Below are 288,358 nucleotides of genomic sequence, written 5' to 3'. Positions count from 1 at the left end.
CATTTAAAAGTGCGCTGGCACAGTTTACTGACTCGGTTAGACCTCAGTAAAACCAATATTCCCATTGTTATTACTGCTTGCTGTGCGCTCCACAATATCTGTGAGAGTAAGGGGGAGATGTTTATGGCAGAGTGGGAGGTTGAGGCAAATCGCCTGGCCACTGATTACATGCAGCCAGACACCAGGGCAGTTAGAAGAGCACAGGAGGGTGCGGTGCGCATCAGAGAAGCTTTGAAAACCAGTTTCATGACTGGCCAGGCTACGGTGTGAAAGTTCTGTTCGTTTCTCCTTGATGAAACCCCCCACCCCTTGGTTCACTCTACTTCCCTGTAAGCTAACCGCCCTTCCCACCTCCCTTCGATCACCACTTGCAGAGGCAATAAAGTCATTGTTGCTTCACATTCATGCATTCTTTATTAATTAATCACGCAAATAGGGGGATAATTACCAAGGTAGCCCAGGAGGGGTGGTGGAGGAGGGAAGGACAAGGCCACACAGCACTTTAAAAGTTTAAAACTTATTGAATGCCAGTCTTCTGTTGCTTGGGCAATCTCCTGGGGTGGAGTGGCTGGGTGGCCAGAGGCCCCCCCACTGCATTCTTGGGTGTCTGGGTAAGGAGGCTATGGAACTTGGGGAGGAGGGCAGTTGGTTACACAGGGGCTGTAGCGGCGGTCTGTGCTCCTGCTGCCTTTCCTGCAGCTCAACCATATGCTGGAGCGTATGAGTTTGATCCTCCAGCAGCCTGAGCATTGACTCCTGCCTTCATTCAGCAAGCTGACGCCACCTACCATCTTCAGCCCGCCACCTCTCCTCATGGTCATATTGTGTTTTCCTGCACTCTGAGATTGTCTGCCTCCGTGTATTTTGCTGTACTCTGTCAGTGTGGGAGGACAGCATGAGGTCAGAAAACATTTCATCACGAGTGCATTTTTTTCGCCTTCTCATCTTCGCTAGTCTCTGGGAAGGAGAAACATATGCAGCTGGTGGAGGAAAAAAAAAGGGAGAGTGGTAGTTAAAAAGACACATTTTATAGAACAATGGGTGCACTCTTTCACGGTAAACCTTGCTGTTAACATTACATAGCACATGTGCTTTCATTACAAGGTCACATTTTGCCTCTTATTGAGGGTATGCCGGTTTGGTGTGAGAGATCACTCACGCAGGGCCAGGCAGCAGAATTTGGCTTGCAGGCAGCCATGGTAAGCCACAGTCTTTTGGCTTCTTTAACCTTCATAACATGTGGGAATGGTTTCAAACAGCAGCGCCCTCATTTCCCATACGAAGTAGCCGTTGGGTTGGCCATTAAAAATGGGTTGGCAATTTAAAAGGAGGGGCTGCAGTTTTCAGCTTCACGTGCAGCAGAAACCCAACTAACTCCCCCCCCACACAGACACACCCAATGCTCTGGGATGATGGCTTCACCCCTCCCCCCACTGCGTGGCTAACAGCGGGGAAGATTTCTGTTCAGCCACATGCAAACAGCCCAGCAGGAACAGGCACCTCTGAATGTCCGCTTACTAAAACCACCCTATTTCAACCAGGTGACCATGAATGATATCACTCTCCTGAGGGTAACACAGAGAGATAAAGAACGGATGTTGTTTGAATGCCAGCAAACACCGGGACCATACACTGCAATGCTTTGTTCTGCAATGATTCCCAACTACATGCTACTGGCCTGGCGTGGTAAAGTGTCCTACCATGGAGGAAGGAATAAGGCAGCCCTCCCCAGAAACCTTTTGCAAAGGCTTTGGGAGTATATCCAGGAGAGCTTTATGGAGATGTCCCTGGAGGATTTCCACTCCATCCCCAGGCACATGACAGACTTTTCCAGTAGTTGTACTGGCCGCGAATGCCAGGGCAAATTAATCATTAAACACGCTTGCTTTTAAACCATGTATAATATTTACAAAGGTACACTCACCAGAGGTCCCTTCTCTGCCTTCAGGGTTCAGGAGCCCGCCTTGGGTGGGTTTGGGGGGAACTGGGTCCAGGTACAGGGTGATAAACAGATCCTGGCTGTTGGGGAAACCGGTTTCTCTGCTTCCTTGCTTGAGCTATCTACAATCTCCTTCTTATCATCATCTTCCTTGCCCCCAAAACCTGCTTCCGTGTTGCCTCCTACTCCTTGGATGGAGTCAAAGCACAGGCTTGGGGCAGTGGTAGCTGCACTCCCTAGAATGGCATGCAGCTCATCATAGAAGCGGCATATCTGGGGCTCTGAACAGGAATGGCCTTTTATCTCTCTGTTTTTTTGGTAGGCTTGCCTGAGCACCTTAATTTTCATGTTGCACTGCTGCGGGTCCCTGTTATAGCCTCTGTCCTTCATGCCACTGGAGATTTTTTCAAATATTTTGGCATTTCGTCTTTTCGAGCTGAATTCTGCCAGCACAGATTCGGCTCCCCATACAGCGATCAGATCCCATACCTCTCGTTCGGTCCATGCTGGAGCTCTTCAGCAATTCTGGGACTGCATGGTCTCCTGTGATGATGAGCTCTGCATGGTGACCTGTGCAGGTGAGCTCACCACAATGGCCAAACAGGAAATGAGATTCAAAAGTTCGCATGCTTTTTCCTGTCTACCTGGCCAGTTCATCTGAGTTGAGAGTGCTGTCCAGAGCGGTCACAACTGAGCCTCTGGGATAGCTCCCAGAGGCCAATACTGTCAAATTGTGTCCACAGTACCCCAAATTCGACCTGGCAAGGCCAATTTCAGTGCTAATCCCCTCGTCGGGGGTGGAGTAAAGAAATCGATTTTAAGAGCTGTTTAAGTAAAAAAAAAGGACTTCGTCATGTGGACAGGTGCAGGGTTAAATCGAGATAATGCGGCTAAATTCGACCTCAACTCGTAGTGTAGACCAGGCCAAACAAATGGCAAGGTTTTGTAGGGCACTGCTGCACATATGAATTCCCTGAATGAAGTACCAAAGCTGCCCTGTACAGAAATGGCATTGTAGTTAGGTTTTCCAGTTTTCAATGTTTGTTTATTTTTCCAATTCTGGCACTTATTCTTACATTTTTGCATAAATTAAAAATACATGTTTTTAAAATGTGCCTATTAAAACTCCACTATCAATCTATTTTATTACCCCAGTCAATTTAATACCATGTAATCATATGAATCTTGCAATTTATTAACTGCTTTCATTATTTTCTAGAGCTAGTTTAAAATATTAAATTTCATTTTTGAAATTCCAGTATTGTGAAATCATAAACAGGCCCCCCAAATGTCACAAGATTAGTTTAAAACTCATGAAAAATTGAAAAAAAAAAATAAAAAATTTGCGTTCTTTTTCTTTGCCTTCTGGCCTCTGAGCCTTTAGGATACACTCAGGTCATGCTTTCAATTTTCTTCTCCACAAGCACAAAGTCTAGAAACTTTTTTTTTAATTCTGTTATTCTCAACTAATCACATGATTCTAGCAGCTGAGGTTCAAGAAAATCAAAAAATGTCATGAGATGTCTGATAAAATAATGAGAGCTGGCCACACTGATTGTTTTTATCAGTCTGAATTAAATTGGTAACATGCTTTGACATCTGCATGATAAATCTCGAAATGTAGTTTTCTTATAGTACTTGGCTCAGCTTTGGAAGTGCACTGGTAGCCAAAATAGAGCTCATCAACGAGTCTATGAATCTTGTTAAAAATGACTCTAGAGTGAACTATAGCTTTAGTGAATCCATATACTACATCACTCGCATCTTCTCCTTTACATTTGAATTGGGCAATGGAAGTAACAAGGGAAATCTGAAATGGACCAGTTTCTCTCTTCAATCCAGGTTCTCTCAAGTAATGTGTACATTGGCCAAAGCTTATACATCAGCACTTTTAAGCTAACTTGTGGCATATTGTGCTGGCATTCAGTTGGTAGTTGGCAGGAAGGGGGTATGCTAGTGCCTCTGTGGCCAGAGTAAATGCTTTTACTTCCAGGAGTGAGCTTATGGTTTTCACTGGTGACAGCTAGAAAGGCCTATGGGGACACTCGTAAATTTTTCCAATTAAAGATGGAAAGCCTAAGGACAGTTTTCAAATCACCCTTAACAGAGTTTTTTCAGAAAAGGGAAACATTGTTTATAAGGACACTCTTTTTCTATTCACAATTTTTTATTTAAAAAAAGAAAATCTTACAGGGAGTCTTATTTTACTGTGTGCACTCATGTTTGTGGACAGGCAGAGGTTTGTTCACTGAAATGTAACAGATCATATCGAAACTGCAGTGGTTATATGTTCAGAAATGTTAGGACATTTTTTGTTTGGTCTTACTGTTATCTAATATTACTGACTCACTAGAAAGGCTTGTAACATTAACCCACTCAATACATGAAAGGAAACAGTTAGCTCTCACCTAAGAAACATTTTTATACTCTCACTGTATCAAGATATAATTCCAGTTAGGCATACATACTGTGAACCTGTATAGCACCTACTTGTTTCTTAGCACACACATCACACCTTAGTCCATCAGCAATGCTAGCTTCACCTCCCAATTGTTTCTTTCTCACTCTCATCTACATACTTCCTTCCATGCTGCCTCTACATATGAAGGATGAAATTCACCCTGTGCAGAGGGCCAGCCCAAGGCCTATATGGCACTCAAACATAAGTGGGAATTAAGTGGAGCATAGGCCTTGTGCTGACACAAGAATTTCACCCCAAATGATCTTCCAATCCTTCTGCACTAATCCATCATTCAAATCACCACAAAAGAATAACTTCTTCCATGGAGCTAATGAGAACTAGTCCATCCCTCTTTCTCAATGGAAAAGCCCCAGGTTTAAGATGGATTCCAGTTCAGGTGACGTGATCACATGTCACTGTAAGATCTCCTCCTTCATAGCCTAGGAGCTGGAAGACAAATCCACAGGAAAGCTTGCAGGTAAACAAACCCATTCACAGTTCATGGATTCTGAAGCACCCTTAATGGCTTCCACTTAACATGTTTACAACAGTAATACAACTTTTTATCTTATTCTCCTAACCTAGAAATAATACATGCAAACAAATAGGATGACCACACTCCGTAGATCATAAGCTTTGTAATGATACCTTACAAGAGACCTTTTGCATGAAGCATATTCCAGTTACATTATATTCATACTCAATAGCATATTTCCCTAAAACATATGGAGTGCAACGTGACACCATTCTTTTGACAAAATGGTCACTTTTGTGAAAAATGTCTACAGTTATCAATTGTGAATGTGTGTGCATAAAACCTGACATTTTTTTTAGTGTTCGGCAAATTTTCAGATTTTTTTTTTTTTAAACATTAAAACCTGGACACTTTCAAAAGATATGTTTTGACAAAAACAGTTTTGTTTTAATCAAAAATTTTAATGGGAAAAAAGCATTTTCTGTCCCCTTACATTGGGGGAGTTCTACATGGGGCCACAAATGCCCTGATGGATTCAACCCAGAGATATTAAATTACTTGCCTAAGGTCACATAGAGTGAGATTCTACCATCTTTGCTCAGGTCAAATAGCATGTTGTATTACTCTGCAAGTAGCCTAGGAAAGCAGAATTTAGTGAGTCAGAGGTGGGACTAGAACCCAGAAATCCTGATGCCTCGTCCTGCTCTGTAACCTCTATATCACACCTCTTTTTAACTAGTTGTCTTTAAAGCATTGTAAAGATGAAAAGCACTAAATAGGATTACATTTACAATGAACTCAAGGGACCCAAAGTATAGGCAATGTGAACAAATGTTTGTGGTGGTACCACAGCTTTAATTTGTACAAGAAAAAGCTCCCCACCGCTTCCAGACATTAAATTAATTGGAGGAACAGCCTTAGAGAAGCAGCAGATGCTGATCAAGTTCTCTCCATTTGCCACAAAGGTGAAAGTATCCAGCAATTACAAGGAACACTAAATTAAGCATCTTATATATGCATTTAATTAAGATTTAATAAAAGGCAGATAATTCAATACCTATGAATTATTAGAAGACTTTATTAGGGATTATCAGCTACCTAAAAAATAAATATTCCTTGGCTGTTCCTCAATAAATGTTTTTTTTATACTCACTTGGTATTTGTTTAATGACCTGAGTATCCTAGTAGCTATAGAAATGTACATAAAACTACCATCTGATTCAGTTTGTATCTGTGATACACTCAGTGTTTCCTTAGTACTTTTTCCACTGTTCCCATTGCCTCATTCCATGACACACCCTAAACAAATTTTGGCGACTACCGTATATTCCAGCTGCTATGCAGATTTTTTTTGCTGATGTTTGTAGTTACGTGGGGAGTCTGGTGTGAATAAACCAAGAGAAAAGACTCTGACAACAGCTATGGTTTCTTTATTCCCCTTCGTTGCCTATTATAAAGTGTGATGTAACTAATTTACTTTCTGCCAGATTCTGCTACCCTGACTCAGACTGATTTGAACCTTATTGCACAAGCGGTCCCATTGATTACTGGACGAGCAATGTAGGTTATGTTTAAGATGATTATGATGGGTGGGAGGCAGTGGTGAGCTGGAGCCAGTTCGCACCAGTTCGCTAGAACTGGTTGTTAATTTTAGAATTGCTTTTAGAACCGGTTGTCCCACGAGGGACAACCGGTTCTAAAAGGGCTTCTAAATGTAACAACCAGCCAAAAGTGGTGCCATAGGCACCAATTCCGTAGGTGCTCTGGGGTTGGAGTACCCACGGGAAAAATTTGACGGGTGCAGAGCATCCACCGGCAGCTCCCCACCCCGCAGCTGGCCCCAGCTCACCTCCACTCCGCCTCCACCTCTTCCCCTGAAGGCGCCGCCCCGCTCTGCTTCTCCGCCCCCCCCACCCCGGCTTCCCACGAATCAGCTGTTCGCCCAGGAAGCCGGGGAGGGCTGAGAAGCAGGTGGTGGCTTCGCGCTCAGCCCCAGGGAGCAGAGGGGAGCTGGGGCAGGGTGGTGCACGAGGAGGCCCACCCGCGCCGCAGCAGATAATCCGGGGGGGGGCCGTGCAGGGGAACCGCTCCCCGCCCCAGCTCACTTCCGCCACCCTCGGCCTGAGTGTGAAGCTGCCACCTGCTTCTCAGCCCTCCCCGGCTTCCTGCGCGAACAGCTGATTCGCGGGAAGCCGGGGGGGGGGCGGAGAAGCAGAGCGGGGCGGCGCCTTCAGGGGAGGAGGTGGAGGCACAGTGGAGGTGAGCTGGGGCCGGGCACGGGGCAGGGAGCTGCTGAGCACCCACCAAATTTTCCCCATGGGTGCTCCAGCCCTGGAGCACCCAGGGAGTCAGCGCCTAAGGCGCCACTTTTGATGTGATCAGTGGGGGGAGTGGCCGCTCCCCCTGCTCCCCCCCTAGTTATGCTCCCCTGCCCCTAGGAGCCAGAAGCACCTACCAGATGCTTCCTGGGAGCTGCCCCAGGTAAGCACTGCCGGGACTCCCCACCTCGCTCCCCAGCAGGTGCCTCTGGCTCTTAGGGGCAGGGTGGGCACCCACTACGGTGGCCCACGAGACCCTCCTGCCCAGTTCTGGGGGCAGTCAGGGGACAGGGGTGGATGGGGCAAGGGTCCGGGGGATGGGCATCAAGGAACGCAGGGGGTTGGATGGGGCAGAAGTCCCCGGGAAGGGGTCGGGGGGGTCCACGACCCCCTTGTGGGGTGAGGAGGGAACCGGTTGTTAAGATTTTGGCAGCTTGTCACTGGTGGGAGGGGGTTGCTCAAATTAGAAGAGACTAAAAAAAATCCACAAAAATAAATCCACGTGATAAAAAAAGGCCTTAAAGTGGGCTATAGGGGTGACATGCAGTAGCTACTCAATTATAGGAATTATGGTGAAATATGCAGCCAAAATCTCACAATGCAGCATAGATGCTAGAACTGGGGGTGGTGCCGCACCCCTTGGCTTGAAGTAGTAATAACAACCCAGATACATGGATTCTGCCTTCAGTAACCTCACTATGAAAATTGTTCCAGTCCCACTGCAATGTAGTATCGAACAGCAACTTTATTTTACTCAATGGACAGAAAAGAGACCTCACCGGATTTTGTGGTACATTTCATAAAAACTGGTTTCAGAGTAGCAGCCATGTTAGTCTGTATTCGCAAAAAGAAAAGGAGTACTTATGGCACCTTAGAGACTAACAAATTTATTTGAGCATAAGCTTTCGTGAGCTACAGCTCACTTCATCGGATGCATGTAGCTCACGAAAGCTTATGCTCAAATAAATTTGTTAGTCTCTAAAGTGCCACAAGTACTCCTTTTCTCTTTTCATAAAAACTGTACTCTGAAAAATGACTGTGCAAAAAGGATCACTTCTTGCCATCTCGATCTGCTCCCTGTGCGTATTCAGAATCATAACTACTTATTTTTATGAAAAAAATACTGCCCCCCCTATTTTTTTACTCCTGTTCTCCCTGCAGACCCCACACAGTTAAAAGAGAGTGAGCTCAGATTCTGTCCCATCTTGTGATGCTTCCAGCAGAGAGTATGTGGTGTAAACACAGGATTTTTTTATGTAAGGGTAGATACTGAGGGTATTGGATTTCCTGGCTTCCTACATGCTAACTGGGGACTGTAGTAAGCTAAGGTCTTTCATAGAGATGCAGGTAAAAGATTAAAACCCACCACATTTCTAACAAATCTAAAAAATAAATGAAAGAAAATACCTATCTGAAGAGCCCTGGGAGGTGAATTTATAGGGTTGGCAAATGAAAGCAGACTTGTGTGAGGGCCTTTGTGTAAACTCCACTTTATCTTCTCTTTCTGCTAACCGGTAATCCTTCATTCTTCTATTTCCTTGCCAGGGGATTTTTCATGTTAATGGATCATTTGCTTTTGGGTGAAGAAATAAACGGCTAGAAATTCGGCAAGGAAGAACAGAATATCAGCACAGGCCTATCTGAAAAAAAGAAATAGGACTCAGGTAGCTCGCCTGTCTTTGGGAACAGGAATCAGGAAATAAGTGGAGTCCATTAACCCTAGGACTGAATATGGAGTCTTGTTTTGGCGATTAAAACAAATATTCCAAAACAGGGCCAGAGAAGACTTCAGAGTGAGCCTGCAAATATAGGGTAAGGCCTTCCCTAGGAGCAGGATGGCAATTTCAACATCCTGTATACAAGCAGTTACCTCCAGTAGCCTGCTTCTCTTGTCAACAGCACTTTTTAGAGTTTCCCATTCCCTTCATGGTGTGTGTGGATTCAGCGAGCCCTACTCTGAATCTTATGGTGAGGGAAGACCTTGCAGTGAGCTGTGGTGACATCAGTGTGGCAAGTTTGCACCAGTGTTTACAGAGCTTTGTTGTTTTTCTGGTGTTAAAATGCATGTAATTTGCTTTTGGTTTCTATTTATTTTATAGCTGTAAAAATAAAGCATATTTTTCATGAAGCAATATTCCAGCAACCTGCCAGCTCATCCCAAGCATTCCTTGTAACCACCCAACTACAACAGAGTTCCCTAGTTAAGAAATGCTATTTTTCTAGACACAAAAATTCACCTGATACCAATGAAGTGCTTTATTCTAGAGTTAGGGACTCAACAAATAGGAATGCTGCATACTAATGAAAATGTTCATTTTTTAAAATCTCTCCCCATTGTTCATTTGACAAATCAAGTCCATGGGTAGGACTAGCTGAAAATGTTCCATCTCAACTTTTTTTCAACAGAAAATTGGGTTTTAAATTAAACACGTTTGTAAAAAGTGTCTGCTCTCCAGGGGAAATTTGAACTTTCAAATGAAAATACTGAGGTGTTAACAAAAAGTTTAGAATGTTCAAAAAAATTTCCCCTAGTTATACCACACGCCCTATATACCTATACTGACCTTGTGAAAGAAACAGCACATAGTAGGAATGACCCTTGTCTCGTAGAGTTGCCAGCTATCCCTCTGATGATATTGTTCCATTCCAGGATCACTAAAGTTTGATTTTACTTTGAATATTGACTATATAAAAATGGCACTTGCAGGATCTGCTCCCTAAGTGTATAATCATATCAGCTGACTTTAATGATCAAAATGAGGTGGGCGGGGTGTTTTGCTTTTTTACTTCAGTTAGCCCAGCAGAGCCAACACCACTAAGACAGAGTGAGTGTAGATTCTCTTTCATCTTGCTCATCAACTAGACTGTTTCCCAAATTCCAATTGATAACACCTGTAAAAGCCCTGGTGGCAATGGGCATGCACAGGTGTCACTAGGGTATAATTTGGGGACAATGGCTTGCCCAAGTGTCAGTGAGGTCCTAATATGAACAGCAGAACCTTTATTACTGGTGATGCGCCCAATGGAAAGAACCTAGTGTGACTCAGAGTCCAGAGCAGTGTTGGTGGCTTTTAAAAAAAAACATTTGTTTTTACTTGTAAAATGAACACTGGTGATGGGGAGATCATGAATCAATAAATAAGTCACTTTTCAGAGAGGAACTGCACTTTACAGAACCCTAATATATTTTTGAGATACTGTCCCAAGCATAACATGCTTCCAATGGCAGTTAGGAAACCAAAATAAATTTTGCAAAAAGAAAAGGAGTACTTGTGGCACCTTAGAGACTAACAAATTTATTTGAGCATAAGCTTTCATGAGCTACAGCTCACTTCATGCAGTCCACTGAATGCATCCAATGAAGTGAGCTGTAGTTCACGAAAGCTTATGCTCAAATAAATTTGTTAGTCTCTAAGGTGTCACAAGTACTCCTTTTCTTTTTGCGAATACATACTAACATGGCTGCTACTCTGAAACCTGTCAAAATACCTTTGAGGATCTGGGCCTTGTTGTTTGTACTCAATCATTCTGGTTCCGTCCCTACAGATGAATTGTGGCGGAGGGTCATTATACAACTTACACACTGAGCCTAGTGCAATGTTTCCATGGCAATACTGCACAACAGTATATCAAGACATCACGTATCACCATCAGGACAAACATTAATCTTTTTTAGCATTTGGTTTCTTGTGAGGTACAAGGATGACAGCACTAGAAAGATCATCTCCTGAGCAGGATTTGGGAACAACCAAAGAAGAGATTGCCCTACAATTAGTTCCTGATTTTACAGTGCTGAGGCAGGAGTTCAGGAGTTTCAAATCACTATTAAAAATTCACTGCTACAGCAATGCCCACAGAAAATGAGGACAATTGAATTTAAAAATCAAAATCAAAACACTAATAAGAGGCAATGTCCAGCATTTTCCTGATCACTTTGCTTTTCCCCTACCCTTACTCTCTGTGTATTTAGACTGTAAGTAATCTGAAACAAGGACTGTGCCCAGCACCTTTTGGGTGCTACTATAAGTTAAGAACAGTTATTTAAAAATTGCTTTGTAGAGCAAACTTGATGAATAAAATATGTCATTCTAATTCAGTAGTGTTGGGGTTTTGTGATAAGAAGCTCCCAGTGACCTGAGATGCAATGGCAGCCATCTTTGGGGAGGAGGAAAGCTTTGTGCATGGATTTACAGACTTAAAATCTTTATTTAAGTTTGAAACTTCTTCTTTGAACTACTAACTTCCAGCAGCTTTAACTTGCCCCCTGCTGCAATGGCTCTTTACATAATTGTCTCTTTAAAACCTATTATATCAAGTAACTTTTTATTTTTTTACCAGTTCCACATAACTCCTGCCTACACTGCAAGGCCAGGTGTGATTGTAGCAGAGGTAGGCATAACCAAACTAGCTTTAATGTAGTTAGCATGGGTAACAATAGCCATACAGATGTAATGTCACGGGCTTCAGCCCAGGCTAGTAACACAAGTACAAGCCTGCCAGAGAACCTGTGTTTGTATTGAGGAGGCTAGCCCATGGTGCCACATCTAAACTACTATTGTTACCCGTACTAGCAAGATTAAGGCTAGCATGGGTATGCCTACCTGTGCTGCAGTCACACCTTTACTTGCTGTGCAGAGGTACCCTTAGTAATTACCTACAAGATTGACTTTTTAAAAAAAACTGAACACACATCACCTGCTTTTTTTTTTTTAGAAAGTAGCTGCTTATTTCTTCTTGGGTGTTTCTCTATCCACCTCCTAAAGCCAAACTTCAGGAGTTCTTAAAACTAAACAACCTAACCCAGACCAGTTTGTCTAATATTAAGAACCCACTTCAGTGTTAGAAATGTTTACGATGTGGTGGCAGCTCTGTTTCCTCCTTCTTCTTTTCTTCTTCTTTGTTGTTGTTGCTGTTTAGCATGCACATGCTCCAAACAGAGTACACCAGGGGTTACAGATTTTGTGGCAATTAAAGAAAGCAGGAGTTTTGATGACTAACTTTCTATAGTGTATGGGGGAGAAGAAAGCAAGTGATAAAGTGATTCACCTGGTACACAGAGCAGGGAAATTCCACCACCCAGAGCAAATGCGCCTACAAAACTTTGATCTAAATATCATCAATCAAGAGACAAAAACAAACCTCCTACATGACCCATTCCTCCCACTGGGCAAGAAAGTCCAGGCTGTACTACAGTTAAAACTGTGCTAGTAGCAGCCGATTTTGAACAACTATGTATAAGCATAATTATTTCTAGTATCGTTTCCCTGAGCAGTGTGGGCACAGAGATTTTTTTTCAGACACTAGCTAACCAAACTGTGCTATATTTTCCACGTGCTTTTTAGTATAACATTTTGAAAGATCCTTGTTTAAGTAAGCATGAATAATAACAACAGTCTAGGTTTTTATAATGCATCCATCACCATCTCATCCTAAAAAAGAACGAGGAGTACTTGTGGCACCTTAGAGACTAACCAATTTATTAAGTACTCCTCATTCTTTTTGCTGATACAGACTAACACGGCTACCATTCTGAAACCCATCTCATCTGAGAGACTACCACCAGACCTGTATTCATCCACATGTCACTATAGGGCATTGTAGGGTACACAGGGCTTAAGACATTTTGGCACAGATTCTGTCACCCTTATTCACGCTAGGTAGTACTTTACTCCCTGAGTAGTGCCATTGTAATGAAGGGAGTACTACCAGAATGAGGTAATTTCTAAATGTGAGTAAGGGCTGGTCTACAGAGAAAGTACAGCCAAAATAACAAAACTTTTTGTTATATCAGTGTAGGTGTGTGTGTGAAAATTCTTATCTTGGATCAGAGTGTCTCGTTTTGATTTAGCTTAAGTCAGTTTTTACAGCCTCGCCTTCTTACTTTAGTGACAAAACAAGCTTCCAAGTACATTTTTCCCACTCATTTTAGCACTGCTGGACCAATAGGGCTTTTGGAGGATCAGTCAGATTCTTATCTGGCTCACTTATCAACAGAATTTTTAACTGTTCCAGGTGTTGACGATATGGGGAGAGAATACAGCTAGACTTCCAGATTGCATTTGTGGAGCTGGAAAGAAAAAAAACCCATGAATTACTTGTAAACTTAAAAGCTCTGATCTAAAGACAATGAACATTGAGCCCTACGATGCCATCTTTAAGCATAAGCTTTCATGAGCTACAGCTCAATTCATCGGATGCAACTTCATCGGATCTTTGTAGTGTTGCTCTTCAGAGTAGAACTGGATTTTAGGATCTAGACTGCTCCTACTACCTTTTTCTCACCTGAAACCATAATCCTCCATTTGTGTTTTCAGTCACTACTATAGCAACCAATTGTGGTGACTCAGAATTACAGCTTCAGGCAGGGGATAAGTAGCAGTGGGTGAAAATGGACTTGTTCAAAACACTCTGATCCTGTTTTCACTATGGATGAATGAACAAGTTCAGATAAAATAAAGAACATCCATAACCTTCACCCAAACCCCAAGCCAGACCCCATCATCATCAAACATGCAGAGTCTACTGAAGACCGTTGCGGCAGAGTGACCATGGCATGATGATCAGGCATTGTATAGTGAAATTCCCAGATCTGGCTCAGTCCTTCAAATTCACACGTCTCCAGGATGGCCCCATGAGTGGCACCAGGTAGAGTCAGGGCATGCACCCCTTCACATGTCAATGTATTTCAATATGGTTTGCTGGTTTATTTTTGTCCATCCTGGCAACATGACCACAGAGCAGGCAATGGCACTTTTGACTAGAATGAATGAAGGCCAGATCTCTGTGAGATTGTGATATTTCGCACAAAGTCAACCACTTTAGGCGCAGGATTTGGCACTGACAGCATATATGGAATGCCCCTAGCCACTCTCCAATTGTGCCTATTAAAAGGGTCCAGGTTTCTGACCCCTATAGCAATACAGGCAGTACGCAGGTTTGCCAGCTCCTGGACTTTGTCTCAGTGCAAAGACACTTTTACTTCCATAAGCAAGACACAGACTTCATGCAGGAGACATCAAGACTTATTCATCGAAGAATGTCCAGTTTGCTGCAACCTTTTGAACTCTGCTTGCAGCTTTGGCAGATGAACTCATTGATGCTTTCACCACTGTTCGACTCCACCTGCACCCAGAGGTTTTGGACCTTGGTCTTTTGGCATGAAAGAATTTAATCAGAAAAGTATGAATGATAATTGGGAATCACTTAGTAGACTCCCAAAAAACCACAATCCCACAACTGAGGAATAAGGCTGTGTTGGTTAAAAAAGCTACCTGGGGAAGTGAAGGCAACTATAAAATTAAAAAATAATATATAACAAATGGAAGAAAGGGGAAGTTGACAGTAATGAATACAAATCAGAAGTTAGGAATAATAGAAAATTGATAAGGGAAGCCAAGGGGCACAAAGAGAAATCTATGGCCAGCAGAGTTACTGCCGAAAAAAAAACGAGTTTTAAAAATATAATAGGAACAAAAAGAATCCTGACAATTGGTACATTACTAGATGGCAATGGTAAAATGATCAATAAGAAAGCAGAAGAGGCAGAAATATTCAATAACATTTCTGTTCTGTATTTGGTGAAAAAAAGATGATATAGTTTCACCATACGGTGAATTAGTATCTCTGGAGGATGTTAAACAGAAGCTACAAAAGTTAGACATTTTAAAATCAGCAGTTTCATATAGTTTGCATCTAAGAGTTTTACAAGAGTAGTCTGAGGAGCTCATTGGATCATTAAGTTGATTTTTAGTTAAATCTTGGATGACTGGGACATTTCCAGAAGACTGGAAGAAAGCTAATATACCAATTTTTAAAAAGAGTAAGGGAGATGATCAAGGTAATTAGTGGCCTGTCAGCCTGACATCAATCCCAGGCAAGATAATGGAACAGCTTACATAGGATTCAATTAATAAGGAACTAAAGGAGGAGGATGTAATTAATGCAAATCAACATGGGTTTATGGAAAATAGATCCTGTCATACTACCTGATATCTTTTTCTTTTTAATACATTACAAGTTTGGTTGATAAAAGTAATAGTGCTGATGTAATATACTTAGACTTCTGGAAAGTGTGTGACTTAGTAGCACATGATATTTTAATTAAAAAAAAACAATATAAAATTAACATGGCACACATTACACGGATAAAAAGTGGCTGTAAATGGGAAATGGTCATTGAGCAGGTGGCTGTCCTTCAGGGTTTGTTTCTTGGCCCTATGCTATTTAACACATTTATCAATGATCTGGAAAAAAACAAAATCATCATTGATAAAATTTGCAGATGACACAAAAATTGATGGAGTGGTCAATAAAGACGAGAACCAGTCATTGATTCAGAGTGATCTGGGACACTTGGTAAACTGGACACAAGCAAACAATATGTGTTTTAATATGGCTAAATGTAAATGTACACACATAAGTGCAAAGAATGTAGACCATACTTACAGGATAGGGGACTCTGTCCTGGGAAGCAGTGTCTCTGAAAAAGATTTGGGGGTTGTGCTAAACATGAGCTCCCAGTGTAACGCTGTGGCCAAAAGAGCTAATGCAATCCAGGGATGCATAAAGAGGACAATCTCAAGTAGGAGTAGGGAGGTTATTGTACCTTGGTATTTGGCATTGGTGTGACTATTGCTGCAATATTGTGTCCAGCTCTGGTATCTACAACTCAAGAAGGATGTTGCTAAACTGGAGAGAGTTCAGCAAAGAGCCACAAGAATGACTAAAAAGTTAGAAAATATGCTTTATAGTGATAGACTCAAGGAGCTCAATTTATTTAGTTTAACAAGGAGAAGGTTAAAGGGCAATTTGATTACAGTCTATAAATATCTCCATGGGAAACAAATATTTAACAATGGGCTCTTCAATCTAGCAGAGAAAGATATAACGTGATCCAATGGCTGGATAAAATCAGACTGGAAATAAAGCCTACATTTTTAACAGTGAGAGTAATTAACCATTGGAACAATTTACCAAGAGTCATAGTGAATTCTCCATCACTGACATTTTTTAAACCAAGACTGGTTGTTTGTGTAAAAGGCATGTGCTAGGACTTATTTTGGGGAAGTTCTATGGCCTGCGTTATACAAGTCAGCCTATATGATCACAACAGTTCCTTTTGGCCTTGGAATCTATGAATCTATGAGACATTCAACCCCATAGGGCAGGACTACTATTCGTAGTCTTGGTAGGTGAACACTTTTTGACCAGCCTTGACTCTGACATGTGGAGTAGCAAGTCCTAGTATCCAGATGGGATAGTAACAGAATAGTGCTGGGGTGAGAATGCACACCAGAGGTTGTGTAGAAATGCAACAAAAGCCATGAACCAACGTTCACTCTTGCACCAGTATCAGTGTGTAGAACACGCACGAGATTTAGCAGAATATCTGGAACGCCAACTCCTTTCAGTGAAAGCTAAAGTGCTGACCTGTTGACTGAATCAAAAACCTCTTTGATGTTGATATATGCCACATAAAGTAATCGGCTACATTCTTCGTGCAGCTCAGCCAGAAGCGAGAGGATATGGACAGTGTCCCTTGTCGACTGCCCAACATCCTACCCAGCAGCATGTGAGCAATAGCAGGTAGTAGCAGAATAAACTGCTCTAGTTCAGGGTGTGGTTCTCACTGCCCACATGAGCTCAGGTTCAACTGGTCCCAGTCAGTAGTGGCTGCAAAGGCTAATTAGGAGTCTGTGGGACCCTAGGCCAGAGCAAGTGGGGGACCCTCCCCACTCCTCCTCCGGTGCTCCTGCTGGGGAAATGGGGTTGGGGATCAGGGGCTCCCCTCCTCCCTAGTCAATCATTCCTGCCAGGGAGCTGGGTTAGGGCACATGGTCTTCCCCCGTTCCCCGGCAGGAGCGCCGGCCCAGCAGGGGGAGCAGGTTGGGGCATGGGGGTGCCCATTTTTCCAGTGGTCCCCCAATTGGCCAGGGCTCCTGGGCACAGGCCCCATTGGCCCAGTGGCTAATCTGCCACTGAGTAGCTGATAAGGGCCCCTGCTCAGAGAAACAAGCATTTATGACACTTGTTTTATTATATAACCTCTAGCACAGACTGAGATTCAAGTAATTAATTTTCATGCAAATTTCCCTAGGAATAAGAAAGAACAGGGGACAAGACAATACACCCCAGGTGGGCCTGATCCAAAGCCCACTGAAGTCAATGGAAAGACTCCCACTCATTTGAGTGGGCTTTGGATCAGGCCCTACAAGCAGAACAGGGTTCTATATTAACTATATCAGCTAAGGAAAGGAGCTACAGCACCACTGTCGACAGCTCAATGACCATTTCTGCTCAATGTGCAGCTGCAGTCAAAAAAACAAACAAGACGTTAGGATGCATAAGAAACAGAATGGAGAATAAAACAGAAAATAATATAATACCATTATATAAATCAATAGCATGGCCTCACCTGGAATACTATGTGCAGCACTGGTCACCCCATCTCAGAAGGATATTTCAGTTAGATAGAGGGGGCTCAGAGAAAGGTGATGAGAATAATTAAGGGTATAAAAAACTCTCAGATGAAAAGACTGACTGTTTACATGAGAAAGGAAATGAATAAGAGGGAACATGATAAAAGTATAAAATATAATAAATGGCAGAGAGAAGGTAGATCATGAGATTCTGTTCACCCTTTCTCACAACACAAGAACAAGGGGATTAAATTGAAAAGTGGCAATTTCAAAACAGATAGAAGGAAATACTTTTTCACACAGCGTGTACTTAGACTATAGAATGTATTGTCTCATGATGACATTGAGGCCAAAAATTCAGCAAAATTCCAAGAGGGATTAGACATTTAAATGCATATCCAGAATATCCATAGTTGTTATTGTTAATGCTGACAAAGAGAGTATTTGAAAAGAGATAAAAACCTCATGTTTCCTGGTTTAAGCAAATCTTCAATTATTAGGGATTAGGATGAGATTTTCATGCAGGGCAGATTACATCTGTCTTTTCTTGGGTTCTCACACCTTTTGCTGAACATCCAGTACTGGCCACTATCAGAAACAGGATATTGGATAGATGATCCAGTATGACTTCCTATGTTCCAGAAATATTTCTAAATAAAATGAATGTTTTATAATTTCCCATAGGATGTCAGTGTCTTTTAATGACAGGTTTCAGAGTAGCAGCCGTGTTAGTCTGTATCCTCAAAAACAAAAAGGAGTACTTGTGGCACCTTAGAGACTAACAAATGTATTTGAGTTTAAGCTTTCGTGAGCTACAGCTCACTTCTTCGGATGCATTCAGTGGAAAATACAGTGGGGAGATTTATATACATAGAGAACACGAAACAATGGGTGTTAGCATACACACTGTAATGAGAGCGATCACTTAAGGTGAGCTATTACCAGCAGGAGAGCGGGGGGGGGGGTGAATCTTTTGTAGTGATAATCAAGGTGGGCCATTTCCAGCAGTTGACAAGAATGTCTGAGGAACAGTGGGGAGTGGAAATAAACATGGGGAAATAGTTTACTTTGTGTAATGACCCATCCACTCCCATCTCCATTCAAGCCTAAGTTAATTGTATCCAGTTTGCAAATTAATTCCAATTCAGCAATCTCTCGTTGGAGTCTGTTTTTGAAGTTTTTTTGTTGAAGAATTGCCACTTTTAGGTCTGTAATCGAGTGACCAAAGAGATTGAAGTGTTCTCCAACTGGTTTTTGAATGTTATAATTCTTGACGTCTGATTTGCGTCCATTTATTCTTTTACATAGACACTGTCCAGTTTGACCAATGTACATGGCAGAGGGGCATTGCTGGCACATGATGGCATATATCACATTGGTAGATGTGCAGGTGAACGAGCCTCTGATAGCGTGACTGATGTGATTATGCCATTATTTGAGCAGGTCAGTATACCATTTAAAAAACACATTTAGATATGCTGGCTGTTTATGGCTAGGTTATGTATTTAACTCCTGATTTATTCCTGCATGTATTTCTATGTGACATTCAGAAAACAATTCTATTCCTTTAACAGATTATTAATACTGAGCCCTAATAATCATCTTTGACATCACAGGAGGAGTTCCGCTTGAGAAAGGTGTGCTGAGTTATGAGTAGTAGGACTTTCATCTTCCAGATGAAAGGCACTATATAAATGTAAGCAACCTTTATATGGCTGTCCTCTAAATGATAATAATGTACTTTTCATTTCAATTATAATATGCTTAATGCTTGGTATTTAAACTTATTGTTGTTTTTAAAGGGAATTGGCTTCATCCGGTTCACCTTTTCCAGACCCAGTGTATTTCTTCAGGGAGAATGCTCCTGACTAGCAGATGCTTTTCCAAGAGGACCAAAAGGTACCATGACCTTACGCAGAGAGGACTCTAATCGAATGAGGTTTATTTTTAAAAATCTGAATAGATTCTCTCCCCTTCCTGAGGACTGATTCTTCAGAGGGAACCTTCTTTTCCGGAATTGTCCCATGCATACATCCCTGCCAATCAAGCAAGATACAATATTCTTTTTTACTTCCTGCCCCAACCCATTGTGCAGGACTGCTGGGGACTGCTTAAACTCTTACTACAATTCAATGGTGGGCAAAGTGATTCCTGAATATATCTAAGCCTATATGGTCTCTTCTTTTGTCCAATATATAATACTTCATAACCCCATCTCCAGACTCCTTCCCTATTAGAGGAGGTAACAGATGCATTGCCATAAGAGGAGGAGAGGAGATGCACCATGGGCAGCTTTCCAACAAGTTAGCCATGCCTCAGGATTGCTCTGAGTTACATTTGGCTGTCCGCAGCCTCAAAGGGCTCTTCCTGTAGCTGGAATCTGCCATAATGCCAGGATTCTCTAACTATGCCTCCTTTTCCCTGGGAGCACCAGGGAACAGGACAGAGGGGTGCTTACTGGCACTGAGGGATTCCCCTACATTGGCAAAGTCTTCTGATGGCCAGATCAGCCAGATTTCCTGCTGCATTGCACAGCTGGAGCAGTACAAAGCAGATGGAAGGAGGTCAAGGATCTAGCCCTGTGTCTGCATAGGAATAGCAGCATTGGGTATTTTGTGTGTTTGACACCCACAGCAATGTTAAACTGCCAGGACCTGGCCCACTGTTTGTTCATTAGTTATTACTGGCAGCTTTAGGAGCTCCTAGCTATTGAAATCCATTTAAAATGAATGATACTATAACTTTCCCAAGACAGTCTGGTAGAAAACATAATCTAGACTGGTTTGTAGATCTAATGTTTACAATACCCATCAGTTATAAGTTACTTCTCTCATCTGCTAGTTGTCACAATAAAGTCCTCTTTGCTTCCTCGCTTGTCGATTAGGCTGATGATAGACTCATGCTCGTCTTTCACTGGAAAAGTATCAAAATTCTACTTTGTTAGTCAATTTAATGCTCTGGAAAGAAAGAGTGGCTGAAGTTAGACATCATGTAGACCTTTGTATGTGGTGTGGCAGGATGGAACGATGCCAGAAGCTCCAAGAAGTGTGCTAAATTTCACGGGTTGCTAATTGATTTTACATTGAAGGCACGCAGATACTACGGTGACCGGTAGCAGCATAAAACCCTAGATAGACAGCTCTGTTGACAACGAAAGGCCACAATCTCTGTCTAATAATAGGAGAGATGTGGCCATTTCCCTTATAGCTCACAATCTTATGTTAAAACTTCTGGGCTAGATCCTCAGCTGGTGTAAATCAGGGTAGGCATATTGACTTTGTTGGAGCTGAGCCAATTGCGACTGCCAATGTTGTGCCTCTGTCAGTGAGTTTGTAATTTTATTCTGCAGTAGAAAGTTTATAGCAGTAAATTATAATCCTGGAGAGGATCTAAAGAGAAGGCATGGCAAAAGCTGTAGAGACAGATTGTGCAGGTGACGTTGAAAAGTTGATAAGGAAGCTAGTAGCATTTGTATTTTATTAAATATCTCCATGGAGCCTAATGGAAACTTAGTGTGTTTAATCTTTCAGAGGCTTCTAACAACAAAAGCAGAAAGCTCAAAATCATGAGTAGCACAAAGAACTGAACTAGTGAGCATACACCTCTGTTCACTGAATCAGATCTGACTGGACTGTAGTGAAGATGGTACAAGTCCAATATGAGAGAATTAATGGCTAGTTTCCTTTTGCTCAAGTGTGTGTCAGAGGCTGACAGGGGGCAAGTTCTGTTTCCCACACTGTATTGATGAGTGTTTGCTGATGACTTTGGTACTGTATCTTTCCTTGAGGTGGTCATTCTTTTGTCAGAAAAAGGCCTTATTACATGAAAAATTTAACACATAAAACCCCATCAATTTATTTTAAACATTTATTTAATATGAAACCCCAAAACAAAACAAAAAAATCAAATCTTGATTTTTCAGTTCTTCCACAAAGCCTCTTTTTCAGTGGCCAAAGGGGAAGGGATACAGAAGCAGAAACAAAGAAAAAAGGTGTGATAATGAAAACCAAACAAACCTAAAAAAAAAAGTGTGGAAATGTTCATATAAAACAAAATCGTTCTTTTTGAAAATCTGCTGAAAAAATGTTGCAGTTTTCTTTCTTTATTCAGTGAAAAATAATCATGACTTTTTGACCAGTTCTGAAGTTTGTGCATGCAGCCCTGCATTATTACAATATAGCACTGCTGAGGAAGCCCCCCCCCAGCTCTCACATGTAGGAGGCCACACTGCAAAGCTGTGGGACTGATAAAACCAATTATAATTGGCAACAAAAGCTGTCCTACAGTTCACCAGTTTCTCTGGGCTTGTGAGGGGAAAGTTGGTGGCTAAGAATCTGGATGTGCTAGGGCAGCTTCAGTTGATTAGGACTTTGAAGAGGCGTTGAAGCCTCTCCTAAAATAATAGATACAGGTGCAGCAGGAATTGACATCATTTGATAGAAACAAGGGAACTTTGCAGTGCATTTTAAAAAAAATGATTGAAGATTTCTTAATTAAGCCAGTGACTAATGTTCTTCACATGAGCTTCATCGTAAATTAATGTACACAGCGCCATTAATGTAGTCAAGAACATGCCATTATGCCTGTTCACTCAATCATGCCAGACCCAGCTCATTATAATCTCAACACCACTTTCCGCCAAACCGCCTCAAGAAACTGCAAAAGCAGCCTTCAAACATTGGCGCTGCAGCTTAGAAAACATCATTAGCAAATGCAAAAATATCTTTCTTAGTTTTTAAATTTACACAGTCCTATTGTACTGTTGAGATTCAAGATCAGCTACTGTTAAGTCTCAGAATTCTTCAAAATTAAGATGGCTCTGATAAAGTGAACGCAGCCACCTTGTTCAGCTACAGTAGTTTCTGTTTTCCATTTGACTTATTAAATGTAAACTTCAGCACATTAGTGATCTGACCAGAGTAAAGAGTCCCCAAAGTGAACATGAATTACATTTATACCAATGCCACAACTGTAAATATGAATCAGGAAAATTTGTTATAACTATAACATAAAATGCACATAGAATCATAGAATCATAGAATATCAGGGTTGGAAGGGACCCCAGAAGGTCATCTAGTCCAACCCCCTGCTCAAAGCAGGACCAAGTCCCAGTTAAATCATCCCAGCCAGGGCTTTGTCAAGCCTGACCTTAAAAACCTCTAAGGAAGGAGATTCTACCACCTCCCTAGGTAATGATGTGGAATAGGGCCAAGTTAATGTTCCCAGAGGAAATTTAATGTTTTTTTTTAAATTTCCTGTCTCGGTGGCAAATTTGCAATCTGAATTTTTCATTAATGCTATTTGTTGTTTGTTTAATATGAATGTTTTAAGGGGGGAAGGAAGGGGAAAGATCATGTTAAAAGAAAATTTCAACAGAGAGTTTAAATTCCTCAGCCGCACCTATTCATCTTGCATAGTTAACTACTGGATTTTTCCTACTACCCAGCTCCACGCTGGTTTATTGCTATCACTTTTTATTTTGTATTCTCATACGTGCATTGTAATAATATCAAAGCTCAAGTGGTTTATTCAACTGATCAGCATCTTGGATGGAAATATATTCTTATAGCTAAGGGCCCTGATATAACCACCACTGAAGTCTATGGGAGTCAATCAATAGATCTCAGTGGGAGCTTGATCGGGCCTCGGGAGAAGAATAGATATATATATGATATGATAAACAAGGAGAAAGGCAATGGATACGGTAGTGCAAAAGGGTATAGCAAGGAGCTGCTGAATGAATAAATGTCATACTTCTTTAGTTCAACTTCTATGTGCCGTACAAAGATTAACTAACAAGTTAAGCAAAAGAATCTTTAGAATGTATATTAGGGAGGAAAAATCCTAACAGTGAGGTCTATTAGACTGTGAAATACTCCCTAAGGAAAGCAGCAGAAGCTTGAGTCATTTGAACAATGGACTGCATCAAATACTGGAAAATGGACTGGACTGGAGGGAATAAGGAATGGTCCAGATGACCTAATAGGCAATTTCCATCCATAATATCTTTGATATGACTTTTAGCCAGCAGAGTGTTGTGGGAAATTCAGGGTGTGTCCATTTCTATGTTGCGTACAATACATTGATGCTTTGTGGGATCATTATGACCTTTGGTGTAAATGAATGACCACTCCTATTTTGGAACATCTGAGTGCACGCTAGGCCTCCCACCGCCCATAGATTTTGGCTTTGATTTATACACACACCTCACCCCCCCACACACACTGTATTTACAGGGTGAGGGAGCAGGGCTGGAATATTTGTGCTTGTTGGCTGGTTTTTAAAGTTAATAATCTATCTGGAGCCAGGGCACAAGCTTTGGAGCTTTTCTGGTTTTGCTTGTTTGTCTGAATAATTAGCTGCATCTGGACTCCAGCTGGGAGTGTTACTGAGGTAAAGTGCCTCCTCGATAGTTGTGATTAAACAGAGGAATTAGAAACTATATAATCTAAACCTTTAGAAATTATATAATCTAAACCTTTCTCTCTCCACCAGCTGACAATGCTCAAAGCTGCCAAAAAGTGATAGCCTTGCCTTCAAAAAACAACCACACAAAACAACCAACAGACGAGATACCTTTCCACTGGGCCCTCATAACCAGAGTCACATAAACTGCAGCCCCGTTAGAACCAGCACCATATCTTTTGAACTTTAATTCAAAAATCATTTGCAGTATTTGTATGTAGCTGGGGCACTCCGGTTGCCTCTCCCAGACCTGAAGAAGAGCTCAGCATAGCTCTAAAGCTTCTCTCTCTAGCCAGCAAAAGTTGGTCCCCTAAAAGATATTATCTCACCCACCTGGTGTCTCTCTACTTTTAAAAGGAAGCTAAGCTTATGCACTTCTTCCCCTCAGAGTAGAATTGATTTCCATTTGAAATTCTCAGTGGCAGGTGGTCTAGCCCAAATGACACAGCTCCTGCTCCTCCCTCTGTGTGATGCCAGCAAGAGGCAGCAGTTGCTGGTGCCGAAAATAATTAGCTTGGCTGAGGTTAGAAATTGGATGCTTCTCCTCACCTTTCCTCCCCCTAAAATAGTCTCTCCCACACACAGCATTTCCAATCTCCCAAGTGAAAAAAAAATCAACCAACTAACCAATTGGAGGCTCTATCCCTCCCCCCACTGCCATCGCTCCTCTGCTGAAACTGCCACCATTGCTCCCCTGCCACCTCCTGAAAATGAGCAACTAGCCCCTCCCCCTCTTTCTCTGCTCCCCACCTCCTCCCCAGGCCATGGGCCCCTCTATTTCCCAGTCACAGACTCTTACCTGCTGCTTCCTTGCAAACATAAGCCGATTAGCTCCTTGCCCTGATTTGAGCCCCTGGTGTTGGCCCTGAGATAGGGGTGGCACCTGAACTCAAACACTTTGGAGCAAATCTTCAGCCTCAAAGAGGACTGGGAAGAGTGGCTCTGAGCAGGTTCTGATCTCAGCCCCCCTCTATCTGTTCAAGGGAGCACGGAGTCTCAAAGGAGATAAACCCACCTTGTCCTGACTGTCCTGTGGTTTTGCACTAAAGTGACTAGAATCAGCAAGTTCCCACTCCCCTTCCCGTTTCGCTGTATTTCAATACCCTCTCCATTGTGCTACTGGAGAGGAGGAGGAAAATAAATTATGCATCTGCCACCAGGATTGGTAGTTTCTTTAAAGAAAGAAGAGATTTCATTTGCGGGATATAGATAGCCCCACTAACCCCTCATTACCAGCTACCACTAACAAGAGGCAATCATCACTGAGTGCTTAGGACAAGAAAAGTTTATGGGTTTTGTCATTATTATTTCTGGGAAAATAATTCCACTTAGTGCTGCAAAATCTCTCTAATTTAGGCTCTAAATGCAGTCCGCGGAATTCAATGCTTGCAGCCCTCCTTAACATGGAGAAACAGCCAATGGAGACTTGACCTAACTTGGATTATTCTATTTTGACCAGACTAGCCTCCCCTCTTTAGCTGTTGGTGCTATAATATATGATCTCTTGTTGTCTCACTGCCAGAAGCTGACAGGGAAGGCAACACTGGTCACCATTGACTCAGACCATGGCCCATTGAAAGCAATGGTGCCTAAATACCTCTGAGGATATAGGCCTATGACATTTAGAACAGCCTGATATGACAGCTCTCCTCTGGCTGCTGCAATGTTCAGCTCTGGCCACATGACACTCAGATTAATTTGCCCAGTCATCTCAACTTAATCTACGACAGGAGATTAAGATTCCAGAGGCAAATTAGAGAAACAACAATTTGGCAATGAGTCCTTAATAACTATGAGTCCAAACACTCAACCACTTGGTGATAAGGATAGGATTCATGGCACTTTAGAAAGGAAAAGAGAACACAGTAAGTGTCTGAAGAAAAATACAACTTCCTGCTTCAGAAATTAAACAGGATTACATTTTGATGATGCTACAGAGAGTTTTAGTATATTGGGAATGACTAAGAGTTTTTACATACAAATAATACTGCAGAATGCTATAAAAATTGTGTTCCTCTCATTTGTTCATCTAAAAGTCCATATGACAGAGGGAAAATGAGGTGAAAAATGTTTTTATTAAAGAACTGAAATTTTTATTCAACTAAGAAAGCTGAGAGATACTGTAGTCTCCAAGATCACAAACCACACACACATGAAAGTTGCTTCATTTCATAGCAAGCTTTGTTTCCATGAGAAGATCTGGGGCAATGTTAAAATTAACAGATTAATTTGTTCACAGACTTGTTAGCAGAGAGCTGCGGAATAAGTAACTAAATGTAATTTACAGGTAAAATTTGTCTTGGGCAAGAACTCTGGACATTGTAAAAAGTTTGGAAAACATTGAACACTAATTGAATATAATGTAACTGCCCTATACTGCTCATGTAGTTATCCCCCATAGTGACCACATGGGCATATCAAGGATTTAGTCACATGAAACAGGTTAACTCAAGCAGAGCCTGAAATGTGCGAGCCAGCAAAACTAGTGAAAAGACTTCTTTTTGTTTATGCTTACTGTTTGGGGATCAGCTATTTTGCCACAAGTGCTGCTGGCTTCAGAAATTCCTCTACTGGAAAAGTTCACAATGGGACATACACCAGGAAAGCATGAGAGAAGCCAGGATTGCCTTTTGACAAAGGGAAGAAAGTTAACTGTGATGCCCTTATCACCTGCTCAGAAGGCTCATCCCTCTCGCTATTACTATGCTCACATGGCCTAGCCCCAGCTGCTGAAAAACTCAATTCACTCTATTTAAATAAAGCAGCTCTAAGACAGCAAAATACTCTGGTTACCTGGCTCTTATTACCTGGTTGCTATGATACTAGGATTACCCAGATTTAGCACCACATTCTAGGCTGTGTAATCAGTTGCCATTCCCATTGCACCAGCTTACTCCAAATTGACTGAATATGGCCAATTACTTTATCATTCTAGTATTGAACTGGCATTGAATCAGAACAGAGAATTCAGGCTGCTGGATCTCTGTACTTCTGGTATCACCAATGGATCTATCATTTCACCAAGAGGGCAACTGTAAGTTTGGAAATATTAATTTTAATTAAAAGCTTTAGGACATTCTGTCACATACAATGGACCTGCAATACATAGGTTGGTGGTAGCCTAATGGACGTGGGATTGGTCCCACATCCTAGTCAGATGCCCCCACAATTCCTCTGCTGGGCAAAATAAGTATCTTCCTTTTAAAGATGAACTGCAAAGCTGAAATCAAAACAGAGTTTGAAGTCCAGAAATGCTAGCCAGGTTGCAGGAGTTCCATTCGGTGTCTAAGTAACTGTAACTTACGTTACCAAAGATTCTCTCCTGCATTGTAAAATCCCATGGAATTTCCTGGATACTAAAGAAATCCCAGAATGCATCTGTCATTGACATCACTCATACCATTAATCTCATGCAGTTCATGATAGCAGAGAGGACTGCAAATGATTAATTCCATTCTTAGAAATCGTGGCCTGGCACCTGTCTCCTGCACTAGCATAAAACACACAAAGTGGAACTAGGTATCTCTCTCTATTCTTAATTTTCATCTCAGGCTTGAATTCTGCCCCACTTCCCTTTCTTCTTTTGGAGAAGCGAGACAAATAGTGCCTGCACCCCTGTCCACATATCAGACACATTTAAAATACACCACACTTTTAGTAGATGCCAGTTTACGTGAGCAAGCCCAATGGCTTCAGAAAAATGTCATCTAATCCCATCAAGTAGGTTGTTTCTCACCCTCTGCTCTTATGTGAGTGTTACTCAAATTGTGGAAAAGCAGCATCGCTTACCCCATAACCTCAGCCATGCAGAACACAGTGCCATCCACAGCCTCAGAAACAACTCTGACATCATAATCAAAAAGGCTGACAAAGGAGGTGCTGTCGTCATCATGAATAGGTCGGAGTATGAACAAGAGGCTACTAGGCAGCTCTCCAACACCACTTTCTACAAGCCATTACCCTCTGATCCCACTGAGAGTTACCAAAAGAAACTACAGCATTTGCTCAAGAAACTCCCTGAAAAAGCACAAGAACAAATCCGCACAGACACACCCCTGGAGCCCCGACCTGGGGTATTCTATCTGCTACCCAAGATCCATAAACCTGGAAATCCTGGACGCCCCATCATCTCAGGCATTGGCACCCTGACAGCAGGATTGTCTGGCTATGTAGACTCCCTCCTCAGGCCCTTCGTTACCAGCACTCCCAGCTATCTTCGAGACACCACCAATTTCCTGAGGAAACTACAGTCCATTGGTGATCTTCCTAAAAACACCATCCTAGCCACAATGGATGTAGAAGCCCTCTACACCAACATTCCACACAAAGATGGACTACGAGCCGTCAGGAACAGTATCCCCGATACTGTCACGGCTAACCTGGTGGCTGAACTTTGTGACTTTGTCCTGACCCATAACTATTTCACATTTGGTGACAATGTATACCTTCAAATCAGCGGCACTGCGATGGGTACCCGCATGGCCCCACAGTATGCCAACATTTTTATGGCTGACTTAGAACAACGCTTCCTCAGCTCTCGTCCCCTAATGCCCCTACTCTACTTGCGCTACATTGATGACATCATCATCTGGACCCATGAAAAAGAAGCTCTTGAGGAATTCCACCATGATTTCAACAATTTCCATCCCACCATCAACCTCAGCCTGGACCAGTCCACACAAGAGATCCACTTCCTGGACACTACGGTGCTAATAAGCGATGGTCACATAACCACCACCCTATATCGGAAACCTACTGACCGCTATTCCTACCTACATGCCTCTAGCTTTCATCCAGATCATACCACTCGATCCATTGTCTACAGCCAAGCGCTACGATATAACCGCATTTGCTCCAAACCCTCAGACAGAGACAAACACCTACAAGATCTCTATCATGCATTCCTACAACTACAATACCCACCTGCTGAAGTGAAGAAACAGATTGACAGAGCCAGAAGAGTACCCAGAAGTCACCTACTACAGGACAGGCCCAACAAAGAAAACAACAGAACGCCACTAGCCATCACCTTCAGCCCCCAACTAAAACCTCTCCAACGCATCATCAAGGATCTACAACCTATCCTGAAGGACGACCCATCACTCTCACAGATCTTGGGAGACAGGCCAGTCCTTGCTTACAGACAGCCCCCCAATCTGAAGCAAATACTCACCAGCAACCACACACCACACAACAGAACCACTAACCCAGGAACCTATCCTTGCAACAAAGCCCGTTGCCAACTCTGTCCACATATCTATTCAGGGGATACCATCATAGGGCCTAATCACATCAGCCACACTATCAGAGGCTCGTTCACCTGCGCATCTACCAATGTGATATATGCCATCATGTGCCAGCAATGCCCCTCTGCCATGTACATTGGCCAAACTGGACAGTCTCTACGTAAAAGAATGAATGGACATAAATCAGACGTCAAGAATTATAACATTCAAAAACCAGTTGGAGAACACTTCAATCTCTCTGGTCACTCGATCACAGATCTTAGAGTGGCTATACTTCAACAAAAAAGCTTCAAAAACAGACTCCAACGAGAGACTGCTGAATTGGAATTAATTTGCAAACTGGATACAATTAACTTGGGCTTGAATAGAGACTGGGAATGGATGAGTCATTACACAAAGTAAAACTATTTCCCCATGGTATTTCTCCCTCCCACCCCACCCCCCACTGTTCCTCTGATATTCTTGTTAACTGCTGGAATTAGCCTACCTTGCTTGTCACCATGAAAGGTTTTCCTCCTTTCCCCCCCCTGCTGCTGGTGATGGCTTATCTTAAGTGATCACTCTCCTTCCAGTGTGTATGATAAACCCATTGTTTCATGTTCTCTGTGTGTGTGTGTGTGTATATAAATCTCTCCTCTGTTTTTTCCACCAAATGCATCCGATGAAGTGAGCTGTAGCTCACGAAAGCTTATGCTCTAATAAATTTGTTAGTCTCTAAGGTGCCACCGGTACTCCTTTTCATTAGTTCCTGAGTAGCAGCCGTGTTAGTCTGTATCCGCAAAAAGAAAAGGAGTACTTGTGGCACCTTAAGACTAACAAATTTATTTGAGCATCAGCTTTTAGTGTGTATGGTAACACCCATTGTTTCATGTTCTCTGTATATAAAATCTCCCCACTGTATTTTCCAATGCATGCATCCGATGAAGTGAGCTATAGGTCACAAAAGCTTATGCTCAAATAAATTTGTTAGTCTCTAAGGTGCCACAAGTCCTCCTTTTCTTTTTACTCATTAGTTCACATACCTTGGATGCATCATAAACATCAAAAACATATTCAAATCGTTCACAATGAAGAGTGGGCAATTAATTACTACAACTACAGACCACACCTCCCTGTGTCAAAGCCATTAGGAAGGTGTTGCTGAAACCCTTTAAAACCACATGAGCATCAAGCCCAAACAAGTCAGTTGGCAACTTTTTCTTCTCTGGGACAGTTAAAAATCCACCCATTCACTTCCACATTTAATTGAATTCATTGTTTAGTTTCCATTAAAACCATTTTTAAAACTAAAGAAAGAATTGTAGGAAGGTACCCTACTGAATCACAGACATTTTCACAAAAGGTAGAGTAAGGTGGATTATGCAAATAATTGTCTGAATGGTCATGTTCTTGTGGTGTTCACTTTTCATGAACAGCTGAGGCCAAAAATGTTCATGGAAAAGGAATTTTAAAGTATTGCTGGAAATCAAATTATAAATTTTCAGTACAAGTGTTTGCACATTCAATGGAAGAATAGGAAAAATACCATGAGATCTAACTAATCACTCACAACTAGGCAACGTGGCTAAAATTTGGAATATTACCACTCAATCCAGAGCAAAAAGATCATATAAATTCCAATAAATACAAGAATAATGTTGTTTGCAGGCATTCTACAGGCAGAAAGGGAAGCTAAGATCAAACCGTTTATTGCAATTCATACTGTTTATTGCAATTTAGCTCTACCCAGGTGCTTAATATTCTAATTTTTGCAAGATGTTGCTCACAAGTAGGGTTTTGTTTTTTGTTGGGTTTTTTTTTTTTTTTTTTCAAATATTGTAGGTGTTTTGCAACAACAGAGACTGTAGATCTAAGCTTCCTCACTCCCCTGGAGTAAGTAAATGTTCTTACACAATCAGCTAGGTTATGTTTATGCGATTATAAAGGGGAATTTGAAAGAAGTCATCAGCAGGATAGACAGTAAGCACTTGGCTGGAATTTGTAAAATCCCTGCCAGCTCCTGACTGGGAAAAAAAAATGTTCTCCTGGACACAAAATAAACACAGAAGTGGCAAAAACAATCACAAGAGATCCATGGAAAGGGACATAAGATAAATGATAAAAAAAATAAAGAGCCCAGTGCATGATAATACAAAAGATCCATTGGACAAAATGTATCAAAATTTGTGTAAATTGAAGTCAATGGAGCTACACTGATTTCCACCAGCTGAGAATCTAGTTTTCATGCTTTGCTGCATGTGAGGTGTTCACCTGGATAATGTGACTTTAAACATTGCATTCTGTTGCTGGACGATGACACTTGGGATTTTTTTTTTGGACCAATTTACATTAAAAATACATTTAAAGGCCCAGTTTTCAAAGGTTATATGGGGGCACAGGGCCTACATTTTTATACAGCCACATCAAAATTGCAGCCTGGTTTACACTTGTACAACATTTTTGGCAGTTTACCTCTGGACGTGTACTGGAAGAGGCAAATGCATATAGAAACCTGCAGCCTCTTATTAAGTCCAAATGCATATGCAAATAAGTGACAGATCAAGACTGCTAGCATCTCTCGCTGTCTGAAAGCAAGAAACAAGCCAAACTTTTCTCCAGCCGATATCCATCTCTTGGTCAATTTGATAGTCCTCTGCAAGCTACACAGCTCTTCCCCCTCCGTTCCCAGGGCAGGAGAGTAATCTTCTGCCAAACCAAGGTAGGCTTTGTGGGACACCAAAAAGTAAGATTCAATGCTGAGACCTTGCATTCCTGAAAAGAGCTCAAAACTCAAGAGACCTGATGGACAGAACACCTCGATATGTAGCACAACTGGCAGCTTAGAAACTCCATTCTGAACATCATCATTGTCTTGCCTCTCCCCAGCCCCACATTCCCATGCCCTTCCTACTCCCTGCCCCTAAAAATTCCTGTCCCCCACATTCCTGTCTCTAGTCTGTTCCTGCACCCTCACATTCTCCTGCATCCAGTCTCTCTCTTCTCCTTCACATTTCCCATGTCTCCTGCCTGGGTCGCACACAGCAAGTAGGGAAAGCCATCTTCACTAGCTTCAATCCCATTGGAAACAATGGTGGATGGTAGCACTATTTAGTCTCATTTCTAGCTGCAAATGATGTCAGAAGAGGGCAGACATCTCAGTAGAGATGAGCCTGGCTTCAGTCCCACTACGAACTAAAGATGGTAGTTGCCTTTGCTAAGAAATGACCTGTTACAAGCAAGCCCCAGCTTTCTCCTGAATATCTTTAAACAAACAACCCTCAACTAGTCTTATTTATGACGTACTGTATTTAATAACAGACTAAAAATTCAGAGGCAGCTGTTAAATTCTCTTACAACTGTCGGTACTCTAGTTTAGCCCAAATCTTCTTGAAGATTTGGATTTACATTCCTAAATTAAATTCCTCAAATTAAAATTTAAAAGGTTAATATTGAAGGAAAAAATGGAACCGCTACAAGAGCCAGAATCCTCTGTGTTAGCTGTAGTGCCTTACTCAGCCTAGGGCCTCTCGGCTCAAGGGGACGCAGCTGGAATGCTTGTCTACTAGGAACAGAATCTAGCTTAAACCATTTGCATTGCATAGACCATGGTACTGTCAGATACCATCACTTGATTACCACAGACGTGGGCTGGATTTTGACATTACCTACAGGTGAAAGGCTCCATTACCAGCCATCTAAAACAGCTATTCCTCTTATTTAGTAATGTAATAAAAATGCCAGTAATGTCCTATGGATGCAAGTTTTAAATGAAGTCTAAAATCCATAAATCATACAGAAATAAGCGAAGTTGATATGTCAGAGCATCTCAGAAGAAAAAGCCCTGCAGAATCAAGTTACAATACACAAGACAAAAATATTTTAAAACATTTTTATTTAAATATTAAATAACACATCAATCATTTTGGTGTACATTTTTTATTTTAACATAGGAAATAAAATGATCTGTTCAGTCATGGTAAAAAATAAAACTATACATCTTAATTAAACCAATCACATAGTGTCTTTAAATAGCCTATTGCATTGCAGTCTGCAGAACAGCACTGTCAAGATATCTACAAAAACCAAACATTAAAAGTGACCTCTTTCTGCTCCAGGAATAATTCCTAAGAGGCTCTACACCAATTGGAAAAGGAAAAACAAACAGAAAAACCTATGAAAGTAAAGTGCTTGTCATTGCTTAGAACAGGAAACAAAAGACTTTCTGTGGCCTTTGATCTATGGCATTAAAACAAATATTGAAAAGAAAACAATTCTGTGTATTAAGTAAGTGTGCTATCTCATGTGACAATGATGGCAAAGTTGCTGCTTTGTGATGAGCTGGCTTCTTCTCTCCCTCCCCCTCTTTAAAAAAAAAAAACAAAAAGCAAAAAAACACTTTGCAAATTAGCATGAGACTTTGGTGTTTTCTCTGCTACAAGGCACCAACCAGTCGAAGATTCAATCAAAGTCATTTCCCTACACCTTGAAGCTTCCAGACCACATAGCAGCAGCAGCAGCAGCAAGCTGGAGATATATCAATACAGACACGCAGATACTGTACACAGATAAAAAGGTAATTTATGAAAAGCCACAGACACTGAGCCACATAACATCTTTACCCCTTTCCCCTCAAACCAATTAACCTGGTTGATCTTTGGCTTTTTTAAAAAAGTAGGGTTTTTTTTGTTTTTTTAAAATGTGTAATACTGCAGGTTACAAGAAGCCAAGGTAACTTGAAGGCACCCTGTGTCACACTAAAGACCTGGGTCCTTTAAGCATTTAGATAGAATTAAACTATTTTTCTGACATTCAGATGGTAACTTTTGGCTAAACTGGCTCACTGCTTACTCACCTGCTACCAAAGCTGAACCCTCACCCCAATAATTCTTGTAGGAGGTTATGGTCTATTCTCCCCTTTATACACACAAACTTCCATTGACACCAACATAAGTCACGCTCTGTCAGAGAGGGAGTTTACACCAGAAACACAATAAAAGCATATTACAAAGTATAAAAAAATAAGTAGTGTATATATTGTTTTCTGCTTCCTATTTATACACATATACAGTATTAAAAACCATACATAAAAACACCTAATCAAAAACCTCATTGATAATATGCCAAAAAAAACCCAAACAAACCAAACCAAAACACCCAAAGATTGTGCTCTTTCACTCAGTTTTAATCGTTTTGTTCAGAAATAGCTGTACTCCTTTAGGAGTAGAATTCTGTTCTAGCCTATTCCTTTTGTCTTTGTATAATTATAACCTCGATATTGCACGTTTCCCCAAGAGTCAGTTCTAGCTGGACCCGGATAATGAAATGCGTAAAAATGTAATTAGCAGCAGAAATAAAATGTGCAGCACTAAGAAATATCCCTCAGGCAACTTCAAAGGCAACCTCTGGGAGGCTTTTTGAAAAAAAGTAGTTCCACCCCAGAGCCCAATTTTACTAATTTCAATCCCAGTGCCTCTGCAGGAATACACAGAAAACAACTTAGACAACATTTATGAAAAGATTCCTAGAGATTTAGAACAAAACAAAAAAAAGACATTACACAATTTAGATCATGATATCAGGGGATAAAATTCCAAGAAAGATTAATTGCTTCTGTGCTAACTATTAGAACTTGTTTTTAAGCTGTTCTAGCTGATATATCAAGCAAGAAGTTCACAGTTTTCATTTAAAGCGTAAGTGTTTTTAGGAAGGAGGTGTTGGTTCCTTTAAAGTGAGTATCAACTAAACAAAAACAAATGGCAATGCTTCCATTTTTAATTTTATCAATGCATAATGTTGCATGCCACTGTTTTTTTTAAGAGGTAATCAGCTTCACAAGCCCATAGATGAATATTTTGAAAAAGGGAGGCTCTGGTCCCTTCTTTGAAAAGTCTCTCCCTGCTGTGTCACCACTACTGACAGCTGTTAAAGTCTTGCATAACAGCAGAGCTGTATTGGTCTGACTTAAGTACAGTACCAAAGTGTTCTACCCAGCCTCATCCATCCCTGCTTCCCACCCCCTACCGACCCCTCATTTCACCCTTCATTATTTTTCTTCAAAAACATTTTTCAGTTTCTATTCATATTTGTTCAGTGCAAGAATAATAGAAGCCAAAAGAAATACATATTGCTTGTTTCAGTTCTATAAAGTTGTTAGCTTTCTGAACCAGACAGCCTCTTCACATACTTCAAAAATTTATTGCTTCTGAGAGTCACTCATCCACACGCCACCAGCAATCCATGGAACTAATGCTGTGGAACGATGATGGAAGTCCTTTGCAAAAATAAAAAGAGGGATGTGAGCTACAACAGCAGGAGCTCTCATTTCACCAGGACAAATTTCCCCAGCTGGCTGGAAGTGAGGTCCTCCATTTCACAGTCCCCATTCTGCAAAGTGACAGCATCGTAGCTCGGAGACTGCACAGAGAAATTGTTGGTGGTAATCGGAGAGACATTGCTGCTGATGTACAGTTGAGTGTCTAGAAGATGAGCAGCTGAAGACACTGGTGAGACACTGACTCCAAAGAGGTGAGGTTGGAGCAGCTGGGTGTTGCCACCAAATGCCAGCTCAAATGAGTTCTCCCTTCGTAGCTCTGACAGCAGAAGAGAGTTAGATGTTTTGTAAGTGCCTGTACTGTCAGGAGAAAGGACGCAGCGTGTGGCAGACACCCGAGAGGGCTGGTGACATGTTGGCTGGATCAACTGGTGATGCTGTAACTGGAGCATTCTGAATAAGATTCCAGAGTGAAGGAAATTAATACTTCTTGATCACACTGTTCTTCCCTGTAGCACTTCCCTAACCACTGCCGACTTTACTGGGACAATTAAAAGCATTTTGAGCAACAGTTTAGTAAAACTAGATACAAATATGGTAATCTTTGGAAGTTACAACAGCGAAATTAGGGCACAATTTGGTCCACTATGAATATACATTTGAGTGACTAAGAACTGTGCTTCACTTGTGAGCTGTAACTCTACCAAATTACACGGCCCTATCTCCATGCCACAGGAAAGTATCTTTCCCCAAAATTAAACAAAAATAAAGCTCTGACAGGCAGAAGTAGTATGTTTTGCCCTTCCAATACATATGGCACTTGATGTGACTATCTTAAAATCTACGTGATGATCTTAAAACCTAAGAGCTCCTGTGAAATATATAGGTCGGCATTATACTCATTTCACAAATACATAAGCAGAGTTACAGAGAAGTTAAGAGGCTTGTCCACTGTCACAGGGCAAGAGCCTGGAAGAGAAACCAGTCGTCCTAACCCTCAGCCTCATTCCCCAACCAAAAATGAGGTACTACGAAAAAAGAACAGCTCTTTGCAGAGGAAGTTCAACAGGGATTATATGTCCCCGCCTTCCTCAAGTCTCTATGCTAAGCATGCTTTCTCACCTCTGCTGTTGCAGCACCTCCTCTAGCAGGCTTCGGCCCTCTCTGCTGCTTCCTCCGTTGCTGTACATGCACGTGTTCTGCTGAGAATGCTGGAAAGGGCTCATGCCACTGCGTGCTGCCCGAGCTGATGAAGACTGGCACACCTGGCGAGCAAAGCCCTTGATTTTGTTCAGCCCAAGGAAACCTTTGGCTCTAGCATTCTTTCGTAACTGTTGTCTAAATGCCTTCAAGCCTAGAGGCAAGAAAAAAAAAAGTGTATTCATCATTAGCATTTTGCCTGGATGCTCATCTGGGTGCTTCACTTCGTCATTGATCAGCAATTCCCAACCTCACTGGGCAACTGCACTAGTTTACCAGAGTGAGACTTCAGGTGAAACAGACACTTCACATTCATCTGCATGCCCTATAGTCAACAATGAAGCTTACGCACTTGCAAGACTGTGGTTTGGGGCATGTACAGATGCTCCCCAGGTTACGCAAGAGCCGACTTACGCAAATCCGCATTTACGGAAAAAGTTCTGTAAGCTAGAAATAGGGAGGTTTTTTTTAGGGAGGAGGGGGGCGCATAACGGTTGGGTATAACGTTACTGACTTACGCAAAATTCGAATTACGCAAGGAATTCTAGAACAGAATGATTGCATCAAGTCGGGGAGCGTCTCTACAACTAGATTGGAAGTGGGCAGTAGTGGCGTACTGGACTCAGTGTAAAAGAGCAGAACACCAAGAACAGCTGTCAAAGAAATGGGAAATTCTATATTGGTACATGGATTTGGGAACCTCTGGGGTAGGTGACTTACATGAAGTCAAGTTATCCCTCATGTTCTATGGCACTATCATGATGGATACAACAGAAGGCCCTAAGATCGATAAGTCAGAGTAAGCTTCCCAAAATATTACCATGTTGCTAACTAGAAAAGCGTACAACCAACTATACAGCAAGAAAGGAATTACCTTGAGTTAATGAGGTATCAGATGCACGTCTTCCTTCCTGGAAGCTGACAGGCAGCAAAGAAGCACCTCCCATGCAGTCCTGGGCTTGCACCCCTGGAGTGTCAGACTGGGAAGTCAGAAACGGTGATGTCATCCTGGCTGTGGCTGGGTTACCAGTCATTACTTGATTTGCCAAACAGCTGCTCAGAGCCACTGAGCTGTTTGAAGATGAGGTGAGGCAGCTGTCGGAACTAGTTCCTTCTGTGGGGCTTGTCGAAGAGGAAATGACTATGCCTACAGATGAAGGGGAGAAGGGGAAGGTGAAGAGAGAACATTTCCAAAATGGTGTACAGGAAGAAAGAATTGCCATCACATTAGTCTGTCCACCTACACTGCAACTATACATAACCTGCCAGCATCAGAAGTCTCAGATAACAATAGAACAGCAACTCAGGTTGTACTAGGACATGATTCCATCAAGGGTTGCTGAGGTCAAAAACAATCTGAATTCAGTGTTCACTTGCAACCTAGTGTGCACACTCAATGTGGAATTTGTTTCCCTGAGACCAGCACTTAACTGTGTGCTATTTGGCGCTAGAGCCCTAACACGGATTTTTGTTTTTTTTTTAAATTGCACAAGGCTCTCCCCTGCTCCAGCTAAGTCAATGGCAACGTTTCTATTGATTCCAATAGAGGAGAGACCCTACTTACTTTATGAGGTTTTACTGCAGTGGAGGGGTGCAGGAAGAAGTTGGAGGGTATGATATAAAGAAAGAACACTTCCCTTTAAAAATATGTAGGTAATTACTAAAAAAACTCCCAAACTACTGCTAGCTGGCGTCTCTCCCAAGTAATACAACTGGGCAATATTATGTAATTTCTAGGAGAGTTTTCAGAAACCATGTTATTTAAATTTAAAAAAAGATACCCAATGAGTGAACATTGCAGACCATTTACTACTGACCTTCTCTACTCTAAGTCAGAATGGTGGTGAAAATAGCAATTAATCACGGATATTTGCTGTATGCAATCTTCTACGGGAGCCGTCACTGTAGTCCACCCCTCACAGCCCGTATTTCAGAGACCTTCCTCCCTGCAGAACTTACATGGAGGGGTACACGGATAGAAATGAGTAGTGACTTCAGCCAGCGTGTGCCTCCTGCTGGTGTTGCTGGGGAGGTGAAGAGGGTTGTAGGCCTTGATTTCCTCCTCCAGGTCTTTCTCCTGCCTCACCTCCTCACTAATGGTGGTTTCTAGCAAACTGTTGGGAGAAATGGAGCGATTCCTGAAGAGACCATTGAAGTTGGGATCCACAGGAAAGAATACTGGCTGCAAAGACATTAAAATACATGAAATAAGTGAAAAGCTATTTGTTTATTTTTGAAAAAATATTCTCATTTGTTAGAGCTTTGCAAAGCCCTTCACTGTGCCTTTATTATGCATATTGTGATGAGAGGGCATTGTGACACTGTATTTATATCTTAATGTTTAAATTTTGGGGAGGGAGGGGTGGAGAGGCAGAAACAGGCAAGTGCTAAATATACTTTTAAACCTTTGTCATGTCAAATTGATAGAACAATAAAAACCGGGTGGGTGACATTTAGCTGAGAGCACCAACCTGTAATGGACTGTTCATGTCACAATCCATTTCTGCTTGCAAGGATGACTGAATCAAGTTCTGAGGTTGATGGTAAAGCAGAGATGATCTCAGGGATTCACTTGCAAGGCTGTCTTGAGGCATCTGAAGGCAAAAAAAAAAAAAAAAAAAAGGATTTAGAGAAGGCATCCTATAAACTGCAATTCAAAACTTCAAATGTTGTTTGCATACTGAGTTTCTAAAGCATCTTCAGTCCAAGCTTCTCAAAACATTTGGCAAGAATTAACAAATTTACCCTCTCAACACACACACACACACACACACACACACACACACACAAGTAGGAACCCATGAAGCTCCCTTTCACAGATGGAAAAGCTGAAGTACAGAGGTTATGTCACCTCCAGGCAGTTGTCTTAAGAAGTCTGTGGCAAGCAGGGAATATAACCCAGATCGCCTGATGTCAATTCTGTGTCTTAATCACCACCCCAACCATCCCTTCTTTTTGTTAAGAAAAGAATGAAAGAAAAGAAAATCTAACTGACTCATGGAACCTCTCTGAGGTGGCTGTAACAAGGAACCAGAGGAAGTTAAATTGCTGTGCTTATGAAAGGGTATATTTCAATGAGAAGCCTGATCATTTGGTGAATTACTGACGAGCATTGGAGAGAGACTGTTCTTTGGACCATAACTAGTGCCAGTGATTAGGAAATGGGCCATTAGTATTCAATCAAGCACCAAATTCAATCAGCAGCCTGCTGAAGAATGGAATACTGTACCCTTTAGTTTGAGGACAGATTAAGTTTGACTCAGAGGACCTCTCTATGGCTTTCCCATGACATTAGCAATGTCTGCTAAATAAAGTAAATGATACATCAAATGAACAGAATAAGAATACCAGCAGATGTGACTTTACATTAAATAATTCACCTTCTTACCTCAATGTTGCTGAGCTCAGAGCTCCTTGGTCTTTGCTGACGGCCGGTCACTGGACGATTGGACAACTGGTTGTTTCGGTACTCCTTGAGGCGCTCCAGGAGAAGGTAATAAATTGCAGCAAAATGGTTGTAGCTGCTGTTTTGTAGAGACTAGAAGATTATGAAAAGGATTCTTGAGATACAGATAAATCAACTTAAAGAACTCAAAAAGCAGCAACAGGGGCTCAGAGTTTAACAGCGCTGTGTCCAATAATTTGTGGATAAATTTTACTGAACGTTATATAGTTACATTGAATCAAAGTTAATTTTTGATCACACACACACACACACACACACACACACACACACACACACACACACACACAAATAAAACTGAGTAGCTAACCTCTTGTTCTTTCCTAAGTAATTGGTTTGCATGCAAGTGTTGTCTAACCATCGGCACTTTATTAGTGAATGAGCAAGTATCTAAGAAGTAAGCACCACTCATACTAGCAGGGCAAGCTACGGCTCACCTCAACTGTTCTCCGCCTATCAATGCCAAGAGTCTGCATGATCCCGAGGACTTGCTCATTGTAGTCACCCAGGTTAGAGTTGTAGTTCTGCATGGAGAAGGACAAAGATTGCTGCTGCTGGAGAGAAGGGTCTGCTTGCATCCACTTGTGCTGCTTTATCTGGGCAATGGTTATTCGTTTAGTTGGGTCCACAACTAGCATCCGTCGGATTAGTGTTTCACAGTCTAGACAAAAAGAAAATGCCTTTAACAAGTGGTAAAAATAAAAGCCAGCCACATACAAGCGGCTATTAGTTATTTTACTGCTGCATTTAGACAGCACTAGGAAGTCTCTTCAGCAACATTATATCAGACCAGTTTTAAGTGGGTGCAATTCTACAGATGTTTCATCCACTTACAGTAAATCTGAATTTGGCACATAGTCCGTTACGTACACACGCTCCTGTTCTGCATGTTAGCACTTACTTGTATGTAAGCAGCTTTGATTATATTGTTAAGATTAAATTAGGTAAGGGATACTATTAAGGCCTAGGTCACAGTAGTAACAATATCCTTTAATTCCCCTTTTCACAAGGTTGTTCAAAAATGAGCTAGATTGCTAAACCTTATAATTTTTACTTTCCTTGATAGCATATTCTGAAATTTTAAAATATACCACTTGTGTACAGTTACAATATTTTGAGAACTACACCCACCTAAGAATTACAGCCCAATATCATTAAAATGCTATTTAAAAAAAACAAAACACTTATTTCTCCAGCAAGAGTGTGAATTAGCCATTAAAATAAATAAATAAATAAATCTATACTGAATCTAAAAAAGAAAAAAAAGTGTAAACCCTTTAGATGCATAACAGATCCCAGGAAAGAAAATGTGCTAGTGTATACTGCAAGTACAACACTAAAGAAACTCTGCTGAAAACCTAAGAAAGGGAAAGCGCAATGTGCGATTGCAAAATATTCCCATCTGTCATTGCCCTGAAAAGATACAAACGCAAAATCTAACAGATGGAGAGGCAGAAAACTGATTCCTTCACAAAAGACCCAGATTACCAATCAACCCCCTGTTGGTAGCCCCTTTTCTGGTGTTAAGATTCCAGGAAACGTACCTTGGGACATGAAGTAGGGGATGCGGAATCGTCCCTCCAGCACTCTTTGTCTCAGAGTTGGTAAATTGGGTCCATCAAAAGGCAGAGAGCCACAAACGAGGACATACAGCACCACACCAAGGCTCTGTTAACAGAAAATAGCACAGCATGTAAGGGACTGGAGTACAGTTAGCAATCATAAAAGCCCAGAAAGAGTTTGATGATGCATAAAACGTGAACGCTATAGAACAAAGCTTACCCATATATCAAGGTGAGGTCCTTCGTATTCCTTGCCTTCAAAAACTTCAGGAGCTGCATAAGGTGGGCTTCCACACCAAGTGGAGAGGGGCTCCCCTGATTTGTAGAAATTTCCAAATCCAAAGTCTGAAGTAAAGAGAAGAGTCTGAAGTGAGACTTCATTAAATACCAGGTTAACATTTCAAAATCAGAGTAAACGAAGGAAAACCATGACTTAAGGCTTGCCTACATGGTGGGTAATACACAGTACAATTCCCTAGTGCACTTAGGGGAATTTTACCGTGCACCAGCAGGGTCTACATGGATCAATTAATGTGTTATATGTTAGGGCACTTAAGAAATCACACTGCTGTAGTATGCCTTATCTCATCAAGTACACAAGCCCTTATTGCATAGAAGTTCTACACATTTAACCTAGGTTTTTTCAACAAGAGGATATATTCAGAAAAATAGTACTATCAGTATGTGCATCTATACAGCAGTTTTTAAAAGTTTTATTTTATTGTACATATTTATAGGATCACCTATCTCTAAGACTATAGAAACAGGATTTCATTTCCTGCTTTATATTTTAGCAAAAGTAACCATGTAAATGTTCTCACCTGCTAACTTGATATTCATACTCGCATCTAACAGAAGGTTCTCAGTTTTGAGATCCCTGTGCACTATGTGATGGCTGTGACAGTATTCCACTGCAGAAAGGATCTGCCAGAACTTCTTTCGAGCTTCACTCTCGCTTAAGTGTCCATTGGAAGTCAAATGATCTGTAGCACACAAAAATAAATATGAACAAGAATTAACACCTGGCAGTATGTTTTCATTATCCTGACAAAGCTGCATTCACCACTTGGTATTTGTGACACCTGACTCCGACTTCTGGGAAACCTTTAACACTATGTCAAAAACATATCTTATTACCTTACATGACTACCAACAATAAAGTAGGGTTTTCTAAATCTAGGTAAGTGTTAGTTATTTCAGTGAGAACTTACCAAACATTTCTCCATTTTTTGCAAACTCAGTAACAATGTAAAGCATATCCTTTGTCTCCATAACCTGTCAAGACAAAAATTAGGACATGTGACAGATCTCAAATTGTTTTTATGAAAAAAATGCATGTCCTAAATCTAGAACCTCTTAGTGCAATTATTTACAGCAACTATAGGCAGCAACCCAAAGGCTTTCATTCCTGAACCGCAGTACTCCTTTCACATATAGAGCTATTCAGAAAGATAATGAATTAATGCTTGCATAACTAACATACACAATTGCTTGCTTCCTCCATATTCTTCCCCCCCCCCCCCCCATGCCCTCAAATGTCTATGAAATAGGCTTATGGAGTATTTCGGCAAGCTTTACTTCAATTGCAATACATTTTTAAATGAAAACAGAGTTCAGTAATCGCTTTTGATCACTCAAGGACATTTTAAATTAAAGAACGGGTTTCTGGAATTCAAGGACTTTCTGCTAAAAAGGCTAGACGATACTGAGATCATTAGAGCAGATATTTACAGCAAGAACACAGTGAAGAAGCGATATCATATACCCCAGTCCCACCTGGTATCAGATATGATACCTTAGCCTGCAAGGTGACAGCTCTGCCGGGCAAGCAACAAAAGCTTGCTGTTTGAGCAAACTGTACTGCTCCATGTCTGTCAACAGCAAGCATCAATCCTAGCCAAAAGTTCATTTACTGAGCTAGTACTGATTTACTTTTAAACATTTGCTACTGACTTCTATAAAATGGGTCCCAAACTAGCCAATATACTTCCTTTTTTTGGAAGACCCCCTCCAATCCCCCAAACCAAAACAACCGCATACAGCATTTCACATATTTATTTTCCTTTTTGTTTCAAATGTTAACATGAACCATTTACCGAGAATGGCTCTTCAATGAGAATTGTATTTTTTGCTCCTTCGGCAGAGGCTTACAAAAACCAAACAGGTGTCAATGCTACTTCAGAGGCCATAATTTTCAACTTTCTTTGAAAAAGGATCTATGTCAAAGAGAGGGAAGGGAGCGCTCCTCTCCCCTGCCCTCTCCCTGCCATGCCACGCACAAACGAAAACAAATAAAAAAAAGGGAGAAAAGGAAGCAAGGTTTCCAATTTTAAAAAACTGAAGAGAAGGAGTTTAAGTGTTCTGGGAAAGGTGCCAGCTGGATGAAAGTTAGATGCTGGTGTTGAAACTAAAACACAAAAAAACCCATCAACACTGATATGTCATCTAATTCCACCCCTACTTTTCAGACACCAACAAATAGGTACAATATCAGTTACAACAACAACAAAAAAAGAGAAAATTCAGTTGGAAAGTTAAACTATGATCTATTACCTGTGTCATTTGTTCAGTTAAACAATCTGGTTCAACAAGGTGGGATTTAAGCTAATTTTTCTAGAGCCTTGAAATACAATTTTCACCTGCATCATTCCACTGAAGTGCAATCCACAGAACGGTTACAATACCTTTATGTATCCTATATAGCTCTACAGGCAAGAGTGACGTCAATCAAACATTAATGCCAAATAATGTTTTCACGACTAATAATATAAGATCAAGTACTCAATGGGTGTTAAGCGCTTTAATAACCAATGTCTTCACTTAAACACCTGCCTTACTGGCTCTTCTACTCTACTGTGTGTTAATTGACCTCCACAACAGTTTAAAAAAAAAAAAAAAAAAGTAAAGATCCAAACTGATGATAGTATTTTCTACTTCACACTGCATTTCAGACCTGCTGCTAGGTTTCTTAATCCATCATTTACCCTTCCCCCCCCGTCACAAACAAATCGTGATACCACATCTTCTTAAATCCACATGGTACTGTTTAAGACGATTAGGGGGAACTTACACCAAATGCCAATTAGATCAAATACAGTATTTAGCATTTGCAAAGCAGCCCTTGCTCATCAGGCAGCAGTGATCCCATTTTCTGCACAGCACACTAGTTTGTCCTTACACTTAATACTTATTGGAACAAGAACTGAATTAAATTAAAATACCCACACACAAAATAAAATGTGGAAGATGTTGGGGTTTTGGTTTTTTGGTTAAGTTTCCAAAACTAACAAACATGATTAGTGTAAAGAGCAAACAAATGCATAATGGCCTGTAGCTGTAAAGTCTTTAAATAAAAGGTAAAAAAATGCATTTTTTTTAATTCACAAATTTTAGAACAGCTCAGTTTGACCTTTGATTCATTATTTGCGAGATTTCAACAAAGATGACGTTCAAGTTTGGTTCTGTTTTATTTTACAAGAGCTTAAATTTTGCTAGTATAATGTGCAAGTAGGATATTTCTATAGCTCTTAAAAACTGAAAAAGCAGAAGAATCAGGAGGAAAACGAGTTCCTTAATAATACAAGTAGCCAATTCCATCAATTTCAAGATCAATTCTATTTGATCCAAAACTAACTTGAGTCAATTTTGACTCTTTCCACTAAAATTACTTAAAAATTAAAAAAACCCACTGAGGTTAATCATATGATAAAGCTGCTCAAAGAGAACACTAAAAAAATATATTAAATACAATGCTTATTGTATTTGTTTAAATACTTCAAAAAAGTACAATGTGAGTTCTCTCCCTGCACGTGCAATTTAGAACCATGTGCAAGATAAGATCATTAGCAACCAAACCCATGGGATGCAAGTAGCCCTAACATGAATGCAATCATCAGAACAGACCTTACCTGATACAGCTTGATAATGTGGGGATGGTTCAAAAGCTTCATTATCTGGACCTCTCTATAAATTTTCTCCAGGTTGCTTGGATCTAATCTTGTTTTGTCTATTATCTTTATTGCAACCTATAAATTTAAAACACAAACCCAGACAGATATAAAATATGTACTTATGCTGCTGAAATTCTGAATAGTTCAAACAAAACAATTTTAAAGTGTATAAGTTCTGCCAAACTGATTCTTGTTTCCATTATTAAGTGCAGGCTATATTATATATTTTAATTTCTCTATTTCACATAAAAAGGTTACACATAAAGTAATGAACAGAACTATAGTTCTCAGAGTAGCAGCCGTGTTATTCTGTATCCGCAAAAAGAAAAGGAGTACTTGTGGCACCTTAGAGACTAACACATTTGTTAGAGCATAAGCTTTCGTGAGCTACATCTGATGAAGTGAGCTGTAGCTCACGAAAGCTTATGCCCAAATAACTATAGTTCTGATTTCTGCAAAGGGCAAAGGACCTATTAAGTCACCTAGTCCATACCCCCTTAATGCAGGATCATCCCCGATAAACTATTTTCTATTGCATTGCCTAGTCTGGTTTTAAACACACATATTACAAATGTAGTTTAATTTATAAACCAACTAATAAGAAAACTCTTTACTCATATATAGATTTAAAAATGCAAAATTCTTAGGTTTTTTTTCTGAATAAACTTCCTCATTTAATGAAAAACAAATTAAGAAAGTCTAAATAAGATTTTATGCTCTTTCTACACAAATTATTTTAAATTTGCACAACCCTAGCTACTCTCTAAGAATCCACATAGGGCTAAATAATTAAACTGAAGTGTTAAAACAGTTGGCAATATTTTCTTAAATCTATTCTTGTGTTTTTATTTTACATCAGATGTGTTTATTATACCACTAAGAAACGAACAAAAAACCCTCACCTATAGTTTTATCAATTATTACTATCACACACTATACAAAATAGAATCAAGATGATAGATTATCAGAGTCTTACTGTATGTTAGTTTATTTCACCACATTTGAGGAGGTAGGGGGAAAAACTTACCCAGAAAGTTTCATGCCCTTTAAAATTTGGTTTCCTATATGAAACTATAGAGTAGATTTCACACCCACCTGCGTTTTGGTTACTCTGTGCCTGGCCAGCTTTACCACTGCAAAATTTCCTTTCCCCAAGGTCCTCTCAATATCATAAAATCCAACCCGGAGAGGCCTTCGCTGGGCTTGACTTGGAGTGGGAACAGAGGTATAATCTGACATGATCACCATGGCTTAGATTTTGGTGGGCAACAAGCAATATTTAGAAGGTATGCATAAGCGCTCCTCTTTAAGCCTTGCACCTGTGTAAAGATAAGAGACGCTGATAAATCAAAAGGAGCTTTTGCTTTCTCCTCCAGATGAAAACTAACAACACTAATCAGATTTTAAAGGTTTCACCGAATCTTTAAATTGTGCAGGGTGGAAAGCTTTGAACTAGTCAGGCAGACCGCACAACCCAACTTCTTGGAGACACGGAGCAACTTTCGCCTGCGCTTCGCTCAGAGCCCGAGGTTAGTTATGAAACGGCCCGGGAGAGTCTCTTCCTAGCAAACGCCCGGGATTAGGGACTGGCCGCGAAGAGCGGCTCATAGAGACACCCCAGTCCCGTTCACAGCCATGCGCTTTTCCGATCCCTGGGATCCAGCCCTCCACCTCGTTCCCCTTGGAAGAGCTTCCCAATCCTAGCGGCCAGGTGCCCCGATTGAATAGAAACACTCCCAATATTGGGGCTTTGTCTTATGTGGGCGCCTACTACCCCGCACCTCCCGCCCTCATTCTTCACCCTTGCTCTCTGGTCACGCAGCCGCTGCCAACCCAGTCCCCCAGCCCATCGCTGACAGCAGCCGCCCCCCACCCCACACTCTGCCGCAGCCCCGAGCACCCGGCAGGCACCGCAGCGCTGCCCGCGGAGCCTCCGCGACCCAGCCACAGGCATCCCCGCCGGGCGCGCACTGGGCTGCGGAGAGGAGCCCAGCGCCCGCCGAGGGGAGGGGGGGATAACTTGGCACTTCGGGGCGCTTCGCTCCTGTCCCCGCCGCGGCCACGCTTCCTCCCGCAGCTCCGGCGGCCAGCGCTGCCCCAGCGCCGCGGCTCCCCCCGCCCGCCCCTCAGACAGCGCCGCCGCCGCCGCCGCGGCCCCGGGTACCTGCGCGCGGGGGCTCCCCAGTCCCCGGCTCTCGCGGCGCTACTGTTCCAGCGGCTGCCTCCGCGCGCTCTGGGCGTGCTGCTGGGGGCAGAGGAGCACGCGGGATCCCTCTACTCCCGCCCACTGCCCCCCCCTCCTCGCCCGAAAACCGAGACAGACCCATTGACGTCACTTTGACGCCAGAGGGACGCGCGCCCAAGCGCGAGGCTGAATGAGAGCGAGACATCGGGCCGTTGCCAAGAGACGAGCTGTTCTGACGCGCGGGCTGATGGAGCCGTCGCCCCGGAGACCAATGGGCGGTGACGTCAGGGCAAAAGGGGGGGGGGGGGGACAACCGGGCACCTGTCCCCGGCGTCACGTGACCCGTTTGTTATCATTGCGGGGTCGCCCCCTGCTGGAGCCGCCGCGGCCCGGACTAACCCCCAGTGGGCGGGAGCCGGGCCATGAATTAACCCTCGGCGCGCCGGAGCCGAAGTGACTCAGGAAGCCGCCCCAGACCACATGAGCCCCTGACGGCTGGGACCACCCCGGGGCCCTTAACCCCTGCGGGGCCGGGGCCCAGCCGGGGACGTTAACCCCGCGGTAGCCCGTCTGCACTCGGCAAAACATGTATTTTTACCATGGGGGTTCCTGGCCTGGGAGTACCGTGTGGGGCACCCTATCTAGACAGCGGGCTCCGGTGTAAGTGTAGCCGCCACGCTCCCTGGCACCAACCCCCGGCAAGCTTGCGCCAAAAAGGCCCGGGGGGATTAACCCTTCGTTTGCTGGAGCAGCAGCGGCACAGACTGGAAGCTGGAAGAGAACCGTGGTGGCGTGGGGATTAAACCCTGCGTGCAGGGAGTGAGGGTGGGAGGGCACTTGTTGCCAGCCCCCACTATTATCTGGCATGTAAGGCAGGCTTTGGTGTTTTTCTTAAAGCCCTAGCTCCCCGGGGCCATTTCATTACAGGAGAGCCTGGCTTTGCTTTCATTGAAAAGGAAAGGGCTTCCAGCTTGCAGAGTCATGGGGATGGGAAACCAGGAACCCCCCAGTCTCAAAAACCCATACAACAAATAGGCACCAAAAAAATTATTGTTTTTGAAAGTCCTGTGGGTTTTTAGGTCTATCTCATGATACGTTGGGGCCTGACTCATGATTTTGGAATCCTTGGAGTTGGCAAGACTGTTAACCCTATGCATGCAAGAGATGAGGCACAAGACCTTAGAGGAAAAGGTGTGTCATTTGGGTCAAGCTCCAGCATGCTGGAAGCATTCAAATGGTTGGTCTTAGGCCACATTTTCAAAGAGACATAGAAAGGTGCATTGGGATAAGTATATATATTCAGCTTTAACACAGTATGTGAACCAATAATCCACCTAGTGTCTAGGTCTAAAAATGTGATTTAACCTTGAAAGTTTGTCCCAAATGCTGGGTCACCCTACCATGACTCCTGCCATTTCTTCTATTTAAATTGATCTGCTGCCGCCAGGGTCATGCACAGACTTTGCTCAGATGAATAGCTGGCACTTTGGCCACATGCCAGGAGCCCAAAGGCTTAACCTAATTTGCATTAAATGGAACAATGCAGCAATCCTCATCTTTAATACAGAGCTTATTAGAAGACAGGTCCTAGCATGCAATGTTCAGCTTGACTGTCTGGATTAAGATGATACCTTGGATGCAGGAGCTTTAGCCTTTGCAGTTTACTCTTTATAAGTCAGTCAATTACACGGTTCATGAGCTGCATGTTATCTACATAATTCTATGCCATATATACCTGTTTGTTCCATTGGGATGTTCAATAAATTGGATGGGATTTTTCTAATTTCTGGCTACAGCAAAATCATTCTTTTAATTAAAAAATACTTTACTGGGATCAGAGGTGAGACTTACAAACAATACAGGAGAACTTTCAAGGCATATGTCTTTTCGTATGTTTAAACAAGTTTGACACTGTCCCATTAAAAGAAAAATTACATTTCAGATATTTTCCCCCCAGGAATAATGGATGGGTCACTGTTCAAACCTTCAGACTTAAAATGAAGCTCTCAAGCTTTGTTTTGCTTTATGAATGCATGCAGTTCGGACATCCATATCACACTGGCCCTTCCACTTAGTTACTGTGAGTAGGCATGGTACAGAAATACATGAGGATGAAATGTAGGTGAGAGAACATAGTCTTGTAGCACTGGGAATTGGGAGTCTGGAGTCAGATTCAATACAAGGGTATAACACTGACTTGTTGTGTGACCTTGATCTCTGTACCATTCTGTAAGATGGGGGTGATAAAGCTCACGGAGTGGTGTGAGGATCAGTTAATGTGTGCAAGTGCTCTGAGAACCTCACATGACAAACATTCAATTTTTATTAATTATTATTATTAAGCTAACTCTCTATTCTCAGTGGAGCTCATGAAGATGAGATGAAGCATAAACCGCATTTACAAAAGCAACTGTATGCGAACAGTGCCCCAGATATTAGAAAGAAAACATTACATTAACAACAGTTCCTTTGCTAGAGTGGATCTTTCCCTCCTTTATCTATATAGTTATTATAGTTGCTGTTTTCTTTCAATATTAGGTGTTTCAAGACAGCAAACAGAACTGATATTTCCAAGGAACGCTTTAGACACACAAGCCCAAAGTTTAACATACCACAACAGTAACTTTGTAAAAAGTACTTGTGATTCATGGTTTCCAAACTGGAGCAGAGAGCTGGAATTTACAAGAATTTGGTGCTCTTGGTGCAAGGGTCTGATTCTTTTCTGCTTGCATCTTGTGCAGACATTTACACCTGTGGCAAGTGAGTGTGAAATGCTGCACAGAGTACAAGGCAGGGGAGAGTCAGGCCCTACATATCAGGAAACTGCCTACATTGGAGGAGGCAAGGAGAATGAGAGAGTGATGGAGAGGTGCACATCTGCATCCGCGATCCCTAACACAGCCAGCCAGGCATGCCAAGCTCCTGCAATGAAGGCATTGGGTTTATAAGGGTCAGGACCAGGATGTTGTTTTTAATTGTATGGTAGGTTAAATAAATGAGTCCATACTGTACCTGTCACTTGCAGCATCCCTTTGAAAATTCTGTTCTGTTTGCAAACCTGTGGTTCATGATTGCTCCCAGCACAGCCACTTAGAGGAAGCCTCCCGGAGGAGGAATCCCAAGAAACAGCGCTGGCCCTGTAAAGCATGGTTCCAGTGCAGGCTTGCTATCAGAGATTTGGGGAGCAGGGCAGAGTGTCCATGAATCAGGGCTGAGGCACAGGCTTTTCACAAGGATGCTCCTTGTGAGTTTCTTGAGAACAGAACTGTGAGCTCTTCTGCATTTGGGGGCACACACGCTCTCCCTCTCCTTGGATGGAGAGAGATTTGGGCAAAATGCTTATAGAATAGTCTTCCTTCCAGAGCTCACCCTGCAGGTATTTCCACAGGATGGAAAGATCCAGTCCCTAATTATTTATTTAAATGGTTCCAAGACAATTGCAATGATACTAACCATTCCCACACAGAAAAAGGAAAAAACTGAAATCTATTTCCTTATTGCCATTTTGCCCTCCCTAGTTGGTGGAAGCCTCGTTTGTTATTGTAGGATTACTCCGTCACAGTTGGTATTCATAACTGCATTCCTCAAAAAAACAAAAAAACCAAGACACACCAGTGTGTTTGTGTTGGAAATAAATAAGTTTGTTGGACCAGTTGCAGAGGTGCTGCAAGCAGATGCAACCTTGTTTAAGTCAACAGAGTTGTGCTCGCGAACATCAGGTCTGAAACTAGCCAGGGCAGTGTACAAATGATATGTATTTTGTCCCTAGACATATAGACGATTTAGTCACATTAAAAGTAAAGTAAAATGAAGATATAAGTTTTAAAGACAAAGACCTACTTTTGATTAGATCACCAAATAAGTATTGGTAACACAATGCAAGGGTAGATTTGACATCACACTGTAAAAGTTAGGGTCACCACCCCAATGTTTGAAAAAGATTCCTGATTTCAGAGGGAGTCAGTTGCATACTGGTGCATCACATGGATGTACTGAAACATAGGTCAAACGATTGACATGTCATTCAATCACAATGCTGCATTGCGGTTGCATAATTATAAGCACAACAAAGATCTTTTGTTTCTGTTACTTAATGATGTTTCATCAAAATGTGAAGTCATTTCATTGGGATGTGCTGGTACAATGAAATGAATTTGTCCTGCAGGATAAACTGTTAAAATGGGCAACTGAGGGAGGTGTAGCGAGAGGGGCACACTGAACCGCTCTGCAAGCACTGGCTCAGGCCTCTGTACCTTCCTGTGCCGGACCTTTGCAACTGCAGGCTCTGCAGCTGGTCAGAACCCGCCCTATGAGGAGAGTTGGGAATCCATTCAACATTCAACACATTTCAGTAGCATGCAGCAAATCAGAGGGGAAACGTCCCTGGGGCAGGCCAGAAGGTGGAAGAGAATCTGAGCCACTGCAATATTTTGTTTAGGAATGTTTAACATTTTCATGTGATTTTCCTGGCCTCCCTGGAGACTGAGGTCCTCCATTTATCCCCAGATCAGTGACAGCACATACAGAACCAGAGCCCTTTTTCCCCACTCCCAGCCATAAATATGCCTAAACCCTGACATGGAGGGACAGGAGAATAATTCAGGCTGCATGCTCATTCAGACATTGGCCTTCTGCTGGGAGTTGGATTGAGCACTTTGTGCCATTGTGGTGGAGTTTTTAGTGACGTGGCACAGGGATGGGAAATGAACTGAGGCTACTAATTGCAGCTATTTATTATCTATAGGCCCCCCCAAGAGCCTTTAGATGGTAACAACTTTGGGTCCCTTTTGATCTGGATCTGAATTCATGACCTACAGGTGACAGGTTTTATGTCCCACTATCTGAGCCATCCCCCTTTCTATAATTATGGTAGGTCACTTTTCATCCCTCCCTAGTAAAAATGAATGTGAAACCCCCCCTTTATAATGTGTTCGGTTTTGAGATTTGTTTTGCTTTCCTGTTGTTTGAAACTCAAGGGTTATTATTTTCTTGGTGTCCCAAGTAATCATTTAATCTGCTTGTGCCTGTCTGTACCTCTGCCTGGCAGGTTGGTATGTACAGCCTGTTTTGAACAGGGTATTAACAGCACTATTGTATCCTGTATACTGAATTGCTAGTTTGGAAGAAAACAGAAACAAAATAAAAGTCACAAGTGCAGCAAGATGCTTGTAGTACTGGTAGCCTATGGGAAAAACAGATATATCCTCTTATTGTCTGAGCTGCTAATAAGAGACCTTAGCAAATGAACAAGTTACGAAAACAGGTATCCTTCCTTAGAGATTAATAAGATATTTGCATCTGATGGTTCCTGTAGCATAGTACAGATTGTTTTTGCTGATGGACAAGTGAGAAATGTGGCTTTTACAGAAAGTGGAAGTACTGTTACAGCATGTCTTATTGTCCTTCTCTGGCAGAACATATTAAATTCATTTTCCATCCATCCCTGTAAATAATTTTCCTATAACTGCTACTATTTCAGATACACTGTAATCTGTCCCCTCCTACGTCAGATGCATTGTTGTAATCCCCCTCCTCCTATGTCAGGAAAACTGTAATCCTCTTCTTACGTTAGCTATGAGCTGCATCTCTGACATTTTCAATTGCATTCACCCTAAATCGAAGAGAGACAAAGGCAGACACAGAGAGTGAGCAGTAATTTCAAGGCAGGGATTGTATGGAATTGGTTGGGGAGGCTTTTGTGTGTGTGTATGGAGGGGGTTGTTTTGTATTTTTCTAATGAAAAAGGTCAGATGTACTTTACCCTGTCAGCAGTCAGCTCTCTTCATTCACGGATTGATTGAGGATATACTACATCTGCAGAACATGAGGAGCTCAGCATAATTTCCTCATGGCATTGAGTCATGCATCATGCATTATTACACACATTTTCAGCACATAGCCTGTGATCTCAGGAGGAAAAAATAACTTTTGCTATTTTGTAGAGCAAAATGGTGTCTTCTGTGCATCGTGACATCTCACATGCCATACATGCAAAGTCATGCTGTGCAAGGCAAAATGGCATCTTCTGCACGCTAGGGTATGGCTGCGACCCCATCTGCTGATGACATGGGGTTGTGACCCACCATTTGGGAACCGCTGCACGAGGCGCATCTGCTGATTGCGAATTTGAGCTGCAAGGTACTACCACCAACCTAGATACTTGAGCACAAGGGGTTATAGTGAGCTAGTGCTCTGACCATTAGGGGACATCCCTTCCCCTTTTCCTCATCATGCAAGCAACTAAATAAAGTTATACACCAATGAGTGATCCAAGAAATATAAAGCTTCTTGCTCTTGCAATTTGGTAACATGTCTGAGACTGCTGTACCACTACACACTGAAAAAAACAGGCAATGATTTTTTTAAAACAGGTGTTACTTTGGGTGAGGTGGAGGAGGGAGTATGCAGTGTTGTTGTAACTGTGTCGATCCCAGGATATTAGAGAGAAAAGGGGGATGAGGTAATATCTTGTATTGGACCAGCTTCTGTTAGTGAGAGACAAGCTTTCAGGCTTACACAGAGCCTAACTGAAAAAATTGCATTTTATTTCTGAAGTGAGAGATCAGCCTTTTGTACTCCATTTAGCAATGACCATCCATTGTTCCACAATGGAAATTTTCATGGATCACACAGCCTTGTGCAAACATCAGACAGGCCTTATTTCTTTCATGGGGTCTTCATTTTTCAGGGCACTACAAGTCAGAAGTAGGTTCCTAATTTGTTTTTGTCATTGTTGGTTAGTCAGAGCCTTTTAGATGATCAAAATTATTGTTTTATTTCCCTACTAGTTTTGCCCTTTTCCATTTGGCAAACATGGTAGCAAACCTTACTGTCCCTACTTGGGCCCATAGAAAGAAATGATTAAGGGCCTAAATTTTCAAAAGTGACTAGTGATTTTGGATGGCCAATTTTGAGACAACTTTCAGAGGACAGGTGTCAATGCTTCTGAAAATCAGACCCCTTTAACAAGTCTCAAGTTGAGCCCCTCCAAAATCACTAGTCACTTTTGAAAATGTAAGCCCAGGACACCAGAGTTTGATCCATTGATTCTTTCCTCTCTCCACCAATGTTTGAAATGGAATTGAAATTACATAGCACAGCTTTTGTCTAACAAACCCCAGCTTCATTCTGTCTGATGTCTTATTCTGAGATGTCTCAGTTTGTGAGCCAGTCCAGCATCATCCACTGAGAAATTGTGTTGGTTAATCTTCAGGACAGCAAATATGAGCCAGAAGAGGGAGCACAGATTGTCTGTTGTGGTCCTCACAAAAATAGTGGACCTTGCTTTGTTTTTCAATTCAACAGCAGCAAAGTGAGAGGTTTTTAAAAAAGAAATCTCTCTCAGACACACACACACAGAAGGAGAATGTTTTGTATTTTGAGGGATATTCCGTCTCAAATTAAGACAATTTAAAAGTAGATCTTTTTTTGCTTTGAGGTGGGGTTTTTTTTTGGCCTAACTAGCCTGGTAGCTACTCTTAAGAGGGTTACCTTCCATTATGAAATACCTTTAGGTTTGTTACAAAACAGGTATCCATGGAAGTTATCTATTTCAGTAGCATTTTCACTCTTGGTGTCCTTGATGTTATTAATTTAACCAGGTCATTCCTTTAGCAGGTATTCATTTTAAGGGATTTCTCTGATGCACTTGGGTCAGATTTTCAAAGGAGCTCCGTACACAGCAACTCCTGTTGAGAACGATGAGAACATTAGGAGTTCTTGGCTGCTGAGCTCTTTCTAAAGTCTGGCCCCTTTTTCAGATGCCTAAATGGGAGATGAACTCAGGAAAATCTGGCTCATAGTATTTTAACAGATGCAATCTCTCTTGTACAGGGCATTCTGAAAGATATGCTTTAGTTCAAACAAGAATTAATTCAGGGAAGTCCTATGGCCTGTGTTATACAGGAGGTCAGACTAGAAGATCACAATGGGGCTTTCTGGCCTTAGAATCTATGAATCTATTCATTTCATTGAGGCTATGGTATGCTGAAAGACTTTGTGTTCTGCCTTTCAGAAAGGAAGACAGAAGCATAAGAAAAAAAGAAAAGATATTGATTCACTTGAGTTGCCATCACAGAACCACTTCTAGTAAAACTGTGTGTGGGCACAGACATGCATTAGCCTGTAACTGCAGATGGCACTCCTAAGTCTCTTTGATGGTAATGAACTGAGATTGAAAGAATTGGTTGTAATACGGCGTGTAATCTGGAAAGCCTGGCCCTACAGTAAATTCTTCTTGCTTCACTGTTTGCCGCTAAAGAGCAGCCTGACAGCAAAACCTTCCTTTAATCTTATTTTGTTAATGACTATGAGATTCCAGATAAGAAAATCAATACATGTTATGGTGAATTCTTTGACAGCACTAACGTTTATGGTTGTTTGTAATGTGAAGTCAAACTTAACCTGGGAATCCAGGCGTTATCACTTGAGCAATACTGGTAAATAATTTCTTCAGCCAACTGAGCAATTAATTACTTATGATAGCAAGCTGACGCACCACAAAGTATGTGTGCCGCATTTGTTTATGCTAATCGGTGCTTTCCCTCATGGGCTCTTTAGCAGGTGTTGGAACATGATGTCATGTAGTGCAGGCTGTGAAACGTAACTGCAGAACTATTTGGTGTTGTAAATAAAGAAGCTCACAAGAGCAGGCTGGATGGTATGATGGGCAACCTCCTATTGCTGCAGGTTTGCATGGTTCAGATACAGTGGAGAGCAGCCCACAGGATGTGTGATAGGCAGCCAGAAATCATCTGACAGGCCAGTTCATACCTCAGATCTGTAATAGGAAGGGCAACAACAGGAGGATATTCTTTCAAAGATTCTTTGTTAGGATAGGTTCTGCAAACCTGTGTCAGATATTATGTGCTTGCACATCAAGTCTGTTTAGCAAATAGAGGGTGTGTTATCTCATCTTGTATGTGCAGTGTAACAGGTATGGCAATTTCCTGCAATATCTTTGAAAAACCTTATTGAATTAACTTCAGTAGCTGTGGAGTCCATGGTATTAAAAATGCAACATTTATGTATTATTGTGGGCCTGGATGTTCAAAGGGCTATTTTAAACACTGCATCAGACAAAAATGAATTGGTCACTTGGTAGAACCTTTGCTGGAGTTGGTGTGATCTCTGGTAAGCTTATTATCATGCATGAATGTTCATTTATTGTTTTAATATGTTTTCTCTGTAATGTGTTCACCTTAAGAATAAAAGTGCTTGCTTAGAAAGAGCTATGTGGTAATTTACACCTGTGGGCAATTATAACCTCGGAAGAGAAAGCAAAGTATAGACACAGGGCAGTTTAAGCAGTCTGACTTGCTGGTGAACTCACAGCGTAGGTAGGAAACTGTGGAGCCTGGAAAAATCCCAGACAGGAGAGAGAGAGAGACATGAATCTCCACCCAAGAGACATGATGCCTGAGGAGCCAGGAGCTGAGAGTGGGTGTCTTTGCTGGACTATGAGAGGGAAATACAGGTGCACTTGCCCTGAACTGTGACACACATATGCTACAATGGAGTCCACCTGGAATCTATGTGTTTATTGGCTAGCAGTATCTGGGATCAGATACTGATGGCAGGAGAGGTTGGATGGTGCTTCTAACTCATACACTGCAGGAAAGTCTCCAAAATTATAAAACCATCTATGCTAATTTACTAACCAGGGCAGGCAATGAAGCTGGTGATATACAATGTAGTCAAATGTGCAAAATAAACACATAGATATATGTTTTCCCCTTGCCCTTCCAGTTCTAGTGCCTCTGGTGTCAACCATTTGCTAAAAAATTCTTCAGCTCCTGCTACTGGGCATGCATGACATACTGCTGTTGTCTCTCCAGCAAGGAGAAAATCCCTGGTGATACCTATGGTATGTAGACTTTGGGAGGAGAGTGAAAATCAGTACCGACAAATTCAGAAGCGGGGGTGAGTGTTTTCTCCATATTTCTGTGTGTGTGTTTGGTGAACAATGGGAAAATCACATTTTAGTATTGTACAGAAAATGCAGGCATGGGTGCTGGAACTAGGGGTGCTGACGCACCCCCTGTCTTGAAGTGGTTTCCATTATATACAGGATTTACAGTTTGATTCAATGGATCTTAGCACCCCCACTATAAAAATTGTTCCAGCACCCTTGAATGCAGGTGCCAGATGCCTTTTGCCTGTTCCTGGCTCTGCTACTGACCTGCTGTATGATGTCATTTCTCTTCTCTTTACCTTGGTTTCCCCATTTATGCACATTTTACAATCATTCTGACCTTTCTCACAGGGCTACTATTTGTATAGCACTTTGAGACCCTGGAACATATGTAAGGTATTCCACCATGTGACAGCATATTCCCTTCTGTGTAATAGGCAGAAGGTTCTGTGACTGTTCAGATTTGTCAGACGGTGGAGACACTGGCAGAAGTTGTTAAAATTGTATTTTACTGTTGATAGGGACTCACTTCTGGGAACTTTGACTGAACTCTTTACTGTCTGGGTTCCCAACATAGCCCCAGCCAAGGGCAAGCACAGGAAGGTCTAGCTTTACTACTGATCATGCCAGATCTTTCCCCAGAGGCAAATCCTGTCCCCTCCTCCTCAGCTGCTGAAGTCCCTGACAGCCATGGAACTGGTGTAGTTGCACTGTGCGAGTCAGAAGCAGAATGCCAGAAGCCCACGCACCCTCTGCGCCAATTAAGCCAGCTGTGCAGCAGGTCATTCTGCGCTACTGGTGGGGGTGAAAAGGGGGCAGGGGAGAGAGACAGGGCAGTCATTCTAGAATGACATGGCTCAACCAGAAATTCTTGCCTCCCTTATAAGAGAGAAGCACCACCAAGAGCACAAGCTACATCAGCGGAAGGGGCCAGGTCACAGAGCAGCCTGAGGGATGAAAGTCTTCCCCCCACTACTCCTAGGTAATGGAGATGTGTGTTGACCCCTGTGGTTTCCTTCCTGATCCAGCACATTCTCCTTGAAAGCCTTCATAGCAGGTCTTGAGTCATTCAGTAGCCCTGGAACCAGGATAATTGGTGCACATCAGCTCCAGGAAGTAGTTTTGACTAACGGCATTCTGTCTACCTAAGAAGAAAAGGAGTACTTGTGGCACCTTAGAGACTAACAAATTTATTAGAGCATAAGCTTTCGTGAGCTACAGCTCACTTCATCGGATGCATTTGTTAGTCTCTAAGGTGCCACAAGTACTCCTTTTCTTTTTGCGAATACAGACTAACACGGCTGCTACTCTGAAACCTGTCTACCTAAGAGTTACCCTGCAGTTTCTAGTAGGTATAATATTCTTTCTGGCCCAAACAGCTGCCTTGTGTTTATGCACACTATACAACAGCTACATTGCACTGGTGGGGAACATGGTTCCCGTAACTTGTAACTTGGTTTGGAGGCCTTTGGGATGAAAGGCCGTACTGTCAAACCTTGACTATTCAAAAATGCCCCCAGTATGTATTAATTGTGCTGAAAATTCCCTCAGTGATCCAGAGTAGGGTGATCCAGTGACATCCCAATTTTATAGGGACAGTCCCAATATTTGGGACTTTGTCTTATATAGTTGCCTATTACCCCATACCCCCTGTCCTGATTTTTCATACTTGCTATCTGATTATCCTAATCCAGAGTCAGTGTCCTTCATTACATTTGGCTAATCAAGATCTGACTTTAAGGAAGACAGGTTTATTAGCATTTCTTCTGTGACTAGGATGCTCGTTCTAGCTGCTCCTCTGATCTCAATTTTTAGGGTGTATGAACACATGGCAAAGACAACAGAAACTACAGCATAATTACTTGGTAAACGGGAGCGACAGAGGACCTGTACTCCTAATACTTTAATCTTCATGAGCTTTTGGCTCCAGTGTGCCATACAGGGAGTTCACCAGAGGTAACTGCAGAAGTTATAAGAAACTGCACACCCTGTCATAAATTGTGTTGTTTTGAGCTTTTAGCTTCAAAGGCTGTACTTATTCTGCTTAGCAACACCACATAGTCAGTGGGGTCAATGCAGCTGCATTACTGATCCTGAAATAATACGAAGTGTCTGCAAAATTTGGCAGAGCCTTGTTCAGAGGATTTGGATAAGACCTGGTAGTACTCTAGGTTTCCCTAGCAGTGGATGTAGTGAGACTGGCAGGCTGGAGTGCCTGCCCATTAGGTTAGATTTTCTGCTTAGTGATCAGCATTAAGATCTAACTTTAATTAATTCATGCAGAAGTGTATTTGCATCATGGAGGTCTTCTCTTAACACTGTGATCCCATCCAGCAGTCACCTTCCCTTCTCCCCATCCCTGCTGTAAGAACTCTTAATCAACTAAGCATGAGCCCACGAAACATTTATTTACCAGTTCAGTAAGCAGCAACAAACTTAAAGCCTGAAAATATACTGAAGTTCATATTTTTTTAAACAGAGAATCAGACAAACAGAGAAGAAAAAAAGTTCAACCTCTCAGTCCAGCTCCTACTGTCCCCTACAATAGCCAGGACCCAGCCAGGGTTAAGAGAGTGACACTAATCTTTAAGGAAAGGAAAACACATTCTGCTCCTATGAATGTGAAACTATGTGATCATAGCTTTTTCTGAAACACAGTCTTTGCAGTGGGAACAAGTCTCTAAGCTCAAATCTTTGCACTCAGCTGGACTGAGAATTCTGCAAGAAGTACACTGATTCTCAGAGTGCACTGTGTGGCTCACTGATAATCACTTAGGACCTGATGACTCCCATGAATTTCAAGGAGCTTTAGATCAGGCCCATAATAAGGGAGGGAGGGGGAAAAAAAGAAAAAGAAAGAAAGAAACCTGAAAACACATTGAATATTTTCCTATTACTTTCCATGAAACCAATTGCTGTAGTCATGACATCATCAGGAATGGGAAGGGAAGTGGTTTGTGCAATAGCTGAGCTACCAACTTGCCTGAAGCTGGTCCCAGCCCCAGAGTGATGCTCGCATTTGAATTTTAATGTCCTTCGCTTCCCTTCCAAAACATTCCTGCACCAAGCCCCACATCATTCTGATTTTATCACCCACATTCCTAGAAGTTGCGGTACTGTTTGGATGCACTGCTTGCTCCATTAGTCATAGATTTAGTTCCTTCCAGCTCCTATTTCACTCAGTAGCAAAAGCTTTCACGCAGCATTCTGCAGAGGTTGTTTCCCTTTCCCTTCTATTACATTGTAGCTGTACCATTTATTTGTGATAATTCAGTAAAAAATCCAGTTAATTGAATGCACCCAGAGATGCCAGACACATTAAGACAGATATGTGTTTGGTAACCTTCAAATGCTACTGGGCACCAAAATACACCAAGCAGGTTATAATGCAACAACCCAGAGAATCTGGAAGGTAGGCTACATTAACCTGACATTCTGGTAATCAAGATCGTACCACGCTTTTCAGGAATGACCATCCTAGGTCACCCCAGTACTTTCCATCTCATACTGGCATACCAGGGAGTGTGTGTGACATGTTTTATCGGTGTCAGAGTTACACAAAAGTTCCCTGTGGCGAGCCATGGCTTTTAGTACAGAGCCAAGCACACTGTTGGTGCACATAAATAATACCATTTAGACAACTGGCAATTTAATGTCTAGAACACCAAAGGCTTGAGTCAGGGAAGTGAAATGCACCAGGTGTGAGGGTGGAGTGGTGGTGTCAGAGTTGGAATCATAATAGGAATAAGCCCCAGGAATAGAAGAAGTAGCCCTGAGACTGAATGAAAGGCTGCTCCTGAGTGCTGACTTGCTATATCCCCACTGGCCATTTGTTGTTGCTAGCTGAGGGAGGGAATCCAGAACCCCAAAGGGTAGATTATGTTATTACCCCCTTTAACTCAAGCATCTAATCAAAATTTGGAGCTCTGTAGGGGGTTGCAGCTAGGAGAAGATATTTAAGGATGGACTCTGGTACTTTTGATGCAATTTTCTTTATTTGCAAATAACGTATTAAGTTCCGTTATCACAGGAGGAACCAACCCACAGACAGTGTCCTTGCTCACCACACCAAAGCTCATTCAGTGAGCACCCTCCAAAAGCTCTCTCTCACTTCTCCCTTCCCACATACCCTTATGCAAAGACAAAACCTGTGAAGCCCTCTGCCTATATGGTCAACATTTCTGCGTGAGCTCATATACCTTCTGTATCTCAGGGTGGACTTCTTAGCTGTCTCTTACGGCTATCTCTTAAATGAGAGGTCACAACAGTTTAGATGTGGTTTGCCCAACCCACAAGGTTTGGACACTGGCCTGCATTGGCAGTGGCAGGGAGTCGCTCTGCCTCAAAGGGAGCATCAGAGCTCCTGAGGAACACAGCACACCCACTGCTACTGCAAGGTGAAAATCCTCAGCCAAAGCTTGGTTTTTGGGTGGAGAGGACAGAGTTGTTTTGCTTTGGGTTTTTTGGACCAAAAAGTGCAGATTTGGTTCAATAAACATTTTGTGTTTCAGTGTTGACTTCAGTAAATTGTTTTGGTAAAATATATATATATATATATTATATATATATATAATATATATAGTGAAAATGTCTATAGTCTGACACTTCTTAACCACGTAGGTCTTTTAGACTAGATTCACAAGGAGATTAGGCACCATTCAGCAAACAGAAGATGGAGGTGGTGCCCCGCCCTTTACTGCCAATGGTTAGCATACTGACATGAGATGTGGGAAACATGTTCACATCCCCACTCTGGAGCAGGGTCTGAAAGCCACATCAGGTCTTCCATACCTCACGTGACTGCCCGAACCAGGCTATGGGATGTTCTTGGGTGGGTCTTAATCCCTCCTGGTGGAGCTGTTCCACTTTGTATAAGTATTCATAAGAGCAAGGACCAGAACCCAGGTGTCTCCCATCCCTCCCAGGTGAGTGCCCACCAACTCAACTGTAGAGTCAGTCTCACTTTCTGGCTGCACCCTATGAAGGGGTTTAAGAGCACACATGTTGCCTCTGCACTAGGAACTCCCAAGCCCAGGGGCTGAAGTTCTGCCTGAGTCTTACATGAGGCAAGCAAGAACAGGGAAAGGCTCTTTACCCTTTCCCCCCTCCATTGTGCTCCACTGTAAGGACCAGATCACATCAGGTCAAAGCTCATTAAAAGCAAATATTTGTCAGGTGACAGAGAGGAGACCTGTGGATGCCCAGGGAAGAGCACACAAGCTGCAGACTCAAAGCACACCTCACCAGAGAGCAAACAGGAGAGACATGTTAACAATATGTATGACTTTGATCCTTGAAGCTTTTGCCACTTACTGTGGACAGTGGGTGCTTTTCATTGAATGAATTGCAACATTATAGCAACCTCTAATGTCAATGTGAGAGTGGGCGGGGGACAGGGGACAATCAAGAGTATACTAAAGAGAATTTAAAGAGGAAAAAAAAGGAAAGCAGCAGCAACATGTGAACCAAGCACAAGAATTTTCACAGGAAAACTGGCTATTTTCTGTTTTCCTTTGGGGAAATTTATTTGCCCAGCAAATAAACAGACTGCTCACAAGGAAGTCTGATCATTAGTTTTGTTAGGCAGGGGGGTTATTTTTGTCTTGTTTGGGCATGAGAGGGGAACAGATAGCACTGGAGTAGAGGTCACGGATGAAAACCAAGTTGAACAAAGTGAGTTTTGAGGAGGCATCTGGAAGACGCTAGGGTTGCTTGGTGTACAAAAGTAAAAAGCCTGTTCTAGTCACAGGGAGCAGCATTAAAAGAAAAGTGTCATGGAGGCATGAGTGGGAGAATGTGATGGAGAGAGGAGTGTGCAGAAAATTGAATGAGAGAGAGAATGAGTAGAAGGAAAGTCAGAGCTGAGATGTAGAGCAGGGTGCCAGTGGTGGGGATGGGGTTGACTGGAGCAGCAAGAGGGAAGTATGACTTCAGCAGAACCAGTTTTGATAACCTGGAGATGGGAGGCCAGAAAGGAAGTGGTTACAAGTCTAAGTGATGACTCACAATTTTAGCAGATAGGACAGAAAACGTGGCATGGCTTATGGAAAAGTTATGGAAGCAACATGATTTGGCAAGAGACTGGCTGCAGAGGGAGAAGGACAGAGGAATCCAAGATGATCCCAAGATTGTAAGTCTGAGTGACAGATAGAGGAAGCAGTTATCTGCGAGAGAAAAAAAGGCAAGTTCAGGTTTTGACATGCGTAGCTTGAGAAACCTGTGGGACATCCAGGAAGAGCTATTGGAAAGGCAGTACTATGGATGTTTGGGCACAGCTCAGAGGTAGAGAAGTGGACTTCTGAATCACCAACATACAATGTACTGGTAGCAAAACTTGTGGGTGTGGATGAGGTCACCTAAGGGATATATGCAGAGGGAGAGGAAGGAACAGCACTTACAGCACTAAGAGAGAGTAGGAGGGAGCCAGGAAAGCGAGATGCCACCGAAACACAGGGAGAAGACCAGAAGCATAAGGGAGGTGGTAGTGTTCAAGGAGAAAGGGAGCAAGGACAACTAATACCGAAAGAGTAAGCTTTTTTGGTCTGGGTAGGAGGTGGTCCTAGGGTGACCTTTGTGAGAAGAAGGTGGAACACAGACCAAAGTCCCATGAGGAGAATGCTGGATGCTATAGTGATAGGAACAAACAACTTACTCAAGGAGCTTGGTAGCAAACTGGAGGGAGATACAACAGTAATTGGAGAGGCTGGTTGGGCCAAGAGAAGATTTTTTCAGGATCAAAAAGACAAAAGCATGCTTGAAGGCTGAGAGAAAAGAGTCAAAGGAAAAAAGCAGAGGATAAGAGAGGAAGCAGTTGAGGACAAAAGGTAGGTAGGAAGTGTGGGCAACAGATTAAGTAAAGGATTTAAAGATGTAAATCAGGGAGATCTCTATCTCAGAGACCTAGCTAAGGAAAGGGAAGATGAGAGGAGGAAGGGACAGGGATTAAGAGTCTTGCCAAAATAATCTTAACTTCAAATAGCCAAGATTCAGGGAAGAGTAAGGGAGGTGAAATTTTTGGAGAGGGGAAAGTCGGAGAGTTGCCAATGCTGGTGACATGGGAGCTGTGCATAGGGGAAGGATTAGGGTTAATAAATAAAGAATAGATCAGAACTGAAAGGTAAGAAGGCAAATTTATAATGTTTGAAAATGCCTAAGAACAGTTCTTCCTTTAAATCTACTCAGACTGGAAATAGGAGCAGAGACAGCAAACCTAGCCTGGGGGTTGGTAGGGCAGACAGAGAGGCAGTGAAAGAGGACAAGAGAGGCAAAGAAGGGAATAGGGCAGAGGTAATTGCTGGGATCATGGTTTTGACTGAGGGGAGGGGTCTGAGAGAGAAGTAAGGGGCTGAGCAGCAGGGAAGTCATACAGGTGGATAGTCGGGGGTCTGGAGAGGTGTGACTGGCAGGGTTGACAAGAGGTGAGCCCTGACAAGTAAGCAGCGTGGACAGAGCAAAGCTGGCATCTGAAGAATGGGAACTCGGACAGAAGAATCCGAGAACACACCACTGAAGAATGTAGGCAGCCACAAACATAATGCCACTCCACAGCACCCTCATTTGTTCTTTTCCACACCCTTACGTTCTCCCTCCCACCAGGGCCTTCTGCTGTTTATGATAGTGCAGACAATTGTCCCAGCCTTCAGGAAAGAGCAGAGAAAAGCTCCCCTAACTCAGCACAGAAGCAGGAATTCCCAAAGGCATCAGGCATGAAAAGAAGCAGGGGAATGCAACTGCTACTCCACTTCCTGAAAGGTTGGCTCCAGCTCTGCACTGGTGTGCTTAGGGGGGGCTAGGGCCATACGCCCATCCTTGTCCTTCCCTAACCCCTTGGATAGTATTAGCATCGCTGTGGGTGCTTGCCTGGCACCGGCCTGAGCTTGTGTGCCTGATTTCTCGGCATGGGGATGGGAAGTGGCTCCCTATGTCCCCACCTCCTCCCTCTGCAGTCTGGCTCTTCATGAGCAGCTGCATAAACCTGAGGTCTTTGCCAGCTGCATTGCCATAACCCAGACAATGGCTGAGAACTGATCCTTTGAAGTCTGTTAGTTAGCCAGAGACTTTATTGGCGGGGAGGGGTCACCCCTGAGTTGTGACCATTTTGCACTGGCTACTATAGCAGTGACAAGAGCCTGCAAAGCAGCCCTAAAGTCTCCTAGTGAAACATTATGGAGAAGGGGCCCCATATGCCGAGTCAGCTCCATGACACCCCCACGGTACTCCCCCAGCACAGGGGCCATGATGGAGGCTGTGGGACAGAGGACGGATGGAGTGCAGCCAGGGTGCTTCTGTGCACCAGCTCTGTGACACTGCCGGAGCAGGAGACACTGAGGCAGTGAAACTAGAACGTAAGTTATGCAGTCCTCTGGGCAACTCTAGCCCACTCCACGGGCTGATCCAACCCCTGTCCTGGCTGCTTTGGGATTGGGAAGGCAAACTGCCTCCTCTATTGGTCCCTGTGCTGGGCTCAACAACAGCACAAGGATGAATCAGTCTCTCTGTGTATTGATAGCTCGATGCTACTTGTGGTAAGTACTGGGCTTCCAAAGGACATTAGCCATCTCACAAGTGATGCTCAGTCTCTGTTCCTTTAATGTTGTCAGTCAGTTCTCATGCAAGTTAGATAGGTGTGTGAAGATAAGATGAGAACTCTCTGTCTAACAGTTATATTAAGACTAGGATTTTGTCACAGATATTTTTAGTAAAAGTTGCAGACAGGTCATGGGCAATAAAGAAAAATTCACAGCGGCCCGTGACCTGACCTGGACTTTTACTAAAAATATCCTTGATAAAATGGGAAGGGACTGGGCAGCTGCCGGGCAGCTGGGAGCTCTGCGGCCTCCACCACCCCTGGGGGCTCAGAGCTCCAGAGTCCCCCTATCACCAGCACCAGAGGGGAGCTGCAGGGTCCCCTGCCTCCTCCCCAGCGGCGGGGAGTGCTGTGGGAGTCCCCCTGCCACCACCGCAGTGGGAAGCTGTGGAGGTCCCCCGTCCCCACCATGGCGGCAGGAGGTGGCCGGGCAGCTGTGGGGATCCCCCGACCTGTGGCGGTGGCCAGGGAGCTGCCGGGGTCCCCCTGCCCTGCCACAGCAGTGGTGGTGAACAGCGGGGTACCGCCCTGCCTGTAGCGGCTGGGAGCTGCAAGGTACCTCCGCTGCCCTTGGTGGCTGAGAGCTTGGGAGCCTTACAGCTGCCTGCCACTGTGGGAGGTGGCAGGATCCTGCAGCACCCAGCCACCAGGGCTGAAGTCACGGAGGTCTTTGGAAGTCAGGGATTCCATGACTTCTGTTATCTCTGTGACAAAACCAGAGCCTTACTCATAATCCAGCCTGTTTCTCCCCAACCCCCACCAGAGAACTCATTACACAGTGAGAAGCCCCTCCACATTTTGAGAGTTGCCCTGCAAACCCTCTGCCAGCCATAGTAAAGGTTTCCCTCCACAGAGCTCTAGGTAGCTGCCATTTGGAACTGGTGACTCAACACATAAGGAAACTCATTATCTCTGGCAAGCAACAGAGCATTGCTCACTAGTTGGACACAGTTCCTGCTTTCATCCAGTCCATCACTACAGGGCAGGAAGTACTTGGGATAGGAGTGGCAACTACAAAAAAAAGCCAAATGTACAAAAGCAGCAGCTAGAAAAATGAAACGCAGGAAAATACAGATAAAGACCAACCAAGACAGTGTCAGAAAACCTGCCTGCACAACTGGATCAGGAGACCTGCTTAAAGCACAGCTGAATCCTGCCCACATAAAACAAGCTTCCATTTGGTAGCAACTGTGTCATTAGCACAGTTTATGGACACAGTTAATGTCTTACCTATGCTACATAAAGAGGCCTTGCTTTGATCATCTTAGGGAAGAAGTGTCATTGCTAGTTCCCTTTGATCTTGTCTACTCTAGACTTGTTTTCTGGAAGTTCCCAACTCTTCTGACCATCAGTGCATCTCTACCAGTGGTAGCAATAGAAAGAGAGCAAGTGTAGACAAGGTGCTGCTGGCTGCAGCTCTTTAACCTCTGTGGGTGATCTAGGCTTGTTCAGGGCAAGGTAAGCGAACACAATAATTAAAAAGCCAGCAGCCTCCTGGAGCCTCATCCACACTATTGCTCTCTCCACTACTATCAGCCCTGGATCTGAAGCAGTGGTGATAACAGTGGGGAAGCATTAGGAAAACAAGCCTTGTCTAGAGAGTGAAATCCTGGCCCCCCCGAAATCAGTGACAAAACTTCCATCAACCTCAGTTGGGCCAGGATTTCCCTCTATATAGTCTTAAAAAAAAAAAGAAAAGTATGCATTAGTGAGGTGAGATGGACGCACAACCAAGTCAGTTAAAAGAAAAACAGCATTTGTCTTCTTTGTTACAAACTGATTGTGATTAATGTGGAAATAATTCTAATTATAATAAAGTTAATGGGCCAAATTTTCAAGGGGGTAAATCCCTTGGCTTCAATAGAGCTCTGCCCCTTTACCCCAACCAAGGTTCTAACCCAATATAGATTTAATTAATTAGTGTGATCAGACATTTAGGTCCATGAGAAGCAGTTGAATTTGGATTAGTATGCTAATGAGATTATGAACATAGATATTAGTTATTGTGTTTGATAAACACAGGCTTGATCCTACAATGAGCATCACACAAGCTGTAGTGGGGGAGCACTGATCAAGATTCAAGGCGGATCACAGTTTAGCAGCTTAAAATGACTCCCTCTAATTCTTTCAAGATTCTTACATTTTAACATTGTGAAATGCTCACATCTGACATTTAATCAAAACAAGTCAAAATATTCATGAACAAACAGCTATTAAGGAAACAAGCAAAAGTGTTCACTTTTTTTAAAAAAAAATGAAGAATATAGTGTGCATATTAAGTACTTGTGGGTGGTTATTAAACTGCTTTGAAATCAGAGTCCTGGGGATGGGGGAAGTTACATTTGGCTGAAAAAACCAGTTTCCTGTAAAGAAGAGTGCTTTTATGTGTCTCATTTTCCTGGAAAAAAATATTCAAATTGGAGCATTCAGAACATTTGCACAACAGTATTTGCAAAACACTCTACAGTGTTGTGTGTTGTATATTGTAAATATTGATGTTGATTTTTTTGGAGGAAAGATTAGAAAATCAGGGCCTAGTCCTGCTCTTATGAATGTACATGGGAGATTTGCTAATTACTATTATTGATTTGCAAACAGAGAGTTTTAAGTCTTGAAAGTTCTTCATAAATTCCTAGTTCTAAAGAAAGCTGTACTAATTTTAAGGTTAAATTGTCTTAGAGGGAAGAAATGAGGAATGCTTCCTCACTGGTTCCCAAGTGTTATGAGCTAGATCCTCAGTGTATCTGCACTCAGACTGCATAGTGGGAGGAAAGTCATTTTAAGCCATCTTTGTGCTCCCCGCATCACCTTTGGCCTTTAATGGAACTTAGAGCAGACTAGGCTGCTTTAACTCTGCTGATAGAGCTATGCGGGCTGGCAGGAGACGTCTACACTGAGGGATTCTTGGGATTAGGAATGTTTCCTGGCTTCTGTACTGCTGTGGAAGTGCAGAGTAGCCAGAACAAGGGCCAAGATCTGGCTCTAAATAACTCAAAAGAGTTTGTCAGAAAGACCAAAGGAAATGGTTCCTATCTGGAAGGCGGAGGAACATCAACCAGTTCAACAGGGTGAAAGATACACAGCACCTTTTGAAATTACCCCTCATCACTGAGGGAAGCTAACTCATTAATTATGTAACTTGAGTTTGTTTCCAGTTATTTTATATCAGGTTCAACTTTTCATCTTAATGTTAAAAACATGAATGTGGTACATATTTAAAATACTTGATCAACCTTATCTTTGATAAAGATCGAACAGAAATTTTGTTATCAGTTTCCATCTCAAACAGATGAGACTGATGATATTGTAAAAAACCCCTTCAGCAGAACCCTTTCCCACCACAGTCTCTCCCCTCCCCTGCAAGTCCATATGTGGGTGTGGATCTCTTATCCGTAGTGATGCATGATGTTCATTGGGGTTTATTCATTTTCATACTGACAAAACTATCTAGACACCACAAGAAGAGGAGAGGCTCTGCGGTCTGGTGATGACTGCAGTGTACTTTGTTAAGACATCTGCTTTTGGTTTTGCATAGACAGCTTGGGCAAAAATCACTGAACTTCTCTAGGCCTCGTATTACCCATCAGATCAATGGGGGGTAATTGCTACCTCCTGAGGGAATTATGAAGCTTAATTAATGTTTGTACATTGCTTTGAAATCTTTGATTAAAGCGTGCAATATAATTGTGAAGTGTCATGTGTTAATTCCAACAGTGAACAGTTCACCAACAAATGGACCTATGTCAAATTTAATAAATTCAGGCTTAAGCCATCTGTCAGAGCAGTCTAAATATTTGTGATGGTGAGTCATTAGGCGTGTGGCCTAATGATTTATTAATCTGATCTTTTTACACCCCATCAAAATGAGCATTTCCGTTCAGATTGAGACTGACAAGGTGTATGCGCAGCACAGACAACCAAAGACGGACACTGCACTAGTAAGATGAAGCAGGCTCACTTGTAGGCTGGGGCCCTTCTCAAGGGGAATAAGTAATAGATTCTTCTTTACTGCTGGAAACTGTAAAGCAAGCCTTATCAGACTTTGCTGACCTTATCACAGACAGTATAGTTCACTACCAAATTAAAAGCACCACTGCACTTCATAGACTGGTACATCTGCAATGATCAGTGATATACAGAGCCTGAGGCAAAAGACAACTCCACTGTTGTGTGTTGCATCTGTTTCTCATGGTCTCAGATCAAGAAAGTAGCATATAAACAATCACAAGGAGTGATCCCATACCTCTGGTTCCCAGACACTCCCAGTATACCCACCCTACCTGCTCAAAGCCTGAGACTGGGGTTCGAGATGAGTGGAGTGAGAGGAGCTTGGGGATGTGAATGCCACTTTCTCCCCCCATGGTGCAGGAATGCTGCGCAGCCCCTTTGTCTGCCCCACCCTTGCCCATTCTAGCCTCTGGACTGGCACAGGGACTGTGGCCCCTCCAGGCCAGCTGTGTGGGGGTAGAGCTGGTAGAGATTTTTGACTGAAAGTTTTCCTGCCACACTACATCAGACAGAAAGTATCTGACGTTTTGAAACACCCCATTTCATTTTCATCAAACCCACCAATGTTTTTTATGCCAATATTTCCAAACTGAAGTAGGAACTCTTATTTTTTTGGTCAAAGTTCCTGCTATTTTGACTTTTTGCCCTGTTCCAGGATGAAAACAAGTGTTGAAATATCAGAGTTTTCTGCAGGACAGAAATGCCATTTTCCAGAACCGCTCTAGTGGAGGGTATTGGGTCCTCTGGTCCCCACAGATGCAGGTCAGTAGTTCCTTTCCTGGCCACTCACCACCCACTGCCATTGTGGTCTTCTGCCTTAGCCAGTGGGGGCCCATCACAGAGACAGCTTCCCTGGCATGTAGAGGTAGAAAGAGACATCCCTGCTCAGCCAGTGGTCTCCCCAGATCAGCCCCCCGGCAGGTCTTAAATTGTGTGGAGGGCCTGTGCCAGCCTGGTGATGTTTACTGGAGGGTTCACTCATGATATCAATAGCACACATTTATATTTAAGGTTGCACATAATGCTGCAATCAAGGGGAACAAGAAAAGTTGGTTAAGTGTGTGGAAGAGTGCCCTCCCTAGCTCCCTGAACTGTTTTTCAGGTCCACCCTAAAATGTTTGGGTTGGCTCAACTGGCATTCTTTGCATCTAGAATATCCCAGCTTCAGAGGGAGTTTCAGATCAGTAAGGAGTGCAGAACCAAGCCCTAGCAGAGCTCTGCTAAGTTTTCTGCTAAGTCCTCTAAGAAACTTTTGCCCCCTCCCCTGGCCTTTCACATTCCAGAGCTGAAAATAAATGCTTCCTTTGTGGTGCTCACATTCAGCTTCAGTTCCCTACTCAAGAGCAAACACTAGCATAGGAACGAATAGAACACGTAACCTGGAGGTGCAGAATGATCCCAGTAGAATCCTTAGGGATAGCAGTTTCCTCCTTTGTCCAAGGTCAGGTGTAGTCAATAAACTTGCCCCGTCAATCAGGGAACAGGTCCAGTACTATACATTCCCCATTACCAACACAGCATCAGACTTTGCACAGGCCATACCTAGGATGATCCATTTACTCATTTCATCAAGGTCCTGCATGGTATTTTGGCACTACTGCTGTGCCCAATTCAAGTGCTGGTGCTCAGAGCCTGCTCCAATGACTCACTCAGCCTGTCTTGGTGTGACAAAGTGGATAAAGCACCAGCTGTACTGATGAATCAGAGCAGAACTCAAAACAACTAGGAGTTGATCTTATGCCAGAACTGCCCAAACCAGGTAACTCTGATACAGAATCAAGTACAGTGCAGTACCCTCAAGGTTAAATGCAAGACGACCTGTTTTCAAAAGCTATCAAAATTGGAGAAAATCATGTGCCAAAGTTGTGTGGATGAGGGCTCACTTCTTGCAGAAGAGTCAAGGTAATGCAGCAGAAGTCTAGTAAAATGAACGCACTGAAGTTATTGACAGTTTTATAATGGCAGCAATTCTTACACTGTTAGATGTTGTCTAAACTACATTTGCCTCTCTTCGCAGACCAGTGTTCATGGTATTTCAATCTCCACCTTTGCCTGGTAATATTTGTAAATGCAACAGCTTCCAGTATAGCACCTGTATCCTCAGGCAGACTCCTGTCCCTGCTGACTTCTGACAACAGTCTTATCTAATCATCTATGGGGTTGGCATGAGGTTTACTTGGTCCTCCCTCAGTGCAGGCAGCTGGACTTGATGACTTTGAGATCCCTTCTAGCCCTACATTACTATGAGAGAAGGGGAGAAACAGCAAATCCATCTGCTGCTTGGTCACTTGATTGCCACTGTCATAGGCACTGGAAGTATGGAGAGAAGTTAGCAGTCCCAGAAAGCAGCAGTGGTTACCTGATCAGGGAGACAACAGGGAAACAGCTCCGAGCTTGTTTTATACTGAAACAGCATGTGCCACCTACTGATTGTAGTCTAACACATCTGCTTTCCATTCCTCTCACATTCCCTCCTCTGCATTTCCTCTTCCCCACCACGCTCCAATTTCTCCCCAGTTCCTCTTTATAGGATCCTTTATTTCTTTTTCCACTATTTCCTTTTACTTGGCCATTGGCCTTGGTCTCTTGTTACAGGAATCAGCCTTTCAGGAAGCAATTGTCCTTGTCTCCTATGATTTAATGTCCTGTCCTCTATGTGAGAGTTCTTTTCTGGCCCATACAAGTTATTGAAGAGCTCAGTGCCCGATTTCAGTCCCCTATGGAATGCCCTCTCATCTGACAAACATGTGTGAGAGAGAGCAATCCTGCTTGTGCCAGACTGAGAATATCTGAATTAACTTGACTGAACTGAGTTAAACCTTATTGAATTAGGGTTTAATACTTTGGGGTGTGGGTCCATGTTAGAGTTAGGGTGATCTCTGGTAAATTTAGTAATATGTAGACCTCTTTTTTGTTTTGAATATGTTTGTCTGTAGAGTTTTCATTTTAAGAATAAAATAGACTTGCATATAAAAGTTGTGTGTTAACTATAATGGGGGCAGTCACCTTATAACCATCTCTGAAGGGAAAAACAAGTAGGCCTGCTTGGGGGGCCTATCTCCTGGGAACAACACAGTGAGGACAGAAAACTGCAGCCTGGAAATCCCAGTCTGAAGGGAGCAAGATGTGGGTTTCCACCTGAGAAAAGCAACGCTTGGGAGCTGGAAGGCGAGAAGGGGTGTCCTTGTTGAACATGGAGGGGAAATACAGGTGGCAGTTGCCCTAACTGTTACTCCACTCTAAAGCCAACACCAATGCTAATCCCTGAATCCACCAGAAAGTGCATGTGTGAACAGCCACCTGTGGATAAACTTCCCCTTTGCTCAAGTACATCCCTGTAATGACTTATTGTTCACAGAGCCAGGGAGCAAGGCACCACTGGTTGCTCTGGTACAGGGTATCCTGCACATACCAGAAGATGCAATCCATGGCCTGAACAGGTTTGAAATACCTTGATTCCCTGGAACCACAGGTGCAAGTCCCATCAAGTGCTGACTATTCCCCTTCATTCCTCCCAAAGTAAATAAAGAGTATCCCATGCAATAAAGTGGGGCAGGCCTTGAAAATAAGACATTTGAAACTGGTTCTTCTTGCTGAGCCTGTAGCCTATTCTTATCACCAATGCTATGTGCTCCAGTTTTCTCAGCCACCATTTCAGCTCTCTCTTGCCACCATCTGAATAGCAGCTTTCCGGGGTTCTGTATACACACAGGGGGTAAAGCACTTTCAGCTCAAAGGTGCCATGTAAAGATAGAGAATATTATAATACCACATAGTGCACAACAAGACAGAGCCATCAAAACAGTTTTCCCCCCATATTCATTCATTCCAACACCCCTTGTGGGACAGAGCTAAATGACACTCCTTCAGAATGGAATGCCATTCTAAAGCACATTTCAGCTAAATTTACATCTTGCAATCAGTTACAGCGTCTCAAACGGGTCTCAAAGTGGCCAAGCCATTATTATAGTAAAAGCATCTTTTTCAAGTGACAGATTCTCTGTTGCTTTAGACACGTTAAAAGCAGCTTAGAATTCGCATCTGAACATGGGCCCCTAAGCCACCAGTCCTGAAATCTTCATTGATGCCTGTAGCTTTGGGCTTCCACAGAAAGACTCCACTTCACAACCCAGCTTTTTCTGACGTATTGCTGCACCTTTCTGAAGTCTCTAAGACAGTTTGAAACCATCTGTGGACCTTTTGAGCAGCTCCTGCAAGTCTCCAAAGGGTCATAGATACAGCCCACACAAAGGGATAATGCAAATGGACCATATCCAGGATGCCTCACTGTCATAAATACAAAGGGAAGGGTAACCACTTTCTGTATACAGAACTATAAAATCCCTCCCTGGCCAGAGGCAAAACCCCTTCACCTGTAAAGGGTTGAAGAGCTAAGATAACCTTGCTGGCATCTGACCAAAATGACCAATGAGGAGACAAGATACTTTCAAGCTGGGGGGGACAAAGGGTCTGTCTGTCTGGGGGCGATTTACCAGGAACGATTAGGAATGCTCTTCAGAACTCCTGTTAAGTTAGTAAGTAAACTAGCTAGAAATGCGTTCGATTTCCTTTTGTTAAATGGCTTGGTAAAATAGGTTGTGCTGAAATGGAATGTTATTCCTGTTTTTTTGTCTTTTTGTAACTTAAGGTTTTGCCTAGAGGGATTCTGTATGTTTGAACTGATAACCCTGTAAGGTATTTAACCATCCTGATTTACAGAGGTGATTAATTGTACTTTTTTCTTCATTAAAATTCTTCTTTTAAGGACCCTGTTTGCTTTTCATTGTGTCTTAAGATCCAAGGGTTTGGGTCTGTGTTCACCTACCCAATTGTTGAAGATTTTATCAAGCCTTCCTTAGGAAAGGGGGTGTAGAGCTTGGGGTGGATATTTTTGGGGGAAGACATCTCCATTGGGGTGGGCTCTTTCCCTGTTCTTTGTTTAACACACTCGGTGGTAGCAGCATAGGGTTCAAGAACAAGGCAAAGTTTGTACCTTGGGGAAGTTTTTAACCTAAGCTGGTAAGAATAAGCTTAGGGGATCTTTCATGCAGGTCCCCACCCTAGAGTTCAGAGTGGGGAAAGAACCTTGACACCCACTGAGCAAGACTGAGTGAGGAAGCTCAGTAGCACAGAGCAGCTCATGGGAAAGAGCTCATACAGATGAGTCCCTGTGCATCACAGTCCTGAACCACTCTCTACTCCTCTTCTCCCTGCCCTCTTTAACAGCAGCATATCACTTCCGAGAGCGGAGAGACAGATGCTGCCTCAGTTTCCTCCTCTTCCAACAGATTAGTCACAGGTTCTCCCAATAGATGGGAGATTTTGGAGGTTTAACTCTCTAGAAGAGTCTGTTCTCTTCCACACATCAGCCCTTCCCAGCCTTGGTAGTTTTTCTACTCTATTAACACAGGACTCCCCCCTTTAGCAGCCCCCTTCCAAGTCCTCCCCACAGGCTCAGATTCAGTAAGTTCTTTTCCCCTTCACGTGACAGGATGTCACCTCTTGGTGGCACAGCTAAAATGGAGGAGAGCCCACTCTCAGCTCCAGACTCCAGCCCAGAGACTCAAAACGAGGCAGCAGCATATCTCCTTCACTTAAAAGTTGCAAGCGCTTTTAACTGTTTCCGGACAACATTTACCCTACAGACTCTTCCTCAGGGAGAACCCTTCAGGTCTCTGTCCCGCTCACTCCCTGCACAAAATTCTTGATTCCTAGGAGCTTCCCCCACCCCCTAACTCAAAACTCTATTACTAAAGAGTTTCTCCATGCTTCCTATTTTCTGAAGGTCTCATCTCATACTGAGCACAGGCTAGCCTGTTAGCTCCCCTGCAGGCTTGATTCTAGAACCATGCTCTGGAGGGTAAATCACACACAGGTGAGACTGAATCCCAAAGCTTTCAAGAGGCCAGCTCAGCTATAACACACCTGTTATGCAAACCAACCCCTGTAGGTATAACTGAACCCTAGCGTGGACTGTAACTCTGGTACAGTGACAACAGAGAGAACAATACAGATAGCCCGTTTAAAAACCTAATCATAAGCTAAGTTACTTTTTCAGCTAGGAAATGTACTCCCACCCCAATTGCTGGGAGGACCACTACCCCACCAGCAATTGTATGAAGTGGCCAATTCCCAATTAGTGTAAGAAATTCACTTCCTCTTTCCTTACTCCACCCCTGACAAGGGATTATCGCTGAAATCGGTTTTGCTGGGTCAAATTTGGGGTACTGTGGATGCATTAGATGGTATTGGCCTCCGGGAGCTATCCAGAGTACTTCCATTATGAACCGCTCTGGACAGCACTCTCAACTCAGATGCACGGACCAGGTAGACAGGAAAAGGCCAGCGAACTTTTGAATTTCAATTTCCTGTTTGGCCAGTGTGGCAAGCTGCAGGTGACCATGCAGAGCTCATCAGCAGAGGTGACCATGATGGAGTCCCTGAATCGCAAAAGAGCTCCAGCATGGACTGAAAGGGAGGTACGGGATCTGATAGCACGGATTCCTCTCCCCATACAGCGATCAGAACTACGTTCCAGTTTTCAAAATGCCAAAACATTTGTGAAAATCTCCCAGACATGAAGGACAGAGGCCATAACAGGGACCCAAGCAGTGCCACATGAACTTAAGGAGCTGAGCAAGCCTACCAGAAAACCAGAGAGGTGAAAGGCCACTCCGGATCAGAGCCCCAAACATGCCGCTTCAATGATGAGCTGCATGCCATTTTAGGGGGTTCAGCGACCACTACCCCAGCCCGTGTTGTTTGAACTCCTTCAATGGAGATTGAGGCAACACGGAAGCAGGGTTTGGGGACGAGGAAGACGATGATGAGGAGGCTGTAGATAGCTCACAGCAAACAAGCAGAGAAACCGGTTTTCCCAACAGCCAGGAACTGTTTCTCACCCTGGACCTGGAGCCAATACCCCCCAAACCCACCCAAGGCTGCCTCCTGGACCCACCAGGTGGAAAAGGGACCTCTGGTGAGTGTACCTTTTAAAATACTATACAAGGTTTAAAAGCCAGCATGTTTAATGATTAATTTGCCCTGGCATTCGTGGCTCTCCTGGATATACTCCCAAAGCCTTTGCAAAAGGTTTCTGGGGAGGCAGCCTTATTCCATCACCATGGTAGGACACTTTACCACTCCAGACCAGTAGCACGTACTCAGGAATCAGAGTAGAACAAAGCATTGCAGTGTATGTTGCTGGCATTCTAACAACATCCGTTCTTTATCTCTCTGTATTATCCTCAGGAGAGTGATATCATTCATAGTCACCTGGTTGAAATAGGGTGCTTTTCTTAAGGGGACATTCAGAGGTGCCCGTTCCTGCTGGGCTGTTTGCCTATGGCTGAAAAGAAATGTTCCCCGCTGTTAGCCACGCGGTGGGGGGAGGCAAAATGCGACCTTGTAATGAAAGCACATGTGCTATGTATGTAATGTTAACAGCAAGGTTTACTGTGAAACAGTATACCCATTATTCTATAAATGTGTCTTTTCAAATACCAATGTCCCTTTTTTTTTCTCCATCAGCTGTATGTGTTTCAAGGATCACAGAATCTTCTCCTTCCCAAAGGCTAGCGAAGATTAGAAGGCGAAAAAAACGCACCTCGCGAAGAAATGTTCTCTGAGCTCATGCTGTCCTCCCCACTGACGAGCACAGACAAATGCATGGAGGCAGACAATGTCAGAGTGCAGGAAAGCACAAAATGACCAGGAGGAGAGGTGGCGGGCTGAAGACAGTAAGTGGTGGGCTGAAGCTGAAAGGTGGCAGCAGCGTGATGAGAGGAGGCAGGATGCAATGCTGAGGCTGCTGGAGGATCAAACTAATATGCTCCAGCGTATGGTTGAGCTGCAGGTAAGGCAGCAGGAGCACAGACCGCCGCTACAGTCCCTGTGTAACCAACTGCCCTCCTCCCCAAGTTCCATAGCCTCCTCACCCAGACACCCAAGAACGCGGTGGGGGGACCTCCGGCCACCCAGCCACTCCACCCCAGAGCATTGCCCAAGTAACAGAAGGCTGGCATTCAATAAGTTTTAAACTTTTAACGTGCTGTGTGGCCTTGTCCTTCCCTCCTCCACCACCCCTCCTGGGCTACCTTGGTAATTATCCCCCTATTTGTGTGAGGAATTAATAAAGAATGCATGAATGTGAAGCAAAAATGACTTTATTGCCTCTGCAAGCGGTGATCAAAGGGAGGTGAGGAAGGTGGTTAGCTTACAGGGAAGTAGAGTGAACCAAAGGGCGGAGGATTTCATCAAGGAGAAACAAACAGAACTTTCACACCGTAGCCTGGCCAGTCATGAAACTAGTTTTCAAAGCTTCTCTGATGCGCACCGCACCCTCCTGTGCTCTTCTAACCGCCCTGGTGTCTGGCTGTGCATAACCAGCAGCCAGGCGATTTGCCTCAACCTCCCACCCCACCATAAACGTCTCCCCCTTACTCTCACAGATATTGTGGAGCGCACAGCAAGCAGTAATAACAGTGGGAATATTGGTTTCGCTGAGGTCTAACCGAGTCAGTAAACTGCGCCAGCGCGCTTTTAAACATCCAAATGCACATTCTACCACCATTCTGCACTTGCTTAGCCTGTAATTGAACAGCTCCTGACTACTGTCCAGGCTGCCTATGTATAGCTTCATGAGCCATGGCATTAAGGGGTAGGCTGGATCCCCAAGGATAACTATAGGCATTTCAACATCCCCAATAGTTATTTTCTGGTCTGGGAAGAAAGTCCCTTCCTGCAGCTTTTGAAACAGACCAGAGTTCCTGAAGATGCGAGCATCATGTACCTTTCCCGGCCATCCCACGTTGATGTTGGTGAAACGTCCCTTGTGATCCACCAGTGCTTGCAGCACTATTGAAAAGTACCCCTTGCGGTTTATGTACTCGCTGGCTTGGTGCTCCGGTGCCTAGATAGGGAGATGGGTTCCGTCTATGGCCCCACCACAGTTCGGGAATCCTACTGCAGCAAAGCCATCCACTATGACCTGCACATTTCCCAGGGTCACTACCCTTCATATCAGCAGATCTTTGATTGCATTGGCTACTTGCATCACAGCAGCCCCCACAGCAGATTTGCTCACTCCAAATTGATTCCCGACTGACCAGTAGCTGTCTGGCGTTGCAAGCTTCCACAGGGCTATTGCCACTCGTTTCTCAACTGTGAGGGCTGCTCTCATCTTGGTATTCTTGCGCCTCAGGGCAGGGGAAAGCAAGTCACAAAGTTCCATGAAAGTGCCCTTACGCATGCAAAAGTTTCGCAGCCACTGGGAATCATCCCAGACCTGCAACACTATGCGGTCCCACCAGTCTGTGCTTGTTTCCTGAGCCCAGAATGCAGGTTCTGGTGCTGCATATACTGCTGGATAATGCGTGTAGTGTTTAATGTGCTCCTAATTGCCAAAGTGATCTGAGTGGGCTTCATGCTTGCTGTGGTATGGCGTCTGCACAGAAAAAAGGCGTGGAACGATTGTCTGCTGTTGCCCTGATGGAGGGAGGGGGGACTGACGACATGGCTTACAGGGTTGGCTTACAGGGAATTAAAATCAACAAAGGGGGTGGCTTTGCGAGAAACTGAATGGCCACCTCAAGAATAGAACTCAAAACCTCAAGGATAGAACTCAAAGCTGGGTTTAGTAGGCCATCGATTTCAGAGGGAGGGAGGGAGGAGAAAAGAATACAAAACAAATCTGGTCTATTTCTTGTTTTGAGCCACTTCAGCTATCTTTATACATCATGCTGGCAGCAGACTGTGCAGTACGACGCTAGCCATCATCACCTCCTAGGTGCTGGCAGAAGACGGTACAGTATGACTGCTGGCCGTCGTCTTCTGCTGGCTGCAGATTAAAAGACAGTGCACTGCCGGTAGGATTCAATCGCCATGAGCTGAAACAAGGGAAATGACCTGGCTGAGTCACTCCCATGTTTGCCCAGGCGCCCGGTTAAAAGAGCACCCAGGACTACGTCGACGAGGTCTACCAGTCATACTGCACTGTCTGCTGCCAAAAGGCAATAAACTGCTGCTGTGTAGCAATGCAGTACCACATCCGCCAGCACCCAGGAGACATACGGTGACGGTTAGCTGAGCGGGCTCCATGCTTGCCGTGGCATGGCGTCTGCACAGGTAACTCAAGAAAAAAGGCGAAAAACGATTGTCTGCCCTTGCTTTTACAGAGGGAGGGAGGGAACGGGGGCCTGACAATATGTACCCAGAACCACCCACGACAATGTTTTAGCCCCATCAGGCACTGGGATTTCTACCCAGAATTCAAATGGGCGGTGGAGACTGTGGGAATTGTGGGATAGCTACCTACAGTGCAAAGCGCCGGAAGTCAACTATTGCCTTGGTACTGTGGACACAGTCCGCCGACTATATGCACTTAGAGCATTTGTGTGGGGACACATACATTCGACTGTATAAAAATGCTTTCTATAAAACTGACTTCTATAAATTCGACCTAATTTCGTAGTGTAGACATACCCAGAGGTACATACTTAGAGAAGCTGGAGTGAAACCAGCTCACTCTCCTAGCAGTTGACACTGTGCATGTACCTCCCATTTCTGGGGAAATCAAACAATAATAAAAAACTATCTAAAATAACTGCATCTATATTCAGAGCATTTAATTGAATACAAGGGTTAAAAATATCAGTGTGGACAATTTTGAAGATGGGACCTCTATAGGAGACCCGTGGTTCCCAACTTTTTATGAACTTGACCCACCAGTTGCATTTTGTCTTTTCGGTGATCCACAATTACATATCTGCACTGGCACTGCAACCCTAACCCAGCCCAGGTGAGGAGGGTGAAGCCTTGCGGGGGGATCCTGTCCCACTTTTATCCCACAGTAGTGGTTCCTGTCCCACGGCACTGGCCAAGTTCTCCATCCTGGGGTTGTGAGCTGGCACATGGAGTCATGCGGAGGCAGTTGGGACAACTTTGAGTGAGTGACTCCATGTGCCAGGTTTCAACACCCCGCTCTCCAAGCCCCACCTCACAGGGTGTCTCCCCTGTACTGAGCCAAGAGAAGTGTATGTTTGCCTATGTAAGGCCCAATGGTGGGTTAATCCAGCCCTGGATGTGGGGACCCATCTAGATTCTTCCCATGACCCACTGCTGGGTGGTGACCCACTGTTTGGGAAACACCAGTCTGAAGGAAAGTTAAGAATGCTATACATTTTCTGTTAGCCTAGGTGTTATGTACTGAGGAAAGGACACTGGGAACAGTCAAGTCACCGCTACGGGGAATCATTTATTAAAAGTTGAAAGCTTAGCCTAGGATGCCAAACCTGTGGCTCTGGAGCCACATGTGGCTCTTCAGAAGTTAATATGTGGCTCCTTGTATAGGCACCGACTCTGGGGCTGGAGCTACAGGTACCCACTTTCCAATGTGCTGGGGGTGCTCACTGCTCAACCTCTGCCACAGGTCCACCCCTTCCCGCCCCCTCCCCTGAGCCTGCTGTGCCCTTGCTCCTCCCCACCAGAGCCTCCTGCACACCACGAAACAGCTGATCAGGAGGTGCGGGGAGGGAGGAGGAGGTGCTGATCGGCAGGGCTGCTGGTGGATGGGAGGCGCTGGGAGCTGGGCTGGGGGGAGGGGGCGGGAGCTGCTGAGGGGCTGCTGACATATTATTGTGGCTCTTGGCAATGTACATTGGTAAATTCTGGCTCCTTCTCCAGGCTCAGGTTGGCCACCCCTGCTTAGCCTCGCATTTCAGTCAACGGAAAAATTTCTTTTCCAAGGCTGATATCACTGCTTGTCAAATCTCAGCTACCTCTGGCAGTTTGTCCTGTCAGTGGGTTAGATTATTCACATTTTTGGAGCGGATCCATAAAATTAAGATTTAAAAGAGAACATGGTAAATGTCTAAAATGAATAACAGCCCAGGCTTTGGATCAGGCCTTACGGTCCAATTCTCCTCTAATTGAAATGAATAGGATTTTGCCATTGATTTCAACAAGAGTAGGAATAGACTGGGAGATTTGTTTTCAGATTCTGTCTTGGTCTTGCTACCCCAGCCTAGTGCTCAAAAAATGCATTTGCTAAGCACCCAGGAGCTCCAGGAATGGGACTCTGGTCAGCACTCCTGGCTGAAAAGGAATAGATGTGTCTAACTGTGGGAGAAATGACAGAAAGAGCCCTTTGTAAAGACACAGGTTCAACTTCCTCCACCCTTGGATTTAATATCCCCAAAAGATTACCCCCAACCCCTCACAGGAAGTTCTTTATCTATGTGTGTGTGTGTGCATTATGGGAGGCATTATGTTGTGTGACTGTGTAGACTTGGAGGACTCGGTAGCTAAAGGAAATAGAAGGGGAAAGCAAAGAGAGCTGCAACCCTTTAACGTTTTCTCTGCTTAACAGGTGCATCTCTAAGGTGGCTTGAAGTACCAGGTCTGCCTTGGTATTCTGCCCAGACAAACAGACATATCTATGGGAATTATAAGGAAAACACACCTTTAAATCAATATCATGCTAGTTTATCATCCTAGTCCGGAATGGACTATTTTCATTTCCATATAATTCGGCATTGTTGGCAGTCTTTGCTCAAGAGAAGCCCAATCGTGGAATAGCAAGAGGCATTGCAGGTCAGGATTGGGGTGCACTGGTAAGCATGTGCAAAGAGGTTCTCATGCAAAGAGGGTCTCGTGCAAAGAGGCTTTCATACAAACATATGAGAATGTACTATTTTCCTCAGCAATCAGAAAGGGAAAACAGTGTGGGAAACATATTAGGTAAGAGAGAGAAGGGTACAGCCAGCAGCAGCTTGTAGCAAAATTGACACTTTAGACTGTAGCTACTTGGTGTTCCTAAATTTAAAGGAGCAGTCCCAAAAGGACATAATGGGGAAGGGAGAGAGAAATCTATAGGAGGGCAACCCTGCACTCAGGAGAGTTAGTAGGATCCAGGAAGTCACCAAGTAAGATGTTCCTGGAGAAGAGGCTACTTTGGTATTGTGCCCATCAGCACTGCATCATGGTTTGTTTGTACTATATGTGGGTCAAGCCGTGTATTAGTCCCTCGCTTTCACTACATTCATAGTGTAAAATTTCATTTGTATTGCATTTAGGATGCTTTCAATGCACAAACAAGATCAAGTCAGAGATTCCTACCCATGTTACAACACCCAGAACAGAGCTGGGTGAACCTTAACACTTTCCCTTAGCTGGGGTTCCTCATGCCACTGTTTTTGTTTTTATGGGTTGTAGGCTCCCACCTGCTCCACCTTTTGCTTTGGGTCTCAAGGTCAAATATCCCCTATATTTCAAAGAAAATCTCTATAGTAACCTTTATGTTTCACTCAGCATTGTGTCGAAACTATATACAACTACAAAATCCTAGTGGCTGTAATGAAAAACTAAAAGCAGGTCCATTTCTGGTCAAAAAATTGGTGAACTTTTGATCAACATCTAAGCTTCTAATGAGACTCAAATGAGACACACTTGGCATGTTTAAAATAGAGATGAATCTGACTCAGAAGTCCCCAGAAATTCATTAGTAAGATATATGTTCTTCTCCAGAATCATCAAATGGTTTCTGGGCTTTCTGAACACACTTCACCTGGCTGCATTCCAACTCATTCATACTGTTATAGAGTGCATTCATTTTAAAAACAGGAAGTAAACATAGGTCAGATATGAACAGCTACATGCGAAACACAAAACAACAGTGAAAGCAAACCTTAAAAGCGAAATGGCTCGGTTTTTTGTAATGCCATATAAGTGAGGTCAATGCTGTTTGTCAATATATGTATCCTTGAATATTCACTGGCACTGAGGGAGAGCTCTGAAAAGCTTTATGCAATGTATTGAATTCTTTGTAAGGTGAATATTTGTACATAGTGGAACATTTTTTTAAAGTCAACAGAAAAGAGCATGACTTCTCACTAAAACCATCACAGGGTTTACGTGAGTCTGACAGAATCAATAGACTCCAGTAAAGACTTTGATGTGGAGATGTGTTAGTGAAGAGAACTTGCTGCTGTCTGTTTTTAATGCTTCCAGCATGTGCATACTCATTGGAGAAGAAGAGTGGGAGTTAAATGCAAGAGAGGCAGATAAATCAAAAAACAAACAACACATTTTACATGGCATTTTATCCCACCCAGAAGCAGAGGAGCATTTAGATCTCCCAGTTCAAGTATGAACTGGCTTCTGTCAACAGTTTAGATTAACTGTGGCTAAAGTGGCATTTATCTTTGAGGCTATCAATCAGATTCCTTTCTAATTTTGCTGCTTTCTGTTTACACCATACATGGTTAAATGGAATCTTTGTTGCTCCTGAACAGGTTACTGAAAGGTCAGAACTACAGCACTGTACGCCCTTTCTCTTCCTAAATATTGTAAATCTAATCCCTAAAGGATACGGCACATAGATGAAAATGCACCTACAAGGATATTGTCTCTCCATTCAGCGTACAAGGTTATTTGATGTACACACACTGACTTACCACATTAGGAGGATACCTTCCTTTTAACTCTATTTTGTGATCCTTAGTATTAATTTGAATTCTTTGATGAATAATTCATGGCAGAAATTGGATGGTAATGTACTACATTAGGCTTGCATGTAAAGCATGGCTGGAGTAGTTATTTTTGTGCTGACCCTCACCTAAAGCTCACTGAGACCAATGGGAGAGGCAAAAACCCACAGTATATAATGCACTGGACTGGAACTCAAGAGACTGGGCCCTACCCCAGACTCTACTTTTGGCTTGCTGGGTGACCCTGAGCAAATCACGTCACCTGTTTGTGCCTCAGTTTCCCTGCCTTTAAAAATGGGGTGATACTGACCTCCTTTGCAAAACACTTTGAGATCTACAGATGAAAAGAGCTACACTGGCCTAACCCAAAGCCCACCACAGCTCATGGATGTCTTTCCACTGACTACAATGAGCTTTGGATCAGCTGGGTTTTATTATGAGAGTATTCAGCAGTGCCCAGGATCAGGCCCATAGGATAAAGATGAGGGTCATGGTGAATAAAAGCTCAACCCTAGTCTATTAAAAATGTGTTTGTGTCAAGCACATTGTGCCCCCTCCTCTGTCCCCAGCACTGACTCCTATCGCTTTTCCAGTGAGAAGACCCATTCAATATTGGGAGTCACCCATGGTGCCCTCAGTAGAGCCAGCATTAGCCACAAGACAGAGGTTCCCTGGAGACAAGACTCTGCCTGTCACTGCCATTGAAAGTGGCAGCCCTAACAAAAGGAGCACCTGTGCCCTCCAGTTTGTCTAGTGATACGGTGATACAGTGGGGAAGAAGCAACCCCACCCTTTACAACAGATGGGGAGTTGGAATCTTCTGGGTCTAGCACTTTCTTATGCAGTTAGTTCTCTTCCACCATTAATAGGGAAAAAGAAAGAGAATCACATTTGCAAATGGTAGTCACATTGCTTTATGCACTTCTGGAAGGTATTCAGATGCTATGGTAATGAAGGCAATGTAAGAACCTGGATAGAATAGAATAGAATAGGATAGAATAGAATAGACATTCCAGGCATATTGACCTAGACACAGGAGATCTTTCACTTTCAGAGAGAGGCAGAGAATCTCTTCATTTAATATCTTGTTTATAGCCCCTTCACTTAACATACCTCTAAATATGCTTCAGGCTCCATCCCCAATCTCAGCACAGCAATGTACTTTCAAGCTGGTTATAAGCCAAAATTTTTGTGCAGAATGTGAGCCCATGACTTTCTGGCTCAGGAGAGAAAGCAATATCAGTACCTGTAAGTAACACTGACGAGATATATTAGGGAAAGGGCAAATTAAGAAAAACTAAAGAACTGAAGCTAATACATAACTATAGGCACACACACTGAGTATCCTGTGGTCTAAAGCTTGAATGTTCCACAGCTCTCAACAAAACATTTTCAAGCTCCCAATATGAAAACCTTGATTGAAAAATCACTCCTGATCCCTAAGCCTGTAGAAGAGATGGTAAACTAGGAAACACTGTTAAAACACTTGACTAGAAGCAGTCAGCAGTTGTGGTTTGAAGCTCATGGATTTCAGTAGGAGTTAGAAACAGAAGGTTTCTTTGCTGTTTATGGCACATGAACAGCTGTTAGAGAGGAGAAGCTAGAGTGGATTTGCCTGCTGTAAAAGACATCCCTAGCTTTTCTGGAATTTTTGACATTTAACTCCCTTTCCTTCTGAAGCTGAGTGAGACACCCACTCCCACCCCCGCCATCCCTTCTTTCACACCCCCCCTTCCTCTTAGATCACATGTCTGTAGCACCTCTAATAGGGAAGCAAGGTTCATACTAGTGTAACTCAACTGACTTCAGTGGAGCTACTCCTAATTTACACTGGCATATGTGAGAGAAGAATCAAGCTCACATATTTCATCTACTTACATGTTATTATTTTTTACATAATTATAGAAGATTAATGTGTACAACCAAATAAGGGATCAGTCAGCAGGTACTTAGGTATGATGATGAGCATAGTATAAATACACACTAAGGGAGATTCAACTTCATTTAAAAATGTACAGTCAAGTTCCCATCTCTGTTGCCATGGTGTAAATCCAGAGTAATTCCCCTGGCATAACAGATATTGTAGGTTTACAGTGATAAAAGTAGGATCAGAATCTGACCTGCAATGGAAACCAAATGCCAATGCTGGCTCTGACATCCCCTTTCGGCACCTGTTTGCAGAGGATAAAATCTCCCACCCAATCCATCCCTTTAGAGTGGGCTCCAAATTCTTGTAGTAGCCATTCAAATCTGATAAGTTGTCACTGGACTAATAGTGAGTTAAAGGACACTAAGCAAATACTTTTACCATCATTTACGTGTCATTGTCATTCACTCATGACAGCAGAAAGAACAGCACCCTTTTGACTCAAGTACATAAGCTAAGTAAGTTTTCTTTTCTCATCCCAATGAGATGTTTGTGTGCACGTGTGGGTGTGTGATCTTGCCTCTTTTCAGAGTGAGACATGTCTTTGCTGAAGATGTGGTCCCTTAGGAAGTGGTTTTTCCTGACCAGGGTAAACATTTAAAGGCTATGAGAACTTCCTTCCCTTCTCATGTGCCTGTTAAGAATTCAGATGTTAAAAACCTACTCCAAAATGCCTGCACACCCATAGACATTCTTGACTCACTAACACTGCTTATTATAGCCAGTTTCAGGCAGCCTCCCACATGTTACATGTACACAGATAAATTTGGTGTATCATCTTCCTGTAAAGCAAAGGCAACATTTTATGTGTGTTCGTACTAATGGGAAGTAGTGTGATGTCAGCTGTGCAAGTTCTTCCCAGGTGTTTGTAGACTGTCTATTACTATTGATCTAAAAAGCCTGCATGAAGGATAGCAACTGTGATCAATAAACAAAATGGGAGAAGGAGAGCAAGTGCCCACCAGCTGTGGGAATGGCCAGGATACCAGATACTGATCAGTGAAGAGTTAAAAGCAGCACTCTGGAAACATTGGCTGGATGACTTCCTGACAAAGTTTATACAAGTATAGTTTTGCAAACGTGTGTGTGCAAGGACGTATGTGCCTACGTGCCACATATCCCGAAGCAGCCAGAGCAGAGAAAAAAAAAATCACAGATGGAACCAGGCTGAAGGAGCAGCTGATGAATGTGCAGGGTCATCAGATCACTCTCATTGCAAACCCACGGGATAAATCACAGTGATGCCTCCCCCACCCCCGAAGTGCTCATATTACTAAGAGAGATGAGGGCAGGAGGGAGAGGACCATAAGCTCAGGGAATTTACAGCACTTCTAACCAGAGGCATATTAATCAGGTTAACATCATGCCCACAATGGCTGATGAGCCCATGCATTCAGAAGTGCTTGCTGTAACAATGAGTGGGTAAAGATTAGAGCTGCATGGTGGACCTGTGATTGCATGGGCTCTTTACTTTATTACTGTGTTTTCTGCAGTGGAGGGAATTATTCTTCTTTACTGTATAAGTGAACATTACTGAGCCCAATGATTTGTGGCTGACTGAGAGCATATCTTTTAGCAAGTCATCCAGTCTTAATTTAAAGACTCCATAGCTCCAGTTTTAATAAAGTGGAAGTGTTATAGTTTTAAAGAACACAACTTAACCAGAAGGTTTAGAAAACCTGACAAGTGAGGAAAGGTTAAAAATAAACCTGGGTATGTTTAGTCTTGAGAAAATAAGACTGAGGGGGGACTGGATAAGTCTTCAATATGTTAAGGGCTGTTATAAAGAGGACTGTGATCAATTGTTCTCTATTTCCACTGAAGGTAGCACAAGAAGTAATTAAGAACGGCCATCCAGGGTCAGACCAAAGGTCCATGTAACCCAGTATCCTGTCTTCCAACAATGGCCAGTGCCAGGTGCTTAAACTTTCTATCTACAAGGGTAGTTAAGCTCTGGAAAAGGCTTCCAAGGGAGGAATCCCCATCACTGGAGGTTTTAAAGAACAAGTTGGACAAACACCTGTCAGGGATGGTCTAGGTTTTCTTGGTCCTGCCTTGGGGTGGGGGTAGACTACATGACTTCTTGAGGTGCCTTCCAACCTTATGTTTCTATGATTCTATCGAATGGTATAGAATGGTACCATGGTTCTTATGAAAGGATTAAACAGTATCAGTCCCTGTGGGAATGGTCAATCAGTGAGCCAATATTTCTGTTTCATACCATACATGTCTTGCATGTATGCATACCATACATAAACTTCTGGAGAGTTTTATGGGTATAAATATGTGGAAGCTCAGAAATCCCTTTGCTTCTTCAGTGTGGCTGTATTTTGACAAGGTATTTTGCAGAAAAAAACAAACAAAGGCAGTGTGTTATCTATTAATGACTCCATAGCAAATTTGATCAATTTACACGTAAAAAGATGTTTTTCCTAGTTGCCATACTAGCAAACTCAACTTGGACTCTGAGAGTCAAGCTCAGTTCTTTGTGATTCACACATAAGCACCAACAATAAAGATGCTGCAGTCAGCATTTAGAGAACACAACCCGGAAACAAAATCCAGCTCGCTCTCCAATTGTTGTTCTGGCTCTGGAGGGCTAGCCAGAAAAAAAAAGGAGTAAACACTTCTTTTTATTAGCAAACTAAGCAAAGATAATTCATAGACTGTAAGACGAGAAGACATACCTAGATCACCTGGTCTGACCTCCTGTATAGCACAGTCCATGACATTTCATCCATTTACCTCTGTATTTAGCGCAATACCTTGTGTTTGGCCAAAGCAAACACAGATTCTGAATTCTTGGGGAACAGAGCTATGGAAGGAGACAGTGCCATTTTTACATATTGTAGTCACTTTTCTGGTCATTAGCTCCCTTTAAACTCTTATTAAAGTAATTTGTTATTTTCCAACTTGCTACCGGACTCAATTGTTATAACTCCAGAAATGAACAGAATCATTTGTGCATCATTCCAAGCTGCAGGAGAAGGGATGGAAGGGTGGTGGAGGAAGAAGAAGAGATTTTTTTCCTCTACACTATGTGGCATTCACAAAAAAACTGCTGAAAAACTGAAGCAGGCAAGCTGGTTCTTGTAGAGGGAGATTCAGGGCTGATTTTATTCACATTCAATTTTCACCCTGAACAATAGCATTGATATAATATCTCTTTCTATACTTTTCCTCACACATACAGAGGTAGATGTAAAGTGCTTCTCATTTCGTTGAGTGGATTGAGAAGTTCCACACTAGGAGGACAGGCATTGGCATTGGGAGAAAGGGGGAAGGGAGATTATTTCAGCCTAACACAAACTATTCAGACTGGATTGTTTTCTACACACTTCATTTGAGTTGATGTGTTACAGAATAGGGCTGTTCACCTGGATTGCATTAACTGATTTTCATTCAGTATATAGCCTTCATCTCCATCCAACCAACAGCTGCCCCTAGCTGGACCACAGCCTGAAACATGCCATATATGCACATAATATAGCTCAGATTCCCAGCTTGGATGATAGCCTTTTAATGCTAGAAATAAGCAGAGGGAGTAGAATGATTCTCTAAATAGATGGGGGAAGAAGGGTCAAAAGTTGGGCAGATTCATACCAGATTCCTTCATAAACTAATTTCAGAGGGTTAGCTGTGTTAGTCTGTATCAACAAAAACAATGAGGAGTCCTTATGGCACCTTAGAGACTAACAAATTTATTTGAGCATAAGCTTTCGTGGGCTATAACCCACTTCACACATACGCATCTGATGAAGTGGGTTATAGCCCACAAAAGCTTATGTCCAAATAAATTTGTTAATCTCTAAGGTGCCACAAGGACTCCTCGTTGTTTTTGCTTCATAAACTAAGAATCAAATCACTCTGTTCTAAGAATATAAACTGTCTTTTCAAAAGCTATTTATTTAATACCAAGAATTTCTCCAGTGTTAGAAAATGAAGCTAAGCAAAACCTGGTTGTCATCTGTGTGGTTTACCAGGATTTTTTCAGTTTTGATGGAGCAATCCAATGTCCTGAAAGCCCAGCTCAAAGAACTTTCAGGGCCCACACAACATCACCACATTGCAACATTGTATTGAAACATAATGACATGTTGATGCCATCCTGTTACATTGCATCACAAAGTGTCCCTGTAATTCCCCACATACAAAATGTCAAAAAGTGGCTTGCATACATTTATCCCTTTGGAAAATTGAGCTTTTGTATACTGTGCTGTGACAGATGTGAGAGCCTGGCAGTGGGGATACTTCAAAGGCTATTGTACTGAGATGAGCCAGCTGCTTTGGGCACATAGGTTATTCATAGATGATTATATCAATAAGCAGTATGTGTTTCTGTATGTTCCTGGCTCACTGGTTAGGCTTCCTGTGGAATACAGAATCACTAGGGGGTAATTAATATAAATATCTGGACAAGTAAAAAGGATTAACCCGCTAGGGGAAAATACACATACTTGTTTTGACTGGGTTCAAGAGACCTAGCAAACAACGAACTAAGAATTTGAATCAAAAGTTAAGCTGATCTGATTCAATCTTAGATTCATTCCGTAATGAAGAATGGCACGGACCTACCAGGAACTCATGTGTCTGATGAGTGACACCTGTTAAGCTTAGCATGCATGTGGACTGTTATGTTATGATATGTTTTCTGTGTGCTGCTTTTGACGTAAGTAAATGTGCTGTGCTTTGGGAATGCTGGCTGGTCCCTGGTAACAAATGTCAGAGCCCCTGGGAAAAAGCAGGGCTGCAAGTTAGACTTGCTATGATGATCACAGTGAAGAACTGGTGGCACTGCAATTTAAAGGCCTAGTATGGAGGGAAAGGAACATGAGTTCCCACCCTGAGCAAGGTGAGGGCAAGAGGTACATCTACACTGCAAAAAAAAACCCAAACAAAACAAAACCCTGAGGCAGCAAGTCTCAATGCTCAGTTTAACTGACTCAGGCTCACAGGGCTCATGCTAGGAGGCTAAAATTAGCAGTGTAGACATTTCTGCTCAGGCTGGAGCTCAGGCTCTGAAACCCAGCAAGGAGGGTGGGCCTCAGAGTCTGGGTTCCAACCCACATTGGAATGTCTACTCTGCTATTTTTAGCCCTGTCGCATGAGCCCTGAAAACCTGAATCAGTTGACACAGGCTCTGCGACTCACCACTGATTTTCTGTTTTGTTGTTTTTTGTTTTTTTACAGTGTAGTCATACCCAAGGAGGCCACAAAGAGGTCACAGTCAGAGGTGCCTTTAACCCCAGAACTGAGTGTTGTTTTGGAAAATGCCTTTCAGAGACTGGTTTTGTTTTTACTGATTTCTATCAGGGCACATCATCTGACTGTGGACAGATGGAATGCAAGTCTAAGAAAGCAGCTGCCTGGGAAAGCACAGTGATGGAACAAGTTAATAAGTGAAATAATGACACCTGAAAGAAGAGATGATGCAGTTCCCATGTTCTCAGCCCTTAGAAAGAGAAAGGGGACAGAAGAACACTATCAGTCTGGGGAGCTAGAGGAAATTCATCACGCACAGTATATTTCACAAACATTAGTTCTGCATGGGCTGAAAAAGCAGCAACCAGCTGCCCAGAAACAAATTTGAATTCCACTCTCTCAGGCATTACAGATGTCACATTAGTCTCTGTACTGACGTCTGCGAGCTAGCTGGGTGATAATTGAGAATCACATCTGATAACTTTTTTTACAGGGCTGGGGAAGGTGTTTTAGTTCCCTTTTTTCTCTCTCGCTCTTAGTAGCGTCTGGTCTGAAAGCCAGACCCATTGCTACTGGAGGAAATAGTTGGACGTCATGTTATGCACCAGTGTATTGAGTTGGCCATGTTTATGTCTTTGCCTCCAGGACAAAGATGTGATGTGCACAAATGGTAGCATTGTAACACAATGACATACGATGCAATGTCAAAGTATGATGACATCGCATCAGTTCAAAATTAATTTTCCTCATTTAAAATTCTTGTAAGTGAATGTAGTGCTTATGAAATGTAGCAGATGGACAGCCTAGAGACCAAAGCCCTCTTTGTAGCTGTAGAACAGGTAAGACGATGGAAGCAGACTTTCCCACATTGCTCTGCCCGTGTATCTCAACCTGCTGTGGAGGGACCAGTTTCAGGAGTCAGAGAGAAGTTTATTCTCATACCCACACAGTCTCTGGGATCTTCTGCTGAGATTATCAACATGGATGTTAATTAGTGCCAGGTGGGCAGGTAGTCTTTCAGCCTCCACTAAGAATACAACTGAGGCCACCAATTCATTTAATAAAGGGGATCTCAGATGGCAATAGCTTTCCATCACTGCTGATCTGGACTGGATTCCCCAGAAGATATTCTGTTTGCAGGACATAGGCCAGTCTCATCAAAATCTGAAAACAGAGGTGAAATCAAAGCACGTCTGTCAGGAACTGCATCTTATTTCTTGTGAAAAAATTCAAAGAACCCACTTTTGTTTTTCACTGAAAATTGTCATAGAATTTTTTGGTTTATGTCATACAACTGAAAGCCAAAAACATTTAAATGAAACTGCTAATTTTCTTGCAAAAATGTCTATTTCATTTCGAAAAGGCATTTTTAATTAAAAAAATAATAATAATAACCAGTGAATAATGTCCAACCAGCTGTAGGTGGAACTCAGCTTGGGCCAGATTTTGAGAAATGCTGAGCACACAATACTCCAACCAAAGTTAATGGGAGCTACATGTACTTAACAGCTCGAAACTCAACCCTGTGCAACTGAGCAATTCCCCTCCCCCCAGTCTCTAATGTTCTGTCTCCCACTCTTTCTGTCTATCCTAGGCACTCAGACGGCCCCCATCACCATAGCATTTGAGCACATTCAAATCTTTTTATGTATTCATCCTCAGAACACCTCAGTAGGGCAGTGCTGTTGTCTCCATTATACAGATGGGGAAATGAGACACGGAGAGACTAAGTGACTTGCCCGAGGTCACATAGGAAGCCTGTGGCAGAGCAAGGAATTGAGACTTTATTCTATCTTGTATAGGTGTGTATACCATGCTCATCACCGCAGTATATGAATGCCTTTCAATAGTGGATTAAATGTTATTAACATTTGTCATGTGCTGCTTCTTGCATCCTTTCACCAGGGGAGAAGTATGAGTGGTGGGGTATTTTGGGCCTATTTGTTTGGTTTAATTTTATAATACAGCGAGAGAGAGAGAGAGAGAGAGAGAGAGATGTAGGTTTATGTTATCTTTAAAAAAGGGAAGAAGGAGAATCTTCTGAAGGGAACTGCAGGCCAGTCAGCCTCACCTCAGTCCCTGAAAAAATCATGGAGCAGGTCCTCAAGGAATCAATTTTGAAGCACTTCAAGGAGAGGAAAGTGATCAGGAACAGTCAGCATGGATTCACCAAGGGCAAGTCATGCCTGACTAACCTAATTGCCTTTTATGATGAGACAACTGGCTCTGTGGATGAGGGGAAAGCAGTGGACATGTTATTCCTCGACTTTAGCAAAGCTTCTGATATGGGCTCCCCACAATATTCTTGCCAGTAAGCTAAAGAAGTATGGGCTGGATGAATGGACTATTAGGTGGATAGAAAGCTCACTAGATCATCGGCTCAAAGGGTAGTGATCAATGGCTCCACGTCTAGTTGGCAGCCGGTATCAAGCGGAGTGCCCCAAGGGTCGGTCCTGGGGCCGGTTTTGTTCAATAGCTTCATTAATGATCTAGAGGACGATGTAGATTGCATCCTCAGCAAGTTTATAGATGACACTAAACTGGGAGGAGTGGTAGATACGCTGGAGGGTAGGGATAGGATACAGAGGGACCTAGACAAATTAGCGGATTGGGCCAAAATAAATCTGATGAGGTTCAACAAGGACAAATGCAGAGTCCTGCACGAAGGAAGGAACAATCCCATGTACTGCTACAGACTAGGGACCAAGTGGCTAGTCAGCAGTTCTGCAGAAAAGGACCTAGGGGTTACAGTGGACGAGAAGCTGGATATGAGTCAACAGTGTGCCCTTGTTGCCAAGAAGGCTAACGGCATTTTGGGTTGTACAAGTAGGAGCATTGCCAGCAGATCGAGAGAAGTGATCGTTCCCCTCTATTCGGCATTGATGAGGCCTCATCTGGAGTACTGTGTCCAGTTTTGGGCCCCACACTACAAGAAGGATGTGGAAAAATGGGAAAGAGTCCAATAGAGGGCAACAAAAATTATTAGGGGGCTGGAGCACATGACCTATGAGGAGAGGCTGCAGGAACTGGGATTATTTAGTCTGCAGAAGAGAAGAAGAGGGGGGATTTGATAGCTGCTTTCAACTACCTGAAAGGGGGTTCCAAAGAGGATGGATCTAGACTGTTCTCCATGGTAGCAGATGACAGAACGAGGAGCAATGGTCTCAAGTTGCAGTGGGGGAGGTTTAGGTTGGATATTAGGAAAAACTTTTTCACTAGGAGGATGGTGAAGCACTGGAATGGGTTACCTAGGTGATGAAATCTCCTTCCTTAGAAGTTTTTAAGGTCAGGCTTGACAAAGCCCTGGCTGGGATGATTTAGCTGGGGATTGGTCCTGCTTTGAGCAGGGGGTTGGACTAGATGACCTTGTGAGGTCCCTTCCAACCCTGATATTCTATGATTCTATGTTAGAGAAGGCAAAGTCAAAGAAATATATCTTATACTTGGGGTGTGGGGGGAGGGGTGTGTGCAAAAAGTGGCGAGGTTTGTGATCTCTCTTCGTCCTCATGGGAGTATTCCACAATCTTGGATTGACTCCCAAGAAAGCTCTGTCTCCCTCACAGACAAGCTTTACCCTTATGGTAGAAAGTTCCATTGTGCCTGAGGAGCAGAATTGTCAATAACAGTCTTCATCCCAAAGCCTTAGTTGATCTTTTAAATATCCTGGGCCCAGGCCACAGAGCACCTTGAAGATAAGGACTGGGACCTTGACCTCCATTTGATATCCTAACTGAGTTATTTAAAAACATAGTATTAGCTCTAGTTCAGGGATGGGCAAACTATGGCCCGTGAGCCACATCTGGCTCGCAGAACCGTCCTGCCTGGCCCTGAGCTCCTGGCCGGGAGGCTTGCCCCCGGCCCCTCCCCCACTGTCCCCACTGCCACGCAGGCAGCACAGCTTGTGCCCACCCCCAGGCTTTCAAATAAGCCTATCCTGCCACTCTGAGTGGCTGGTAAGGGTAAAGGGATCGGGGAAGGGCAGGAGGTCCCAGGGGACAGTCAGAGGACAGGGGGAGGTTGGATGGGGCGGAGGTTTGGGGGATAGTGGTTAGGAGACAGGGAGCAGGAGAGGTTGGATAGGGGGTGGGGTTCTGCGGGGGCAGTTAGGGACGGGGGTCCTGGAAGGGGGTGGTCAGGGGAGAAGGAGTGGGGGAGGGATGGATGGGTCAGGGGCCCCAGGGGTCCTGTCAGGGGGCAGTGGTGTGGATAGCTCGGGGCAGTCAGGGGACTGGGAGCAGGGGGGATTTGGATAGGGGGTGGGGTCCTGGGGGGGGGTTAGAGGCTGGGGGTCCCAGGAGGGGGCGGTCATGGGAAAAAGAGCAGGGGGGGGGTTGGATGGGTCAGGGGTTCTGAGAGGAGCAGTCAGGGAGTGGATAAGGGGTGGGGGCCAGGCTGTTTGGGGAGGTACAGCCTTCCCTACCCGGCCCTCCATACCATTTCGCAACCCCGATGTGGCCCTCTGGCCAAAAAGTTTGCCCACCTCTGCTCTAGTTAATGAACTGAACTGATTGTTTCTGGTCACCATGTCCATCAAGATTTAAGAACTAGTAGATTTCATCCTCTCACACCAATTTTTTATTCATAGATTGGAAAAGGAGAACAAGGTTTTCAACTCCCAGTTGTTTTCTTAACTTTGAATGAACTAGTCATTGAACTTAACTAGTTGAACAAACTGAAATGAAGAAAATATTCTCTCTGCTCCTGCAGAAGAGGCTCCTGCTGTCGAAAGCTGGTTTAGCACTTTAGCAAACTCTGGTCCCAGATGCATAGTCAATTACTCAAACCACTGAACTGGTTTTTAAGAACTTTCTTAAAAATTTGGCAGCAAACACAAACTGCTTTATTTTTTTATTTAATTGAAATGATTTTAATAGCTTATAATAAGTTTAGATCATAATATAGGTTGACAATGTTAAATAGGTTAATTTTATAAAAAATAAACCTGTATTTAGTTTAAATTTAAAAAATCCAATTTAAATTAAAAAATCATCAATTTTTATCCACATTGGCTACTTGTGGATACTGCTGTGTGAGAGTTTAGCGTCAGTGTGGCATCCAAGAGTACTCCTAATCTATGGATTGACTTGACCAGTTGTGAGTTTATGTCTTCTACTAATGACAATCAATCAGGGCTGCAAAATTGTCAAAACATGTTCCTCTGCCCCCAGCATCACTTTTGTCTTGCTTGGGTTCAAATGCTACCTTGCTCCTCTTCATCCATGAGCTGATCACCTTCAAGCACTGGACCATCTTGGTGGTGGTGTGGTTGTATGTGATAAAGGCTAGGTAAAGTTGTGTGGTGTCTGCATATTGCTGGCACTTGAGCCCTTGCCATCTGACCAGTTCACCTGCTGGCTGCATATAGATGTTGAAAAGACTGGAGAGAGAACTGATCCTTGTGGGACAGCACAAATGAAGGGTTGTGGTAGTGGAGGTCCAGTTTCCCATCTCTACTTAGTGGGTGGGTCTTTCTCAGGTCCCAGGCTACTGCCCTAAACATCCTTCCACCTTTTGTTTGTCTTGTCTGTTTAGACTGCACGTTCTTCTGGGCAGGGGCTTTCTCTTATTATGTGTATACATAGTACCAATTCTGGGCACTTTATGGGGTACACCTATGCCCCCTGGGGAGTCCCTCAACCCAACAGAATCCTCTGCTTCTCCACTTTGGAAGCTTTTATGCCCACTTTGTGCTGCCAGAGCAGGACAAAGAGGCTGTACTGAGGTCAGGATATGGCTCTCTATTCATTACAGTACGTTAGGCAATTTAGGGTAGGTCTACACTGCGAAATTAGGTCGAATTTATTGAAGTCGGTTTTGTAGAAAGTGTTTTTATACAGTCGAGTATGTGTGTCCCCACACAAATGCTCTAAGTGCATGTAGTTGGCGGACTGTGTCCACAGTACCGAGGCAACAGTCGACTTCCGGAGCTTTACACTGTGGGTAGCTATCCCACAGTTCCTGCAGTCTCCACCGCCCATTTGAATTCTGGGTAGAAATCCCAGTGCCTGATGGGGCTAAAACATTGTCGCGGGTGGTTCTGGGTACATATCATCAGGCCCCCGTTCCCTCCCTACCTCCGTAAAAGCAAGGGCAAACAATCATTTTGTGCCTTTTTCTTGAGTTACCTGTGCAGACGCCATAACATGGCAAGCATGGAGCCCGCTCAGCTAACCGTCACCGTATGTCGTCGACGTAGTCCTGGGTGCTCTTTTAACCGGGCGCCTGGGCAAACATGGGAGTGACTCAGCCAGGTCATTTCCCTTGTTTCATCTCATGGCGATTGAATCCTACCGGCAGTGCACTGTCTTTTAATCTGCAGCCAACAGAAGACGATGGCCAGCAGTCATACTGCACCGTCTTTTGCCAAGCACCCAGGAAGTGATGATGGCTAGCGGTCGTACTGCACAGTCTGCTGCCAGCATGATGTATAAAGATAGATTAAGTGGCTCAAAACAAGAAATAGACCAGATTTGTTTTGTATTCATTTTCTACTCCCTCCCTCCCTCTGAAATAGACGGCCTGCTAAACCCAGTTTTGAGTTCTATCCTTGAGGCGGCCATTCAGTTTCTCGCAAAGCCACCCCCTTTGTTGATTTTAATTCCCTATAAGCCAACCCTGTAAACCATGTCGTCAGTCCCCCCTCCCTCCGTCAGGGCAACAGCAGACAATCGTTCCACGCCTTTTTTCTGTGCAGACGCCATACCACAGCAAGCATGAAGCCCACTCAGATCACTTTGGCAATTAGGAGCACATTAAACACTACACGATTTATCCAGCAGTATATGCAGCACCAGAACCTGCATTCTGGGCTCGGGAAACAAGCACAGACTGGTGGGACCGCATAGTGTTGCAGGTCAGGGACGATTCCCAGTGGCTGCGAAACTTTTGCATGCATAAGGGCACTTTCATGGAACTTTGTGATTTGCTTTCCCCTGCCCTGAGGCGCAAGAATACCAAGATGAGAGCAGCCCTCACAGTTGAGAAGCGAGTGGCAATAGCCCTGTGGATGCTTACAACGCCAGACAGCTACCGGTCAGTTGGGAATCAATTTGGAGTGGACAAATCTACTGTGGGGGCTGCTGTGATGCAAGTAGCCAATGCAATCAAAGATCTGCTGATATCAAGGGTAGTGACCCTGGGAAATGTGCAGGTCATAGTGGATGGCTTTGCTGCAATGGGATTCCCTAACTGTGGTGGGGCCATAGACGAAAGCCATATCCCTATCTTGGCACCGGAGCACCAAGCCAGCGAGTACATATACTGCAAGGAGTACTTTTCAATAGTGCTGCAAGCACTGGTGGATCACAAGGGACGTTTCACCAACATCAACGTGGGATGGCCGGGAAAGGTACATGACGCTCACATCTTCAGGAACTCTGGTCCGTTTCAAAAGCTGCAGGAAGGGACTTTCTTCCCAGACCAGAAAATAACTATTGGGGATGTTGAAATGCCTATAGTTATCCTTGGGGATCCAGCCTACCCCTTAATGCCATGGCTCATGAAGCCATACATAGGCAGCCTGGAGAGTAGTCAGGAGCTGTTCAACTACAGGCTGAGCAAGTGCAGAATGGTGGTAGAATGTGCATTTGGATGTTTAAAAGCACGCTGGCGCAGTTTACTGACTCGGTTAGACCTCAGCGAAACCAATATTCCCACTGTTATTATTGCTTACTGTGCGCTCCACAATATCTGTGAGAGTAAGGGGGAGACGTTTATGGCGGGGTGGGAGGTTCAGGCAAATCGCCAGGCTGCTGGTTACGCACAGCCAGACACCAGGGCAGTTAGAAGAGCACAGGAGGGTGCGGTGCACATCAGAGAAGCTTTGAAAACCAGTTTCATGACTGGCCAGGCTACGGTGTGAAAGTTCTGTTCGTTTCTCCTTGATGAAACCCCCCACCCCTTGGTTCACTCTACTTCCCTGTAAGCTAACCACCCTTCCCACCTCCCTTCGATCACCACTTGCAGAGGCAATAAAGTCATTGTTGCTTCACATTCATGCATTCTTTATTAATTAATCACACAAATAGGGGGATAATTACCAAGGTAGCCCAGGAGGGGTGGTGGAGGAGGGAAGGACAAGGCCACACAGCACTTTAAAAGTTTAAAACTTATTGAATGCCAGCCTTCTGTTACTTGGGCAATCCTCTGGGGTGGAGTGGCTGGGTGACCGGAGGCCCCCCACCGCGTTCTTGGGTGTCTGGGTGAGGAGGCTATGGAACTTGGGGAGGAGGGCGGTTGGTTACACAGGGGCTGTAGCAGCGGTCTGTGCTCCTGCTGCCTTTCCTGCAGCTCAACCATATGTTGGAGCATATTAGTTTGATCCTCCAGCAGCCTCAGCATTGCATCCTGCCTCCTCTCATCACGCTGCTGCCACCTTTCAGCTTCAGCCCTCTCTTCAGCCCACCACTTACTGTCTTCAGCCCGCCACCTCTCCTCCCGGTCATTTTGTGCTTTCCTGCACTCTGACATTGTCTGCCTCCATGCATTTGTCTGTGCTCTGTCAGTGTGGGAGGACAGCACGAGCTCAGAGAACATTTCATCGCGAGTGTGTTTTTTTCGCCTTCTAATCTTTGCTAGCCTCTGGGAAGGAGAAAATCCTGTGATCCTTGAAACACATGCAGCTGGTGGAGAAAAAAAAAAGGGGACAGTGGTATTTGAAAAGACACATTTTATAGAACAATGGGTACACTCTTTCACGGTAAACCTTGCTGTTAACATTACATACATAGCACATGTTCTTTCGTTACAAGGTCGCATTTTGCCTCCCCCTACCGCTTGGCTAACAGGGGGAACATTTCTGTTCAGCCATAGGCAAACAGCCCAGCAGGAATGGGCACCTCTGAATGTCCCCTTAAGAAAAGTAACCTATTTCAACCAGGTGACCATGAATGATATCACTCTCCTGAGGATAATACAGAGAGATAAAGAACGGATGTTGTTTGAACGCCAGCAAACATACACTGCAATACTTTCTTCTACAATGATTCCCAAGTACGTGCTACTGGCCTGGAGTGGTAAAGTGTCCTACCATGGTGGATGGAATAAGGCTGCTCTCCCCAGAAACCTTTTGCAAAGGCTTTGGGAGTATATCCCGGAGAGCCATGAATGCCAGGGCAAATTAATCATTAAACATGCTGGCTTTTAAACCTTGTATAGTATTTTAAAAGGTACACTCACCAGAGGTCCCTTCTCCACCTGGTGGGTCCAGGAGGCAGCCTTGGGTGGGTTTGAGGGGTACTGGCTCCAGGTCCAGGGTGAGAAACAGTTCCTGGCTGTCGGGAAAACCGGTTTATCTGCTTGTTTGCTGTGAGCTATCTACAGCCTCCTCATCATCGTCTTCCTTGTCCCCAAAATCTGCTTCCGTGATGCCTCCATCTCCATTGAAGGAGTCAAACAACATGGCTGGGGTAGTGGTGGCTGAACCCCCTAAAATGGCATGCAGCTCATCATAGAAGTGGCATGTTTGGGGCTCTGACCGGACCGGCCGTTTGCCTCTCTGGTTTTCTGGTAGGCTTGCCTCAGCTCCTTAAGTTTCATGCGACACTGCTTCGGGTCCCTGTTATGGCCTCTGTCCTTCATGCCCTGGGAGATTTTCACAAATGTTTTGGCATTTTGAAAACTGGAACGTAGTTCTGATAGCATGGATTCCTCTCCCCATACAGTGATCAGATCCCGTACCTCCCATTCGTTCATGCTGGAGCTCTTTTGCGATTCTGGGACTCCATCATGGTCACCTCTGCTGATGAGCTCTGCATGGTCACCTGCAGCTTGCCACACTGTAAAACAGGAAATTGAAATGCAAAAGTTCGCGGGCCTTTTCCTGTCTACCTGGTCAGTGCATCTGAGTTGAGAGTGCTGTCCAGAGCGGTCACAATGGAGCACTCTGAGATAGCTCCCAGAGGCCAATACCATCTAATTGCATCCACAGTACCCCAAATTCGACCCAGCAAAACCAATTTCAGCACTAATCCCCTTGTCGGGTGTGGAGTAAGGAAATCAATTTTAAGAGCCTTTAAGTCGAAAAAAAGGGCTTCGTCATGTGGACAGGTGCAGGGTTACATCGATTTAATGCTGCTAAGTTCGACCTCAATGCCTAGTGTAGACCAGGGCTTAGTGTGTCTCTGAGCCTAAAGAATGTGTCTAGCTTAGTGTTGCAATAGGTTGGTAATGTTAAGTACGTCCTAAATTTCTCTAGTCACTGGAGATATAGTATGGGTAGTGTAATGAAAATGAGGTCTGATAACTCCCAACTGAGGTGTGGCCTATGCTCATGCGTTAGTGCTGTAAACATGGCTAGGAGCAAGCAGAAGACCTGTACAAATTGAACTACTCCTACCCCTTCTTTAGAAGCAGCTGAGGGTCCAGTTCTCAAGGTGCAACTCTGTGGTCATTTGCGCCTATGCCGAGTGACCACAAAGATGAAAGAGAGCAACAAATCTTGAGTTGGTTGCATTTTACACTCATTTTGCTCTCGCTTTCATAGAATCATAGAATATCAGAGTTGGAAGGGACCTCAGGAGATCGTCTAGTCCAACCCCCTGCTCAAAGCAGGACCAATCCCCAATTTTTTTTTGCCCCAGATCCCTAAATGGCCCCCTCAAGGATTGAACTTGCAACCCTGGGTTTAGCAGGCCAATGCTCAAACCACTGAGCTATCCCTCCCCCCTGGCTTTGCACAGGTGTATATAATTACAGTATCTACAAATCCAGGGAGAGTCAGGTTCTGCAGCTTCTTCTTGACTAGCATAAAAGTGGGGACTTTTTGACCATGTTAGCTACCACAATCTAACACACACGTTACCTAACTCTACTGTAGACAGGGCAGTTATACTCTGGCATGTGCTAAGCTGGTTAAGTTGAAGCCTGCACTCATTGCTAAGCCTCAAAGTAACCATTTTAGCTCATGCAAGCCTAGGCTTCAACTCAACCAGCTTGGGATGTGCTCCAGTATGACTGTCCTGCCTGCACTAGGGGTTTAGTATGTTAGTTAGATCATACTTTTTTAAGCAACAAACGCCTTTTACTCTAGCCAAGACAAGATGTATGTGTGAAATCCTGTCCTCATTGAAGTCAATAGGAGTTTTGCCATTGTCTCCAATAGACCCAGGATTTCACCCTGTGTGGTCACGAGTTCCCTCCAGATGCTAGTGTCTTCCTTGCTATGGTGTCATTTTTTACATTTTTAAAAAAAAAATACAAATTCCCCAAATTTACTCCTTAATTTGAGAAAACCCATACATATATATATATATATTTTTTAAAAAAGCACAGGGGCAGTGAGCAGGTGAAGGAAGCCTCCTTTTGCTCTGAATCACCCAAGTGAAAAATCAGTGGCTTAATTTTCAAAGGATTTAAGTAACAGCAGTGCCCATTGACTTCAATTTGGTTTGTTGCTTCTGTTCAAAATCTTTGACATTCAGTACACTGTTTGTTTAGTGGCAGCAATATGGATCAGCGGCTAGGGCCCCAGGCAAGGACACCCGGATTCTAGTCCCAGTTCTGCTAATACCGCTGTGTTACCTTCAGCTAGTCACTTCATCACTCTATGCCTCAGTTTCCCCACCTGTATTTTAAAAGAAGTGGAGGCTGATAATGATCCTTACCCTCCTGTGTAAGGCACTTGATCTATGGATGGAAAGAGCTCAGTTATACAGTGTAGATCGGGATATTCCATTGCTTGGCCAGTACTATTCAGTGCCTATTAACAGTAACCTGTTCATTATTGTATTTGCTATTGCAATGTGAAAAGGAATGCCTTAAAAGGCTGATGTGGGGTATGACTGTCTGAACTACAATCACAGAATGCTTTATTTCTTACCATTTATCTAAAGCTAAATGCCAGCTGTGTTTGATGACTAAAGATACAGAAAAGTGTGAATACCAATGCAAGTCTCTATCATATAAAGTATTCCCATATTTTCGAAAAGTATCTTTTTCTTCACTCCATGTTTTCACAATTTCCTTAGTTCCTTTCTCAAGGCATTTTGAACGGGATTTCTCCCAGCTTTCAGTTTATCTTTCTCAAGCCTTCTGTTAGTCAATCTCCCCAGTCCATCCTGGGGAGCGTTCTGGGCTCTGCTGACACAGTTGGAATGACTTATGTGTTATTTTAAACAAAATGGAACAGGCAGATGATGTAAGACGCAGATGGTCTCTTTGTCATGTGGGGAGCTGCTGCCACTTACTGGCGTCATATCATGTTTGAGTGGAAAGGTTTTTCCTACCATATTCTTTCTAAGGAAGGTTTCAAAGATGAAACATCATGAGACATGTTGATACCAAGGCCAGGCTGGGGGAATTTTCATTTATAATTCAGGGGCTCCTTCACAGCTTCTTTGGAGCCCTGAGGAGCCCTCTGCCCCATATTTCTATCACTTCCCTCCCTGTCCCCCTCCTCCAACCCCAGGGTTGCTAAGTCCTAGCTCTCAGACCCAGGGAGAGACCTGAAGAGTTTAAGCATTTCTTCCACTGGACATATGAAAGCAAGCAGAGATTCTCACTGCAAAGGCCAAGCTAACTGGGTCCTATAATCAGTCCACCATCTGAGTTAGGACTGTGAATGGAACCCAACATTTGAAGTCACAATCAGTTGTGAACACTACTGAGTTTGCGTAAAGGAGGGAAAAATCACCTGCCAGCCCCTTGCCCCAAAATTACAGGTGGACTGATTATGGTATTTGATATTTAGTTTTAACATGAGACCTAAATGGAAAGGAGAAAGACACTGAATTTTACTAGAGTACTTTTTGAATGCATGTAAGTGGTGCTTAAAATCAACTGGCATGAAACAGTCCATGGGGAGGAATAAAAAGGGAAATGGAAAGAGTACCAAAATAATCTTACGTCCAACAGCGAGCTACAACTGCTGGCAGGGAATGGATCTAGAGGGGCTTCTTACCTCCCAATGTAACTTAAATTACCTTTCCTGCATGACTCCTGCCATGGTCAATAAAGGTTTATTAACCAGGTCTTTGAAGCACAGTCCATAGGAAATTCTAACTAGCCCTGTTTTCAGGGTGGAGGAAAGTGCAGTTAGATCTGCCATTGTGTTGGTTCTGAACATAAATGTTCAGGTTTGTTTCCTTTTCGCTGAGATCTGTACATGTGGCTACAAATCCTTCCTTGCCACCTGCAGACAGCACAAGCACATCTTGTGCCAGTCAGCAGGTCCACAAAAGAACCAGGCAAAGGAGCAGAAATAGTTTTGCAATGAAAGCAGGACTGAAGAGAGAATTTGCAAGACTGATCTCTTCTCCAGTCTGGCATCAGTGCTGGGAAACTGAAGCACAATGTAGAGAACAAGGGCATTAATTCTGCTTAAAAAGCAGACTGTATTTCCTCCACCAGACTGTTCTGGGGAACTAATTACACAGACTCCCAAATAAAAGAAATATAAAACAGTCTGCAAATTATTGCAACGTTGATTTGTTGGCAGCCCAAACCATGACATATGGTCCTTCAGTATGATATCCCATTCAACAGGGTTGCTAGTGTAGCTCATTACGCAAAGTAATTACGTAAGTAATGGTAAGAAATTGCTTATAGAAATTTTATTTTAGGTCGTTTCCCTGTTTAGTCAAACAAGAAGAAACTCAGTGGTTTAAAGGGATGCTGCTGATCTGGTTAGGCTCTTAAACATCCTTTCCTTATAGAAAGGATGTAAATCACTTTCTCTCTCTCTCTCACACACACACACAATGTTAAAAGAACATTACTGAGTGCTTCAACTTACAGCCTAATAATTTAGGGGGTTTTGTGTGTAATTTCTTATATAGTTAAAAAAGCCAACTGAAAAAAATAGAAATTCCATCATGTGACATCATGTTGACACCCACACGGGTCATCAGCGGGTTTGAACCTTTAGATTCTCCTCATAGACCTCTATCATTTGAGCTAATGGAATAACTGACAGCAGTAGTAGGTTGTCATCCTCTTTGCTGACCAGCTTTAAATGGGGATGAGACACATCCTTTTCTATGGGATTTCACAGATATTTCATGACAGCAGAGTAATAGTGAGACTCTGGCATCCTGGGTTCCATTCCAGGCTCTGGGGCATAGGGTTCTCTAGTGGGCATAGACTTTTCTGCCCATTGCCCCCCAAGCTTGACCCCTTAGTTCTGTCCCTTGTCTCCATTCTTCCTCTTCCTCACTCTGGTTCCTCATAGCAGTCCCATTATCCTCACCGAGCCAGTCCCAGTCTCCATGCATCAAGCTTCTCATTCCAGTCTCCCTGCTCAGCCCAGCCCAGCAAATCCTAAGCTATGTCTACACTGCATTCGTCTTTCAGTGGCATGTAGAGTATGCACTCAGGTAGTCCGCCTTGCACAGTTTTAAGTAGCAGTGTAGATGGTGAGGCATGACTTAGATGAGTAGAGTACAGACACACCTGAAAGATGTGGGTATGTATGCGAGAACACACCCGACATGGCTCTCTACTTGCCCAAGCTGAGCCTGCCCATTTACACTGCTATTTTTAGCTGTATAGTGTCCCACTGCCTCCCAGCTGCTGGAGCCTTTTCCCACCGCAGGAAAAGACTGCAGGACCTGGGGAAAGGTCTGGCAGTGGTGAGGCAGTGGGGAAAGGCTCTGGCAGGGGGTAAAGACTCAGTCTTACTCCATGGCCTGCCCCTGGTGAGAGTCTTTCCTTGCCACAGTGAAAGCTCCAGCAGAGGGAACTACTGAAGCTTTTCCCTGCTGCCTCACCCCTGGCTGAGCCTTTCACTGGCATGTGCAGCTACACACCGCAGTGAGGGCACAGCTTGCTTGTCACTGTGTTGTGTAGCTACACATACCCTACAAACCACCAAAAGTGGTGTGTAGTGTAGACGTAGCCCTAGTGTCTCACCCCTCTGGACTCTCTGTCCCAGTGCCCCCCATCTAGTCCCAGTCTCTTTGCCCAGACAGGCCCAGTTCTCCTCCTCCACCCTGGCTCCTCATCACATCATTTTATCTCCCTGCCCCTCCCTCATCACACAAGTCACAAGGTAGTATTTCCAGGGCCAAGGTTAGGTGGAGGCACTACAGGCCCATTTCTACAGTCCCAGCTCATGGAATCAGCTGATTACATCAGAACCTGAACTTTCGTTCAAAAGAAAAGTAATTTTCTAGCCCTTGTGGTTGCAGAGAAAAACTTGAAAGCATGTCCCAAATATAACTGCTGCAGACATGTCTGCCTGAGTATGCAGACATCCTGAAAAAACAGCTCTGAGAGAATTCAACTCTCCTATCTCAATGGAGTGCTACTGTCATGGAGGCAGTACTTTGCCAATGTTAGGTATAATATTTCTTTCCCTTTTCTTTATCCCAGCTTACTTCTCTCCTGGAGTATAGACCACAGTTAAGTCCTTCCAGGACTTATATTTCATATTTTTTTTTAAAAAGTGAAATCTCTGAGCAAACAAAAGCGACAATCTCTAAAGGAAAAATATTTACTACATCTATGTCTATCTATCTATCTATATACACACACACGCACGCACACACACATCTATAAATGAATAAGACTTTACTTTTAATCCATGAAACAATTGTGAATATTGTCAATAACACTTTTTTAAAGATAACTCTTTCAAGGGGTTTCCCCAAATTTTAGTACCTGTTACTATCACAAGTTCAAATGCAAAATATAATTCTGTACCCAAACATCCATGGACACACTCCCTTAGGGCTCTTCTCTGGAAGGATTTACTTTTCTCAGTCTCTGGAGAATAGTGTCCAACCCTCTGTTGGCCAAGCCAGCTCCTTCAAGTTGACAAACAACTTATAGTTTCACAGTCTCCTTCAAACTGCATTTGAGACCTTGCAATGACTCTCTCAGCAGGGTGAGGGAGCCTGCAGTCTAATCCAGCAAAACTAGCCAAGTGCCTGGAACACAATTCTTATAGCCGGTCGTAGTCCACCTACCTGGCTCCCACTCCTCCTATTTATAAATTTCTCCCCCTATCCTTGAGTTCCCATTGGTTCCACTCTCAGCGAGCAATTCTGGGTGCATCCTGCCAGGCAGCTTGCCCACAACAAAAGTCATCCAAGTAGCTTCAAACAACTATTGAGCATGCCTAGTGCCTAACACACCCCAATTCTAGATGATTCTGGCCGATCCAGCAGAGTCACCCCCACCTGACTCTGGCTGCTCTGCAGACACACACACAGTCCCAAAAACAAAAACAATAAATCATGTGTCCTCCCCACTGTTCCTTCCCTTGTTTTGCACCACTCAGTGCTGCAATAGAAGTATGAGGTTTACACTAGCTCCAAGAGCCACTGCTCCAAGGTGGCCCTACAAACACTTCCCCTACAGGGCACTCTGTGTGTGGCAAGAGAGGAAGAGTGTAGCAGGCCTGACCCATCTACCAAAGCAGATATATATTGGTTGCTGGAGAGTCCTCTTGCTGCCACCCCTTCCTCTCTAGGGGGAGAGAATCCCAGTTGCTGCTCCAGGGGGGAATATGGAGGAATCATACCATTGCCCCTGACTCTCTGAGATAGGGACCTCCTGCCCTCACCACTCCAGGTGGTGGGCACAACCCTACGGGCAGAACCTTCAGGGGCCCGTGTTGTGGGGGCCCATCTGCCTTAATCCAGCCCTGATTGGGTAAGTGCAACTCTTGTACCCAGATGGTTTAAAAAAGCCACTGGAGCTTTGTCTCTCCTGGTGAAGATGCAGGATTAAGGAATTTTGCATCCATAAACCCACCAATCTCCACAAAAAAGAAAATGCAGGCAGTCGACTGCAGCCCTGCTTCAGTGGAGAAGCCTTTTAGAGGCCTGCCAGGCAGAACAGGTTAAGATACAAACTGGCTTCTCCTCCATATCACCATACAATATGGGAACAGCCCTCATTTGTGGACTCCACATGGTATAATAGTGCAATCCACGGTACAATAGCAACCAAAGAGATCCCTATAAACCCACCAATCCACCCAGAAGGAACTCTTCAGTAGGATACATGCTCTCCCCTCTTGCAGGGTAGGCCCTGTCAGAGATAGGCTCCATTAGGGCCAGACCTCCACAGCCCCTCACATCCCAGCAACCCTGTGTAGCAGGACTGCAACAGTTCCTTATCCTCCGCCCTCCCCTTTGTTTGTTGCATCTGCCTGTTGCAGACTGTAAGCTCTTTGAGGGCTGGGTCTGCCCTTTTACATGGCCATATAATGCATAGCACAAGGGGGTCTGATCCCTAGTTAAAGTCTCCAGGTATGTCCACAAGAAAAATAATAGGGGCTGGCTGAAAATTTTCAAGTTAAATTGTTTTGACAAAAAAAAATGGGTTTGTATTCTTCAAAAAATGATTTTTTCCACAAGAAGAGTCTGTTTTCCATGGAAAATTTTGAATTGTGGTCGAAAAAAAGCAAAGGGCTAGAAAATGAGATACTGTATGTGGGTTTGGTTTTCAGACAAAATATTTCAGTATCTGAATTTCTGGCCCCTCCCTCACCCTCAAAAGAAAGAAAGAAAGAAAAGTCAAACTAGTCCATGTGAGAAGGAAGAAAAAAAAACATTTTTTGACCCAGCTCTAATAAAAAGTTTCAGTAGTCTGGGTTTTTTGTAGTCTCCAGGACTTCACCCTAAGGGAGTGTGGTATTAAAGGCCAGCCCAGAATTGCATCGCTCTGCACTGATAGAGTACTAGCAGACAACCAAGAGGCAAACACACACCTCTTTAGGACAAAGGTGACTGAGTACATGGTCTCTAGGAAAGGCTTCTACCCCCTCCACATACAGTTTGTGGAGTCATAGTACGGGAACTGGTGTTGATTTTCAAGTGAGCTGTTTGTGCAACTGGCCTGTTGGACACAAGTACTAGGAGAAAGGGCATAGGCACTACATAAACAAGCTATCATTGTGTAAAGAAATAAGCAGATGGAGGTCATGATCAGTTGCAGCTCTTACGTTGCCACTGAATTAACCTGACATTTCTGACATATGATCTTTGCCAGCTGTGAATTGGGAAACGGGTTGCATGAAATGAAGCAGGGAGAGGATGACACTGTACAGCATTGTGTTTTCCCACATACGGCCTGGCTGGCACTCAGTACCACAGAGGGACACAGCTACATTCCAGCAGCAGGGGAGAAATGGGGCAACAGCATTCACTCTTTAAAGGCCCAAAGCTGCCAAGAGCAGAATCTTCTGATGGCAGCAGCCACAAATGCTGTGGCTGAGGTTATTCTTATTATTATTATCATCACAGTAGCATCGAGAGGCCCCCGTTAAGATCAGGGCCCCGCCGTGCTTGGTGCTGTACACACAGGGAGTAGAGAGTAGTATCTTCCAGTAGTATCTGTCCTGAGGAGCTTACAGCCTAAGGGACGGGTTCAAAGCCCACTGCAGTTAATAGGAGTCAAACCCTAATCAGACAGGGCAGACAAACTTCAGGAGAAAGCCAGCGATGGCACAGAGAGATGAAGTGATTCATGAAAGGTCCGTCAGGGAGATGAACACCACCCTTCTGAATCTCAGTTCATTGCCTTAACGAGACCAGCCTTCTGCTCAGACACATGTATAAAGTGGTGTATTTATTCTGCTGGGTTATTAGTGACCTGGAGGTGCAAAATGAAGTGACTGATCCAACGCCACACCTTTATGGTGTTGTTCTCGACCCATGTAATTACCAGGTGATTATTTCTCAATGTATGTTGTCATAAATATAAAGGGAAGGGTAACCACCTTTCTGTATACAATGCTATAAAATCCCTCCTGGCCAGAGGCAAAGTCCTTTTACCTGTAAAGGGTTAAGAAGTTCAGGTAACCTGGCTGGCACCTGACCCAAAATGACCAATGAGGGGACAAGATACTTTCAAATCTGGAGTGGGGGGAAAGGGTTTTGTCTGTCTGTGTGTTACCTTTGCTGGGAACAGATCAAGGATGCAAGCCCTCCAACTCCTGTAAAGTTAATAAGTAATCTAGCTAGAAAATGCATTAGGTTTTCTTTGTTTTGGCTTGTGAAATTCGCTGTGCTAGAGGAAATGTGTATTCCTGTTTTTGTGTCTTTTTGTAACTTAAGATTTTGCCTAGAGGGATTCTCTATGTTTTGAATCTGACTGCCTGTAAGATTATCTTCCATTCTGATCTTACAGAGTTGTTCTCTTATCTTTTTTTGTTCTTCTAATAAAGTTGTGTTTTTTAAGAATCTGACTGGGTTTTTTGGGTCTTAAAAATCCAAGGCTGGTCTGTGCTCATCTTGTTTATTCTCAAGCCTCCCCAGGAAAGGGGGTATAAGGGCTTGGGGGGATAGTTTGGGGAAATAGGAACTCTAAGTGGTCCTTTCCCTGATTGGTTTCAGAGTAGCAGCCGTGTTAGTCTGTATTTGCAAAAAGAAAAGGAGTACTTGTGGCACCTTAGAGACTAACAAATTTATTAGAGCATAAGCTTTCATGAGCCACAGCTCACTTCATCGGATGCATTTGGTGGTTTTTTCCACCAAATGCATCCGATGAAGTGAGCTGTGGCTCACGAAAGCTTATGCTCTAATAAATTTGTTAGTCTCTAAGGTGCCACAAGTACTCCTTTTCTTTCCCTGATTGTTTCTTAAATCACTTGGTGGTGGCAGCGTTTACCTAATCCAAGGGCAAAGACTTTGTGCCTTGAGGAAGTTTTAACCTAAGCTGGTAGAAATAAGCTTAGGGGGTCTTTCATGCGGGTCCCCACATCTGTACTCTAGAATTCAGAGTGGGGAAAGAACCCTGACATATGTTCAGGGTGTTCCCACAGGGTTTGGTTGTACCTAGCCACTACAGAGATATGTAAAAGGAAGGGAGAGAGTACAAGGAGCCTCCCACTCCTTCCATGTGAGGGGCCAGGCACAGACATAGATCTTGCACTCCCCAGAGCACCAGGACTGCTTAAGTCTGTCCAGGAGGAGCAAGGAAGGGGGTATTCCTAGGCTGGTGGGGAGGTTATGCTGGACTATCTTCAGGGCTGGTGGATGTTCAGCCCCTCTGCTCCCGGAAGCATTATGCATGGCTGAACAGCTCTGCCCACAACTGATACCATGCTGTAGCCCATAGACTTAGCTATGCGTGGTTCTGGATCTGCCAGCTTCTATTGGCAGAGCTTACTGAGAGGAAACTCCTCCTGGGAACAGAGTGCAGCACCATAGATTGCCTAGTGCAACCCCTTTGGTGCCACAAGAAACCCACAAATTGGAAAGAGGTAGCTAGGGAGGATCAGGTACAGGGCACATGGGAGATGCGTTGATTCATCCACCTCCTGGGGAGCCTCCTATTGAGCTATAGACAGAGTTTAAAGTTTAGTGTGCAAAAGGGGCCAGAGTGCAAATCCTGCACCTACAGGAGTAAAGCAAGCCCCAGTAGAAATAAAAAGAGGTCTTCTTGGGCTATTGGGGATACCCAGATCCAGATAAAAGAGGGAGGTGTCAGTTTTTCTTGTTTTTAAAAATAGAGAATTGATCATGCTTATTTGCAAGTAATGACTGAGAAAAGGAAAAGTTCATTCAGAGGTTCATTTGGACACATTTTTGTTTACATCTTTTAGCGCACATAAAACTGCAGGAGCTGCTATCCTCCTACATAAAAATCTGCCTTTCCAGAGAGAAAACGATAACTGATGATAAATGCATCCCCCACTAACAAATTATATTGTGAAAGAATTAACTGAGGAAGCACATATATGCCCCCTGCAGCTGATCTGAATTGCCTCTCTAGTTTTGTCTGATATTTGTTCTTCCCCTCAGGGTGTTCTTGTTCTTGGAGGAGATTTTAATGTTGTCTCTAATCCCTGTTTGGACAGACTTCCAGCCAGCCCAAAACCTTTTAAGGCTTAATTGTATAGAACATCAGATATGATCTTTTTATATGCAGCACATTGAGCAGACATTAAGAGATCTTTCTCTTATGAGAAAGGGCTTGATCCTGTGAAGTCACCAAGGGACAGATTTTCAAAAGAGCTCAGCACCCAACATCTCCTCTGGTTCTCAAAGCAAACTGCTGGGTGCTGAGCACTTTTGAAAATCTGGCCCTAAACAATACTCAAAATCAGGCCCAAAGACCATATATACACACACACAGATATTACAATTCTGCAAAGATTGCTTTGGCCATTTGTGACACTCTGTACCTCGGGGGAACACCCAGCACCCCCATGTTCATCCTTGTAAAATGATTGTGTGGTATCCAATGCAAAGTCTGTCATGTAGGGTGTCTTCAGAAGGCTCGTGATGCCCTGAGCATGGCTGTTATAGTAATTGTTATAGTGATGTTATAGATTATCATTTCATGTATATATTTATGGAACTGAAAATATATGCTCCTGGCTTAAAGCAAGCCCAGATAAAAACTCTCCAGGAGCAAAGGGCAGTTCACACCTCATCAGGGCAGGTACGGAACAAACCCAGCCCAAACAATGGACGCTGGCCTAGGCAGCAACAAAAGAATCTGTTTTTAGAGTCTCAAGGGAGTCACCCCCTTCCTTTGGTCAGTTTGAAACTGCAATGAGGAAATGCTCACCTGACTCTGAAGCGGGGTGGGGGAGAGGGGGAAGGAGGGGCAAAGCCAAGAGAGAAGAAAAGACATGATAAAAGGGAGAGACATTTGCCATGCTCTCTCTCTCCCCCACCTATATCTACAGCCACTACACCAAGCGACTGAAGCGCTGATCAAAGGGGAGCGCCTGGCTGAAGAGCAACCAGTTGGCCTGTGGTGAGAAGCATCTAACTTGTAAGGGCATTGAAATTGTTAAAATCAGCTTAGAATGTGTTGTGCTTTTATTTCATTTGACCAAATCTGACTTGTTATGCTTTGACTTATAATCACTTAAAATCTGTCTTTATAGTGAATAAATCTGTTTGTTTATTCTACCTGAAGCAGTGCATTTGGTTTGAAGCATGTAAGAAACTCTCCTTGGGATAACAAGCCTGGTGTATATCAATTTATTTGTCAAATCGATGAAATCATATAACCTTGCAGCGTCCAGTGGGCATAACTGGACACTGCAAGATGGAGGTTCCTAGGGTTGTGTCCGGGACCAGAGATATTGGCTAGTGTCATTTGGTTGCACAATCCAAGGAGCATCTTACATTCCAGAGGTTGTGCGTGAACAACCCAGGAATGGGGGTTCTCACAGCAGTGCAGGGTAAGGCTAACTCCTAGAGTCAGGAATTGGAGTGGCCTAGCAGATCACTGGTCTGGATAACACCAGAGGGGAACGTCACACCGTTAAAGGGTTACAAGCAGGGGAAACTGCAGGTCTGGAAGTCTAGTAAAAGAATATTTAGAAGGAAGTAAAATCTCTAATCACAGTCTGCACTAAAACTTCAACTGGTGTGAAGTGACATATTTAATAGAAGAGTTAGTAGAGCTATGCCATTTATACCAGCTATGGAGCTAGCACCATATCTATTGAAATATATCATCAATTCCTCAAGACTCCTTTTCACCCACTTTTAATGATGTCATAAATCCTCACTAAAATGTAGCAATATTGAAGATTTTACTTAATGTTCCATTTCTTTATTAAATGTGGACATCAGGATTAAGGCTAACATATTCCCGCATAGGTTTTCTCCTATTGTTCATCTAGATCATCTGTTTTCATTCCTCATACAGTGGCTGCCAATAAAATTAAGAAATCTATTAAAATAAATGTCTATTATGTTCACTGAAATCAGTCAGAGGCCTTTCTCCTCAGCCTTGCTCTGAGAAGTCTTTGATGGAGAATGTTGGAAGTTTGGACCAGATTCTCAGCTGGTGGAAATTGACATAGCTACCCTGAAATAAACTATATCAGTTTACACCAACTGAAGTTCTGGCCCTAATATATTTAAAGGCTTAAAGCCTTTAATACTGGACCCAAATTTAGACCTAGACTTGCTCTTTTTATACAATCACCCCAAAGCTTGTGTTACTTTAAAATTGCATGTTCCTGGGAAAGTTTTACCAGTTATAGCTGTGTAGTTATACTAGCAGAGTTCTGCTGCACACCTCTCCACTCCCCAATCATAGACACTCTTATTCCAGCATAAAAGTGACTTTTCTGGTAAGCGTCCACATGAGAGAGTGACAGCGAGTTTGTGTGTGCATTATATTGGTATAACTATATTGATTTAAATTCACATCTTAAGGCATACTGAAATTTTTTTACTATGTAGATGACACCTTAATGTCATGTTCTCTGATTATTTAAAAGAAAAAAAGCAGTCTGGGACAGGAATGTCTTGCTTCCCAATCTTATAGCTTTATTTATTTAACCTTTAGCTATTGCCCTTAGATCCCATTCAGATATCTTGAGGATTAGTATTGGCTCCTATAAATATAAGTGTCTTTATTTGCAGATAACCTACTCATTTTGAAATATCTTTGAAAACTACCTTGAACTCATCTTAGCTCTTCAGCAATATGGTGGATTTTATGGTTTGAAAACTACTGTACGAAAAACAAAAGCAACTCTACTAGGAAGTATGACACATTGGCTCTTACCCCAAGATTTTCAGATCAGTTAGTTGCAGCTCAGATTCTGGTACCTTTCTGTTGAAAGCAACTCCATCTTTAAAATATCTCATTAAAATATAACAACCTTAATAAAAATGCATTTATCCAGCAGTGAAGGAGGAAGATCTTGCTATTGATATCTCCTCAAATAAAATTTTAATCTTTTTATGACAACTGAATATGCTATTCAGCTTATTTAGTCCTATTCTGGTTTTCCCAGTGTGTTTTCCCCTTAATAATTAAAAAGAAATTAGAGCATCTTTGTAAAGCTCTTATATGGAGAGGGGAAAAAATACAAGGATAAGCCTAGCCAAAATGCAATCATCTAAACCATATGGATTGTCTATCAAACTTAGCAATTTCCCTTCATATTGTATTAGAATGGCTCCATTATAACCCATCTGCAAACCGTTACCTCACTTCAGCATTAAATCGCCCATCCCCTTACACTGGTAACACCTAAATACATATATTTAAATTTGAATGGCCCTCTAATGCTAAAACAAATCCCATCATAACAATCATCCTCCAGAACGGACATAAAGTGTGTTGGCTATTACGCTGTACTCCTACAGCTTTGATAATGGAGTTAGCACAATCTCCACCAGGCCTAGAAAAAACTGTTCTATATGGATTGGGAAACAAAGGGCTCAGAGAGCTCCTTCAAACAGACCAAGAGGGAAGCATGTACTTGTTTGAAAAACTTAAACCAAACTGGTGTTAATACTGAACAGCTTTATAGGCACCTCCAAGGGAAAGAGTTTGTAAGCAAAGTATTAGCTGATTCTGTGCTATCACATCAACCAGAGAACCATTTCACAAACCTCATTCACTTTAAAAGTTTGACGTAGACTTTTCAGAACATCTTTCAGGCACAGAAGTTCTGCATAGCAAGCCAAGCCTAGAGTATAAACAGGAGGCCTCAAAGGTCAACTTCAAAAGATTTAGATTGGTATTGGATATTATGTAAATGACATGAAGCTTCATAATACAAGATCCAACATTATATTTTACTCATAGAACGTATTATTCACCTTGTGGAATAAATACTAATCTATCAGCTTTTCACTGTAAGAAGCAAATGAAGAGGCAAATTCTCCACCCTCTTGTATGGATGTGGACAATCCCTGATCTGTAGAACCAATATAGCTGCATTGCTCAGGTGGGGTCTGGATTGGTAGGCATAGATGCCCCCTGCTTGGTTGTCCTAAAGAGGCCAGAGGGAGACCCAGAGAAGGCTCAGGCTGGGACAGAGAATCCACTGTGAAAGCTGATACTACCATCTCACTCTTCACCTCCATAACAGAAGGGTAACACAGAAGGTCCCATGGAAGCTTCTCACCATTGCAGGATACTCAGGCTAGGAAGTGAGCTAATGATTTGGGCCTACATGCTTAATATTAAGATCTTAGTTTTTGTTAGCGGGTATGTTTCTGAGTACATTTGCAGGTGAAACAAGTGACATGATGTCATAAATCCTTACTAAAATGTAAAAATATTCACAATTTTACTTATTGTCCCATTTCTTTATTAAATGTTGACAATAGGATTAAGGCTAACATATTTGGGCCAGGAAATTTTTATAGCATGTTGGGAGGGCCTCAGAAAGAAAAACATTGAGAACCTCTGCCTTAATTTATCTCCATGTGACCAGTACTGGAAATTAAGTAGTTAGATTATTGTGCCCCCTCCCCCAAATTGTACATTTTGGGGAGTTTATAAATAGGGGAAAGAAGCTGACTTGACTGAAATAAACCGATGTTACTTAAAGAACTTTGGAGTGTGTATCATTGTTTCCTTAAATTAAAAAGAGGAACACAGCTGATATATTAGATGCACAAGTCATTGCAGGAGAGTGACAGGGGAAGTTAAGGAAGGGAGGGACAAAGAAAATAACCCTAAACCAATGGCCCAGATTTTGTCCCCCACACCAATGTACGGGGACAAACTGGGGCGGAAGGAGGTATAGCCATAATGCTCAACGCTACAGCTGTCCTGGCCTGTGGAGCAGATCATAAGAAGCCAGGGGGAGGCTACTGTAAACTAGAGCAGATCCTGGGGCTGCACCTGCAGAATCTGGGAGTGGTGAAGATGACAAAGCCTTCCCTTCTCCGAGGCTTCAGCTTCTGAAAGATGCAGCACATAATTAGCCATCTGCATTTGCATGGTGCTTTGTGTGTTGTGTCACCAGAACTTGGTCTATCCCTCATAAAGTAGGAGCCTGATTTTCCTTTCACAGTTATAAAATAGAAGTGTCGCCACTGAAGTTCCTCAGTAATCAATCAAATCAATGGAGACGTAAAGCCCTGTATAAGTCAGAGGAATACCAGGCCCTATAGCCCTTTCCTGACTCCCCCCCTCCGCCCCTTGCAATGCAATCACATGTGTGCTTTCATATATAATACTGACTTCAGTGGCGTTACCCCACTGCAAAACTGCTGCAGATGAGTGGAGAAGCAGGCCCCTGGTTTTAATTAGAACAAGGGGTTTTTATATAGTTTTACTGTAACTTTCCAGATGCTCACATTAAAACTGCATATAAAGACATTTCACAGCAGCCCACAAAGCATATAGTAGTAGTCATGATGGTGCTTCGTGTAATTACTACCTCTCATCAGATGGAGGCTGAGAATAACATCAAGAAAAGCCTGCTGCAGGCAAGGCTAAAAGGATGAAGGGACTAATAATCGACTAATTAAAATTCTCACAGAAGGAACAGGCTTTGATTGATAGAAACTGCAAATGAACGACTTCTCTAATGAAGAGCAACTGTCTATCTTGTCGCTGACTCAACAGAGAGCGGGTTTTGACAATAAGCAGAAAGTTAAAAACTTCTCTGAGAACAGAATGTCATATCACATTTTGCATCTAGCCTGCTCCAGGTATCCCAGAGTTGTACAGTCACTGACCATGGGCCTGATCCTGTATTCCCCCTACAGGCAAACTCCCACTGCTTACAACTGAAGCGTTGCTGGTGTAAGAAATATGGGAACCAGTTCTGTAGAGGCAAATTTGGCTGCCATTACATGCTCAGCAGTAACTCATGAGCAGCTCTGGGCATGCCGCAGTGGTAGCTCACATGCAGCTGTTTGTTTGATGTACAAAGTGCACCCTAACATTGCAGATCCCGTCAACATTCCGTTGTTGCTGGGTAAAGCTGCACCCTGCTGGGAAATTCCCATAAGATGAGGACCAGGAGTAGTTTCCACTGCCACACTCCCATGGGTTCTGTTGAGGGAAGGCAGCTTTAATTTGCCTCCAGGATTCCAGCAGAGCCTTCCCAGGGAAGGATGCTTAGGCTATAAGCCGAACCAGCAAATCTTCCAGATGCCCTGGCTACTCCCCGTACCTAGCCAATGAGCCCACCTCTGGGGTTGTGGCAGTTGACTGCACACCACTTGGTGGAGTAGAGTGATCTCCATTGATGCAGACTGTCCATCACCAAGGGACCTCTGCCAAGCCCACTCCTTGCAGGAGGTGAAGAATTACATGACAACACATGTATAACATGGAATTGCAATGAGATATACCAAAAGTCAAGGATGAAGAGGGAGGCACCGGTGCATGCAGGTGGAGGGTGAGACAGTTGAGTCCCTGACTTGATATCTGCTTCAAAGGAGCCTCAGACTCCATAGCATGTCAAAGGCCAAAGAAAAATCTGCCCACAAAGCAGTCACGCATTGTTGTCTGACAGGTTTCAGAGTAGTAGCCGTGTCAGTCTGTATCATCAAAACCAATGAGGAGTCCTTGTGGCACCTTAAAGGACTCCTCGTTGTTATTGTTGTCTGAGGTTCTTCAGCAACACACACCTTAGTTTGGAATCTGGCTCTAGGCAGTGTATACGCATCACTGGGGCTGGAGAGGTACATTGTAATCACTGCAATTTCAGGCACTTATAAACCAACACCAAAATCAAAAGGAAAAAAAAAAGGTCCCACAGTTTCTTGCCTGTTTTCTGATTGATTGTTTGCCTTCATCATGAAGGCACCCATCTGTACTTTGTGAGCAGTTATCTCAGGGTCAGAATTCAACCTTACATACATACACAGGAATGTGGCCTCCCTCTTCACTGGTGAGAGAGAACTCGATTTGCACTCTCCTATCCCCTGGGGTGAGGGACGCTGCCATTCTATCCCTCTTTATTCTCCTCTCTAACTAGATATAGGCAGCTGCACCATTAACATTTTCCCTGACCGCTCCCGCACAATCTCCTGTCCCTCAACTGTCCCATCCTATCTTCACTGGCCTGCCCAATGTCCCTAACATTCTGCTACCCATTTTATTCTCTCTCTGTATGTCATGCCTTTTACCTTGCAACTCCCCACACCAACATCACACTCCTGCACTGCCTACACTGCTCTCAGTTTGCCTGCTGCTCCCTATACATGCTCCAACTCATAGTTTATTGTCTTATTTTCAAACATATTCCCCTTCCCTGATGCCTCATCTCATTCCTAGCACCTTCACAGGCTCGTGTGCCCTGCCTGATGTTTGCACTGTGACTCAGGGGTCACCATCTTGCAATGATCAGTCTAGGGACAGACTAGCTTTCATCTACCATGGTTAGAAGTAGAGCTGTGTGGAATGTTCTGACAGAACATTTTTCGGAAAATGCCAGTTCTTCAATATCAAAACATTCTGTGCTGCCTCATGCATTCATTCTCCTCAAGGGGTGGGTTCCCCAGCCAGACTACATCTGAAAAGATGCACTGCAGCTCCCATGATGCATCATGGTAGCTCAGCTAGAGGGAAGACTTTGATGCTTTATGGGAGATGCAATCAAGACAGAGAGCCAAGCCCAAATAAAAATTTTCAATTTTCAGCTGAAAATGTTCAGTTTTTGATTTTTCAAAGTTTGCAGTGGGAAATAAGATCCATTTTCTGACCAGCTCTACCTATTACTAGGTGCAGGGAAAGATATGTGCCAACAAAAAAAAGAGTGAAACCAACACAAAGTGCTATCAAATGCTTAATGTAAACAAACAGAAAAAAAGAAAAATATTTTTTTTTCTAACCATTTTCAGGTACAGTCATCTTAAGCCTCATTGAGAACAATAGCAGGTTCAAAAAGTGTTCAGATGGAAACATGATTTTCCACTTGATGACTTAATATCAGTTCAAATATCTGAGCCTGTTGATAGGTCACTGTTCCCAGCTTTTCTTCACAACTATGACAGCTAAAAGCAGGGATTTTTTTTTCTTAAATGAAAGCAGAAATGCTCATGTAACCCTTTTCATCTAGGAGCAGAAGCTTTGGGAAAAAAACCTTAACATCATGAGACTCGCAATAAAATCACAATGGTTGGCAACAGTGACTGACTTGCCATTACTATTAGCGCGCGGGCTTTGCTTCCCCCAGCTCTGATGTAAGGTTCAGGGAGTTCCTATCCATGACAAAATCTGAAACACTCAATGGGACAAGAGCATTCACAGAGAGACCAGCTCTGCACATCATACCCTTGGGTCCAAAGACAGATGTACTCATACACTCAATCCAGCTGAAAAGAGCATGCCATGGCAAGGAGCTCTTCTCTATCTTTGTTCCACAAGCCCAGGAGCCAAGGAACTCTTGAATGTCTGGAGGCACATTTGGACACTAACTTTTCACATGGTTGTTCTCTGCATCATGTACTGGAAGTTAGTATATGCCCCCCAGTCTGTCACTGACTAGGTTTAAATTGCAGCAGTGTCAGCTCCTCAACTTCTATACAGAGTAAGAGATTCAGGCACTGAGATTCATAATGCTGCAGCAGCTTCACAAGGTAACACAAAGGGAAGAAGGAAATCAGTCCAAGCCACTGGACTTGGTCTAACTGCAAACCTCTTGAATTCTCTTTGGGCTTATTTGATATATTTTGACATTTATAATGTCAGTATACTAATGATTTGAGAATTGAGGGCCATGTCTTGCGTGCCTTAAGCATACAATACTTCCAGGACTGCAGGATCACGCCCTATAAGGCATAAATGACAACAGTAATGTTGAATTTTTTTTAAGAATTTCCTTTGTCAGATGAATACCATGACTCAACATTTGTATTGAGTTTGTAGTTTCAAAACCAGTTCCCCTTACTCAGACAAGGCCTAAAGAACAACAACAACAATTTGCATTTGTTTCTAGACATTGGCTGATTAATAATACAAACAGGCAAACTTTTTCCCCAAGGAATCAAATCAATTCCATTTCCACTTAGTCACTCTTTCCTCAGTGAAGTATACTAGATAATGTTTTTGCACTTTCAAAACATTCTGTAGGGCCTGATTCTCCTATTTTACACTGGCTTGGATCAGGAACAATTCCAGGCAACACAATGGAGTTCATTGATTTAAAACTGTTTCTGAGATAAGACTAAAGCTCTGTGCCTTTTTAGATCTTACTATGCACAGCTTTTATGATGGTAATATGGTACCTGTACAGGATATAAATAATGGGATTTCTTTTACTGAGAATGTAAACAGGAATGAATACATTGACACTGGAAAAACAACTGTGACAAACAGTCAACATGACTATAACAAAGTGCTGTTAAATGTACAAAAGTAAATCCACTGAACCTCCCCCCAACCCCCCAAAAAGTATTACTTGTAACTGTAGTAGGAAAAAATTAAGGTAGAAGTGTGATTTAAATTGATGATGTACCTTAAATACAACAACTGCAAGGCAATTTTGGGGACAATTTAAAGTGTTACCTTTTGTGCATAAAGGAGTGTTCAGTTGCTTGATAGAACTACTAACGCCTCTTTCTTAGGGAAGCTCTCTTCCCCTCTGCCCTCTTTTCACATTGCACAACCCCAGAAGGTTGGCTGCTACTTGCACTTATCCATGTGTCTTTCATTTTAAATCACTAGAATATGAATATGATTTAGTCTGCTGCACAATTTGTCCAGATTAAATTCTGTGCTGATTAACAACCATGACAAGTACATACAGTATTTTCAGTCAGGCTCACCCTTCAACATGACGAGACATGTACACCCTGATGTAACTCCATCTATTTCAGTGGAGTTTGCACCAGGATGAATCTGGTCCAGCTTGTTTAAACAGAGCCGGAAAGGAATATGTCACTGTATTGTTCTGAGCAGAAGTAGATATAAAGATCATGGTTGAAGCTTACTTTCTTCATTAGAACAATCTTACTGATGTAAGAGTCAAGACACATACCAAGGGGAAATTTTATAATCACCTGGAAAAATAATTAACCTTGAACTACATCTACTTCCTACTGGCATGTTGTGTAAGCAACAAAACACCATCACATGATTTTGGGACCAGGGATGTTCCCCTTCCAATTGTTTTCATCTAGGAGGCCGCCAGGGTGCTTACGTGCACTTTCGACTGCCGTTGTGAAATATGTGTTCCCTGTTTGTTCTTGTACTGCCTCTGCAGGAAATCAGAGCCTTTGACTTCCTGTAAGCTGCAGATGCATTATTCTTTGTATTCCCCAAATAGGAAGTCCTGGGGTCATTCTGCCAAATAAATGGAAACTTAATTTCATTTCAGCACAGGATTAATAGCTAGGAAGTGTCAGGCTATTGATGGGCTGATAACAAGACAGTCAGACCAGAAACCTTTTATGGGCACCAGGGCTAAAGCATTTGGCTACAGACATGAAACAGAATCTCTGTATCAAACTATGGCGAAGGAATGTTACCTGATGAGAAGCGATACAGGGATTTCTGTTATTGCTTTGTTTATCCCACTGTAAACTTTACAGCTTTATATTTTAGGAGGAAAAGAAAGAAATTGCTTCTGATGACTAAGCCCTATTTTTGATGATTAAGCCCTATGATTTTTGTTCTTCAAATCTCAGCATTATATAGTAAATAGGCCTGATTGTCCTCTGACTTACACACCAGTATTACAATAGCGTAACTCCATTGGCTTCAGAGGGTATTCTTCTGATTTGCACCAGTATAAGTGAGAGGAAAATCTGGCCCCAAATTTTCCCCTGCATATAATTTGAGGTTGCAGACTTCTCAAGAGACTGAGCACGTGGAAAATCATTGTAAAAGTAACATTTAAGCCCATTAAATTCTGTGAAGTTAAATCAGGCATGAATTTGGTCCATTATATTTTAAGCACTATCCAAACACAAACTTATCACTACCACATTCCTTTGAGGTTAGTATTATTATTATTCCCATTTTGCCGATTTGGGAAAGTGAGGCGGATAGGTTAAGGGGTTTGCCTATGGCCAGAGAGAGTCAGCTCAGAGCTAGGGTGCAGAGGCCAGGAGCTCCTGGTTATCAGTCCTCTGCTTAGCTCACTAGACCCTTCTCCTCCCCCTCCTGAAATCTAGTTTCAGGGACAATTAAGCACATCATTTTACCACAATAATGAGCTAAAATCATTTTAGATGTAACTCCACAGATGTCCACAGAATTCCACCAGGGATTAACTTGGCCTGTGGTGGAAAGAGAATGGAAAAGCAGGGGTTCTTATGTGCACCAATTGACAAAAAATCGTGCACTAAGTTTCCAGAAGTTGGGGTAAGAGGTCTTCCTGAATGATAGGACTGTATATACTCTATGTTTGTTTATAAACTGCTGTATTCCCTACAATATTTTCTTCAGGCAGTTGCTGAAATGGAGGGAAGACCCTCCTTTCCACAGAGAAAGCAGAATACCTAAACTCTGGGTTTGCATTAATAGATCTTTGAGGAGTATATAAATAGAATTCTCCTTTTGCCTCTTCTAAAAATATGCATGTTAATACAGTAAGTGTTACTACGTATTTAATGTACACACTTTTGAAGCTGGGGCTATTTCATTTTAAATCTGATGTAGAAAAGAAGTCAAATGAGCTTTGTGTGTCTTCCCCAAGTGCCTGTCCATGAGACCCCATAGTGGAATAATAGATAGGTATGGTCTAAGAGTAATATTGAATGGATGTGAATCTGAAATGAGTTCTGGAGAACCCAGCCATGAATGGCCAAGTCAGGACTGACCCTTCCAGAGGAAGGATGCATGTGTTAATGAAGACTTTTGGAGCTGGAAAGGATGCCATATAGATCATCTCAACTGGTGATCATTTTAGAGGATCTATTGCCACAGACACTTACTCTAGTGCCATGAACAAGAAAAGAAATCAGCATTGTATCATGGAGATGAATCATTGGCTGAAGCAATGATCAAGAGAGGAGGCTTTGGAAGTTAGACAGCATTGATACTCTGTCTGGTCTCAGTTCAGCAAAGCTCTTAAGCACATGCTTAACTCCTCCATTCCCATTCACGGAAGTACTTTAAACATGTGCTTAAATCCCATTACAAACCATGGAATCTAAGTATGACTTTAAACATTAAACTCATGATTATGTGCTTTGCTGAACAGGAATGGTTTGCTGAATTAAGGCCTTAATAAGGAATGGAGAGTATTTGATGGTGATGATCTTCTTTTCTTAAGCTGAGCTGGTTTTGAATGCTGAAGGTCAGTTCCCATTTCTCTTGTTACAAGGACATTAAAACTAGAACAACAGGGAAAAGAGCAACCAAGCACATGACAATCAAAGTAGCACATAAGAAAATAATGATTCTGAAAAAGATTTGGGGATTGTGGTAGAGAATCAGCTGAATGTGAGCTCCTGCCGTAATGTTGTGGCCAAAAGGGCAAATGCAATCCTTGGATACATAAACAGGGGAATCTCGAGTAGGAGTAGGGAGGTTATTTTACCTCTGTATTTGGCACTGGTGCAACAACTGCTGAAATACTATGTCCAATTCTGGAGCCCACAATTCAAGAAGGAGGTTGATAAATTGGAGAGGGTTCAGAGAAGAGCTACGAGAATGATTAAAGGATTAGAAAACATGCCTTTGTAATTGATGCAAGGAGCTCAATCTATTTAGCTTAAAAAAGAGAAGGTTAAGGGGTGAACCAATTACAGTCTATAAGTATCGACACAGGGAACAAATATTTAATAATGGGCTCCTCAGTCTAGCAGAGAAAGATACAACACAATCCAATGCCTGGAACTTGAAGCTAGATGAAGTCAGGCTGGAAATAAGGGATACATTTTTAATGGTGAGAGTAATTAACCAATGGAACAATTTACTAAGGGCATGGTGGATTCTCCATCACTGACAATTTTTAAATCAAGACTGGATGTTTTTCTAAAAGGTCTGCTCTAGGAATTATTTTAGGAAAGGTCTATGGCCTGTGCCATACAGGAGGTCAGACTAGATGATCACAGTGGTCCCTTCTGGCTTTGGAATCTGTGAATCTATGGGAAAAGGTAAGATGCAGAATGATTCTTTATTCCCTGAGGGATCGGCATGAGGATAACGCTCCACAAAGAAATTTATGAGCTCTCCTAACTGATCTATTACAATTGACTCAAACAACTGACACATCAGTATTGAAGGACATGCTCTGTATGGGAGAGAGAGAAAGGGATGATGGCACATGTAGAGGACCATTTAGAACTGGTGAAATATAAAATTCAAAGATGATATTAGATCGGAAATTTGTGATCAAAATTAGCAACAAAGGAATAAATCTAACAGTAAATCACTTTTGTTACAGACTAAATTCAAAGGAAAGAAAGATGAATAATTTATCAAAGAAAAAACTCATGATAATACACATGGTAAGTACTGTGTTTGTGGGGAGACAAACAAAAGTTACCAAGGAAGGTATACATCGTTGTCCACAAGGGTATGTCCTTTCTACAAAGGGCTAGGAATGCAGTGGAAAGTGGGGCTCTCTTGGACTGGGTAAATAGAAATGCTGAGGGGCAGGGAGAATCTAGGGGCATCTATTCATTTCATTATTTGAGAATTAAGAAAAGAGATAACAGTAAGCAGTCAAATGAAGGCACTTAACAGAGCAAACTGGGCAGATTTAGAGAATGAGTGAGCAGAGCCCCATGTGTTGGCGTATTAGGAATGAGAAAGGGAGAAAGAATCGGCAGCCCTTCAGGGCACTCAAACAGTAACAAGGCAAGTGATGTAGTAAAAGAGAAACCCCCCAGGCCCTGACTCACAGCTCCACCTGAGGGTAGCCTCACACAACAGGGTGATTTTATGCCACTACTGCACTCTCCATGTTCCAGTGATGCTCTGTGCTGAGCCAGTCCCCTATTGCATATCAGAGCACAGCCTTTCAGCTGCTCAAGCTTGTGCCTGCTGTCAACAGTCCCAAGGGGAAGCTGTGGCAACCAGAGATCCCCTTAGCACATTGGAGTGATCATCCTTGGCTGGCTAAGCCTTTTTTTTTTTTTTAGGCAGCTTTGTGCTGCTGGAGCGCAGCCAAGTGGACGGGTTGTGGGGGGGGGAGAGCGGGGGGAGGGGGTTGAAAAGTCCAGCAAGGGATGTGCTGAGAGTAAGGCTCCTACAAGAGCCACACTACAAGAGAGTGGGCCAGGACCCTCTACACAGGTGCCCCATGCCTACCTACTTACTTATTCCACCAGAGCTTGGCACAGATCATGGAGGAGCCACTGGGTTTTGTGGGCAAATGCTGCCCCTGCTTCACCTGTAAGAGGGGCTGGGCAAATCCTATCTCTACACAAGGTGGAAAAATGTGTAGGAAATATTCTATGAGAACCTCACAATTTCCTGTCAAGGACAGTCGGATTCAGTGAAAGGCGCCCAAGCTGTCTAATTAATTGAACAAGGAAATTGCAGGGCCCTGAGAAGTCTCTCATGCAGTCATTTTAAAAACTAGATCTTATGAAACTGGAGGCTTCTAGAATTATGAAGAGAACCCCAAAAGGGAACAGAAAAGGCCTTCCCCTCCCCCCTCAGAAAATCTGAGGAGCTACAAAAGATAGAAAAAGAAAAGGGAGTGCTGGAGGGGAAACTTACCTGACCCTGGACTAGATGACCTCTTGAGGTCCCCTCCAGTCCTACGAGCCTATGATTCTATGACCTCTCTGAGGTCCAACAGGGCTCCCTGGAAGTTATGCCATCACAGGGGCGTCACAGTGGGATAAGCACCTTCTGGCCAACCACAGCTTCAGAATCATGACATCTAAAAAGAGATGAGGAAGGGAATAAGATGAACATTTGTGTTCTGAAGAGATCGTTTACTTTTGCTCATTGGGGCATTTAGCTTCTAACCTGACTATTCACCTCCTCCTCCCCAAACCCACCCACCATTTTGTTTTAGGACTTTCAGGTCCCCTTGCAGGCACAGGGAACCCTGTAAATGAAAAATGGTTAGTAGTCTGGCCATTAGTTGGCCGACACACCTGGGGAAGTTAGCAATAGGGAGTGCCCCTTCTCCCTTGGTTCCCCAGGCAGCCTCTTCTTTGCATCTCCATAATGCCATCCTTGCCTGTCCTTGGATTATTCCCTTAGCAAAATAGCATTCAAACATTCTCTCATGTGGTCCTGAACTTGCATCATGGAACAATTTACTGGGCTCTCCCCTCCTGCCTTGAAATTCTTCTCTCACAGTCCTTGGCTTGTGGAAGTGTAAAATCTTTCAGTTCCATGATAAGAAATTCTTCAAAAGGGAGGTACTTTCTCTGTACTCCTCACTATTCTCTCAGCAGCCTAGTTCATGCCCTAAACTTCCTTTGATCATGTTTTTGTTCTGCTCAGCGCCTGCAAAAATATACCACCACTTTCCAAGTATTATGGGCAGCTAAAGAAAGCCACAAAGCTTTCCCCGTCCTGCAAGATAAGAAACATGCACACTGCATTTTCCCTATGAACTTCCATTAGCCTCTCTCCTATATAGAAGGGTCTCATATGACTTCAGAGTATGTACTTTGGAAAGGAGATCTTTCCTGGCCGTTAATGCCTTGGCACCACGCCGAAGAGTGGCATTCAAGTAGGACAAAGGCAAGGGTTCAGTGTCACTCCTTAACTGTGCCAAAAGCAAGGCGAAAGCCCTCAAATGACAATGGCAGTTTGGAGAATGGAAGGAACTATACAAATAAGACAAGTCAGGTGGACTTTCCTCATTAACCCTTACAGCTGGCATCTTCCAGACAGCCAGACAGATGCACTGTAAGGAGGTAAGCAAAGACATATGTATCAGTATATAAGTATAGCCAAACGGTAACATTTTCAAAGTGTCTAAGTGGTTTAGCATCCTAAGTCCCAATAACTTTCAATAGTACTTAAGGCCAGAATTTTAAATGTATTCAGACACCTAAAGATGCAGGTAGCTGTCTAGTTTGGTTTTCAAACTAACTCCTATAGGCACCTAAATACCTTTAAAATCTGACCTTGGGACCGTAAGTCACCGTTGAAAATGGGCCGTAGGACCCTAAGTCAATTAGGCACTTCTGAAAATTCTACTGTTTTCCAAATGTTAATGTTACATTTTATACCATTTTTTTTTTTTTTGCTTCATCTGGCCACTTACCTCACCACCTCCTTTGCTATTCCAGGAGCAAGGAATTGATGGTGCTTCCATGAATAGCTCAGATTAGTTTTGTTTATAGTTCTTAGGGGATTTTCCACAAATATTTAGAATTCCAGGGCTTTTCTAACTTCACACACTTCAGTAAAAAACAACAACAACCCAACAACATGAAATTTTTATTGTGTTAAATTTCCCACCTCTCCTCCCTGCTCTTCTGCCCACGCCCCTCCTCCCTCTGGCATCATCAACACTCCCCCTCATCCACACTTATAACCATGATATCACCACCACTGATTCATCCCCTGCTTCTCCCCCTCATCAGTCCCCTCTTGCTGTTTCCTCTAGGCTCTATAAGAGTTTTTAAATCCACTGACTCTCCCTCACCCCCAGGGCTTTGCTCCTTTTTCACAGCAACTGTTTCTTCCTTCTCCCCTCTGAACTTTCTGCAGCTCCCTTCTCCCCAACCCACTCCTGACTACCCAAAATGTCACTTTCCTTACGTGCCTTTCTCTAGTCTCCCATTACCCTGACCCTCTCCTCAGGTGCCTTCATTGGCTTCTTATCTTTTTCCACACAAAATTCAATCTTATACTCTCGCCTTTAGAGTCATTGCAGTGGCATCAGGGATGAACTTGGTGATTTCTAGTTTTTATGATTGTCAGTGAGTAATACATTTCAGTGTTTTGCGTTGTTTTAGCATCTTACTGTGGCGGAGCTCAGTTCCAAAGTCCTTCTCACAAACAGGAGACATTTCAGAAGAAACCCCCTCTTCTAGGAAAGAAGCCTGGCTATTTATTTTAAAGACAGCCAACACAAAGTAAATCTCTCCAAATGGCACTCAGCTCTTCAGACTACTTATTCAAAAGTTGGTTGAGAACAGAAACCACCAAATCAATCAAACAGAGGTTGTGTTTTGAAATGCCTGTCTCAAGGGTGAAGAGATTCTCTCTCCCTCCAGCAGTATTCCTTTCCAGCAGGGCTTCTAAAAACTTTGTGTGGATCTGTGGGTAGTTCCAAAAATTCTCTCTAGCAAAAGAGATGAGGTGTAGTGGGAAACTGTTGCCCCTCAGATTAAAGTGAACAACAAAGCCAATGCCACAGGATTATCTTTGGTCACTTTTCAACCTGTGTGACTTTAATCTATGGGAATGGGTTTTTTCTGTTTATTGCATCATAGAATCATAGAATCATAGAATATCAGGGTTGGAAGGGACCCCAGAAGGTCATCTAGTCCAACCCCCTGCTCAAAGCAGGACCAAGTCCCAGTTAAATCATCCTAGCCAGGGCTTTGTCAAGCCTGACCTTAAAAACCTCTAAGGAAGGAGATTCTACCACCTCCCTAGGTAACGCATTCCAGTGTTTCACCACCCTCTTAGTGAAAAAGTTTTTCCTAATATCCAATCTAAACCTCCCCCATTGCAACTTGAGACCATTACTCCTCGTTCTGTCATCTGCTACCATTGAGAACAGTCTAGAGCCATCCTCTTTGAAACCCCCTTTCAGGTAGTTGAAAGCAGCTATCAAATCCCCCCTCATTCTTCTCTTCTGCAGACTAAACAATCCCAGCTCCCTCAGCCTCTCCTCATAAGTCATGTGCTCTAGACCCCTAATCATTTTTGTTGCCCTTCGCTGTACTCTTTCCAATTTATCCACATCCTTCTTGTAGTGTGGGGCCCAAAACTGGACACAGTACTCCAGATGAGGCCTCACCAGTGTCGAATAGAGGGGAACGATCACGTCCCTCGATCTGCTCGCTATGCCCCTACTTATACATCCCAAAATGCCATTGGCCTTCTTGGCAACAAGGGCACACTGCTGACTCATATCCAGCTTCTCGTCCACTGTCACCCCTAGGTCCTTTTCCGCAGAACTGCTGCCGAGCCATTCGGTCCCTAGTCTGTAGCGGTGCATTGGATTCTTCCATCCTAAGTGCAGGACCCTGCACTTATCCTTATTGAACCTCATTAGATTTCTTTTGGCCCAATCCTCCAATTTGTCTAGGTCCTTCTGTATCCTATCCCTCCCCTCCAGCGTATCTACCACTCCTCCCAGTTTAGTATCATCCGCAAATTTGCTGAGAGTGCAATCCACACCATCCTCCAGATCATTTATGAAGATATTGAACAAAACGGGCCCCAGGACCGACCCCTGGGGCACTCCACTTGACACCGGCTGCCAACTAGACATGGAGCCATTGATCACTACCCGTTGAGCCCGACAATCTAGCCAGCTTTCTACCCACCTTATAGTGCATTCATCCGGCCCATACTTCCTTAACTTGCTGACAAGAATGCTGTGGGAGACCGTGTCAAAAGCTTTGCTAAAGTCAAGAAACAATACATCCACTGCTTTCCCTTCATCCACAGAACCAGTAATCTCATCATAAAAGGCGATTAGATTAGTCAGGCATGACCTTCCCTTGGTGAATCCATGCTGACTGTTCCTGATCACTTTCCTCTCCTCTAAGTGCTTCAGGATTGATTCTTTGAGGACCTGCTCCATGATTTTTCCAGGGACTGAGGTGAGGCTGACTGGCCTGTAGTTCCCAGGATCCTCCTTCTTCCCTTTTTTAAAGATGGGCACTACATTAGCCTTTTTCCAGTCATCCGGGACTTCCCCCGTTCGCCACGAGTTTTCAAAGATAATGGCCAAGGGCTCTGCAATCACAGCCGCCAATTCCTTCAGCACTCTCGGATGCAATTCGTCCGGCCCCATGGACTTGTGCACGTCCAGCTTTTCTAAATAGTCCCTAACCACCTCTATCTCTACAGAGGGCTGGCCATCTCTTCCCCATTTTGTGATGCCCAGCACAGCAGTCTGGGAGCTGACCTTGTTAGTGAAAACAGAGGCAAAAAAAGCATTGAGTACATTAGCTTTTTCCACATCCTCTGTCACTAGCTTGCCTCCCTCATTCAGTAAGCCATTCATAACCTCATTCAAAAGCCATTCAGGATTTAGATAAATAAAATGGTACCTAATTTAAGGATTATACGTAGTCAGATAGATAAAATGCATCACTTTATATTTTCCCATATAGATTGAGAGCTGTTCAGGGCAGGGGCCTTGTTAGTGTACTCTGCTAAATTCTGGTTCTGTTGAAGTGAATGGCAAAACTACCATTGATTTCAGCGAGATCAAAATCTACCTCACTGTCTGGAAAGTGCTGGCACTATCTCAGTAACATATTGCACACTCTGGATTGACTGCAGCTTTGCTAAGCCTTTTTCTGTGTACACGTATCATTTATAAAAAGAAAAGGAGTACTTGTAGCACCTTAGAGACTAACAAATTTATTTGAGCATAAGCTTTCGTGAGCTACAGATGAAGTGAGCTGTAGCTCACGAAAGCTTATGCTCAAATAAATTTGTTAGTCTCTAAGGTGCCACAAGTACTCCTTTTCTTTTTGCGAATACAGACTAACATGGCTGCTACTCTGAAACGTATCATTTATAAGGACAACTACAAAAATAAAGTTACAAAAGCAAATATCTAATGCCACTAGATTTTACATGCCTACTAGCCCTAAAAAAGAGCCAAGTGTGTAGACTGAAACAGCTTTACACAAAGTTAGTTTTAACTACTTACATAACTACAATCCCACTAACCCCTCGTTTCTCAATGTTACTACAGCACCTCAAGGGCCAGAGGCAAAAAAAAGTCAAATAAACAACTCAGTGTTCCTAGCTTCAGTGAGTCCATTATGTTTCTTTGCAAACAAAACACAGTTTTTATTTTGTTTTTGTTTTTTAAACAAAGCATGGTAATAATTTCTGTGTAGGTCAATCCTCCTCCCACCCCCTAACCATTGATCTGGGGCTCAATGCTGCAAGGAATGGAGTATGCCGGAGAAATGTCCAGGGTGGGATTCACAGGCACCTACATCCCCCTTAGCTGTCATTTTACATATCTATGTCCAACATTTAGGGACTCCTGGCATTCACAAAACCCCTGCTCAGCTGCTGCCTAAACCTGTAGGCACCTAAAATCCCTAGACACCTACAGTTCCACTTCTAAAGTCCCCAAAGTGCTGAAATTTTGGTAGCTAGGCATGCACACATCAATGAAGTCATGACACTGCCCAGCAGCTCAGTGACTAACTCACACACAACTATGTGTTTCCACACCTATCTTGCCTTCAGGTCCTAGTCTGGTAGGCATGTTTAGATGCATATAAACCCATGCAAAATGGCCTCCCCCACTTCTAACCACTGGACTAAATGCTAGAGCACTCACCCAGATGACAGAAGTGTGGCCAGGCCAAACCTGAATGGCACTGTAACCCCACCCACCAGGGTGCCACTTCCAAAGTGGGGAGCCAGAGCCAGGCCCGCAGGACAAGAGCTGTCACTCTGGGGTGAGTGCAGGGCAGGCTCAGGGCTGCTGAAACAATTTTTAATAGTGTGTGTTTAAAACCACTGAACAAAACTGTACACCCAGGCTATGATGGAAGTCAGACATTTAGTTGCTATTATTACTCGAAGCCAGGGTGCTGCTGCACCCCTAGTTCCAGCACCCCAGGCAGGCTCGCTCTCCAACCCCCTTCCCTTCCCTCAGAGCTCCCGTCAGTGTTAATTTTTCTGGAAGGGTGAGAGCCTTTATTTCAGATTTTGCCCCAGCCCCCAAAAACTTCTGTGCAGCCTGATTAAAGGCTTTCATTGACTGGGAGCTCAGTCTACTTATCTTGTCAAATAGAATCACAGTATAAGTACCTTCACGAGGAGAAGATATCGACTAGCAGAAAGTCCTTTAATAAAGCAGACAAAGACATAACAAAATCAGTGCCTTGAAGCTGAAGCTCGACAAATTCAAATTAGAAATAAGGCACGTTGTTTATATATTAAAAAAAAATGAGGGTAATTAACCATTTCAACATCTTACCAAGGAATATAGTGGAAGTCTTCAGATCAAGAGAGGCTATCTTTCTTCAAAGTCTGCTGTAGTTCAACCACAAATGGTTGGTCTAGATGGCAAAGGGTGCAAGTCTATGGCCTGTGTAATGCAGGAGATCAGATAAGATAATCACTTCTAGGCTTAAAAAAAAAATCTATGAACTGAATCTGTTAAAACATTTTAAAACTTTTCTGGCATATTCATATATTCATATATATATTCATATATTCATATTCAAAATGAATTATGGGAGAAAGACTGTACTACAGCTGAATTCCAACAATGGAAAATTAAAAGAAGGTCTACAAGTCTGTCTGTGTGAACCAGGATTTTCTATGACTTCCATTACCAGTACATACATGCACCCTAATTAAATGTGGAAAGCACAGGGTTATCCACAAACCTGTTCTGCTACACTATATGTGAATGTATGGTAAATACAGAGCTGTTGCAGAAAAAATTATCACACTATTGGTAAGAAAGCATAGGTTATATATTCTGATATGATCTACAGTCACACTTTCTGCTTGGGTTTCTTTCTACTGTATGTTGGTTTCTGAAAACACCTCTCCACAAATAGAATTCATTTAAACTTTCTTCTGTTTCAGGCACTGTATTCTTAGCATGCATATTCATTACATTGATTTATTCTGCCATTATGAGATATCTGGTCTTTTGCTAGTAGTCATTTGTCAGCAATTATTTGCAATAAAACAGACAACATGCTTGTTGTCTGGAAATATTTCTGATCAATTGTGTTCTGTCAGTATCACCCTGCACCACAATAATAAAATATCCATTCTCAGTAAGTCCCTATTCAGCTCCTGTGAGAGATTTCCCCTGAATGTTTGGTGAGAAGCCTGAAACAGAGCATGCCAGAAAAATACCACTTTGCTGAGTAGTATTTGGTCCCATTTTATGGTGCTGAGATAGATCCAAGGGCTGAATTCTCTCTTTAACTTATACAGTCTCCAAAGGCTAGTGGGTTTCAGCCTGGTAGTTTCACCTTATTTTGACACCAAACAAAAGCTTGATGTGAACATTCCGTCACAGACAGCTGTATCTGGCTGGATGAATAATCACCAAGTTCATCAGCATTAGTACTGTTTTTACTAAGCCTATGACCCAACATGATATTAAAATCTTCCTGGTATCTCTTTATATATATATACATATATAAGTTTTACTACTGAGTGAGTGGGGCAGAGAGGGTGTGAAAAGGGAGAGTCCACATTTGGACCAAAGCTGGTTTTATTTAATAACACTGAAATTGGGTCTTGGTTCCAGCTGGTTAGGGCTAGTTACTGGTGGTCTTTTAGAGGAGTTGGATTCTGACTTGCAGAAAAGGACCTAGGGGTTGCAGTGAACAAGAAGCTGGATATGAGTCAACAGTGTGCCCTTGTTGCCAAGAAAGGTAACGGCATTTTGGGCTGTACGAGTAGGAGCATTGTCAGCAGATAGAGGGACGTGATCATTCCCCTCTATTAGGCATTGGTGAGGCCTCATCTGGAGTACTGTGTCCAGTTTTGTCTCCCACATTACAAGAAAGATATGGAAAAATTGGAAAGAGTCCAGCGGAGGGCAACAAAAATGATTCGTGGGCTAGAGTACATGACTTATGAGGAGAGGCTGAGGGAACTGGGATTGTTTAGTCTGCGGAAGAGACGAATGAGGGAGGATTTGATAGCTGCTTTCAACTACCTGAAAGGGGGTTCCAAAGAGAATGGATCTAGACTGTTCTCAGTGGCAGCAGATGAGAGAACGAGGAGTAATGGCCTCAAGTTGCAGTGGGGGAGGTTTAGGTTGGATATTAGGAAAAAAAATTCACTAGGAGCATGGTGAAGCACTGGCATGGGTTACCTAGGGAGAACATAAGAATGGCCATACTGAGTCAGACCAAAGGTCAATCCAGCCCAGTATCCTGTCTACCGACAGTGGCCAATGCCAGGTGCCCCAGAGGCACTGAACCTAACAGGTAATGATCAAGTGATCTCTCTCCTGCCATCCATCTCCACCCTCTGACAAACAGAGGCTAGGGACACCATTCCTTACCAGCCTGGCTAATAGCCATTAATGGACTTAATCTCCATGAATTTATCCCGTTTTCTTTTAAACCCTGTTATAGTCCTAGCCTTCACAACCTCCTCAGGCAAGGAGTTCCACAGGCTGACTGTGCGCTGAGTGAAGAACTTCCTTTTATTTGTTTTAAACCTGCTACCCATTAATTTCATTTGGTGGCCCCTAGTTCTTATATTATGGGAAAAAGTAAATAACTTTTCCTTATTTACTTTCTCCACGCCACTCATGATTTTATAGACCTCTATCATATACCCCCTTAGTCTCCTCTTTTCCAAGCTGAAAAGTCCTAGCCTCTTCAATCTCTCCTCATAGGGGACCCGTTCCAAATCCCTAATAATTTTAGTTGCCCTTTTCTGAACCTTTTCTAATGCCAGTATATCTTTTTTGAGATGAGGGGACCACATCTGTACGCAGTATTCAAGATGTGGGCGTACCTAGGATTTATATAAGGGCAATAAGATATTCTCCGTCTTATTCTCTATCCCTTTTTTAATGATTCCTAACATCCCGTTTGCTTTTTTGACTGTCACTGTACACTGCGTGGACGTTTTCAGAGAACTATCCACAATGACTCCAAGATCTTTCTCCTGATTAGTTGTAGCTAAATTAGCCCCCATCATATTGTATGTATAGTTGAGGTTATTTTTTCCGATGTGCATTACTTTACATTTATCCACATTACATTTCATTTGCCATTTTGTTGCCCAATCACTTAGTTTTGTGAGATCTTTTTGAAGTTCTTCACAGTCTGCTTTGGTCTTAACTATCTTCAGCAGTTTAGTATCATCTGCAAACATTGCCACCTCACTGTTTACCCCTTTCTCCAGATCATTTATGAATAAGATGAATAGGATTGGTCCTAGGACTGACCCTTGGGGAACACCACTAGGTACCCCTCTCCACTCTGAAAATTTACTATTTATTCCTACCCTTTCTTCCCTGTCTTTTAACCAGTTCTCAATCCATGAAAGGATCTTCCCTCTTATCCCATGACAACTTAATTTACGTAAGAGCCTTTGGTGCGGGATCTTGTCAAAGGCATTCTGGAAATCTAAGTCCATTATGTCCACTGGATCACTTTTGTCCACATGTTTGTTGACCCCCTCAAAGAACTCTAATAGATTAATAAGAAATGATCTCCCTTTACAGAAATCATGTTGACTTTTGCACAACAATTTATGTTCTTCTATATGTCTGACAATTTTATTCTTTATTATTGTTTCAACTAATTTGCCTGGTACTGACATTAAACGTAGCAGTCTGTAATTGCCAGGATCACCTCTACAGCCCTTAAATATTGGCGTTACATTAGCTATCTTCCAGTCATTGGGTACTGTAGCTGATTTAAAGGTGGTGATTTAAAGGAGGTGGTGGAATCGCCTTCCTTAGAGGTTTTTAAGGTCAGGCTTGACAAAGCCCTGGCTGGGATGATTTAGTTGGGGATTAGGTCCTGCTTTGAGCAGGGGGTTGGACTAGATGACCTCCTGAGGTCCCTTCCAATCCTGATATTCTATGATCTGTGATGACCTAAGAGCACAGGAAGAAGTAGTGACTTAAGAGTGAATTAAGAACAATGACAAGGACAAAGGGACTGTGATTTGCTCCCAAAACAGTGCTGTAAGGAGATTGCTGAAGGCTGGTGTGGGCACAGGGAGAGATGAAAGCTGCTGGGTTTGGTTACAAGTCCATATGCAGCATTTGGTATAAAGGAAAGCCTGCCCTGTTCTTGACCTAATTGAAGGGCTGCCAGCTGCTGGGGTAGGACCTTGTCTACTCCATGTTTGGTATAAAGCTGATCATCTTATCAGTGAAAAAGAATCTTACTAATTCACCTACCTCCTACCTGGGATACTGTGCAGCATGTATTTCAGGGGTGAAAGTAAGTCTAGGGACTTACCAGTACGGGGTTGGGCTGGGGCTGACTCTGGTCCCCAGAAGCGGCGGGGCTGGAGGAGGTCAGAGCCAGCCCCGGCCCACCCTGTATCGGCAAGTGCCTCCTTCCCTCTCCCCGGGGTAACAGCAGAAGCTGGGAGCTCTGGCAGTGGTTTAAAGGGCCCTGGGTGGTAGCAGCGGCCAAGCCCTGGGCCCTTTAAATCATCCCCGGAGCCCCGCCGCTGCTTCCCCAGGGCTCCGGCAGCAGGGCTCTGGCAGCAACTTAAAGGGCCTGGGGCTCCAGCTGCTGCTGGGAGCCAAAAGCCCTTTAAAATTGCGCCTGGGGAAGCCGATCCACCCCAGTACGGCACACCAGCTCTTGCTGGTACACCGTACTGGAGCGTAGCGACTTACTTTCATCTCTGATGTATTTGTGATGGTTTGGTTTTGTAATATATTAAAAACCAAGGGGTTCATTTTAAAAAGACATTCAAATACTGTGGGGAAACTGTCTTTGCATCCCCTCAAGACCTGGCCATGAAATGCCACTAATGTCAAGGTAACATACCATTTACTTCTGCCCTAGATGGTGCAAGAAGATGGAGAGTTTCTTTTTGTGGCCTATCCTGTCAGTGAGTGTTGGAACCATGCAGGGAACTGCTGATGGATTCCTGCCTCAGGTGGGGCTCATTAAGTCCACCTTACGTATAACAGAGGTGGGAGTAGGTCTCTGATCAAAGAGGAAATGAGGATATGGGGTGAAGCAGTCCTCAGGAATTGTCCCTAATGCTTCAGTTTATGTTGGGTAAGGGAGCCGTGCCAGAAATTATGAGAGTTACCCAGAGGTCATTAGCAAAAAGAAAAGGAGTACTTGTGCCACCTTAGAGACTAACAAATTTATTTGAGCGTAAGTTTCGTGAGCTACAGCTCACTTCATTGGATGCATGCAGTGGAAAATACAGTGGGGAGATTTATATACATAGAGAACATGAAACAATGGGTGTTATCATACACACTGTAACAAGAGTGATCAGGTAAGGTTAAAAGAAGTGGAAGATTGGACAAATGACCAGGGAAGAGTATAAAAATATTGCTCGGGCATGCAGGAGTGAAATCAGGAAGGCCAAATCACACCTGGAGGTGCAGCTAGCAAGAGATGTTAAGAGTTACAAGAAGGGTTTCTTCAGGTATGTTAGCAACAAGAAGAAAGTCAAGGAAAGTGTGGGCCCCTTACTGAATGAGAGAGGCAACCTAGTGACAGAGGATGTGGAAAAAGCTAATGTACTCAATGCTTTTTTTGCCTCTGTCTTCATGAACAAGGTCAGCTCCCAGACTGCTGCACTTGTCAGCACAGCATGGGGAGGAGATGACCAGCCCTCTGTGAAGAAAGAAGTGGTTCAGGAATATTTAGAAAAGCTGGACAAGCACAAGTCCATGTGGCCGGATACGCTGCATCCGAGAGTGCTAAAGGAGTTGGCGGATGTGATTGCAGAGCCATTGGCCATTATCTTTGAAAACTCATGGCGATCAGGGGAGGTCCTGGATGACTGGAAAAAGGCTAATGTAGTGTCCATCTTTAAAAAAAGGAAGAAGGAGGATCCTGGGAACTACAGGCCAGTCAGCCTCACCTCAGTCCCTGGAAAAATCATGGAGCAGGTCCTCAAGGAATCAATTCTGAAGCACTTAGAGGAGAGGAAAGTGATCAGGAAGAGTCAGCATGGATTCACCAAGGGCAAGTCATGCCTGACTAACCTAATTGCCTTCTATGATGAGATAACTGGCTCTGTGGATGAGGGGAAAGCAGTGGACGTGTTGTTCCTTGACTTTAGCAAAGCTTTTGACACGGTCTCCCACAGTATTCTTGCCAGTAAGTTAAAGAAGTATGGGCTGGATGAATGGACGATGAGGTGGATAGAAAGCTGGCTAGATTGTCAGGCGCAACGGGTAGTGATCAATGGCTCCATTTCTAGTTGGCATACAGTATCAAGTGGAGTGCCCCAAGGGTCTGTCCTCGGGCCGGTTTTGTTCAATATCTTCATTAATGATCTGGAGGATGGTGTGGATTGCACCCTCAGCAGGTTTGCAGATGACACTAAACTGGGAGGAGAGGTAGATATGCTGGAGAGTAGGGATAGGATACAGAGGGACCTAGACAAATTAGCGGATTGGGCCAAAAGAAATCAGATAAGGTTCAACAAGGACAAGTGCAGAGTCCTGCACTTAGGAAGGAAGAATCCCAAGCACCACTACGGACTAGGGACCGAATGGCTAGTCAGCAGTTCTGCAGAAAAGGACCTAGGGGTTACAGTGGATGAGAAGCTGGATATGAGTCAACAGTGAGCCCTTGTTGCCAAGAAGGCAAATGGCATTTTGAGATGTATAAGTAGGGGCATTGCCAGCAGATCGAGGGACGTGATCATTCCCCTCTATTCGTCATTGGTAAGGTCTCATCTGGAGTACTGTGTCCAGTTTTGGGCCCCACACTACAAGAAGGATGTGGAAAAATGGGAAAGAGTCCAATAGAGGTCAACAAAAATGATTAGGGGACTGGAACACATGACTTATGAGGAGAGGCTGAGGGAACTGGGATTGTTTATTCTGCGGAAGAGAAGAATGAGGGGGGATTTGATAGCTGCTTTCAACTACCTGAAAGGGGGTTCCAAAGAGGATGGATCTAGACTGTTCTCCATGGTAGCAGATGACAGAACGAGGAGCAATGGTCTCAAGTTGCAGTGGGGGAGGTTTAGGTTGGATATTAGGAAAAACTTTTTCACTAGGAGGATGGTGAAGCACTGGAATGGGTTACCTAGGTGATGAAATCTCCTTCCTTAGAAGTTTTTAAGGTCAGGCTTGACAAAGCCCTGGCTGGGATGATTTAGCTGGGGATTGGTCCTGCTTTGAGCAGGGGGTTGGACTAGATGACCTTGTGAGGTCCCTTCCAACCCTGATATTCTATGATTCTAAGGTGAGCTATTACCAGCAGGACAGCGTGGGGGGGGAACCTTTTGTAATGATAATCAAGGTGGGCCATTTCCAGCAGTTGACAAGAACGTCTGAGGAACAGTGGAGAGCAGGGGGTGGGGGGTGGGAAATAAACATGGGGAAATAGTTTTACAATGCAACTGAGATAGCACCAATGTGAGCATGGGTTAAAACTGCAACTTCAGAATGCAACTCGACATGATTAGCAGGGGCACACTGATCCATTTGGCCTTAACACAGTTCTCCCCACCAGTTCAATTAGGAATGGTTCAGGTCTCTAATATGTGCCTGGCTTAATAGTGCCCAGGGCTTTGCTTTCCTTGCTCATTTTAAACTTGGTAACCCTGTGCCAGGAACTCCAAATATCTACAAAATAATAATCATAGTTTCTGGTAGTTGCATCCTTAAATGGCAGAAAAGCAAGTGATTCCTTTCTTGAAGCTAACATAATATTCCCCCATTGAAAATTCAAAGAGGCAGACCCAAACGATGCCAAACGCAAGTGGGGGCCAGAAGAGGAGATCATTTCACTGAAATGGTGAAAACACATTTGACAAACCGGCCTAGCACTGGCACTTTGACTCCAGGTTGACCCCAACAAGGAGGCTGCTGCAGCTTTTGCGGCTGCTTTCAGCTCTACTTCAGTGCTGACCAAAAAAAATCTGTTATAACAGTCATGCAATGAGCTGAGCAGAAGTATGGGGTCTGAAGAAGAATTTTAAAGACAGGAAGCAGCATTTATATGGTAGAAAAGCATCTAATAATAAGCACTCATTGCCCCTGCATGCATAGAAATACCAAGGGCAAACTATGACCTTATGCATTTTGAAGTGACTCATTTTCCCTCAAAGTTGAAGAGAGTGTTGAAGATCTATATTTTTCAGAGTGATTCACCCAGAATGGCCACTGGGTTACTGGCTGAGTTGAACTACTAAGCTAAGGGATGAAAGCTAATGTAAGGGCCAAGAGACTTGGAATGTACCAGCTATTTGCAGGATAGCTATGGCAGACATTAACACTCAGTTGTCACTAGTAAATCTTAAATTGCTTTGACAGGTGGCAGATTGGGAGCTGTGAATGGCTATGTCTTTCAGGGAAGAGTCTCATTTCTTGGCAAGTGGGACAGAGTCTAGGGAACAGGCCATATTTTATTGTTTGGGTTTTTTTTAAATCAAGCATACTTTTTATGGATGAGTTAACTGACTTTGAACTCTTGCGCGGGTGAGTTAGCCCAATTCAGTAGCATGGTTAAAGCACTATGTTACTTCCATCTCATTATCAGGATTCTGTCTCCAGACTAAGAAAAGAAGTTCCAGATACTTATCCACACACTTTTTTAACGCAGGAGAACTTAATAGCTCAAGACATGGGTGATAGAATGTGGAATCTCCCCTTTCTCAGCTCAAATCACTCCCAGAACAATTTGTAACCAAATGTTGACGCATAAACTGGCTATTTGATGACCCCTATAAACTGAGTTGTTGGCTTCAACATAGTTCCCAGTAGACAGGTGTCCACATCATAACTGGCACAGAATTGCACTCTCAGCAGAAAGCACAAAGATTGGGTGCAAATGGTGTCTAATCTCTCTTTAGAAGTAGTCAACCCCACAAGCACAGAGCTTGGGACAGTGAGGGGAAGCTTTCATTTCCAGTACCTGTGCTGCATCTAGAAAGTGAGGGAGGCAGTGACAGTAAGGTGGGGTTGCATAGGTTAGCCATCCATACTATAGGATGGTTCTGAATCATTTAAAAGATCCCTCTCTCCCACTCCACATTAGAGAAATAAATACCAGCATCATGTCAAAAGCGAGTATGGAGGAGGGATTTGAAAGAGAAGAGAACAGATTAACTCTCTAGTTTCAGTCTCCCATAAAAATTGTTTTAAAGTAGTTTGACTTATGAGGGCCCATTTCTCTGGCTCTGTTTCTGAATCTTCATTCAGGATGGGGTTCAGTTTAGCTGATGTCACCAGGGAGAGCTTGTCTTCAAGAGGAACCTACTCCCTGGCTTCCATAAAGGGAACACTTAGAGTCATAGTTTACAACTGTGAATACCAGCAATGCAACATATAACTGTTAAAATCAGCGTAAAAAGCAATCCTTTGGTAACTTGGAAATTATTTCACATTTAGGCTCAGATCCTACAATCAGCTGCATGCAGTTGAGCCCCTGAACCATGCCTGAGCTCCAGTGAAGTTAGTGGAGCTCTCTGAAGGTGCATGTGTCCACCTGAAAGGATCCAATTGCAGGAGGGGGAGCCTCATTTCTTCTGCATGAAGAAAATTCTGCCAGTGAATTGGCTGATATAATTATTACTAATTTGTGTACATTCCTGCCAGAGGTAGCCACGGCAACTTTCTGTACATTTTACAGAGATGTTCATCATGAGTGTCCCAATTAAGACAAACCAATTTAAATCTAACATTTTATAAAGAAGTGTGTGCTCCCCTAACTGAGTTCTTGTAACCTCGGAAGGCCAGCAGAAAACTGTTCTTTGACAAACAACCCTCTCAACCACCACCCTGGATGAAATCTTGTGGCTAAAGCGGAGGGATGGGAGTTAGGAGACCTGGAGTCTAGTCCCAGTCCTGCCAAAGATATTCTGTGTGACCTTAGATAAATGATTTAACTGTTCCTTTGAGCCATATCCTCTCACTTCACCACAGAGGCTGAGAAGCCACAGGAATCCCTGTGGTTTCTCCATCTCTAGAAAAGGAATAATAATTCTAACCTGACAGCTAGCAGTGGATGAATTATTTGCAGCAATGTTTTTCTGTTTGCAAACTATTCACAAGAATACCTAGATAGATACAAATTTATTCATTATCAATCATTATTTGATACATGCCTTATGTGAACATATTTCATCCTATGGATTGTTGGCAAACTATTCACTATGACAGCTGCTTGAAGCATTTATACTGTACAAGTAGTCAATTCAGTCACGATACTGTTTCTGCTCCCTGACAAGATGATGTTTAAGCCCACAAAGAACTTTCAAAATGACCACATCAACATAGCTGACACAATTTCATATTTGCACAAATGTTCACAATACTTTTCCTTTTAGCAATCTAATAAGCAAAATTGTGCTCAAATAAATGGTTGTGAAAAGTAATCACAGGAGCTGTGTTTATCTAAATAAATGTTCATGGATACTTTTGTGCAGCATTCAAGCACCCGGTGGGTTGGTCTGGTAGTAAAGATGTTGGTTGGGGACTCCGGCAAACTAGGTTCAATTCCTGTTGTAACCCAGCCTTCCTCTGTGACCTCAGACAGGTCATTTAACTTTTCTGTGCCTTGATTCCCCATTTGTAAAATGGGAATAACACCGACCTACCTCACAGAGGTATTGAGAGGATCAATACATTAATGATTGTGAAGGGCTCAGATACTACAATGAAGGAAAACAAGTATCTAGATAAGGTAAGGATGGAGACATTACCACATCTGTTTCTAAAAGAACTTGGCATGCCCTGTTACATAATACAGAGGTACAGTTTCTCTGCTGAAACAGTAATAGCTGATACCCAAAGAAGATTAATTCCTGCAAGGGCAATTTTGATCAGTAAAATGCATTTTAACTTTATTTTAAAGATACTTTTTTAAATTATTGCATAAGAGGCTGTGGTTCTCTATAACAAGAATAACTAAGAACATTTATATGAAATGGTAAACATATATATTGAAAACACAGGTTTAATAAAAACTGAAGGCAAATTGTCTAAAACCAGCATGGTCTGGCTCTAAGAACTGTTACAGCTGTATCTGAGAACTTTCATTTATTACTTGCAATAAATAGCCTTCCCTTCTAAAACACCTCTTTGTGGGAGAGATTACCAGTACAAGTGCAGCATATTTCTGCTATTTAGAAGTTGCTTATTTTAGAATAACGGATGTCACACATTGGCCCTATGTAGAGCACTCCTTGGAAGAGGACCACGGATCAACTTAACACAAAAGTGCAATCATGAAGCCCATTGAAACTGAAGTCTCTTTACAGGGCAAATACTGAAGGGGTTTCTTATTTGTGTAAAGCTGGACAATTGCTCCACTCACACACACAAAATGCTTACATGTTGGCTATGCATGAGGAAAAGCTCATTAATCACACCATAGAGGATAAAGAAAAGGAGTACTTGTGGCACCTTAGAGACTAACAAATTTATCTGCGCATAAGCTTTCATGAGCTACAGCTCACTTCATCGGATGCATGCAGTGGAAAATACAGTGGGGAGATTTTATATACACAGAGTACATGAAACAATGGGTGTTACCATACACACTGTAACAAGAATGATCAGGTAAGGTGAACTATTACCAGCAGGAGAGCAGGGGCAGGGCGGGACACATTTTGTAGTGATAATCAAGGTTGGCCATTTCCAGCAGTTGACAAGAATGTGTGAGGAATGGGGGAGGGAGAGGGAATAAACATGGAGAAATAGATTTACTTTGTGAAATGACAAATGAAATTTCCTTCCTGTGGAAGGAAAAGGCCTGGGAAGGGACCGTCGAATCGTGGAGGTCAACGAATGGCTACGCAGGTGGTGTCGGAGAGAAGGCTTTGGATTCTTTGACCATGGGATGGTGTTCCATGAAGGAGGAGTGCTGGGCAGAGACGGGCTCCATCTTACGAAGAGAGGGAAGAACATCTTTGCCAGCAGGCTGGCTAACCTAGTGAGGAGGGCTTTAAACTAGGTTCACCGGGGGAAGGAGACCAAAGCCCTGAGGTAAGTGGGAAAGCGGGATACCGGGAGGAAGCACAGGCAGGAAGGTCTGTGAGGGGAGGGCTCCTGCCTCATACTGGGAATGAGGGGCGATCAACAGGTTATCTCAAGTGCTTATATACAAATGCACAAAGCCTTGGAAACAAGCAGGGAGAACTGGAGGTCCTGGTGATGTCAAGGAATTATGACGTGATTGGAATAACAGAGACTTGGTGGGATAACTCACATGACTGGAGTACAGTCATGGATGGTTATAAACTGTTCAGGAAGGACAGGCAGGGCAGAAAAGGTGGGGGAGTAGCACTGTATGTAAGGGAGCAGTATGACTGCTCAGAGCTCCGGTACGAAACTGTGGAAAAACCTGAGTGTCTCTGGATTAAGTTTAGAAGTGTGTGCAACAAGAGTGATGTCATGGTGGGAGTCTGCTATAGACCACCGGACCAGGGGGATGAGGTGGATGAGGCTTTCTTCCGGCAACTCACGGAAGCTACTAGATCGCATGCCCTGATTCTCATGGGTGACTTTAATTTTCCTGATATCTGCTGGGAGAGCAATACAGCGGTGCATAGACAATCCAGGAAGTTTTTGGAAAGCGTAGGGGACAATTTCCTGGTGCAAGTGCTAGGGGAGCCAACTAGGGGGAGCGCTTTTCTTGACCTGCTGCTCACAAACCGGGTAGAATTAGTGGGGGAAGCAAAAGTGGATGGGAATCTGGGAGGCAGTGACCATGAGTTGGTTGAGTTCAGGATCCTGACGCAGGGAAGAAAGGTAAGCAGCAGGATACGGACCCTGGACTTCAGGAAAGCAGACTTTGACTCCCTCAGGGAACAGATGGCCAGGATCCCCTGGGGGACTAACATGAAAGGGAAGGGAGTCCAGGAGAGCTGGCTGTATTTCAAGGAATCCCTGTTGAGGTTACAGGGACAAACCATCCCGATGAGTCGAAAGAATAGTAAATATGGCAGGCGACCAGCTTGGCTTAATGGTGAAATCCTAGCGGATCTTAAACATAAAAAAGAAGCTTACAAGAAGTGGAAGGTTGGACATATGACCAGGGAAGAGTATAAAAATATTGCTCGGGCATGTAGGAAAGATATCAGGAGGGCCAAATCGCACCTGGAGCTGCAGCTAGCAAGAGATGTCAAGAGTAACAAGAAGGGTTTCTTCAGGTATGTTGGCAACAAGAAGAAAGCCAAGGAAAGTGTGGGCCCCTTACTGAATGAGGGAGGCAAGCTAGTGACAGAGGATGTGGAAAAAGCTAATGTACTCAATGCTTTTTTTGCCTCTGTTTTCACTAACAAGGTCAGCTCCCAGACTGCTGTGCTGGGCAACACAAAACGGGGAAGAGATGGCCAGCCCTCTGTAGAGATAGAGGTGGTTAGGGACTATTTAGAAAAGCTGGACGTGCACAAGTCCATGGGGCCGGACGAATTGCATCCGAGAGTGCTGAAGGAATTGGCGGCTGTGATTGCAGAGCCCTTGGCCATTATCTTTGAAAACTCGTGGCGAACGGGGGAAGTCCCGGATGACTGGAAAAAGGCTAATGTAGTGCCCATCTTTAAAAAAGGGAAGAAGGAGGATCCTGGGAACTACAGGCCAGTCAGCCTCACCTCAGTCCCTGGAAAAATCATGGAGCAGGTCCTCAAAGAATCAATCCTGAAGCACTTAGAGGAGAGGAAAGTGATCAGGAACAGTCAGCATGGATTCACCAAGGGAAGGTCATGCCTGACTAATCTAATCGCCTTTTATGATGAGATTACTGGTTCTGTGGATGAAGGGAAAGCAGTGGATGTATTGTTTCTTGACTTTAGCAAAGCTTTTGACACGGTCTCCCACAGCATTCTTGTCAGCAAGTTAAGGAAGTATGGGCTGGATGAATGCACTATAAGGTGGGTAGAAAGCTGGCTAGATTGTCGGGCTCAACGGGTAGTGATCAATGGCTCCATGTCTAGTTGGCAGCCGGTGTCAAGTGGAGTGCCCCAGGGGTCGGTCCTGGGGCCCGTTTTGTTCAATATCTTCATAAATGACCTGGAGGATGGTGTGGATTGCACTCTCAGCAAATTTGCGGATGATACTAAACTGGGAGGAGTGGTAGATACGCTGGAGGGGAGGGATAGGATACAGAAGGACCTAGACAAATTGGAGGATTGGGCCAAAAGAAATCTAATGAGGTTCAATAAGGATAAATGCAGGGTCCTGCACTTAGGATGGAAGAATCCAATGCACCGCTACAGACTAGGGACCGAATGGCTCGGCAGCAGTTCTGCGGAAAAGGACCTAGGGGTGACAGTGGACGAGAAGCTGGATATGAGTCAGCAGTGTGCCCTTGTTGCCAAGAAGGCCAATGGCATTTTGGGATGTATAAGTAGGGGCATAGCGAGCAGATCGAGGGACGTGATCGTTCCCCTCTATTCGACACTGGTGAGGCCTCATCTGGAGTACTGTGTCCAGTTTTGGGCCCCACACTACAGGAAGGATGTGGATAAATTGGAAAGAGTACAGCGAAGGGCAACAAAAATGATTAGGGGTCTAGAGCACATGACTTATGAGGAGAGGCTGAGGGAGCTGGGATTGTTTAGTCTGCAGAAGAGAAGAATGAGGGGGGATTTGATAGCTGCTTTCAACTACCTGAAAGGGGGTTTCAAAGAGGATGGCTCTAGACTGTTCTCAATGGTAGCAGATGACAGAACGAGGAGTAATGGTCTCAAGTTGCAATGGGGGAGGTTTAGATTGGATATTAGGAAAAACTTTTTCACTAAGAGGGTGGTGAAACACTGGAATGCGTTACCTAGGGAGGTGGTAGAATCTCCTTCCTTAGAGGTTTTTAAGGTCAGGCTTGACAAAGCCCTGGCTGGGATGATTTAACTGGGACTTGGTCCTGCTTTGAGCAGGGGGTTGGACTAGATGACCTTCTGGGGTCCCTTCCAACCCTGATATTCTATGATTCTATGATTCTATGACACATCCACTCCCAGTCTTTATTCAAGCCTAAGTTAACTGTATCCAGTTTGCAAATTAATTCCAATTCAGCAGTCTCTCGTTGGAGTCTGTTTTTGAAGTGTTTTGTTGAAGAATTGCCACTTTTAGGTCTGTAATCGAGTGACCAGAGAGATTGAAGTGTTCGCTGACTGGTTTTTGAATATTATAATTCTTGACGTCTGATTTGTGTCCATTTGTTCTTTTATGTAGAGATTGTCCAGTTTGGCCAATGTACATGGCAGAGGGGCATTGCTGGCACATGATGGCATATATCACATTGGTAGATGTGCAGGTGAACGAGCCTCTGATAGTGTGGCTGATGTGATTAGGCCCTATGATGGTGTCCCCTGAATAGATATGTGGACAGAGTTGGCAACGGGCTTTGTTGCAAGGATAGGTTCCTGGGTTAGTGTTTTTGCTGTGTGATGTGTGGTTGCTGGTGAGTATTTGCTTCAGGTTGGGGGGCAGTCTGTAAGCAAGGACTGGCCTGTCTCCCAAGATCTGTGAGAGTGATAGGTCATCCTTCAGGATAGGTTGTAGATCCTTGATGATGCATTAGAGAGGTTTTAGTTGGGGGCTGAAGGGGATGGCTAGTGCCATTCTGTTATTTTCTTTATTGGGCCTGTCCTGTAGTAGGTAACTTCTGGGTACTCTTCTGGCTCTGTCAATCTGTTTCTTCACTTCAGCAGCTGGGTACCGTAGTTGTAAGAAGCTTAATAGAGATCTTCTAGGTGTTTGTCTCTGTCTGAGGGGTTCGAGCAAATGCAGTTGTATCATAGAGCTTGGCTATAGACAATGGATCCTAAGGTGTGGTCTGGATGAAAGCTGGAGACATGTAGGTAAGCATAGCGGTCAGTAGGTTTCCAGTATAGGGTGGTGTTTATGTGACCATCACTTATTAGCTTATGCTCAAATAAATGTGTTAGTCTCTACGGTGCCACAAGTACTCCTTTTCTTTTTGCGGATACAGACTAACACGGTTGCTACTTTGAAACCTATCATAGAGCATGAACATTTCAAGGTGAAATCCCGGTGCTGGGGAGAACTTCAGTGTTTTTATGAAGTAAAGTAGTCTGAGTGAATAGGAATTATCTGCAAACCCCTAGAGGCATACATTGGGAGGTTAGATACAAATGTAGGCCACATTTTTCTCTTTAGAAAAGTGGAATCCTGATAACAAATTTAGACACAACGGCACTGAGTCTCCTCTCCATTAAACCAATTTTATGGCTGTGTAATGCCAGTGAAATCAGTGAAGTGACACCAGTTTTACATGATATGAGGAACCAGGTCCAGATTCTACAAATGGATATTCACACTGACATTTCCTGAAACTCTCTTTAATGCCATTTTTATAGCATGTATATATTAGAAGACTATAGAGAACTATAATATCAGGAAAAGGCTATGATCTGGCCAAACCAGCCCAGTTTTGTTTGGTTTATGGTATTTATTCCCACCTTTTGGTCTTTGCACTTTAAGTCTTCTGTTCTTCTCTAGGAAAACAAAATCTTTATGCCTCAGAGTCAGACATAGGGAGTCAAATACTTCCTCCGATTATTTCTTCAATATATTGACAATGAAACAGTTGTGCCTAAGATCACTACTGACTTGTCATTTGCTAGGGGCCAGATCCTCAGCTGGTGTACATCAGTGAAGTCCTGTTGAAGTCAATGGTGCTATGCTGATGTACACCAGCTGAGGATCTGGCCCCTAAGGTTTAATGTTCATCATTTCATTTCAGAAATGCTCACTGGTATAAACATTTCTCTATCAAGCTCACTGAGTCCTTTCATAATTTTGAGAAAACTTTTAGGTCTTCTTTGCCAGTGAAAACATGGCCAAGGACACACCCTCAATCTGTCCTTATCATTTATTTACAACCTTCAGACTGGTTACTCACTTTTCTATTGTCTCTCCAAGGATGTGGCAGAAGTACTTTGTACTTTTACAGAATCTCCCACATCTGGGGAGCTCAGAATGGTTTGCAAACATGTGCTCAATCTCACTGCAACACCCTGGGAGGTTCCATTCTAAGGCATGTATATTTAGGATTGCTTTCAGTCATCATAACCAAAGAATGGACCTGTGGTTACAGCACTAACTGGGAACTCCCAAGGTCTGGATTTGATTTCCAATTCTGCCACAGACTCTCTGTCCTGTGTTGGGCATGTCACTTAACTTCTCTGTGCCTCAATTCTCCATCTGCGAAATTTGACATAACACTTGTTGTCTTCCACCCTTTGTCTTGTCTATGTATGCTGTGAACTCTTCAGGGCATGGTCTATTCTTTACTATATATACAGGCAGCACCTAAAACAATGGGACCCCAACTATGGTTACAGAAGAGAACAGCTGCTTAATTGTACAGCAATATTACGACACCTGCACATATCTACCTCCTCTGGTGCAGAAACCACAGAGCACAAACTAATGTTCCTCTGAGCCCCATGACATTCTGCTGTGCTTATTATCATGAAATATGTTTGCTATGGTGACCAATGCCCAGTTCCACACTTCCCTTCAGTCAAGCATGCCTCCTAATTTCCCATGGAGCCCCCAGTGCTCATTGTTTGTGTGGAGGGGCTGTCAGCAGCCGCACGTGGATAAGTGTGTGGGGGGGAATGGGGGTAGGGGGTTGGGTTCAGTAGCTGCTTCTCTTCTGCATAGCCTCATCATTCTCCACTGCCTTAACCCTTGTCGAGTCATTTCTGCTGTTCCAAGTGAGGGGAAAATGCTACCACTGGTGTGAGTGGAGAATTTTGAGTCGGTGGCATTTTATACTCACTATTCACAGATATAAATCACTACCCAAAGAACAAGACAATGGAGAATCAGGCCCTAGATGCACTTCTATTTTAAGCATGCATTTGTTACCACCTATGGCACACAGTGACGAGAAGCACAGGGCCACAGGTTTGTTTGCAGATTCATTTGTTTTATTCAACATTCTAACTGGATTATACCAGAGAAAGGCCCAGGTCTTGTATCTGACTTGCCTGCCTCAAAATGCCCTTATGGTCATTCCCTGGCCCAGAAACTGCACTGCCATTGCCGAAGGTCAGCGGGAGCTGAGAAAGTTCAAGACCCTTCCATGAGGCATTCAACACCTCACCCGATCAGGTCCTATGTGCAGCAACAACTGCAACAGTAAATGGATTGAGAACCAACGTACAAGGCCACATCTGTAGCTGGTGTAAATCAAGGTGATCCGCTGACATCAACGGAGATACACTGATTCACGCCAGCTGAGAATCTGGAGGACAGCCTCTAAGGCTGGGAGTTGCATAAATACTGGAAATAACTATGCAAAGCATTTGGGCAATTCATATGCGCTCATTAGGGGTGTGTTTTGCGAAGCCTCCTGTTACATCAAAGATCAATTCCAGGATAGCTGTGACGTGTACATATTGCTATTGGTTCTAAATCATCCTGCTTTAGGTCAGCAGCTGAGTCAAATGTCAGGCAGCTGTCACATAATTAGATGTCTCTTCTGGATGAAGATGTTTTAATTTTAGCAATCTCACATACTTTGGGCATGCTTGCTCTTGGATCTGTGCTGCCAAGGTTAGAAATGGGTGTTTTCTGACTGAACAGCTGTGGGTATCCAATCTGGCGAGGACTGCTTTGCTTTGGATAGACCATAACTCGCTCTACTTCACCTTCAGGACAGTGGCAGATACACCCTCACGCAGGATGGCAGTGAGTCACCTGCCTTGTTTGTTTTGCCTTGGCTTGAGGTAAGAATGAACTGCCTGGTTCTCTATAAAACAACCAAGCAGGGAGATTAACAGCAATTATGATGCTCCCCTGTTCAGGTCAATGGCAATGCAATGAGCGAGAGAGTACACGGTGCATGAAGTGTTCAGCTGTTAACCTAAACCAGGAAGATTTAGATCTGTTGATAACATGTACACAGTCAGTCTGCCACACAATGCGGCTGACTTCTATATTCTGCAGTGAACAGCAATGGAGAAAATGTGACTCTGGCATAACAGGATTACAGGGCCAGAAAAGGAAAGAGGGAAACAAGCAGAGACATGTTGGAAACAAAACAAGGAAAAAGTTGGCTGAGTATATTTACTCATTTAAACAGCTAACAGTAGGCGTCTAATCTGGGATGCTTCACAGGGCACCCAGGGCTCTGAGTCACCTTGTGCCACCTGCCTCCAGCGTGGGGAGTCTTCCCTATGCCAGCTGGACATTAGCTCCCTAACACAGCCTGTCAGCCACTCAAGCACTCTTCTCTGGGCTCTAGCAGCCTTGCCCTTGCCTTGCAGGTTGGCAATGGATGCACCCCAACCCCCAAGTCCTGGCAAAGTAGGGATGCCCTGGGCCTGATCACTGGATGCCCACAGAAATCCCAGAGCCTCAGTTCCCAGAGGAACAGCATACTCCAGTTTACCAGCTTTCCCTTAACCCACCACTCCTATATCACTCACAGCATTTGAGTTCAATTCTAATAAAACAAAAGGATAATTTATTTAAAAAGAAATAGAGATTAAAATAGAAACAAGCGTGAGTGATGGAAACAAGTGGTTACACACAAAAGAAAATCATAAAATGTGAACTGAGGCCTACACTCATTAATAGTGACCTTTCCTAGCTAATAAAGCAGATTCTCACCCCACAGATCAGGCTTTTGCTGGCCCCAAGGAGCTAGGACCCAGTCTTTCATGAAGTACCCTTCCCCCCACCAAGGTACCTCCTCACTAACTGGATCCAGAGTGTCTTTCTCCACCCTGTGATGTCCTGAATTAGTCTTTTGTCTTTATTCACAGACAGGGCTCTCCCCCCACTGTCCCATCAGTCCTTTACAGTTTGTCTTTGATGGTTGTCCATTGACTTTTCTGGATTGGTGCAAAGGGGAGGGGTGGGGGTCAACTGAGAAATATTTTATTAAGATAATGTTGAAGTAAAAAGAAAATGGTACAGAGTTTAGGCATAGAAGTTTCTGGTTATCAGGGAATAAGGTACAGATTATCAAGGGGTGCGAAGTTCAGTTTAGGAGCGGGTGGCGTAAGGAATACATAATCTGCAATCTCCCCAGTTGGGGGTAAAAGTTTAACGGGTCAAAGTACAGACATTAAGATATGGGGGTATGTTGTCCATATAATGGCTATGTTCATTGTGGAGTATAATGAGCGGATACGATGATGAGGATGGATCTACCCTCATTTGGTGGGATTTAATGTTCAGTGAGTTTACGGTTCCAGTTCATATGGTCCAATGGAAAAAGTCTCTCAGTCCCTTTCCCATAGTTGATGCAATTACACAGTCAGCTAGCCAGGGAAGGGTGACAACTCCCTCCTGCTTGGATGGGTCACCACCCAAACATATGATTCCCTGATGACTCAAACTCACTCCAAGACTATAAGAACATAATTTTCAATACAGTTACATTATTCCTTAAATACCAACCTTGCACACATCTCACAATGATTATGAGTATCAATAAGTTACAAGCTTTCATTAGAGCCTTCACATACTACCCTTTATGGATAAGTACCATCAAAGTGGTCTATTAGGTGCAGTGAGTTTGTCAGGTCCAGGACAGGAGTTGCTTGTAAAGAACAGTGAAACCTTTGCCAGTTGGCCCCAGTGGTCCTCTGTGTCACACCTTCCTGTTTGTTTTATTAATAGTTTGCACCTATGGCACCTTTCAAGGATCTCAAAGCACTGTACAAACATCCCAATATGCCTGTTAAGTAGGGAAGTATTATCCCTCTTTTTCTGATGGGCAATCAGAGGCACCAGGGCGCTAAGCACACACAGCTCCAGATGAAATCAATGGGAGTGCCAAATGCTCAACAACTCTGAAAATCAGACCCCACATGGCTTGAACTGAACTCCCACAAACTGAGGGACCCAGAACTAACAGACACTTACTAGAACTTTGGCCTAAATGACTTTCCCATGGTCACACAGTGAGTCAGTGGCAGAGTTGGGGAACAGAATCCAGGAATTCAAGTGCTCCACCACTTTCCCCAACCACTAGACAACAGCCCTGTCTGCACAGAGCAGGACATTACCTTTGATAATACAAGTGATAACTTACAGCTCACTATTACATCAAGGTATTTTGGCTCATTTGCCTGGAGATGAATACATGCTGTACATTTTTAACATTGTACTGGAAACATTTGCCATGAAATGCAATAAAATACAACAAGTGCTTAGCACTGATGTCCAAAGAGATTCAGATGGGTTTTGCAGACAAGTAAGAGGGAGAGCATCTCTCTTTGCCCTCACAATAAGCCTTAGGCTCACTAGAATTCTAGCAGAACTAAGCAGGATGTCCTGTTCATAAATCAAATCCCAGCAGGGGTTTCCCTCAACAGGAGTTTTCCCTTCCTGGACTAGACTTTCGGGAAATTAGCATCTTAGGCCCCAACCCTGCAAACCCTTACATACATGCTTCACTTTACTCACATGAATAGTCCCATCATTAAAGTTAAGTCTTTGTGCAAATGTTGGCAGGATCAGGGCCTACGGCTAGAAAAATACACTGCAAAACAGAACGTAATATTTCTTTCTAGAGCTACGTATTTCTAACCAAATATCTGTATTTTTCCCTAGGATCTCATAATGGTACACACCCATCAACTGACATTTTGATCAGCTGTTTTGGCAGCCTAACTTTGTACAAGATATGGGATGCACATTATGGAGTACATCACATAACACTTAGGAGTGTCACATTTCCCTCCCACACTATTATTCAAGTAGAAAATAGCTGATGGGGAGGGTATTTCCTGGCAACCATCCGGAGAAATTGAGGTCTTTGCCTTAGGCCCATCATTCAGCCAGACATTTTTGCCAGGAAATGACCTCCCCTCCTTTTTGGTATATTGCTGTTATAATGATCCTGAAACTAACTGACTGATTTTATTTCTTTTGGTTTATAAAATACTTTAGGCCTAAATTTATATTCTCTCCTTGTATCAGTTTCTAAATGTTCAAAAATGATGAGTGATTTTAGGGGCTCAGCTTGAGACACCGTAAGCAGCCTGATTTCCAAAGGGCAGATATTCCGCAATTTTGGAATATCAGGTCCTTAAGATGGGTGCCATCAAATTGTCAATATTTCTACAGCTAAAAATCGAATTTGTATTCCCCCAAGTCTGGCTAAAACCATGGGTGGGCAAATTAATTTAAATTGATTAATTGGACATGACCAAAGCTACTGGATATCATCCTAAAGGAAATAAAAAGTATGTATCACTTCTTAAAGTCTTGTGCTGCCTAGCTGAGTTATAGGACTAATTATGAAAATGTCTGACATTACAATGAATGAAAGAGACAACCAAAAAACACTTTGTAAATATGCATGTACCCCAGTCAAAAACAAGACCTCTCCATCAGATCCGAAATATACTGTAGTTAAAAATGGATTCTCTCTTTAGTCAAAGGGAACAAACATCTTTTAAACAAATAAATAGAGCTGTATTAATAACAATTGTTTTGATTTGCTGGCAGTTCCAAAAAAAAAATTGCTTCAGGTCAAAACAAAAGCAAACATTTTTGGCAAATCAAAAAGTTGAAAAAAAATTGTCAAAATTAAAATGGTCAAATTAAATATTTTGTTTAGATCTTGAACATGTTTTCAATTTATTCAATAATGTTAAAGGAAATTTTGAACTGAAAATTTGAAATGTTTTGTTTAGAAATGTCAAATCAAAATGTTTCTGAGTTTTTAGGAATTTTTTTCCTACACAACAATTTGGTAAAACTAAAAATTCATGAAATGTTTTAGTGTCGCTGAATCTACATTTTTGACAAAAAGGGTTTGGGTCCAAAAAAATTTGCTCAGGTTTATAAATAAACTTAGAAGTAAAAGAAATGCTCATACTTTCTGGGTCCATCACCATCTCATGTTTGGCAAATTCAAGATGCAGTGACTGGGGCTTCTCAATGCTGGAGTACATCAAGCTCCTAAGGTGCTAGAAGCATGCCAGCTGTACCAAGACTAGGAGGCAAGCACTGTAGGTGCTTCAGCAGATAGACCTTGTAGTCATTAGCCCTGGTGGATCCTATTAATCACTCGAACACATGGCTAAGGGAAAGGGTATTTTACTAGACCTGGCAGGAAAAGGGGAAAGATTGCAAATACCCAAGGTAAAGTGGTTTAACAGTTACAGTTCAAATGCATCCGATGAAGTGAGCTGTAGCTCACGAAAGCTTATGCTCTAATAAATTTGTTAGTCTCCAAGGTGCCACAAGTCCTCCTTTTCAGTTCAAAGTAAGTAACAGCAGTTCTTGTTTGGGTCCCTGGGGCAGTCCAGTCAAGAGTAATGGCTCTCCAGGCCTAGTGCTTGGGGTGCCATCTTCATTCCAGCCTCTAGGCACACAAATAGGAGTTTGCAGGTTTCCAGGATGGGCTCAGTTAGTGCCTCATTGGGACCCCTCTGTCCTGGTTCCCTGTCCAACCACTGCTGCTTCCTGTCTCACACAGCCCTGCACCCAGTTGTAATGTCCAGCATTCACAGCCTGTTCCACACACAGCTCTGTGTACAGTTTCTGGGGATTCCTCTCTGCATCCAGCTTCTCTACAACTCCTGGCTAGCCATGCAGCCACTGCTTCCTAACAGAGCCTGCCTGGCCACTTCCTGATTCAGGACCTTTCCCATTACCTGGCATTACCCATTACCTGGTGTGGGGTGGGATGGGGTGAGGTGGGGAGAGAGGCTTAGCAGATCCATCACACTTGTAACCTAAGTGTGACAAAAGTGCTTGTGCTCTGTTTGTGGATCTGTCGCTAGCCTGGTGTTTCTGTACCATATGATAGAATGGAATGAATATTTCAGCCGAGGAGTCTGTCTGGGTAGAGGAGCAAACTTGCCTAGAAAAGAAGGAGGTGGTCTTTTTTAATAGCTAAATGGTGTTTTTTCCACACCCCTGACCAATGTAGCTATGCTGCTATAACCTTTCAGCATAGACCAGGCCTAAAGTGTAAATTTAACTGAATAGTTAAACTGGTATAGTCCCCGAGATGGGTATTCCTGTTCCAGTCAAGGGTGGCTTTTTCCGGTTTAGCTTAAACTGCTTCTAACACGACATAGCCTAAAGGACTTATCCAGAATAAAATGGTATAAGTATTTCCCACAATAGCAGAGTTCTGATTGTAACCTTTTTAAGCTTTTATACAAATATAACAATGAATTTTGTTTTGATAAGTTGTTTGGAAACAAAAAATTCAAAGACATTTCATTCAGAAAATATTGAAACAGGATGTTTCAGCACGGGTTTCATTTTGTTTTTTTTATTAAATGAAATAGCATTGAAATCAACACGTTTTTTAAAAACTTTTTCATTTTGAGCAAAGTAATTTTTTTGTCAAAAAATATTTTCACAAAAATTTCTGACTCACTCACTGCTCCCTTTGCTTTTGAAGACCTTGCCTCAAGTCTGGTTATATTGGTGGGGCTGCCTCTGCTCACTGATACTGGGAGATGAATAACTATCCCACTCACCCAAGCTTTTGCTGTTGCTTTTGGGAGCTAGGGGCAAACTCCCATTTGTCCTAAAAGTGAAATCACTGTTATCAGAGCTCAGGAGCAGTAGAACCTGAAGTCGTTAGTTCTGCCTTGAGCTATGTCTGCAGTCAGTGTGTTTAAGGATGTTTGGGAATAAGTCAAGCAGATGTGTGTGTAGAGCAGGGGAGTGGAAAGGAAGCGAAGTAGTGAAGATAATCAGCAGTGTTTTACTTTCTTCATTTCCAACAGAATGACATTTTCAAGCTGGAGAATGCAGGTAAACAAATATGACATTTACAGATTGTTTTCTCTCACTAGTTGTTTGTTATGGCCCAAGTTAATGTCCTTAAAATCACTCCCTCTGATGGCACTAGTACAATATGACTTCTGGAAAGTACAAATTTGTAATGAACTATCAAGCTTGGGACAGGTGCATTAGAGATTAAGAGACTAACCATAGTCCCATTAAGATCTATGGCAGAGGTTCTCAAACTGTGGGTTGGGACCCCAAAGTGGGTCGCAACCCCATTTTAATGGGGTCTCCAGGGCTGGCGTTAGACTGGCTGGGGCCCGGGGCCAAAGAGGAAGCCTGAGTCCCACTGCCCGAGACCCAAGCCCACTGCCCAGGGTGGCGGGACTTAGGCTATAGGCCCCCTACCCAGGGAAGGAGCCCTGGGGCTTTGGTCCCCCTGCCGAGGGTGGTGAGGCTTGGGCTTTGGCCCCCCACCCAGGGCAGCAGGGCTTGGGCAGGCTCAGGCTTCCATTCCCCTTCTTGGGGCCGAGTAGCAATTTTTATTGTCAGAAGGGGATTGCAGTGCAATAAAGTTTGCGAACCCCTGATCTATGGCAAAGCTCCCAGTGAGTGCCAAGATCAGACCTTTAAAGCGTTTTTGCAAGAATCAGTATTACTGGAGAGATTCCTTGCCTGGGAGTCTCAAGAATTCTAGGCTTAATGTTGAATCCCAAGTGCTACTTTCTGCAGTAGTGCTGTGAGATGGCAGTTACTGGGATTTCCCATTCATCAGCAAATACTTGGAGCCAATACTAATTCTGTAGGAGCAAAGATCAGGGGCAAGTATGCACTGATGTACTGGAGGGTAGTACTGAAGCTTTACAATTCTATATGACCTACAGGAAAGGAGCATCTTTCCCCACAGGCATCCCCAACCCATTTCATGGGGATGTGTTTTTGTCCAGAGGAGGAAATGTTAAACAAACATATACAGTGCCTTGTAAAATATTACCACAGTCATAAAGGCTGGTTCCAAGATCAACAAGGTTTTAGATTATTTGTAAGAAGTTTGCCAGTCACATTAACTTAAAAATGTACAAGTCAAGTTTACTTTGTGCCTTCTGTTGGAGAACTATCCTTTATACCCTTCTGCGTGTTCATAAGTACACCACATGCCATTCTGTGATCATGACTCCTAGGTCAGTGAGTTTCAGAAAAATTAAAGAAAGCAATCAAGCTTGCTCCACTTTTACCCACAAATTGGACTTACTAAGGGGGGTGTTAGTTCATAGAATCCATTACATGCCATAGAGCATTATATTCTGAAATTAACTATGCTCAGCTAGCTCGCTTTAACATTTAAAAATGATAGAAGAGAGTCAAACAGAAGTAGTGACGTGACTGGCTCCGAGGGAGCAAGCACATGCAGCCCCAGGGTGATGTCTGTATCCAGTTGCGGGGTACCTTTCATAGCATTTGCTGATGAAGTTTGCTCTGCACAATTTGTTGACCTTGCCCAGAAAAGCTGGTTAAACCCCAGAATATCACCATTGGGTCAAATCGCCATTGTTATTGAGTTCCCTCATACAATGGGGTGTTCCCTTAAAAATCTTCAGGTCAATAAATAACTGACACTGACTGCATCTCCTGCATAGGCATTTTTGGTTAACAGAGCTTAAAATTCGAACAGATACTGCTATTGACCACAGAAAGAAGCGTTTTAGGTCATATATGACTTAACTTGATACTGTAATGTCACAGTTAAACAGAGACATTTAAACGGTCATATCTCCCTGTGCTCAATGGATAATCTGTTTTTTGTTTATTCCATTTTGTTCTCTATGCAGTTATTTGCTCCTGTTCCACATTAACATTTCATGGACATAGTAGCTAAGCAATACATATCAACAACCAGTCAGCATTTCTGATCGTAGGACTTGCCATACTGGATCAGACGTATGGTCCAGCTAGTCTAGTATCCTGTCACCAACAGTGGCCAGTACGAGTACCTACAAGAAACCCTGAAATAAGCAACTAAGAAATAACCTACAATTAAGGGAAGTTTCTGCCAAACCCTGTTCCCCAGATATGGGGTGGTTTACATGTTTTGGGGAAGGAGGGTTTATATCTTTTCCAAATTGTGTGGATTTTTAAAAATCCTATCTTATATAGCTGTTAATTTCTATTTATCCATATCTAGAGTGACCATATTTCCTTATGCTGAATACAGGACACCTGGTAAAATTACTCATATTCAAGCAAGTTCAATGGCAATCAATCAGAACTATACAGTACAAATGTTCAAATTACCATCAAGTTAACTGAGTCTGTTAAAAAGAAATACTGCATAGTTGGATTCTTTTTATTTACCTTCTTATCTTTAAGGTTTACATGGTGAGGGATGACACCCTTACTACTCCCCCCCCCACACCATTCCAGTACACCTCTCTCACACAGGGTGGGTGACCGACTGACCTGACGCTCCCTACCTGGTGCTCTCCGCCCTCCATGTCTGGCTGGGCCCCCGGAACAGACCCGCCTCTCCTGGTACCTGGCACCACAGCTTCCCAAGTCAACAGGTAGGGGGGGAGAGCACACAGGGATACATGCCCCTCCTCCCCAGATTTCTGCCAGGGTTCACACCAGAATCTGGCCAGCTGCAGCCTTGTAGCACTGTGTGGGAGGGAAAGGAGCTGCTTCCAGCCACAGGGGAAGAGGTGGGGAAGGGATGACCTGGCCCGTGTCTCTGCTGCTGGGCCACCGACATCATCCAGCCGCCTCCGGCTACAGCATGCGCAGGAAGGGGATAAGCCCTAAGGATGCATTGTGCACCAGGGCCCAAGGAACTTGACTGCAGGGGCTTCAGCAAACCCAGCTAGAGAGGTAGCTCAGCAGGGAAGAGTACCTAGGGGACAGAGCAACCCCGGGCTCCCCGGGGGCAGGACCCAGCGGGGCAGGTGAAGAAGGTGCTAAGCCCCTGCCCCAGGGCCTGCTGTGGAGTCTGCAGGTTGAAGTGTGAACAGGCTGGAATTTACTTTCCTCCCCCTCCCCCGACCATTCCAAAGCTTAGCTAATGGGTGGAGAGGTTTCCCCATGCCAGCACTGCGTGGGGCTTTGGCAGACACAGGGCTCGGCTTCTCCTGGCCAGCGGCCTGGTCCGGAGGGTCTTGGGCTTTCCTGGGGTGCCAGCCCAGCTAGAAGTAGTGGGGGAAGGAAGGAGCCTGCCGGCCATACTGCTGGTGAGCTGAGTGCTCTGACCAGGGCTGGTTCTCCGCACAGCACTGGCAGCAGGACATGCTCCGCTGGGGGGATATTGAGGAGCAGCAGGGCTAGGGATGGGAGCAGCAAAGGGGCAAAGCAGAGAGAGGACAGCAAGAGGGGGAGCACGTAAAAGGCCGATGGCTGGGCAGCAGAGGCGACATGTAACTGGCCGCCGCCTGGTGCCTGCCGGCACTCACCAGTCGCAGTAGCACGCAACCAGTGCTGGCCAGAAATGGGATGGGAGGGGGGCGGTGCGCCCTGCTGGCTGAGAGCTGGCACACGGTGGGAGCTGCACTGGTGGACCAGCAGGGGGGAGCACCTGGCCCCGCACACTGTATCTTTGCCCCACCACCAGCCTTGCACACCCACCCCCATCGTCAGCTACAGGACCCCCCTATTCACTGCTGGTGGACAGGCGGCTGGCAAACAGGGATCCAGCCAGCAGCAGGACATGCCAGTACTGATGGGGGTGGAGGGCAAAGAAAGAAAATACAGGACAATTTGCCTGTTTTTAAGAAAAAGCCAGGACCCACCTGCAGGATGGCTTAAAAACAGGACATCTGGTCACCCTAGACATATCAATGTCCAATCTTTTTTGAGGTCTGCTAAACTCTTGGCCTCAAACATATCTTGTGGCAGTGAGTTCCACAGACCAATGGTACATTTTGTGTGTTTAAAAAAATGCCCTTAATGGTTTTAAATGTAATCTCTTATGATACCTATTTTCTAAAAACTTCCACAAGTTAGTTGACAACAAAAACTCCATTAATATTAACATGGGTGGCTTTATGCTTTACTCGTTAGTGCACGGGCCTGGGAGTCTGAATTCATGGGTTCTAGTCCCCTCAGTGCCAGTGATTGTTGGACAACCTATGTGCTTCAGTTTACCATCTGTAAAATGGGAATAAATAATTATAGCGTTGATCACCACCTGTCATATTTGAAAAACTACAGCAACATTGGCTTCTCTAGATCATGACTGTTAAATGCCATGTGGCATATCCAGCTCACTTCACCAGGAGAAGAGTTTTTAAGCAGACTGAAACAGGGCATAGCAGGGCCCCCTTTGCTCCTGCCTCTGTTCTAAAAACCACTCAGAGACCTCCTGACTCAGCAATCACCAGTGCGTGTAATTTACAGCATGTAATCTCACCATACACAGCATGGGGGTTTCCATCTGAAGAACTTCCCAGCCTCTGCAGCCAGGAGAGACCACCACCTACTCTCCCTCTACTCCCTGGCTTCCCCCCTTTCTCTCTGTCCCCTTGGCTTCCTTCCCCTGAAGCTTTTATGCAGCCCAGGCTAATCAGGCTGGCAGCTGTTTCCCCTTTTGCCAGTCAGGCACAGGTTTCTCTAGGTAGCTCCAATCTACCTCCCTTCATTGGAGCTGGTGTGACGGGGGCTGGCTCAGATGTTCCGGCCCACCATCCTGTCACACACACAACTAGTAAAATTTGGCCCCAAATTTAGTTTTTCTATTAAAAAAAAAACTATAAACCCTGAGTCCAACAGAAACATTTCAATGAAGATTTTGGTCTGATCAACTGGCAAGGAAGACCTTTACATCAGATTTTTTGTGGAGGAAGAAGAGGCAAGACTTGGTAGCAGCCTGGAGATATAGGGAAAAGGAGAGAGAAAATCATAGAATCGTAGGATTGGAAGGGACCTTGAAAGATCTTCTAGTGCAAGTCCTGCCATGAGTGCAGGGGACAAGTATTATCTAGACCATCTCTGACAGGTGTTAGTCTAACCGCCTCTTAAAAACCTTCAACAATGTAAATTCCACAAGCTCCTTAGGCAATTTCATTCCAGTGCTTAACTACCCTGAGTAGGATTGAAATTAGGCAGGACAAGTTTGCCCATCACTTTTTTCATTCGCTTTTCCATACTGTGGTGAAGGCAGTGTCTACTGAGCTGAAAAGCATCAACAATTATATCGGGGTAGCGACTGCCCCATTTGGCACTGTCAATAGCTTTCATTATTTCTCATTTGCATTGCACTAGGTCCCAACTAAGCTCAGGGCCCTGTTATGCAAGGCACTATGGAAGAATGACTCTGCTCTGACAAGACAGACAGGGTGGCAGAAAGGTCCAGGGCTGGGGCTGCGGGAGAGGCACCTTCGCATCTCCCCTCCACAGCCCTGAGTGCAGCCATGCAGCTTAGAGAGAACTTAGGTCCCCATTCAGTTCTTGGCCAGAAGGCTCAGAAGCTGCAACACCAGACCTTGAGTAGGGTGGAGGAACAGATGATCCCTTAGTAGGGAAGCTGAGGACCCTCTCATCTCCTCCAAAAAAATCAAATACTGGATTTAAAAAAACACTTCAATGGTTAAAACACAAATCTTACAGTTTGTTTAGTAAAGTTAAATTTCTGATTGTTAATGCAGACCTGATAATTGTTTTACAGCCTCTTACTTTGGCCCTTTATAATGAATGACAACATCGAAAATGAGATCAGTTTTCAGCAATGGCCACCACCACTAGCAGCCTCCTGCTCTAACATATCCATTAACAATTGAAAATGTCTGTTACAATTAAAAAGCCATTACAAATCCATTTTAAAGCATTTTCTCCCTTTCCACATCCTGAAAAACATTTATCACCATGTGGCATTTCAGTGAGCAAAAGGCTCACAATCTGCTCCAAGTCAGAAGGGCTTTGCTGTACAGGATCTATGAAGTAAAACTATTCATTAATTGGCTCCTCCTGGTGGGTAATTTTAATGTGGGTTTCATTATGCTCTCATGTTATTAGTCTAACCTTGAATGCTTCCCTCTCCCTAAACCAGTTACAGTAGATCTATTGTTTTTAGCAGCTCAGCTTTCCAGCTGACTTTAAGATTTCTGATCCCTAGATAAAGCCTCATATTTGATTGCATTCAGGCTTGCTGTTGCTGCTTATGTAACTACTCTTGCACCTTTTGGTCTCCTGCCATTCAGAGCCACTGCATCAAGGCTACTGAAAGGGAACCTCCTTTCCTCCTGCTTCCTTAACCAAGATCTGTCTGCTGCTAGATTAGATGCCTGGGCACTGGAGACACTGGCTGTGTCAGACATGCAATCTCTTGAGGTTTCCGGGGCAGTCTTACATATTGTCAGCATTGTTAGAGTTGAATAGCTTGATGGCTGATCAGGGCAGCACAGGACATAATTTCTAGAGAGACTTCCTGTGAAGGCTTCCTTACTGGAATGGGAACGTCTCACTTTTCCTCTGCTGTTCTTATTTCAGAAAGATTAAATTTCTGCTGTAGCAGAGCAATATTGCGTTCATGATTATTACTCTGCCAGAATAAACGTTACTGCTGGAATGAAAGAATGAAAGCAGTATATACAGGATGAGTAGCAATCATTACTGGTAGTTTCTTATCAGATTAATAACATACATGGATGGAGATTTTGTGATTCTTTGTGGTCTACACAGTATGGAGTGTCCAATGGGTTTTCCCAAATGCCAGCTGTGGCCAATCAGGTCTTGAAATGCTGTGCACAGTTACAAGAACAAGTAAATATTAGGACTGTAGGGGGTTTACTGCTATTTCAAAATGTCTACACATCTATATGCAAATGAAATTCAGCCTTGGGCTCTTTGCCAGTTGTCAATATGCCACGCTGGTGTTGCAATGTGTTCATGCGCCTGTGATAGGATGAGGAAAATTTACATGGCTAGTTATCCTAAGGTTTCACATTTTCCATCAAACTATGAATTGCATTTCACTCTGTGGTTCATGACACTAGGAGTTATCCCAATGGACTTATCCTTATTTACTGGTCTCTGTCAATCTCCACTGGCTCACGTTTGTCTATTTAGCACAACCTTGTAGCCAATCAGCATTCAGCTATTGTCTGCACCAGAAAGTGTCACAGGTTTAACTTAAACCTGTTTTTACAGCAGTTTAGTTAAATTGACACAAACCCAGCTGTGGACACTTTTTTCAGTTTAAAATTGGCTGATTAGCTTAAACCAGTTCCTAGTCAACTAAAGCTGAACCAAAATAAAACCTATCTGAAGGAAGCATGTTCACCAACTCTTTTGCCCAGTTTAAAAATCACACCTTAAGTTATACCAGTTGCAATCTACTGGCAGTGAAGCCCCGAGTAATCTTTGAGTTCTCATTCTCTATATTAATCTTCATATTGTTTTATTACTGGTGTTGCTTATACAGCTTGTCAGTGGGCATTGCCCTGTAAAACACACTTTGTCCATTGCAGGGACAATTGTAAGGAGCATTTACTTACATTTTGGCCAGGTCTGATTTCACTCTTGTTGTTGTTGTTGTTCTGTTAAACACACAGTCTCTGCTGTTTCCTTGTGTGTGGTCAGAGAACTCAAGTCATTTTATCATTCACTTTACACTCAACTTTCTAACAGCAGGCTCTAGCCTAGCATTTGTATCAGAGCATGAATACTCCCTCTCTTAGAGCAGACTTCTCTGAGCTCTGCTTGACCTATTATGCTTTGTCGTATGAGCTTTGCTAACCATTAACGTACTATAGGTGAGCAATGCTTGGCTTTAAAAACTTCAGTCATTCAGGTCACATTTTAAAGGATTTCTTCATCGAACAACTTCCCTGATGCTTCCTGCAAGCTCTGTCTGCACTGGAGCTTAGGGGAAGATTCATGTCATGGCTCCATTGAAGTTAATTTACATCAGCAGGGGATCTGCCGCTAGAGTCAAGTTTTAAATGAGCTGGGAATGCAGATACAAACATAATTAGAACTTGGTTTGTGGCAACTTGCAACATAGGCCTTAATAATTCTGTTACAATCACGTTCTAACCCTTCTGGGGACCTGGGGCACCAACACATCTACATTCTATAGCCTTGTCTGCATCAGATAGTTTTCAGAGTAGCAGCCGTATTAGTCTGTATCCGTAAAAAGAAAAGGAGTACTTGTGGCACCTTAAGAGACTAATAAATTTATTAGAGCATAAGCTATCGTGAGCTACAGCTCACTTCTGTAATGGTATCTTTTTGTTTTTTTTCCAGCAGAAACTGCCTTGACTCCACCAACATTAGGCTAACCTAGTGAGGAGGGCTTTAAACTAGGTTCACCGGGGGAAGGAGACCAAAGCCCTGAGGTAAGTGGGAAAGCGGGATACCGGGAGGAAGCACAGGCAGGAAGGTCTGTGAGGGGAGGGCTCCTGCCTCATACTGGGAATGAGGGGCGATCAACAGGTTATCTCAAGTGCTTATATACAAATGCACAAAGCCTTGGAAACAAGCAGGGAGAACTGGAGGTCCTGGTGATGTCAAGGAATTATGACGTGATTGGAATAACAGAGACTTGGTGGGATAACTCACATGACTGGAGTACAGTCATGGATGGTTATAAACTGTTCAGGAAGGACAGGCAGGGCAGAAAAGGTGGGGGAGTAGCACTGTATGTAAGGGAGCAGTATGACTGCTCAGAGCTCCGGTACGAAACTGTGGAAAAACCTGAGTGTCTCTGGATTAAGTTTAGAAGTGTGTGCAACAAGAGTGATGTCATGGTGGGAGTCTGCTATAGACCACCGGACCAGGGGGATGAGGTGGATGAGGCTTTCTTCCGGCAACTCACGGAAGCTACTAGATCGCATGCCCTGATTCTCATGGGTGACTTTAATTTTCCTGATATCTGCTGGGAGAGCAATACAGCGGTGCATAGACAATCCAGGAAGTTTTTGGAAAGCGTAGGGGACAATTTCCTGGTGCAAGTGCTAGGGGAGCCAACTAGGGGGAGCGCTTTTCTTGACCTGCTGCTCACAAACCGGGTAGAATTAGTGGGGGAAGCAAAAGTGGATGGGAATCTGGGAGGCAGTGACCATGAGTTGGTTGAGTTCAGGATCCTGACGCAGGGAAGAAAGGTAAGCAGCAGGATACGGACCCTGGACTTCAGGAAAGCAGACTTTGACTCCCTCAGGGAACAGATGGCCAGGATCCCCTGGGGGACTAACATGAAAGGGAAGGGAGTCCAGGAGAGCTGGCTGTATTTCAAGGAATCCCTGTTGAGGTTACAGGGACAAACCATCCCGATGAGTCGAAAGAATAGTAAATATGGCAGGCGACCAGCTTGGCTTAATGGTGAAATCCTAGCGGATCTTAAACATAAAAAAGAAGCTTACAAGAAGTGGAAGGTTGGACATATGACCAGGGAAGAGTATAAAAATATTGCTCGGGCATGTAGGAAAGATATCAGGAGGGCCAAATCGCACCTGGAGCTGCAGCTAGCAAGAGATGTCAAGAGTAACAAGAAGGGTTTCTTCAGGTATGTTGGCAACAAGAAGAAAGCCAAGGAAAATGTGGGCCCCTTACTGAATGAGGGAGGCAAGCTAGTGACAGAGGATGTGGAAAAAGCTAATGTACTCAATGCTTTTTTTGCCTCTGTTTTCACTAACAAGGTCAGCTCCCAGACTGCTGTGCTGGGCATCACAAAATGGGGAAGAGATGGCCAGCCCTCTGTACAGATAGAGGTGGTTAGGGACTATTTAGAAAAGCTGGACGTGCACAAGTCCATGGGGCCGGACGAATTGCATCCGAGAGTGCTGAGGGAATTGGCGGCTGTGATTGCAGAGCCCTTGGCCATTATCTTTGAAAACTCGTGGCGAACGGGGGAAGTCCCGGATGACTGGAAAAAGGCTAATGTAGTGCCCATCTTTAAAAAAGGGAAGAAGGAGGATCCTGGGAACTACAGGCCGGTCAGCCTCACCTCAGTCCCTGGAAAAATCATGGAGCAGGTCCTCAAAGAATCAATCCTGAAGCACTTAGAGGAGAGGAAAGTGATCAGGAACAGTCAGCATGGATTCACCAAGGGAAGGTCATGCCTGACTAATCTAATCGCCTTTTATGATGAGATTACTGGTTCTGTGGATGAAGGGAAAGCAGTGGATGTATTGTTTCTTGACTTTAGCAAAGCTTTTGACACGGTCTCCCACAGCATTCTTGTCAGCAAGTTAAGGAAGTATGGGCTGGATGAATGCACTATAAGGTGGGTAGAAAGCTGGCTAGATTGTCGGGCTCAACGGGTAGTGATCAATGGCTCCATGTCTAGTTGGCAGCCGGTGTCAAGTGGAGTGCCCCAGGGGTCGGTCCTGGGGCCCGTTTTGTTCAATATCTTCATAAATGATCTGGAGGATGGTGTGGATTGCACTCTCAGCAAATTTGCGGATGATACTAAACTGGGAGGAGTGGTAGATACGCTGGAGGGGAGGGATAGGATACAGAAGGACCTAGACAAATTGGAAGATTGGGCCAAAAGAAATCTAATGAGGTTCAATAAGGATAAATGCAGGGTCCTGCACTTAGGATGGAAGAATCCAATGCACCGCTACAGACTAGGGACCGAATGGCTCGGCAGCAGTTCTGCGGAAAAGGACCTAGGGGTGACAGTGGACGAGAAGCTGGATATGAGTCAGCAGTGTGCCCTTGTTGCCAAGAAGGCCAATGGCATTTTGGGTTGTATAAGTAGGGGCATAGCGAGCAGATCGAGGGACGTGATCGTTCCCCTCTATTCGACACTGGTGAGGCCTCAACTGGAGTACTGTGTCCAGTTTTGGGCCCCACACTACAGGAAGGATGTGGATAAATTGGAAAGAGTACAACGAAGGGCAACAAAAATGATTAGGGGTCTAGAGCACATGACTTATGAGGAGAGGCTGAGGGAGCTGGGATTGTTTAGTCTGCAGAAGAGAAGAATGAGGGGGGATTTGATAGCTGCTTTCAACTACCTGAAAGGGGGTTTCAAAGAGGATGGCTCTAGACTGTTCTCAATGGTAGCAGATGACAGAACGAGGAGTAATGGTCTCAAGTTGCAATGGGGGAGGTTTAGATTGGATATTAGGAAAAACTTTTTCACTAAGAGGGTGGTGAAACACTGGAATGCGTTACCTAGGGAGGTGGTAGAATCTCCTTCCTTAGAGGTTTTTAAGGTCAGGCTTGACAAAGCCCTGGCTGGGATGATTTAACTGGGACTTGGTCCTGCTTTGAGCAGGGGGTTGGACTAGATGACCTTCTGGGGTCCCTTCCAACCCTGATATTCTATGATTCTATGATTCTATGATTTTGTCTCTTTTTGGTTTGTCTCATACTTTATATCAGAATAATTATAACTCTTTGGAAGTGACTTAGCTCTGTTTCAGTAGGACTTCTATAGGTAAAAGGTTCATGTAACTGTATCTCCAAGTTGGCATAACTATACTGCTACAAGAAAAGGAGTACTTGTGGCACCTTAGAGACTAACAAATTTATTAGAGCATAAGCTTTCGTGAGCTCACGAAAGCTTATGCTCTAATAAATTTGTTAGTCTCTGAGGTGCCACAAGTACTCCTTTTCTTTTTGCGAATACAGACTAACACGGCTGCTACTATGTATACTGCTACAGTTAGTTCTTCAAGGGTATCATACAGTGCATTGCTTCACACCTCGAATGGCTTGTCTGGTTACCTATGTGCATTCTAGGGTCTACTGGACTGGATAGCAGAGATGTTGGGCACAGGTACCATCTCCAGCTGTTCATAACACACTGACAGTCCCTCCTTCTCTGCCTGCCATGCATCAGTGAGGCCCTCGCCCTTGATTTTAACAAATGTTTTGCAAAACTCAGCAAGCTACCTCAGGGATGCCTCAAGTCATGTCATGAGACACCTCCACCTCCCTAACAGTCTTCCAGATGTACACTCCACAGATTTTACTATAGTTAAACAGCACCTTCAAAGGCTTCCTAAGCCCTGGAAGCACAGGGTAAGCTGGGTCTCCCTGGATGACAGTTAGCATTTTAACACTGTTAATGCCCATGGTGACTACCAGGAGCAAAAATTTAACTTTTCATTGCATTAAATAAGAGTGAGTTTCAAAAGATTCTGGCTTCATGGATATTTCCAGGCCACTCCACACTAGCGTTAGTGATCTTGCCATGGTGATCAGACCTTCCAGGACCATGCACAAATATCCTTTTCTCTTGAACCCTGAGGCCTGCTGTAGGGTACAAAAAATAGGTCCCATCACTGGCCCCTGTATAATTTGGGAACCCCAAACATTCAAAGGCATCAGTTGTTCTCTGTGCATTGCCAAGCTTTTTGACCCAGGGCAGCAGCTCATGTACCTTCATCACAACTGAATGGTGGTATTCAGGGGTGGTGAGCTTTGCTACAAACCTCTTCAAAAGGAGGGGAACACTCATGTAGGGCCCAGCACTGCAGCTCTGCACAGATTTCCAGGAAAGTGGCCTTCTGCATCCAGGTTCTCCAGCCACTGCTGGTCATCCCAGGTGTGCAACACTATCCTTTCCTACCACTCGATGCTGGTCAGGCCCAGGAGCATAACTCCACCAAGTGCAGCTGGGTCAAGGAATTTGTCAAGGAGTGCCTACCTGGGTCCTTCCACTTCCTCCTCTAAAAGTAGCTGTGTGGAATCACACTGGTGATGGTGATCTGCAAATCTTCCCCGGCTGCATGACTGCCAGTAAGTTACTCACCCGTTTTGTGTTAATAAACGAGATCACTGTGCTTCCTCCATGCTGCATGACAGCAGTTTGAAAATGGCTCGTTAATTAAAACAAGATGAAGCATAGAATATTGCAGGAGGGATCACAGGAGCTTGACCCTGAGTCCCAAAATTCTGATACATATCCCACAATCTATTACAAAGCCAACTGTAACACATAATGCTTAGTGACATTACTTTGCACCTTGGGATACTCACCTAGAGTACTGCCTGCTTATATCAACATAGTGCCAAACTGTATGGACATAATGCTTCACAAATGAAGTAGTGTAAAGCAGTGTAGAGAAAGTACTGTGTACTCCCACTTCAGTTTAATTATATCAGTATAATTATACAGACAAGTTATGCCAGTACAATTTTTTCATGTAGACAAGGCTTAAGGCCCTGTCTACACTATGGGCGTTTTCCAAATATCTCCCACTGCTGTTGAAACTGCCATAAGCATGTTCACGACACTTGCTCTGAACAGGCTTGTATAGCATAGTGTTGAATGCCAGCAGCCCATAGAGATTAAGGCTCCTGGGTAAAATTTTCAAAAGCCTCTGAGGAGGTAAGAGCCTAAGTTCCATTCACCTTCATTTTTGAAAATGGTACTTGGGTTCCTAAGTCACATAAGGCTGTTTTGAAAATTTTATCCCCCAGTATTGCTAAAACCAGTGCAGCCAAATTGGTATTGGCAATCATAGGACATTTTTACAAAATTTCCTAACTCCAGACAGGCGCTAACAGGGCTTTGTCTCCGTGTAGATGGAATTCATTCTCTCAATGGCTGATCTGGGTAAGTTGATCCTCCTACCTTCCAATCCTCCTGGTGGCGAATGATTAGCTAGTGCTCTACACCATGTCTTCCCAGTACTCTTCTCTACCTGCATCAGCTGTCCCAGAACCCACTGCTGCCTGTGTAACATAAAGTACCTAAGTCCTGGCTACAACTAGTCAGTAGCACATGCCCATGGTCTAGACTCTTCTCCTGTGAGTTAGCTCTTGTGCTGTTATTTCACAAAGTGGAGAGATCATCCACACGGTGAAAGTCCAAGATGAACACTCTCATCAGCAGGGTCCATGAATCAACAGCAGTTCTCTGGTCCACAGAGCTTGCAGCTTGCTCTTCCCTCTGACTTCAGCCTTCCCCTGCTTCTATAGAAGCTCTCCAGTTCTTCAGCCCCAGTTGTATGCCAGGATGAATAAAAACATATAATCCTTAAAGATCAGGTGGGAGAATGCCTTATACAATCCAATTACCGGGAACATGTTTTGGTGAACTTGTCTTTTCCATAGAGTTCTGTGTGAACTTCGATTTTATTCCTGTCAGTTTGGAAAATAAAAAAATAGACTTTTCCACAGATGTGTCTGAGGGTTGACATGACTTCAGTTGCCACGTGCATTGTACACATCTCTTCAAGGAAGCAAAGTTCAATTTTAATTGCAAACTGTGATCTGTGAGGTAAATAGGGATTTTACTAGAGGGATTTTTATAACAGATCTTTTACTTTTGGCTCATGTTAAGCATAAGGACCAAATTCTGCTTTTATTTACGCTGGTGTAAATCCAGAGTCACGCATCACTTTCCTCAATGCAAATACCAAACTAGTTCTCCTCTTGATGGCAACTCTGATTAACACTGATGGGAGTTGACAGTATGCAACAAGAGAAGTGGCTTCAATTGTGTTATTCTGGATTTACATGAGTGTTAGTAAAAGCAGACTTTGGCCCTATGTAAATTAATGTTTTGGAGGAGAAAAGGTAAAGTGATTAATCACTTGCCATAGAAAAAAACCCCAACTTCTCAAACTGTTGCACAAAGCACAACATAAACTTCCAAAACATTTATTTAACTTTGTTTTTAAACAACTAAAATTTCCAACAGCCTGAAGTTTCAGAATAGAGGAAATGTTTACAAGAAAATAAAACCAGAGATTTATAATGCATAAGTTGACAGATATTTAATGACAGTAGCATTAAAATACGTTGCTACTAATATAATATGAACTATATATCATCTATGTTCCTCTTTTTAAATTAAGAAAAAAATGGCACATGCTTCAAAGTCCTTTGAGTAACCATCTGTTTATTTCAATAAAGCCAGCTTCTTTCCCGTATTTATAAACTCCCTAAAATGAATAATTTTGGGGGGGTGCGGGACCCACAATAATCTAACTACTTAATTTCTAGTACTGGTCACATGGAGATAAATCAACGCACTAAATGAAGACTATTCACTACAAAAACATTCAATTCATAGCAGGTGTAACTGACACAGTGCTTCAAATGATGAGCTCCTATCTTTAAAGTAACACTAGATAAGATAAACTGTTTGCCCTGTTTTATTACTAGTGAAATGGACATCAAAACCGAAAACAACTAGAACTAGGATGTGTCAGATGATCTGTGTTTGGAAGCCATCAAACTTTACTCCCACTACAAAAGGTTCTATTAAATGTAACCAGTAACAGATTGCTTCCAGGTCTCAGCAATCTGGAGAAGGAGGCTGACTCCTGGGCCTACTGAATCTGGGATACAGGAAGAAAAACACAGCAACAAGATATTAAAGCTATTGATAAGTACTACAGCTAGTAAGGTACTATTTATTCCACCACAATATTTACAGAGTGAAGGCTTTCATGAAAAACAAAATTTAAAACAGGTTCCTCTGACTTCAAAACAGTTCAGTCCTTTTGACTCTTTGAAACTTTTTTGTGTGAACTGAAAAAAGCAATATACTGAACTATCATTTCCTTTGCACCAACAAAACCCAAACAAAATACCTTTTCTTTTGCATAAAACCAAGTAATGAACAACAATTTTACTAAGAACTGTAACAAACAGGTTGAACGCTTCAATAAAAACAACATGTTTAAAAATGTAATAATGATCTTAAAACATTATCTGTTTTATCACTGTTTGTTTCTGGAGTTTTTCATAATTCAAGTGTTTCAGAAGATACAGTGAGTTTTACAGAGCCAGCTATACTTTTACTTATTTATTAAAATAGCATAATTAAACTTTTAAAACTAAACAGGTATTTCCTCAAAATTGGTGGATCCATAGCATTACGTCTGACTAGAAGGGACCATAGCCCCAGCAAGTTAAATCTTGGAGAAAGGGAGCTGGGAGATGTACTGATGCTCACTATCAGATTAACTGCTTAATTTCCAGTACTGGTCACATGGATATGAATCAAGGCACAAAATGAAGACTATTCACTACAAAAACATTCAATTCAGAGCAGGTGTAACTGACACAGTGCTTCAAATGGTGAGCTCCCAGCTTTAGTAACCCTAGGTACCATAAGATAAAGATAAGATAAAGTTGTAAGGGTTTTACCAAAGCCTCCAATGTGGATGGAAGTGCTGTGCATGCCTAAGCACACACACACACACACTTACTTTTTTTTCCTGTTGCTTACTGGCTTCCAATGGTTTGATTAAAAACATTAATGGGAGAACACATCCTTCAGCTGATAAGTACAGTATCTGATTAGACTTTGGTTTTTGCCTTTTACTATACTTTAAAATTAAACACTTTCTTGAGTTGATAGTCCAGGAAATTACAGGCTATCACCATTTTGATTTCATCATGGGATGGGGTTTGGTCAAGGTAAGAAAACAAATTCAAAGAAAATGTATTTTAATACTTACGAGATTTTACTCTGACTAACATCTACATATAGTGAGTATTGTATATTCTTGGATCAGAAATAGTATGACTCCCACTAAGTGCTCCTGGCATCTCTTTCTTTTACCCACACTTATGTAACTTCATTTGTGATATCCGTCTCATATTTTGTGATAACCCTTTGATTTATGGCATGCATTCTGGGAAGTCTATATATTGTATTTTTTCATTCAGTGCTAATTAGGATCAATTGAATGTTTTAGTATATTGGCAAATTTCTGCAATGAGGAGCTTTATATCCATTTCTACTAAATTTTCTAGCATTGAATATTTGTAGCATTGTGCAAAACCCCTATTCATGGAAGCTCTTGCAACTATGTCTTTATCTAATGCATTTTATAGTTCCTCAGCTGTAAAACGACCCATTCGCCATAATAGCTAATTAAGGGACACAATGCATTTATGCTAAGGACTCCACCCTAAGCAGAACAACTTTGTATATATATTAAAAAGAAGTAGCTACAGGATTCTTTTTATGTATTTGACTGGACTTGCACTTGATTTCATGTAACCAATTATGCGGCATTGTGTCATCAATGAGTTCAGTGGCACTAGGGCCCCACTTTAGCAAACCACTTAAATGTGTGCTTAACTTTTAGCCTGTGCTTAAATCCCAAATCAAAGTTAAGCCTATGTTAAGTGCTTTGCTGAACAGAGATAGAACTTTTAAACTTGACATTGTTTTTTGTCTTGTGCTATTTGAATAATAAAAAAAATGCTGTAGCATGATGCAGATGCAAGACACAACAACAAAAGTGGCTAAAGTTGATTTCAGAAGATTGTGTTCTGAGTCTTCTGCACAGACGATGGACAAGACACCAGTGTTGCATTTTTGTTAACATGTTGGGATCTGCATTTTTCTTAATGTGTTGGCTTCATTAGTGAAGAACCATAATACCAGTGGGTAAGAGGAAGTTGTCGTTTCTATAAAAGTATATCTTCTCTGTCACTGTCTCCAACATTGTCACATTGCAAGCTATGTTACAAACACAAGAAAACTGGAAATGACAGCGTTATCATAGACATAAATTATAGCATTACAAAGTATATAATATAGCTGGTTTGGGTTTTTTTTAATTGAGGTAAGCAAGTTTAGCCCTAATAATTAATGAGAATTTCATATAAATACACCAGTACTCATGACAGAGCAGTAATTAATTTTAGGCTCTTTGGCTACGGAACTCAGTATATTGAGACCACAGCAATCTTTTCCCTTCTGCAGGGCCTATGGGAAGCTCAGTTGCTATTATTCACGGCAGCTGCAAACTCAGTTCTCCAGCACCTCCACTGAATTTGAATGAAAAATTCTGAAGCAGAATCTAATACACTCCACACAATTCCAATTGTCTTTGATTAGAAAGGATAGAGAAAACAAAATGAACAAAAATGAAATTTCTTATGTCTTCTGAAACACTAGAGTTATAAAAAGCATCAAAGTTTACTTTTAGCATACTAATAATTAGAGATGGGCTGAATTGGACCAAAAAGGTTGGCTATCCTTGAAAATAAAGAATGTGCTACCTATAGTTCAGATGATTATTTTATTCCCTATGTATCACCAACTGGTCATATGGTTTGGATCACTTTTGAAACACGTTATCAATAAAACCCTATGAAATAAATTAAACCTGTCATTCTTCTGGGAGCTCTTCTAGGATTATGTTCAGGCACCTAACAAACAACATATGCTTTTTTTCAAGTATTATTTGGACTGGGTTATCTGGCTTCAGGCAGGGATTCTGATACAGGTAACTAGATAGATTGAAATGATTCAATCCAAGTCCATCTCTCCTAATTACTCAATATGTATATTTTTAATCTGCTATAATATTTTGCATATCCTTGCAGCATAAAAATATGGGGAAAATGTAAACAATTGATGTCATAATACTCCAACGACTATATCTCTACACTTCACACTCTAGGATTTTGAGGTCTTCAAGCAGTTCTTGCGCCAGTGTTTGCAGTTCTGCACTGCGGCTCTTTGACAGTGCTATGATACGTTGAAATGGCAAGGTGTCACGCATCTCAGGTGCTGACTTTGCTAAAACTTCTGGCTCTAGAATCACAGACTGGAGAAGCCGTAGAACATGCAGACACACTTCTGTATCTGGGTCTAGAAGTGAGGAAGAAAAGATTCCAGCTACTTGTTACATGCACCCTTATATGCCAGGACTAACATTATAGCTCTGCATCACCATCCCTAATGGACCCTTGGTAAAGAGAGAGTGGCTGAAGTTCTGCTATTCTCAGCTGCTGAAATGGCTCTTTGGGGCTGGCTGGCCCCAGAATCTAAGAAGATATATAAAACCACCACTGCTGTCCTCCTCAGTTTCCTGTGCTAAGCACTTGTTGGGAGGAACTGGTAATCAAGAATATTTTGTTCCCTTCTTCTTTACTCCAAATGTAGCAAATCCCACAGATATGTGGATTTATCAACAACTTTGTCAGTAGCCAAGATTTACTGTTTGCTGCAGTTTCACTTAGGATAACAGGATAAACTATGTCCCATTACTATTTAGTCTGTTTTAAAACATTCATTCTGCAATTCTTATAAGGCTTGTCTTTATTTATATAAGGTTCAGATTCCATTTAAGCTCAATAAAACCTCAACTTTAATCAAATACACTTGGTAATAATATGCCAGTCCTCCAAATGCTAAAAATGCAGTTGATACAAACTGAAGTATTGGGTACATTTTATTTTATGGTAGTGGGACAAAACTGGTTTAACTGCTTAGGAACATGTCAGAAAAACATGCCTAGGAAGAGGTACAATTAATTTTGATTTCCATTGTTAAAGGAACAGGATGCACTTATTACTATTAAAATATTAGGAATGATTCTATTTTAATTATACCCAACAGTCTGTTGGGGGGCTGTTTGTGCCTTTACTAGACTCATCCAACAGGCAACTCCTTTTATTTTTATATTCTCTAGTTTGCATATTCCAAACTTGTATTTCTAATGTATTTTGTAGCTAAAATATCTATTTATTTGTATCATGTGCTGTGCATTTCTACGGTGTCTGTCACTGTCATACCTAGATTTCAATAAAGCCTTTGACAGAGTGTTGTACGAAAATGTTGAAAAAATTAACTGAAATTAGTTTGCATACCAGCATTGCCATGGGGACTGAAGTCTTGCAGTAGGACCACAAATCAAGTGCAGTGATAAATCACAATGCCCTGAGCTGGAAGGAGGTGTCAAGTGGGCTAAAGCAAGGTTCTCTTATTAGTCAGCTTACTTAACACCTTTATTAATGATCTGAAATCATGGTAAGCAGAATGCTAATTAAATTCAAATACATTAAATTGGGAGGTGTTGAAAACACCCAACAGGATAAGGAAACAGAACAGGGCCTAGAAAGGTGAGAAATATAGTCAAGAAATGACAAAAGCTTTGTCTAGATGGGGAATTGTATGAAATTCCCACTGGCACTGCCAACAGTTCAGCAGAGCAGGCATTAAGCACTGGTGGCTTCCAATTTTACCAATATGTTAGTTCAGGGGTTGGCAACCTATGGCATTCGTCTTCAGCACGCAAGCCGATTTTTAATGGCATGCTGCTGCCTGCTGGGTCCCAGGCGCTGGCCCCGCTCAGCCCGCTGCTGAACCCAGGCTGGCAGCGGGCTGAGGGGGGCTGGCGGCTGGGACTCCGACATGCAGCAGCATGCCATTAAAAATCCTGCCCGCCCCAGCCTGTTCTTCTCCCCCCCACCCGCGGGGGCAGGGTGAAGAAGCTTGGTCCTGCCGGCTACTGCTGCAAGGCAGGCAAGGTCTGCCCTCCCACACCTCTTCCCCCAGCGTGTTGGGTTCCTGTCCCTCCTCCTCTCCCTCCCTGCCACCGATCAGCTGATGGCCCTTGTGAAGGAGGGGGAGAAGCCGAGCCACAGCACACTCGCTGCTCCAGGGAGGAGGCAGAGAAGAGGTGGGGACGGGGCCGTGGGATGGAATCAGGGCATATCTCCTCCAGCCCCCTTCCATGAGCCGCTCTGGACAAGATGCTGGAAGCACCCCCGCGACCCTAGTCCACACCCCCAGCCCTCTGCCCTGACCCCTGCACCCCCCTCACACACTCCAGCCCTCTGCCTTGACCCCTGTACCCCCCCCCACACACCCAGCCCTCTGCCCGGACCCCTGCACCCACCACACACCCCAGCCCTGATTCCAGCCCCCCCCACATATCCAGCCCCCCCCATGCCCTGACTCTTGCACCCCCCACATTCCCACCCCCACCCTGAGCACCAACAGGAGCTTCTGCACCCCCCCCCGCCCACATTCCCACCTGCACCCCTCACACCAAATGGGAGCTTCCCAGGTAAGCACTCCACACCCAAACCTCCCGCCCCAACCATGAGCCCTCCCCCTCATTCTGGCTCCTGGCCAGACCTTAAACCCCAACCCCCAGCTTGCTCTTTCACCCCCAGCCCTGTGCTCAGTGCAGAGAGAGAGGAAGAGAATGGGTTAGAACCAGGGAGAAGGTAGATACCCACTCTATGTGGGCAGGTTCAGGATCCCAGACCGGCAGCGGGCTGAGTGGCAGCGGGCTGAGCCGCTCAGCCCACTGCTGGTCTGGTGTCCCAGCCGCCGGCCCTGGTCAGCCCACTGCCGGTCTGGGGTTCTGGCTGCCAGCCCCTTGCCAGCCGGGGTCCCGGCCGCAGGCCCCGCTCAGCCTGCTGCCGGCCTAGGTGAACGGAACCCCAGGCCGGCAACGGACTGAGTGGGCCAGCGGCGTAAGATCAGCATTTTAATTTAATTTTAAATGAAGCTTCTTAAACATTTTGAAAACCTTGTTTACTTTACATATGACAATAGTTTAGTTAAATGATATATAGACTTATAGAAAAAGACCTTCTAAAAAATGTTAAAATGTATTACTGGCACGTGAAACCTTAAATTCAAGTGAATAAATGAAGACGCGGCACACCACTTCTGAAAGGTTGCCGACCCCTATGTTACTTAAACCTGACTCTGCCACAGACTTCCAGTGTGACTGAGGACAGGTCACAATCTTTCTGTGCCTTAGTTCCCCAGCTGTATAATGGGGTAACATACTTCCTTTCTCCCACTCTTTGCCGCCTCTGTTTAGATCGTAAGCTCGTAAGGGCAGTAACAGTCTTTTACTATGATCATGTCTACCCTACAGAGCCTATGTTGCCATAGCTATGCCAGCCTGGGCCCCTAATGCAGATGCTGTGTATTCTCACAGAAGGAGTTCTTCTGCCAGCACAGTATCCATGAACCATGTTAGCTATTCCAACAGAAGCACTTTTTTGTTGGCTTTGCTGCTTCTATACTGGGAGTTCTGCTGGCATAACTATGGTGACAGGTTTCAGAGTAGTAGCTGAGTTAGTCTGTATCAGCAAAAACAACGAGGAGTCCCTGTGGCACCTTAGAGACTAACAAATTTATTTGGGCATAAACTTTCGTGAAGTGGGTTCTAGCTCACGAAAGCTTATGCCCAAATAAATCTGTTAGTTTCTAAAGTGCCACAAGTTGTTTTGGCATAACTATGTTGCCTGGGGGGCTAAATTTTTCACACCCCTAGCTGACATAGCTATGTCAGCAGAACTTTGTAATGTAGACTAGGCCTACGTATCTACACCAGTGGTTCTCAACCAGGGATACGTATACCTCTGGGGTATACAAAGGTCTTCCAGGGGGTGCATCAACTCATCCAGAAATTTGCCTAATTTTACAACAGGTTGCATAAAAAGCACTAGCGACATCAGTACAAACTAAAATTTCATTCCACCAATAACTTGTTTATATTGTTTATATTTTCAGTGGTTCTCAAACAATGGATCACGACCCCAAAGTGGGTTGTGAGTTCGTTTTAAGGGGGTCACTAGGGCCAGCGTTAGAGCGTTAGAGTACCTGGGTCCCAGGGCAGAAAGCAGAAGCCCGAGCCCCACCACATGGGGGGTGAAGCCGAAGCCTGAGCTCTACTGCATGGGGCTGAAGCCAAAATCCGAGTTTTTAAGTGAGGTGAAACCTGGGACCCAAGACAAATCAGACTCCTGAAAGAGGTACAGTCATCTGTAAATGTTGAGAACCACAGGTCTATGCAGTGATTAGCATAATGGAGCCCTCATCTAATCATATTTTCAGTGTCACCTTAAGTGAGTCATTTATGGTAAAATTTCCAAAACTGTTCCTTAATTTTGCATGATCAACTTGCAAACACCTAGAGGCTTGATTTTCAGACTGCTGAACACACACAACTCCAACTGAAATCACAGAGAACTGCAGCTACTCTGCCAGAAGAGTACCCAGAAGTTACCTACTACAGGACAGGCCCAATAAAGAAAATAACAACGCCACTAGCCATCACCTTCAGCCCCCAACTAAAACCTCTCCAACGCATCATCAAGGATCTACAACCTATCCTGAAGGACGACCCATCACTCTCACAGATCTTGGGAGACAGGCCAGTCCTTGCTTACAGACTGCCCCCCAACCTGAAGCAAATACTCACCAGCAACCACACACCACACAATAAAAACACTAAACCAGGAACCTATCCTTGCAGCAAAGCCCGTTGCCAACTGTGTCCACATATCTATTCAGGGGACACCATCATAGGGCCTAATCACATCAGCCACACTATCAGAGGCTCATTCACCTGCACATCTACCAATGTGATATATGCCAGCAATGCCCCTCTGCCATGTACATTGGCCAAACTGGACAGTCTCTATGGAAAATAAATGGACACAAATCAGACGTCAAAAATTATAACTTTCAAAAACCAATCGGAGAACACTTCAATCTCTCTGGTCACTCAATTACAGACCTAAAAGTGGCAATTCTTCAGCAAAAAAAACTTCAAAAACAGATTCCAACGAGAGACTGCTAAATTGGAATTAATTTGCAAACTGGACACCATTAAATTAGGCTTGAATAAAAACTGGGAGTGGATGTGTCACTACACAAAGTAAAACTATTTCCCCATGTTTATTTCCCCTCTGCCCCTCCACAGTTCATCACACGTTCTTGTCAACTGCTGGAAATGGCCCACCCTTGATTATCACTACAAAAGGTTTTTTTTTCTTTCCTGCTGGTAATAGCTCTCCTTACCTAGTTCACGAAAGCTTATGCTCAAATAAATTTGTTAGTCTCTTAAGGTGCCACAAGTACTCCTTTTCTTTTTGCGAATACAGACTAACACGGCTGCTACTCTGAAACCTGACTCTTGTTACAGAGTGTATGATAACACCCATTGTTTCATGTTCTCTGTGTATATAAAATCTCCCCTCTGTATTTTTCAATGCGTGCATCCAATGAAGTGAGCTGTAGCTCACGAAAGCTTATGCTCAAATAAATGTGTTAGTCTCTAAGATGCCACAAGTCCTCCTGTTCTTATTAATTGCAAAGGGACTGTCATGGAGAAATGTCCTGTGCACTGAGAGTAAGGATAACAAAATATGGTCCAGTGAGGCAGAAAAGAAGCTTATTGAAATGAACTGGATATAGTTAGTCACACCCCTCTTGTGTTTCAGTTTGCCCATCTATAAAACAAGTCTACTACTTTTAGTACCTCACAGAACAGTTGTGAGGCTTAGTATATATAAGTTGCTTTTAAATCCTTGATGAAAGGTGCTATGTTAGCAATACTATATTTACATTAGTATTATCTGCAAACATTAGAAGTGCTAAGGAAGAGAGGAATTGCCTAAGGGGGTATAACACTGTGCAACAAAGGTAAAGGAAATTATATCTAGCTGCACAATAGGAAAATTTTCCAGTGAAATCTACTGGATTCTGGGAAGAGTCTCCAATGGCAGTCATAGACTCCCAATTGGTTGAATCACTTGAATGAAGAATATATTAGGCACTTGGTGAATATAATGCTGCATCACAAGAGGTATGGATAAGATGAACTCATCTCTGATTTCTATTGTTCTACATGTATTCAAAGACACTTAAAATTACATAAATGGATACATGTTAAAACACATACACCTTATCATGACAGTATACGGTTTTGGAAATCTGTTTGTTAGGGATAATTATATTTTTGTCATTTTCTACTTGGATTTTAAAACATACTCAAACAACCCTTTTTTGGTCTCCCCAGTTTCATTAAGGATTTCTCTTTTAAAAGAAAATAAATTTTAGTAGCGAACAGGCAAAAAGAAAAGTAAGTATGGCAGGAATCTTCATTACTCAGCATTATCTTTATTACAATAGCTTCCAGATTTAGTCATTTCTATACTAGTTGAATGATTTTATTTACAAAAAGCCAAAAAAAGTCTTGGCTGTAATCATATCATTGCATCACATCCTCCCAACAACTGGCGCATATATTTCTTAGCTAACATATTCAAGTCTAATAATTAAGGGGAAAAATGTAGCTGCTTGTCTTGGTCTTGAACAGCATGTGTAATATAAGCCTACCACAATTATAACATACTGATGCAATTTTAACAAGGTACTGAAACTGTTTAACTTTGCTGACGTTTTGTTAACGGCTAACGAGGTACTGTCGGTCGTCACTGGCACTCAGTCACTGACAAAAACAGCTGATAAAGCAGGCAGATTTTACAGTCACATCGGTCATTAGGAGTGTGCTCTCAGATGAACTATTCCCTACAGCAGAGATTAAGTAACTGCATTACATCAATGCGAAACAGCTTATCTACAATTGGCTCTGTGCGTGGTGTGAATCCAATGTACATGTGCCTATGACATTTCCTGGCCAACCTGGATGTAATATTTATTGTTGGCAAATGATTTGCAATAGAGTTTAAGGCTCTGCCTACACCAGGACAATATTTTAAAAGTTTCACACCTTGGCTAACACTACTTCAGCACCACCAGAGTTAGCAATCCTGGGAGATCTAGTGTGGACAGGCCACCAGCTGCTGCCCCCATTTTAAGCACTATCTCACTACCCATGCTCACACTAGGTCTAACTGCTGGTGAGGCAAGCAATATAAAGGAGCTTTTGTATGGGTGGGCTAATACCTGTAGACCTGAACCAGTGTCGGCAACAGCAGAGAGATTTTGAAAAATTTCCCTACTGTTGATAGGGCCAAAGAGAAAAGAGGTGACATAATAAACAAAGTATCTGCAGTGGGGAAAATGCTAACAAAGAAAGCATTTACAAAGAATGAGCTCTGCTACAGCAAGTCCTAATATTGAAAGTCAGCTTTTTCTGCGTACCATACCCTTTTATATTCTCTTTTTTTCACACCAGTTCCTGTATCACTGGCGTCAGTTCAATCTTCCCTTTTGTCAGGGGACTGTTCTCATTGCTATCTGAGGAGATCAGCCAGTCAGCAATCCCATCTGTTAGGGCCAAAACTAGTTTCCACTGTGTAAATCCATTAAAGCCAATAGTGCTACTCTAGATTCACATCAGAGCTGAGAATTTGACCCATCTCCTCCACAACATGCCTGATTACTCACTGGACATGGAAGTGAGAGTCCAGAGGCCCTTCACATGGCAAAGTGATGCACTGTACATGTACCTCTTAGGTGCACAGCTGTTTAAGTAAAATCTTAAGCGCAGTACCTAGCACACACTAAGACTTTGGTGCTGGCCGGGAACATTGGCACTATCACAATACAACAAACAGAACAATGAAGAAATAGCTAATTATTTCTTATACTGATGGTCCACTGAAACACTATATAATATTTAAATATATAAATATATTTATCAGATTAAGTTTAGAACCTTTAAGATTTCTTATAAATAAAAACAAATATAAATTCTCTGTGCTACTCATGAGAGACTTGATTTGGAGGAATTTGTTTTTAGGCATGAAGATGAAGACTTAGTCATTAAATGAGTGCTGAGATGAATGCGGTCCTGAAGTAGTAAGGGTACTCTTCTGAAAACTGATTTCAAAGTCTGAAGAATTTGAACTGTTTGAGAGTTGGCTAGTGTGAGAATTAGAGAATCTAAGAATTAGATGATTTGATTAATAAGACATTGGGCTAATAGAAAGCCAAGATGACTTCTAAAAGAGGTGCTACCATGAGAAGGACCTGGATCTTCAAAAAATTCTGAGACACACAGACAATCCAAACAGAAAAACTATATATTGGAAATGTTTAGGATCAGTCATGAAAAGCAAATACTGAAGGTGGCAGGGAGTATTAGGAATGTGAAGGTATGTTTCATTGAGATCTACAGAGTAGAGATAGTCATTTGCTGAAACTTCTTGCATCAACAATAAGAGTTTTCAAATAGAACTATGATAGCTTCAGGAGAAAAACTGAGAGAAGAGAGATCTAAGAATACCCGAGCTTCCTGCCCTCCTTTGTTTTATGAAATACCTGAGTAATTTCCCTAGAACTGAGGGGAATATGGCACAGCGATAATCCCTCCAATTTCTGTAACACCTCTGAGTTCAAATTCAACAGCACCAATCTTTTGGCCGTGTTCAAAAAAAAGAAAAGTCGCCATAAAGTAAGAGATAAGAATGAAGGGGAATATCAGAGTGTGATGGGGAAGTTGCCCCTCACTGGTATGTTTAAGGGTTTTAAAGCAACCCTGGGGAGGCTGGGCGGGAGGCAGCCAATAAGGAAAAGGCTTGTAGTGCCAGCCAATTAGGGGAAGGTTTATTGGAGGAGCCAATCAGGGCCAGGCTGGCCCATATAAGAAGGGGCTGCTGAGCAGAGGAGGAGGCAGTCACTCTCTGAATGGCAAGGGAGGAGGAGAAGGACCATAGACAGACCAGTGCTGGGCAGGGTCAGTAGAGTATGAGAAAGCTCCAGGCTGACAGCTGCCAAATTGAGGCCCTGATATAAGGGCAGAGGTGGTGTTAGGGCTGCGGGGAAGTGGCCCAGGGAAGGAGATGGCAGAGTTGGAGGAGGGGTAGTACCTGGCTGTCGGCTATAGGGTCCCTGGGTTGGGGCCTGGAGTAGGGGGTGGACCTGGACTCCCCTCTCCTTTGCCCCACTGGCCACTGAGGGAAGTGGCCCGTGCACTGACTGCAGTCTGCCACTGAGATGAGTGGCTAGAACCTGGACTGTAGACTGCCACTGAGGCAAGTGGTTAGACTGAGTACTTTTGGTCCCCCAGAAGGAGGGAAATAACCAAGTGAGGCACAGCCAGAGGGCTGTGTCCAGAAGAGGACCTGGGTCCTGGGCAAGCAAACAGGAGTGACAATGGGCGAGACACCTCCTGAGGAGGGTGCACTGGCAAACATGAGCTAATTGCCAAGACAGCCAGCAGAAGGCACCGCAGCGGTGAGTTGTGCCCCGTCACACAGAGAATAGCCCAATGAATTCCATATATGTTCCTTTTTCTTGTAATTGTTTTAGCCCAGGAAAAGTGGCAAATCGGAGTCTACTCCCAATCAGTAACACTTGGGCCAGTTGCTTCTCCTTGATGCTTCTATGTGGTGATTAACAGAGAAAGGTGTTCTTGGTCTAGCACTTTGTAAGAGAGAAGATGAAACATACCTGCTGTATTTGGAGGAATGAAGCACTACGAAATCAGAAGTCTCAAAAGGCTTTGTATCAGAAAGGAAATTTATGTTGCTGAGAAAGATGGAGCTTCTTTATATCTGCAGATAATATAATAGCATTAGCCAGGACAACGCCACAGAGACACTGGCCTTTGAAAAGTGCTCATATCACACAGGTCCTCAAGAAGGTGTCAGCGTCCTGTGATTGTAAGCAAATTGTGCTTCTTGAGATGGGAGAACATGAGAAGAGAACCTACCTTCACCACAAATTGCACCACAAACAAAGAAACTTGAGCTACTTCATTAATTCATTTAGACTTGGGGCTGGCCGTTCTACCCTCTAGAGATTTGTGAGTGATGCCCATATGACCACAGAAGCTTTCAAAGCTATAGTTGAGGATTTGTTCCTTTTTCAGATTATGATCAATACTGCTTATCCACTAGATCCTTTAGGACTGCACCATTCCACAGGGATTACCTTTGTACAAAAACAAGCTAAGAAGGAGAAGCATTAACTTCAGCAGGTGTGTCAAATGTTAGCTTTTATTCTCTTGTAGTTTCTACAGTCTATTACAGACACAGCTTCTACAATTTATTTCTGTTGTGAGAAAGGCCATTTGGCCTCATCAACATTTTCTAGACATTGGGATAGGGAAACCCAGCGCTTCCTAAAGATTTTTCATCTATTTGGGATCTCTTCTTCTTAATATCCAAGGATTTAATGACAACAGGAATCAGTTCATCAACTTTGCTATCTTGAAAAACTCTCCTAGAGTCAGATAGGAAAGAAGAAATCTTTCCTTCCTTCAAATGGAAAAAATAGTGGCCGGAGGGAAAAAATGAGCCTTCTTTGAATTAAATTGAATATTTGTTGCTTATTTCTCTTTCTAGGAAAGAAAATTCTTGTTTAGATTTCCTCTGAAGGGGATTGGATCACGACTGACAAGTTCATGGAGGGCTGGTAAAGAGTGTAATTAGGCATGTCACAGGAAGGGAAACCAGAGAGAGGCTCCTGGCATATAAATCCATAAACACTTTGAAATTCCAGGTCATAAGCACTTGCAGGGTAGAGAGGGTGAAGAGTATCAGAAGGGTCTGTAATGGTAGTGGTAGAAGAGTCAGAGGATAACTCTGAGGAGCTCCTTGAGTGGGAACTTTGAAGGCCTTGAGAGAAAGCTTGAGGAGCTGTGGAAAGTCCAGGCATCGCAGGGGTGATACCACCTTTACCCAGTCTGCTCTTTGCAGGAGTCCCCTCCATTGCTGAAACACAAGCAGAGTAACCCTGAGACTATATAAACTGGTGCTCCAGCCACTTTCTAAGAAGTGCGTGGAAAATGGAAGCAGGAAGGGCTGGGGTGCTTGATGTCTCTGAAATCATGGGTCCTGGCCAACAAGGTTTGAGGAGGCTGGGCCCTGCAAGCAGTGGAAGGAAGAAACAAGAGGGGAAAAGAGAAAAATGAAAAATCAAAACCGCTAAGGCAATTTGAAAAGGTGAAGAAAGCCCTGAGTGCAGCGAAAACTGCCTGTACCTCCCGCTAAAGAAGATGATGGGAGTGAGGGTAGATCCTGGGCTCATCCTTTGTTCAGCACTGTGGGTCCAGTTGCGCAAACTACTCAGCCATCTCCGTCAACTGGAAGCAGGCCTTCTCAGCACTCAGGAATCTGAACTGGCAGATGCACACTGCCTGGGAATCCTTGTCCTTTCTCAGAATTTAAGAACTTCAGAGAGTGAAGGTATTATATAAGCCTGTCTTTTTCTCTCACTCCAGACACAGATGAGTGATACCTTTAGAATGCAGAACAGCCTTTCAACCTCTTTTTTCATCAACAATTGCAAATTAAATACTATCAATTGTATATCATACTTTGTCTGCTTATGTGACCATAGGAGCTTTAATTAAAAAATCAAATCAAATCAGATATCTAGCTCCAAGCAAGATTAATTTATTCTGTCAACTTCTTTTGAATGGGACATTTGGGAGTTTCAGTCACCTTAGTTTTGTTAGAATAATGCCCTAAATATTAGCTTGACAAAGAAGGAAATGTGGAGCAATGCGTGTAAGGTTTCTATGTACTGTAGGGCAAAAAAAACATATACTCAAGTTCTTCCACTTAGCGATTCATCTCCCCCAGGTATGTATAAATCTATAAAATGGGTATGATATTTTACAGTGGTGTTGTGAGGTTTAATTAACTGTGATCCTTTGAAGAAAAAGTTATTTGATAATGAGCCTGAGTACATAATTTTTATATAAAAATATATGAGAGAGCCATGTGGCATATAGGAAATCCCTAAGTTTATTGAAATACCATAGATCAAACAACTCCAAGCGTAAAATTCAATCCTTGCATCAGCAGGTGAAACTCCCCTTAATTTCTATTATTGTTATTTGTACTACAATAGCCCCGCTGCACTAGGCACCGTACAAACAGAGACAAACCCAGTGCTGAAGAGCTTACAGTCTAAACAGAAAAGTCACGTGCGAAGAGAAACCATCACAGAGAGGAAAATTTACTTACATGAGGTCACACAAGTGGCAGAGCTGGGAATACAACCTATGTCTCCTGACTTTCAATCCAATGCCGCATTCACTAGACCAGTAGTTCTCAAACTTTTGTACTGGTGACCCCTTTCATATAGCAGACCTCTGAGTGTGACCCCCCCATAAATTAAAAACACTTTAAAATATATTTAACACCATTATAAATGCTAGATCCAAAGTGGGGTTTCGGGTAGAGGCTGACAGCTCACAACCCCATGTAATAACCTCATGACCCCCTGAGGGGTACTGACCCTCAATTTGAGAACCCCTGCACTAGACCATGCTGGATCTCATCAATGAGAGCTGGACTCACACCAGGGATGCGTTTAGTTGCAAAGGTTAATTTGTTTCAAGATCAAAGACTAAGACTGACCTTACCCTACATAGTTTTCAGCAATTACATTTTTACAGTGTCTCATAGATCAAAGATATTATTTTAAAGTTCATAGATGCAAGTATACGTGGCTGTCTTCTATTTGCTTTATTAGATTCCTCCCCTCCCCACACTGGGATACTGCCATCAATAACTCTTACATGAATTGAATGTTATATACTAGAATCATTGATAGAAATACTTATATTCATTCCTTCAGTTATTACCCTCTCTTTGGATCTTTATTATCTCATAAAATTTAAATAGAACAAGGTCACAGATCCGAATTTCTACTCAGCTATTATCTGTATCTATTAACAACTATTATCAAAAAGTCCACAATTTGAACTGTTGTAACAATCTTACCGTTCAATAGCCACCAAAGTAATGGAATAAAACCTGGACTTTCACTAATGTATTTCAAGCCTTTCACGTTGATGCTCACATTGTACAATGACATCAGAATTAGCCTAAAATAAAATAAAATAAAACAGGTGATTAAATTGCTTCTTTAACTGCATCCCATTACAATAACTGTATCCAATACTTACGATAAGCATTTACAGCTGGCTAGATGCAGATACATATTTCAATCTCTATAAGATACAAAGATATGTACTTATGTCACATTATACACATACAGCTACATGAATGCAACGTGTGAGATTTTATTTAAATTTATAAATCAAAATATTTTAATCATGTAAAAGTCAGTCAATTTGGCAGCATTTAAATTCCTCTGAACTGAATGGGACTATTCACATGAGTAGGGCAAGCAGGATTTGGCTTTACATGATCACTCACCATATGCAACAGAATCCTCTTAACTGGGACTCCCCAGAAGGAAGCCTATCATCCTGATTAAGATGCTTGTCTCAACAAATGAAAGGGCCACTTAAAAAATAAAAAAAAGGCTGCAAAGATTTTATAACAATTACTATAATGAATCAAAAGAATTAAATGAAATTTGCTGCATTTCATTCATGATTCTTTTGATCTTTGACAACTTCTGTATTTAAAAAAAAAACAAAAAACACAGCAGCTTAGAATTTCACAACTTTAATACCTAGCTATGCATCTCTTAATCATCTGACACTGGCCACTCGTGTCCCGGTAAAACAAAGTTTATGTTAATTCTATACCAATTAAAGCAGCAGTCAATCATTCTATATTATGAGGTTAAATCTGTTCTCTGGAAGACATTCTGATCAAGCAGCTGTCCCGAATCTAAGAGGTGCTGAGCACCCTGACTTCAGTGGGAGCTGAGGTCACTCAACACTTTAAGGGATCAGGCTACAGGTAAAGCACACTCTAAAATAAAATCCCGCAGAGAGATTATTAAAAGAGAAAAGGAGAGACTCTATTGTAGTATACTCTCTCTGCCAAACAATGTGTCTCAGTAGCCAGTGGGATGATGAAATTATCCCAGGCAGACACAACGCCTCCTGGAGTGCCACCCTTAAAGAAGGCACAGTGGTATCTTCTGCACCAAACAGAGCCAACTCCACTGGCTGTTGTGGACAGGGTAGGGGACACACCCATCTTTTTTTCATTCCACACTGTTAAGTCTAGTGCTAGCAGCAGCACTGGACTCTAGTAGTCTTTGTGCTGAAAGAACTCATAAGGACTGTGTGTCTGGCCTCTGTGCAGAAGGCAAGGGGGTATTATAGGAGAAGAGACACTTCTTGTTTCCCTGCTCACCCTTGCTTAGGCATGAAGCAGCAAGGCAAAATTTTGGGCCAACATATAAAAGCCACTAAGAGTAACTGTTGCAGCCACAGAAAAGCAACAAGCCTAGAGCGTACTGTTTTCTCAGCTGACTGCCAATCCAAATGTCAAGAGTGAAGGGGATGATTCTGGCCTCACCTCTGGCAACATATAAGACTTGCAAGAGGTTGGAGAAGTCCCCTGAAATAGGAGCAGCATAGGACTTAGGCAGCCTCCCTCATCAGCCCTTGCATAGGGCCTGCACCCAGGCAGATATGGAGGGAGGGGACATACCCACAGCGCATAGTACTCCAAGGGATTCTGGACTGCTGCAGAGCTGCTCTAATTTATACCAAGGGCTGAAATGGCCCTGACAGCAGCCCAGAATCCAGAGGATGCAACGGTGATGTAAAGCCACCACTGCCCCCTGGGCTGCACCTCCCAGAAAGTACAGCACAGAATCTGCCCCGGCATATGGAAACTATTTAAGCCATCCTTCTTCAAGCATCTACCCAGGGCCCTTCCAAGTACAACTTAACACGACTCTGATAATGTGACAGGATGGGAACTTATCCATTCCTGTATAGGGGAACTGAGAAGGAAGCTACTGTTCTGCCACCCTCTGAAATGTGTTTAGGAGTCCTTCACCAAGTCAGAGAGGATGGTCCCTGACAGTTCCAGCCTAGATCAGTACTTGCACCCACCAGCCATATAGTACAGTCCCTGTCAATGTCTCTATGTGCTCCCCCAAATGCCTTCACATTCACACAGGGCCAGACAGTTTGGTCCTTAAACCGCGGCTATACTGTGAAAAATGTATTTTTGACTCTTAAAATGTCATCATGGGTTTATTGTGCGTTATGGATTCCACATCAAATTTGCTCAGTCTACAAGTAAAAAGATTTTAATTGCCAGCCCTACAAATTCAATCTGCATCTGAGTCAAAGCATATTCTTCCCTTTGCACACATCACTAGCAGTCACAAAGATGATGCGAACCAAATGATGCTCAGTTATACCTGCATAACTTCACTGCCTCCAATTACCTGTACACCTGTACAACCTCACAAGCCTTCAGTGGGTTTTCACAGGATGTAACTGAAGGCTTTTGTTGGCCTTTTTGTTTTTGGTGTTGATGTCTGAGAAGGAAAGAACCCAGCTTAGCTTTCAGATCACAGGTTGGATCTCTGGGACTAGCAGTTAGAAAAAACATATTTTATTTATAAATCAAACAAATCTGACATGGCATTACACAAAGATTTTTAAAGTCAAACTACATTTAATGTTTATGCAGCAGAATGAAAATGCAAACACTCAGTAAGTGCTATGCTCAGTCATATATTTTCAAAGCCTCAAAAACTGTATTTTATAATTTATTGTCTTCCTAACATAGCAACATCCCTAATCAACTTTTAGGACTACATCCATGACAAATTTAAATCTTAAAACAAACCAAAAATTTTCAACTTTTCCTCACAGATGAAAAACATATTCCCTGATCCACCCATGTTCACGTAAAGTGAATGCTTACTGTATCTGACCAAGCCATCGAATTTCTCCCAGAAAGGTCTACTTTCAGAAGAGATAAGCAGGAAAAATTTCAGTAAATTTCAGTAAACTGAAAATGCTGAAAGCCACTGAAAAATGGATTAGTAAATAGGTGTCATCTCAGCTTTAACTGTAAGACTGCTAATGCAATATTATAAGATAAAATAAAACTCATGCTGGATAATTTTATATACAGAAATGTGATGCCTGTATTATACAAATTATTCAGAAATAAGACCAAATATGGAAGTTATTTTAAGTAGTTCTGGATCTTTTGGGGAACCCAGGGCACAGGCAAGATCTTCTTTCTTCAAAGCTATCAAACTACTGATAATATTTGATGTAGAGATTGTATTGCCACTAAACTTTTTGTTGCACTCTTTGCTGAGCTAAATAGAATATCTGATGTGTGTTATTACATGGCCTTCCACACTTGCCACGATTTTATTTTTTTGTATTCTAAGATGAAAAGTTATATGAACTTTTTTGCTTAACTAGCAATACTCTGAATAGCTTAATGTCCATTTATTCTGATTTTGTTTCTCTTTTCTTCAATTATTTCCAACAGGTTTATGACCTAAATATTCAAAGGTGTTGAGCACACACAAAATCACTGAAGTCAATGAGAGAGAGTTTTCAGCCTCTCTAAAAACTAGACCACTAGTGTGCTGCAAACTCCTAGCCAGGAGGCTCTGAAGTGATTGAAAAAATAGTTGTACTCTGATGCTGATAGTTGTTTTATAAGTTCACTCCCCTTTTTAGTTTGTCTTTCCACTCTCTCTTTTCTATACATCTTCTCTAGGCCCTGGTCTACACTATGAGGTTAGGTTGGATTTAGCAGCATTAGATCGGTTTAGCCCTGCACCCGTCCACACTACAAAGCCATTTTTTCCAACTTTAAAGACTCTTAAAACCGGTTTCTGTACTCCTCCCCGACGAGTGGATTAATGCTGAAATCGACCTTGCTGGGTCCAATTTGGGGTGCTGTGGACGCAATTCAACGTTATTGGCCTCTGGGAGCTATCCCAGAGTGCTCCATTGTGATGCTCTGGACAGCACTCTTAACTCAGATGCACTGGCCAGGTAGACAGGAAAAGTCCAGCAAACTTTTGAATTTCATTTCCTGTTTGGTCAGTGTGGCAAGCTGATCAGCAAAGGTGACCATGCAGAGTTCTTCACCACAGGTGACCATGCAGTCCCAGAATTGAAAAAGAGCTCCAGCATGGACCGAACGGGAGGTATTGGATCTGACTGCTGTATGGGGAGACGAATCCGTGCTATCAGAACTCAGTTTGAAAAGATGAAATGCCAAAATATTTGAAAAAAAATCTCCAAGGGCATGAAGGACAGAAGCTATAACGGACCCACAGCAGTGCTGCATGAAACTTAAGGAGCTCAGGCAAGCCTACCAAAGAACCAGAGAGGCAAACGGCCACTCCGGGCCAGAGCCCCAGACATGCCGCTTCTAAGATGAGTTGCATGCCATTCTAAGGGGTGCCCCTACAATTATCCCAGCCCTGTGCGTGGACTCCGTCAATGGACTCTCATGCAATAGGGATGCAGATTTTGGGGATGAGGAAGATGAGGAGGAGGAGGAGGCTGAAGCACAGGAGAAACTGTTTTCCCTGACAGCCAGGAACTGTTTCTCACCCTGGATCTAGTACCCTCCCAACCCACCGCAGGCAGGTTCCCGGACCTAGAAGGCAGAGAAGGGACCTCTGGTGAGTGTACCTTTGTAAATACAATACATGGTTTAAAAGCAAGCGTGTTTAATGATTAATTTGCCCTGAAGACTTGGGATGCATTCGTGGCCAGTACAGTTACTGGAAAAGTCTGTTAACGTGTATGGGGATGGAACGGAAATCCTTCAGGGACATCTCAATGAAGCTCTCCTGGATGCACTCCCAAAGCCTTTGCAAAAGGTTTCTGGGGAGGGCAGCCTTATTCCGTCCTCCATGGTAGGACACTTTACCACGGCAGGCCAGGAGAATGTTAGGGGATGCTGTGAGGAAGAAAGGTTAATTACTGGATTTTATGACATGCTTTGATTAATAGTGATACTTTACATTTCTAAGGTTTCAGAGTAGCAGCCGTGTTAGTCTGTATTCGCAAAAAGAAAAGGAGTACTTGTGGCACCTTAGAGACTAACAAATTTATTAGAGCATAAGCTTTCGTGAGCTACAGCTCACTTCATAAAGATCCTTTAATGGAAGGTGCTTAAGTCTTAATAAATGACAGAATGGAAAAGCTAACAAATAAAATCTTGCTTTTGGGGGGCTTGCACTACACTTATGGGACAAATCCCAATACATGCCTACAGCCTATGTCCATGGTTTGTGTGAGAGGGAGCTCTGAAGAAGTAGGGAGTGGATTGGAATCTTCTTCCCCAATCTGGGGGCAGGCTATGGAGCCATTGACCAGACCCTTCATGGCTGCTATTGTAGTCTCAGGTTGCAGTACGTTTGCATTTTACTGTGCAACTTCTACACGAAGAGGTAGGGTAAAAAATCTGTAAAGCTCCTACGTGATTTAGGGGTCTGTCTCATTTTCAGAACTCACTTAGGTGCTTAGGAGCCTACCTCTCATGGACTTTCAATGACACTTAGGCTCCTAGACACCTAAATGACTTTAAAAATGGGACTTAAGCTCCTAAATTGCTTAGCCACTTTTTAAAATGTTACCCTTAGACCAATGAATCTATTGTGGTCATGGCCCACAGCAAGCTGTAGACGCTGCTCTGGAGCTGTGCTCTGCAGCATTCATGAGCCATGTGCACTTCACTCCTCATACAGCTTCCACGGCCCTTACTTAGGCAGCAGAATTTAGCCTTTAGTAATGAAATGTGAATACCTCTAACTATGCATGATCAGCCAAAATAAAAACAATAAATAAAATAACCATTTACAACAGAAAAAGTTAATATCTTTGGACATGGTCTTTCAATCTGTTCCTCAATGGAAATGTCACACAGATTAAAAATGATGTAGAAGGACACTGCTAGTTTGTATTTTTCTTTCGCTTGTTTGTTTTGTGTGGAGCTGAGGGGACTGGTTGTGGTGAACTAAAAATGTTGGAATGTTGGGGGGAGAAGAAGAAGAAAGTTCCTGAGATTTAATCCCATTTTGCTAACCACTCACAGCCACACTAAGCCCAAAGTAATAGTATATTATTAACACCACCACAATTTGGAAAAACTCCTTGGCTCTTTACGCCACTTTCAGCTCTACTGCTCCCTTATATTCTCGCTATATAAACACACTGTTTTTCCTTTGCCCTTCTCCTTATTATTATAACCCTCTCACTCTTTTTATTATTTCCCCCCCAACCCTCAAGTAACAAAAATTGGAAATGCATAACTTAGTCACCACATCTCTGAACTAGCTATACTTATTTATAAAGTAATTAGTTGAAAACAAACAGCATTTCCTTTGGTCAGTAGAAAAGATGTCATTTGATTACGGAGTCTCAACTCGCACTTGTTTCTACATCTTTTACTTGTACTGATCTCTCAAAAATAAATCATGTGTCAGCCTGGTAGCCATGCAGGCCTTACAAGTTTGACTATCATACCTAGTCTCTCTAACCCTACGCCTTCAAGAGCCAGGTTTCAAGGTACAAGTGGGAAGAGAATGTTTTTTTGTCACTTAAAACAGGTTTGTGATGAATCTTTGGTTTGAATCCAAATCATACATGGATCCAGCCACCTTGATTGGCAAACAAGCATAAATATCAGTCACATTATCTTTCATTAATATGGTATTTATGCCAGGACTGTGATAAATCCTCTTTTTTGGCATTTGATCCAACACCAAATATTAGGCAGTAGTCTTCATCGAATGCAGAATATAAACAGGATCAAAGATTACCATTGCATTGTGTAAGATACTGTAAAATTTATTGTAGCACTGCTGTAAAATTAATTTGGAATTAAAATTTCTGAGCCACATGAGATTTTGTGCAGTGCCTCTTCTAGGCTGTATGCTAACCCAGTTTGATGGTCATTATATATTGATATTCTACAAACTAAATGTCCCCTGTTGAGTCTTTGGTTTGTCTGTAGGCTTGACTTGCACACGTTTTAAAATCGCTGTTGCAAGGTAGCTGGAGATTACACCACCATAAGAAACTGTTTGGCAATCAGCTTTAGCTATCTTTACAATAAAGAACTTATTTTTTAAACTTATTTCCAAAAAGAAGCCCCTCAAACACTGCATGATTACAATATTGCCAAAGCGTTCAAAAATCAAGAGCCAGCCCTGCAAAACTCTTAAAATTGGCTTAACAATCAAGGGATTTGTAGACGTCTGGGCTCTTTTTATTTGCCTTATGGATTTTGAGTCTTTAGAGGTCACATTTTCTAACTTTTCTCTGCAATCATGAGGCCTAGAAACTTGCATTTTAAAAAAAATGAAAGTTGTAATTCTCACGTAATCATATAACTTCAGAAATTGAGGCTTTCAGAAAAATACCAAATAATATGAAAGTTGGCTATCCTATTTTGAATGCTGACTTCCAAACCCTACACTTGGGAAACAGCGTGATAGACATTAAATAATGTGAAGGGACTCTGTAATGATATACATAAAACACCAAATCATTAGTAACATGGGCATTCAATATCTATGCTTTTTCACAGATGAACATTCAAATATCTACTGAAATAAAATACTGCACACATGAATCAAAGATTATTCATATCAATAATATTTATCTACACAAGCACCATATTAAGGTTCCCAATCCCTGTAGTGTCCAAGTGCCATATACATATGTCTAGGACAAGCCGAATTTCATACCTCCCAGGTACAACTTGCTTCAATTAATCAGTAATATTGCTGAGAAAATGGCAAAGAACGTTAATATTTTATTTCTTCATTTACTGGAAAGTCTGACTTTTTCCCTTTTTGGATTATGTATCATGGTCTTTTCTTTACAATATTTCATAGAATCATTTGTCTCACAGGGCTTCTTTACAGACATCCCTTTACCAATGTTGATGATAGCAGCTTGTGAGTAGTAAGGTGGCAGGAGGTCATTTACACTTTGCTGGCCTAAGACAAATGCACTTTTGGTACATATGTAAGCTACTTATTTAGCTAACCAAGCATAGTATTTTAACAGATTATTTTTCATTTTGGATGGTGATACAGGGCGACTCCTACATTTCTCTCAGTTCTTTTCCCTACTTTAATACTTGAGCCTCCCTTAAGTGCCATTCATTCCAGCAACTTACCAAGGCAGGGATGGGCACATCTCCACATTACCTATTATTCTGGTGCTTGATAGACCTTGCAGAGACCCTGATGTGCCTGCAATATTGGCTGAGGAGAATTGGTATGCAGTCACCAGCCTTGCAACCACGTCTAGCATATTTGTGAGGAATGGATGCTGTGAATATTATTTGCAATGGACATATTTCCTCTCCAGTAAAGTAAATAATGAATGAATTTGTGATGGGGTGTGTAAACCCCACACCAGCACGGAAGGAGCTAGGGAGTTGCTTGGGGCTGGAGTAGCCCCATCCTGCAACACCTGCAAGAAGCCTCAAAGGAGAAAGTTCCATTCAATAGTGGACAGCCCTGGAAGGATGCAGGGTGCTATGCTTCCCAGCTCCCAGGAAGGCCTGATGTCTAGTGCAACCTCTGCCCTCACAAAAAGGAAACACAGATCTCCTGTGCTAAAAGGAGGAAGAGACTTATCCTATAACTTGTTCTGGAGACCCAGAGGACTCTAAGGTGGACTATAACCCATCCAGGGCCTCTCTGAAGAAAGAGGTCAATATCCTGGTCAGAACTACCTATTTTTCTTTTTTTCTTTGCCCCTTTCTTTAACTTCTTTTGCTGCCTTTGGTTTTTTTGTTTCACCTGTGACTCTGAAAAAGGGAGAAATTGCCAGAAGGGCTGAGAGCCCACCTCCACTAGACTGTCACTGAACGTTCCTGTTAAAAGGTCTGGATTTGTGTGACTGCTATTTTCCAAGTAGCATCCAAACGAGGTATAGAGTAGTAAAAGAATCACTCAGTGAATGGAGGAGTATTGTGCTAGTGCCAAAACCTGATGGCATGACATGTTTCTGCACTGATTTTCGAAAGGTCAATGTCGTTTCAAAATTCAACGCACAGCCAATGCCAATAGTGGATGAACTATTACAATGGCTGAGAGCTGCCAGATATATATCCGCTTTAGAGCTCATGAAAGGGTACTGGAAAATAACTGAACCAGAAACGGGAAAAACAGCTTTTTCCGCATCCTTTGGTCTATATCAGTGATGGGCAACCTGCAGCACACCACTGTTCTGTATCAAATCCAAGAAATGTTTTTGGTCACTCTGAGGCAGCGGAAACTTTCCAGAAGCTAACGGTCCGAATCTTTTGGCTGCATAGGCAGTATGCAGCGGCCTACTTAGATGATACAGTTCTCTCCTGCCAGGACTGGGACAGTCGCTTAAGAACTGTCACAGCAGCACTCCAGTTCCTCACAGATGCAGTAAGACAGGGAACCGCAATGTCACGTACTTAGGCTACACTGTGACTACGACCCCTATTGAACAAGGTCCAAGCCTTGATGGATTGTCCAGTTCCCACGACAAAAAACCCCAACCAATTATGGCACTTCTTGTGAGTTGCAGGCTTATCGATTTCTGTGCTGGGATTCCCCACTACTGTGGCCCTCCTCACAGATCTCGTAAAGGACAGATGCCCAGAAAGGGTCCAGTGGTTGAAAAGCCTGCGATAAGGCATTTAGGACACCGAAGGAGCATTTATGTAAGGAGCCAGTCCTTTTTAATCCACACTTTTCATAGAGATTTATTCTGCAAATAAATGCCTCACATGTAGGACTAAGATTGATCCATTTGCAAAAAATTGAGGGGGAAGGACATCTGATATTTTAAATCAGCCAAAAGTTGTTCCCCAGAGAGAAAATATACTCTGTGATCAAGAAGGAAGCACTGGCAGCAAAATGGGCTGTGGATTCAGTGGCTACTATCTGCTGGGAAATCCTCCTTTTAAAAATCACAGACCACACTCCACTTAGGTGGCCGAACACCATGGAAGACACCAATCCAAGGATAATCCGCTAAAACCCTATAGCTTCCAGGTATTCAACTGTCCTGGTAAGGCACATCAAAATGCTGACTTTTTTTCACAAGACGACAGCAATTCCAGCACAGAGGATGGCAACCCTGCCCCTGTCTTGAGAGGGAGGGTACGTAAACCCTACCCCAGTATGAAGGCTAAGGCGCTGCTTTGGGATGGAGAAGTCTCATCACACCACACCTGCAAGTTATGCAAGGAACAGAGGAGTTTGAAAGGAGGAAGCTCCACTCAGTAGTGGGCAGCCCTGAAGGGGAGCACAGTTAAGCTTCCCAACTCCAGGAAGAAGCCTGATAGCAAGCGGAGTTTTTGTCCTCACAAAAAGGGAACACAGATCTCGTGTGCCAAAAGTGGGAAGGGACTGTATCAGATAACTTGTACTGGAGGCCTAGAGGTTTTCCTTTTTATTTTTCCCTTTTGTAGCCTTTGGATTGTTTTGTTTCACCTGTGACTCTTGAAAAGGGGAGATATAGCCAAAACAAGAGCTGAGAGCCCACCACCACTAGACTGTCACCAACTGCTCCTGCTAAAAGGCTTGGATCTGTATGAATGCTACTTTCCAAGTAGCATCCAAAGGGGGCACTCTGATGGAGACAGTTCCTTGACAGGATCATTAGGTAAAGAGCTTCAGTAATAATGGTCTACATTGTAAGATAACATGCTTCATTTGAAAAATATCTGGCCTTCATACACTTTCAGTTTGGTACAGAGTCCTGGCTTCATGTCTCCCAGAAGTTGCATCATTGTGTCCAACAACACCTGACTTGAATTAACCAGGAATTCACGGCCACATGCCAATGCAGCAACATCTACAACAGAACACAAAATAAAATAATAAAAATCACATTAAAAAAAACAGGAAAATGAGTTCATATCTAATACAATCAAATATTAACTACCTGTAGGAACTGTGAAGACTGAGCTATGACATCTATAAACCTTTCCCTAAATGTAGCGACACAGCCAAAACGGAACTGTATAATATGCTACCGAAGCAGCAAACAATACCTAGCAGTCAAAAAACCTGTTTATAATTATACATTGTTAATTAAAATATGTATTCAGCATGGCTCAGCAGCAAAATTTGTAATGCAATGAGTTTATGAAACAGGTATGATTCAAGAAGCTCTGAACTGGCAGCATCTACAACTACCGTGGAAATAATGCAAAGCTAACCCTAACAGTCTCAGTTCTAAAGGAAGGAAGATGTAGATCAGCGGTGGGCAATCTGCAGCCCATCAGGGTAAGCTGATTGCGGGCTGCGAAATATTTTGCAGACGCTCAACATCCGCAGGCACAGCCCCCCCATAGCTCCCAGTGGCCATGGTTTGCCATTCCCGGCGAATGGGAGCTGCAGGAAGTGGCAGCCAGATCGTCCCTATGGCCCGCCACTTCCTGCAGCTCCCATTGGCCAGGAACAATGAACCGCAGCCACTGGGCACTGCAGGGGTCTGTGCCTGTGGGTGCTCAACATCCGCAAAATGTCTCGCAGCCTGCAATCAGATTACCCTGATGGGCTGCATGCAGCCCGTGGGCTTCAAGTTGCCCACCACTGATGTAGATTATTTTGTATTTGTTCCCCCTACGTTCCTGACTAGAGTATACATCTAAAACAGCAAGAGAGGTCAACTTGCAAGATCTTCCCTGCTCTTGTAGGAGTGCTTCCTTATGCAGTGGACAACACAATAAGCAAAAAATGCAGAAAGACTATTACTCTGCTAAGAATACAATTTGCCCTTGAATAAACGTATTGGACTGTAGGAAGCAAAGTTCAAATGTTAAGCAGTGAGGAATGAAACAACATTACAGCAGCTTGCATTTAAAAAAAATGAGCCTGACTCTCCTCAGACAGATGTAAATCAGGAATAACTTGACTGAAACCTACAGAGCCATGGCAGGTATTAAAACTGGAGTGAGGTGAGGATCAGGCCCATTGCATTGTATTCTGACACACTGAACCCTTAAAGAGAAAATATATTATAATTCTCACATTAACATGACAAAACTATGAGAATTTATACATGTAGTCTTGCTTTATTATCAATCACAAAATGGTTAAAAAGGGAGAATATATATTCAGCAACACTAAGGAGGAAAGAAAGAGAAATAAAAGTGCAAAAACATGTGACGTTTTAGAAATTACAACCCTTGTCTGGAATGGATTTACTGTCAGAAAATCTAGCAGGTGGTGTTAAGCATTTTTTTCCCCCTATTTGCTCTTTTTTACTGCTGTTTTTTGAACATTTGCAGGGTTCTTTTAAATAATGACTGAGACCTGACAGAGCACTTCAGTGTGATACTGAGAGACCAGCTTAAATCAAAGCCATTGGCCAATTCACTTGTGTTTGAATATCAAAGATATGTTAATGTTATTGTCTTCACTTCCCTGTAATCTGTACTATCGCATTACATTAGGTATATTCTGTACTTAATTAACCCTAGATCAAAAGTGTATGTTAGAGAGAATTTAATTGATGTATAAACTTCATGAAAACTAATGAAAGACTGTTTGGATTGCTGTAATTAAATGCATTGTGTATATCTCTGTAATTGGATTGACCATCAAATGGGATTGGAGCCTTAGGGTTGGAACTATAAACTATAAATGAAGAAGCATGCTAACTTCAAAGCATGGGTCATTGTGTTCGACAATGGGAAATCCACAGACCCAGTCTGCGTTTAGTCAACAGAGGAAAAGCCCATTCTGTAATACAGTGGTTCCCAAACTTGTTCCACCGCTTGTGCAGGGAAAGCCCCTGCTGGGCCGGGCCGGTTTGTTTACCTGCCGCGTCTACAGATTCGGCCGATCGTGGCTCCCACTGGCCACAGTTCGCTGCTCCAGGCCAATGGGAGCTGCTGGAAGCGGCGTGGGCCAAGGGATGTACTGGCCGCCGCTTCCAGCAGCTCCCATTGGCCTGGAGCAGCAAACCGCGGCCACTGGGAGCCGTGATCGGCCGAACCTGCCGACGCAGTAGTGTAAACAAACCGACCTGGCAGGAGCTTTCCCTGCACAAGTGGCGGAACAAGTTTGGGAACCACTGCTGTAATGGAAACATTTGCCAAATTCCTTTCTGGGGAAGACAGCTATAAGAATGGATCCAGGGAATGATCCTGAATCTCTGAACTGTTTGGATTCTAACAGGGTTGAATACTGAGCAAGTAGGCAGAGATCCCCAAAATGATTTTGATAAACCCTGAGAGACTTAGGGAAAACTAGCAGATTACTACCTCTCTGCTATCAATTTGGATGTACAAACTTGGACTCACCTGTTAATGTGTTTTACCTGCTTTAACTTCTCAGTAACTCTCATTTATTTTTCTTAGCTAATAAACCTTTAGTTAGATTACTTGAGAAATTGGCTGCCAGTGTTGTTTTTGGTGTAAGATTAAGAGTATCCATTGACTAGGGAAAAGTGACCGATCCTTTGGAATTGGGAGTACCAATGTGAGGTGATTTGTGGTTTTAATAACCTTTCATCACAAAGTATAGTTTGTCTGGGCAGCAAGATGTGCTGGAGAGCCTAAGGGGACTGTCTGTGACTCCATGGTAAGACTAATATAGTGATCCAGGAGTGCACACGTGCTACTGGTGTGGTGAAATCTAACTCTACACTATACTACCAGTTTGGGAGGTCTGCCCTGTTTTCTGACAGTCTGACCTGAGATTGGCACTCTCAGTTGTGAGCAATGATTTTGTAATCAACTGATGGTTTAGGTTGTTTGGAAGAGTAAATCACTGCTGGACTGGTTTACTGTTTCTGAAACTCCACATTGGTCTTGTTTTCTTTTTTCTCTCCTGCTTAATAATTATTTTTACAAAAATCACCATAAAAAGATTTTTTTCTTCTTTATTTGTTCTAAAGGAGAAAGCAGCATTAAAAATAATTAAACTTACTACATCATCCACTCTGAACCAATTTCAAGAGACAATTTTATATCTAAAATCTGGGGGAAACACTTGATACAAAAATCACAGATGCCCACTTGACATTTTTATACATTCAGGTGATGAAGTGCTACATGAAAAAAAAAAAGACAAATGTCAGAAAGTCTGAGTATCATTGTATGTGCTAATATTTTAAGGGATGGAGATGATGAGAGCACAAAAACATTTTAAATAGGTTCAGGACCTGTACTAATGCTAATATGTTGATTGGGTTCAAAGTCCTGCTCACCACTCTGTATCTTCAGGCGGCTAGCCCCAAATTTATGTTAGATATTTCAGTAATAATAAATATTGCTCTCGCATGAATACACTTCTGATGCTGAACCCAATGAACCCATTAAAGACAGAGAACACCAGTTGAAGAAGTAACAACATATGTCATAAAAATGTATCTTAAAAGACACAGAAACATAGGAATTCCCATACAAGCTCAGACTTACATACACCTAGTTCAGTATCCTGTCTCCAACAACAGCCTGCACCAGAAGAGACAGAGGAAGGTGCAAGAAACCCTACAGCAGGCAAATATAGAATGATTTTCACCCCATGAAGATCTCACTCTAATCCCTAATGGATAAAAACTGGTTTAAACCCTGAAACATAAAATATTATCTCCCTTCCACAACTCTTTTTTGCAGTAACTATAACAACTATAACACCCATTGTTTCATGTTTTCTGTGTATATAAAATCTCCCCACTGTATTTTCCACTGCATGCATCCGATGAAGTGAGCTGTAGCTCACGGAAGCTTATGCTCAAATAAATTTGTTCATCTCTAAGGTGCCACAAGTACTCCTTTTATTATAACAACTCTGGATAATCTTCTTAGCTATATAAATATCCAGTCCCTCTTTCAATCTTACTAAATTGTTGGCCTCAACAGCAGCCAGTGGCAATGAGTTTCACAGTCTAATTACATGTTGAATTAAAAAGTATTTCCTTTAATCAGTTTTTAATTTGCTACCTTTCAATTTTATTAAATGCCCTCATGTTCTTGTGCTGGGAGGCAAGGAGAACAGAATCTCCCAATTTAGAGCAGACCTAATCTAATCTAGAAGACCCAAATTGCAGGCCAATCTGGTTACACATAATGGAAATTCTGATTTTTTTTCATTTTTTTAATTGAATTATATCTAAAAAACCTACCTTAGAAATATTAAGGTTGCAAAACCAGGATTAAGGTTCAATCATTCATTACAGTGTATCCTTTACCATATTTGTCCTTAAACATTCTCCTTTCCAAATTAAATAGACATATTAGGTGAAATCTTGGCAGCACTGAAGTCACTGGCAATATTCTTTTTATTTTTTCCTCCCACTGAAGCTTTCCTCATTCCACAAATCTCTAAACATTGTCATTGTCAGTCTCTGGACCTTTATTTCTGTTATGCTTTTATAAATGAAGTGATCTGAGGCAGAATCAAATCACACCTTTAATTTGTGGAAGGGCAAAATGTTTTCTATATTATTCTTAATACAGTTTTTCATCTTACTCACATTTACTAGACATCTTAATGAACTAGCCACAATGACACCTAGATCACCACCATCCCACTCCAAAAACAGGTTATTAAATTCAGAACCCACTACTGTGTATGAATAATTTATATTGTTGTTCTTATTTTGAAGATCTTGTACTTGCCAATGTTGAATTTAATCTGCCATCATTTTGGCCAGTTATCCTAGTTGTATTAGGACTTTCTGTAGTTCTTCAAAATCCTCTCTAGTTTTGACTAACCTAAATAATTTTGTGTCTTCACCAAATGCTTCCATCTCAATAGTTTGGCCCTCTTTCACAATGTTGATTCCAGGGGCACACAGTTTTTAACATTTTTCCATGCCAAGAGTAACTAATTAGTTCTTTGGCTTCCTATCTTTTACTTCTCACCCTAGGATATCAGGCTTCCTTAACAGCCATTTGTGAGGCATATATACCTTCTGGAAGTTGAGATAATTAGCTTATGTCTTCTACTAATATTATATTAAACGTGAAAGCCTTGTCTAAACTCTGGTTTCAAAGCGTGATTATAGTGAGAGAATCTAAACGGCAGATTTTTCTTTTCAGCAGATCTACTCCCAGAATCATATTTACCAACTTAAATAACAAAGTAAGTTTTATCATGTTTTACTCTTCTTAGCATGGCAGAACCAACACAGCTAGAAGACAATGAAGTTTTCTAGAACTTGAAGAGAATGGTGATTCATACATGATACTAACATTTTAAAAAATCAGTTATTTAGTCAAACAGCTAGATATAAATCATCACACATTTACAGCAATATATGCTCCTTACAGTACATGTGGAATATAGTCCTGACATACAAAACTGACTTACTTGTCACAATCCCTGCCAAAGCTAATACAAACTGATTTTCATCAGAATCCAGATCTTGGTGTTTGGTATCTTCACCTAATGACCTCACAAAGCTCTCCATAGTTTGTCCCGTAATTGTGAAAAACTTTACTGCTTTGCTCTGCAAGTGCGGAGGGAAAACAATCACTTTCACAGGTTGCACTAAGTAATACTGAAAGGAACATACGATAGGATACGAGTGTTACCTCTACCCACTGTACATGTCATTTCTTTACATGCTATAATTTATTGTCTCTTGCAGAACTCCTCCCTTATGAGAGACATCCTTCCAGTGACTAGAACTCAGCTGCCAAATTCAGCAGTTACATAAATGGTAGAAGTAGTTAAATGAGGAGTGTAAACTGATCAGGAAACTGGAAAAAATGGTAAAGTAGTGCAACTTGGGCTCATCTAAGTGGCATTTAGTGTGATAGTAAAATGAGCAACTTAAATATGTCTAGGGACAGAAGCAGCATTGCAGAAAAAGAAACTGATAACAGAGTGCAAGATAAAGCTGTGTAAGTTATACTCATTTGCACATCCACTGAATGACAAATTAAGATCAATTTATACCTAAAATGTATCTTATACGGTATGCTCCCAATTATCTGAATAGCATGGTGGACATGAATTTTGTTCAGATAATCAGGAGTTTGGATAATCAAGAGGACAGGAGTGACACTGCAAGGAGCCCTCTGCAAGGTGCTGGGGAGGAGGCTGTACTGTCTGGGCAGGACTCTGCTCTGACCCACCAGGACTGCAGCATTCCCTGCACCTTGCATCTGCAGGGACTGGGTGTCACCAGCCCTAGGGCAGTGCAGGGAGCCCTCTAAAGCTGTGCTGTCATGGCCCTGCTCACTCGCTCCTGTGACAGCAGGGCTCTGGAGGGCTCCCTACACTGCCCCAGGAGCCATTCACCAGCAGGGTTACCTCTCCCATGGCTGGAAATTTCTGCTCTATTGTCCGAACCTTTCCATTATCCAAATCCCTTCCTTGTTCCCTGGGATTTGGATAATGCAGAGGTTCAGATAATAAGGTTTGGGAAAATTGGGAGTATACCGTATTTCAATTTGTCACCCAGAGAATTCCAGAGCAGTTGCATTCATTTACACTTGGCACGCTTTTAACCTTTTTTTACAAACGATTCCTGGGCACTGAGAAATAAGTAGCCAATTCCTCCTCAGTATAATGACTTTAACGTGGTGCACTGACACTACATTTGTATATTTCACATAAACCAACCACACATCCTAGGTGCCTATTACTATCAATGCGCAAGAACTGCAGCTATTTTAAAATCATGATCCATGGAATATTCCTCTTAGAAAGTGACATAATTGATGTTTTGAATGAAATATGTTAGTATGGCTAAATAGTTCCAAACACGCACTTCCTTCACCACAACAGCACGGGTTAGAATCTTAATTGGTCATAGTACTCTATCACTCTTCTCCATTTTAAATTGGTTTTAAAACTATCACTTTTAATTTTGTGGTCTAGAAGAAGGAACAGAGGAAGAAACATCCCATAATTCCTTGTGTTTCATGGCATGAGAGGTAGACTGTGCACATTTTCTGATGAGCACTGAGATGGGGAAGACTGGTTGGTAGGTACGTACTTTGGAGAATAAGTGCGCGAGGAAATTGCTGAAGTAATGTCAGGGATTTTTTTCCTCTGGTGGTGGGTTTACAAAATTATTTACACTGTAATGGTAGTAATCTGCATTTCCAGTCTGATGATAGCAGATGAGAGAAGAAAATGTCCCTCTTATCTGTGCCTTGTAACATCAAATATTAAATTAGTTTGTTCCCTGCTTGATCTACATTAAACCATTTATAGACTATAAAAATTGGATAGACCAAAAAGAATAAACAATTCAGAGAATTATTTTGCTATATGTTCAATTACTGAAATACACCTATGTGTTAAGATATGTTATTTAAAGCACGTTATCTACCTATAATACCTAAACATTCCCATGAAAATATATACATCTGCAGTACTCACCCCTCCTAGAATGTTTTTAACTGCTTCCTCATTGCTAGAGACACCCCATAACAAAGTACAGACTGCAGCTCCCATTTCTGTACAATATTCTGCCTGTTGCAGTAGTTGCTGTCTTGCCTCATTCAGCTGCTGTCGAAGGTCTAGTTTCTCCTGAAATTAATTTACGTAAATTTTGGGAGATTAATACTGAAGCGCATTTCATCTGGTTTCAAAATATCCCAACTACGTTTCTACCGATAAGACAGAGAAAGGGAAACAATATTACGGCCATATATATAAAATGCAGCAATTCACAGTACTTCCACAGAGCTAAATTCTCTCTCCATAGCAGTCTGAGTAACCATGCTGTGTGCTGGGGAAGTCAACAGGAGTTAGGAGTCTGCCACCTGCAACTTATGAAGCAGTGCTAGAGTTGAACAATGACAGCTACAATAGCCTCAGTGGTTCAAGTTAAAGTAGCATCAGCTCCTACTACACAAAAAATTGCATCTCTCACTGAGAGACAAGAGCTTTTAGCAAGACAGATGAGTCTTAGGGTAGCAGTCCTGTGAAAAACTGCTAAGTATCTCAGCCATGTGAGATAAAGTTGTTTGTGAGCTAGAATAAATGCCCCAGAAAAAAATTGTGGCCTATCTCAGAGAAGCTAGAGGCTATACTTTCCCTACATGCAGTGGCAGATTAAGACAGGATCCCTAGAGCGCTAAGCTCTAGGCCTGATGTTTGGGATGGCCTTCAAACTTAGGACCACAGATCACTGGGCTCCAAAGATCTGTCATCCATGGTGTAGGAGCAGCAGTCCCATCCCAGGTCTGTCTGCTTCAGTGCTGGGTTAACTGGTTTTGTGCTTGGCTCACTCTGCCATAGATCAGCACAGAGAACACAGCACTTAATTGGTAAATTCAACAAGACCTGGAAGTATTTTGGAGTGGCAAATGTTTCTCGCAGCCATATGGGAGGTTGGCAGAAAGAGGAACATGAACTGAAGATACTCCCAGGTCGCATTTAGTCTTAAAATTAATCCTTACTTCCTAATCAGACAGAATTGCCTGACCAGATAAGAAAGAAGTAAGTCATGAGCAGACCACAAAGAAAACCAAGAGGTATCAATATCCTAAAAAAACCTTCCAGATTGAGGCCTCAAAGGGACTAAATATAAACCTTCCAAAAATCACACTAAATAATGAACAATGGTTCAAGGAAAGAGAGAGCAGAGCTTCCAACACTTGTGAAGATATTCTGAGCATTGTGATTTGGGGGCAGTTTTTGCAGCTACTTGTAAATAAACAAACAGTCATATGCACCTTAGGATTTCATACTTGCAGCCTGCAGCTTTTGCTTTGGCAGCCTGTGATACAGACAGCAGTATAGCTGCTGCAGGCAATTCCTGAGCACACCTGGCCACTCAATGGGGAACAGAGCATATGCAACACTGAGGGGAATGTCTGCACTGCAATTATACAGATAACTCAGGCTTGGGCTAAGGGGCTGTTTATTTGTGGTACAGATGTTCAGGCTCAAGCTGGAGCCCAGGCTCTTGAACCCTGTGGGATTGGAGGGTCCCAGAGCTCAGGCTGCCCAAGCCCAACATCTACACCACACTTAAACAGCCCCTTTGCCAGAGTCAGCTAGCACGGGCCAGCTGCCAGCTTTTAATTGTAGTGTAGACATACCCAGAGAAGGCTTCTCACTCTGAAGTAGGGAGCAACCGTCTCCCACCCTCCATTACCACTACAAAGCAAACTTAATTTAGACGGGGGGGATCCCTGCAGGACAGCCCTACTCCCAGAATAGGAGCTTTTCCTGCAGGCTGGGGTGGGGGGGCACTTGCTGAGGCCTAAAAGGGAGGAGGGAGCTGGGGCACTGCTAGAGTATAGGATGGGAGTTGGAGGGGCACTGCTGGAGTCTGATGAGGAGTGAGGGGTATGGGCTTCTGGGCCACTCAGACTATCCCAACATGTGCAGTGCTAGACAGGCTGGGGAAGTGACATCAGGACTGGGGTGTCGGGAACTGAAACAGGGAGATGGAGGTGGCGGGGGGGGAGCTGTACCACACCTCTCGGAGAGTGCCTTGGGCAGAGGGAGTAGGGGCCAGTAAAGAAAAGGATACCAATTGAAGAGTTAAAAAGGGGGAAAGTACAGTCCATGTCAGAAGGAAGCATCCTGTTTGTGTGGGTGCCTTGTGTGTTTCCCATCCTGACACCGGCACACATATAAGGGCAGGGGGAGGGGGAGTATGTTTTCTTAATAAGTTTGAGTATAGAAAAAAAAAACCCAAACATATGATTTAAAAAAAAAACCCACCAAACCAAACCAAACCAAACCAAAAACACCATACTCAGGATTTCAAAGCTAAGGATCTCAATTTTGGGGGGTTGTCTCAATTTTTGAAGTTGTGGGGTTGAAAATACTGAAAGAGTTAAAGTCACCTAAAGATAAGATGCTACTACATGGTACCCCCACACATCCACAATGCTTTGCAGATTCATACTTTATTGTTAGAAGTGATTACTTTAATTAGATCTCTCAGGTCACATAATTGGTCGTTTAAAAATCTATTTTGTTGATATTTTCCTATGTCCACATCTAGCTGCCTACATCACATCTTACAGCCACCCTTGTGTTGATTACATTTACTGTCAGTGGGAAATGCAACATATGATTCACTGTTTTGCAAATGAAATGTATTGAGCAGATTTTTCAGCATCAATCCACAATATATTCTTCTGTTACTGTAGTCTACTCAATAGAGTTACACTAATTACTGATACCAAAGAATCTGGGACTTCTGTTGCTTGGTAAATAAATAGTTTTTGGAAATTTTTCTGTGTGTACTATAAGCAGTCAGTTATTAAAACCGGTCATTAAAATCTTGTTAATTTAAAAATGAGTTTGTTGAATTTACTCTCTTTTCTCTAAACTCAACATCAGATCCATTAGCTTCTTTGACACCAGCTTGCAACAAGTCTTCTGCTCAAATACACTGAACCTTCTTCCTATCCCTCTTCTTTTCCGTATTACATTTATTCACTGTTTGCATTTTGCACTTGGGAAGGAAAATGCTGATGTTGATTAATAAGACATAATTTTGGTAATGTCATAAATGGATAAGCCTGTCAGGATGCAAAGCCACAGCAAAAAAATCAAACAGTGGAACTGTTCATAAACATCATCATAGCAAATGAATGAAAACCAGACCCCGCAAAAAACACACTAACAACCCTCCAAGAAGCAAGTCTACTATGGGTGCACACCACTGACTACTTATTGTGCTATGCAACATCTTCCAAGAAGGGTCAAACTTCATGACTATGACAGTGATAAACTACCTAACTAGAAAGTGATTAGTTAAGAAGACAGTAGTGAACCAAAGATTACATTTATGCTTCCAATTTTGCTCAGGTTCAGAGGGTGTTTTAATTTCCTAAAGAAGTTATTGTTAGGGACCGAGACGTAGGCAGTTTGGCCTACTAGTCAGAGCAGGAGTCAGGTCTAGTGGGCAAAGCAGGTATCCAGCTTGGGGAACGAAACCGAGGTCAGCACCAGAGTCAACTGCCAGTTACCAGAGCCAGAGGTCAAGCCAGAGTCAGAACCAGTAATCAAAGCTGAGGTCAGATGCCAAATGCCAGCGCCAAGGGTCAAGCCGGAGTCAGGGTCAGAGCCAGGACTGATCACTGAGAATTGGAGGTGAGGCACAAAGGTAGAAGGAGAGGCAAGGATCAAGCACGGAGCAGGAGCACAAGAGGAAACAGGAGCTAAGGCAGGGATAAGGCAGGAACCAGGAGCAGAGCAGGAACAAGGTTGGGTGCAGTAAGCAGGCACAAGCAGGGTGCAATGCAGCCACAACCACCTTGCAACCACAAGGACACCACCTTATTATCAGACAAACTTCCTGTTCCTCCTCCTGATGGAAGTGGGCGATCCTCCAACCTGAGCTCCCATAGGTGGTGCCTTGGCTGAGGCTACAGCCCTAGTAGCTTCTCAGCACACCAGGTTTCAGTAGCCATTGGGTGGAGGTCAGAATGGTGCAGCTGTCTAGGGATTCCCAGGGCCTGGGTTCAAGACTTGGGATGTCACAGTTACCTAGGTTTGTGAAGAAACAGTAGAATACAAAAGATTATTCATTCTTGACCAAGAAAAGAGTATTAATATTATCAACAAGGAGGAAGGAATGCAAGCCAAAATAGGGAAAAAACAGGTTAAAGAATATTCAGAAAAGCAGGATGTATTCAAGTCAGTAGGACCTGATGAAATTCATCCTAGGATGCTTATGGAACTAGTTGAAGCAATCTCAGAACCACTGGCAATTATCTTTGAGAGGCTGAGATCCCAGAAGACTATGGTACCTTTCTTTAAAAAAGGGAACAAAGAGGACCCGGGGAATTATAAACCAATCAACCTAATCTGACACTTGGAAAGATACTGGAACAAATTATTAAACAATCAGTTGATATGCATCTGGAGGATAACAGGATTATCCAAGGAACAGCCAACACGGATTTGTCAAAAACAAATGATGCCAAACCAACCTCATTTCCTTCTTTGACAGGGTTACTGGTCTATTGAATAGGGGGAAGCTCTAGATGTGATATATCTTGATTTTAGTAAGACTTTTGACACAATCCCCCATGACATTTTCATAAGCAAACAGGGAAATGTAGTCTAGATGAAATTACTATAAGGCATGGCCAAAATGCACCTCATGAGCCGCATGCGGCTCTTTAAGAGTTTGAGTGTGGCTCACAGAGCTGCAGCACCGCTGGAGGAGCCAAGGCTCAGGGCTGCAGCCCCACCAGGAAGAGCCAGTGCACAGCTCTGCAGCCCTGCTGGGAAGAGCCGGTGCTTGGGAGTCCAGCCCTGCAGGAGGTGCCCAGGTCAGGGTTTCAGCTGCACATGCCCATTATAACAGAAAATTGCTTCAAGTAATGCTGTGTGGACCTCCTTGCTTGGGTTCTTCCCACATTCTGCACAACACATACTGTGTTTACTGTTCATAAGTCAGATTTCAATAGTTTCAGATTTAAGTGTTAACCCTCCGTTACTTTCGTAGATGACGATGACATCTTCAAATTGTAAGAAACGCAAGTATGAAGAAAACTGAAGTTTCAAGTCAGAATGTGGGGGGAAGATTTTGCATTCACTGTTAAATGTGGCAAACTCCTGTGCCTTACTTGCAGTGCATCGCTCACTCACTACAAAGTGAGCAACTTGAAACCTCGCTACAAAATAATCATAATAACTTTTTGTCTAAATACCCTCCTGAATCAGAATTAAGGAAGAACAAGCTAACCGCATTAAAATCACGACTGAACAGTCAACAGACACTACTTTCTGTGTTCAGTAAGGAAGCTGACACAATGACCAAAGCTAGTTTTGTTAGGTCATGGAATATCGCTTGTGCTAAATGTCCATATTGTGATAGAGAATTTGTTAAGAAGAATTGTGCCCAAGTGGTTGCAATTTCAGATCCAAGTAACACAAAACTTGAACAACGAATAAAGCAAATTCCAATTTCACACGACCCTATGGAGAGAGAGATCTCCCAGATCAGTGCTAATGTTCCAAGCAAGATCATAGATGCAAAATGATCTAAAGAATTCTGTAGCATTCCACCTGTCCACGATACACAAGATAGACCACAATGAGCTGTATTTGTTTGCTATGGATGTAATTGTGAAAGAAGGAATGTTGGAATTAGTGGCGCTAAAGAAACAACTCATGGTGTTGACATAAAGAACGCACTTGACAAAGCATTTACAAATGCCGATGTACCACTGGATAAACTTGTCAGTGTAGCAATGGATGGAGCACCTGCAATGGTGGGGGAAAACGTAGGCCTTATCAGGCTCTTGAAAAGCAATCCCAAATTTCCAGAGTTTCTCCCTGTTCATTTTATCATCCATTGTGAACATCTCACAGGCAGATACTTCAAGTACAAAAATATAATAAAAATGGTCCTAGAATTTGTCAATTTCATCTGCTCAAATGGGAGAACTCATCAACAGTTCAAAAATTTGAAGAACTGGATCTTGAAGACAAACCTAATGACGTCTCTTTCTACTGTATTGTGAGGTAGTTATCAACCAGCAATGTCTTAAATAGGTTTATGGAACTGCTGGAGCCTTTCAATGCTTTCCTTAAAGAAAAGGAAAAGTCCTATCCACAACTGAAAAATGAGCAATGGATGCAGAATCTGGTGTTTTTCGCTGATACTATGCGGCATCTGCAAACTCTCAATGTGGCACTCCAAGGAAAGGATAAGACTATTTCTGACCTAACTCAGACAGTATTCAGCTGCCAGAACAAGTTAAAGCTTCTGCAAAGCAATATAGTGTCAAGAGACTTCAACCACTTTTCCCATCTCAAGAGTAAGGTAAAAATATTCCCTGAAATTGAAGTAGAAGATCACAAACACAAGGAATACAGAGGTAAATTACAAGGATTGCTTGATACTTTCAGGCCAGGTTTGAAGATTTGGAAAAACTGGGATCCTGCTTTGCTTTTCTTGTAAACCCTTTCATGGTTGATGTGATCAACTATGGCTCTCCGATTCCCAAAACCGTGGTTACAGAAACATCTGCTGTAGAAATGGAACTACTGGAACTTCAGGAGGACTAAGGTCTAAAGATAATGAAAAAATCACAGTCTACAATTGAGTTCAAGAAGCAAGTGCCAGGAATGAAGTATCCTCAACTCAAGAAGACTAGTGTGCGGCTCATTTCAATTTTCAGCACAACATACTGCTGTAAATTGCTGTACTCCATGATGAAGTTCGTAAAATCGAAACATCATGCAGCCCTTACTAATCAACATCTGACTGAGCTCCTCCGTACTGCCTTGACAACATATTAACCACTTTCCAAAGACTTATGACCAGGATGGAGACCCACAAGTTCTGTAGCTCTAACAGTAATTAGCTGTGATACATTAAGTAGGATGTTACTATTTTAGAAAATTTATGTGTAAAGGTTGTGCATGTCTTGTGGCTCTCGAACTTCTGAAGATTATCGGATGTGGCTCAGAGGGTCAGAAAGTTTGGCCACCCTGGTCTAGATTTACTTGGTCCTGCCACAATACAGGGGGCTGGACTTGATGACTTCTTGAGATTCCTTCCAGCCCCACATTTCTACGATTCTACGATTACCTATCCATAAATTCCGGGTAATTTGTTTTTCTTTTACATCCATACCAATGAATCACCAGTCTGTTTTCAGATAGCTTGATGAACATGCAGAAAACAATTTAGTACATTCACAAACACGACTACACCTTTTAACTTGTTCCCAGACTGACACCACTATCACTGCTACTAAACAGCGTCAACTGAAAGAGTATTTTGGATAATGACATGCAAATAAGTAGACAATTATAATACTATACATATATCCATCAGGATCCCAAAGACTTTCAAAACCTATACATACCAACACCACTGCACACACAGTTTTTGACTGGAAGGCAACCAGCACATACTGCACAACAATGAAGATGAGAGTGAAAGCTTTGGCCAAGAACACCAGGGAAACTCCTACTCTTATTAAATGTGCCATAATTTATTTTAAGGTCTTATCTGAAAGAGAGCACACACAGTGAACAGGACGGCACTCAGTTTATCAAGTTTGTAAGAGTGAAGGGTTGAATCCATTATGTCAGGATTTGAGTCAGTGGCATTAAGATGTGTAGGTATTTCAGATCTGATGCTTAGACCACTGAGAAATGGACCAGAATAGCTACAGCAGAATAAGCTACAGTAACTCCTCACTTAACGCTGTAGTTATGTTCCTGAAAAATGCAACTTTAAGTGAAAGCATGTTAAACAAATCCAATTTTCCCATAAGATTTCATGTAAATGTGGGGGGTTAGGTTCCAAGGAAATTTTGGGGGGGCAGACAAAAGGCATTATATACTGTTACTGTGATTGGGAAGTTCCCTGGCTTACCCCACCACAGGCACAGCCCACTGCAGGCAAGGCCGCTAGGAAGCACCTTTGCAGTAGCAGTGGCAGCTTACCCGGAGAAGAACAGGCGCTGACTTTGCTGGGGGATGCTCCAAGCCCGCCTCTTTCCGTCCCCGCTCCACTCCAGGCCCAACTCTTCCCACCCCAACTCCACCTCTTCTCTGGAACACGCCACATCCCCGCTCCTTCCCCGCCCCCAGAAAGTCCTAAGTGCCACCAAACAGCTGTTAGGCAGCGCTTAGGACTTTCTGGGACAGAGGGGGAGGCGTGGAGATGCAGCACTTCCCTGCTCCTACCCCTCTCTCCCAGAAAGTCCTAAACACCGGGGAAGCGCTGGGAGGGAAGGGGAGGAGGCGGAGAAGAGGAACTTGTGCAATGCTCCCTTGTAAAGTTGCTGCTCTTCCACAAAATCTTACATACAGTGTTCAGAGCAGGCAGCCAAACGATGTTATAAGAGAGCATTGCACAACTTTAAACAAGCATGTTCCCTAATTGAGCAGCGACGTAACTTTGAAACAACATGAAGCGGGAGGACGTTAAGTGAGGAGTTACTTTATTCTACAATTGCTCCCCCGTGGACATTCTTATTCTGGAGTAAGAATGCTTTTTTCTGATTTAGCTTAATCCATTTTGGAAGCAGATCAAGATAAGCTGGAAAAAGGCACTCTTTTTGTGGAACAAGAGTATCCACACCAAGAGCTATTCTGGAATAGCTACTGCACTTTAAATTCACACCCTACATTATTGTAGATAATCTTCCCTATGTAGTCAATCCCTAAGTCACTTTCTGAAGTCAAGCATTTACTTTGCTTGAGAATGTCTCTATGCAGTATTGCAACTATAGTTAGATCTAGAGTTTTACTCGGGTACAGCTAGTGGTACATGACATGACAGCAGGAGAAATGAGAACAGTGGCCAAAAAGAAATACTGTATTAAAAACAAAAAATACACACAGCTTAAGTCAGCCCAGATGGGAGAAGGTTTCATTTTGTGCACAGCAATACCTGTGTTATATTCCATGTATTTTTCCTTTTGAAACAGACACATTATAGAAATGTTATATTAAATTCAAGGGACTAATTCCTCCAAACAGCTCTTGATGTCAACTATCAGAAAAGATTTTGCAACAAGCTTTACAAACACCCAAGTAGAGTGTTTCTCAATCTTGATACAAAGAGCACATTTATATAGATTTGCAGTGCTGTGTGTTAAACCAGATTCAAAATGAGTCAAACAATCTAAAAAAAAATTAAGGAAATTCATATTTAGGGATAAAACTGTCCTAAATTCATCCTGTGACACATAACAATTGCGGCACACACAATATAAAAAATCTAATTATTTTTAACCCATATAGACTATGCAATACATACATATGTAACAGAGACAATCCCTTTATTATACCAATTCAGTTGTAATTTTATGTTTGAAAAAAAGGAGAGATCTCTGAACACAATTATCAAACGTATTTAGTTTTCCCCCAACTCCATTTGGGAATAATACGTAATTAGTTATTTTAGAGACATTTATGACAAGAGGTAAATAAATTCAGAGAGAAGTGTGAATTTGTTTCCCTTTAAGATTTCAGCTTCAAATAATTATTAGTTCTGCAGCCATGTTTCAATTTACTACTTTTATCATATGGATCATTCTGTTCTAGAACAATCTTTCATACAAAAAGTATTAAGGCTAGAACTTTTAGGTGCATAATTTACATATTATTTGGTTATATGAACTCAGTGCCCAACAGTTTTCCAGGTTGTCCAGAAGCCATATACTGAAGAGATATTATATCTTGCAAGGTTCAAGTGCTGAACTAGTATTTCCCTGCACTTCTTACTAAAATTCAAACATACAGATCATAGCTTACTTTTTTGTGAACAAATGTACCTTTTTCTCCCTCATGCAATCTGATTGGGCTGTTTCCAGACGGGCTTTGAAGTGTTCACAATCCATTCTCACCTGCTCTAGTTCTTGTTCTCTTTTCCCCATGTCTGCAAAATATAATTTGAACAAATTAAACAATAAGAAGTTACAAGCAGCTACCTTACACTAAGCATGAAGATTCTGCCAAATGTAATATGAAAAGTCTGCTTTAATATTTGATTGTGTCAGGCCTCCTCCTTGTGGCCAACTGGGACTATAACCATGTATCACATTATTAAACAATTATTACAAAAAATCTATTAAATTAACATGAAGTTTTTGATTTAAACCAGGAAATACATGAGAATTCACCATGAAGGATCAAATCTCTCATACTTGACCACAACAGGGCACAGTAAGCTATGTTGAAATTGAACTCCCTTTTGCTCAGAACATTATCTTTATTTTTAATGTCGTTAATTTTCTATTTTTTATTAGTTTTTATGATCTACAGATTATCTGAAATCTTTGCCCTCACTTTTAGTGGCAAAGATGAGGAAAATACCAACACCAACTAGAAGTAAATATTGATTTAATCTATGGGGTATGAAGTATGTGAACAATTTAAAAATGTAGTACAAGCACTCCAAATGTATTAATGTTTGTAGAACACTAGATAAATGCTAAGCATATATTTATAGTGCTGTCGAAAACTGATCCATGATTGCTTTAAAAAAGAAAAAAGAAAAAAAGTTAAATAAGAGAAATTGATCTCCAGATTTATTAGAAATATAGTTTTATTTAAAGTGCTTTGCTGTAATAAATAGAAATCAAGTGAAAATTATTGTAATACTAATAAATCAGGAGATTAGACCCATGCCACTTCAAACTAGCCTGCAACACTAGGTGGGCAGTCTTCATAGGACAGTTTCACCCACTGCAATCTACAGAATGAGAGACCAGGACTCCTCTCTGAACCACATACAGTACCACTTAGTCAACTTAGTAATCACTTTAAATATTAATTTATCTTATATTTGAACAACAACCTGAAATTCTGAAGGGAAAAAATTAATTTTAAAAACTTCATCCAGTGCCTTCTCACAATTCCCCTCATGTGCTCAGAAGGACAGACTAGTTCTCCCACAATTCACTGGGAAAGAACAAAGTGGCTCCAGAGGTGAGGCCGGCAATTACAGGCCGGCAAACAGGTTGAAACTATAGTAAAGAACAAAATTGTCAGACACATAAATGAACATAATTTGTTGGGGAATAGTCAACATGTCTCATCAATCAACTAGAATTCTTTTAAGGGGTCAACAAGCATGTGGACAAGGGGGGATCCAATGGATATAGTGTACTTAGATTTTCAGAAAGCCTTTGACAAGGTCCCTCACCAAAAGCTCTTAAGCAAAGTAAGCAATCATGGGATAAGAGGGAAGGTTCTCTCATGGACTGGTAACTGGTTAAAAAGTAGAAAACAAAGGATAGGAATAAATGGTCCATTTTCAGAATGAAGAGAGGTAAATAGTGGTGTCCCACAGGGGTCTGTACTGAGCCCAGTCCTATATAACATATTCATAAATGATCTAGAAAAAGGGGTAAAACAGTGAGGTGGCAAAATTTGCAGATAATAAAATACTACTCAAGATAGTGACGTTCCATGAAGACTGCGAAGAGCTACAAAAGGATTTCTCAAAACTGGGTGACTGGGCAACAAAATCGCAAATGAAATTCAATGTTGATAAATGCAAAGTAATGCACATTGGAAAACATAATCCCAACTTTACATATAAAATGATGGGGTCTAAATTAACTGTTACCACTCCAGAACGAGATCTTGGAGTCATTGTGGATAATTCTCTGAAAACATCCACTCAATGTGCAGCGGCAGACAAAAAAGCAAACACAATATTGGGCATCATTAAAAAAGGGATAGATAGTAAGCCAGAAAATATCATATTGCCTCTATATAAATCCATGGTTCGCCCACATCTTGAACACTGCATGCAGATGTGGTCACCCCATCTCCAAAAATATATATTGGAATGGGAAAAGGAAGATTCAGAAAAGGGCAACAAAAATGATTAGGGGTATGGAACAGCTTCCATATGAGGAGAGATTAATAAGACTGGGACTTTTCATCTTGGATAAGAGAAGACTAAAGGGGGATATGATAGAGGTCTATAAAATCATGACTGATGTGGAGAAAGTAAATAAGGAAGTGTTATTTATTCCTTCTCATAACACAAGAACTAGGTGCCACCAAATGAAAATATGCAGCAGGTTTAAAACAAACAAAGGAAGTATTTTTTCATAAAACGCACAGTCAACCTGTGGAACTCTTTGCTAGAGGATGTTGTGAAGACCAAGACTATAACAGGGCTCAAAAAAGAACTAGATACATTCATGGAGGATAGGTCCATCAATGGCTATTAGCCAGGATGGGCAGGGATAGTGTCATTGCCTCTGGGGCACCTGGCATTGGCCACTATCGGAAGACAGGATGCTGGGCTAGATGGATCTTTGGTCTGACCCAGTATGGCCATTCTTATGTTCTTAAAGTGGTTCTATTTACTGCCACACAAAGAAAGAATTTCTCTTAGGAGCAGGGTAACTGCCCTGCTACAGTATGTAACCATCGTACTTACCCTACAGTAGCTGTGATTCTTCGAAATGTTGCAGTCAGTATGGATCCTATTGTAAGTGCACATGCCCCTCCTGCACCCAAGCTCGGAATGTTTTCTGAACAGCAGTGACTATTAGGGCTACATATGCCCTTGTGCCTCCTTATCATAGAATCATAGAATATCAGGGTTGGAAGGGACCCCAGAAGGTCATCTAGTCCAACCCCCTGCTCAAAGCAGGACCAAGTCCCAGTTAAATCATCCCAGCCAGGGCTTTGTCAAGCCTGACCTTAAAAACCTCTAAGGAAGGAGATTCTACCACCTCCCTAGGTAACGCATTCCAGTGTTTCACCACCCTCTTAGTGAAAAAGTTTTTCCTAATATCCAATCTAAACCTCCCCCATTGCAACTTGAGACCATTACTCCTCGTTCTGTCATCTGCTACCATTGAGAACAGTCTAGAGCCATCCTCTTTGAAACCCCCTTTCAGGTAGTTGAAAGCAGCTATCAAATCCCCCCTCATTCTTCTCTTCTGCAGACTAAACAATCCCAGCTCCCTCAGCCTCTCCTCATAAGTCATGTGCTCTACACCCCTAATCATTTTCGTTGCCCTTCGTTGTACTCTTTCCAATTTATCCACATCCTTCCTGTAGTGTGGGGCCCAAAACTGGACACAGTACTCCAGATGAGGCCTCACCAGTGTCGAATAGAGGGGAACGATCACGTCCCTCGATCTGCTCGCTATGCCCCTACTTATACATCCCAAAATGCCATTGGCCTTCTTGGCAACAAGGGCACACTGCTGACTCATATCCAGCTTCTCGTCCACTGTCACCCCTAGGTCCTTTTCCGCAGAACTGCTGCCGAGCCATTCGGTCCCTAGTCTGTAGTGGTGCATTGGATTCTTCCATCCTAAGTGCAGGACCCTGCACTTATCCTTATTGAACCTCATTAGATTTCTTTTGGCCCAATCCTCCAATTTGTCTAGGTCCTTCTGTATCCTATCCCTCCCCTCCAGCGTATCTACCACTCCTCCCAGTTTAGTATCATCCGCAAATTTGCTGAGAGTGCAATCCACACCATCCTCCAGATCATTTATGAAGATATTGAACAAAACGGGCCCCAGGACCGACCCCTGGGGCACTCCACTTGACACCGGCTGCCAACTAGACATGGAGCCATTGATCACTACCCGTTGAGCCCGACAATCTAGCCAGCTTTCTACCCACCTTATAGTGCATTCATCCAGCCCATACTTCCTTAACTTGCTGACAAGAATGCTGTCGGAGACCGTGTCAAAAGCTTTGCTAAAGTCAAGAAACAATACATCCACTGCTTTCCCTTCATCCACAGAACCAGTAATCTCATCATAAAAGGCGATTAGATTAGTCAGGCATGACCTTCCCTTGGTGAATCCATGCTGACTGTTCCTGATCACTTTCCTCTCCTCTAAGTGCTTCAGGATTGATTCTTTGAGGACCTGCTCCATGATTTTTCCAGGGACTGAGGTGAGGCTGACCGGTCTGTAGTTCCCAGGATCCTCCTTCTTCCCTTTTTTAAAGATGGGCACTACATTAGCCTTTTTCCAGTCATCCGGGACTTCCCCCGTTCGCCACGAGTTTTCAAAGATAATGGCCAAGGGCTCTGCAATCACAGCCGCCAATTCCCTCAGCACTCTCGGATGCAATTCGTCCGGCCCCATGGACTTGTGCACGTCCAGCTTTTCTAAATAGTCCCTAACCACCTCTATCTCTACAGAGGGCTGGCCATCTCTTCCCCATTTTGTGTTGCCCAGCACAGCAGTCTGGGAGCTGACCTTGTTAGTGAAAACAGAAGCAAAAAAAGCATTGAGTACATTAGCTTTTTCCACATCCTCTGTCACTAGCTTGCCTCCCTCATTCAGTAAGGGGCCCACACTTTCCTTGGCTTTCTTCTTGTTGCCAACATACCTGAAGAAACCCTTCTTGTTACTCTTATGCTCATGCACAAGGGCAGACTGGGTGCAATTCTCTCTCAGTTCCCTAGCAACTCAAAGCCTGTGCTGCTGAGGACTCTGACAAGCAGGGAAAGAGGGCAGATTATGGCATCATCTCAAGAAACCAGTTACTGTAGGGTAAATAGCTATTCTTTCTTCTACGAGTATGTGCCAGCATGGATCTTACTGTACATGACTGGCAACAGTATCTTCTCCAGATGGTATGAATGAGGAGTATCAGCTGTATCAGTCAAATCAAAATTAGAGTACTGCTCTCCCAAATTTGGAATAATGCTTGACAAATATAAGGCAATTGCTCTATGTAGCTGTCTTGCAGATTTCTGATATTGGCACATTTCAGAAGCAGGCCGAAGATGTTGTTTGAGTTCTGATGGAGTGAGCCTTGATATTTGGTGGGGGAGGTACACCAGCCAACTGGTAACACGTCAAGACACTTTGTGTTATCCAGTTTGACAAACTTTCCGATGAAACAACCAGCTGTAGTCAAAACTGATTAGAGGACATTTTGAAAATTTTATTCCTGTCAATATAATTTCAAGGAGCTCTGGATACATCCAGATTGTGTAGCTTCTTCTCCCCTTGTCTTGAGTGTTGTTTTGGGAAGAACACAGGTAAATTAAAGGATTGACTTAAATGGAATTCAGAAACCATTTTGGGTATGAATCTTCATAAGGTCCCACTACCACATTGACTGCGTGAAACAATGTGTATGGAGGTTCAGCCATGTGTGCCTGAAGCTCGCTCACTCTGCTGACTAAAAGATTGTTTTGAGAGATGGTGGATGGAGCACAGTAGGAAAGAGGCTCAAAAGCGGGGGTGCACTCTGTAAGTTTTAGGAGAATAACATTGAGGTCCCACGCTGAAATAAGTTCTCTGGCCAGTAAGCTTACATTAGGCCAGTGGTGGACAACCTGCGGCCCATCAGGGTAATCTGATTGCGGGCCACGAGACATTTTGCTGACATTGACCGTCTGCAGGCATAGGCCCGCTCAGCTCCCAGTGGCCACTGTTTCGCAGTTCCAAGCTAATGGGAGCTGCGGGAGGCGGCAGGCCACAGGGACATTTTCCAGAAGTACAGCTAGGAAAAGGGACAGAGAATATAACTGAAACTTGTCAATGTCTCTTGTTGTGAGCTGCCAACGATTAACTCATCATCTGGCCATAGACAGATGTGGATGACCCTCTTTCTCAGGTGCACTGCTGCCATCACCACAGTTAGGCATTTTCTGAAGTCTCTTAGTGACGTGAAGAGCCGGAATAACAATACCTTATACTGTTGGTGAGTAGGACCCACTGTAAATCTCAGGTACTTCCTGTGGGCCGGGTAGATGGTGGCTATGTGGAAGTCTGTCTTGTGAGTTGAGAGCACAGAACCGAACTTGAGCCTGAAGAGATGAAATAATGGAGGCAAGCATTACAATCCTAAATCTGAGGCAGTGTACATATTTGTTTGGTCTCCTCAGATGTAGGACAGGACAAAGACCCCATTTTCTTCTTTATAATAAGGAAGTATTACAAGCAGATGCCTCTACCCCCATACTCTTGCAGCACCTTCTCTGTGGCTTCTGAGAGACTTCTTTCTGTAACAGGCACTCGCAAGAAGGGTCCCTGAAGAGAGACAGTAAAAGGAAGTAGGTTAGAGGCAAAAAATGAAAGTGGATGGGGTAGCAGTGAGCAATGATGTTTAACACCCATTTGTCAACAGTAATCTCTGGCCACACCCCTAGGAAGGGGGTAAAGCATTTTCTGAAGATCAACTCTGGATTGCTCTTGATGAGGCTCCCGACACTCCCATCAAACCTGCTGCCCCTGAGAGGGATTCGGGTGCATGATGGAGGATGATGGGTCTCTTCTGGAATAAGAAGCTGTTTCCTGGATGGTTATTCTGCTTGGCAGTTATGCAGGAAGGATAGCATTCTTTGTCGTGTCGGAGCTGATATTGGAACAGCTTTTAGTGTGGTACTGGAGAATAGTTTACTACTGACCTCAGCAGAGCTCTGGAATCTTTAAAGGAGTGGAGCACTTCATCCATCGTTACTGAAGTACTTCGTCTCCTTGAAGTCTTTTATAGAAGTTTGTACTTCTTTCGGAATACCAGGTATCTGCAACTAAGAGGCATGTAGGTGTAATGGCCATGACCATGGATCCGGCAGCCATCTACGATGCATCCACAGAAACTGGCAGCACCATCTTTACTACTATTTGGCCTTCTTTGATGGTCTCCCTCAGTTCTTCTCCACAGCTGTTGGAGCTTGGATAGGAAAGGGGTTACCCTCTGCCATCTCAAAAAAACTGTATTTTGCAAACAAAGCCTAGTAGTTTGTGATATAAAGTTGAAGGGAAGCAGATAGATATGCCTTATGTTCAAAAAGGTCCAATTTCTTTGGAGCCTCATCTTCCGTTGCACTTCTCTCATGGTTTTCAATGCAGAATGAGTTTCTTCCTGTCCCAATCTCTCTTCCTTTCTGTCTTTTAATAGGAAAACAGCAGCTTGCGTGAGTAAAAGATTTTGTCTTCAGTTAACTAATTAAAAATTTTTTAAAAATTTAATTGATTGACATATGTCTAGTTAATTCTGAAATTTTGAAAAACACCAGGGTTATCCTTTAACAAAATATTTAAGCAGAATGTGTCAACAAAAATCTATAGCCATTTGTATATACCGGGCTGTGTTTGTTCTAAACAGTGTTGGAAGTATTTATGATTGCTGCTAACATGGTGCAACTCACTTGTTTCAATAACATCCAATTTCCGGAAGCTCTCCAAGACATCTCCATTCAGTATTCGAGGTAGGAAGTCTCGTATCTGCATCACTTCAGTTGTCAGTCTCTCCAAATCTCTCTTTCTGACTTTAACAAATTCCTCTTTGGTCTCAGCCTTCTGAAACATGGAACAGACCACAGATATCTTTGTTACTCTGCAATATTCTCTAATTTGTATTCTAGTAACATATCCTTCCTTCTCTCCCACAAATGCATCTCCCTCCATTCGATAGCTCTTCAGAAATATAGAATTTTATTTTGAAAGGAAATGTTATCTAGTGGTCTTTTAAAGCATGGGACTTTGAAAATAGCAAGTGTCATACACATGCTGAACTACTGTCTTTAGAATGACCTAAGGCTTATGCTGTACCTTTCAAATTTTTAAATGAACTCAAAAGTTTTCTGAAGCCCCCAACAATGTTGCTAAATTATAATAGTTCTTCTACTGGAAATATTTCTATTCACCACAAAAGAACAATTAAATTTTAAAAATTCTTAAATTAACATTCATGATGAACCAAAAACACACAGAAGCAATTAAATTCCAAGTTAAGACCAGTAAGAGTCATGTAATTCCTCTTCTTGTACCTAACTATTGCTACAGCATCCATTTCAACTCTGCAGCCTGAGGAAATTAGCTCTGGTTTAAAAAAAACCCATGATTTAAAAAAAAAAAAACTCAATGCCAAAATAAAGTGAGGACTCAGCTCTAATCTCAGAGGTGAAGGTGCACATTGCACGGTCTTGAAAACTGTACTGTACATTCACGAATTATCACTAAGAGCTTCAGTTTTCTTTGTCTTCAATATCTGTTCTCCAACATGCTTTCAAAAGACAGGATTGCAAAATTTCAAAGTGATATTTTGCTTATTTCAACCACCAATCCAATTATAATGTTTATGTTACATCCAGCAACTAAACTGGGTGCTAAACAAACCCCACAAATACAATTTTTCACCCTAGAATGAAGCAACATATTTCTTACTCTCTTCTGCTTTGATCACTTTGTATTATATGTGTCTACTTTTTTTCTTACAATCCTGTCTATTTCCACAAGTCTCTCTTGTGGTGTCTCTCTCTCCTCTTATTTCCCCTTTTTATTTAAATTCTGCTCCTTTTAGGGGGGACAGAAAGGAACATCATCCCAGGAACCTTAATTTCCCCTCTTCTCCCTCTCCAAGAACCTTGCATTATGGGGACTACCTCACCTACCAAAAAGGACACAAAATTAGACATATGTTGAAATCCCCAATCTTTATTTGATGTGTACACTATTAGAACCCCTCCAAAACTAGTCAGAAATGTTCATATAGTAACCCTGAAAAATGTGCAAATAGATAGGCAACTGATTATCATCTCTTGCCTTGCAAATCCACCTGTCCTAATAGCTGCGTGCCCACACTGGTCAGTTAATTTTTAAAGTAAGCCAGTAACTACCATGCTGGCAAAAAACCTCTAGTGAAAACAGCTCCCCTCAAACCTGTTAAACTTCCTTCTGAAGAAGAGCTCTGTTTAAGCTCAAAAACGTGTCTCTCTCATCAACAGAAGTTGGTGCAATAAAAGATATTACCTCACTCAATTTGTCTCTAATATCCTGGGACCAGCATGACTGCAACACTGCACACAAACTTCCTTCAGTCAGCCACAAGGGGTTGCTAAAGAACTATACATGTAGCCTTTTCCCTAAAGTCCTGAGCTGTCTCTGCAACTTTCCCACCTCTAGGTGGATGGGGGAATGAGGGTCATTCCAAGTATGCACTGCCACTAAACTATCAGAACAACACCTATGGCATTTGTATTTCTCCCACACCTTTTCTATTATTTACTCTCCCTTCTTGTGTGAACCTTAATACACTATAAAAGCACTATACTGAGGAGTATTATTCTCTCTACTTTTTTATTTTATTTTAAGCACAGTTGAGGAAACTTGGTCACTTAATTCAAGTGATCTGTTCAACATCACATAACTTTTGGAAGAACTGGGAAGAGATAGAACTGGGTTATGTCTGACTAGTAACTTTTGTTATGTGCAGCAATGTGGTAGCTGTATTGGTCCCAGGATATTAGAGAAACAAGGTGGGTGAGATAACATCTTTTATCTTGCTTCCTCCTCTTTCTCTTCTCTTTGTATGCTTCCCTTAATTTTTACTTCTCATTTTGTTTGTTTCTTTTGCAGTTCCCCACCACCACCACTTCAAAAACACACCTGTGCTGTCTTAACAAAATCCCAGCTGTTCTGGTTCAGGCAACAGAGTGAAAATGAAAATATTAAAGTAAGATTCTTTACATAGATTGTGGCACCTTAGAGACTAACAAATTTATTTGAGTATAAGCTTTCGTGAGCTACAGCTCACTTCATCGGATGCATTTGGTGGAAAATACAGAGGCATCCGATGAAGTGAGCTGTAGCTCACGAAAGCTTATGCTCAAATAAATGTGTTAGTCTCTAAGGTGCCACAAGTACTCCTTTTCTTTTTGCGAATACAGACTAACACGGCTGCTACTCTGAAACTTTCTTTTTGCGAATCTATGTAAAGTTTCAGAGTAGCAGCCGTGTTAGTCTGTATTCGCAAAAAGAAAAGGAGTACTTGTGGCACCTTAGAGACTAACAAATTTATTAGAGCATAAGCTTTCGTGAGCTACAGCTCACTTCATCGGATGCATTTGGTGGAAAAAACAGAGGAGAGATTTATATACACACACACAGAGAACATGAAACAATGGGTTTACCATACACACTGTAAGGAGAGTGATCACTTAAGATAAGCCATCACCAGCAGCGGGGGGGGGGGGGGGGGGGGGGGGGGGGGGGGAGGAAAACCTTTCATGGTGACAAGCAAGGTAGGCTAATTCCAGCAGTTAACAAGAATATCAGAGGAACAGTGGGGGATGGGGTGGGGGGGAGAAATACCATGGGAAAATAGTTTTACTTTGTGTAATGACTCATCCATTCCCAGTCTCCATTCAAGCCGAAGTTAATTGTATCCAGTTTGCAAATTAATTCCAATTCAGCAGTCTCTCGTTGGAGTCTGTTTTTGAAGCTTTTTTGTTGAAGGATAGCCACTCTTAGGTCTGTGATCGAGTGACCAAAGAGATTGAAGTGTTCTCCAACTGGTTTTTGAATGTTATAATTCTTGACATCTGATTTGTGTCCATTCATTCTTTTACGTAGAGAGACAAGGTGGGTGAAGTAATATCTTTTATTGGACCAACTTCTTTTGGTGAGGAAGACAAGTTTTGGAGCTCTTCTTCAGGTCGGTGTAAGCTCAAAAACTCATCTCTCTCACCAAAAGAAGTTGGCCCAATAAAAGATATTACCTCAACCACCTTGTTTCTCTAATATCCTGGGACCAATACGGCTACCACACCACTGCACATAACAATAAGTAATTAGTCAGATATAACCCCCAGTTCTATCTATTCCCACTTCTTCCAAAAGTTATGTGATGTTGAATAGATCACTTGAATTAAGTGACCAAGTTTCCTCAACTGTGTTTAAAATAAAATAAAGAAGTAGAGAGAATAATATTCCTCAGTATAGTGCTTTTATAGTGCATTTAGGTTCACACAAATATATACTACAGATTGCAAATTGAAGTTTTATTTCTTTGCATCTATCAGCAGAAGTCCTCCCAAGCTCACGTCTCACAGCAGAAGTCACTGTGACAGCATTTAATGTATTTAACATGCCCTGGTTTTCTAAGGGTACATCCACACAGCAAACCTGATCAACACAGGTGTTCTGAGAAAAAAAAACACACAACAACAACACACCACAAACATTATTCTGGAAAGTATTAGCAGGAGTGTTGTAAGCAAGACCTAAGAAGTAATTATTCTGCTCTACTCCACGCTGATTAGGCCTCAACTGGAGTCTTGTGTTCAGTTCTGGGCACCACATTTCAGCAAAGATGTGGACAAACTGGAGAAAATCCAGAGAAGAGCAACAAAAATGATTAAAGGTCTAGAAAACATGACCTATGAGGGAGGATTGAAAAAACTGGATTTGTTTAGTCTGGAGAAAAGATAGAGTGGGGACATGATAACGGTTTTCAACTACATAAAAAGTTGTTACAAGAAGGAGGAAGAAAAATTGTTCTCCTTAACCTCTGAGGATAGGACAAGAAGCAATGGCCTTAAATTGCAGCAAGGGCAGTCTAGGGTGGACATCAGGAAAAACTTCCTGTCAGGGTGGTTAAGCCCTGGAATAAATTGCCTAGGGAGGCTGGAGATTCCACAACATTAGAGATTTGTAAAAGCAGGTTGGACAAACACCTGTCAGGGATGGTCTAGATAATGCTTAGTCTGGCCGTGAGTGCAGAGGACTAAACCAGATGATCTCTTGAGGTCCCTTCCAGTTCCACAATTTTTAACGCCACAGCAGGAGCCTGAGCCTTTAGACCTGGGCTACGAGTCTCGCTGCCAGGGGATCCTGCTTGCTGTATACGCAAAAAGAAAAGGAGTACCTGTGGCACCTTAGAGACTAACAAATTTATTAGAGCATAAGCTTTCGTGAGCTACAGCTCACTTCATCGGATGCATTTGCTTATGCTCTAATAAATTTGTTAGTCTCTAAGGTGCCACGGGTACTCCTTTTCTTTTTGCGAATACAGACTAACACGGCTGCTACTCTGAAACCTGCTTGCTGTATAGTTGTACCCAAGGGTACCACAGCCAGCGTGGACTGCAAGCAGAGCAGCGTCAACTGGCCAATCCTACAAATCTGACCCTCAGCCTTTAAACAAGCTGTAGGCAACTCCCGTGCAGGAGCCGCCCTGCAACATTTCTCTCCACCTTTTAAATTCACTTCCACCGCCTAGGCAGTCAGGCCACTGGGCAGACTGTTTATCCAGCCTTTCTCTCAGCGCCCACGGGCCTCCCCGCACTGCACAGCCTGGGGAAGGGCGCTGCTCCCCCGCCTACACCTGGGGACACGCCCCGGCCCCGCCGCTTTGTGGGCGGGAGGCCTAGGCCGGGCCCCGCGCTGCCACCTCCCCGGAGGAGGGCGCGCGGGGGGGGGGGGCGGATGCCCAGGGGTTCGTGGGGGGAGGGGGCCGCTGATGCGAGGGGCCGCGCGGGAAGACGGGTGGCGCCGCCCGCTCTACCTGCCCGTCCCCTGCGGGGCGCGCGCTCCGCTTCATAGCGCCGGCCTCAGCGCGAGGAACTCAGCAGCGCCGCCACCCACCACGCGTCTCCGCGCCACGTGACACCCCCCCCCCCCGCCTCGCCTAGGCGAGGGGCGGAGCCTGGCGGCTGATGGGCTGAGTTGGAACCGCGGTCGCGTGGGGAGCGGGCCCGCTGGGGGCGGGGCTTTCATTGCTCGTCCTGGCTTCGCAGCCTCTCCGTCATTAAGGGGCGGGGCAGAGAGGGCATCCCCTACCTGGGCTGCTCCTGAGCGGGTGGAGCCCCGCCCCCGTTGGCCTGGGCTGGCCCGGTAGCTGCGCGAGCACGTGTTTGGGGAGCAGACGGTGCGCAACGCGGGCCAATCAAGGGGGAGCGTTTGAAGGGGGTTAGTCTAAGGACCTGCCCTATTGCTAGTGCCCGACCCGTTGTGCCTGGGCTGGGAGCTGGGTACAGACGCTGCTGCTGCTGCTGCGTGGGCAGGGATTGCTGTGGGGCTGGTTTTTAAGGGGCTACTGATGCCCATGAAGGTTTCAGCTCCAAAGGAACAAACAGGCGAGCGGGAGTTTTAAAAACTGGCAGTTTAGCTAGTAACAATAAAGTGAAGTTAATAGGAAGAGGAATGAAATCAGGCAACTTGGATTTTCTGCAAAGTGCAACTCCTTGATGCCCATTGCACACATAGGGAGTGCCAATGCCATAGTGAATCAGGTCTCTGGCCCTGCTAGTCCAGTATCGTCTCTGGGCGGCACAAAATACTTAAGAGCAAAGTGTAAGAGCACTTGCAGTAGGGAGATGTGGGATGACCTGCCCTGTCCCACATTACTAGAGACTAGGATGAGCACTAGCTAAAAAATTGGTTTAAACATCAGATTTAATATTCTTTAAAAAAAATAATATTCTTGATATAATTGTCCATCAATCTCTTTTATTTTACTAAGTTCTTGGTCTCAAAGACATCCTGTAGCAATGAGATCTAGAGTCTAATTATATACTCTGTGGAAAAGTATTTCCCTTTATTGGTTTTTGAATTTCCCATTTCTAAACTTCATTGGATGTTCCTTTGTACTTGTGTTAGGAGACAGGCAAAACAGATGGGTCTTGTCTAGCTTCTCTATTTTATGTACTTTTGATGTCTCCTTTTTTAAAATAAAAAAATCGCCATCTTTTAAATCTCTCTTCACATGAGAATTTTCCCATATCTCTAGCTATTCTCCTCATCCTTTTCTGAACACCCCTCTAGTTCTACAATATCCTTTTTGAGATGGGGTAACTAATATTCATACAATATTCTAGATGAGGCCACACTACTTTGATTGATATGAAGGCATTATAATATTCTATTAGTCACTATCCCATTCCTTGTGCATCCTAACATTTTGATTTTTTTTTAAATGCTGCAGCACATTGAGCCAAGGGCTTCATTGTGCTGTTCAGAGTGATGCCCAGGTCCTTGTCCGGGGTTGAGAGAGAAAACTAGAGCTCTATAAGATGTATAAGATAATTTTTCCCTTCAGTATATATTACTTGCATTTATCAATACTGAATTTTATTCACCATCATGTTGCCTATTTGTCTAGCTTGTTGATGTCTCTCCGAAGTTCCTCACAGTCCTCTCTGTTCCTGACTAACCTAAATAACTTTGTCATTGCAACTTTTACACCTCACTTCTCACCACTATCTAATACTACAGGGCCTACTCTGGAATTCTGAGGCACCCTGTTAACTTTTTACAGTAAGGAAAATCAACTAATCCTACTCTTTGCTTACTTTCTCCTAACCAATTTTTGATCCATAACAATGCTTTGCCTCGTATCCCGTGACGGCTTAGCTTCTTATAGTCTTTTGTGTGGGACTTTGTCAAAGGCCTGTTTGGACATCTAAATAAATTGTTGTCTGGTTCTCCTTTATCCACTACTTTACTGATGTATTCAAAGAATTGTAAGAAATTAGTGAGACATTATTTTCCTGTGTAGAAACCATGCTGGTTAGACCCAGTTATCATACCATGACCTTCCAAGTGTTTTGTTTGTTTTTTTAATCGTTTCAAATAATTTGTCCAGGTATAGATGTAAGTCTTACTGGTCTGTAATTCCCCAGATCACCATTACAGCCTTTTTAAAATATAGTTACAACACTGGGCTTAATGGAGGAATCACAGAAACGGTTAAGATGTTTTAAGCATAAAGCTTAAGCATGAGAGAGGTCAAACAGACACTGTCAATTTGCAATTTGGTCAGTTTTAAAGAAATTAAATGTGGTTTAATTAATACACTTACCCCTGAATACTGCCTCTACTCTTTGTGATTTTACTATCATAGTTTCCTATCCCTTAAAAATACTTTTCTCTTTCCTGTTGTTTGTGAAAAATTTACACAGACAACAGGGAAACAAGACTCTCATCCTGTTTGTATTTTACATAGCTGGCCTCTTGTGCCTGCATGGAGTTCCACTGGTCTCTATGGGAACCACATGGGGACAGGGATCTAACCCTGTGGAACAGCCTGTAGGATGGAGCCTTAAGTATTGTCAAATCCACAAAGTAAGCAAGCTGAAAAAAATGTTTATTCCTCTATCATTTCTAGTAATCTTAGATATTACTTGTAACTATAGTAGATATAAATAGTTTCAAACAGAAGTGTGAATTTAAAATTGATTGTGTGCCTTGAAGTAGAAGGTAGTCACAAGGTCTGGATAAAAGTCAGAATTTACTCTTTTTTACAAGCATTTAGTACTACAACTTTAGATGGGCCCCAATCCTGTAGCTAGGTCCAGCCACACAGAATTTATTGTAGGATGAAGTCCCTGAATGAATAAATAAAATACTCATTATTAGCTTTAATTTGGCAAGAGACATTTTTGAGCAAAGTAACTTCCAAAACTGATCTATCGCCCCCAAATAAATTAACTAATTAAATAAGGTAAATATTCAAAGCATTTTGCAGACATTTTCTTTTTTCATGTACTTGCATAGCGTCTATGACATGATATCTGGAAGATCAGAAAAAGTAAGTAATCTGAAAGAGAAAATCAGACGTATGTGCGGTTGAAAGAACGTAGAAAGAATTAGCGTGTCAAGTGTGGCTTCCCTGTTTTTGCAAGCAAAAGTCTGCATTGTAACAAATTATGAACTGTTGTCCAGATCCTCAGAGGTTTCTAGGTGCCTAACTACCTGGGCCTGTGTGTTTTGGATTCTGTGGGCTGACAATATATTGCAGTATTTTATGAGAATAGAAGAACAGATCCAGGCAGTTGCTCCTTGATTTGGCATTATAACTGCGTACACAGACTCTGTTTTCCATATAACATTTTGAAGTTAATTGTGTAACTTCACTGTGTAATTGCAAAGTAGGAAGCACAGTCTTGTGGTTAAGGCACTACACTAGTATTTAGGGGTTCTAAATTCAGCTCGAGTCCCTCCCACAAACTTTTTACATGATTTTGCAAAATTCAAGACCCCCCGACCATGAAAACTTTTCTGTCTGGGTGATGCCCACTCCAATAGTTGGATCCAGGAAGGCATGACTCACCTGCATTGATCCATTCGTAGCAATTGCCTATGTTCTTTGCTGCCTCACATCCCCATTTGTAAAATGGAAATAATACTACTTGTGTACTTTAATGGGAGTTGGTGGTGCTGGTCAGAGCAGTTGATACAAAGCAAAGAGATGACTAGTAGGTTTAAAATAAACATTAGAATTGTAGGGGAACGCTTTTTGTTAAAGAGGGGCTTTCCGATTTCTGTCAAAAACCTTAAAGCATTCACTTCTCACCTGTGGGGTTTGTTTGCCTGGATTTTTCAGTCCATATTTACTAATCCCTGAAGCTGTTTTTCCTAATCTAGGGTTTCAAGCAATGCAGTACCCAGTGGGCCGGGATGGGGGGCGGAGCGAGGTAGTGCTTTATATACTGAGAAGCATCTGTGTCCAGCAAAAGGACGGGGGGACTTTGGGCACCGCTTCTACGGAAGCCATGGGGGTTGGGGTCGTTAAAATGTACATAGTGCCTTGCTACCAGCTACAATTTGCGGCGGGTGGGCCAGGGAACGCTCAGTGTTGCAACAGTGGCCTGGCAGGGCCCTAAACGTTGGTGCTCTTCCCGCACCGCGGAGCAGCAGAGCCTACCAGCGCAGAACAGCCTCGGGGGTCCCCACAGCAAACCAAGCCGCTGTAGTGGCGCAAACTGCACATTTTCCCAGCAGGCGGAAGCACCTGTCCAAGCGACTACTAGCCCTTTAAGAGCAGAACCCTCCCCGGAGAGACCTGCAACTTTTGCGACGGAGAGCGCTTGTGACGCAATCAGCGGGCGTTCGATGGAACGCGTCAGCCGGTTCCAGCGGGCCGGCGGGAGGGACGCCTTTTACCCAGCCGCGGAGGGGGATGGTGGAGCAGAGACCATGGCTCCTGCCGCCGCCGCCGCCGCCGCGCAGCCGCCCGAGATCCAATTCGCGCAGAGATTGGCCGCCAACGAGAAGCGGAGCCGGGACCGGGCGGTGAAGAAGCTGCGCGGCTACATCAGCCTCAGGACCCAGAGCCCGGCGGGTAAAGGCTGGGGGAGGCGCGTGGTGCTGGGGCGGGCAGCCGAGTGGTGGGGGCAGTAGCAACTCTCCGGAGACGTTGTGGGCGTAGGAGACGCGCACGCCTGGGGCAAGGGTCGGAGCGGCTGAGGCAAGCACATGGCGCTACGGGAGGAGGGTGGGAAGCTATGGCACGTGGGATTGGCACTGGCAGCAGACTGCTGAGGGGCAGTGGCGTTGGGGAAAGGAAGTGGAGTCACAGAATGTGTGAGAGGCACGTGGAGTTGTTGGGAGCCTCTGAGAATGGAGATGTGGGGTTGGCACGTGGTGTGTGGTGCAGCCGGGCCCAATTAGGAGGGAGTAAGGGATGCTGCTGCTCAGATGGGAGTGGAGTGGCTTGTACTCGCCCATCTTTTCCAAGAAGAATTAGTGTGCCCAGTGTCTCTATTTTATATTTTTTTTTCATTGACTTTTACCGCAGGAAGCATTTTCCCTGAAATATAGCTCTACAAATGTGGAGGGGATGATTAGCAGCTCTTAAGAGCACAGAGATTTCAAGTACTGTGACATGGACAATTAAATTCCTTGGTGGACCGTTTGTACAGTGGGTGCACTTAAGTTTCTTGTGGCTTTAGAAATATTACAGGTTTCTTAGGGACTCCCCATTTTAAACACAGCATATCATTAGATCCAGAATGAATTTTTTTTAAGCTTGCTCATCAAACTTAATTTTGAAACTGCATGTAACCCAGTTATGATTGCCAGAGGAGTACACGCATTTGAGCTCACAAATGAAGCACCCTGGTTGGATGACTGAGGAAATGTTAAGTGACAACATGCTTTAGAGTTGACAGCTGACCGAGGCCTAATCTACATTTAAAAATTAGATCAATGTGGCTAGGTCATCTCTGGAAAACCTTTGTGTCCTGAGTGCTATGGGTATGCTGACCTAATCCCCAGTGTAAATGTGGCTAGGTGAGCGAAAGAATTCATCTGTCAACCTGGCTACTGCCTTGTGGAGAGGTGGATTAACTACATCAATAGAAAAACTCCTTCCATCAGTGTCAGAAGCATCTAGCTTATGACACTACAGCAGCGCAGCAGTTATACTACTGCTGTTATACTATACAGTTATACTACTGCAGTATAGACCTATTCTGAGATGAATGGGTGTAATTCATAGCTGTTCCATGTTTTCCACCTGACAATTCAATAGGGTCTGCACTTCAGTTGTTTATGGGAGCACCCATTTACAATATGACTGTGTACCAAACTTGTTACAAAATGTCTTGGTGTAGCTAATGTGGGCAGAATCCAGTCCCATCAATGTTAGCAATACCAGGCCATTTTATAGCAAGATTGGTGCACAGCCATATTGCATGCCTTAATATACGGCTGCAATTATAGTGGAAAGAGGGATTTTAGGTCCTCTTTCCACCTCACTACACATATTGTGGCCTGGTTTGACCTCTTAGTTTAGACTAAGCATATTTTTACTCTGTCTAGGACTTCACCACAATCCAAGGAGAGGGTTATGGGCCTGCATACACTTCAAGATTAAACACTATACAGTAACTCCTCACTTAACGTTGTAGTTATGTTCCTGAAAATGCAACTTTAAGTGAAATGATGTTAAGCGAATCCAATTTCCCCATAAGAATTAATGTAAATTGGGGGGGGGAGGGTAGGTTCCAGGGAAATTTTTTGCACCAGATAAAAGACTACATTATATTAAATTGTTTGTTTAAAACTTATACTGAGAGTGTGTGTGTGTGTGTACACACACACAATATATGTTTTAAAACAAACAATTTAATAGTGGTACACAGCGTTGATGATTGTGAAGCTTGGTTGAGGTGGTGAAGTCAGAGGTTGGGATATTTCCCAGGGGATGCCTTACTGCTAAATGATGAACTACCAATTGGCTAAGCCCTCAAGGGTTAACTCATTGTTGTTAAGGTAACCTCACACTCTACAAGGCAACACAAATGGAGGGAGGAGAGACAGCATGGCAGACAGAGACACACACCGTGTGTGAGAGAGAGAAGCGCATTGCTCCTTTACATATGCTGACCCCATTGTTATGTACACTGCCTTTTTAAGTTAATCAGCAAGCTGAGACAGCTGTTGCCAGGAAGCTCCCTCTGTCCTGAGCCCTGTCCTGTGTGCTCTATGGAAGATGGGGAAGCGGGGTGCAGGTGGTAGCCTGCTGGGCGGCTACCACACAGGCAACTTAGAGGAGCAGAGAGCTGTTGGGGGGGCTGCCGGTCAACCCTGGTTCCAAGCCCCCACCAGCTAGCTCCAACAGGCTGCTCTTCGTGCAAGCAGTGGACAAAGCAGGTGGCTGCCAAACAACGTTATAAGGGAGCATTGCACAACTTTTAAATGAGCATGTTCCCTAATTGATCAGCAACAAAACAACGTTAACCGGGATGACTTTAAGTAAGGAGTTACTGTATTGGGTGACAACTATGGTATGTCCTCTAACAAGGTGGCTATGTAGATAAGCATTTAACACTCCATTGGGACATTTGAAAGGATTTCATTGCTACTGGAAGAGCTAAAAACTTTTTTATTGTTTTAAAAGAAATTTAAATTCTGCAGAAACCTGAAATGCATGACACTGAATCCATTGCATGCATGGAAATTTACTGTGTGCTGAGTACCAGGAAGATTTTCCACCAAATGCATCCGATGAAGTGAGCTGTAGCTCACGAAAGCTTATGCTCTAATAAATTTGTTAGTCTCTAAGGTGCCACAAGTAATCTATTTGTATCTGCACTAAGTGAAACACTGCCCCTTCATGACATGATACTTATAACTTAATGCAGGCCTGCTATTATGCTCACTATGATCACTAATATAGAGGGTTCAGTTTTAATAATCACACAAAGTGATTATATTTTAATAATACACCTGTAGGAAAAGAGCATGAGGAATTGATAGTGTTGCATTCTAAATGTTATGCTTGTGAAACAAAAACGTTTTAAAAGTCTGTCTCCTTACCCATGAAAAAGTTCCCCTTGATCTTTTCAAAATTTAACAACTGACATAATCTGTGACAGGCCTTATTATGGAGGCAGCAGTCATAACTCTATAGTTAAGGTTGTACATACTCAGACCTTCTTTCCGTTACACTGTTGTAAATTGTTGACTATAGTGTACTTAAAATGGTGTAAAGCAGAGCAGACCCAGGTTCAGTATCCATATGAAAACTGTCAAGTAGCAAAGCCCGTGTTTCAGAGAAGCTGACAAAAAGCTGAAACTATTATTTTGTAATCCAAACATAACCTATAACAGAATATCTGTGTAAAACTCCAAAGAACAATTCTTAATTTATATATGGCCATTTTTTATCTTCAGAAGTTTGGTCTAGCTTGAATTGTACTGAAGATGCATTGGCTTGATAGTCGCATCTCATTTACAATTGCTAGGGAGCTATTTAAGTTTGTGGAGATTTTGGAGGAGCAGATCTTGCTGAGATATTCCCATAACTTGCTCATGTATCTATATACCAGCTAAAAGTCAACCTTATTGTCACAGAACACCACCTTTTCTGAACATTTGCTTGGATGGCTGAAGCTGGCACAGTTTTTTAAAATGTTGATGTTGAGTATAGTCTCCTTTGGTTAAATTTGTTAGTCTCTAAGGTGCCACAAGTTCTCCTTTTCCTTTGGTTACAACTCACGATCTGAGCCTGATGGCTTTTCAAGGCTCACATGTAGCACTTTGCATGTTTCCATCACCCACTTCTGTTTCCTGTATTTGGAAATGTTGGTGGATCAGGCTGCAATGTGTGTTTTGATGTATGTTTGATATGGTACAGTAGTGATAGAGACTCTCAACTAGCACTCAAAGTCTTGTGGTGATAAATCCTATCTTCAACCTCAGAATCACTTTGCTATAATAGGCTCTGAGCACTATTTTTAGCATCACTAATAATAGAGAACCTAAAATATGTAGGTGTTCAACTGGCTCTACTGATACTAGTTACTTTTCTTAGAAGTCCACATGCCATAGCTTGGAATTGGGTGTAAGACCACTGTACAAATTCTAGTCAAAATTAGAGACTCTTGAATTTTTAGTACTATCAAGAAAGACTCTGAACAATTTAAAATAAAGAGGTAGTAATGTACCTCAAGTTTAATTTGTGGCTAACATGTTTTCATTATATTTGTTTGTACAGCTTGATATAGTAAAAAAGGGAATATGCCATATTTTGCTGATAACTAGAGAGCACCTATATGTATCTCTTGACCTGTGCTACATGTAAAGTGAAACTTCTTTATTAAAAACATGGTCAAAAGAAATTTAGAAATATGTAGACATAGAAATGGTAAGATACAGTGGGAAGGAGAATACTAAACAGGAAGGGAATGCTACTTCAGTGTATCAAATTAAAAGGAAAGCACAGTGCAGTGTGGGGGGGGGGGGGGAAAAGGAGCTGTACAAGCTCAGAAAAAGAAACACTTTGTTCTAATATAAACATAACTTTTGCAATGCGGTGCATGGGGTTTCTACTGGTAAGCGTTCAACTCTCAGTACAATCAAAAGAACTTAATTACTATCTAGGTTTAGGACTGAGTCATGCTCAAAAATATTAAATGTGCTTCAGTGATCTGCGTTCTAACACCGTTTTATCCCATCCATGACTGCTGACCACTGAGAAATCAGTTCTATGTTTGAACCACATTAAAATAAGATTCCAAATCAAAGACCATTCTGAATGTATAGACTGGGGCGTTCATGTTTCTTAGTGCAGTGACAGCCACTTACTCTCCCTGGTTTGTACTTCCCCTCTCATCCTTTCCATGCAAAATTAAATATGATCCCCTCACTAAAAATAACACTGGGACTTTGTTCCCTATAGTATGTTTTCTTGTAGTGCAATGCTGTGCTGGCAGGGGGATCAATCAGTATGACCTAACAGGTTTTTCCCATATGTGACTTCAAAATCCTTGTTGTTGTACTATATACTTTGTATGAGACAAGTTGAAGGCTTAAAGGCACTGTATCACTGTATTAACCACATTTTTCCAAAAGCAAAACCGTCATATTAGCTTCAGTTCCATTCAAAATAGGAGAAAAAAATGTTTGCCCAAAAGGAACTGAAAGGGATGGAAGAGGGTGAGGGAGGAATGAGAAATCTGCTTGTAAGCATTTGGTGGCGGTGTCTTTTCTTCTTTTTTTTTTTTTTTTTTTTTTTTCCCCCTCCAAATGCATAATTTTTGTTGTTGTTTTGCACTCTAGGTGGCTTCAGCCAAGAAGAATTATTAAAAATATGGAAAGGACTATTTTATTGTATGTGGATGCAGGATAAACCTCTGCTACAGGTACGTCATCCAGTGGGGTTTTTTTGTGTATATAATGGATATCCTTCTGAAATGCACCATAAAGATGTAGTCCCCTTTCATTTTTGGTAGCAACACTGACCCAATTTAACACTCTTGCCACATTTCATTCATAAGGATAAGTTGGAATTAAGCGCATGTGGGAGAGTTAATTGTAACTGGTAGTCCTTCACTGAAAGGAGGTACCTGTAGATTTACTTGAATGCGAGTGTAATTGGGTTTGGAATTTTCAGCAGCCTGTTCCAGGGAAATGTAAAACCTTTTCCTTTAAATTTTATTTTCTTTATGTGCCCCCTGGAATTGTATTGGTTTGCGTATGACCTACCACAATTGCTTCTATAAACAAAGTAGGAATCCTTTAACTACAGCATATCTTGGCCTATGATTTAACCCAGTTTGAAAGTTTTGCTTGCTTGCTTTTTTTTTTTTTTTTTTTGTGTCAGGCTACGGAAGAGAACCCTTTTCTTTGTCACAAGGGATTCAAATAATCTATCTTTCTTTTGCCATTTGGCTTCAACAATAATTTTTCTTCAACTTCTTCAGTCTGTATTGGTACAGTTTCTGTCCTGGGGGAGCAGGGAACTTCATAATTTGTTGTCCACTTTTGGAGAACTCTAGCGTTGCTCCTTGTCCTGTCCCCCCCCACCACCCTTTTTTTTTTTTTTTTTTTTTTTTTTTTTTTTTTTTTTAAGGTAGTTGGGGATGGGGAGGAAACTAAAGGTTAATAATTCTATTGAGGTAACTGATCTTTGGTGATATAGTCTTTCATTGTCCTCTTGTAGGTCTCTGAAGCTGATCTCCCATGTAGTTCTAATTGTCCAAATCTAATTGTTTAGTGTAACAGCTTTGGCCAGGAAGTTTGGATAACTTTCTCCTTTACCTTCAGTTCTAAGTGGGCTGTGTTGTACTCCATCCGGTGCCAGCTTACTTCCCTTACATTGTCTGCAGATTCTTTGAAACTTGAGTGCCTCTTTGTACTCAACACTATGCAAGCATAGAGGAAGATGTTGATTCCTGACCTTAAAATCACTCCAAATCCCAGTAACTTCATTCCTTGCAACAGTTTAAATCTCCATTTGCATAGCCAATATTCATTTTGTAAAGAATACAGAATGTGCTGCATATAATTGAGGACTTCATATTGTCAGTGCTCATAAGATTTTATATGAATTTGTAAACGCAAAATTTATTCTCCTGATAATCTAGTTTGGTCTGCTTCTGGAAAGAAGTTCTTTTGTAGACTTGTCAAAATGAACAGATCTTTGGTCTTCTCTTATGTATAATCCATACTAACAAAAGTGCAGCCACAGCATGGCAATGTAGGTTTAAAAAAAACATTTTCAAGTTCGGGGATGCTTTGTCATATCCACAACTACATGAGATTCTGTGTGTGGAAACATGGACTCTTATACCTGCTAATTCCAGATTTTTTTTTTTAAGTATAAAGTTAATTTAAAAGTTTAGATTAACCAATGTTGTTTTGCCGCAAATCGGAAGGAGGCTAACTGCTGAAACAAGGTGCTAACTTTATTTTATTTTTAAGGAGGAACTAGCAAGTACTATCTCCCAACTTATCCACGTCATTCAGAATATAGAGGCTCGTAAGTTTACTATTTCGTTTTGTTTTCTCTAATTTTTCTCCAAATTGCCTTTGTATTTTGGGACTTTTAGCCAGTTGTCAGAGTCCAGAACAGAGACAGGTGGGGTTGTTGTTTGTTTTGTTGTCGTTCTTTTCCAGCTGTCATCCAAGATTTGTTTGTGATTGCAATGTATGAGGCAGGTCTCTGTCACATATTCAGAATCCAATCAGTTCTTATTTGTATCTAGACTTGTCTTGCTGAAGTTTGTTTGCAGTATGATAACAAGTGTGCTTATTACCAGTCTGACATAAAAAGTGCTCATATACAATGATGGGTAGCAATACAAAACCATAAAATTGCCTTTCTACTTCACTTTTATTCAGCTGCTGATTTGTTTTTATGTCTTTCACCTCAATTAAAAACAAACATGGTTTTTGAACTCTAAGGCCCTGATTCAGTATTAAGGATGTGCCTAACTGCTTTGCTGAATCAGGGCCTAAATGGGTATAGGTACAAGTTAGTGCAAAATCAACGTTTCCTTCTCTCTGGCATAGGTGTGCATTTTGCATTTAATATTTTACAAAGATCAGTCACAGTAACTGTTTGCCACACCTATCTATATAAAGTACTTGTTTGCTTCCTATTACTGTAGTATCTGAGCACCTTACAGTCTGTATTGTATTTCTAGGCTGGTGCTGAAACTGTTGGACCAGTATGTAGAGAAGTGTGGGGAAAAAAAATTAAGTTGGAAAAGTAGTCTCTCTAGGCTGCTTTCAGTAACATAAAATAGTATTGGTGTTGAACATGCACATTCACTCTTTTTGTTCTGTTACAGAGCACCTGTTTATTCAGACCTTTTGGCAAACCATGAACCGTGAATGGAATGGGATAGACAGACTGCGCCTTGATAAATACTACATGGTAATATTAGCTTTTTTTTCAGGTGGTGGGGTGGTTGTTTTTTCTTTTTGGGGGGTGTGTGTGTGTGTGGAGAGAGTACTTTTTAAAATCTCGTGATTAATCACGATTAATGCTTTTTAGTCATTTGACAGCCCTATTTTAAATGTAACCATTTGTTTCCAATACTACTCACTATGACGTGAATCTTGATTCTTTGTTAAATAAAAGTATACGGTGCTTATTTTAAATATAAACATAGCTAAGTGCCTTGTGTCAAGCAGCACAGTGACCTGAAGTGTAATTGCTAAACTGGTGTGCACCGTTTCTTTAGAAGCAGCAAATCTGTGAACACTAAGAGTGTCCAGTGAACCAGGGGATGGACGCTCCAGGGAGATGCTTGCAGGGTTTGATGGCTAAAGGATTTTGCTAGTTTCAGCATGCATAATGCATAGCATATTTGTTTATAGGCCTTTAATTAGGTGCCATGACAGGTCTAGAAGTCATTATGTAATGTTTATACAAGTGTCTGATCCTGCACATGCTTATACGTTTGCTTAGCTTTACACCACATGGATATTCCTCATTGACTTCAGTAGGATTACTCCAGGGGATAAAGTTAAGCACATGCATAGGTGTTTGTAATGATATCCAGAGGGCATGTTAATGGATACCTCATCAAAATTAATATTTAAATGAAAGTAAGGCTACTTTGAGATTTTTCTGGAAGGTGCCATTTAAAAACAAAAAAAGTTAAACTTACCACAGTGTATTAGATTCCTAATTTTAATACAATATTTCCTATACTTAAGTATTGAAGTGAGGTAAATTAATTTTTAAAGGCATATTCTAAGCATAAAATATCTATTAATGGAAATACACATTAAAATCAGATTAGTATTTTAGTCTTCCAATTTTTATTTTTATTTCTTTAAAAAAAAAAAAAAGCTAAATTCAAAAACTTGCATTATTGTAGTGTTATGGTTGAGAAGTTAACTACTCCAGATTGAGAACGTCAAAAATGTAAGGTTCCTAGAGGTTAATTTATTATGGCTGTTACATATGTAGTGTTCCTGTCTCTTTTAAATAAATGTATATACAACAGGACAAACTAATGTTAGTATGAAGTTTAACATTTTCAATTAGTTTGAATTTATTAAATTGGAATTTCTGTAAATGGGAAAGTGGGGGGAATGCACCTTAACAGCTTTTGGAGGATTTTGGGGGTGGGGGAGCAGCATAGAACAGTGCGTCGGGATGTACTATGGTTACTGTATTTTGTTTGGTTTGCAGTATAATGACAGCAAATAGTGATGCTGTTGGAACATTAGATCACACGCTGCCTGTATCCCATCTCCCAGTAGTGGAGAGACTTCTCGTGTATTCATGAAAGAACCTTTCCAGCAAACTTTGGGCCATAAAAAGCTCAACTAAAGAGTCTGCCTATGTGACTGTCGGAGAAGCTATTTTATTGACTCTCAAATAGTTAGAAAACTGTAGTGTCACATAACAATTTTCTGCTTTATAGCTAATCCGCATGGTTTTGAGGCAGTCCTTCGAGGTACTGAAAAGAAATGGATGGGATGAAAGGTAAATAAACTGCTAGATGTAATTGTATAATAAAGAAGTTACATGGTTTGCCCATATCAAAAATATTTTAATTTAACGTGCCTTCTTCCTCTTAAGATGGCTCTTCTTAGTCATTGGCTTTCTTTGTTCTGTACACTGATTTTATGCTACACAAACCATCCCAAGACTTGCTAAATGTTACAATATTTTCACCCTTGCTCAAGTATTCCTTCAAAGACATTGCCTTCACTTATCCCTCATTCTGCCATGGTGACTGCCACATAGGGTACCAGGTTGCTGACCATCTTGGTAGCTGCTGACCATCTTGGTAGCAAGAACTTTCTGCACTTCTGCTGATACAATCCTCAAAACTCAGTGCTGAATTGAGAAATGTTTGGTCCTTCAAGGGACATGTGCATCTTTTCTTGTATCACAATCACAGCTTTCCCAAGCTGCTCCGAGTAATGCCACTATTTGGTACAGCTACGCATAACACGGGGAACACGGCTGGAGTGCATGCAGATAAATGCTGGATGTTCAAATCTGTGAAGCACAGCACCAACAATGCTGCGTTCTTTTAGTTCTCCTTATCTATTTATTGTGGCACCATGCTATTGAATCCTTCATAATAATATTGCTAGCTCCAGGGCACAGAGTTAAGGTTGCATTGTGGGTATGTTGTGTACTGTAAGTTCGTATTTCCTGGCTTTCAGAGAAATAAGTATAAGTGCACTTGATGCTCTGGAAGAGCATGAGGTAACTTTAACTCCATTTTAACAGAAGTGTCTGGGCACTCAGTTTCCAGGGGGGTTGGGTTTTTTGTTTTGTTTTTTTGTTTCAGTACCCCTATGAACCACAATACGGCTCTCCCGCCCCTCCACTGCCTTGTTGATAATGATCAACTCAACAACAACATCCACTGGCCATGTTAGTCCCTTCTCTGCCCCTGTATCGTTTTCTCATCTTGCCTCTTTTCCTGCCCAGCACAGTCCCGTTCTCTCTCCTCCCCATGTAGAGCCAAGTGTTGGCATGAGACCTGCAGGTAGAGGAGCCAGGGAAAGGATGCAGAAACAGTTAAGGGGCTAGCCTGGAGTCAGTGGGGATTTGGCTTTTTTTTGTTTTTGTTTTTTGTTTTTTTTAAAGGGAGGGACAGATGAGTGGATGTGGGCAGGTGTAGCGGGACAGAGCTAAGTCCCTTGTACATTCCCAGTGTACAGCTCTCACCTCAAAACTCTTCTGCTCTGACCTCCCCTTCTCCTATAGGAGCAGAGGGAAGGGTGAGCCTGGAACCCCTTCCCTACTGCTTGGGGGAGCTGGGGATTTCTGGATTCTTTCTCCAGTCAGGGAGCAGTGGAAGGAAGGAGAATGGAGCCCTAGGGGGTCCCCCTTTGGGCAGTGGACCTGCCAGAGGGAGGAATGGTGGGCAATGGGAGCTATTTGTGGGGGACAGCAGAGATGACTCCACTTTCCTTCCCTTCACCCCCAGGTAAGTCAGTAGAGGGAAGGTGCCCAACTTCCCCTCTTCCCTGCCTTGTGGTTAAAGTACTTTTTTGGAAAGCCAGTACTTTGTCAACTTCCAGTCATCAAACTGGGTTTTCAAAAACATAGTATTGGAATGATCCCTTGCACTAATAGGGATTGTTGTTCCCTCTGTGGGCTGTGCCCTGGCACAACGAAAGGGGCAGAGCATTTACCCTGCACCCTCCCCAACCCCCATAATCCCTGCAATGCTCCAGTACCCCCTCTCACTGCTACAACACCTCCCCCCTCCCCCTTTAGCCCTTACCACTGCATCAAACAAGATACAAGAATCTGGAAATGTTAGGAGCAGTTCACATTAGGGGTGCTGTGTATCAGGAACTAAATGACTGAGGGACTTGTTTTCCTTCGCTCATACTCAGTCCCATTGTTCAGGATGTTTACAGTATCTCAATTGCTTCCTAGAGTCTGTCATCTGCCTTTTGATTAATTAATGCTAATTTTTTATTTTATTTTATAAATACCATCAATCTGTATGTGGATTTCAGAGCACTTCAAAATCTCTCTTAAACCAGAAATGTTGGTCTCAGATGGAAAGAAACTTCTAGGCTTAGAGCAAGGAGCATGCACAACATATATGCTTTGACAGCTGCCAAGGACAGAGCTCAAACACCCAGTGCCTGAGTGTTGCCAAGAGTCAATGATCACAGCATATCTCCCTGAGCCACTCAATTACCTGACAGCAGGCTGACTGGAAACCCTTTTGCTTTTAACAGGCCCTAGTTTTGCAGGGCGTGTGTATTTCTCTTTGCCTTGAGCTACTGATGATCTGATCCCAAGTTTCTAAACTAATTCTAAATAACTTCAATATAGCACACCCAAAGGGGCAGTGGGAGCCAGATACTATGTAAGATAAATTTTGAACAGCTGAGATCAGTTTGGACAGGACTAGAGCTATAGCCTGAGCCCCAGGTGTGCACACAAAGAAAATTAGAAGAGCTATCTTATTTTGTAAAATGCTGGGGGGGAGGGGAAGGGAGGGTTAGGAGGAGTTGTATCATGGGAACCCCTGGCTCAGATGACCCCAAATCTGGACCCTCTCACCACCACGAGACACAGTAAGTTTAAAGGCATTCTGAGTCAGCATATGGGTTTTCGAGCACTTAGAATAGTCTTTTAAACGATAAAAGAGACTAAACCGTAACTATAACAGAGTTGCTACTCCACTATATTCACTTGTGTTACGTGGATTTCCTTACTGCTGGCAAACAATATTCTGACCCCAGGCAACTCTGACAATAACCATTTTTTTTGTAAAATTATGACTGGACTCCTCTGAATATTTTCTCTATTTCTGACAAGTGTCAAAAAGCCATCTTTTAGCAGTTGGTGAAAAAGCAAACTAAACCCAGATTTTTAAATTTATGTATCCTGCTTGTCTTTTTTTCTTTTTTTTTCTTTTCAGTCTGATTGAGCCATTTCTGCATCTGTTAATGAAGGAAGTTATACACCCAGAGAGTAATGCTCCCAATGGAATAAAATTCCATTTTATTGACATCTATCTGGAAGAACTGGCTAAAGCTGGAGCCAAGGAGGTAGAAAACACATTGTAATCTCTTTATGATTAATATTGCTATGTTATACAATTGTTTTTATCAGTGTTTTTAAATCCTAGTTTGTTTATATTCAATTGTTTTAAATATAACTCATTAACACTGAAGAAATTTCTAAAATCCTGTTTCCTTATCACTATTTATGCTGCTAAGTTTTGCATTTCTCTGAGCTTGGACAAGGAACATAGATTGGTCACTTTCTAATTCTCACGCTCTGGTACAAATGCTCCAATTTTAGATTGTAAATATAATGAGGGAACCTTTTTGATTTTGACTCCCTCCTTTTTTTTTTTTTTTTTTTCCTCCCTTTGGCGAGAGAGAGAAGAAGAAGAAAAGAGAGAAAACCCAATTGTTTCTGTTGGGATTTTAAAATTTTTCATCACTCCTTCCTTTTTTAAAAATTCACTTTGCGCCCTTAATTGACCTGACCCTTTAACCACATATGTTGAAGAGATTCAAAATCTAACTGTCTTCAATTACTTGGGCACTACTGGATTCAGACTTGTGCATTTTGATAGACTGCCCCATAAAGAACAAGTTACACAATTTGCCAGTACCAACAATATCTTTAATTTAGTTTCCCTGTTATCTCTTTCAGTATAGACCTTCCTCTGTCTGTCTTAAGTCTTATTGGCTATTGCAAAGCAGCAGAATTTTGTGACAGTCTAAAGTCTATTCTACAGCAGCTACTGTGGAATTCTGCTGCAGGAATCTGAATTCTGCTGATCATTTAATTATTACTTGAAATCCCTCCCCACAATGTCGCTCTTCTTAGCCTGGTAGGAAGGAGTCCCTGCAGCCCCGATATACTAATTTGTAGCCTTCGCTTTGCTAGTCCATATGTGGTGCTGCTGGCAGATGCCCTCCTGGTAACTATTTTCTCTTTAACAGACAAGATGTGCCTGTTTAGCAGTTTTGTAGCAGTGCTCTCTAAAGAAGAGACAGAAGAATGTAAAGGGTGACCCAGCAGGCAATTCTGTTGGCAGGTGTAGGCAGTGGGGGGGGCAGGAGAGGGAAAGCTTCTGTAGCAGGGGACAGTGTCTACAATCAGGGCTCTAATTCAGCAAGTTTCTCCAGCCCTAGAATTGCATAGAGTTCAAAAGGCCTATGACTGAGACTTTCAAAACAGTCTAAAGGATTTAGATTAATTGTAATGAAAGATGTGTGTAAATCCCCTAGACTGCTTTGAAAGTCTCGGCCTATATTCCTATGTTGACCTTAGCAAAGGGATCAGATCTTACTGTTCATTACTATTTTGTTTGATGGTCTTTAGGGTAAGGTCTGCCAGTCAGCAGATGCCCAGGATTTAGTGTGCTGCAGACTTCCTTTGTGACCTTAGGCTGTCTCATTTCGCCACCTGTGAATTGAGGATCAAGGGCATATTGTGCAGTTTAATAAATCGATGTGTGCAGAACACTCTGTTTCTATAGTGCATCTATCAAGTATCTTAGTGGTGGTGCTTAAGTGTTACTCTTGACAATTTTAGTGGGGAAAAAACATAATGAAAAGTGCCAGTGTGTAGCCTCGCAGAAAGATCTCCTACCTCACAATCTACAATGAGTTACTCGACCTGCCTGCTCTACTATACTAAGTCTTTCTGTCTCCTAATCTCACAGCTCACAGCAGACCAGAACCTCAAGTTTATTGAACCATTCTGCAAAATTGCTGCCAAATCTAAGGAGTAAGTTTGATGGATTAATATTGGATTTTCCATTTTTATTTATTTTTATTTATTCTAAGATCTAGGAAGTTCTTGAAATGCCATTTCAAAAAGTAATGAACAAATGGACTGAAGCAAAGCAAAGAACGTAATGAAGTTCAGGTTGTAGAGAAACAACCACCGGGGCAGGCCTCTGTGGCTAGCTTAACTCACCATTATGTTCCTCAAAACCATAAGTGAAGTGGGTGTGTAAATATTAGGAACCACCTGTACCTCTGTTTATAGAGTACCCCTCACAGCAGAGCCCTGACTATGATCTGGTACTATTAGAATATAAAATATTAATAAGCCAAGCAAAATCTCCAAGCTATAACATTGGAAGAAACAAATACGAAACTGGAAAATCTGTTTAGAGTTAAGCAAGTTGTTTGGTGACTTTTTTTCCCCCAAAGTTAGTTGCATCTCTCTCCCTCTCTCTCACCAGCATCAAAGTGTTTTAAATGTAAATGGGAAGGAAAGGGGGCTTTTAATGCTCTGCGTGTGTTCCCTCCCACACTCATATTTTTTTTTGTGTATATATATATAATGCAGTCGTCACCTGATGCAGGCAGTAGCCCGGGGTATCTTTGAAGCCATTGTGGATCAGTCCCCTTTTGCCATTGAAGATCTAATGAAAGAATTGAAAACAAGTGGTGATGGCGATGTTGAGCTGTCTGAAGGAGATGAAGCTGAAAACGAGCCACTAATGACCAAAGGTAAGGAGGAAGTAATGAAAATTTAGCCCAGACTTCAAAGAAATATGGTAAGCACTGACAGGATCCAAAAATGTATCCTACCTCTTAAAAATACCATTCCTATTCTCAGTCAACCATGGGTACGCAGGTGGCTACAAGAACAGCAAATCTTGCTTCTGTTCTCTTCAGGTGATCTAATAGACAAAGTAACCATAGACTAGTAAATTACAAACATCTTAGTGCTCCTTTTATATATCAGACCATACGGTTCCACATTTCAGTCTATTTACAGCAACAGCTGTAGATAACCCAGGGCTGTCCAAAAACTAGTACAGGTGAGTCGCATCATATGTGCATTTCACTTACACAAATTCAACTATACGTGCTTGGGCAAAAAAAAAAAAAAAAAAAAGAAAAATAGCAAGATACCTGTAAATAGTGCAGGCGATTCCGCCCACCATTCCACTCAATGAGCATATGCCCCAGAGTGAGCATGAGATGGGAGATGTGAATCTGCTGTTCCCTCAGTCGATCTCAGTTCCCATGTGCCTCTCATGGTGTGAGCATCTCACCACGTTGAGTGTGATTCTAATGTTTAAAGGTACTGTACGTATTTTTCGTACAACATGGCCCCTGAACGCAAGCCAACTACTTCATCTGGTGCTCAACCGAAGAAACAGTGATCTGTTCCAACGGAGGAAAAACTGGCTGTGTTGGACTTATTGAGAGACAGTATGTCGGTCTCCAACACGGCGCGTAAATATGGCCACAACGAATCTAGCATCCGTGCCTTTGAGAGGGAGAAATTCGTCAAGCCGTGGCATCAAGCGCTCCAATAACTGTAAGGTGACAAGCCAGGTGTGTGATAAGACTTTTTAGTGAAGGCTGAAAAGGCATTAAACTTATGGCTGGAAGACATGAACTGTAAACGTGTGCCTATCGATGGCAACACGTTGCGAGAAAAGGCTCTTAACCTCTATGCGCTGGTAAACCTCCCATTGAAGAGGGACAGCCTTCTGGTGAGAAGGAATTCAAAACCAGCCAAGGTTGGCTTAGCAGTTTTAGGAACTGCTTCAACCTCAAAAACGCACAGACTACTGGTAAAGCTGCATCTCCCAATGAAGAGGCAGCAAAAGTCTACCCCGAACAATTAAAGAAAATCATAGAAGAAAAGGGCTATCTTCCGGAACAAGTTTTTAATGCTGATGACTAGGCTTTTCTGGGGGGGGGGGAATGCCCAACCGCACTTACACTTCGAAATCAGAAAGACAAGCCCCTGGCTTCAAAGCAGCTAAAGTCCGTGTGACTGTGTTGTTTTGTGGCAATGTGGCCGGGCATTTAATAAAGCCGGGCTTGCTCTACAGGGCTGCAAATCCCATGCCCTAAAAGGCAAGAGCAAAAATCTCCTGCCTGTGTTCTGGCAATCAAATAAAAAAGGCTTGGGTGATGACAGCATTATTTCTGGATTGGTTCCACAAGAGTTTCATTCCGGAGGTAAAGCAGTACCTCAAAGAGAAAGGACTTGACTTTAAAGTGTCGCTGATTGTAGACAATGCTCCTGGCCACTCTGTGGCACTCCGGTTTGCACGTGACGACGTTGAAGTCTTCTTTCTCCCCAATACCACCTCCAACCTCTTGACCAAGATGTGATTCGCTGTTTCGAGGCCACGTACATGAGGCTTACTTTCTCACGGATACGAAGCAAGATGGATGCTGATCCCAATCTTAACGTGATGGAGTATATACTGTACTTTATGGGCGATTTAAGGGATTTTCAAGGGTAAGTTTGACCATACATGATTTTCGCCTTACACGCTGACTTTAGAACCTAACCCCCGTGTAAGATGCGACTCCACTGTATTTTATGGCAATGCGCTGGGAGGGAATTGCTCCAAGCTATTTCTTTTACTATGGGGATGGTCATCTGAAAGACCCAGAAATAATACTGCGGTTCTGAATTGTATAATGTTTTTCATCCTTAGAGCTAAAATGCTTGGATATAGATGGGTATGTATCATCCCTGATATAAACAGCAGGTAACTGAGGTGTAGAGCGTCTCCATTAGTTTCTGAAGGTAACACAGCATGTCAGTGCTAGAGCAAGGAAGAATATCCAGGTCTTCTGACTCTCAGACCTATGCTCATATGCTAAATGATACTTGCATCCCATCTCCCTGCCTGGGGAGATAGTTTCATGGCTCAAGCACTCCTCTTATTCCTCTGTGCTGGACGGAACTTCCCCATTCTTTCCGACTGATCTTTAAAATCCTTTTTTGTTTTAATAACAGACAAACGTTTATCAAAAAAATCTGCACTGGGCATTGAAGAACAAGAGGACCTTTCTGAAAATGCTGATGAAAACATTGGTCCTGTTCTCCAGGTTTGTGCCTTGCTTGCTTCATGTTAACATGACGTCCCCGTGAATAATCCTAGGCTTTTTTTATTTGTCACTTAGTGGATAGTGGAGATCTCACCAGTTGAAATAATAAGGTAAACATCTCTTAGGGTATGTCTACACTGCAAATAAAATCTTGCGGCTGGCCCATGCCAGCTGAGTCAGGCTGCAGGGCTGTTTGTTTGCAGTGTAGAAGTCTGGGCTTGGGCTGGAGCCTGAGCCCTAGAAACTCTGAGGTGGGAGGGTCCTAGAGCTCAGGGTACAGCCTGAGCTGGAACATCTGCACCACAATTAAACAGCCCCACGAGTCCCTGTCAGCTGGCATGGGCCAGCCATGTGTTTTTTAATTGCAGGGTAGACATACCCTAAATGTCATATTAATAACATATTCCACGTGAGTAGGTTACAAAACGAATGACGAAAGAGAAGTACATGTGCCAAATTCTGTTTCTTCTCTCTCCCCTTGCCCCTCCCCCCCACTTCAAGAGGTACCAAAAAAGTTGCTAAAAACCATACTGTGTTCTGTCTGTCCCAAGAGTCAGCACACGCCTTACTAATGTTGAGAGCGCCAGTGCTAGTGTGGGAAGGTACACAAAAGATGGGGCTAGGCACTAAAACACATCCCAGATCTTATGAACTCGTTGGAATGAACGGCTGGGATCCGGGATTATGCTACAACAGAGATGCCTCATGTTCCTGTGTTGGGCTGTGGCTTTTAAGCAGGGACTAAAATGTTGCACATTTAAATCTTGGCATTGAACTAAAAGGTTTTTTTTTAAAAATAAGTTAATTTATTTGCTTTTTTCCTTCTGAATGAGTCCAGGTTAGAAGTGTTCTGAAAAAAATATTATTTGAATGCTTCATTGTAATGTAGTGGTGTTGTAGCCATGTTTATCCCAGGGTATGAGAGACACCAGGTGGGTAAGGTAGTATCTTTTATTGGACCAACTTCTCTTAGTGGAAGATACAAGTGTTCAAGCTACACAGAGTTCTTAGGTTGTCTCTTCCACCAACAGAAGTTGGTCCAGTAAGCTATTATCTCACCCACCTGGTCTCTCCCATTGTTGTGTAGTCATATAAAACCCATTCATAAAGCTAGCATGTGCATTCAGGGGCGGTGGGGGGTGAAATTTGGCAGAGATCAAGTGTAGTGGAAGGAATTGGAAGTAGTAAAAAGCATATGCTGCTTGAAGTATTTATAACATCAGATATACTTGGTTGTTCACTGTGATAGCCTAACAAAGATACTGTATTGTGCTTTCTTTCTTTTGGCAGTTTAACTACAAAGCTGTTGCTGACAGACTCTTTGAATTAGCCAGCAGAAAAAATACACCTGCCTTTAACAGAAAACGCCTGTACAAATTGGTCAAAAAGTGAGTTCTCTTGAAACAGCTCTGTATGATGATTTTGTCTAAATAGACTTGACATCCTGTTTCCCCAACCCCCTCTACTGCTAGTGTTCACATAAGAGATTTCCATCCTTTTAATGAAAGTGTTTCTGCAGTGAATTTACTGTCCACTACTTTCCTATTTGGCCCAGATATCTTAGAAAGAGGACACTGCTTACAGTATGTGTACAAAATCTTTGTCAGACATGGATATATGTATGGGTCTGAGACAGATTTTGGTTCTGCTTTTGTGTTTTTCACAGATTCCTACACACTAGACTTGGAAGGGGCTTGAGTTGCTTGTCTGTACTTTGTACCAGTTTAGGATTGTTCCCTATGTTGCATTGTCAAGCGCTTCGTCTTGTATAGCTCTAAGTATTTCAAGTGATCAGGCTTCCACGCCTTCACTTCGCAGATTACTCCACGCTCACTTAAATCATGCACTCTTGCCAAGACTTCTTCAGTAGTTTGGCTTTGAGTTGCTGGAGTTCTGAGGCAGATCTCTTGGAGAGCTAGCATTTTGTAGTCCTCGGATGTATTATGCTTTCCTCAAAAGTGGGAAGTGTGCATCATACATGCAGTAACTTGATGACGTTTCAGTCAAATATTGTAACAACAATAAGTCTTGTTTTGTTTTTGTTTTTTCACTTTTTCAGGTTCCAGGACCTAGCAGAAGGTGAGAATTGAGCATCAAAAAAGAAGCACTTTCATTCTGCTAAATGATTCATCCTGCTATCAATGTAGATTTGCAGTGAATGTTATATCTTCTTGTACTATTTTACATATGTTTGAAGGATATTAGTTTCAGAGATTATTGCTGTGATGTGGTTTTCTCATTAGGAAGTATAACTGCTTCAGTTTCACAAAGGAGGTCAGGTCCCCATATCTAATACCTCACAACTTGGGCAGCATTGTAATTTTATAAGCTGAGGTCTTGCCCGCTTATTCAGATTCTTTGCTTCTTAAGTGAGAAACATGGTCAATTTGATTCAAAATAATGAACAAACCGCACACTTTGGTGCACATTTCTTTGCAGTGCTTTAAACGTGCTGATAGCCAAGTGGAGTGGGGAATCAGTGTTTGTGCTGTATCCTTGTGCTGTATGTGAACACAGAAACTACTTGGGGGGGGGGGAGGAGGGGGAAGGGGTATTTACAGACATCTCATCAGACTTTTTGCTCAACAGGAATCTTCCCACAAGATGATTTTCCTGAAGATGTTTCTACAGATGAAGATGACGATACATTCAGCAGGGGCAGGCGAAAGAAAAAAGTTGTCAAATCCTTGGAGAAAGCCAAGCTGGAAAAAGAAAAAGGTAGGAGGCAAAGCTAGGGAAGTGAGACTATTCTCACCAGTCTGTAGGTATGTCTGCACTGCAACAGTGAGTGAGCCTCCCAGTCTGCGTAGACAGACTCAGGTTAGCAAGGCTCAAGCTAGCATGCTAAAAATAGATGTGTGGTTCACTGAGACTCGGGTTCTCAAGCCTAGTGGATCTGGTGGGCTTGAGAGACTGAGCCACAGTGCTCACGCTGCTCTTTTTAGCACACTAGCTCAAGCCTTGCTAGTACAAGTCTGTCTACCCAGGCTGGGAGGCTTGCTCCCAGCTGCAGGGCAGACATACCTAGTGTGGCTTGGCAATGTAACAGGATGAGATTGTTTAAGTCAATGATCAGTTGCTTGGGATTCACTGGTTTCTGAGTCTCATTGCAAGGAAGGGTAAAGGTTGAAACCGTGACCTCATTGAAGTCAATGGGAATTTTGCCACTGACGTCAGTAGAGCTAGGATTTCACCCAATATGCGGCAGATTGGGAAGAAGCTGTGCTTTGCCTTTACCTAATCAAGAAGTATTATTGGTATTTACTGTGAAAGCAAGAACGTATTTGTCCTCTTGAAAGAGGAATGCCATTAGAACATTAGCAATTAGGGGGAATGTCTGGAATAGAGGAATGGAAATAAGCTATCTAGGAGACATTACAGCTGTTTCTACCATCAGGGTTTGCATTTACATTGCTACAAGCTTAATGTTCTTCAAGAAAATCTACCAGTGTTGGCTGACACACAAGCTGCCTTTTAATGGGTTTACCAGCAGGAAGGCCTCCGAGAGAGCACCTTGATGGGGTGGAGATATTACTACATTAGAACTACTCATGGGCAACTGCTGGCAACCAGGCAGTAACATGAAAAAAGGCAAGAAAAGCATTAATAGGCCTGGAAAAAATATTATAAACTCTCAGTGGCCGTATGTGCAGTAAAGATTTAGAGATGTAAGGAAAGCAACTTCTCTATTGCAGTTGTCTTTTCATTTTATATTTGGGTTAAATGTTGCTGCTTCTGATTTTGCCTCCTTGCAGAGAAGAATGGAAAAGAGGCATCAAGTACAGAGGAAGATGCCTCAGGACTCCAGAAGAAGAGGAAGAGGCGGAAGAAGAGGGACTGTCAAATTGCAGACTCAGGCACAGCTGATGGGAGAAGTGAGGCGGGGGTACCTGATGCAGTTGAACCCAACAAGGGCAGAGCACCAGAAGCTAGTAAAAGAAAAAATAAATCTCTAGACCAAGAGGCAGCTGAGACTGGAATTGGAGTAATTGGCAGTGGAGGTGATGGTGACAGCTGTGCACAGAATGCACTGACGGATGTAATGCAGAATAAAAGGACAGAACTCAAGAAAAAGAATACAAAACTGCAGAAGGTTCATGTAAAACCTGTATCTCAAAATGGACCAGCTAATGCCAATTCCCTGTGGGATGGCAGTGACTCTGCCACTGTAACTACTACCAAGATGGTAAAAAAGAAACAGAAAAAGGGGACTGTCTTACTCAATGGCGTATCTGAACAGGCTGCTCTTCAGTCAGAACAGGAAAGCTTGCAGAGTAGCCTTACAGGAGAAGGGGACTTTGAATCCACACTGCCCCAAAAAGTCAAATTGAAGACTAAACCTAAGTTGGGCAGTTTAGACGGGTTCAGGGTCTCAAACCAGAAACCACCATCCCTGAAAAAGAAGAGGAAGATCAAGGAGGTGATAAACTCTGTGGAAATGAAGGGATTTCTTGAGGCTGCATGCAAGAAAAGCAAAAAGAGTGTAAGCAGAGGGCCCTGTGAGGCTTGTTTGAATTCAGTTTGAGCTGAGTGGTCTATAGATGGTTTTTTACATGCATTAAATTCCCCTCGTCAGGGAATAACCATATCAGTTGGGAATTAAGGGAGTGGGAGGGTCCCATGTGTATATTTACCCTCTTTCACCACGCAGGAATGTCGTGTATCTGAATCTAAGGTCATGACTTTCATTGCTCATAGTTCTTCCATGACTACTTGTGTGAATGAGCCAAATTCTTGGAAAAAGGGCATTGCATCCAATACTGTGCTCAACTTGTTCTTGGCATCTCCTGATGCAACAATAATAGTTCCTTGCAACAACTTATGGTCATTTTGATTTTTGTCCCCTACATCCTCCCTGGGGGGGTAAATGGAGGCAGTCTGAATTTACAAATCATTTAGAGTCCACAAATATTTTGCAGGTTATGACTTTGCCAGGATTCCTGCAGTGTTTTGTCTGTTTTTTTGTTTTTTTTTTCCCTAGAAATATTCTGAGTTTTCCTTAATGAAAATTATTGAATATTTACAAGTTATATATTTTCATTTTCTTTCCTGATGTATTTCAAACATTTTAGTCCCAGTTTTTCACCTCACACCATTCATTTTGTTTTTTCCATGGTTCAAAGGAAACTATTCTAGAAACATTTATGCATCATGTTTCTTCCTCTTCCTTAAAAACCAGGTTACTTAAGTACTGTATATGCCTTGGTTACACATCACTTTAAACAAGTTTTAAAACCTAGACAAATTAGAGGATTGGGCCGAAAGAAATCTGATGAGGTTCAACAAAGACAAGTGGAGACTCCTGCACTTAAGACAGAAGAATCCCATGCACTGCTACAGACTAGGGACCAAGTGGCTAGGCACCAGTTCTGCAGAAAAGGACCTAGGAGTTACAGTGGACGAGAAGCTGGATATGAGTCAACAGTGTGCCCTTGTTGCCAAGAAGGCTAATAGCATTTTGGGCTGTACGAGTAGGAGCATTGCCAGCAGATCGAGGGACGTGATCGTTCCCCTCTATTCCACATTGGTGAGGCCTCATCTGGAGTACTGTGTCCAGTTTTGGGCCCCACACTACACAAAGGATGTGGAAAAATTGGAAGGAGTCCAGCGGAGGGCAACAAAAATGATTCAGGGGCTGGAGTACGTGATTTATGAGGAGAGGCAGAGGGAACTGGGATTATTTAGTCTGCAGAAGAGAAGAAGAGGGGGGATTTGATAGCTGCTTTCAACTACCTGAAAGGGGGTTCCAAAGAGGATGGATCTAGACTGTTCTCAGTGGTAGCAGATGACAGAACAAGGAGTAATGGTCTCAAATTGCAATGGAGGAGGTTTAGGTTGGATATGAGGAAAAACTTTTTCACTAAGAGAGTGGTGAAACACTGGAATGGGTTACCTAGGGAGGTGGTGGAATTTCCTTCCTTAGAAGTTTTTAAGGTCAGGCTTGACAAAGCCCTGGCTGGGATGATTTGGTTGGGGATTGGTCCTGCTTTGAGCAGGGGATTGGGCTAGAAGACCTCCGGAGGTCCCTTCCAACCCTGATATTTTTTTGATTCTAAAACACATCTTTAGTTAAACCTGTGTGAATTTGTGTATAGACGAGGCCTAACGGTATAGTCCTTGGAGGACTAATAACTCCTACATATGATACTGTTAGAAAGTTTCCAGGGCTTTTTATACATAATGCTGTGATCATTTTTTTTTTTTAAAGGGCTATGTGTTCAGAGAATGAGCGCTTTATGATAGTATTGGAAATTGGCATTTCCAAATGGCAAATCTCACATTTCTGCCATTGGAGAGTTTGCAAGATATTGAATCTTTAAACCTGTCTCTGGTGCAGAACTAAATACTGCTTCGCTCCTTTATGATGTACAAAGATGGATTCCTCTTTTTTTAAATCTTTTTTGTTTTAAATTGTGTAATCTCAGGTTTTCACTTCTCTGTCTTTGATGGAGGAGCTTAGCTACACCTGAAGAATGAAGTCACACAAAGCTGTATCCTGAACTGCAAATTGCCCTGCCTCCAGCAGAGAGGAGTTGGAGATGTTTTAATTCTTGGTTTCCCAAGCGTAAGAAATTTTGAGAATGGGAAGAAGCAACTCTATACATCATAAAAGAATAGAAAAGGGCAAAACCAGAAATGTTCAGAATTGCTTCCCAGTTTGCCTGCTGAAATTGGGAAGCTAAGACTTCTGCATTGTTTAAAGAGGAGTATAATTTATTAGTTCTGGTCCCATTGGTGGTCATGAGATTCAGGTTGTGTTGAAAAGGGACCCCTCTGATCTCCCCCTCCTTTTATTTATTTATATATTTTAAAAATAGACAAACTGAAAAATGTTAGTTTAGATTATGAGGACAGGGCAGCCACTCAGTAGCCAGTGCTCTGCAAGAGACTTTGGTTTCGTTCCTGGTAGCTTTCTGGGTCCTCACGCTAAGATGTTAGCATATTCAGTCCCTAGAGAGGAAAGCATGCTTTGTATTTCTCCATCCAGCTAAAGGAGTAGAGTTAAACGAACCCAAAAGCAATCCCATGTAATCCTTGACCCTAGTGGGGCGGAGGGAAAGGGGAAAGCTTCAGAGCTCCCAGATGGACATAGAAGGGAGTAGGGGAACCTTGTGCTCCTGAAAATGATGCCACTATCTAGACCCTGACAGAGCAGGCAAGTGTCTTGCAAGTTCCCTTCACCTTCCAGAACTCCATCAATGCACCTCCTTTTCCCATTCAACAGTCTTACTATTCCAGCGCTGACCTTTCTTGAACAGAGATTTCCAATCATGCAAATTTGTGAGGCATTTTTGTAATGGGGGCAAAGGTTAACCAGGGGGCTAACAGGTGACTGCAAACTAACATTCATTCATGACAAGTTACCATTGTTTAGCTATGGCCACCACTGGCAAATGGCTAGCACTAACCCTAGCACCCTCTATTTCTGTTAGCTGCTGCTCTTTCTCACACTGAGTAAACTTTTTTGTTTTGTTTTTCCCCTCCTCATAGGAGATTGGTGGCACTCTCGCTCCATTAAAGAAAAAGAAGGCAAAGACAGGGAATGACTTCATGAAATTTGAAAAAACAACTTTACCAAAGCCAGTGTTCTTCAGGAAAGCCAAAGGCAGCCTCTCTTCAACCAGAGCCTCCATGCAGGTAAAGTGACCCTGATTTGGTCTGCCAAAATTGGGGGGTTGCCTTAAGTATGGCTCATGGAACTCCAAGACGTGGCTCACAGCCACCTGCATCTACAAAAACAGAGGGCAGCTTGCCCAGATGTGGGGCCCAGCCTGTGGTACTCCATCTGGATCAAACCAGTGTCTCAATCTAGTTTTGCTGAGACCTATAGTCTCCATGGGCAACATCTGTGACTGTGGAGGTTGCAGCTGTTTGCTCCATCCTGTGCAAACTAGATGCAGCCCTGAGGCTCCTGGCAAATTTCAGCACTGTTCATACTTGGTAAAAGTTTGGGAACCCTAACCTCGACGAAAACTGGCCTGGAGCTCCTCGGCAGATAGAGTTGTGATTGCCGTGGGGTTTAAAATTATCACAGGTTTCAGAGTAGCAGCCGTGTTAGTCTGTATTCGCAAAAAGAAAAGGAGTACTTGTGGCACCTATCACACACACACTTTTTACACACACAAGCAAAGCTGTCAGTGTGAGCAGTTTAAACTCTTCAAAAGTAATTTTATTTAACTTGTTGCTTGTACATGGCTGGATTATCTGCTATCTGAGTTGATCACAATGATCATCCCCACAGTTGCAACATCTTCTGTCTGGGTTGCTCTTGCGAGCGGTTGTCTTCCTCTTCGGGGGTAAGGTGGAAAGTGAAGCCTCTGTCTACATCTAACCAAACTCTCTGCCACCACTTTAGTCTCCCCTGCCTCCTTCTTCACTAATAAACTGCACTAATCTTCTCGACACCTGTAAAATAGGCAGTTTTAAAATAATAATAAAAAAATTACCAAACAAACCACTTGTGTAGTGTAAACTGATTCAGGCATATTTCCTAAGGCTGACAAACTGGAATGGTGACATTTTTCATTGTTTAAAAGAAATCCCTCTTGTGGAAAGAGCAGTTTTGAGTGTTTACATTATTTTGAGAATAATAAAAGAACAAATAATTACAGATGGGCTCTTAAGTTCTGCAGTTCTTTCTTTTCATGGAGGCTTGTAACAGAGGTCTTTTGAAACAGCCTTCTTGTTTCCATATAATCCTCTTAAACTTTCTCTCAATCTTTCTAAACCCTGTTCAAATTATGCTTTGTAACAGCCTCATAACTCGCTGGGCTAAGAGTTCTGTGAGGCCAGTGTGCTTAACACCTGGGAGGAAAGACAATCTTCTCAATTGTTGGCAAGCTATCTAGTCAACTTTAAGAAATATCATTCCTTCTTGTCCATTATGATGGTGGCTGCTAAGCAAACACTGCTGTGCCTAGGCCTTTAAGGTGGGGAGGGTGCCTACAACAGGGGAAGAAACTGGGACTCCTCAGAGTTTCAGCAGGGAAACAACATAATGTTGCCTCAAATCAACCTTTATTTGCCATTTTCTTTTTATTCTGTAGTTAAACAAGCTGCAGTGTTCCAGCTCCAAAAAAGTCACCTTTGGATTGAATAAGAACATGACTGCAGGTGAGTTTAATGTGTCTGCCTACCTTCACCATGTCTTTTGGGGTGCAGTGGGGCAAGGATGAAAGCGGGGGAGGTGAGAACTACACAAACACTATGTAGAAGTGGATGTGAAACCTGTCGGATGCTGCTTCTGGAGTTTGTCTTTTTGTCACAATTTTGGTATTGTTTTTAATGCTGTATATGATCTCATAAATTAAGGAAATAAATACATGAACCTACTATAAGGTGGGTGGACAACTGGTTGGAAAACTATTCTTAAAGAGTAATTATCAGTGGTTCACAGTCAAGCTGGACGGGCATATCAAGTGGGGTCCCGCATGGATCTGTCCTGTGTCCGGTTCTATTCAGTATCCTTATAAATTATTTGGATAATAGCATAGAGAGCACACTTATAAGGTTTGCAGACGATACGAAGCTGGGAGAAGTTGCAAGTGCTTTGGAGGGCAGGGTTAGAATTCAAATTGATTAAACTTGAGAAAAAGGATGAAATTCAATAAGGATCAAATGCAAAGTACTCCACTTAGGGAGGAGTAATCAATTGCACAAATACAAAATGGGAAATTTTGCTTAGGGGGGGTACTGCAGAAAGGGATCTGGGGGTTATATTGGATCACAAACTAAATATGAGTTATCACTGTAACACAGTTGCAGAAAAAACAAAAATCATTCTGGGATGTATTAGCAGGAGTGTTGTAAGCAAGACATGACTAGTAATTCTTCCACTCTACTCAGCACTGAGAAGACCTCAACTGGAGTACTGTGTCCAGTTTTGGACTTCACGGTTCAGGAAAGATGTGGACAAATTCGAGAAAGTCCAGACGAGCAACAAAAGATGATTAAAGGTCTAGAAAACATGAGCTATGAGGGAAGATTGAAAAAAATGGGTTTGTTTAATTTGGAGTAGAGAAGACTGAGGGGGATGTGATAAGTGTTCAAGTTCATAAAAGGTTCTTTTAAAGAGAAGGGTGATAAATTGTTCTCCTGATCCACTGAGGTCAGGACAAGAAATAATGGGCTTACATTGCAGCAGGAGAGATTTAGGTTAAACATTAGGAACCATTTCTTAACAGTAAGGGTAGTTAAGCACTGGAACAAATTACCTAGGGAGGTTGTGAAATCTGACAAACCTGTTCTTAAAAACCTCCAGTGACGGACATCTGTCAGGGATGGTCTAGGTAATACTTAATCCCCTGCATTGAGGAAGGATTGGACTAGATGACCTATTGAAGTCCTGTCCAGTCTTACGTTTCTGTGATTCTGTGAAACTCCTCCTCTTCAAATTCGCTACTGCTTCATTCTGCCTTGCAGCAGAAACATCTGTGAAACGCTGATGACCCATGCTTCATGGGAGGGGAATCGCCATTGTTACGGCAAAATTCCAGTTTTACTTTGGCTGCCTCTGCTGACTATGATATTAACAAATAAGTATCCCCACACACAGACTGTTACATGTCCATGCTTTTCTTGGGGACATATTGATGTGTATAAAATTGAAATTGATTTTTAATGTAATGAGGCAAGGTATCCATTTTCTTACCTTTTCGTCCCTCTCTAAGATGTAGACCACATCTTATTATTTCAGCACTGGAGTAACAGACTGTATATTTTCCCATGGGGTGGGTGTGTGTTTGTGCTCATAAACCATCTTTGTGAGGAGAATTAAGATGCTTAAACCCTGCTGCCAGCAATGGTCATCAAATGCTAGGACCATGGGATTTAAACAGTATGAATAGTGTCCTTGTTCCTTTCCTTCCTTTCAATGGGAAGATGTAAATTTTGGTAGGAAACCTAGATCAAGGGCTCTCAGTCTGAATTGCCTCTTTACAAAGAGAATATTTTTGGGTACCTTGCCTCCCACTTACAATCGTGGAATAACTGGCAGTTGCAGGAATAGGAGGGAAGTATTTAGCTGGCTTTTAACGCAGTAGAGGATCTGGTAACAAGGAGAGCTGCACCACATGGCCAGCCAGTTCTCTCTGGGTACTACCAGTCAGTCCATGGGTTACAGCTGGAGGTGGTAGCATAACCTAAAGAGAGGGTGATAAGGCACCATCAGGAGCTGGATATTCAGGCTGACCTCTTCTGTCTCCGCAAATCTTTAGGTTTTTGATTTTTGCTAACAGCCTGGATCTCGTGCATTAATTGCAGATTTTCTTGGTACCCATTTGAGTGCCAGAGCAATCAGGAAACTGGGGAACTGCCTAAATCTCTCAATGTCTGGCCCTTTAATAACTTTGTCCTTTAACTTTTATTTGACAGAATTTAAAAAGACAGACAAAAGTATTTTAGTGAGCCCAGAAGGAGCCTCCCGGGTGGCTTTCAACCCTGAACAAAAGCCTCCCCATGGGGTGCTGAAGTCACCTGGTACACCCACAGGAGAGCCCCAGATGAAGAAATCATTTGTAACACCAGCTAAGAAGAGACCAACTGCTATGGACTTCTTTTAAGCCAACTTGGAGTGGCCTACTTTTGTACACGACATTTCAGGAAACTAGAACTTTCTCTGGAAGTATTTTGGACTTCTCTATTTTTTTAAATTGCTCTGAAGTGTATATAAAAGGTTCTGATTATGACCTGGGACATGGTTGCTTTTACCACCTTTTCAGCTGAAGTACCTTGTTCCACCTGTTACAAGAATGTTAAAATGAGACTCTGCCCAGGTTTCCAAAAGGTGTGGTCTCTCCCCATGACATTCTCAAGAGATTTGCTAGTTAAAGAATGTTAGGGACAATATTTTGAGACTGATTAAGAAAACTTGCTCTTCAAGCTGCTTGACTGTCTTCAGCAGGTCAGGATGTTAAAGAGAAAATGTGGATGTTTAAATCTACTAGTCAGCTGTCAGTGTATTTACAGATTTGCTCCTGACTATTGCCTCGTATGTTGTTCTGATCACTGGCATTCTGGTTTAGCCTTTTTCTACTAATGAGCTGTTAAATCGACTTCTGACGATTGAAACCTAGTGTTTCTGTTTTAATGGACCACTTCACTTTCAGTAGCCTTACTCATGGCAGCAAAACTTTTTTCCATGGATTAGAAATAAAGTAGTTGTTCAGATGATCATTTCATCTATAAACCCCTGACATTGATTGGCCAGTCAGCTGCTTATATGCAAACCACATGAATATCTGTAAAACAAGTGCCAAATCTGACTTGTACTTCACTATCACTTGTGGTGGCTGAGTTGGCATTTCCACATTCTTCCTTTTACCTACTACAACTGAAATAATGCTATCATATTTGAGAAGTCTTTTGTATTTTAATGTTCAGTTCTGTCTTCTTTCCCAAAGAGATTGTAAAAGTTTCAAAACAAAATTTGTTTCCTCCTCTATCAATTGACGTCACTACATTTTGAGCAGAGGTCAGACTTTCATTCACTGAATGAAGTTTATACCATATTAAAGCAAGTGACATCAGAGTAGTTCATCTTTTTGTTTAGAATATGCATCTCTCTGAAAACCTTGGTGCCTTTAAATACAAGGTAGAGCTTTATATTCCAAGCAGCTCATAGCTTTTTCTTTAAGGTAGAACCAGAAGCATTATTTCTACAGGATTTTCTTTTTTTTGGTATGTTTTATTCTGCATGGAATATTCAGGTATTCTATGATTAGCCTATGATTTGACTTTGTTTTAGTTTTGTTTCTTACTCTTATGACTTCAGTCAAGAATGAGAGAAACTTCTGTAACAGACCATTAATTTATTCTGACAAATTATGATGGGGGGGGAACTATTCTATAATCTGGTGCAGTAGGTCTTTTCAGAAAGACCTGCTTATAGAAAAAGATTTGCACCAGACCTTTGCTTTGGACTTAAAGCACAATGGAGTGTCAGGACACAGCTGTTCGTTTAATTTCCCTCTGTTACTTCTGGGAATCCATAGGCACAGAAAGCCTATATCATTATCTTGTCATATCACAACACAGATGGTTACTTCAGCCAACGGAGTAAATATGTAATATCTGTCTAGAAAGATAGATAGATCCATATCTTTTGACCAGTATTTGGTGCCTGCTGTCCTCTGCCAAATAGTTCCAACAGCTACTAGAATGAAACTGTACCTTCTGAGAAACCAGTTCATTTACAATTTCTCCAAAATGTTGTATAATTGTAAATTGATGGTGCTCAGTGTTAAATGGCTCTTGCAATTCCACTAAATTAATGCCAGTCCATGGCTTGTGGTACTGACATGAGAGTTTTAGAAAATCATTTAGTCCTGCTGTTTGAATGTTACTACTCAGTCAAAATGAAGGACTGAATTTCAGTGGGCTGTATTTTTTATTGATCTGGCTGCTCAATAAAGAACTAAGGAGCATACATCTGACGACAATATTAATCTTTGTTGTTTGGTACATTATTCATTTATAAATATGAGAGATTCTTCATTGTATCGAAGAAAATGACTTCTTCTGAGAAGACAGTGGTGAGTAGAAGTTAACAAGGACTAATCAATAATATTGTGCTGTTTACCTTGTACTGTGGGTAAGAAGTCTCTTGTGGAATATGCATAATAGCATTTGTATGTGCATGGACTTCAATGCATTATGTTTGAGATTCAGTATTCCTCCAAGGATGTAGATGCAACACAATCAGTGGGTTGAACCTGGTGTGTGTATATAGAGACACTGGTGATCAGAAGTTCAAACAAAATGGTTTTTTTGTTTTTTGTTTTTTAATCTTTCTGCAAGCATCTTTAAATTCTCATCCCTCTTTACTGGTTCAGGATCCTGTGACCTAGTGCATGTCCAAATGTACTATCCTCACAGATGCTAAATGGTGTGGGTAAAAATGGCAGTCACTGTTTAATGAATATTGTAGTGATATGATTGTTCATTGGGGTTCATGGATTAATGCATACTGTGTCTGTACCATTATATTGGTGGAATGTCTTGTAAATATGCATGTGTAGTATGTATTTCATTTTCTTCAGTGGTGCCTGGAATTTCATTAAGGACAGGTTTTTAAGAAAACCCAAAAAACTGTCAATGCAATTTCTAGATTAAATTGATTTAAATTACCCAGAACATTTCAGTAATGGAAATTCCAGTAAACATTTGAAGATAAAAGGAGAAATCAATGCAACATCTGGGATACCCACTGTGCAAACACAATTATAGTACAAAGAGATGGATTTTTTTTTTTAAAAGTGGGTTCTAATCAGGTTGATATCACTTAATAATTTTATTCCAAATCTGCAGCTGCCAACCATATTCAGCATTGAAATAAACCGAAGGGGGTGGAGTTAATGTGGTTAGGATTAAAAAGACAATATTTTGTAATGGGGATCTCTCTCCATTTTTTTTTATAAATCTGGTCAACTTTGTACTTGTCAAATTTTTTCGATGGTTTGTAATTCTTTATAGTTTTAGATGAACTCAAAAGCACATAACGAATCCTCGAGGAAAACCTGTTTAAAATTGTATTTAAAATATCTGTCTGTAAAAGCTTTTATTTTTTATCAAAGCTTTGTGCACTCTTGTTCCTTTTATTCTCGTTTCCTGAACATAACTTTTATTGTAGGCAGGAAATATGTTTCTTGCATTACTTTGTGTACATCTGCAACTGCACTGTTAATATAAATATGGATGGTTAAACATTGGATCTTTCAGTCAAGTCCAATAAAACTGTCATTTCTGTGCATTTTGTATATTGCAGTGATGTTTTTGTTTTTTTCTTTGGTTGTTTCCTTTTTTGTAATACCCAGAACTGAGGAGGTATCATGTGCATATTGGAAGTAAAGAGGTTAGTGGATGAACATGCGTGTCCACATGGCCATTGTAATAGGAACCATTGAGTAGATGTAACAAAATAAGATAAATACCATAACTACTTGGCAATTTAGCCCTGGTCTACACTACGAGGTTAGGTTGAATTTAGCTGCGTTAGGTCGACTTTATAAGCAATGTGGCTACGCAACCAATCCCGTTCCGTCGACCTAAAGGGCTCTTAAAATTGACTGCTGTACTCTTCCCCCACAAGGGAAGTAGCACTAAAATCGACCACCTTGAATCGAATTTGGGGGTAGTGCACATGCAGCATTGTGCAATTCGGCAGTATTGGCCTCTGGGAGCTATCCCAGAGTGCTCCAATGTGACCATTCTGGACAGCACTTTCAATTCCAGGTTCTAGCCAGGTACACAAGAAAAGCCCCGGGAACTTTTTGAATTTCATTTCCTGTTTGGTCAGCATGGCGAGCTCAGCAGCACAGGTGACCATGCAGCTCCAGCACAGAGCGAACGGGAGACACTGGATCTGATTGCTGTATGGGGAGAAGAATCTGTGCAGGCAGAACACCAATCAAAAAGAAGAAATGCTACTATATATGCCAAAATCACACAGGGCATGGTGGAGATAAGCTACACCAGGGACACACAGCAGTGCGGCATCAAAGTCAAGTTGCTCAGGCAAGCCGACCAAAAGACAAAGGAGGCAAATGGTCGCTCCAGGTCAGAGCCCCATACATGCCGCTTCTATGATCAACTGCATGCCATTCTAGGGGGGGACCCTACCACTACCCCACCATTGTCCATGGACACTTGCAAGTGGGGAGTCTCACACAACACGGAGGAGGATTTTGTGGATGAGGAGGAGGAGAATCCATTCTCCCCGGCAGCCAGGACCTTTTAATCGCTCTAGAGCCAATACCCTCCCACAGCGGGTTCCTGGACCCTGAAGGCAGAGAAGGCACCTCTGGTGAGTGCACATTTGTAACTACACTACAGGGGTTAAAAACAATTGTTTAATGTTGATTTTGCCCTGAAGAATTGGGATGCATTAGTGGCCAATACAGCTACCGGAAAAGTCTGTTAACGTGTTTGGGGATGGAGCGGGAATCCTCCAGGGACATCTCCATGAAGCTCTCCTGGAGGTATTCTGAAAGCCTTTGCAGAAGGTTTCTGGGGAGGGCTGCCTTATTTCATCCTCCACAGTTGGACACTTTACCGCGCCAAGCCAGGAGCAAGTAGTCTGGAATCATTACAGCACAAAGCATGGCAGCGAATGGTCCTGGGTTTTGGTTGCATTTAAGCAATATTCAGTCTTTATTTTTCTGTGTCTGCCTCAGGAGAGCGATATCATTCATGGTCACCTGGTTGAAATGGGAATTTTTGTAAGGGAATAGTAAAAGGACCCTGTTCACACTGGGCTGTTTGCACTTGGTTAAAAGGGATCATCCCAGTGAATAGCCATGTGGTGGAGGAAGGGTGCAGTGCACTTCCACTCCAAAACCGTAGCCCTTCCTTTTAAATGGCAAATCCAATCGGCATTGCTTGCTATGGGAAAGGAGGGTACTGCAGTTTGAAACCATTCCCCCATATTATGAAGGCAGAAGAAGCTAACCCCACGTATCCTTTGGCTTACCATGGCTGCCTGGAAACTGAATTCTGTTGTCCAGCCGTGTGTGATGTCACCATGCCAGCAGGCACTCAATATAAAAAGCAAAATGTGACCTTGTACCTAAAGCACATGTGCTGTCTGCTGTGAACTGCTTGAATCCTTTTTGTTCTCAGAAATGTATCTTAAAATTTACTCTCCCTTTTTATCCCCCATGCAAGTGAAAATGTTTCTATGTTCCCAGTATCAACTCCGTCCCTGAGGTTATCGCAGATGAGAAGGTGGAAAAAAAACACACTCGCGATGACATGTTTTCCGAGCTCATGCTGTCCTCCCGCACTGATGGGGCACAGCTGAGTGCATGGAGACATTCGGTGGTAGAGGCCAGGAAAGCATTCAGTGAGCGTGATCAGAACACTCAAGAGGAGATGCTGAGGCTAATGCGGGAGCAAACGGACATGATCAGGCATCTGGTGGAGCTGCAGGAAAGGCAACGAGCACAGTCCGCTGCTGCATCCATTGTATAACCACCTGCCCTCCTTGCTAAGTTCCATATCCTCCTCACCCAGATGCCCAAGAACACGGGCGGAGGCTCTGGGCACCCAGCCACTCACTCCAGAGGATGACCCAAGCAACAGAAGGCTGTAATTCAAACAGCTTTAATTTGTAGTATGGCTACAATAAGCAATGTGGCCTTGTCCTTTCCTCCCCACACCCCACCTGGGCTTCCTTTTTAAAAAATTAAAGAATGCATGGATTCAAAACAATAGGGACTTTATTTCCTTTGCCAGCTGTGGTCAGAGGGGGGAGGTGGATTAGCTTACAGGGAAATAAATTCAACAAAGGGGGCGGTTTTGCATCAAGGAGAAAAAAACACAACTGTCACACCATAGCCTGGCCAGTCATGAAACTGTTTTTCAAAGCCTCTCTGATGTGCAATGTGCCTAGCTGTGCTCTTCTAATCCCCCTGGTGTCTGGCTGTTCAAAATTGGCCACCAGGCAATTTGCCTCCCACCCCGCCATAAATGTCTCCCCTTTACTCTCACAGATATTATGGAGCACACAGCAAGCAGCAATAACAATGGAAATATTGGTTGAACTGAGGTCTAATCTAGTCAGCAAACAGCGCTAGCGAGCTTTTAAATGTCCAAATGCACATTCTACTACCATTCTGCACTTGCTCAGCCTATAGTTGAACTACTCCCTATTACTGTCCAGGCTGCCTGTGTATGGCTTCATGAGCCATAGCAGCAAGGGGTAGGCTGGGTCCCCAAGGATAACTTGACATTTCAACATCCCCAATGGTAATTTCCTGGTCTGGGAAGTAAGTCCCTTGCAGCTGTTCGAACAGCCCAGAGTTCCTAGAGATGCAAGCATCATGCACCTTTCCCAGCCATCCCACGCTGATGTCGGTGAAACATCCCTTGTGATCCACCAGTGTTTGCAGCACCATTGAGAAGTACCCCTTGCAGTTTACATACTGGTTGGCAAGGGGGTCTGGTGCCAAGATAGGGATATGCGTTCCGTCTATCGCCCCACCACAGTTAGGGAACCCCATTGCAGCAAAGCCATCCACTATGACCTGCACATTTCCCAGAGTCACTACCCTTGATAGAAGGTCACTGACTGCCTTGGCTACTTGGATCATAGCAGCCCCATGGTAGATTTGACCACTCCGAATTGATTCCTGAGTGACCCGTAGCAGTCAGGCATTGCAAGCTTCCATAGGGCTATCGCCACTCGCTTCTCAACTGTCAGGGCCGGTCTCATCTCAGTATTCCTGCACTTCAGGGTGGGGAAAACAACTCTGAGTTCCAGGAAAGTGGCCTTATGCATTTGAAAGTTTCGCAGCCACTGGGAATCATCCCATACCTACAACACTATGGGATGGGATAGTCTGTGCCACCGGTCTGTGCTTGTTTGCCAGGCCCAGAATCAGTGTTCCACTGTATCAACCTCCCCACCACCACCCCCCCCCCCCACCGCCATGATGTCCCAATTGCCACATCCTCTGCTTTCAGGAACATCTGTGTCCATGTCTTCCTCACAGTCATCCTCGTGCTGGCATCTCCTAGCCAGCTTCTGCACATACTGCAGGATAATGCACAAGGTGTTTACAATGCTCACAACAGCTGTGCTGACCTGAGCAGGTTACATGCTTGCTGTGCTATGGCGTCTGCACAGGTAACCCAGGAAAAAAGGGGTGAAATGATTGTTTGCCATTGGTTTCAAGGAGGGAAGGAGGTGAAACTGACATGTCCCCAAAACCACCCGTGACAATGTTTTTGCCCCATCAAGCATTGGGATCTTAACCTAGAATTCCAATGGGCAATGGAGACTGTTGGATAGCTACCCAAAGTGCACCACTCCGTGAGTCAATGCTAGCCATGGTATTGAGGATGCACTCACCAGCCTACTGCACTCAGTGGGGACATACACAATCAACTGCATAAAATTGCTTTCTAAAGATCGACTTCTATAAAATCAACCTAATTTTGTAGTGTAGAGGTACCCTAAAATTCCAAGCTGAGGAAGTGTTGGGGGAGGAGGTATACTTCAAAGGTATAATCCCTGTGCCTCACTCAGGTGCACAAGTGGGTAGAGTTGGGCAATGTGACGCCTCTCTGTATATTCTCCAGCAGTAAAACATAATGTATTCTATTACAATGATCACATAAGTGCTAAGAGTTCCAAGAACTATGCTATATGCATGCATCTAAAACACTGTCAGGTCACATTTTCCTGACCTGAAGAACTAAACCTTCAGTATCTAAAAGATACTGGAAATCTAATTCTTTAATCTCAAAAATATGATCTGTCCACCCACAGCAATGGGCTCTGGGAGGAATGTAAAATAAGTATCCTAAAGAACCCAGAAAGAGTGATTTCTTTCCAAATAAAATCTCTTACAGAGACCTGACCTCTTGTAATGTGAAAGATTAAAAAATACATTTCTTCAGACCTTAATAAGTGTCTTGGGCGGGATCTATTTTGGCAATGTTTGAATAAGATTCCATTTGAGTAACAGTAATTATGAATATGCAGTGAGAATATAAAATCACATATAATCTGCTATGCTCGTGGGTTGGTTGTGGTTTGTTAATCCTCTATAGAGGACCAGCAGAGACGAAGGCATGACTTGGTTTAAAACTTGAACTATCCTTTTGCTGTTGGGTCCCTCCTGCTCAGGCTTCCAGCTCTGCCGTGTGGAAAAGCTTGCCCTGACTGGTGAACGTGTTCAGTGGTTATCAGACTTTGTTGTCGATCCCAGCCCCTTTCTTAAATCCCATGACTGAATCCACTCAAGTGGACTACAGCCTAAATAGCTAGCTAGGTTGGTACTCCTGTAGCCCCTAACAATGCGGTTTCTGAGAGTGTGACATTTATCTTCACAATACCTGATGATGATAGACAAGTGTATTATCCCCATGGGGGATCTGAGGCATAGATAAATTTGGTGACTTGCCCAAGGTCAAACAGGTAATCTGTGGCAGCGCTGGAAATTGAACCATAGGACCCACACTCCTTCCCTGTAGAAAATATAGAAAGCTTCTCAAAAATGCACATAAATGATGCCCACTCTAATCTGACCATCACAAGGGGAAAATCATGTAAAGATGAATGAGAGCTGAATTCCTGGATTTCCATGGGCCTTAGTATAGAGGTCTTCCCTAACTTTGGGTTTAGCTAACTTCCATTTACCGTTGCCTTGGATGGAAGTTGGAAGACACCTTTGGTGGACAAGTCCAAGTCCCAAACTATTTGTCTTTAATGTAAACTTCCATTATTAAGCCAACCACTCAGTGTAGTTTTCCTCTTTAAAATGTAAATATATTTTTCAAGTGACAACGTAACTATTTTTAATATTTTTGCAGTTAAGATTGGAATCTTATGACAGTTGTCCTGGATTTCATTACTTAATAATGAGGCTGCGAGTTTGTCACGGAGGTCCTGAATTCTGTGACTTTCCGTGACTTCTGCAGTGACCCAGGCACCTGGCTCAGGGGCAGTCCAGGCCGCCCCTGCCCCAGTCGCACCAGCCACTGCCGAGACAGTCTCGGGCCACCCGTGACACCGCTGGGCAGTCCATCCAGCCCCCTTCCCCCCACACCAGTTTTAATCAGGGGTATACGGTAAAAGTCATGGACAGGTCACAGGCCGTGAATTTTTGTTTACTGTCCATGACTTTTACTAAAAATACCCATGACTAAAATGTAGCCTTACTTAAAAATAATGCTAAAATAACTCTGACGTCTGCTATTTTGAACAGAGGATGCAAATGGTAACTGAGGTTCTGTTCCCAGAATTGCGGTGCCACTGTTATCTGTCCCTAGAGCATATTTATTTGATAATGGTGTACTGGTATCAGGCCTACATAGCCACTGCACTGACTGAAGACTTGGGTTTCATGGTTCATGGAATTCAAGTAACAGAACTTGAAAGATTCCTGGACCTTCCGGTAACCAGCAGGGATATTTCAGAGGAGCCTGTTTTCCTTTGTAACATCAAACATTTGACACATGAAAGTTAAAAGGATGCCAACTCTAAAAATAACTTGTTTGAAAACTTATTAACTTACTATTGTTGCAAGTAACCCCTAAGATTAGTAAAACTGAAGGAAGTTAGTGGGGGAGTAAAAGGGAAAGAAGTTTGTTTACTTTGTGCATTTGACAGCACTTTGTGCATAGTAGTTTTCATTGTTTCCCTATATCATCCGTTAACTTGCAGAACAGACCCTATTTCTTATAAGTAGAAGAGTGGAAAAACCCTTCTTAAAGATTCTTTAAGACTTTTTTTTTTTTTTTTAAATTTCAGGACATACTAGTTACAGGATTTTTTATATCAGGAAAATAGAAAATTTAGTTTTCAAAAAATTGAGGTTGACTATGTCCCTTTTAAAGAACAGATATTGATCTCTAGTTGTACTGAACAGCCACATACATCCTTCTTGCAGTCTTCTCCCCTAAGTGTCATTTTTTTAGGCACTGGAATAGATTGTATAGTATTTGGCAAAAACAAAAGAACACCATTAGGTTTTCAATCTGCACTTCCTTCAGCCACCACCTAGTGCAAAACTTCTTCACTGGCACACACTGAGCTATACTTATATCTTATGACCAAGAAAAAATAAGAATATGGGACTAAAGTATACAGGCTCACTTCTAATGTACATTGTTGCAAATTGTCCAATACACTATTAAGAATTTATCTTTATTTCCTATTCATTTCTTTATATCTTGACTATGGGCTTTTTCTCTCTTTGTTGTCTCATCTCCAGAAGAAGAATGCAGCAAACACCAATAGCCAGGAATGGGAGGAGGCCATCTAACTAAGATACTCCTATAGAATAGTTCTTCTACAAAGCAACTAATCAGTCAAGGAAATGTTACTAAGATAGAGACAACTTAAAAATCATGCTACTTCCACCCAAGTGCTCACCAAGTGTGAAGCTGGTTATCTTCCAAGACAGATGAGATAGGGTACATTATAAGGTTAGTTTGGCCACAAACTAACATTTACAGTTTACTAAGTGCTGAACTAAACTTAATAGCTGTGTTTGCATAGAGATCTGGCAAAGAGATTTCTATGCTGCTAACACTAATAAGCTTGGTTTCAGAGTAGCAGCCGTGTTAGTCTGTATTCGCAAAAAGAAAAGGAGTACTTGTGGCACCTTAGAGACTAACAAATTTATTAGAGCATAAGCTTTCGGAATGCATCCGATGAAGTGAGCTGTAGCTCACGAAAGCTTATGCTCTAATAAATTTGTTAGTCTCTAAGGTGCCACAAGTACTCCTTTTCTTTTTACTAATAAGCTTAGCATTTGGTTTTCAGGTATGTGCAAAAAGTCTTTTTCTGAATTAGAGGATTACTTAATATCAAATTATTTTTTCTCTTACCTCATTCTAAACAGATGATATAGGGCAGGCTTTTCTATCCATTACTTAAATAGGACAGATTGTGAACAATTGAATTCCTGAATCATATATGGTTGAATTCTCCAAAAAAAAAAGAGAGATTTGTTTGTTTTTTTCTGGAGAAACATTGCAATTTAATTTTAAATGAAACTCTTTGTTTTTAGCTTTGTTAGGTGTTCACAAGTACTCCTCCATCTTTGCCAAGGTGGGTGTTAGCTGCTAGGATTGCCATTGCTCTGACCTGGGGAAAAACCTTTAATTCACCATTGCTTGACAAGTGATTTTATGAAAATCTGATGGGGCTGAGGCATAGAAAAAGTCACTAGTTTAAAAAGCAAATTCATGGGACCGATTTTGGAATGCAAAGCTACCTTAATCACATGTGATAAAGCTTAAACTGGATTAAGAAATTAGCATTCTTTAAGGACACTCTCTTCCTAATTAAGAATACACAAACTTCCACTTGTTTTTATGCTGTATCTACATTGTACGTTCTGTTTACCATGCGTGACCTTTTTTATTCTTTGATACTTTCTTTTGGATTAAAAAACCCAGCATGTCTGTCTGAATTTTTTTATTTCAAGATTACTAAAACTGAAAGATTAGAGAAGGAACGTGTCTGTCTTCAGTTGGTATATTTGACAGCACTTGGTGTATAGCGATGGGTGGCCCAGATTTTTAAAAGTAATTTTTAGGTGCCCAACTTGTGACGCTTTAAAGGAGTCTGATTTTGAGAAAGTGCTGAGTTCACATCTTCTGAAAATAAGCTCCCTTTATAAGGGGCCTGAATTTGAGCCCCCAAAAATGAAAACACCCCAAATCTCTAGTAACTTTAGAAAATTTAGGGTATGATTTCCCACATACAATTAGTTTATTTTGTTTTTTGAGGGTCTTAGTAGTAAGGGAGAAAAGTACTTTAAATGTGATTGTAAAAACACATAACTTGGCAGGGGAGTTTTGAGGGGTATATTACCTAAAACTACTTTTACCTGGATTTCAAGATGACATTGTCTCTGTATAGTAAATACCATCTGCCCTCCAAAAATCCAGCAGATGTAACACTAAAATTGGAAGGGTGGAATTTTGAAGTGTCCAGTGTTGGCCTAACTCTGCTTCCACTGAAGTCTGGCAAAACGGATCCTTCCTCCAAAAGTGGCTAGTACCGGCGGTTTCAGAGGAAAATGTAAAAATCCCACAGTAGGCAGATGTGGAATAATCTGTCCCCCACATTAGGTCTCACCCATTAGTTAGAGAGTGGCTCAAGACTTGAAATATGAGGTTTATATCTCTTCCAAATTTTTTGTTATTACTCTAGATATTCTTGTTGTCCTTAGAAGTTCCATGACTTTTTGAATCTTGCAACATTCTTGGTCTCAACTACTTCCTGTGGCAGTGAGTTCCAGAGTCCAGTTCAGTGGGAGCAGAGTTAAGCCAAGGCTGAGCACTTGAAAATGCCACCCAAAACACAACCTGGTATAATTATGCAGTTCATGAGCTAAATGGTCAGTTTAGTAAGATGTTTATTCAGATGTACGTATCGAATAATAAAAATAAGATTTGCCTGAAGTTAGTATTTTGTAATTGTGTGAAAGAATTTCCTGTGTGGCTTCCTTTCTGAATTTTTTTTGCAGAGCTGGACAAAAATTTTCTGAGGGGAACCGTTCTCCACCAGACAATGCCGATTCAGCCGAATTGAAACGTTCCATGGAAATTACACAGCCACCACCGCCTCCTCCTCAAATCTTTTCTTCCCCTCTGGCAGAGAGGGGGGAATTGAACCTGGGTCTTCCAAATTCCGGGCAAGTGCTCCAACCACTGGGCTTAAAGTCATAAGATAGGCATCTCCTCCTCCATCTGCCAGATTTTGAATTGGACCCAATACAGTAAGAGGCCTCTGAGCACGCCTAACTGATTGTTCCCTGCAGGTGACTTAAGCAGCCGAATGCCTGTCTTCCCCAGTTCATGGATCACCCTGGGTCTTAGGTAAGAGCTAGGCATCTGGACACACAGAGTGAGGCTACAGTGCACATGCATATAGTCAGGAATGTAGTCAGGGAACCTTTACAGCAAAAAGCAGGCACCTATAGGGTCGGCAGAAGTTTTGTGGATCATAGTTGAGCCAAAACTGGGAATTAGATGCCTGAAACAGGGACTTGGGCATCTAAGTCTAGGGTTTAGGTGCCTAAGTTCTTTTGTAGATCCCACCCCAAATGTTTATTCTTTTTTAAGGAACACAAATCATTCCGTGATTTCCTATGAAATCCCTCCCTTTGCTGAGCCTTGCATTAGAACAGGGGTCAACAGCCTTTCAGAAGTGGTGTGTCAAATCTTCATTTATTCACTCTAATTTAAGGTTTCATGTGCCAGTAATACATTTTAACATTTTTAGGTCTCTTTCTATAAGTCTATAATATATAACTAAACTATTGCTGTATGTAAAGTAAATACGTTTTTTAAAATGTTTAAGAAGCTTCATTTAAAATTAAATTAAAATGCAGAGCCCCCCCTGACCGGTGGCCAGGACCTGGGAAGTGTGAGTACCACTGAAAATCAGCTCATGTGCCACCTTTGGCACACATGCCATAGGTTGCCTACCCCTGCATTAGAAAAAGCGGTAGATTGCTCCACTTTCTCTGTAAAAAGAGCCAAACACATGGTCCATGGCAAAAAGATTAGGCCACTCTGAGATTTCACGAGGGCAACCAATTGTTATCTCAATGCTCAGTGTTTATCATTAAACAAGCTAAATGAATACAAAAGCTACATGGAAAAGGATATACTGTATGAATGATGCCAAACAACCTCCTCCTCCACTGAAAAGGAATTGTCAATACTAGATAAATGCTCCTTCATGTTTATATTGCTTCCATCAATCATGCTTCTTGGTAGGCCAATAGCATTGCCTGAGGCTATGTCGACACTTAAAATACTATAGCATTACAGCTGCAGCACTTCAATGTAGATACTCACTTCAGCAATGGGAGGGGTAGTTAATGCACCTCCCTGAGAGGCAGTAGCCAGGTCAACAGAAGAATTTTCCATCTACCTAGTGCCGTCTACACCAGGATTAGGTCAGCCCAGCTATTTCTTACAGCATGGTAGATTTTTCACATCCCCGAGAGAGTGAGCCGTGCCAATGTAAGTTCCCAGTGTAGACCAGCCCGCAGACTTTTTAGGGTGTGACTATAATGCAAGTGTCATTCCTAAACATGTCTTAGGACAGTAGTAGAACTCATTAACAAAATCTGTGCCTGGTATTCACAGTACTGTCCCTAGAATCCTACTGCATCTGCTTAGTTAGAATAAAATCCAACCTTTCTCCACACACAATTCCATTACTTGGCCTTTGTATGTGTGTTTGTGGGGGGGATGGAATTTACTCCTCCCAAATCACGGGCCAGCCACAGGGCTGGAAGACCATGATTCCACAGCCACTATTCACAAGCATTAGCACCAGCTGCCCCTCTCTGCCTCTTGCATAAGGGTTCTTGGTGAATGGATCTGTAAGCAAAATCATAGGGCATTTTCCCTTATGGCCTCTCTCTGTCACCCAATTTGGATCTAACACTGAGACCTCCTCTGTGGATCCTGCCCCTCCTGTCATGAGGTTTCAGGGATGTGGAAGGGCTTGTTATGGGCTCATTCACATGGGTGAAATTTGCTCATAGTGAAAAGTAAACAAAAATTACTATAAGCACTTGCATCTCAAGTCTGCATTCTACAATGAACATTTCCCAATGGCTGTGCTATGGAACCATGAATAAGGCAGTGAAAGCCACAGAAGATGGCTACAGAGCTGAATTAGCCAGACCCCATTAATAGACTTGGACAATGAAGTAGAGAGTATGCAGATGACACCAATCTGAGGGGGTTGCAAGCATATTAGAGGAGAGGATTAAAATTCAAAATAATGTTGATAAATTGAAGAATTGGTCTGAAATCAGCAAGATGAAATTCAGTAATAATAAGTGCAAAGTACTTCACTTGGGAAGGAAAAATCAAACACACAACTACAAAATGGGGAATAACTGGAGAGCTGGAAGAACTGCTGAACAGAATCTGGAGGTTATAGTGGATCACAAATTGAATGAGAGTTGTCAAAGTGATGCAATTGCAAAAAGGCTACTGTCATTCTGGGTTGTATTAACAGGAGTATCCTAAGTAAGACACAAAAGGTAATTGTCCCATTTTACTCGACACTAGTGAGGCCTCCTCTAGAGTATTGTGTCCAGTCCTGGATGCCACACGTTAAAAAAGATAGTGACAAATTGCAGAGTCCAGAGGAGAGCACCAAAAATGACAAGTTTAGAAAACCTGATCTATGAGAAAAGGTTAAAAAAAACTAGGCATGTTTAGTCTTGAGAAAAGGCTGAGGGGAGACTGGGTAACAGTCTTTAACTACGTTAAAGGTTGTTACAAAGGGGACTGTGATCAGTTGTTCTCCATGTTCACTGAAGGTAGGACAAGAAGTAATGGGCTTAATCTATAGCAAGGGAGATTTAGGTTAGATATTAGGAAAACCTTTCTAACTACAGGGATTGTTAAACTCTAGAATAGGCATCCAAGGGAGGCTCTGAAATCCAATCACTGAAGGTTTTTAAGAACATGTTGGACAAACACCTGTCAGGGATGGTCTGGAGGTTTACTTGGTCCTGCCTCAGGGCAGGGGGCTTTACTTGATGATCTCTCACGGTCCCTTCTAGCCCCATATTTCTATGATTCAAACATATCACTCTTCTAAACATTTCCTGCCCTCCCAGTTGCAGATATTGAGATCCTTCCCCTGTGGAATCCTACTGGTACCGCCTCATTTTTTTTTTTAATATGTTGTCAAAGAAGTGCTCCCCAATCTAGGATTTTTCAGAATACTAATGGCTGAGGGTGCAGTTCGACCAATTTCCATTGGGTCAGACAATATTGGAAAAAATGTCTGAGCCTTCCCACACCCTGAATACGCTCCAGTCTCCACTAGTGGAGATACACCCCGTGGAAAATGTTGTGCCCCAAAATCCTAGTGTAGCTGCAGCTTGGGATGAGCTGTCTCTGATTATGCATTAAATGGATCTTGAACTCCAGCCATCATGGAATTTTTCAGTTTTAGTCCCTTAGTCTTCTGACTGTGTGCGTGCACATTTGGGCTGGATATCACTTTCCCCAGCTGGATAGCATTCTAGCTGCTGCCTAAGATCAGCCAAGGGAGATGTTATGTGTTGGCTGTAACTCCTCAGCACAGCTGTGATGTTCAAGGAATACAAACGAGGCAGTTTTCAAGATTATGGAAATCTTACCCTTTCCAGCAATGCATGATGAGCAAAACTACACCTCCCACGGCCTAATTTTAACGTATTTTTGTCATTAACATATAGCAGGTAATGGGGGCTATATAAGCTATGTAAGAAACTAGTTGGAGTTTTGGTGGCTGTACTGCTCCTTCAGCCATTTTGTGTAGAGCAAGGCAGGTGCCAAACTCCCTCCCTCCAGAAACACCTTCAGCACCTAAGCTACCTGACTCCAGGAAGCAGGTTCCCATTTGTGGATCGCTAAACAAAGATGCACATGTCCCTGCAGCCTGGCCTTAGGCTCCGAGAGGGGTACAGGGTTTCGCACTCAGCCCTCAGGTCAAAATCTCCCATTATCTGGTTTAGGGAGCTCCCTGCCTAGAGTGCTGGCTTTTGTGGATCCCATTCTTAGGCTCCTTTGTCTCCCTATTCATTGTATATGGATCTTAGACACCTAACTCAGCTTGGTGGATCTCAGTGTTGTTCCTGTGATTTTTTAAAAGTTAGGCACCACGACACTGAGCGTTGCACTCTGAGTCCCTTCATGGATCCCACCTTTGACACTAAAATTTGTCAAAATCATGATTTCTCTCTTTAGATTATCCAAATCCAGATTCTGTTGCTCTCAAACAAGTTATAATTCTATTCTATTTTATTTTAATGTCCACATTTATCTGGTTTTTCATTCCATCCCTTTCATTGCTACTAGAACTTCTTGGGGCTGCCTCTGAATTTTTCAGGTTGTTTACAGATACCAGAGAGCAAATACTTTTTCAGGGAAAAAGAAAATGGAACTGCAATTTTTGCATCTCTGATTTTCAAGGGTATGACCGTGAGATGTCATTACCTGTTCCTCTAAAACCCCAGAACAGAATCATTTTAAGCCACTTGACTGCCTCTATTGCCTTTCAGAGAGACAAGGTGGGTGAGGTAATATCTTTTATTGGACCATCTTTTGTTGTTGAGCGAGCCAAGCTTTTGAGCTACACAGAGCTGTTTTTCAGGTCACAAGGAGCTCTATGTTCTTGAAAGCGTGTCTCATTCATCAACAGCAGTTGGTGCAATAAAAGATATTACCTCACTCCCCCTGCCCCCTTGTCTCTCTAATATCCTGAGACCGACATGATTACACCACCACTGTATCCATCTATTCCCTTTTGACAGTTTGGATTTTCTAATTAAACTAGGGGCAGTACTAACAGGGTCTCCTTCCATCTTCTTACAGTTTGTCACCTTGCACAAATAGGAATAATAATGGAAACATGGTATACATTATTTTGGGGCTTTATATACAGCTTATGGCACCTACTGAACTTGGCTCTCCCAAATGCTTGCAGTTAGTTCCCCAGAGTGGGATTTGGTACAGCATGACTTCAGAATGGAAAGACATATACTTAAGATGATCTGGGCCTGGATTTGACAGTTCATGTGAATTTGCAATTTACTTGAAGGGGCGGTGGGAGGGGTTGTCTGAGGATGCTAACAGGTATCAAAGTGATAGTTTACTTTTCCATCAACCTTATCTTCCCAAATAAATCTGTTAGTTTATTCAAGCGTAGGATCCTTCTGAAACTATTAACAGCTCTGACTGTTACATTTGGGACCAAAACCAGATAGTAGGGGTGAAATTGTGGCCTCATTTAAATCAATTGATTTCACCCTAGAAATATATTTTTAAGTAGATAGGGAAGGGCAGGAATCCTTCAAAGCTAAACTAGCATACAGCCACAGCTAGTCAGTAAAAGCAGAATTGTGATATCATAAAGGTTGCATTATTACACAGGCAAACCAAATGCAAGTTAGAGGTAGGAATGTAAAATATTAAACGGTTAATCAGTAAGTATTGGTCCTATCGTTAACCCACCCTAACCGTTAATCCCCTGTGTGCAGGTCTTGAACTGGTTCTCCAGCCCTGGGCAGTGCCGGCTCCAGCAGCCCGAGGCTGCACAAGCTGGCCAGCCCCGCCGCGCCCCAGGCTGCACTTCGGGCTTTGTGGGGGGTGGCCAATCGGGAAGAGGGAACGCGTTTAGGCCAGGGGGGCATAGGCAGGGGCTGTGGGTCCTGTCGGGGGATAAAGTAGTTCCTGGCCTCCCCCTGTGCCTCTAGAAGGGGTTCAGTTGCGGAGGTGGACAGCGCGCTGGTCAGTGAAGGGAAGCTACTGTTGCTGGGTAGCCCGGTGTGTCTGCGGAGGTCCCATTGGGACAAAGTAGGTACCTGGGGCCCCTCTCCCTTTAATCGGATAACCGGTTAAACAATATAATTTTAATAGTTTATACAGTTATCTTTTTAAAAGACATTTACATCCCTAGTTAGAGGAAGTGCAATGTGAGACAAAACAGACATCCCTGTAACTCCAAGATTTTATCTTATATTGTATATTTGGCATTTTGCTAATCAGTTATATTGTAAGCAGTTATATTGAAATTTTGGGGAAGCTACTGAATTTTTAAAAATCTAAATTCCATTCACTTCAAGTAGAAGGGATATTTTTTCTAGCACTGTAGGAAAAGAACAACAAAACAATTAGTAAAAGAAAAGGAGTACTTGTGGCACCTTAGAGACTAACAAATTTATTAGAGCATAAGCTTTCGTGAGCTACAGCTCACTTCATCGGATGCCAAATGCATCTGATGAAGTGAGCTGTAGCTCACGAAAGCTTATGCTCTAATAAATTTGTTAGTCTCTAAGGTGCCACAAGTTCTCCTTTTCTTTTTGCGAATACAGACTAACACGGCTGCTACTCTGAAAACAATTACTATCACCCAGGTAACAAGACTGAAAATAGATGCAATATTACTCAGCTTACCATCCACCCCCTGGAGTTCTAACTCAAATGCAAATCTGTTCCGTTTAAATCACAGCAGTGGCCTGAGTTTCTACTGCTTTGTGTGCAGATTTCCACTGGGAATAAAATAAGTAGAGACATGGCTTCACAAAGCTTATATCCCAGAGCAATGGGAACTGAAGTAAGTGACTCGTGACTGCAAGACGATAGCATGTGACGCAAGACACACATACAGAGCAAACTGCTGAGAGATACAGTTTATGACTAGGAGTTTTATTCTTACTGCCAGCAAAGGGGCTTGCTCTTTTCCAGCTCATAGCATGCATGAGAATACAAATGTATTTATTACAGTATCTCTCATATAAACTCTCTCCCAACTCTTTTCAGGGTTAAGTAATACAAGTTATGTAGCAAGATGTATATGGATGTAAATTACAGAAAACAACAGGATTAAAAAAAAAAACCCAGCAAAGTGCCTAAAAAACCCCCAGCCCACTGAAAACACAGCTTTCTCATGAAACTATCATTACCACTCGCCACACTGTACTGCACTGTATTACATTGCACTGTAGCTGGTTGTGGCTCTGAACAGCAGGGATTTTGTTCACTGTTAGGCTACGTCTACACTATCCAGCTTTTAGCAACACGGCTGTGCAGGTACAGCCATGCCGCTAACAGGCGCGCAGTGTAGCTGCTGTTTGTCGGCAGGAGAGAGTTCTCCTGCCAACAAAAAACTTCCAACCCCAACGAGCAGTGTTAGTGTTGTTGGCAGGAGACAAAGTGCTGTTCACACCAGCACTTGTGTCGACAAAACTTTTGTCTTTTGGGGGAAGGGGTGGTAGTGTTTTTTTAACACCTCTGAAGGACAAAAAATTTGTCTTTCACTTGCCAATGTAAACAAAGTCTTAGAAAAATGTACCTGTCAGTTAATGGCCACGTACAGTTACTATTTTACATAAATAACAATGGCAAGGCATTGTACAGTGAATAAACTAAAAGCAATTTGTTAAAAAAATAATAGGGAACAGTTATTTTTCCACAGTTTTGATGGTAGATCTAAGCACAATAGGATTCAATCCTTAATTCAGCTAATATAAAAAACTTGGAGCCAGATTCTTAGCAGATGTAAAAGAGTGTAGGTCTGTTGGTTTCCATGTAGTCATGCAGATTTACCCTAATAGAATATCTGGGTCTAGATTTCTGCTTTCTGTTCACTTTAACTTTTTAGTTCAATATCGGCTGGGGACAAAAACATGTAGAAAGCAGGAGCAAATGGAATACTATGGCTTATGGTTACAGGGAAAGTGATATTACATGAGTAAGGAATGTACATCTTAGAATACACAGAGTGAAACATTCTGGGGTTTTTTTGGATGGAAGGATATTTCTAGCCTCATTTCTGAAGGAGGTCAGTGTCAGGCTAAGGGTCAGGGATCTGTAGAACATCAAAACTCTGGACTGTCTTCAGTCTGCATTTCAGGTATTTTAACCTAATACCATCATTGCCCTGGCTCTCTTCATGGCACTCAGCCTTCTGGGCCCAAAATTCTTGAATATATTACTCATGGGAGTCATCCCATTTACTTCTAGTGGATGACTCACATAAAGGTTGCAAGATCAGGTCCTACATTTGAAGATTACGATACATTGCATGATCTTGTCCCTCAGGCCATTGTAAAGTCTGCTCTGCAAAATGATAAGGTGGGCTTCCAAAGAGGAATAAAATTGTTAACTATATAACTAATGAGTAGTAATCCTGCATTATGGCTAATCTCCTAAAGTAACATGCAGCTGAACATAAAATATTAGCCTTTGATTTTAATTGAATACTGAACACACATGACCAATGATCTTGTGATCAGTATATTTTTCCAGCTGGATAGACTGCTAGTTCTATCAGTAAATAGATTAATGTGGCACAAACTGGCTGATTTTCACTTACAAAACTTAATTTTTATGTGTACAAAACCTATGCCACCTACAATTGCCTCCCTAAAACATCAAAAATTTGTACACTGTTGAGGCCCATCCACACTAAAAACAGTCAGGTTGGTGGAACTGGTTACAATTCCCTAATGACAACTAAAACCCAGTTCACATTTGTAATGCAAATGTGTTTTAATGATCTCCCTGAGCTGTACTATGTACACCTGACCTGTTTTGACTAGTTGTACAGATCTGTAGTGGGTTAGTGACATCACACACCCTGGACAGTAGCAATATGTGGCAGGGTTTGTCCCATTGCCTCCCGTGTGTGCCCCAACTCAGACTTGGGTAAAAGGGGAATTTAGATTCCAACCCATTCAGTCCTTGGCCTGTCTCTTGAGAATTCCAACTAGAAAACTAGTTGGTACCATTAGGGGCTGGGTCATCCAGAGGAACATCAAATAGTAACTTTTGATCATGAATGGCCTTAGGTTCATTTTGAACTGGAGGCATAAAAGCACTGAGAAGTTCTGTAGCCCATTACTAACCCCCTGAGCCATATGCGCTCTTAAAAATATAAAAAATAACTTATCAGTGTTCTTTTAAAGTGGACTTCAAAACTGAGGCTAGTGTTTAAAAATACATCCTGAGGATCTGACACTGCAGAGTACTGAAGTCAATAGGAGGCGGGGGCACTCAGCACTTTGCAGGATCAGGCCCTGAGGGGCAGTAATGATAGGCTTTTTATTTCTCCATCATTCACCCATCTGTTCCAGGGACCTGTTCTCTGATCTAAAGAAAGTTAAGACACCTATAAATGCTATTCAGTGCACTATAATCACTATTGCAGTCAATATGGATTTAAGTCCGGCAGTCATTCTTCAGACCAGTTCTGTTCCATTGAGGCAGAAAACATGCCAGTCCTGCTAGTTTGCCATTCTATTTTATTTAAAACTTTCTGAGAAATAGAATTGATTGCTGCCTCTTTTGCACAAAAGTCATCAGTTCACTCCTCCCTGTCAAATCACTTAGAATGTCCATAACAACTCTCCTGCAGGGAGTGAGCTCTGTGACAATATCCATTTTCAATAATCTACTTCTAGTTAGCAGGAGAAGAGCATTTTTTCCCTCTTCATTGACAGTTCCTGACAACATTATTTCTTTTAATACTGGTCCTATGGAACTTCTGTTTGAACAGAAGATGTAAGGACTAATAAATAAAACAGTGCTAGGACTCTTACATAGTAAATCTTCATTTTGTACAATCAATCTTAAGCAACCACTCAAATGACCAACAAAATTAATGTCTTAGCAGAGATGGACTTCTGATTAAGGGGGTACAGAACTGTACTGACTTAGGTCCCAATTCTGCCACCTTAAGGGGTTGTCTAGACTAGAAATAGTGATTAGGGCAGGGGTGGCCAACCTGCACCTGAGAAGGAGCCAGAATTTACCAATGTACATCGCCAAAGAGACACAGTAATATGTCAGCAGCCCCCATCAGCCCCCCCCCCGCACCTGCCAGCAGCCCCACTGACTTTTGGGGGAAGCCCTCCCCGGGCCTCCCTCCCTCTCCATACCTCCCACAGTGTGAAGGAGGCTCTGAGGGGGAGTAGAAGGAGCAAGGGCATGGCAGGCTCAGGGGAGGGGGAGGGGGTCAGGGCAGGAAGGGACAGGGCTTTGAAGGAAGGAGTGAAGTGGGGGCAGGGCCTGTGGCAGAGCCTGGGGTTGAGCAGTGAGCACCCCCCACCCCCAGCACACTGGAAAGTTGGCGCCTGTAGCTCCAGCCCCGGAGTCGGTGCCTATACAAGGAGCCGCATATTAACTTCTGAAGAGCCACATGTGGCTCCGGAGCCACAGGTTGGCCACCCCTGGATTAGGGTTAACTAATGCATTTTAGTGCACCAGGCTGGGTGTAAAGGTGCAGAGCTTGGGTAGCAGTTACTAGAGGTATTTTGCCTTTGGACCTCTAGGTGCATGGAAAGTGAGGCGAGGGTGCTTAGGACTGCTTTCTACATGTCCTTTTTGGAGATGCAGCATGTGCTCCTCCCAACAAATAACCTTAGCCTGCTAGCTAGTGCACAGAGATGGGCACAGCCCTGCATACAGGTGCTTGCTCCCTTAGCAGGGACTTGGGCACATCTAATGATGCTGTAACTTCCCTCGCTCACCATGAATGCAAGCAGTGCTTTGTTAGTTGCACCTGAACAGGTGTGTGAGGGCTCTCTGAGCCTGATCTCTGTCTGGCGCACCTGTGCTAGAGGTCGCCAGAATTGGGCACAAAACCCGAAGGACAGACATTACATGTGTGATAGGTGCTTTGCTCTTCTGGGGAGAGGAACTGGTTCTACGAGAACGCAAGACTCACATTGGCAGTTGTTGAAAGGGCAATCAGAAATGCCAGAACCACTTACTGACAGCTCCTTTGGATTGCCCATGAAGAGGAAATAATTTCTGGGAGGGAGGAGAGGCATCATGCAGCAGGCATTTGAGGCACGTAGAGGAAAAATGTTAATGTCAATGCACAACTATGTTAATAGACACTCAGGGTCTCCTATATGTATTGCTTCTCTACAGGAGGTATTTTCTTGAGTTCCTCCAAAAAAGGGGTATGTGCCCACACACCTCCCCACACCTATGTGGCTAGAACAATGCACGCAGCCCCCTCACGTTCTGGGAGTGAAGAAGTGCAACAGAATCTTATCACAATCCAGGCAATAGGATGGCAGAAGAAATGTTATTTTCCAGAATCTAAGGGGCTTTGAAAACAATGGCCAGTAATCAAATCTTAACATTAAACAAACTCAAAAGAAACTATCAGTATGTCTTTAAATAATTACCCATGAGACTTGCTTCTAAATTGACAGGAGCCAGAGAAAAGCAACATAGAATCAGATGACATGAAGTGATATTTAATTAACCCAGTATTTCAGAGCTGTCATATGCTGGCGGTAAACTCTTTAGTTGTGATTTGTTTGATCTCATATCAAAATGTACTATCTCAATGAGATATATTCCAGCAGTGATTTATGTGCATATTCTCTCCCTGAGTGCAAGTCATTTTCATTTCAGTTTATGGAGTTTTGCGTGTGAATGTAGAGGAGAATATGCCCTTAATGGCAGAGCTTTGGACTCGCAGAACTATTCCACATTATGTTGCAGTTACCTGAAAATCCTAATGCTAGCATTTGCTAGCTCTTCCTTCTCCTCCGTATTTTGCCATACACATTTAAGGTTGGTTAGGGTTTGGCTATAAAGCTGTCTGAGAGAAGTTTGAAGCAGACTTCAGAATAGCAAAGACTACAAAGCTGCTCTGCGCTGTTCCCTTCTGTTCTAAAGAACATCATTGTAAACCCAAAACCTCAGCCACGGCCTGCTGAAGTTCAGGAAACACATATACAACTGGAGACCTCTGATTGTTAAATGTGAAATGAAAAGCAACAGTCAAACTTCCTTCATGCTGTGTGTTTGGTGTGCAAATTGTGTGTGGGTTTCATGCTGTTGTTTTTAAACATATATGCATGTTTACAGAGAGCGCTATACGTTGTTTGGGTGGGCATATAACGCATGGGGTGCATATCGTGCAATGTGGTATTACACAATTGCATATTTCTATTCAGGGTTACCGTGTGTGCACAAGCATGTAGCATATTGTGTTTGTGTTTGTATATATATCTAGGGTGAGTGTATGTTTTGTGTAGATGTGCATGTTCTATGAAACTATTACTTTCTGTGGATACATTTAGGTGGGGCTGGTAACATTGTCTCTTATTAAAGTTCCCCTACACTTCCCATTATAGAACCCTGTTTTCAGTAACATAACTTTCCCAAACTTTAACAATTTAGGCTGAAATTTTCCATGCTAGTTGTTTGCCTCAAACTGAATGCTTTGTGGAAAATTTCAGCAAAAATGTTTAAGGTGATTCCAAGAATGAGACTAGGGGAAAATATGTTATTTTGCCCATGTTAAAAAATTCTGGTGACCTTTTTTTTTGAAAAGCTCTCACACCCCCATGCTGTGGAGCAGGAATTTAAAATTTGGCCAGGGGGTACTCTTTGTGTCAGGGATGTAACTTTTGTCATCCCTGTGAAAATCTGCCCAAATTTTCAGTTATAAGCCTGTGAAAAATTGCAGTTTGCACATGTTCAATGGAGACTTACCAGATGTATACAACTAAATTCCCTGAAAAAAGAAAAGGAGTACTTGTGGCACCTTAGAGACTAACAAATTTATTAGAGCATAAGCTTTCGTGAGCTACAGCTCACTTAATGCATCCGATGAAGTGAGCTGTAGCTCACGAAAGCTTATGCTCTAATAAATTTGTTAGTCTCTAAGGTGCCACAAGTACTCCTTTTCTTTTTGCGAATACAGACTAACACGGCTGCTACTCTGAAACCTGTAAATTCCCTGAAGATCCCATCCATATCAGGGATGCTACAGCC

At 42.7% G+C, this 288,358-nt stretch overlaps 3 protein-coding genes across 10 annotated transcripts; 1 reads left to right on the top strand and 2 right to left on the bottom strand.

The window, feature by feature from the left end:
• Positions 1-33,253: 33,253 nt before the first annotated feature.
• SIK1 (salt inducible kinase 1) lies at positions 33,254-48,170 on the bottom strand. Of its 4 annotated transcripts, none has more exons than XM_043506600.1 (14): positions 48,071-48,170; positions 46,843-47,066; positions 45,706-45,822; positions 43,009-43,072; positions 42,619-42,780; positions 42,018-42,142; positions 41,780-41,903; positions 40,673-40,896; positions 40,161-40,310; positions 39,244-39,366; positions 38,732-38,954; positions 37,647-37,919; positions 36,695-36,926; positions 33,254-36,025 (listed from the first exon to the last, which is right to left on the bottom strand). In XM_043506600.1, the coding sequence occupies exons 2-14, from the start codon at positions 46,993-46,995 to the stop codon at positions 35,620-35,622; spliced, it is 2,376 nt and encodes a 791-aa protein (XP_043362535.1). In that variant the 5' UTR covers positions 46,996-47,066; positions 48,071-48,170; the 3' UTR covers positions 33,254-35,619. The 4 variants fall into 4 exon arrangements, with proteins under 4 accessions (XP_043362535.1, XP_038233448.1, XP_043362541.1 ...); XM_038377520.2 differs by having other exon boundaries at positions 47,912-48,168; XM_043506606.1 differs by lacking the exon at positions 48,071-48,170 and adding an exon at positions 47,912-48,044 and having other exon boundaries at positions 33,254-36,113.
• An 85,278-nt stretch (positions 48,171-133,448) lies between these two features.
• Positions 133,449-229,934, bottom strand: LOC119850075 (heat shock transcription factor 2 binding protein). 5 transcript variants are annotated; one of them, XM_043506575.1, is made up of 9 exons: positions 229,309-229,563; positions 228,946-229,102; positions 224,638-224,788; positions 217,310-217,413; positions 207,465-207,614; positions 205,440-205,578; positions 199,848-199,965; positions 189,176-189,279; positions 172,842-176,582 (listed from the first exon to the last, which is right to left on the bottom strand). In XM_043506575.1, exons 3-9 carry the CDS (start codon positions 224,717-224,719, stop codon positions 176,374-176,376), a joined length of 906 nt encoding a protein of 301 aa, XP_043362510.1. In that variant the 5' UTR covers positions 224,720-224,788; positions 228,946-229,102; positions 229,309-229,563; the 3' UTR covers positions 172,842-176,373. The 5 variants fall into 5 exon arrangements, with proteins under 5 accessions (XP_043362517.1, XP_043362510.1, XP_038243701.1 ...); XM_043506582.1 differs by lacking the exons at positions 172,842-176,582; positions 228,946-229,102; positions 229,309-229,563 and adding exons at positions 133,449-133,804; positions 229,776-229,934; XM_038387773.2 differs by lacking the exons at positions 228,946-229,102; positions 229,309-229,563 and adding an exon at positions 229,776-229,934.
• A 697-nt stretch (positions 229,935-230,631) lies between these two features.
• On the top strand, positions 230,632-266,316 carry RRP1B (ribosomal RNA processing 1B). Its single transcript, XM_038374579.2, has 16 exons — positions 230,632-234,332; positions 239,558-239,640; positions 241,202-241,259; positions 242,074-242,159; positions 243,664-243,725; positions 246,649-246,778; positions 248,413-248,477; positions 249,048-249,211; positions 251,478-251,569; positions 252,860-252,957; positions 253,629-253,648; positions 254,159-254,287; positions 255,325-256,052; positions 259,061-259,207; positions 260,617-260,683; positions 262,943-266,316. The coding sequence occupies exons 1-16, from the start codon at positions 234,104-234,106 to the stop codon at positions 263,128-263,130; spliced, it is 2,346 nt and encodes a 781-aa protein (XP_038230507.1). The 5' UTR covers positions 230,632-234,103; the 3' UTR covers positions 263,131-266,316.
• The last annotated feature ends 22,042 nt before the right edge of the window (positions 266,317-288,358 follow it).

The sequence above is a fragment of the Dermochelys coriacea genome, chromosome 1 (assembly GCF_009764565.3).
Source record: "Dermochelys coriacea isolate rDerCor1 chromosome 1, rDerCor1.pri.v4, whole genome shotgun sequence".
In the NCBI taxonomy this organism is placed as follows: Eukaryota; Metazoa; Chordata; order Testudines; family Dermochelyidae; genus Dermochelys; species Dermochelys coriacea.
Note: the sequence above shows the minus strand (reverse complement) of the source record. Positions and strands in the feature narration are given on the sequence as shown.

What these genes read in the sequence shown, in the direction of transcription:
- RRP1B (XM_038374579.2), top strand. Translation starts at nt 234,104, where the DNA reads ATGGAACGCGTCAGCCGGTTCCAGCGGGCCGGCGGGAGGGACGCCTTT. An exon ending in CGAGCCACTAATGACCAAAG is followed by an intron (nt 249,212 to 251,477) that starts GTAAGGAGGAAG and finishes TTTTAATAACAG; the next exon opens with ACAAACGTTTATCAAAAAAA. An exon ending in GAATAAGAACATGACTGCAG is followed by an intron (nt 260,684 to 262,942) that starts GTGAGTTTAATG and finishes TTTATTTGACAG; the next exon opens with AATTTAAAAAGACAGACAAA.
- LOC119850075 (XM_038387773.2), bottom strand. Translation starts at nt 229,811, where the DNA reads ATGAAGCGGAGCGCGCGCCCCGCAGGGGACGGGCAG. An exon ending in ATTGGATGTTATTGAAACAA is followed by an intron (nt 217,414 to 224,637) that starts GTGAGTTGCACC and finishes TATATTTTGCAG; the next exon opens with ACATGGGGAAAAGAGAACAA. An exon ending in TTTGGCAGGGATTGTGACAA is followed by an intron (nt 199,966 to 205,439) that starts GTAAGTCAGTTT and finishes GTTCTGTTGTAG; the next exon opens with ATGTTGCTGCATTGGCATGT.
- SIK1 (XM_043506600.1), bottom strand. Translation starts at nt 46,995, where the DNA reads ATGGTGATCATGTCAGATTATACCTCTGTTCCCACTCCAAGTCAAGCC. An exon ending in ACATTATCAAGCTGTATCAG is followed by an intron (nt 43,073 to 45,705) that starts GTAAGGTCTGTT and finishes TTGTCTTGACAG; the next exon opens with GTTATGGAGACAAAGGATAT. An exon ending in ACATGAACAGTCCATTACAG is followed by an intron (nt 38,955 to 39,243) that starts GTTGGTGCTCTC and finishes ATGTCTTTGCAG; the next exon opens with CCAGTATTCTTTCCTGTGGA.